The sequence below is a fragment of the Macaca mulatta genome, chromosome 1 (assembly GCF_049350105.2).
Source record: "Macaca mulatta isolate MMU2019108-1 chromosome 1, T2T-MMU8v2.0, whole genome shotgun sequence".
Lineage (NCBI taxonomy): Eukaryota > Metazoa > Chordata > Mammalia > Primates > Cercopithecidae > Macaca > Macaca mulatta.
Genome location: NC_133406.1, coordinates 195057597 through 195301455, shown reverse-complemented (window position 1 = coordinate 195301455; position 243859 = coordinate 195057597). Strand labels below are relative to the sequence as shown.

At 44.7% G+C, this 243859-nt stretch overlaps 8 protein-coding genes, 1 long non-coding RNA gene and 1 other non-coding gene across 87 annotated transcripts in view; 4 read left to right on the top strand and 6 right to left on the bottom strand.

The window, feature by feature from the left end:
• The first annotated feature begins 7715 nt into the window (after window positions 1-7715).
• HPDL (4-hydroxyphenylpyruvate dioxygenase like) lies at window positions 7716-9594 on the top strand. The gene has a single exon (XM_001100445.4). The coding sequence runs from the start codon at window positions 8200-8202 to the stop codon at window positions 9343-9345; it is 1146 nt and encodes a 381-aa protein (XP_001100445.1). The 5' UTR covers window positions 7716-8199; the 3' UTR covers window positions 9346-9594.
• Window positions 9595-10598: 1004 nt separating this feature from the next.
• MUTYH (mutY DNA glycosylase) lies at window positions 10599-23047 on the bottom strand. Of its 50 annotated transcripts, none has more exons than XM_077959037.1 (17): window positions 22809-23047; window positions 17457-17577; window positions 16472-16623; window positions 16344-16383; window positions 16157-16230; window positions 15978-16019; window positions 15823-15894; window positions 15634-15747; window positions 15451-15548; window positions 15226-15370; window positions 15083-15146; window positions 14718-14909; window positions 14477-14613; window positions 14239-14391; window positions 12763-12804; window positions 11452-11568; window positions 10599-10794 (listed from the first exon to the last, which is right to left on the bottom strand). In XM_077959037.1, the coding sequence occupies exons 1-17, from the start codon at window positions 22842-22844 to the stop codon at window positions 10663-10665; spliced, it is 1731 nt and encodes a 576-aa protein (XP_077815163.1). In that variant the 5' UTR covers window positions 22845-23047; the 3' UTR covers window positions 10599-10662. The 50 variants fall into 50 exon arrangements, 48 of the variants coding, with proteins under 48 accessions (XP_077815163.1, XP_077815167.1, XP_077815398.1 ...); XM_077959041.1 differs by having other exon boundaries at window positions 16472-16620; XM_077959272.1 differs by having other exon boundaries at window positions 16472-16556; window positions 22809-23034.
• Window positions 22619-26545, top strand: TOE1 (target of EGR1, exonuclease). Of its 3 annotated transcripts, none has more exons than XM_001101649.5 (8): window positions 22619-22894; window positions 23661-23803; window positions 23889-23929; window positions 24059-24155; window positions 24531-24689; window positions 24961-25220; window positions 25420-25579; window positions 25659-26545. In XM_001101649.5, exons 1-8 carry the CDS (start codon window positions 22843-22845, stop codon window positions 26274-26276), a joined length of 1530 nt encoding a protein of 509 aa, XP_001101649.3. In that variant the 5' UTR covers window positions 22619-22842; the 3' UTR covers window positions 26277-26545. The 3 variants fall into 3 exon arrangements, with proteins under 3 accessions (XP_001101649.3, XP_077815576.1, XP_028690136.2); XM_077959450.1 differs by having other exon boundaries at window positions 22619-22912; XM_028834303.2 differs by lacking the exon at window positions 23661-23803.
• Window positions 26460-178794, bottom strand: TESK2 (testis associated actin remodelling kinase 2). 8 transcript variants are annotated; one of them, XM_077971782.1, is made up of 13 exons: window positions 178506-178794; window positions 177919-177963; window positions 146463-146597; window positions 142552-142859; window positions 103045-103166; window positions 67888-67936; window positions 38625-38771; window positions 30828-30910; window positions 30532-30616; window positions 29866-29949; window positions 29580-29666; window positions 28446-28563; window positions 26461-28138 (listed from the first exon to the last, which is right to left on the bottom strand). In XM_077971782.1, the coding sequence occupies exons 4-13, from the start codon at window positions 142771-142773 to the stop codon at window positions 27417-27419; spliced, it is 1719 nt and encodes a 572-aa protein (XP_077827908.1). In that variant the 5' UTR covers window positions 142774-142859; window positions 146463-146597; window positions 177919-177963; window positions 178506-178794; the 3' UTR covers window positions 26461-27416. The 8 variants fall into 8 exon arrangements, with proteins under 8 accessions (NP_001254719.1, XP_077827908.1, XP_077827857.1 ...); XM_077971731.1 differs by lacking the exon at window positions 146463-146597; XM_028843039.2 differs by lacking the exons at window positions 146463-146597; window positions 177919-177963 and adding an exon at window positions 177727-177841.
• On the bottom strand, window positions 41160-41260 carry LOC114675477 (small nucleolar RNA U13). Its single transcript, XR_003726477.2, has one exon. It is a non-coding gene; the product is annotated as a small nucleolar RNA U13 (small nucleolar RNA).
• On the bottom strand, window positions 110402-133038 carry LOC144333822 (uncharacterized). 3 transcript variants are annotated; one of them, XR_013402924.1, is made up of 4 exons: window positions 131831-133038; window positions 130319-130397; window positions 129871-129993; window positions 110402-110441 (listed from the first exon to the last, which is right to left on the bottom strand). It is a non-coding gene; the product is annotated as an uncharacterized LOC144333822 (long non-coding RNA). The 3 variants fall into 3 exon arrangements; XR_013402912.1 differs by having other exon boundaries at window positions 110403-110441; window positions 129866-129993; XR_013402918.1 differs by having other exon boundaries at window positions 110403-110453; window positions 129875-129993.
• Window positions 178795-182759: 3965 nt separating the features above from the next.
• On the bottom strand, window positions 182760-187036 carry CCDC163 (CCDC163 homolog). Of its 3 annotated transcripts, none has more exons than XM_077959750.1 (5): window positions 186744-187018; window positions 186223-186256; window positions 184051-184151; window positions 183306-183433; window positions 182760-183054 (listed from the first exon to the last, which is right to left on the bottom strand). In XM_077959750.1, the coding sequence occupies exons 1-5, from the start codon at window positions 186911-186913 to the stop codon at window positions 182936-182938; spliced, it is 552 nt and encodes a 183-aa protein (XP_077815876.1). In that variant the 5' UTR covers window positions 186914-187018; the 3' UTR covers window positions 182760-182935. The 3 variants fall into 3 exon arrangements, with proteins under 3 accessions (XP_077815876.1, XP_077815881.1, XP_077815889.1); XM_077959755.1 differs by having other exon boundaries at window positions 186345-186861; XM_077959763.1 differs by lacking the exon at window positions 184051-184151 and having other exon boundaries at window positions 183306-183361; window positions 186695-187036.
• MMACHC (metabolism of cobalamin associated C) lies at window positions 187026-201624 on the top strand. Of its 5 annotated transcripts, none has more exons than XR_013407569.1 (5): window positions 187113-187226; window positions 195508-195702; window positions 196356-196508; window positions 196953-197603; window positions 201551-201624. XR_013407569.1 is itself a non-coding variant. In NM_001266340.1 (4 exon segments), coding segments are annotated over 4 exon segments (849 nt in total). In that variant the 5' UTR covers window positions 187026-187145; the 3' UTR covers window positions 197373-197593.
• On the bottom strand, window positions 188731-209166 carry PRDX1 (peroxiredoxin 1; the record flags this gene model as incomplete). The annotated part of the gene is given in 7 exon segments (NM_001260933.1): window positions 188731-188760; window positions 197756-199127; window positions 201982-202112; window positions 202349-202471; window positions 203114-203267; window positions 206034-206150; window positions 209100-209166. Coding segments are annotated over 5 exon segments (600 nt in total). The 3' UTR covers window positions 188731-188760; window positions 197756-199041.
• A 27808-nt stretch (window positions 209167-236974) lies between these two features.
• AKR1A1 (aldo-keto reductase family 1 member A1) overlaps window positions 236975-243859 on the top strand; it is a 20229-nt gene continuing 13344 nt past the window's right edge. For 2 of the 12 annotated variants that reach the window (XM_077999611.1, XM_077999324.1), the window contains exons 1-2: window positions 236975-237010; window positions 237233-237289. The gene's annotated coding sequence lies outside the window, so the exon portion shown is untranslated. Of the gene's footprint in view, window positions 237100-237186; window positions 237290-238990; window positions 239011-243859 lie in introns of those variants that run through there. The other 10 variants (XM_077999569.1, XM_015138335.3, XM_028852936.2 and 7 more) reach the window with 6 other exon arrangements.

The window sequence follows — 243859 nt, the reverse complement described above, 5'->3', positions numbered from 1 at the left end:
AGCCCAAACAGAATAAGCTTTGCTTGTGTAATAAATGAAACATTAATATTAGTTTAATAAAGATAGCTGCATCTTGAACTATTTAGTGAAATGTCCTAACTTCTAATCTTGTGGCCTTAGGCAGTCTAATACACGTGAAGGAAGTTTGTTTTGGGAAAGGACTGGTATCATCTTTGATATTAAAGAAGAGAGAATTTATATAAAAAGAATCTTATATGGTAAATTCTTGCACTAAAGTAAATTAACAGGTTGTTTAAAGAGAGGGATGTTTACAACAAGTCAGAAAGCCAAGGCATGTCAGAAATTGTCAGCGTAAATCGTGAAAAAAATTTATAAAAGGGAATTTATACAAGACATGTTGTACAATTAAAAAGTGATTAGGCCTGCCAAATGCTTTATAAAACACCCCTGTAACTCTTAGCTGTACAGCTTGCCTGCTTTGCAGCTGGTAAGATGTGGGACACATGGAGTAAATGCTGGGACAACTCAGACCCTCGCTGCACTCTGTCTAGGTCCCAGGCTCTACACCTAGTACATAAATAAAATCCCAAACTTACCAACAAAACTAAAAATTGCTAAAAGGTAACAGCGTAACATGTATTTAAGACTACTGAAAAAACAGTTTACATATACTTTTGGTAAAAAGATTATAAGGAGGCATGAGAATGTGGGTTTTTACCTAGATTAAAAAGTTGAAGAATTGCTTTGAAGGTTTAAGCAAGTTTTGAAAGGTTAATTGTAAAGGAAATTCTGTGTGTAAACCTATGGGCTAAAGTTGAAAGGGTATCATCCAGCTTTTCTGTAAATTGAGCATTAAAAGTGCAATGGGTTTCTCTTAAACCACTAATCTGCTCTTTTTTTTTTTTTTTTTTTTTTTTTTTTTGAGACGTAGTGGCATGATCTCGGCTCACTGCAAGCTCCGCCTCCCAGATTCACACCATTCTTCTGCCTCAGCCTCCCGAGTAGCTGGGACTACAGGCTTCTGCCACCACGCCCGGCTAATTGTTTGTATTTTTAGTAGAGACAGGGTTTCCCCATGTTGGCCAGGATGGTCTCGATCTCCTGACCTCCTGATCCGCCCGCCTTGGCCTCCCAAAGTGCTGGGATTATAGGCGTGAGCCACCGTGCCCGGTTAATCTGCTCTTTAACAAAAATTATAATGGGTTAAAAAGGGTCTATTAAAATTTTACCTTATGGTCAAACATTAAAGTTGGATAAATATATTTACAAGGTTTTATTAAAATTGAGTTTAACATTAATAGTACACTAATATAAAGACAAAATTTGGCTTATTTGTTATAAAATAATACAGGAAGCATTGTCAAATATAAAATGGTGTTTTTAGAGCTATTATTTGTATAAATATATTATTGGTATGTGTTCCAAAGTTATAGGAGACTCCTATAATTCTGATATATCTTAGTGTACATTATCAGTAATAATTATAATTGTTAGGTTGAAATTATTGTGTGCCACAAAGGTGACAGAAATCCTTGTCAACTGTAACTTTATGACTACCCTAAAACTTTTTGTCATCCATGAACAACTGTTGTCTTGTTTTGGTCCTCTTTAGAAGGTGGTTTTATAATCAGCTATAAAGCTCTAACAGGTGCTCTTGAATGCAGGTTTCTGATAACTTTGGAGATTATTACATCAGAATGGAGGAAAAATGTTTAGGACTCTTGAAGAGCTAAAGTGTTCATTAAGGCCAGGTGCGGTGGCTCATTCCTGCAATCCCAGCACTTTAAGAGGCCAAGGCGGGCACATCACCTGAGGTCAGGAGTTCGAGACCAGCCTGTCCAACATGGTGAAACCCTGTATCTACTGAAAATACAAAAAATTAGCCAGGCATGGTGGTGCGCACCTGTAGTCCCAGCTGCTTGGGAGGCTGAGGCATGAGACTCACTCGAACCGGGGAAGTGGAGGTTGCAGTGAACCGAGATTGCACCATTGCACTCCAGCCTGGGTAACAGAGCGAGACTCTTTCTCAAAAAAATAAAATAAAATAAAAGTTAATTAATATCAAACAGGATATAAATTAACTGCATGAACTAAACTAATAGGAGACTGGGGTGATCTTTTTAACGTTTTGCTTAAAATACTGCTAATCCTTTGTTTTGCTTTTCAAAGTCAAACTTTTCTTTTGAGCTATTGATAGCTTTTAACAATTTAGTATACTCCCATGAATGAAATTGGGAGCATACTTGTTTCCCAAATTCAGGTAGAGCCTGATTTTCTCCAGAATTTGGAAACTATCTGTGAGTGTTCTTAAGTTATGGCAATATAGTTATTTGCATAAAAGTAATAAGAATCTGTTTTCTTTTTAATAGGACACAATGGGAGAAACTGGTTATTTTTCCATGGCTTTGACTGGAACGGTGTGCTTTCCTTTGAGGAATCAAACTTGACTTATGAAGCCAATAAAGCCCTTGGGAAATGGGCCTCATAATTTGGGTGCACAGTCTCTATGTAGGGTTTCTGATCTGCGGTAAATAAAGAATGTCACTTTCTAGCAGGCCGGGAACCCAACTTATCTAGGAACCTCAAGAGGAGAGGAATTCACCCAACTCATAGGTATTTGGTGGTACAAATCCATGGCCGGGCTTGGCTTTAAAAAGGTGTTATCTTAGATTCCTTCTACGGAACAAGACAATTTAAAAGGCCTATTTAACAAATAATTATTCTTGCTGCACTGTATGCAAATAATTAAGCCAAGTATAATAAAGCAAACCAGTCCTACCATAATTTGTCTTTTAATAAAAATGGGAAACTGGAGAGAGAAAATTATGTTTCAAAAACTATAGCACACCTGTTGTTAAATTCTAGTGTTGCCTAATGTTTTTCAATTTTTATTATTTGTACTGTTTAAATTAAATTCTAATTTTTCTGGCTACAAGTTTCCAAAATAAGCTGTGTTTTCTTAAAGCCCTATAAATTGAAAACTAGATATTTCAGCAGGTGCTGCCTCTAAGCTCCCCGACTCTCACAGGAGGAAATAAAGAAATAGGAAATCTTAAGCTGAAAAATCATAAAAAGATAAGTAACTGAGAACTACTCATCTTACCCGGTCTCACCCTTACCTCACTAAATACTTCTGTTGTTCCTACCTTGCCTTCTAAGCCAAATATTAAAACTTTTAATGAAAATTATGTACTATGCCACCCCTGTGGGAATTGCTTTACTCACTCTGCTATTTGCAGTAGGAGTATATGCTGTAGCACCCTCAGGGTGGAATATCGGACAGAGAATCTCAATTACTGTAGCATTTTTTTTTTTTTTTTTTTTGAGGCGGAGTCTCGCTCTGTCGCCCAGGCTGGAGTGCAGTGGCCAGATCTCAGCTTACTGCAAGCTCCGCCTCCCGGGTTCCCGCCATTCTCCTGCCTCAGCCTCCCGCGTAGCTGGGACTACAGGCGCCGCCACCACGCCCGGCTAATTTTTTGTATTTTTAGTAGAGATGGGGTTTCACTGTGTTAGCCAGGATGGTCTCGATCTCCTGACCTCGTGATCCGCCCGTCTCGGCCTCCCAAAGTGCTGGTTTTACAGGCTTGAGCCACTGCGCCCGGCTACTGTAGCATTTTGGTTAATTATTATTCTCATCGCAGGAATAATGGTTATAACAGAAAATGACACATAGGCCTTTCCAAACATGCACCTCTGCCTCTCATTGGGTGAGGAATATTGTTTCTATCTCAACCAATCGGGCCTAGTAAGAGACACTGCTGAAAAACTTGAAGAAAGGACTAAAAAGCTAAGGGAATACCAAAACAACCAAATAGATTCTTGGTTTGGGAATAAAATTGTATCATGAGTCATCCCCATTTCTGGGCCTTCTCCTAATAACATGCCCAGGACTAATTTTCTTACCCTGCCTAATTAACTTGTTTCAAGGATTTTTAACTGACAGGATCATGGCCATTTCACAGACAACTACCCCAAAACATCCACAGATGGCGTTACTCCTACAGTCAATCTGAGACCAGAAAACTCTCCATCCCCTTCAGCAGGAAGTAGGCAGAAAGAACATGCCGCCCCTCTTTTATTTTTTTTTTGAAACAGAATCTCACTCTGTCACCCAGGCTAGAGTGCAGTAGCATGATCTCTGCTCACTACAACCTGAGCCTACTGGGTTCAAGTGATTCTCATGTCTCAGCCTCCCAGGTAGCTGGGATTACAGGTGTGCGCCCACCACACCTGGTTAATTTCTGTATTTTAGTAGAGATGGGGTTTCCACTGTGTTGGCAGGCTGGTCTTGAACTCCTGACCTCAGATGATCCACCCACCTCAACCTCCCAAAGTGCTGGAATTACAGGCATGAGCCACCGCACCTGGCCTCTTTTTTTTTTTCTTTTTTTGAGATGGAGTTTCGCTCTTGTTGCCCAGGCTAGAGTGCAATGGTGTGATCTTGGCTCAATGCAACCTCCGCCTCATGGGTTTAAGCAATTCTGCCTCAGTCTCTCAAGTAGCTGGCATTACAGGCGTGCACCACCATGCCTGGCTAATTTTGTATTTTTTTAATAGAGATGGGGTTTCACCGTGTTGGTCAGGCTGGTCTTGAATACTTGACCTCAAGTGATCCACCCGCCTTGGCCTCCCAAAGTGCTGGGATTACAGGTGTGAACCACTGCACCTGGCCGCCCCTTGTCCTTTTTGCCACTATAGGGTCTGGATTGACAGAGCAGGAGCATTGCCATCTTGGACAAGCACTGCCATTTTAAGTTTTGCCTTGATCAAAAACTGCCTAAATCCAAAGGGCATCAGCCTAATGGCTAAGGTCAGCATGACCATAAACCACAAGTAACATCTCCGACCAGAAATATTCCAAACTCCTCCCTGACCAGAGACATGCCAGCCCCTCCGCTGGAGAGGTGTCAGCCCCAGGATAACCTCCCCTTCAACCAGAGACATTCCAACTCCGCCATAAACTTCTCCCCCACACAGAAACATTCCAAGCTCTCTCACCAATAAATACTCTTAGTCTGGGCCAGACACAGTGGCTCACGCCTGTAATCCCAGCACTTTGGGAGGCAGAAGCAGGCGGATCACAAGGTTGAAAGATTGAGACCATCCTAAACAACATGGTGAAACCCCGTCTCTACTAAAAAAAAATACAAAAATTAGCTGGGCATAGTGGCACATGCTTGTAGTTCCAGCTATTGGGGAGGCTGAACAGGAGAATCCCTTGAACCTGGGAGGCGGAGGTTGCAGTGAGCTGAGATCACGCACTCCAGCCTGGTGACAGAATAAGACTCCATCTCTAAATAAATAAATAAATAAATATTCTTAGTCTGTAAGAGAGAGCACTCCTGACTGAAATCAGTCAGAAGCCCCTCTCAGGTTTGACTATTGAGCTGCTTTTCCTGTTTCTTTCCTCTTTCTTTAACTCTTACTGTGACTTTAAGGCAGATTGGCTCTAAGCAGTTCCCAGTTTGACTTTTCCTTTTAGCTTAGTGATTTGGGGCCCCCAAGATTTATTTTCCTTTCTTACTATCCAGGATTCCTTGGGGTGAGCTGCTCGTTGACTAGACTGCCTAGCCTTTGGCCCATGCCAGTGAAGCCCCTGTCCCCATCTCTCCAGCAGGCCACACAACACCTTCTGGGAGGTGCCACTGGCATTGTATCATGAGATAAAATAAAACAATAACTAAATAGCCAGGCATGGTGGTGTGCACCTGTAGTCCCAAGCTACTTGGGAGACTGAGGCGGAAGGATTGCTGAAGCCCAGGAGTTGGAGCCTGCAGTGAGCTATGATCATGCCACTGCACTCCAGCCTAGGTAACAGAGTGAGACCTCATCTCTAAAAACCATTTTTCTTTTCTTTTTTTTTTTTTGAGACAGAGTTTCTCTCTTGTTGCCCAGGCTACAATGCAATGGCGTGATCTTGGCTCACTGCAACCTCCGCCTCCTGGGTTCAAGTGATTCTCCTGCCTCAGCCTCCCGAGTAGCTGGGATTACAGCCAATTTTTTGTATTTTTAGTAGAGATAGGGTTTCACCATATTGGTCAGGCTGGTCTTGAACTCCTGACCTCAGGTCGATCTGCCTGCCTCAGCCTCCCAAAGTGCTGAGATTACAGGTGTTAGTCACTGCGCCCAGGCCTAAAAAATCTTTTTTTTTTTTTTTTGAGACGGAGCCTTGCTCTGTCGCCCATGTTGGAGTGCAGTGGTGTGATCTCGGCTCACTGCAAGCTCTGCCTCCCAGGTTCGCACCATTCTCCTGCCTCAGTCTCCTGAGTAGCTAGGACTATAGGCGTTCGCCACCACGCCCGGCTAATTTTTGTATTTTTAGTAGAGATGGCATGAGCCACCGTACCTGGTCAAAAAAAAAACTTTTTAAAATAAATAAATATTAGAACATGTGGGAAAATAAAATTAATTTAAAAAAACAGTAACTGCAATAGCAACAGCTACTATTTACTGAACACTTACTCCACTTCATTTAATCACAACTCTTTGAAGTAGGTACTATTATTTCCATTTTTACAGATGAGCAAATTAAGGCTCAGAGATGTTAAGCAACTTGCCCATACAGACAGTAAGTGTTGCTGGTGATTCAAATCCAGGTCCATCTGGCTTTTGGAACTCATGTCCTCACATTCACTGGTCTGCAGAGTAGCACCAAGTACCTTTTACCACCCTGACCAGCTCCTGGGTACTGCCCTCCTGCCTGCAGGCCTCAACACCACGACATCCAGCTAGCCCCTGTCCCCTATGACATCCTTCTCCCTCCTGCCAATGAAACCCAATAGATCAGGCTGCCTGACAAAAAAAATCTCTTGTGATGCCTTGGACTGTGGCATTCATCCTAAATGCCTCCCTAACAGCATGGCCCGTTGCTCCTTTACAAGTCTGGCTCACGTTCTTACTGAGTTTTGCTTATGCCTTTTGCCCTTCTTGGATGCCCTTCCCTAACCCTGCAAGGGCCACTCAGTTGAAGTTCCAGAAGACTCCAAATTCCTCAATCCAGTCATCTCACACAATTCTGGGTTCCAGAGCCAGAGGTGCCCCCACCACAGAAATCTCTGGCTCAGTGCCAAGTCAGGAAGCTGCAAAGAGCAAGGAGGGCCTGAGTTCCAGTCCTTAAAGGATGGGGAAGGGGAAGGACAGCCAGGCAGCTGTTCCTTTCAGATCCCGAACCGTCAGATTTTTCCTCCAAATGTTGCTTGGGACAAGGGGTTAAATGATGTTGACAGAAGTGGGATTGAAGAAAGAGATAGGAGTGGTTGAGAGATTGCCCAACACTTAGAGACACTGAGGTTGAAAGATGGCTTGAGCCCAGGAGTTTAAGACCAGCTTGGGCAATACAGCAAGACCTCATCTCTTAAAAAAAAAATAATAATTTTATAGATATATATTTTAAATTAGCTGGGTGAGGTGGCGTCCGCCTGTGGTCCCAGCTATTTGTGCGCTGAGGCAGGAAAGTCGCCTGAACCCAGGAGATGGAGGCTGCAGTGAGCTGTGATTGTGCCACTCCAGCCTGGGTGACAGAGTGAGACCCTGTCTCAAAACATATAAACGTGTGTGTGTGTGTGTGTGTGTGTGTGTGTGTGTGTGTGTGTGTGTTCCAGGGAACATTAAGACTTAGAGGCAAACTCCAGAACTTAAAGACAAAACATGAAAGTGCTAAGAAATTCCGTGCTTGTGGAGAGACAATTCCAACTCTTTCCCTGAACCCGGGCTGAGTCCCTTCGCTATGAGGTTGTGGGGATGAGTGGGAGCCCAGCGCCTGGCGCCGAATGAAGGCAGCCATTGTGAGTTCCTGGCCTGAGGAAGGGAAGCTCAGTGCCCAAGGATGTGACCCGGCGTGAGGCCCCGGGGAAAGAACAGCGCAGCAATCCCGCAGTATCCTAGGCGACAGGGTGTGGGCGGGAGGGTGGGGAGTCAAAGGCGGAGTCACGGGCTCCGCCCTCTTTCTCCAGCTTGGCGCGAGCACGGGCTCCGCGTGGTTCTCACAGCTAGCAGCTCGGCTCAGTGAGACCCTGTGCCCCAGAGGCTGCTCCTAGCTGGGGTGGCGCTGCAGGGAGAACCGCGAGCTCTCAGGGGTCGGCGGGTGACTTCTTTCCGGAAGAAAGCGAGAAACTTGCTCTGCGGGGTGAACTGGACTCTCCAACTCCGGACGATCAGCCCAGGACTGAGAGTCCCGAAGTCCCCAACCACAGGTGAGCGGCCCCAGAAGGACAAGTCTAGGTCGCTGTCCAGAGCGCCATGGCCGCGCCCGCCCTTCGTTTGTGCCACATCGCCTTCCACGTGCCCGCGGGGCAGCCCCTCGCCCGGGACCTGCAGCACCTCTTCGGCTTCCAGCCCCTGGCTTCGCGGGAGGTGGACGGCTGGCGGCAGCTGGCCTTGCGCAGCGGCGACGCTGTCTTTTTGGTGAACGAGGGCCCAGGGTCTGGAGAGCCGCTGTATGGGCTGGACCCGCGTCACGCCGTCCCCAGCGCCACGAACCTGTGCTTCGACGTGGCGGACGTCGGCGCTGCAACCCGGGAGCTGGCAGCGCTGGGCTGCAGCGTGCCTGTCCCTCCCGTTCGCGTGCGGGACACGCAGGGTGCCGCCACTTACGCCGTGGTCAGCTCGCCCGCCGGCAACATCAGCCTGACCTTGCTGGAGCGCGCCGGCTACCGCGGACCCTTCCTGCCCGGCTTCAGACCCGTGCCCTCTGCGCCTGGCCCTGGGTGGGTCAGCCGCGTGGACCACCTGACCTTGGCCTGCACCGCCGGCAGCTCCCCCACACTTTTGCGCTGGTTCCACAACTGCCTGGGCTTTTGCCACTTGCCGCTGAGCCCAGATGAGGATCCCGAGCTGGGCCTGGAAATAACAGCAGGGTTTGGGCTTGGGGGACTGAGGCTTACAGCCCTGCAGGCGCAGCCGGGCAGCATTGTCCCCACTCTTGTGCTGGCTGAGTCCCTGCCGGGGGCGACGACACGACAGGACCAGGTGGAGCAGTTCCTGGCCCGGCACAAGGGGCCAGGCCTGCAGCACGTGGGGCTGTATACGCCTAATATTGTGGAGGCCACTGAGCGGGTGGCAGCTGCTGGAGGCCAGTTCCTGGCTCCCCCTGGGGCATACTACCAGCAGCCAGGAAAGGAGAGGCAAATCCGAGCTGCAGGGCACGAGCCTCATCTGCTTGCTAGACAGGGGATCCTGCTAGATGGTGATGAAGGCAAGTTTCTGCTTCAGGTCTTCACCAAGTCCCTTTTCACTGAGGACACTTTCTTCCTGGAGCTGATTCAGAGGCAGGGGGCCACTGGCTTTGGTCAGGGCAACATCAGAGCTCTGTGGCAGTCTGTACAGGAGCAAGCTGCCAAGAGCCAGGAAGCGGAAGGATGCCCAGAGCTGAGTGCAGCCAGCTGACCTGCAGCTCTGGGGAGACCAGCATAGAACTGAGGAACATCTGCAGGAGGCCCAACTAGTGAAAGACTTTGCCTCCAGGGGGCAGGTGTGACTTCCATCTCATCAGTGCCTGCCAGAAGCTGTGTCTCTCACTGGGCTCCAAAGAGGTGGGATTTTTAAAAACTAAAACATTTCTTATATACAGTCTATAATAAATATGTAAGATACAAAAAACAATAAAAGAATTACACACTAGGAAACAGAACATAACCAATACTCTCGAGTCCTCCTTGTGTTCCACTGTGATTCTGTTTCCTCCCACCCACTCCTCAAATCCTGTCATTATTAGCCCTTTGCTTTTCTGTATCGTTTCACTCCGTATGTAACATAACCCTAAATAAATGATTTCATGGCCGGGCGCGGTGGCTTACGCCTGTAATCCCAGCACTTTGGGAGGCCGAGGCGGGCAGATCACAAGGTCAGGAGATCGAGACCACGGTGAAACCCCGTCTCTACTAAAAATACAAAAAATTAGCCAGGCGCGGTTGTGGGCGCCTGTAGTCCCAGCTACTCGGGAGGCTGAGGCAGGAGAATGGCGTGAACCCAGGAGGCGGAGCTTGCAGTGAGCCGAGATCGCGCCACTGCACTCCAGCCTGGGCGACAGAGCGAGACTCCGTCTCAAAAAAAAAAAAAAATAAAAAATAAATAAATGATTTCATATTTGAAGTAGGAATTTAAAACAGAACAAATCTTCTCCTGTGCTTCGTCTCCCCCTAGGGAGCGACTGCAGGTGGGAAGGGGCTGGCTGGGAGTTGAGCCCAACTACCTTCTCCAGAGTGATGCCACCGCTCCAATCAGAGCTGACCTGAGACCTAGACGGAGGGTGCTGGGTGTCAGCCACTGGCAGGTGCTCCCTGTAGCTGCCTTGCCTTTCTCCTGGGGGGATGGAGGACAGATCAGTCTGGACAGAACACCCACCCCCCGACCCCATCTGCCCAGGGCTGGCTGGGAGTTCAGCCAGAGGAAGTCAGGACCAAGCAGAACGTCACCACTTTTCTGGGTCCCTCCTTCAGATGTGAGGAGTAAGGGACTAGGGAGAGGGTGGAAGGCTCTCCAAAATAGCTATAAAAGGGCGGGCGTGGTGGCTCATGCCTGTAATCCAAGCCCTTTTGGAGGCTGAAGTAGGAGAATCACTTGAGGCCAGAATCACCTGAGTTCGAAACCAGCCTGAGCAACATAGCAAGACCCCCATCTCAAAAAAATACAACACAAAATAACTACAAAAATAAGCACTTTATTAACAACAGGATTCTCAGGGAATGGGGGCTTTCAGAAGTGTCACTGGGCTGCACTGTTGAGGTTGGATGCATCAGTGGAGATGTGAGGCCGAAAGAAATTATCCAGGACTTGCTGGCCCATGCAGGGCTTTTTCCGACTGCACGGAGAGGACACCTGGGACCTTTTGGAACCCTGTGAAAAAATGGAAGGTGGGAGGCCTTGTAGTTAGGGGAGGGGGAGCAGAGAATCCTCTCCTTGTTCCCCCTCCCTTTCCCTGACTCTACTGATCTAGCTCAGGCTTAGCCTGGAATGCTGTAGAGCTTTCATCCTGCCTCAAGTAACTGCCCCATCAATCAACCTCCCAAAAGGCTGCCTGAGGGAATCGAATTGTCCTAAAAATGTGAATCTGACTCTTCTCCCCCTAAAATGGGTCAGCAGCCTAGGGCTCACACCCTGACTGACTCAGCAGACCCTGCTGACCTTTCCAGCTAAACCAACTGCTCACAGCTCCTTGAGCACTGCAGCCTGCACTGGGCCCCACCTTTGCTCACACTACTCTTGGGACTGGAAAGAACATCGCTACGGTTGATTCCCCTCCCAAACCTGAAGAAAATGATTCATTTCTAGGACCCAGATTGTTGTACCCAAGCGAGTTAGAGAAACGCTACACTTTGAGACGAATTTAAGAGTCCTGGCCAGGCGCGGTGGCTCATGCCTGTAATCCCAGCACTTTGGGAGGCCAAGGCGGGCAGATCACGAGGTCAGGAGATTGAGACCAGCCTGGCCAACACAGTGAAACCCCATCTCTACTAAAAATACAAAAATTTAGCCAGGCGTGGTGGCGGGCACCTGTAGTCCCAGCAATCGGGAGGCTGAGGCAGGAGAATGGCGTGAACCCAGAGCTTGCAGTGAGCCGAGATTGCGCCACTGAACTCCACACTCCAGCCTAGGTGACAGAGCGAGACCCTGTCTCAAAAAAAAAAAAAGTCCTTTATTAGCCGGTGACCGAGAAATGGCTAACGCTCAAAATTCTCTCGGCCCCAGGAAGGCTCCATTTTCTTTATACTTCAGTTTAGGAAGGGGAGGGGGAGTTCAGCTGCAACAATTTTACAGAAGTAAAAACATGTAAAAAAGTTAAAAAGACAAATGGTTACAGACAAACAAACAGTTTCCAGGTGCAGGGACTCTAAATCTTTCATAAGATGTTATATATGTGGGCTCTGTTGGACACAAACTCAAGGCTTTATGGTGTTATCTCTTGAGCAAAATCCTGGGAACTTCAAACATTGCTTGCTTCAGTACCTTATCAGTTAATTGGACTCTTTGATATGTTGGGAGTCTGCATACACAAGTTAACTCCTTGAGGAAGGGGGTGGGTGAAGAGTCCTTGAAACCTATTTCCAAGGCTTCATTTACAGAAGGAGCCAAATGGAGTTGTCTGGCTTTCTCAATGAAGGGAGAGCCTATTCATGTGGAAACAAGGCTAGGTGATTAAGGGAGAGTCTAAAATAAGGTTAGGTATTACAAGATTACCAGCTGCTCCCTCCAAACAGCCTTTCCTGATCCTTGTCTCCCAGATAGAACTGACAGCTCCCATGGATGGGTGTGGTGGCTCAACACCTGTAATCCCAGCACTTTGGGAGGCCAAGGCGGGCAGATCACTTGAGGTCAAGAGTTCGAGACCAGACTAGCCAACATGGTGAAACCCTGTTTCTACTAAAAATACAAAAATTAGTTGGGCGTGGTGGCAGGCACCTGTAATCCCAGCTACTTGGGAGACTGAGGCAGGAGAATCACTTTAATCTAGTTATTGGAGATTGCAGTGAGCCGAGATTGGGCCACTGCACTCCAGCTTGGGTGACAGGGCAAGACTGTCACAAAACAAAACAAAACAAAAAGAACTGATGGCTCCACAATTCATATCCCACAAAATCCAGTACATGCATTTCACACACCTGTGACACTGGAGAGTCCTCATCATTTTTTTCCTTTCCCTCTACCCTGCACCCCACAATGCAACTTCTCCAGGTCAAGAACTATTCCTCTCTCCAGTGAAGCCTGGAGTGGAGAATGTTCACCCAAACATTCGTCAGTTAACTGACTAAAAACCCATGGCCTCAGGCCTGGGGAGACGGGTTGGGAGAGGCCTAGGAGACTTACCTTGCAGGTCCCTGGCTGTTGGCCCTGATACACACGGAAAACCTAGACAAGAAGACGGGGAGGTGAGGGCTGGCACTTTTTCCAAAAGAGATGAACCGGTGTTCTGCCCTTAACTTTATGTCCCAATACTTTTGTTTAAAATATGTTTTTTTGGCCAGGCATGGTGGCTCACGCCTGTAATCCTAGCATTTTGAGAGGCCAAGGTGGGTGGATCACTTGAGGCCAGCAGTTCGAGACCAGCCTGGCCAACATGGTGAAACCCCATTTCTAAAAATCCAAAACATCATGGCTGGGTGTGGTGGCTCACACCTGTAATCTCAGCATTCTGGGAGGCTAAGGCGGGTGGATCACTTGAGGTCAAGAGTTAGAGACCAGTCTGGCCAGCATAGTGAAACCTTATCTCTACTAAAAATACAAAAAAAAGTTAGCAAGGTGTGGTGGCACAAGCTTATAATCCCAGCTAATGGGAGGCTGAGGCAGTAGAATAACTTGAACTTGGGAACCAGAGTTTGCAGTGAGCTGAGATCATACCACTGCACTCCAGCCTTGGTGACAGAGGGAGACAGCGTCTCTCCCCCCTAAAAATACAAATAATACAAATAATACAAATTTAAAAATAAAAAATCAGCCAGGAATGGTGGCACACGCCTGTAATTCCAGCTACTTGGAAGGCTGAAGCAGAATCACTTGAACCTGGGAGGCAGAGGTTGCAATGATCCAAGATCATGCCATTGCACTCCAGCCTGGGCAACAGAGTGAGACTCCGTCTCAAAGAAAAAAGAAAAAAAAAAAAAAGCGATTTTTTTGGCCAGGTACAGTGGCTCATGCCTGTAATCCCAGCACTCTGGGGGGCCGATGCGGGTGGATCACTTAAGGCCAGGGGTTTGAGACCAGCCAAGCCAACATGGTGAAATCTCCATCTCTACAAAAAATATAAAACTTAGCTGGGCATGGTGGTACACGTCTGTAATCCCAGCTATTCGGGAGGTTGAGGCACGAGAATCACTTGAACCCAGGAGGCAAAGGTTGCAGTGAGCCAAGATCGCACCACTGTACTTCAGCCTGGGTGACAGGGACTCCATCTCAAAAAACAAATAATAATAATAGCCGGGCACAGTGGCTCACACCTGTAATCCCAGCACTTTGGGAGGCTGAGGCAGGCAGATCGCCTGAGGTCGGGAGTTGGAGATGAGCCTGGCCAGCATGATGAAACCCCGTCTCTACTAAAAATAGAAACAATAGCTAGGCGTGGTGGCGGGCACCTGTAATCCAAGCTACTCAGGAAGCTGAGGCAGGAGAATCGCTTGAACCCAAGAGGCAGAGGCTGCAGTCAGTCCAGATAGCGCCATTGCACTCCAGCCTGGGCAACAGAGCGAGACTCCATCTCAAAAAAAAAAAATGCTTTTTTTTCTGTTTACATGCTTGTGTTCATGTAGGAAACACAAGGAAGTACAACAAAGACAACAAAGGTAGTGCCTTTTTCATGGCGGTGGAAACAGCTGCGGTGTGAAATTCCTCCTGGGTCAGCCAGCGAGCGCCTGCTGGTACGGTGGTCACTGGGGTCTGCCCTTCCAAGGCCAGACCATATACTTGATATGTCAGCTTGATGTGAGAGAAGGTGTGGACAACCTGGAGGAAGGGCCAAGAGGTTCAAATAGGCCTGTGGATATAGCCTCAAAAGCCACCATCCTTGGCCGTTCTGCTGCTCACTTACCTCCCCAAGGTGCCGGAGGCGCGTGGCTGGGAGGGGCCCAGCCCAACGCTGTAGTTCCTGCAGTAGGGCCTTGCGCTGAAGCTGCTCTGAGGGCTCCCAGGTAACGGACGGGAACTCCCACAGTCCTGCCAGCAGACCTGAGAGGGAGGGCAGCCAGGCAGGGGTCAGGCCTCAGCTGCCGATTCCCTCCATTCTCCCTTGTTACTCACGCCACTGCCTTCCACGCCCAGTATCCAGGTACCTGAGTTGGGCCTCTGTACCAGCAGAATTTGGGCACCCCCAAGGGCCCCAGGCTGTTCCAGAACACAGGTAGCAGAGCTCTCCTCCCTGGGAGGCTTGCGGCTGGCCTTTCTGGGGAAGTTGACCACTCCCAGGGTCTGGTCCCAGGGCTCTGAAGCAGGCAGGCACAACTGGCACTGTCCAGTGTTGAGAGCTGGGAATGGAGATCCCCAAACCCTACTCAGGCCGAGAGGGCTTTAGGGGCCAATCTAGAGAGCAGGCTTTGGCCAGGTTCTGCAGAATCTTATTCAGGTTAGAGGAAGAACTGGAGTGGGGCTTCTGACTGGGCCAGGAAGGGCTGGGGTGGGGGCTAGGTTTGGTGCTCACCACACTCCTCCACATCAGGATTGCCCGACAGGCTCCGTGAGGCTAAGAGCTGTTCCCGCTCCACCTGAGAGGCACAGGGTTGGGTGTCATAGGGCAGAGTCACCCCTTAGGACTTCTCAGTGCCCCTTCCCCAGTAGGCTTACTCTCTGGCGTGCCCGGCACAGGCTCTGCACAGGGCACTGGCTGCACAGTGGGCGCTGTGGGGTACACACTGTGGCCCCTAGCTCCATGGCTGCTTGGTTGAAATCTCCTGGCCGGGCTGGGTCCACCAGTTGCTGGGCTAGACCCCTAAAAGAAGGGAACACTGCTGTAAGCCAGAGCTCCTTTGGAGACACCCCTGAAGCACCCTTGTTACCCCAACATCCTACCAGAGCCGCTGGGAAACAAGGGTGCTGCTGGGATCAGCACCAATGGCTCGGACACGGCACAGCACCCGTGCTACGTTGCCATCCACCACACCGGTTGCCTGGCACAGAGGAGCCAAAGAGTTAGCCTGGGCTGGGAGGAAGAAGGCTGGGCATGCACAAAGTGGGGGTGGGCTGTGGAATCACCTGGCCAAAGGCGATAGAGGCAATGGCCCCAGCTGTGTAGCGCCCCACGCCGGGCAGGAGCTGCTGCAGGGTCTCTGCTGTACGTGGCATGTGGCCCCCTAGCTCCTCTACGACCTGATTGGAGTGTAAGACTTAAGATTATGAGACACCCAAGACTCCTGGGTTCCTACCCTCCTGCCATCCCCTTACCTTCCGAGCTCCCTCCTGCAGCCGCCGGCCACGAGAATAGTACCCCAGGCCAGCCCAGAGCTGATTCACCTCCTGTGGGTAGGATCAGAGGTCAGAGAGATCACCCGTCAGTCCCTCTGTCGTTCCCATTTCCCCTACCCTAGGGTGGCTCTCACCTCCAGGGAAGCACTGGCCAGGTCCTGCAGTGTAGGCCACTTCTATAGCCACAGGCAGGCAGAAAGAGGCAAGGTCAAGGGTGAGGGTGGTAGAGGAAACCTTCTCTACACCCATCCCAAAGTAAAGGCTCTCATCTGGGGTCCGACCCATGACCCTTCCCTTCCTCCCCTGGAGTCACCTGCATCCATCCAGTATAGTAGTTGATCACAGTGGCAACCTGGGTCTGCTGCAGCATGACCTCTGAGACCCACACTAGCGGAAAGGGGTTGGCATAAGGACACTGCTGACCTGCCCTACCTGGCCCACAGCCCCCAGACCCAAGGGCCTCGAGGCAAAGTGGCCCTGCTCTCAGGAGATGTACTGACCAGCATATGCCCGCCTGTCCGGGTCCACCTCATCTTCTGCCTGTCAATGCAACCCCAGATGAGGAGTTAGGGTGGAGGGGGCTGGGTGCCTGCCTCCCACCCACTGTCCCTGCTCCTCGCCTGCCTACCCGTCTTCTCCATGGTAAGTCCCGCTTCTCTTGGTCGTACCAGCTTAGCAGGCTCCTTCGGAAGGCTGTGACTTCGGCTATGTCTCTGAATAGATGGTATGGGGAGACAGAGGCCTGCAATACCACCTCTTCCGGCTGCCTGGCCAGGCCTGCTGGGGCCCCAGGACACTTAGGAATCATCCCTGCATAGGCTGGGCACCAGGGTCTTGGGACACAGCAGTTTGTGGCAGTATGCTCCCAGTTAGGGCTTCCCCCAACAAACCCCTTTAAGCTTTGGAGCTGGAGTCAGACCAGAGTTATGTAATTGTGTGTAGCTGTGGCTAAGTTTCTGGCCTTAATTTCTCAGGGTGGTACTGCTGGCTTCTTTGTCTCTGAGCCATAATGAAAACCTAATAGTTTTAGCCAGCTATAATATATACTGGTGCAGGACCTTCCTATTTACAAAACACTTTCAGGTTCATGAACTCATTTGGTCCCATGAAAGTCACATGAGGGAGGAAATGCTGAACTACTGCTCCATTTTACTGGTAAGAAAACAGCCATCCAGAGCAATTATCCTAATGTCACACAGCAATATAGTCAGAATTACACCCTTAGTGAGTCTCTTTTTTTTTTTGAGACAGAGTCTGGCTCTGTTGCCCAGGCTGAAGTGCAGTGGCACTATCTCGACTCAGTGCAACCTCTGCCTTGCAGGTTCGAGCGATCCTCCCTCCTCAGCCTCCCGAGTAGCTGGGACTACAGACGCTCACCACCATGTGAGCATAGAGAGGGGGTTTTGCCATGTTATCCAGGCTGGTCTCAAACTCCTGGGCTCAAGGGATCCACCCATCTCGGCCTCCCAAAGGGCTGGGATTACAGGTGTGAGCCACCGTACCTGGCCCTTAGTAAGTCTCTTAATGTCTTGATACTTATCACAATCCCTTCCCAGACTGAATCTGCCCCCTTTCATGGCCAGTGAGCCTTGGGCCACAGCCAAGTTCCTTACCATCACAAGCAGAAGGCTTGGCCTGACTGTTGCTCTTAGCATGCTTCTGCCTCCTTTCCTGGCTGGCTGCCTGCCTCCTGTGACCACTTCCCACGGCTGCTCGTGGCTTCCTCATGATGGCCTGAAACAAAAAGACCCAGCCAAAGCAGTCACAATGAGGCAGAATCTTGAGGCCTTCCAAGGGTGATAGCCATCTCCGTCTGATCCACCATTCACATAGGGTCCAGCTTTTCTTAAGCACTCTCAAGATGCTCATGAGTTTACTCTTGGCTGGCTGCAGCACTGAGATGCAACTAGTATAGCTAAGCAAGTGGCCTCAAGGGGGCCAGCGTTACAGCCCTGGAGACACGCAAAAACAGAGGCCAGGGCTGGGATGGGTCAAGGACCAAAACCTCCTGTTTGGGAGCATTTGTGTATCCCTGATTCTTACTGTGACTGTGTGTTTAGGTGTTTAGGGGTTGTTTAGGTGTGTCTGGGAAAATGGGGGTAGGAGGTTTCTCTGCCTCTTAGAGATGTAGCATGGTTACACTGAAACAGCCTTTAGTAGTGACCTAGTCCAAAACCTTCATTTTATCCTGGAAGAAACCAGGGATCAGAGGGACAAAAGATCTGTCTGAGAACAGATGGCAAATCAGTGGGAGAATAAGAGATTAGCTATTTTTATTCCTAATCTTTTCCTGATCTAGTAAACCATAGGTGGCTGACCATCAACAATGAGAAAGTGTGCCTGGTTGATTTTCACTGCTCCCGGACTGTTATAATGGCTGCCTTTTCTCTAACAGCTAAAATTAGCTGATACTTTGTGAGTGCCGACTCTATGTCAGACCCCATGAAGAGCTTTACCGGATCACTCAATCTCCTGGTGACTCCATGAGGTATGTACTAGTATCACCTCCATCTTACTTATAAGGGAATTGAAGTTTACGGAGATTAAGCAACTTGTTCTTTCAAATCCACAACCAGCATTCTTACACTGTGATAAAATGCAGTCCCTGCTAAGCTTCTGTGTCAAACTCTTCCCCAAAAACTTTGACTTTACCACCTCATTTTCATCAAAAGAGCTTGCCTCCTTCAGAAAAAAAAAAACAACTTCAAATCTACCTCCATTTGCACTGTCCTACCCTCCTCCTCTTCAGAGTCCTGCTCCTCCAATCCCATCTAACTGCTGGAACTCAGAAACCAATACCCCAGGCCGGGCGCAGTGGCTCACCCCTGTAATCTCAACACCGCGGGAGGCTAAGGCAGGCTAAGGCAGGCAGATCACTTGAGGTCAGGAGTTTGAGACCAGCCTGGCCAACAAGGTGAAACCCCATCTCTACTAAAAATCCAAAAAAATTAGCTGGACATACTCGCTTGAACGCAGGAGGCAGAGCTTGCAGTGAGCTGAGATCATGCCACTGCACAGCCTGGGCGACAGAGACAGAGCAAGACTCTGTCTCAAAAAAAAAAAAAAAAAAAAAAGAAACCAATACCCCAAAATATGGCACTCTGACATGCTGAACTCAAAAAGCCTCAAGGTCTCTCTGCTCCTTCCACCCCAGACTCTCCCAAAGCCAGGACAAAGTTGTTCCTCTGGAACTCTTTATCTGCCTACAGTCCAAACCCACTAAAAAGAATACTTGTGTTTTTCTTCCCCCCTCGCTAAGACTAACATGTAACCATACCTGAACAAACCCTTTCACAAGGTGTTGTGTACCTCAGGATCATTCAAATTCCAAAGAGAACTATTAACAATTCCATTCTCTGTCCCCATTCCAGTCTCCCTAGTAACCCTTTATTGCCCTTCAACAGAATCTCCTTCTGGCCAAAGTTCAGTTTATTTAAAAACAAATAGAGTTGGACATGCTGGCTCAGGCCTGTAATCCCAGCACTTTGGGAGGCCAAGGCAGAATTGCTAGAGCCCAGGAATTCGAGATTAGGCTTGCAACATAGCAAGTCTCTACAAAAACAGAAAAACAGAATTTCTCTTCTACCCCTCCCATAATCTGTTTTGCCAGATGGTATATAAACTTATGATCTCTGTAGGGGGATGGGTAATCACTTTGTGGTTCTCCCAGTGTGCATGTTAATAAATTTGTATGCCTTTTCTCCAGTTAACCTGCTATTTGTGAGCTGATTTTTCAGCAGATCTTCAGAGGGCAAAGTGAAAGATTTTCCCCTTGACTCGTACACAATCAAGTTCCACCCTCCTTCCCTTCATAGCCAAACTTCCTTCACCAAACCTGCTTACTTCCACATTCATTCTACAATCCATTCTCCAAAGAGCAAAGGAACCTTTTCCAGATCATGTCACTTCCTTCCTTATAACCTTCAATGGCTTCCCATTCTTTTTTTGGGGGGGGCGGGGGATGGGGTCTCACTCCGTCACCCAGGCTGGAGTGCAGTGGTTCACTGCAACCTCTGCTTCCTCAGCTCAAGCAATCCTCCCACCCCAATACCCAACCCCAACTCCAAGCAGCTGGGACCACAGGCGCACACCACCACCACACTCACCTAAGTTTTGTATTTTTGTTAGAGACAGGGTTTCACCATGTTGCCCTGGCTAGTCTCAACCTACAGAGCTCAAGCAATCAAACCGCCTCAGTTTCCCAAACTGCTGGGATTACAGGCATGAACTATGGCACCGTGTGGCACCCCATTATATTCTTTTATTTTCTTTCTTTTCTCCCCCGCTCTTTCCTTCCTTCCTGTTTTCCTTTTTCTTTCTTTTTTAAATACTCTAGGCCTTTACTACGGGTCATTAAATTCTTGTGCAAGCTGGTTGTGGTGGCTCAACACTGTAATCCCGCTACTCTGGAGGCTGAAGTGAAGAACAGCTTGAACCCAGAAGGTCGAGGCTGCAGTGAGCTATGATTGTGCCACTGCACTCCATCCTGGGCTCAGCAAGACCCTGTCTCTTAAAGAAAAAAAAAGATTGAGCAATATTTATGGAGCCCCTAATAGATGCCAAGCAGTTTTAGGCACCTGGCATACTTCAGTAAATAAAACATCAAAAGTTCCTGCCCTCAGGGAGCTTATATTCTAATGGGGACAGAAAAGGAATAATGAACATAAGTAAATTCCATAACATGTTAGGTGATAAATATTAGCATAAAAAGCAAACATTAGAGCAAGTGGGGAAAAAAAAGAGTGCCAAGGTGGGGTTTAATGTTGCAATTTTAAAGACTGTGGTCAAGGTAGACCCAAAGCATTCTAAGTGAGTGCAAAGGCCCCAAGGAGGGTGCCTGCTATGTCTGTGGTACAGTAAACAGGCCAATGTGGTTAGAATGGAATGAGATGGGGCTGAGTGGTAGGTCAGAGAAGTAAACCAGATGAGGTGGGGAGGAGAGGGTCACAAAGTCCCTTATAGGCCATTGGAGTGATTTGGCTGCCACACCCTTGCTCTTAGAATAGAAGGCAGTCCTTTTACTACGGCCTTGTGGGTCCAATAATCCGGGCACTATCCGCCTCATCCCCTCTCACTGTGCTCTAGCCAAGGTTGATTGAATTTAGTTGCTTAAACACCTCAAACGTGTCTGTACATCTTGGGGCCTCACACAATCCATTTCCTGTTTGGACTCTTTTATGCTTTACCTAACATCTAATCATTTTTCAAGTCTTGACTGAAATGTCCAGATCAGGTCCCCTCATCTTATCCTATCATGTATTTCTGCCTTGTAGCTCTTACCCCAATGTAATTTCACATTACTTTGATTCTTTCCATCAGTGTGTACTTCCTGAATTTGACTGTAAAAAGCGACTTGAGTGCGAGGACTGATTTTCTTCTGTTGACTGGTGTGTGTCCAAAGTCAGTGCCAGGTAAACTGTACACAATAAATGCTTGTTAAATGAATTAATGGGATGGGGGATAGTCAAAAGAGTTTCCCTTTTTTAGGATAGGAGAAATCCAAACAGTTTTATTTTGTTGTTGTTTTTATAGACAGTGTGTCCCTCACTCTGCTGCTCTGCCACCCAGGCTGGAATGCAATGGGGAGATCATGACTCACTGCAGCCTCGATCTCCTGGGCTCAAGCCATCTTCTCGCCTCAGCCTCCCAGGTAGCTGGGACTACAGGTGTGCACCACCATGCCCAACTAATTTTTAATATTTTTTTGTAGAGGCAAGGTTTCACTATGTTGCCCAGGCTGGTCTTGAACTCCTGGTGTCAAGTGATCCTCCCACCTCGGCCTCCTAAAGTGATTACAGGCATAAGCCTCTGCGCCAGGCCCAAGCAGTTCTGAATAATGATGAAATGGGCTGAGCTGAGAGAAGCTGAAGATGAACTATAAACAAAGAGTAACAAAGGAGCATTGGAAGGCACAGGTGGATGGGAATCGGAGTGTTTAGGGAGGTACTAGTCTCCAATAGGAACCTCTTTTTTTTTTTTTTTGAAACGGAGTTTCGCTCTTGTTGCCCAGGCTAGAGTGCAAAATGGCGCGATCTCGGCTCACCGCAACCTCCGCCTCCCGGGTTCAAGAGACTCTCCTGCTCCTGCCGCAGCCTCCTTAGTGGGATTACAGGCGCCCGCACCATACCCAGTTAATTTTTTTTGTACTTTTAGTAGAGATGGGGTTTCACCATGTTGGCCAGGCTGGTCTTGAACTGACCTCAGGTAATTCGTCCGCCTCGGCCTCCCACAGTGCTAAGATTACAGGTGTGAGCCACTGCGCCCGGCCTAGATATCTCTTTCAAGCTCAATCACCCTCTAGGTCGACTATACGGCCTAGTTGCTTTTCAATTTATCCCTTCCTCGCCATCCATACTGCCAGCCTTAATTCAAGTTCACATTATCACTTGATTGGATTATTTCAAAAGCTTCCCTACCAGTCGGTCGCCCTACACCCTCCTCAGCCTCCTCCGACGGCTTACTCCCCGCCTCTTTCACTTTCTGGAGAGCACTGCGCTCTCCATCCTCTCTGGGAATTTACCGATGCCCAGAACACCCTTCTTTCCCCCACACGACCCTCTCCTAGCCTAACTCCTGGGCGTGCTTTAAGCTCAGCTCAGGCAGCGTCACCTTCTCCGGAAAGCCCAAACCCAGTCATCCCCCCACCCCCGGCCCACGCTGATGAAGAGAGCAGTACACCCAACCCCCGCGTTCCCGCAGCGAATGCGGGAAAGAAAATTTACCTCCAGCGCGCTCTAGCGCGCCCAGCTTTTCGGCGCACTTCAGGGGGCGTGGCTCGGGCCCATCCCGGCGGCGAGGCGGCAGCACTGGCCAATAGGCAATTAGCGCGCGTCGGGCTGCCTTCCCCGCGCCGGACCCGGGAGGTCTGAACGGAAGTCCGACCCTTCGGCGACCCGACGGCTAAACCCCGCGCCATCCCCGACTGCCTGAACCGCTCCAGGAGACGGAGCGCAAGGCCAGCTTACCCACAGACGACTCAGGCGGGAGACGAGCGGTGTCATGGCCGCCTACAGTGACGATGGCGCAGCTTCAGCCCCCGCAGCTTCCGACGGTGAGCGGCTTCCCAGGGGTAGCCTTCAAAGCCTCTGCGCTCTGGGAGAGGGCAAGGCCTCGGGCTCATAGTTCTAGAGACTCCTCAAGCTTCAGAGGACTGCTCCTTCCGCTTGAACTAGCCACGAGGAGACTACAAGTCCCATTGTACACCGCGGCTCGGGCTGCAAAAGCCTGGAGCGTTGGGAGCATGGGGCTGATGGAGGCATGGCGGGAGATGTAGTCTGGAGCTCATAACGGTTACTAATGATAGTTGTGATTCAGTTCAGTGGGGTGGATTGAGCATTGTGGTCCAAAGGAAGGTAGGACGTATTGGCAGCTCTGGTGTGTGGCACTATCAGGCTCTGGGATTACTGGGAACTGTTGCTTATGGCGCTGGGGCACCATGAGAACAGTAGTGTGGATTCTGTGGGATATTAAGGGAGCTGAGATCCTCGAGCCCTGCAAAATGTTTCCTGCAGGACACGGGAAAAAAGAATCTCAAAGGTCATCTAATCCAACTTTCTCCTCTATATATTGTGACAGCGAGGTGGGAAGTAATTTACCCAGACTCATACAAGCCACGGGAAGACCCAGGCTTCCTCCCCAAATTCAGGGCACTCTCCACTCCAAGGCCTGTGTGTAGAACACGTGGGATACAAAGGCTTGTGGGAAAAGCTGCCAATGGAAACTACCCCCCTCACCACCATCACCGTGGCCTAGCTTGCTGTCTGTTCCCCTGGGCTCTTTCCTTAAGCATGAACATCCATCACCCTCTTAACCCCCAGGTGGTGTCAGCAAAAGCACAACATCTGGGGAGGAGCTAGTAGTCCGGGTTCCCGTAGTGGATGTGCAAAGCAACAACTTCAAAGAGATGTGGCCATCCCTCCTGCTAGCCATAAAGACAGCTAATTTCGTGGCTGTGGACACGGTGAGAGTTGGAAAACAAGGAGGGCAGGTGTTTGTGAAGGGGCTGGTGCTAGAGGCCTGTCAACCCTCCCTTTACCTCCCCACAGGAGCTGAGTGGGCTTGGGGACAGGAAGAGTTTGCTGAACCAGTAAGTATAAGCCCTGTTCTCTTTAGTGCCAGCCCTCAACTGTGGAGGGGGGCGGTCACAGACCTGGGTGGTTTGGGTCCTTCATAAGGCTAACTCCCAGCCACAGCAACCCCCAAACCCAACCCCAAGGTGCATCGAGGAACGTTACAAGGCTGTGTGTCATGCTGCCAGGACCCGTTCTATCCTCTCCCTGGGCCTCGCCTGCTTCAAGCGACAGCCAGACAAGGTATGAGCTGATCTCACCCCAATCCTAGGTCTGGCTGTGGGGAGGAGGGTAGAGAGATTCTGGGGAACATCAGATATGAAGCTTTTTTCTCCCAAATCTGTTTTTTTTTTTCTAACTTGATAGATTTTTTTTTTCAATAGGTTTATGGGGAACAGGTGGTGTTTGGTTAAATGAATAAGTTCTTTAGTGGTGATTTCTGGGATTTTGGTGCACCCATCACCCAAACAGTGTACACTGTGCCCAATGTGTAGTCTTTTATCCCTCACCTGCCTCCATCCTTTCCCCGCCGAGTCCATTGTGTCATTCTTAAGCTTTTACATCCTCCTAACTTGGCTCTCCCAAATCTTGATATAGCAGACTTTCTCTTTCTCCCAGGGTGAACATTCCTATCTGGCTCAGGTGTTCAATCTCACTCTGCTGTGCATGGAGGAGTATGTCATAGAACCAAAGTCTGTGCAGTTCCTGATACAGCATGGCTTCAACTTCAACCAGCAGTATGCCCAAGGCATCCCCTACCATAAGGGCAATGACAAGGTAGGCCTCCAGATTCCCTAGCCTTGAGTCTGCCCTTCTGTGACTTTATTTCTTCCTATCCTAGGCTGGATGCCTGGGGAGAACCTGCTTCTTAGGGAGTATGGGGAATCACTAGTGACAGGGCTTGGGAAACAAGACTGCTAGGAGGGTAGGTAGCACTGGGTAGAGAGAGAGAGAGCATTCCAAGTGGGCAACCCTGGGATAAGCGCCCAGCAGAAGAGGCTCCCTGGGGGACTCTGTCCTCCTCATTGACCCCTTTACTTTCACCTAGGGTGATGAGAGCCAGAGCCAGTCAGTACGGACCCTATTCCTGGAGCTAATCCGAGCCCGCCGGCCCCTGGTGCTACACAATGGCCTTATAGACTTGGTGTTCCTATACCAGAACTTCTATGCACACCTCCCTGAGAGTCTGGGAACCTTCACTGCTGACCTGTGTGAGATGTTCCCAGCAGGCATTTATGACACCAAATATGCTGCTGAATTTCATGCCCGCTTCGTGGCCTCCTACTTAGAATATGCCTTCCGGAAATGGTGAGGAAATGGTTGAGGGAAAGGGGTGGGGCCTGATATGAGTTTATTTCATTCACTTAAGATATTTATTGAGCTCCTACCATGTGCCCAGACAGTGTTTTAGGTGCTGAGGATTCAGCAGTGAACAAAACAGACCAAAAAACCCTGCTTTTATGGAGCTTATATGCTAGTGGACCATTACCCTCTTGCGCTGTTGCAGTGAACGGGAAAATGGGAAGCAGCGGGCAGCTGGCAGCCCACACCTTACCCTGGAGTTCTGCAACTATCCTTCCAGCATGAGGGACCATATTGATTACCGTTGCTGCCTGCCCCCAGCAACCCACCGTCCTCATCCCACCAGCATCTGTGACAACTTCTCGGTGAGAGCACCCACCTGTTTCTTGGGAGGGGAGGTTCTGATGCCTGGAGCCTCTTTCTAAGCCTCTTTCCCACCCTTAGGCTTATGGCTGGTGCCCCCTGGGACCACAGTGTCCTCAGTCCCACGATATTGACCTTATCATTGACACTGATGAGGCTGCAGCAGAGGACAAGCGGCGACGGCGACGACGTAGGGAAAAACGGAAGAGGGCTTTGTTGAACCTAGCAGGGACACAGACCTCTGGGGAAGCTAAGGATGGTCCTCCCAAGAAGCAGGTCTGTGGGGATAGCCTCAAGGCTGAAGAAACCGAGGTGGTGGCTGAGAATGAAACTAGAAATCTGCCTCACTCCAACCAAGGCAACAAAAATGACTTAGAGATGGGGGTTACGGCAGCAAGGCCTGAAATAGCTGATACAGCTACCTCAGAAGTGCCAGGGAGCCAAGCCAGTTCTAACCCAGTACCTGGGGATGGATTGCACCGGGCTGGTTTTGATGCCTTTATGACAGGTTATGTGATGGCCTATGTGGAAGTAAGCCAGGGACCCCAGCCCAGCAGCTCTGGACCCTGGCTCCCTGAATGCCACAATAAGGTATATTTGAGTGGCAAAGCTGTACCCCTCACAGTGGCCAAGAGCCAGTTCTCCCGTTCCTCCAAAGCCCACAATCAGAAGATGAAGCTCGCTTGGGGCAGCAGCTGATGCAAATTCCACCTAGCACTCAGGTGGAACGGAGGTATTTTGGGTCTTTCTAGCCTGTAAATGTCATACTCAACTACTACTGAGTTTAGGGGAGGGGGAGTGTCCTGACAGACATATCACTGCATTGCCCTGGACCTCCTCCTTTATCTCAGTGCCTGAGGTACAAGTAAGAAGGCTGACCAGCACCTGTAACACCGACTTTATTTTTAAGTCTGAAAATGTCTTGGGAAAGTTTTACAAAAAAAATCAACAGAAGCAAGTTATGAAAATATTTGACCAGCTTCATCTTTGGTTATTTCTTATTGCAGCTCTGTAAGGACAGACTGTTCCCAAAGTTCCAGCCATGGCAGGAAGGGAAGAAAATCAGTCCATGTATAAACCATTTAATCAACTGAATGTATCACATGTTGACAAATACATAGAAGCAGGCCCTAGGGCCTACAAAACCAGCCCCACTCCCAACCACAAGGTTGAAAGTCTTATGGGGCAGAACATTAAGATTCCTTTATAAATATGAAAATAGATTAATCAATGGGAAAAAGGTCTTCGAATAGGTTAGCTAAGAGCCATGACCACAACACTGCCTTGCTCTCCCCTTGCATAGAAACGTAGTGACGTGGTCTGACCATGCAGTAAGTGCAAACAGCAATTACTCAAGTGTCTTAGAATACTGGCAAGAAGCACCCCAATCTTCAGGTCTGGGAAACAGCCATGCCCATTATGCCCTCTTAGTCAGCTCCATGTTTCACTCAGTAGCTTACATGCCCCAAGAAAGGGCAAGAGACAGACCTGGGGTGGGGAAAGAACCGGGGTAATAGCTGCCTGCCAGCTCAGCCTAGAACTAGACATCCTCTGGTCCTGTCTGGGGAAGTGCACTGGAGGGGGTCCAGTGAGAGGCAGACCTCTTTGCCAGATTTCGGAGGCTTGGTATCAGCTGTTGGCCCTAACTAGGAAGGCCTCTCACTCCTGCCTCCCCTATCATACACAGCCGATGGGCACCGGGAGCCCAGAAGTTGAGCCTGGGTTGGCCTAGCCTGCCTACTCTGTAGGCTCCAGGGAAGAATCAAGGCTGTGCACCTAGGGGGCCATATGGTTTCAGCTGAAGGTCCATCCCCAAGGTGAGGCAGGGACTAACCCCCCTCACCCATCCTGCTTTCCCTGGGTTTGCAGGCCTATGCCTGAGGTGGAAAAGGTGACTGGAGTTGAGCCTGCTGGCCTTTCTTCTTCTACCTCCATCTCCTCAGAAGCACCCACAGGGCATGGACTGGTCCCCTGGGGCCTGGACCCAAAACCGTTTTCTTCCTGGAGACTGGAGCAGTCCATAGCCTCATGGGCTTGAGCAGCTGGTAGGGCAGATGCCCGGAATGGTGGGATCTCTTTAACTCTGTACTTGAGACTACTTAGGCGTGGTGGGGGCCCATCAGATAGCGATTCTTCCCGGCCCACAAATGGACAAGCCTCCTGATGCAAGAACTCAGGCGAACCAGGCAAGGAACGCCACCGGCGAATAGGTGGGGCCAGGGGCTCCTGCCAGTCAGCCAGGGGCATAGTTCCAGGCCCTGGTGCATCCAGGTCAAATACCAGAGAGATGACAGACTTGCTGGGCAGGTCAAAAAACTTGATCTTGCCTCCCTTGAGGTCCTGGCGAGCACTAAAAGGGTTGACTTTGGGGGTGCGGGCAGCACCATCTCGTGGCTGGTAGTATGGGTCCAAGACGCTCACTGTACGTGAGGGCTTACGCGAAAAGATGTCTGACTGGCTTCGAGACAGCCAGATGGTACGTCTTGGGCATGGTGATTTGTGGGGGATCTTGTCATCCAGTGAGCTTAGTCGCTTCACCCCAGGTGCTTTCTCCAAGAGTCCTGAAGAATAATTAAGTCTGGGTTACTCTCACTAGTCATGACAAATAGAAGCAGCATTTTACCACAGAATGTTTTCACTCATGAAAGCAAAGTTGATACCACAGCCCCGTTTCACCAATGAAGAAACAGACTCGGAGACGGGAAGCAGTATGCTAAGCCACAGCTCTTAAAGAGGCCAGTACTTTCTGTGTTATCTCCTTCCCCTCCCCTTTATTTCTGGACCTGGGATCCTGGCAAGGAGGAGAAGGCCCCACATCCAAATTTCCTCCCTTAGGGTTAGGTTTGGCTCCCTGGTCTAATCTCTTACCCTTGGCTGTGGGCTGCAGCTTCCTATCCCTCTCCTGCTCTTCTTCCTGTAGGCGGCTAAGAATTTCCTGCAGGGTCTTCCCAATCTCCACAAAAGATGGGCGCAGTTTGGGGTCCATCTGTAGGTATACACAACAGCCATGAGCCCTGCCCTCCATCTCCCACCCCAAAGATGGCATTTGAGTCTATTTCTGGCATCTTTGAAGATTCAGATGTGCAGCTAAGAGACCTTTTCTCAAGGCCCCAGACAATGAAGATAAAGTTCAGGTCAGGGAAAACACTATTGTCTACTTCCCTCCCTGTCTTAGTGTTTGTCTTATCACCTTGTCACAGAACCTTCCAAAAGTATGCTCATATTAGTTTATTCTTTTCTTGAGTTCTGCTCCTAATGTGTTTCTGGGAGGTATCTGAACAAAGCCCACCTACCCCTTGATCCTAACAGGTAAGGTCTAGCCCCAGAGCTATATATATGAAGGCCAAGAAGAGCCTTTCTCATATGCCTCAGGACCAGTTGGATCCACAGTCCAACAATAAAACTGGACCAGAGTTCCATCAACACCCAAGGCAAGGAGTGATGGGTCTATCCTATAGGCTGAGGACCAGATAATACAAAGCAATTTTTTTCTTTCCTTGGTCCAGGGCTCCAAATAGGTTAGCTAAGAGCCAGAGGGAGGAGAAGGAGGTGTGGTTGCTGTCACTACAGTGAAAATGAGGTCCCTTGGCTGGGCGCGGTGGCTCACTCCTGTAATCCCAGCACTTTGGGAGGCCGAGGCGGGTGGATCACCTGAGGTCAGGAGTTCGAGACCAACCTTAACATGAAGAAACCCCATCTCTACTAAAAATACAAAATTAGCCGGGCATGGTGGTGCATGCCTGTAATCCCAGCTACTCGGGAGGCCGAGCAGAGGCAGGAGAATTGCTTGAACCTGGGAGGTGGTGGTTGCGATGAGCCAAGATCACACCATTGCACTCCAGTCTGGGCAACAAGAGCGAAACTCCGTATCAAAAAAAAAAAAAAAAGAAAAGAAAATGAGGTCCCTCATGAAGCTAATTAGCAGCCTCTCTGTACAGTCCTAACCAGATGAAAAGGGTTCAACCAGCCCCTGATGAAAGGCAGAGGGAGAAAGATACTCACATTACAGCAGTTGAAGGTAAGCTGCAGAAAGTCTGGAGGACAGTCTCCTACCATGTGCTGGAAGGCATCATAGTCCAGCCCGAAATTCTGTGGATGGGTATGGAAAGCCTAGGTAGACAGTTCATTAATCCCCCGACCCATCCTAGTCTACTCAGTAGAAGAGGTTGGGAGCTGCCCCTGACAACCAGCCACAGACAGTTCCAGCAAGTCCACCCCAGGAACAGAACAGTTTCATTGCTTCAAACTAGCCCCATCAGTGGCAATGATCCCCATGGTTGCAGCTCACCTCTGTGCGGGGAAGATAGTCCGGATCGGCCTGGATGCGGGCGATGATCTCGCAGAGGATGATACCATAAGAGAACACATCTGCCTGGTGGGTAGTCAGACTTTGGTTTCCCTCTTAATGGGTTGAGGGGTAGGGTATCTTCCCCTGCCTCTGCCTCGCCCCACCCCCCCATCTAACAACCCAGGCTTGGGTTAATATTGCCCATATTTCATCCAAGTCAGTCACTGGGCAGCTGCCAGGTACACCCCTGGTACCTTGTAGGAACATCTACCTGTTCTTAGTAGGAACATCTTGGACACTCTGCTAAGAGTAGATTCTAAGGAGAATCAGGGCTGAGCGCGGTGGCTCATGCCTGTAATCCCAGCACTTCAGGAAGCTGAGGCGGGCAGATCCCTTGAGGTCAGGAGTTTGAGACCAGCCTGGCCAACATGGTGAAACCCTGTCTTTACTAAAAATAAAAAAAAAATTAGCAGGGCATGGTGGCGCATGCCTGTAATTCCAGCTACTTGGGAAGCTGAGGCGGGAGAATAGCTTGAACCCGGGAGGCAGTGAGCTGAGATCGTGCCACTACATTCCAGCCTGGGCAACAGAGTGAGACCATCTCGAAAAAAAGAAAAAAAAAAAAAAAAAAAAGGAGAATCAGGCCTTGAGATCCTCAAAACTTACCTTTTCGTTATAGGGCTCATCTCGGAGAACCTCAGGTGCCATCCAGAATGGGGAACCCACCACGGCCAACTTCTCACTCCCCATGCTGTGGGGTGAGATTATACAGAAAATGAGCTTGCCTTGGCTGGTGCAATGGAATCTTTTGACCATTCCTCCATCCCAAGGATGGGTATAGGCAATTTAGGGAGCTGAAGTTGAGCTGTGACCAAGTCCTGGCCTCTGGGGAGGAGGCTAGAATTTTCCCTTAGCTTCAGCCCCATGTCCCTTGAACCCCAGCATCCAGTAGGGCTACATACCTGACATCGGGGATCTTCTCAGCCAGGCCAAAGTCAGCTACCACTGCAGAGTAACCATTCTCATCCCTCTTTATCAGGCAGTTCTAGGATTCCCAGGAAGGAAGAGAAAATAATGTGGCTCAGAAGTGGGGATCAGTCAGCCACAGAGTTACCACCCATTCCTCCCTTCCTACCACAGGGCACCTTCTTCTCTGCTTCTTGGTGAACCACACTCTTAAGCTGACCCCACTGGTCAGATCAGGGGCTCTAAGACAGCCAGGTGAGATTAGTTAATCCTGGGTCTTGGTTACATTTAGGCTGCCCTAGGATACACTTCACATTCCAAACACAATTACTCGTCTTTGCTTTCTAAGTGCTAGGCATAGTTTTAGGTGCTAGAAATAGCTAGACGAAAACAACCAAAATCCTTGTCCTCTTGGAGCTTGCAATATAGGGGAGAACAACAGACTATCAGGCCCCTGGTCTCCCTTCCTCCTTCCTCAGAAACAGACCCAAAGCCCAGGCCTGACCTTGCCAACTTCATATAAGCACAAGACAAGTGTCTAAGCCTACACTAACCTTCACTGTCCACAAGATCACAACCAACCTCTTTGGCATTAAAAGTCTATGATCTGGCTTTATCCAACTGGCCTAGCTGCTGTTCCCCTGTTCCTGGTGCCCCTATGCACATATCCTCATCCAAACTTGTCACAGACAAGCTTGACTTACCAAACCTGAACAGGTCCTTCAAGCCTTTGCCTTTGCTTACACTGTTCTGTTCCATTTGAAACATCCTCCCAATTATCCTTTTCACCTAAGAAAATTTTGTCTTTTAAGGCAAGCTACCTTTTTAGCCATGACCTCATCTTTCTCTCTCCCTCTCATCTCAACTTCTTTAGCTCCTCCTCTATGACACTCCTCTTACAGTCTAGCAGAAAAGCTATGAACCCCTCAGGAGCAAGTTCTGGTTTGGTCCTTCCTTCCTCACAGGTTTCAATTCATGAGACAGGCTGAGAATATGCTCACTGAACAAATGCTGTCTTCAGGTCAACCCAAATGACCTGTAAATAAACAAAGCAGCAACCACCTCTCCCCAAATAGCTGCTTTCAAAATAGCCCTACACTGCTCTGGCTCAAGAGGCACCTCACCCCACCCCCTTCCTTCAGAATAGCAGACAGCAGGGATCCTTGGCTCACAGAAACACTTCTGGAGCCAGCAAGGCCCCATCTGACCCAAACCAGCCCTCCCTCTTCCTTGCCAGCCTTAGTATCTAGTTGCTAAGACATGGCCAGGTCACTTCCTGCTTACTCCTGTCAGGTACAAATCAATCCCTTACTCTGGCCTTGACATGATTACACCATTCCCCTTCCCCAAGCTGGAAGGAGCCGTGATTTCATCCCTTCTACCCTGGATCACAGGTAGACATGCCTCATCTCTGGCTTCCAGGAAGGACAGTCCTCATGCTTGTCCTGGCTTTGGCTCTCTCATCAGTCCTGCTGGCTCAGCACCCCCCACTCCCTGATTTTGACTGTCTGTAAGAAGATGGGCCCTAGGCCAGCCTTCCTATCAGCCAAAGCCCCAGCTATAGGGCACCAGCCTGTGAGGCAGTGGCAGCTCAAATATGTCACCTATGTCTCTTCCTTCCCAGAAGCCTGCCTACACTAAGCAGTAAGAGAGGCCCAGTCTGATTTCCCTGAGGCAAGAGGTGACCTTTTCAGTTTCAAAAAGCAGCCCAGGCACTACTGCTGCCTGGTTCCCATTCCTCATTGTCCTCACACCTATTATACCACACTGCAGCAGTGACTTACATGTTTGCCTCTTCACGGGCAAGGAATGATTTCATTTGTCTCTGTATCTGTAACCTAGCACAGGCACCCAGAAGGAGCTTGGCAAAAGTGTGTTAAATGAAAGTTTGAGGGCCGGGCGTGGTGGCTCAAGCCTGTAATCCCAGCACTTTGGGAGGCCGAGACGGGCGGATCACGAGGTCAGGAGATCGAGACCATCCTGGTTAACACGGTGAAACCCCGTCTCTACTAAAAAATACAAAAAACTAGCCGGCCGAGGTGGCGGACGCCTGTAGTCCCAGCTACTCGGGAGGCGGAGGCAGGAGAATGGCGTGAACCCGGGAGGCGGAGCTTGCAGTGAGCTGAGATCCGGCCACTGCACTCCAGCCTGGGTGACAGCGCGAGACTCCGTCTCAAAAAAAAAAAAAAAAAAAAAAAAAAAGTTTGATCTGATGACTGAAGCAACGGGGCTTCTTTTAAAAGCATGTGTCAAGCTGGGTATGGTGGCTCATGCCTGTAATTCCAGCACTTTGGGAGGCCAAGGCAGGCAGATCACCTGAGGTCAGGAGTTCAAGACCAGCCTGGCCAACATGGTGAAACCCTGTCTCTACTAAAAATACAAAAATTAGCCAGGTGTGGTGGTGGGCACCTGTAATCCCAGCTACTCGGGAGGCTGAGGCAGGAGAATCACTTGAACCCAGGAGGCAGAGGTTGCAGTTAGCACGCCACTGCACTCCAGCCTGGGCAACAGTGAGACTCTGTCTCAAAAATTGAAATTACAAAAAGCATGTGTCAAACGTATACAATAATCATATATTCCACTCTCCATAGTGAGGACTGAGATGACAAGAGACTCAAAAGGGTGGCCATGGATGCATTTCCTGGAAACCTACACAAATTCTTCAGAACTGGGCCAGATCAGACACCTGAGAGAAGTACCTGAGGTGTCCTGGAACAGCTGCACAGTCAGTATTAACATTGAATAAAGCCACCTGAGTGGAGAAATGCCAAGTCTATTAATTCATGTTCACTCTAAATCAGTTAGGATGATCAGTTAGGATCAGGCAGGAAAAGACTGATTCTACTGAAAGACTGAACAGTCAAGAGGTTCTTTTCATAGCACAGGGAGATCAGTGACCGAACTGCTGGACTCCTAAATGCCTCAGGGACTGCTATATTTCAAGTCTCTTAGAGGATTATCGGTTTTGGTGTAATATGTCCCATCCCTTACCCTCAATCCCACCATGTGATCCCGTACCTTTACCATAGCTCTTGTGTAATGACCTGCTGACTTAAATATCTCCACAACTAGAGTAGAGCCCATGAAAGGTAGAGATTGGATTCCCCAACATTGTGCCCTCTAATAGCATAGCATAAATAGTTCCCAGAAGCTGCAGATGGTTTTAATTATAAAAATTAACTGCAAGGTACACTAACAGTCATTCTCTACATCCCTCCAGCATTCAACATTGTTCCTAATTCATGTTCTCTTCACTCTGAAAATTGGCATTTTCTATTCCTCGTTGTGTGGCATAGCCTGAGACCATAACTGAATAGGCTTTTCATTCTAGTGAAATCACCTAAGTGGCTTCTATGCAGTCAACAATAACAACAGAAAAGAACTAAGAACTAAAGGTGCAATTCATAATTCATACTCATTCCCAACAGTAACCACAGAAGATCAGTAGTACTTTCCTGATGTTGGGCAGTAATGGTATTAAGCAGAAGCAACTACTTTCTCAGCTGCCCCCAAGAGCCAAGGCTCGGGTATATGTATACTGGTTACTCCTAGAGCTACTGATAAAAGCCTGTGTGTGGCTATTGGCATTTCTTCATAGTGCTCATGAACTGAGTGTTTTTAAAGCCACACTGCCTCCCACTTCCTTCTAAGTAAGTTCTTAGCCTTGCCACTGTAAAAGTCTGTTTCAGGCTGTTTCTTAGAAGTAATTACAAAATGAGACTGAACGGCTATATCTGACAGACATTTTACTCTTAGAGTATTATTGCAGTAGCTGCAGACATGAATCCTATAAAGGCAATACTACTTTCACGAGGCACGTTGATAGGAAACTTGGGATCTTTTTGCTTCCAACCACAGGCTCAGGATCATTTGGAAAAAGGCATCTACTTCTCTCTGTCCTGGTTTACCCATGTGGAACATGTTACCTCTACTTTAAATCCCTCCTGTCAGCTCTGGTCTGAGCAATGTGGACTGATCACTCCTGCAAAGTCAAGGACAGCATCTATTTTACAGACTGGGAACACGGAGTTCTAAGGTCATTGAAGTCATTCAGAGATGGGGACAAAACTGGGCCTGGGACCCAGAATCTCAGCTCTGGAGCAGGCGTTTCAGCCTCTTTGCTATCAAGCCCTTCCCTGAAATATGCCCAGGAAGCCTTTACTCTCATAGGCTCTATGCTAGGTGCTAAGAAAACAAAAGTAAATAAGAGGAGCACTTGAGAAACTCATATGCTGGTGGGAGATACAGACACAACAGAACAATCAAGTGATATGGAGTGTATAATATTAAAATGTAAGAAAACCTGATACTGTCCTTAAAGAAATAAAACACAGACCCAAGATGGACTATGAAGAGATAATTTAGAAACCTCAGAGCCCTCTACTGTCCCTTTTGCTTTATTTCTCCTTGGGACTTTTTGTTCTTAGGGCCACTGCCACCACCACACAGGTATCTTGGGTGGGCTGCTCTGGCCTAGGTGTAGACATACACTCCTCTCCCTAATTCCTGCAACACGGTTACAATGAGGCTGAAACATTCAGACAAAACTTTACCAGATAAATCTCAGAGATGATAAAAGGGCAATGAACACAGACAGTATCTCAAATTGGACAGTCTGGTTCATAAGACTCACTTGTTTGTCTTCAACTTGAGATCCCCTATAGTATACTTCCCAGCCTTCCTCTAGAGTTTGCAAAAGTCCTTTGCTTTCACCACCTGGAAGTATCCTCAAAACCTCCTTAAAGTCCAGACCCAAGAAAGTATAGCCTAGAAATATAGGGAGTTATTTCTCCTATGTTCCTAGTTTCTTGTCTCAAGCCAATTGACACTGGCAATACTCATTCCCCATTAGGAAAAGCAAAGGATAGTGGTCTTATCCTATAGTCCAAAAAGGTTAATTATTTTTGTAATACAGCACAACAAGCCCAGACAGACCCACACTTGGACACTAGTGCAATGGGACAAAGTGCTTTCAGGGCACAGAAGGGAATATGATGAACTCTTAGGGAGTGGAGGCTTTCCTGGAGGAAGCATAGCTACCCTGGCCCAGAGTGATCTTTCCTGCTCTGAAAACTTGTCGTCTATGTAGCTAAACAATTATAAAATGCTGTCCACTACTTTTTAGTTATTTGCCAATAAGACTGTACGCACCTCTAAGTCAGAAGTTCCTCTTTTCTAATATTCTTTCATCATTGCAGCCAGAGACAGGAGACACGTGTGTGTGTGGGGGGGGGGGCGGTGGATATCTGTGTAACTGATACATATTTTGTCACAAACTCCCTCTATCTTAGAAAAAATGGTGCTTTCTGAGTAGGAAGCAAGGATTTGATATCTAAATTGATTCAACCCCATCCATTTACCTGGAACAAATGCATTTTTATTTTTATTTTTTCAAGACGGAGTCTCACTCAGTTGCCCAGGCTAGAGTGCAGTGGCACGATCTCAGCTCACCTCAACCACCATCTCCCAGATTCAAGCGATTCTCCCATCTCAGCCTCCCGAGCAGCTGGGATTACAGACACCCGCCATCGTACCCGGCTAATTTTTGTATTTCATTAGAGATAAGGTTTCACCATGTTGGCCAGGCTGGTCTTGAACTCCTGACCTCAGGTGATCTGCCCACCTCGGCCTTCCAAAGTGCTGGGATTACAGGCGTGAGCCACCACGCCCAGCCTGCACTTTTCTTAGTTTTGGTTTTCCAAAACATTCTGGGGGAGAAGAAATGGCTAATGAAGAGATAAGATATCACCTTTCAGGTCCCAACTGCCTAACTGTCCAGTTCTTACAGACAGTAAAGTAGATAAAGGGCTCCTTATAACTAGGCCTCAGCTGGTTCCCAGTTTCTACTTGCCAGTCTTGTGCTCCTTCAGGAACAGTGCAGCTGACTACAAATGACTCTGCCACACACCAAAACCATTCCATGTGAGGCATCCAGGTACTTACTGCTTTAGGCTTTATTGACTCAGAGTACTGCTACTTCTGTTCCCTTTCAAGCTTTTTCTTAAGACAGGCTCCCCTCCCCTTCATCTAGGGCAGAAGGAGGAGAAGTATGTGCATGCATGTGTGAATATGTGTACATGTAGGTATTGAGGGTGGGGAATGAAGTGACAGCTATTCTTAGGCAAGTACAAAACTCTCATACACCTCCCTAGCAGACTTTAATTCAGTTCTTGGGCAGAAGTCATATTAGATATGTTAGATCGCCTTATAGCTCCCCCATCAATAATCAAACAGTATTATTTATATAAACCTTGTCATGATGGTATCTTAGGCCATTTGGCTATGAGGTGCCTGTTTTGTGGCATGGCCAACTTCCTCTGAAAGAGACTCTTTTCTAACCTGGTCACACAGCAATTTGGACAGCAAGAGTGCTACAGAGATCAGCTGATGCCAAAGAGGAACTGGCAGGGCAGCAGAAACTCAATCACACAGGCAGAAAATGGGTCAGTACATTATGGCCCTAAAAACCTGCATTCAAGTGACTAAAAATCACTGAACTCCTGCTCTTAGCTAAGACCTACATCCTGGGGGCCACGGGAAAGAAAATTGATAGGCCCCTATACTGCCTTGACTGCTGTCACTCCTATAAGGCAAGAATTTATTAACCTTTCTCATGTCATTTGCTCTTGTTACACATATTCAGGAGACTGAAGTTAAACATGAAGGCTCTCAAGATGTATGCGTTGGCTGGGCACAGTGCACGCATGTAATCCCAGCACCTTAGGAGGCTGAGGCAGGTGGACTGCTTGAGTTCACGAGTTTGAGACCAGTCTGGGCAACATGGCAAGACTTCATCTCTATTAAAAATACAAAAAAAGGCTGGGTACAGTGGCTCACGCCTGTAATTCCAGCACTTTGAGAGGCCAAGGCACATGGATCACCTGAGGTCAGGAGTTTGAGACCAGCCTGGTCAACATGGTGAAACCCCATCTTTATTAAAAATACAAAAAATTAGCTAGGGGTGATGGCGGGCATCTGTAATCCCAGCTACTCAGGAGGCTGAGGCAGGATAATTGCTTGAACCCACGAGGTGGAGGCTGCAGTGAGCCAAGATCACTCCATTGCACTCCAGCATGGGCAATAAGAGCAGGAAAAAAAAAAAGCCCCAAAAACCCAAAAATACAGCTAGGCATGGTGGTGCACGCCTGTGGTCCCAGCTATTCAGAAGGCTTGATTGCTTGAGCCCATGGGGTGGAGGATTGCTTGAGCCCATGGAGGAGCCCATGGGTAGGAGGATTGCTTGAGCCCATGGGGTGGAGGCTGCAGTGAGCCAAGATCATGCCACTGCACTCCAGCCTGAGTGACAGGGTGAGACCTTGTCTCAAAAAAAAAAAAGTATATGTGTTGGCTCACTCAGCACTGAAAGGAACCTTCTGTAAGAAAATATAGGCTTATGGTGGGGCACAGTGACTCACGCCTGTAATCCCAGTACTTTGGGAGGCCAACGCGGTGGACTGTTTGCAGCCAGGAGTTCAAGACCAGCCTGGCCAATATGGCAAAATTCTTCCTCTACTAAAAATTAGCCAAGTGTGGTAATGCGCACTTCTAGTCCCAGCTACTCAGGAGGCTGAGGCACGAGAATCATTGAACCCAGGAGGCAGAAGCACTCCAGCCTGGGCAATAGAGTGAGACCCTATCTCAAAAACAGAAGGAAAAGATGTAGGCTTTCTAAGGACTAACTATAAAATGTAACGAATTATGTCCTCTGTGATTAAATGTTAAATCTGACAGCTTTCTTGGCAAAAGAGAAGGGTGGTATCTCTCAATGAGTTGTGAAAGTAAAGCCTTCATACCTTAGATGTGAGGTCCCGATGAAAAATGCCTTTGAAGTGAAGGTAGCTGAGGCCCACTGCTATGTCATAGGCCAGTTTTACCCTCACAGTCCAAGGCAAATGCAGGTTACTGTCTAGCAACTGTTCCAGGTTCCCGGAGTTGATATACTGCAAAACAGAAGGAAAACCCAGCTACCATTTATCAGAAATGTTTAGGCTAGTAGTGAAACCATTAGAGAGTAAACACCTAGAAGAGAGAGACTTTTTTTTTTTTTTTAAGTTGTTGAGGGCTTATTCTGCCTCCAAACACTATAGTAGGTGCTGCACACAATGACACTTTCCTTTAAGGAGACCAAAATCTATTAAGGGACATAGACAAACAATATCATATAATAACTATTAAAATATAGTTATGTGCAGGTAGGACAACACCATGCAGTACCAAGGATAAAGCTAAACTGTGAAGGCATTTCAGAGGAAGATGCAGAGAGGAAATAAGGAGTCAGAAAGGATGACCTGGAGTAGCAGGAAAGAGGGACACAGAGGGAGCAGCATATGCAAAGTTACAGGTTAAGTGCATGATGCATTCAGGAACTTAATTTACTTCGATATGGCCAGAGTGCATTTATAGATGAGTCAGGAAGTGAGGCTGATATGTTTTGCTAAGATATGTGAACTTTATCCTGTCTATAGGAAACAAAAGAAGCATTTTAAGCAGGAGAACCACATGGTTATATTTGCTTTTTAAAGAAAATATTATTTTAGCAATGGTATGATAGATGGATTAGAGTGAAAAATACAGAGAAAGGGAAATAGGAGATTACTGCAATAATCCTGGTGAGAGCAGGGCATCTGAATCATGGCAATAGTAGAGGCACTGGAATGAAAGCAAGATTCAAAATGTATTTAGATGGCAGAGTTGAAAAAAAAATTGATAATTACCTGGATTAGAGAATGAGAGCAATAGGCTATTGGTCCCTGGATGTCATTATTAAATACCCAGAGAGTAAGGAGAGGAGTAGGTGTTTAGAAGATGAGGCAATGTTAAAAGGCAGTGAGTTCAGGCCAGGTATGGTGACTCATGCCTATAATCCTAGAACTTTGAGAGGTAGGAGGATCGCTTGAGCTCAGGAGTTCAGACCAGCCTGAACAGCATAGTGAGAGAGACTTAGTCTCTACAAAAAATAAACAGAATTGGCTGGGTGTGGTGGCTCATGCCTGTAATCCCAGCACTTTGGGAGGACGAGGCAGGCGGATCACGAGGTCATCCTGGCTAACACAGTGATGAGACCATCCTGGCTAACACAGTGAAACTCCGTCTCTACTAAAAATACAAAAAATTAGCCAAGTCTGGTGGCGGGTGCCTGTAGTCCCAGCTACTCGGGAGGCTGAGGCAGGAGAATGGCATGAACCTGGGAGGCGGAGCTTGCGGTGAGCCGAGATCACGCTACTGCACTCCAGCCTGGGCGACAGAGCGAGACTCCACTTCAAAATAAATAAATAAACAGAATTAGCTGGATGTGATGGTGCACACCTGTAGTCCTAGCTACATGGGAAGATCACTTGAGCCTGGGAGGTTGAGGCTGCAGTGAGCTAAGATCATGCCAATGCACTCCAGCCTGGGTGACAGAGTGAGACCTTGTCTTTAAAAAAAAAAAAAAAAGATAGTGAGTTCAGCTGGGAGAAGTTAAATTATTAAAGTTGCAGGTGCTTATTGGACAACCAAGGTGGAAATGATCTAAATACAGTCAGTTTGAAGTTTAAGAACAAAGTCTAAGTGAGAGACTTAATATTTAGGAGGCAAAAACATTGAGCTGAAGCAGTCTTGCATTCCAAGGTCATGCATGCCCAGGGTTTAACATGTAAGATGGGAAATTAACAGAATCCCAAGGAACAGGCAAGAATGTCAATAGGAAAACATTCTAAACGTTCAGAAGGACAGCCAGGTGCAGTGGCTCATGCCTGTAATCCTAGCACTTTGGGAGGCCGAGGCAGGCAGATCACCTGACATCAGGAGTTCAAGACCAGCCTGGCCAACATGGTGAAACTCTGTCTCTACTAAAAATACAAAAAAATTAGCTGGGCATGGTAGCAGGTGTGTGTAATCCCAGCCACTCAGGAGGCTGAGACAGGAGAATTGCTTGAACACGGGAGACAGAGGTTGCAGTGAGCCGAGATCGCACCATTGCATTCCAGCCTGGGCAACAAGAGTGAAACTCCATCTCAAAAAAAAAAAAAAAAAAAAAAAAAATTAGCTGGGTGTGGTGGTGTGTGCCTATAGTCCCAGCTACTCACAAGGTTGAGGTTGTGATGATCACTTGAACCTCAGGAGGTCAAGGCTGTAGTGAGCCATGATTGTGCCACTAGATTCCAGCTTGGGCAACAGAACGAGACCCAGTATATTTATTTATAGATAATAATAGCAGCTGTTATTTATATAGTACTTAAATTGTTTGAGGCACTGTTCTGAGAGTTTTGCATATATTATCTCATTTAATCTGCACAATAACCCTGTAGCTATACTGTTACTTTTTTTCCTTTTTTTTTTTTTTTTCATGTCAGACAGGCAACATGCAGACATTAATAAGGTTTGAGGGTAATAAACCTCATACATGCACGTGAAAATCCAATAATCATGCTGTGGACTACAAAAGGACTATATACTATTACTCCTATTTTAGAGAAGGCATTTAGAAATTAAGCAACTTGCTTAAGATTATCCAATTATTAAGTGGCAGAGACTGGCAGACTCTGCAGTCTGGCTCAAGTCCATATTCTTTACCACTACGTTGCACTGGAGAGTTAGAGACCACAGCATCTGAGTCAGAGAGCCTCATTCAGCACAGGAGCTCAAAAATGAATTTACTCAAACCTTATATGATGTATTATTTCCCTCCTCCTCCCAAGGGAGAAAAAGACAGAAATTCCTCTGAGCCTAAAATTTGTATCTTAATACATATTTTGGGGTACTATTGAATTTACAAAGGACTAGGGAACTTAATGGGATAAGAGGAGAAATATCTGAATTCTAGCCCAATTCAGCCTCCTAATAGCCATTTAACTTGGACAAATCAACTAATAAGGCTATCCATCTTTCACTTTTCTCAACTATAAGTAGGTATGATAATCCCGGATTCACCTAATTTGCAGTGTTATGAGAATCTAATAAAATACGTGAAAGTCTCATGCCTGTAATTCCAGCACTTTGGGAGGCCAAGGCAGGCAGATAACCTAAGGTCAGGAGTTCAAGACTAGCCTGGCCAACATAGTGAAACCCCATCTCTACTAAAAATACAAAAATTAGCCAGGCTTGGTGGTGGGTGCCTGTAATCCCAGCTACTTGGGAGGCTGAGGCAGGAGAATCGCTTGAACCCGGGAAGTGGAGGCTGCAGTGAAGCGAGATTGAGCCACTGCACTCCAGCCTAGGCAACAGAGTGAGATCTTGTCTCGAAAAAAAATATGTGAAAGTTGGCCAGGCGAGATGGCTCACGCCTGTATTCCTACCACTTTAGGAGGCCGAGGCAGGTGGATCGCCTGAGGCTAGGAGTTCGAGGCCAGCCTGGCCAACATGGTAAAACCCTGTCTCTACTAAAGATACAAAAATAAGGTGGGCATGGTGGCAGATGACTGTGATCCCAGCTACTCGGGAGGCCGAGGCACGAGAATCGCTTGAACCTGGGAGGCAGAGGTTGTAGTGAGCAGAGATCATATTACTGCACTCCAGCCTGGGCAACAAAAAATAAAATAAAACATGTGAAAGTGCTTCAAAAAAAATTTAAATGTCATGCACCAAAAAGAACCAGTTGGGGGCAGCACCATGCAGCACTTCAGATCCTTGGAAGCATCGATGGGTTTTGGCAAGGCAGAAAGAATGACTAAAAATAAATCTTCTAACTTCTCAAAAGGGAAACTTGTTGATCTGCTTCATCCTGCTTGATAATCCATCTTTGAAAATCTTAAAATAAGGCATAATGACGGCATAAGCACAGCGCCTTGCTCTCTTCATTCTAGTTGAGTCTGCCTAAGGTTCACATTTGAGGTGCCCATTTGCTGAAAAGAAACTGAGCTTGTGAACTTCAAGTTATAAGTGGGCAGTGAAGCTGATGTCTCATCATGCAGGCAGGTTTCTTTAGCTCTGAAAGTCAAAAGGTAGGCAGTGGTTCACTTCTTTAGCATGATGACAGTGTGATATGTCGGGCCTGTCTTCATGAGCCACTCAGGTTTCCCAACTGAGTGCCAGGCAGAAGACACTATAATGAAAAGACTGTATGTGCACTCTCTATAGGCCAGGTGAGGCCAGGACTCTTGGCTCTGGGAAACACTTGTTTACTCTGTTCAGCAATGTCTTTGAAGACCCTGGAAATCCATATGCAAAGCCAGAGGGTGGAGAGCACAGGAAAAGGTGACAAAAGATGAGGAATCACACTTGGCTAATAGATTCTGGCTTTTCCAGGCAAGATGGAAAAAGCGCAAACCAAGGATCAGGGAGGAAAAACAAATGGAATTTGCTTTTATAACCCATTTCTCTTGCCTGCCTTTGGTGAATAAATTAGTTGGGCTGATAAGCCTCTAGGCCCTCAGAAACCACTTCTCAATGTTTCAAGACCTTTACATGTATGAGAAAAGGAAATTTAAGATCTGCCAACAAGGAAGACTTCTTTTTTTTTTTTTTTTTTTTTTGATATGGAGTCTCACTCTGTCACTCAGGCTGGAGTTCAGTGGCGCCATCTTGGCTCACTGCAACCCACGCCTTCCAGGTTCAAGTGATTCTCCAGTCTCAGCTTCCCGAGTAGCTGGGATTACAGGCTCGTGTCACCAGGCCCAGCTAATTTTTGTATTTTTTTTAGTAGAGACAGGGTTTTCCCATGTTGGCCAGGCTGGTCTCGAACTCGTGACCTCAGGTGATCCACCCGCCTCAGCCTCCCAAAGTGCTAGGATTACAGGCATGAGCCACCGCACCCAGCCAGAAGATTTCTACACAGTCTCTGTGCCCATTAGCTGGAATGTTCACTTCTCCATAAGCAACTCGCAGTGCAGACTCAGCTGGTGTGGCTTCTAAACAAATCCCTCTGCAGGAAGCAGAGACAAGAGCAACTGTATTAGCATGTTCAGCTTTCCCAGACAGGGATAACAGCTGTTTTGCTTTCATTTTCAGCTAGACCACTCCCTCGGTCAGCCCTATAAAACAACCCAAGGCATTGGTAATACAGTTAATTATTACAGAAGTTTTAACATTTTTAATTGTTGTTATTTTAAGCTTTTAAGTTAGAAACTATAATACAGCCAACAAAATGTGTTACAGGTACTTCAATACCTCTCAGTGGCTGTTATCTTTTTCTATACCAATTTTAACTATACCAAAACCTGCCTCACTTCCTCATGGTCTAATAAAATAACAGAGTTTCTTGCATTTCATTTGTGTTTGACACTTGGTTTCATTACATATACACAGCCTTTTCCTAGAAGGCACTCAGTAACTTTTAAAAGTGTATTGGTAATTCAACTATATTATGTAAATAAACCTTTATTACTAAAATGCAAGAAATCATATGCCAACATCTTTTTAATATCACCAAAGGCACAGAGAAGTGGACATTCAGTTCTCCACTCAGGAATATCAATTCAGGTTATTTCTACAAACATTTATTGAGCACTCCTTCCCCTACTGCCACTTCCATATGAGAGTAAGAACTTGTCTCTTGGCCAGGCACAGTGGCTCTCGTCTGTAATCCCAGCACTTTGAGAAGCTGATGTGGGAGGATCGCTTGAGGCCAGGAGCTCAACACCAGCCTAAGCAACATAGCAAGACCCCCCTCTCAAAAAAAAGATGATAAATTATATGTTATATGTATTTTACCACGATAGAGAGAGTGTGTGTGTGTGTACAAGCGTCCCCATAGTTCTTTAGTCCCTTCCACTATGTAAGGACATAGCAAAAAGACAGGTATCTATGAACCATGAAGTAGGCCCTCACCAAACACTGAATCTGCCTGTGCCTAGATCTTAGATTGCCCAGACTCCAGAAGTGTGAGAAATAAGCTTCTGTTGTTTATAAGCTACCCAGTCTATGATATATTCTTATAGCAGCACAAATGGACTAAGACAACTGCCTAGGCTAAAGAGTATAGGTTCTTCCCACATATTCCCTATAGGGTCTGGTAGGTACCAATTCAGGCACAGAGAAGCACATAAACACATCCATACAGAGAATATTCTGGACTGGCTCTAGGGAATATGTACCTCTCTCTGAGGTAAATGCACCCAGGACTCCAGTTCCCAATTCTTGCTGATTCTAGTCAGCTACAGTAGTCTCAACCAGTCATAACTATTCAGAACATAAGACAAAATAGTAGCTTTAAAAAATTTTTTTTTTTTTTTTTTTTTTTTTTTTTTTTTTTTTGAGACGGAGTCTCACTCTGTCGCCCAGGCTGGAGTGCAGTGGCCAGATCTCAGCTCACTGCAAGCTCCGCCTCCCGGGTTCACGCCATTCTCCTGCCTCAGCCTCCCGAGTAGCTGGGACTACAGGCGCCCGCCACCTCGCCCGGCTAGTTTTTTTGTATTTTTTAGTAGAGACGGGGTTTCACCGTGTTAGCCAGGATGGTCTCGATCTCCTGACCTCGTGATCCGCCCGTCTCGGCCTCCCAAAGTGCTGGGATTACAGGCTTGAGCCACCGCGCCCGGCCTAAAAAATTTTGAATTATCAATGTACTGATACCTGCAACCAAATAAGCTTATCTCTGAACAGTGGCTCAAAGGCATTCAGAGAAGGTCTGGAGAAAATATCAACTGTAAGAATTATTATTCCCTTTTGAAAAATCTACCCAACTGGCCAGGAGTTAGGGCACTTATCCAAGGAAGATAACTGTGCTGCCATCCAACTAGCAGAGATAATTTGCTACCATCTAATTAGCAACATGGTACTGAGAAAGATTCATCCATCCTTCTATTCACCTACCCAAACACTGAAAACCTACAATGTGAAACACAAAGATAAATGGGGCCAGTCTCTGCCCACAGAGACTAGTCTAGCCTAGATGGTCTAGTAGAGATGCCATACAATCAACTAACACTTTTTTTTCCACACAGGAGAATAACATGATCAGATATGCTACGTAGAAATATCATTCTTTTTTTTTTTTTTTTTTTTGAGACGGAGTCTCGCTCTGTCACCCAGGCTGGAGTGCTGTGGCCGGATCTCAGCTCACTGCAAGCTCTGCCTCCCGGGTTCACGCCATTCTCCTGCCTCAGTCTCCTGAGTAGCTGGGACTACAGGCGCCCGCCACCTCACCCGGCTAGTTTTTTTGTATTTTTTAGTAGAGACAGGGTTTCACCGTGTTAGCCAGGATGGTCTCGATCTCCTGACCTCGTGATCCGCCCGTCTCGGCCTCCCAAAGTGCTGGGATTACAGGCTTGAGCCACCGCGCCCGGCCAGAAATATCATTCTAACGGTAGTATAAAAATGTATGAAAAGGTCAGAAACTGAGGCTGGGAGAAGAGTTAGAATAACCAAGGCCTGAATAAGACAATGGCAGCAAGAATGGAAAGGAGGTTAATATCTAAGAGACATTAGAGGTAGAATCAACAAGATTTGGTGTTTGTTCAACAGCAAGGAGTAACTGAAGAGATAAGGTATAAATACAAAGTCAGTCTAGTATGGTGTTTAGCTCACAGTACACAACTCATTCTCCCAATTAACAGTATCTTTTTAAATTTTATTTTCATTTTTTACAACAGGTAGAACCCACTATCAATAACTTACCATTCTCACCCCTCCCTTAGGTTATTCCGTTAGCTTTCTAACCTGTTTTCTTGCCCGCTTTTGCATCTTGAAAAGATTTAGCCCTCATTCCAATCCATTTTTCACAATATAGCAAAGACAGTCTTTCTGAAATGCCAACCTGAAGCCACTCTCTTGTTAAAATTATTCAGTGACGCTCTATTACTTGTAGGATAAAACCCACAATCCTCAGAAAGGCACACAAAGCCTTTCACTCCTGCTTATAAAAGTCTGACTCCTGGCCGGGCGCGGTGGCTCAAGCCTGTAATCCCAGCACTTTGGGAGGCCGAGACAGGCGGATCACGAGGTCAGGAGATCGAGACCATCCTGGCTAACACGGTGAAACCCCGTCTCTACTAAAAAATACAAAAAACTAGCTGGGCGAGGTGGCAGGCGCCTGTAGTCCCAGCTACTCGGGAGGCTGAGGCAGGAGAATGGCGTAAACCCAGGAGGCAGAGCTTGCAGTGAGCTGAGATCCGGCCACTGCACTCCAGCCTGGGGGACAGAGCGAGACTCCGTCTCAAAAAAAAAAAAAAAAGTCTGACTCCTGCTCACCTGCACATTTGTACACATTGCTGGTCCCTTTACCTGTAATATCCTTCCCCTTTGCCCACCTAGGCCTGGCTAATATTCACTCATTGTTGAGGATTTAATTCCATTTCATGGTTACCCATAGGCAGGGTTGGGGATAAGAAAGATAGTCTATGCAAAAGGAACACAAAGATAACAAAGCACAGAGATTAGTAATTATTCTTTTTTTTCTGTATAAGTAGGGGAGAAAGGATGAAGCTACAAAGTTAAGATGGGCAATATAATATAGTGGGGACTGCAGTTAGACTGGCTAGGATTGAATCTCATCTCAGACTATAATAGTTGCAGAGCCCTGAGTTGGTTACTCAGTTTGTTTAATATACATCTATAAAATGGGAATAATAATAGTGCCTAACCCACAGAGTTGCTGTGAAGATTCAGTAAGTTGATACACGTAAAATGCTAAGAATAATATCAAGGAAAGTCCTCAATATGTCAGTTATGACTATTTCTATTATTATTATATTTGTTATTAGTGCAGAAGTTCTGGAATACCAAGACGAAGCATCTACAGTTAATTCAGTAAATCACATGGGCCACTGAAGGTTTATAGGTAAAGGTATAATATGATCTAATGAGGGTTGAATTATATCCCCCCAAAAGATGCATGCAAGTCCTAAACCCTGGTAACTATAAATGTGACCTTATTTGGAAATAGGGTCTTTGCTGATATAATCAAGTTAAGATGAGGTCATATCGGAGTAGGGCAGGCCCTTAATCCAATATGACTGGAATTCTTATAAAAAGAGGGGCAAGAGATACAGGCACACAGGGAGAATTGTCATGTTAAGATAGAGGCAGAAATTGGACTGAGACATCTACAAGGCAAGGAACACCAAAAACCTACCAGAAGCTAGGAAAAGGCAAGGAAGGATCTTCCCGTAGAGCCTTCAGAGAGAACAGGGCCCTACCAACACTTTGATTTTGGACTTCCAGTCTTCCGAACTCTGAGATAGTAAGTTTCTGCGATGTCACCCACATTGTAGTGCTTTGCTATGGCGGCTCTAAGAAACTAATACATGACCCAAACTGCCTTTTAGAAAGATCATTCTGGTAGCAGGATAGAGAAGGAACTAGAGGCAGGTTTGGAGGGTACTGCAACAGCCAGATGAGAGGTGACCAACATCTAACAGTGCTATTTATGGGCAATAAAAAGTTGGCTATAGTCAGAATATAAAGCTTTTTAGCAACTGAGTGATAGATATGAGAAATAAGGAAAAAAGAGTCAAAGACATCTCAGAGATTCCAAATTGAAAGGTTCAGACAGCAATGGAAAAATATTTCAGAATCTTAAACGACTCGATGTGCCATCAGTAAGTCAGAAACCTGTCATAAACCAGTATCAATGTCAAACAGCCAAATCAGTGGCTTATTGGCACTCTACTCTTTGGAGGGGCTCTTTGCAAAAAAGGGTTTGGGCCCCGACCTAGTTTTCACTGTAGCCCAACAATGCTTTTGTGCTGGCCACTGTATGTTTGTTGGTAGGCTTCAAACACAAAGGCTAGCCGACATCCCATCCTGCTGGCTTGGGTTAAAGAAGAAAAGAAAGCTTTGTTACTGCTCTGGGTAATTCCAGGACAGACATCCCAAGAGTGCCCTGTGGGAGGCTTGTGCTCCAAAGAAGCCTCCTGTTCTCAGCTCAAGAATCCACAGCCACTACAAGCGTACATCCGTATATCTGCCAAGGACTAAATTTGCTTACCACTCCAGGAGGTTCACCAGGGCTTGCCTAACTGAAACAGTCAGTAGTAATGAGCTGACTCAAAAAGAAAAAGGGAACACTAGATCAAGCCACAGAGTAAAATGTTCTTAATAACCCAAAATATATTTCAGAATATTTAAGTGTTTAACTCTTGGCCTTCATATATGCTTACTGAATATTCTTCTTCATGCCCTCCTTCATGGCTTTGCTAATTCTTATTCATCCTTCTTATTTATTTATTTATTTTCATTTTTATCTTATTTTTTTGAGTCAAAGTTTCCCTCTTGTCACCCAGGCTGTACTGCAATGGCACGATCTCAGCTCACTGCAACCTCCTCCTCTTGGGTTCAAGTGATTTTCTGAGTAGCTAGGATTACAGGAGTGCACCACCACACCTGGCTTCCTCTTCTTTTTTTTTTTTTTTTTTTTTTTTTGAGACAGAATCTCACTCTGTCACCCAGGCTGCAGTGCAGTGGCACAATCTCAGCTCACTGCAACCTCTGCCTCCTGGGTTCACACGATTCTCCTGCCTCAGCCTCCTGAGTAGCTGGGATTACAGGGGTGCACCACCAAACCCAGCTAATTTTTGTATTTTTAGTAGAGATGGGGTTTCACCATGTTGGTCAGGCTGGTCTTGAACTCCTGATCTCATGATCTGCCCACCTTGGCCTCCCAAAGTGCTGGGATTGCAGGCGTGAGCCACCGCACCCGGCCTAATTTTGTATTTTTAGTACAGATGGGATTTCACCGTGTTGGCCAGGCTGGTCTCAAACTCCTGACCTCAGGTGATCTGCCTGCTTCAACCTCCCAAAGTGCTGGGATTACAGGCATGAACCACCACACTGGGCCTTATTTATTTATTATTTTTTGAGACGGAGTATCACTCTGTCGCCCAGGTTGGAGTGCAGTGGTGCGATCCTGGCTCACTGCAACCTCTACCTCCAGGGTTTAAGCAATTCTCCTGCATCAGCCTCCTGAGTAACTGGGATTACAGGCACGGACCACCACACCCATCTAATTTTTGGTATTTTTAGCAGAGACAGAGTTTCAACATGTTGACCAGCTGGTCTCAAACTCCTGACCTCAAGTGATCTGCCTGCTTCAGCCTCCCAAAGTGTTGGGATTACAGGTGTGAGCCGCCACGGCCAGCCACTTATTCATCCTTCTGAACTCATGGAAAGCATTCCTTGATACTTCATCCCATTCTTTGTGCTAGGCTGGGCACAGTGGCTCATGCCTGTAATCCCAGTACTTTGGGAGGCTGAGGAGGGAGGATTGCTTCAGCCCAGGAGTTTGAGCCCACTCTTGGTGCCACTTTAGCATCCTGCACATGTTTCTACTATTGTTCATCACACATCACACTGTAGTATAACATTTATGGCAGGAACTAGGTCCTGCTCAATTTTGTAAGCCCCTTTGTAAAACTCAGTGAAATTGTTGAACAAACAAATGCATAAGTAAGTGCATTTAAATAAATGGAGGTGGGTTTTAAGTTCCCTCTTTTATTGGAAGCCCCACCCCCCAATTTAATCATTAAAATGTAATTTAAGATATAAAAGAGAAATGTGCTTTTAGAGGAACTTTCCAATAAATATCATGCAAAAACAAATATTTAATAACGCTGGCTGGGCGCAGAGGCTCATGCCTGTAATCCCAGCACTTCTGAAGGCCAAGGTGGGCAGACTGCTTGAGCTCACGAGTTCGAGACCAGCCTGGGTAACATGGTAAAACCTTGTCTCTACAAAAAATACAAAAATTAGCCGGGCATAGTAGTGCATGCCTGTAGTCTCAGCTACTCAGGAGGCTGAGGTGGGAGGATGGCTTGAGCTGGGGAGGCAGAGGTTGCAGTGAGCCAACATTGCAACACTGCACCCCAGCCTGGGCATTAGAGCCAGACCTTGTCTCAAAAATAAATAAAATAAAATAAAATAAAATAAAATAAAATAAAATAAAATGTTCAGTAATGTCTACTCAGACAAAGGCTCAGGCAAGACTGAGTCTGATCTTCTACATTGAGGAGACCATGTTGATTAGTGTTACGTTCAAAAAAACCAATTCCGAAGTAATGCATACACAGCTGAAAGAAGGAAGTATTCCAGCTGCACCCACCAAGTTTTCTATATTTCAGTAAATGGCATCGCCATCCACCTAGAGACTGGGCATCATTTGGTTCCTCATTCTCCTTCTTTTTTTTTTTTTTTTTTTTTTTTTTGAGATGGTGCCTGCCACCATGCCTGGCTAATTTTTTGTGTTTTTAGTAGAGACAGGGTTTCACCATGTTGGCCAGGCTGGGCTCGAACTCCTGACCTCAGGTGATCTGCCCACCTCAGTCAGCCTCTCAAAGTGCTGGGATTACAGGCGTGAGCCACCACACCTGGCAGAGCACTTTCATAGTTACCTCATCTGACCATTGTAATATCTTTTTTTTTTTTTTTTTTTTGAGATGGAGTTTCACTCTTGTTGCCCAGGCTGGAGTGCAATGGTGCGATCTTGGCTCACTGCAACCTCCACCTCCTGGGTTCAAGCAATTATCCTGCCTCAGCCTTCTGAGTAGCTGGGATTACAGGCGCCCGCCACCACATCCGGCTAATTTTTTGTATATTTAGTAGAGATGGTTTTCACCTTATTGGCCAGGCTGGCCTCCCAAAGTGCTGCGATTACAGGCGTGAGCCACCTCACCTGGCCTGACTATTATAATATCTTGAAACATTCTTGTCATTTTTCATTTTTGGTTTTTTTTGGGTTTGTTTTTGTTTTTGTTTGTTTGTTTGTTTGTTTTTTGAGACGGAGTCTTGCTCCATTGCCCAGGCTGGGCTGTAGTGATGCAGTCTTAGCTCACTGAAACCTCTACCTCTGGGTTCAAGCAATTATCCTGTCTCAGCCTCCTGAGTATATGGGACTACAGGCACCTGCCACCACGCCCAGCTAATTTTTGTATTTTTAGTAGAGATGGGGGTTTCACATTGGTGGTCAGGCTGGTCTCGAACTCCTGACCTCAGGTGATCCACCCGCCTTGGCCTCCCAAAGTGCTGAGATTACAGGCATGAGCCACCGAACCTGGCTGGTTGTTTGTTTGTTTTTTGAGATGGAGTTTTGCTCTTGTTGCCCAGGCTGGAGTGCAATGGCGCCTTCTTGGCTCACTGCAACCTCCACCTCCTGGCTTCAAGCAATTCTCCTGCCTCAGCCTCCCAAGTAGCTGGGATTACAGGTGTGTGCCACCATGCCTGGCTAACTTTGTATTTTTAGTAGAGATGGAGTTTCACCATGTTGGTCAGGCTGGTCTCAAACTCCTGACCTCAAGTGACCCATCTGCCTTGGCCTCCCAAAGTGCTGGGATTATGGGTGTGAGCCACTAGGCCGGCCCAGAGAATTTACATAACTTGCCTATGATTATTCAGCTAGTAAATAGTACAGCCTGGATTTGCATCCAAGCCTTGCGACCTCAAAGCCTGGGTTTCTTCTACCCTAGGAGTGTACACTCATGTAGAGAAGCTAAAGCAAAAAAAGCTTTAATAAATGAAAGAATGGGGCTGACTGCAGTGGCTCACGCCTGTAATCCCAGCACTTTGGGAGACCGAGGCAGGCGGATCATGAGGTCAAGAGTTCGAGACCAGCCTGGCCAATATTGTGAAACCCTGCCTCTACAACAAAATTAGCTGGGCATGGTGGCAGGCGCCTGTAATTCCAGGCACTCGGGAGGCTGAGGCAGAAGAATCACTTGAAACCAGAAGGTGGAGGTTGCAGTGAGCCGAGATTGCACCACTGCACTCCAGCCTGGGCAACAAAAGTGAAACTCTGTCTCTAAATAAATAAATAAATAATAAATAAATAAAATAAAATAAAGAATGTGTAATAACAAAAGTACAAAAATTCTATATAGGAGAAGATTAATGGAAGGAAACATTATGATCAAATGAGTGGTGGCAGTGGAGGCGGGTAGAGAGGATGTGGCCAAGAAAAATAATCAGGAAAGGTTTTATGGGGAAATAAGTGGACTTTGAGGCCAGGTCTTGAAGGAAAGATGATTTTTTTTTTTTTTTTTTTGAGATGGAGTCTTGCTCTGTCACCCAGGCTGGAGTGCAGTGGCAAGATCTTGGCTCACTGCAACCTCCACCTCCTGGGTTCAAGCAATTCTCCTGCCTCAGCCTCCCCAGTAGCTGGGATTAAAGGTGTGCACCACCACACCTAGCTAATTTTTGTGTTTTTAGTAGAGATGGGGTTTCACCATGTTGGCCAGGCTGGTCTCAAACTCCTGACCTCATGATCCACCTGTGTCGACCTTCCAAAGAGATGGGATTACAGGCGTGAGCCACCACATCCAGCCAGGGAAGATAATTTATATGGGACAGAGGGAAAGAGTATATTCTAGGTTGAAGAAACAATACGGATAAAGAGGCAGGAAAACACAGACCATGTTCAGCACACAATAAGAAATCCAGTTTGCCTGAATTATAGAGTACTTGTTAAAGAAGAGGAGAACTAGGAGAAAAGTAGTATTATGGTAGGGTATAAAGGACTAGAATATCAGGCTGAGTTTATCCTGAATTCCATTTTTAAACTCTAGCTGTGAATCAAAATAATTTGTAGAACTTTATTTATTTATTTTTAAATACAGATATTTGCATCTCACCCAAGACTTTAATCAATAAGGAAATCACTGAAGGTTTTTGAGCCAGGAAATGCCATTGATTGTTAATTTATTTATTCAATCAACAAATATGATAAGCAGCTACCATTTGTCAGGCACTGTGCTAGGAACCAAAGGATGTCAATGTAAATAAAACAATCCCTGCCCTCAAGGAATTTATAATCTACACATATGAACAGTCAGCTGAAATCAAAGATAAATTCTATTGTATTATGGGAGCACATAGGAGGGGTACCAAACTAATCTTGGAAGATCAGACAAGGCTTCCCAGAGAAGATGAATTCTAAGCTGGGGCCTGCAGAATTGGTTGGGCCGGGGCGATGAAGAGGTGTGTTCTGGGCAAAGAAAAAATCTGGTGCAGAGCTCCAAAGGTGGAAAGGGTCATGTTCCATTTGTGGAACTGAAAGAAGTTCAGTACAGCTGTAGCGCCCAGTTGAGACAGGAGCAGAGAGGCAAGAGAAGTGAGCAGTGAGGCCACAGAGATAAGCAGTAGCAAGATCAGTTTTGACTTTACCCTGAGGACAATGAGGAGCCATAGAAGGGTTTTTTCAGGGAGAAACAAAATGATACTGGCATAAAAACAGACATATAGACCAATGTAATGGAATAGAGAGCACAGAAATAAACACCTATCAATTGGGAAAGGACAGTCTTTGCAACAAATGAGAAATGCAAATCAAACCACAATGAGATATCACCTCACATCCATTAAGATAGCTACTATCAAAAAAAAAGAAAAAAAGAAAATAACAAGTATTGGTGAGGATGTGGAGAAACTGGAACCCTTATGCACCGTCAGTGAGATTGTAAAATGGTGCAACTGCAGAAAAAAAATATAGCAGTTCCTCAAAAAGTTAAAAATAGAACTACTATACAGTCCAGCAATCCTACTTCTGGGTATGTACCCAAAAGTCTGGAAAGTAGGGTTTCAAAGAGATATTTGCATACCCATGTTCATAGCAGCATAATTTACACTAGCCAAGAGGTGAAAGCAACACAAATGTTCATTGACCCATGAATGGATAAACAAAGTATGGTATATACGTACAATAAAATATTTATGCAGCCATAAAAAGCAAGAAAATACTATCACATGCAACAACATAGATGAACCTTGTGGATATTATGGTAAGTGAAATAATGCGATCCCCAAAAGACAAATACCATATGATTCCACTTATATGAGGTATCACAATTAGTCAAATTCATAGAAACTGAAAGTATAGGCTGGGTGCAGTGGCTCATGCCTGTAAATCCCAGCACTTTAGGAGGCTGAGGTGGGCGAATTGCCTGAGCTCAGGAGTTCGAGACTAGCCTGGGCAACATGATGAAACCCCATCTCTACAAAAAATACAAAAAAAAAAAAAAAAATTAGCTGGGCATGGTGATGCACGGCTGTAGTCCCAGCTACTTGGGAGGCTGAGGTGGGAGAATCGCTTGAGCCTGGGAGGTGGAGGTTGCAGGCAGCCGAGATCACACCACGGCACTCCAGCCTGGGTGCCTGGGTAACAGCGAGACCCTGTCTCAAAAGTAAAAAAGAAAATAGAATGGTTGTTACCAGGAGCTGGGAAGAGGGAGAAATGAGCAGTCGTTGTTTAATGGGTATAGAGTTTGTTTCACAAGATGAAAAAGGCCAGCCATAGTGGCTCACTTCTATACTCCCAGCACTTTAGAACAAGGTGGGAGGATTGCTTGAACCCAGGAGTTTGAGACCAGCCTGGGCAACACAGCGAGACCTCATATCTACAAAAAATAAAAAATTAGCCAGATGTGGTGGCACATGCCTGTAGTACCAGCTACTTGAAAGGCTGAGACAGGAGGATCACTTGAGCTTGGGAAATGAAGACTGCAGTAAGCCATGATCACTCCACTGCATTCCAGCCTGGGTGATAGAGTGAGACCCATCTTATTTTTGAAACAATAACAATTGAAAAAAGATGAAAAAGATCTGGCAGCCGGACGCAGTGGCTCATGCCTGTAATCCCAGCACTTTGGGAGGCCGAGGCGGGCAGATCACCTGAGCTCAGGAGTTCAAGACCAGCCTGGGCAACATGTGAAACCCTGTTTCCACTACAAAATACAAAAAATTAGCCGGGTGTGGTGGTGCATGCCTGTAATGCCAGCTACTCGGGAGGCTGAGGCAGGAGAATCGCTTGAACCCAGGAGGCAGAGGTTGCAGTGAGCCAAGATCGTCCACTGCACTCCAGCCTGGGTGACAGAGTGAGACTCTGTCTCAACAACAACAACAACCACAACAACAAAACAAGATCTGGCCTGGTACAGTAGCTACTGTCCCTGTTACGTGGGAGGCTAAGGCAGGAGGACTGCTTGAGCCCGAGAATTTGCGGCTGTAATATACTATGAACTCCAGCCTGGGCAACAGAGCAAGACTCTGCTTCTTTCTTTAAAAAAAAGAAAAAAAGGCCAGGCGTGGTGGCTCATGCCTGTAATTCCAGCACCTTGGGAGGTCGAGGCGGGAGGATCACCTGAGGTCAGGAGTTCGAGACCAGCCTCAACATGGAGAAACCCTATCTCTACTAAAAATACAAAATTAGTTGGGCGTTGTGGTGCATGCCTGTAAACCCAGCTACTTGGGAGGCTGAGGCAGAAGAATTGCTTGAACCTGGGAGGCGGAGGTTGCGGTGAGCCAAGATCGCGCCATTGCACTCCAGCCTGGGCAGCAAGAGCGAAACTCCGTTTCAAAAAAAGAAAATAAAAAGGTCTGGAGATCTGTTGCACAACAATGTGAACATAATACTAACTACTGAACTACATACTTAAAAATGGATAAGATGATTCAAAACAAACAAAGATTTGTATTTCAGGACCACTCCAGTTGGCAATATAGACTATAGATTTAAAGTGTGAAACAAGACTGACAGAGAGACTAGTTAAAAGGTTATGGCAAGAGATGATGATGGCAGAAGGAATGGTGTAAGATAAATAGTTCAAGATAGTAAAGAGGTGAGATGAACAGTACATGGTGATTGATAAGATTTGGAAAAGGGATAGATTAGGGAGAAAGGAAAAGGAAACTATCATTTGTAGAAGAGCCAAGCACTGTATTAATACTTTTGCAAGTTATTAATTCATTTAACAAACATTTATTGAGCAGCCACTTGTGCCTAGTATTACAGAAGATTTTACACAATCATTCTGCCACTATCATAGAACAGCTTCTCATTTTTTGAAGTTCACTAAACTAGCCCTTGACACAGTACCTGCTTAATAATTATTTGTTAAGTAGGAAACAGACACAAGCAATTGCATTGAAATGAGCTAAAATGAGCAAGTAAGGAAATAAATGCCTATGATTGACTCTGGAAACCACTGATCTAAGAATTTATTATCTAAGCAAATAATGGTGACCAGGATAACAAGAAAAAACCACATAAAGAGAAAAAGAAAGTAAATACAGAAAGTGTAGACAGTGATTATGTATCAGGCACAGGGATGCAGAACTGCCCCTGAGTAGTAGCAATGTGTGAGAGGTATATCGGGACACCCTCCTTCCATGGTCCTACTTGCTGCAGATTCCAAAGTTGGAACAGCTCCCAGGAGCCAACATAGAACCAACTCCTGGGAATGATACCACTTATCGAGTTAGGAAAATTACACTTGGCAAATCTATTAGAAACACATCTAGCCTAAACTCAAAAAGAACTCTGTGAATTCAACTGTCGCACTAGTTTAACAATCATGAGGGGATTAGGAGAAAGATTAGCTAGAAATCCTCTGAAGAACTTTCTAAATCCTTCTGCTGTCCTCATACTACCAATGCTGTAAAGAGATTCATCAAATGGATGGCCAAAACGACCTTGAAAGAGGCAGATATCTTTGCAGCTAACAGTTTACTGTTAAAAGCTCAAGTGTTGGGGAGGAGTACTCATTTATCCATTTTCCATTTACCCAACAAATATTTATTGCATGCCTTTATGCTCCAGTTACTGACAATTCAGCAGTGAACAATAGCCAAGCCCAAGGAGCTCAAAATCTATAAACCTGTAAGTACAGGATTATAGTCAGCCAAAATTTGATTTAAATCCTAGCTCAGCTACGAGACCTTAGCTAACTTAATCTCTTTCTGAGCCTCAGATTTGTCATCTGTAAAATGGGAAAAATATTACCTATTTCATAGGATTGCATGCTAATTAAATAATATATATTGAGAGGGAGAAAAAAAAAGCTTAGCAGACCCTGGCACATAGAAAACATTTACTATGAAAAATCACTTAATGATTTTTTTTATTTTTGTTACTCAGGAGATAATACAGCAGTTGAAAAATGCCTCCTTCCAAATCAATGAAACACTCTCTAATAAAATGTTGATAAACAGGGTATGAACAAGGAAGGTATCACTCAGAGTACTCCTTCAGACACCAGTACTCTATGAAGATATCTCAACTCGAATGTTCAATAAATATCTCAAACTGAACCTATTCAAAAATGACCTCTTGGTCATCTCCCATTGTGTACCTCCTATAGTCTTCCCCATCTCCATTAATGGCAACTCTATTTTTTAGGTGTTCAGGCCAAAAACCTCAGAGTTATCCTTGACTTCTCTCATCCTCTCATACCCCACAGCCAATGCATCAGGAAAGCCTATTTTTTTGCTTTTCTTCTACTTTCAAAATGGATCCAGAATTCCCAGCTCCACTGCTATCATTCTGGTCCATTACCATCAACTCTCACCTTTTTTGTAGCCTTTATCTATTGCACAGACTTTATTGTAACAGTCTCTTAACTGGTTTTCCTGCTTTCATCCTTTCTCTTTTTTCAGTCATTCACCAAACAGTAGCCAGGATGATCCCATTAAAGAATGTCACAAAAACCTCAAAAGACTTCACAATTCATCCTGAGTAAAATCTAAAGTTCTTACAGCAGTATATATGAGACTCTGATCTAGCCAGTGTTTCCTCTCTGACTCCATCTACTACTGTTTTCCTCAAGCTCTCCACTGCAGTCACATCACCCACCTTGGAGTTATTCAACCGGACCAGGCACACTTCTGTCTCCATGCCTTTGCACATACTATTCCAACTACCTACAACACTTTCATATCCACACAGTTAGTTTCTTCACCTTCTTAAATTTTTTTTGTGTGTGTGAGCCACCACACCCGGCCCACCTTCTTAAATTTTAGCCTCTTTTGTGATGCCTTCCCTGTCTACATGTTGAAAATTGTAATCTTCTGCCGGGCGCGGTGGCTCATGCCTGTAATCCCAGCACTTTGGGAGGCCGAGATGGGCGGATCACGAGGTCAGGAGTTCGAGACCAGCCTGACCAACATGGTGAAACCTTGTCTCTACTAAAAATACAAAAAATAGCCGGGCCTGGTGGTGAGTCCCTGTAATCCCAGCTACTTGGGAGGCTAAGGCAGGAGAATTGCTTGAACCTGGGAGGCAGAGGTTGCAGTGAGCTGAGATCGCGCCACTGCACTCCAGCCTGGGCAGCAGAGCGAGACTCCGTCTCAAAAAAAAAAAAAAAAGAAAAAGAAAATTGTAAACCACCTAGCACTTAACATCATATATACTACAATTTGTTTCCTTGTTTAGTTTAACTCCTCTGCCCACCCCCTGCTGATTAAAATATAAATTCCAGCTGGGTACAGTGGCTCATGCCTGTAGTCCCAGTGCTTTGAGAGGCCAAGATGGGAGGATCACTTGAGCCCAGGACCAGCCTGGGCAACATAACAAGACCCTCTCACTACCAAAAATAAATAAAATAAAATAAAGTTAAACTTAAAAGAAAAAAATTAAATGTGGGACAGGGATTTTTATTTGTTCATTATTATATTCCCAGTACCTGGAATAGTGCCAGACATGGTAGGAGCCAAATAAATATCTTTTGGATGAATAAATGAGCCAAAAGCAAGCAAGCAAGTCAGAGAAAAACTGTTTTAAGGATAAAGTAAACTAAATAAACTCTTCTATTATTTGTGGGCTAGCTTGCCAACCTCAAATTCTTGTTTCTCAAATGTCACAGGGAGTTACTAAAAATAAGAACAGAAATGTACCGCAGTTTGAGAGTTTTTTATTACTAAAAGAGCAAAGCAAAAAAATTAAATAAAAATTACTTTTTCCAAAAGCAAAGTATATGTCAAACTGTATTTGTAGAAATATTTTTTGCACATAGAAGTTTAAGTGAAATAAACTTCTAATTATGAAAGGATTTGAGATGTGACATTTCTTTCTCTCTCTCTCTTTTTTTTTTTTTTTTTTTTGAGACAGAGTCTTACTCTGTAATCCAGGCTAGAGTATAGTGGTGTGATCTCGGCTCTGTAGCCTCTGCCTCCAGGGTTGAAGCAATTCTCCTGCCTCAGCCTCTCAAGTAGCTGGGATTACAGGCCCCCGCCACCATGTATGGCTATTTTTTTTTTTTTTTTTTTTTTTTTGTATTTTGAGTAGAGACAGGGTTTCACCATGTTGGCCAGGCTGGTCTTGAACTCCTGACCTCAAGTGATCCATCTGCCTTGGCCTCCCAAAGTGCTAGGATTACAGGTGTGAGCCACTGTGCCTCCCTTCACACTATTTTTGATTTCTGGCTCTTTCCACTAGGACTAATTCAGCTTTCTTAGAGCTGGGTCTACACTAGACCATCAACTACAAACACACACTAAGCATGTACTATGGACCCAGCCACACAGGGTATTACTATAGGCCCTATCTAGGAGACTTAGTTCCAATTAGAGAACCTGGGATTTGACACAGCTTGGAGATAAGAGAGATAAGGACATTCCTAGTCCTGGAAGGGATACCCAAAGCCAGAATGTATAAAAGAGAGCAAAAAGACCCATGTAACTAAAGGAGGGATTCATATTATCAAACAAGATCAGAGAGAATTTTTTAGACAGAAGCATCACATTATCAAGTGTGCTTGATGACTATTATTCAGATAGTAGTATGTCAAAATGAAGAAAAGAGGTCAGGTGTGATAGCTCACACCTGTAATCCCAGCATTTTGGGAGGCCCAGGTGGGAGGATCTGTTAAGGTCAGGAGTTCGAGACCAGCCTGGGTGATATAGTGAGACTCCATCCTACAAAAAATGTAAAAATTAGCTGGGTGTGGTGGCATGCACCTGTAGTTCCAGCTAATGGGGAGGCTGAGACAGGAGGATCATTTGAGCCCAAGGGTTTGAGGCTGCAGTGAGCTATGATGGTGCCACTGTATTCCATCTTAGGTGACAGAGCAGCAAAACCTTGACTCTTAAGAGAAAACAAAACAAAAAAAAAGTATTTATAGGAATTGAGGCATGGAATAATATTATAGTCTTGGAATGAAGAGAAAGAAGAATAATCAGAAAGATATCACAAAGAAGAAAAGAGGATAAGACTGGGGGCCGATTAAATTTAAGTGATGAGAAAAAAATCAAAACTAATCCCAAAGTACAAAGGATTCTAACGGGAGAACAAGGATTTTTTTTTTTTTTTTTTTTTTGAGACAGAGTCTCACTCTGTTGGCCAGGCTGGAGTGCAGTGGCACAATCTCGGCTCACTGCAACCTCCGCCTCCCAGGCTCAGGTGATTCTCCTGCCTTAGCCTCCTGAGTAGCTGGTATTACAGGCATGTGCCACCACACCCAGCTAATTTTTGTATTTTTAGTAGAGACAGGGTTTCACCATGTTGGCCAGGCTGGTCTTGAACTCCTGACCTCAGGTAATCTGCCCACCTCGGCCTCCCAAAGTGCTGGGATTACAGGTGAGAGCCACCACACCTGGCTGAGAACAAGGATTCTAATAATGATAAGGGCCAGGCATAGTGGCTCACTGGTACTCATGCATTATTTATGAGTTTAACTCATAAATATTAAACTCATTTAACTATGAGTTTATAAACTCATAAATAATGCATGTCTGATTATATAAGGCTTCTTATAAGTCTGACAAAAGCAACTCAGAAGCAATACATATCAACCCGCATAAACAAGAAATTTCCAAAGTCACTAATACTCTTTTTTTTTTTGAAACGGAGTCTCTCTCTGTCACCCAGGCTGGAGTACAGTGGCGCAATCTCGGCTCACTGCAAGCTCCGCCTCCCAGGTTCACACCATTCTCCTGCCTCAGCCTCCTGAGTAGCTGGGACTACAGACGCCCACCACCATACCCGGCTGATTTTTCGTATTTTTTTTTTTAGTAGAGACGGGGTTTCACCATGTTAGCCAGAATGGTCTCCATCTCCTAACCTTGTGATCCGCCCGCCTTGGCCTCCCAAAGTGCTGGGATTACAGGCGTGAGCCACCGCGCCCGGTTAATACTCTTAATAAAGAAAGAAGATGTATGGTTGTGTGGGAATAGGGAGTGACAGCAGGATCAGGGCTATGTGAATAAAAAACTGCAATAGCCTTTAGCTAAAAGCATTTCTTTCAGTACCAAACATCTGCTCGATTGAGGTGGCTCTGTTGTAAAAAGACCGAATCACCTCGACTAGGCCAAGGAGTATTCTGCAACTGCAGAATTGGCTCAGTGGTTCTCATTGCCACAGAAGAAAATAAGAATAGTTTATTTATTTTATTATTATTTTTTTTCAGACAGGAGTCTCGCTCTGTTTCCTACAGCTCTGTTGGCTAGAGTGTAGTGGCATGATCTTGGCTCACTGCAACCTCCACCTCCCAGGTTCAAGCGATTCTCCTGCTTCAGCCTCTGGAGTAACCGGGACCATGGGCATGTGCCACCCACGCCTGGCTAATTTCTGTATTTTTTGTAGAGACAAAAATACAAAAAATAATTTTTGTATTTTTTGTTTCACCATGTTGGCCAGGCTGGTCTCAAACTCCTGGCCTCAAGTGATCCACCTGCCTTGGCCTCCCAAAGTGCTGGGATTACAGGCATGAGCCACTGCACCTGGCCAGATAGTCGTCTTCATGGCAGAAAAGGCAAGAGAGACACCCAAAACATCCTGCTCACCAAGTAATTCAAATGCTGACTCCCCTGATCAGAGAGTACTGCCATTTGTGATCCCTCTCCACAACCATATACCTTACCCAATTCCCCAGTCTTCTAGTCACTGAGAGGTTCTGCACTAACAGGTTCCCAAATGGCTTGATGTGATGGTATTTCCTTCTCTGTGCCTTTCTTAACAATATTAAAAGGAAAAAGCGCTTTGAAATGACACACAATCTATCCAGAGGCATCTCTTTCTCTCCTCTCTTTTTCTCTCTCTCTCTCCTCTCTATCCCAACCTCCCACTCATCTTGGATATAGAAGAGAAAACATATACCATGTAAGTTTTTGGCAGCTACTTTTTGATTATGAGTGACAGACATCTTTATTTTAGGATGAAATTGACAACATAAAGACAGGGCAAAGAGAATAAGGTCTCTGGACAACATCAATTTAACCACTGAATTATATCAATACTTAATCTAATAAACTGCTAAAATTCCAGTTATATGAGTCCTTTTGTTGTTTAAAGGCCATTTAACTTTTTTCTGTTACTTGCTCCCAAACATATTCTAATATACCCAATGACCAGGAAGGAAGTATCTTTTCCAAATAACCCAGAATACATAAAAAGTGAATTGAATTCTACAAACACTATGCATGCTACACATATAAGATCTTGTGCTTAGCACTGCGGGGAATATAAAAATCAGTTAAGCACAGGATGTTGTAATAGAAATAGACTTTGAAGTCAGATGAACCTGGATGCAATCCTACTTTGGGGAAGTAACTTAATTTCTCTAAAGTTTTAGTTTTCTCATCCACAAAAAGGAAGAAATAAGATTATAGCATTGTGAGAATTATAGTTAATATAAAGTATCAACCATAGAATTCTGCCCATAGTGGGAGTTTAATAACTAATAGTTGTTACAGTTTAAGAAATGGGAGAAATTCTTCACCCACCAATGGGGCAGAAAACACAAATACTTATGATCTGCTGACTGGGATATTTATAGGGCATGGGTGATTGTCAAGGGTTCCAATTCTTCACCTCCTACTGAATCTGTACCTTATGACACATAACTTTGCAGCATACTCTTGATAATTGCAGCATACTCTTGATAAGGGCAGAGCATATTTCCTACCCCTGGACTCAAGCATGTGACTTGCTTTGTCCAATGGGATGTTGACCAAGCAAATCTGAACAAAAGGAGAGTCATGAAAAGCAGTTTTGCAAATGGACTGGCATATTCTTGCTATTCTGGTATCATCTTAAAAAGGACAAGTCGAGTCTAGCCCACTGGCCCCAGAAGGATGAGCTAGAGCAAAGCTCTCCCAGCAAATCCCAGCATAGAGCAGACCACCAGCTGACCTGCAGATGCATGAGTGAGCCTAAGTGAGATCAGCACAACTGCCCAATCTAGCCCCACTCAGTTCAGCTAACCCTGGAAATGTATGAGAAATAAACATTTATTGTATGCTTTTGAGGTTTTGTGGTTGGAGGGCAACAGCTAACCAATACACAGAATTATATTTTCTGTCTAAAAAAACCAAAGATTTACACTTCCCTGATACTTGTGACTAAGTGAAAGACATGGTTAGGTCTTATGAAAGAAAGACAGAATGAAAGACATACTTATGGTACATTCCTATTCTTTTTTTTAGAGGTCTCTCTCTGTTGCTCAGGCTGGAGTGCAGTGGTAAAATCATGGCTCATTGCACTGTCAACCTTCAACCTCCTGGGCTCAAGCAATCATCCTGTCTCAGCCTCCCAAGTAGCTGAGACTATAGGTGTGTATCACCACATCTGGCCAATTTTTAAATTTTTTATAGAGTCTGGGTCTCACTACCTTGCCAACGCTGGTTTCAAAATCATGGCCTCAAGCAATCCTTCTGCCTCCACCTCCTAAAAGTGTTGGAATTATAGGCATGAGCCACTGCACCCAGCCTCAATACAGATTCTTATTTCAACTCATTAAAATTAAAAGGTTTCATGTGACCTTTCACCAAACTGTTTTCACTATATATTTTTTGAGACAGGGTCTTGCTCTGTCACCAAGGCTGGAATATAGTAGTGCAATTATGGTTCACTGCAGCCTCAACCTGCTAGGCTCAGATGATCCTCCTACCTCAGCCTCTCCAATAGCTGGGACTACAGGTGCATGCTACCACAACTGACTAATTTTTGTATTTTTTGTAGAGACAGGCTTTTGCCATGTTGCCCAGGCTGGTCTCAAATTCCTGAGCTCAAGCGATCTGTCCACGTTGGCCTCTGGGAGTGTTGGGACTACAGGCATGAACTACCATGCCCAGCCTACGCTTTCACTTTAACAAATACTAGTTTGCTTAAAAACTTGATTCAGCTGGCCGGGCGCAGTGGCTCATGCCTGTAATCCCAGCACTTTGGGAGGCCGATGCAGGCGGATCACCTGAGGTCAGGAGTTCAAGACCAAAGTGACCAACATGGAGAAACCCCGTCTCTACTAAAAATACAAAATTAGCCAGTCATGGTGGCACATGCCTGTAATCCCGACTACTCAGGAGGCTGAGGCAGGAGAATTGCTTGAACCCGGGAGATGGATTGCGGTGAGCTGAGATCCGGCCATTGCACTCCAGCCGGGGCAACAAAAGCGAAACTCCATCTCAAAAAAAAAAATCTTGAGTCTATCCTTACTACAGGTAGGTTAAAAACAAAAACAAAATAAAAACCTAACTGTCGGACTGTTCCAAGTTCAATTAATGTCTACAATTACAAAGAAGACTCATGGAAATGGTTCAAGCCCAGGAAAGTCCATATCACTAATGTATATGAGAAATATTCTTCCAAATAATGTCAGTGTTTTATAGGTATTAATGAGTGCTATGCTTGTCTACTGTAATTATTGACAAATAAATTGTGAAGAGAAATGAGGAATGGTACTCACATTACTTTGGAGGACAAGCATTCCACCAACTGAAAAGTATTTACTGAATGCCATCTAAGTTTCAAGGACTGTGCTAGATATTATTAATAATTTCTTTTTTATGATCCTTACCATATAGTTGTGCTGCCAAGTCAAATTATAAGGCAATTAAACCTAGAAGTCTCCAAAGACCTATGCCATCAAGGCCTTTGCTGATCCCTTTCTAAAAATAACCAAGAGCATTTGGCTATTTGGGCTTCATCACCATCAGTCTATTAACATCATATTAAAAATTACTAATATCATAAGCTATGTCAAAATCTCATTAATGCTTCTGGAAAGACTGGCAATAAATACTCTTTCATAAAGTACACATTGTATGTTGTATATGGCTATAAACAAGCTAGCAAGCAGCAGATTAAGTACAACATGGCCAAGAGAATATTGCATTATGATCATCCATTACTGTCATTTCCACCACATCCTGCTTTAAAACATGCAACTTAACACAGATTTTAAAGGATGTTCTTCTCTGTCAGCAAAACTAACACACCAGCCCTTTCAATGAATTCACATTTCAGAGAACAATCACATATGCAGGGAATGCAACAAATACTTTTACGCTTATTAGCGTCAGAACTCTGGTAGATAGAAGGAAGGTAAGAACTTTATCTTTGAAGAATTTATAGACTCACTTTCAAGAAAAGAACTACATAGGAAATGTTTCTTGATCTGGGGTGCTGGTTATGCGTGTGTTCATTTGTAAAAATTTAGTGAGCTGTACTTTTCATATGTATACTTTTTCTGATACGTTATACTTCAGTAAAAAGTCTAATTTAATGACACTAACAGCAGTATAAAGTAAGTACAAAATGAAAAATATTAACAATTCAGAGTTCAGAAGAGGGACTAGTCACTGTTAATAAAAGTTAAAAGAGTTAACATGTATTAAATAATTTCTATATGGCAGGCACTGTACTAAATAAGTATTTTATATTTCATCCTCACAACATCCTTGTGAGGTCAACATTATATCAACAGCATTTGCCGCAATTAATACTCTCTCCTTGAAACTCTTTCCTTTCCATTCCAGGCCAACATGCTCTTCTGGTTTTCTACCTACCTCACTAACTGCTCCTTCTCAGTCTGCCCTTCTCCCCAGACTTTCATTCATTCATCTATCTATCTATCTATCTATCTATCTATCTATCTATCTATCTATCTATCTGGAGACAGGGTCTCACTGTATGTATGTATGTATGTATGTATGTATGCATCTATCTATCTATCTAGAGACAGGGTCTCACTCTGTTGCCCAGGCTGAAGTGCAGTGGCACAATCACAGCTCCCTGTAGCCTCAAACTCTTGGGCTCAAGCGATCCTGCTGCCCCAGGCTCCTGAGTAACTAGGACAACAGGTACATGCCATCCCATCCAGCTAATTTTTTATTTTTTTATTTTTTTTTTAGAGATAGAGTCTCACTACCTTGCCCAGGTTGGTCTTGAAATCCTGATCTCAGGTAATCCTCTCACCTCGGACTCCCAAAGCAATGGAATTACAGGTGTGAGCTATAGCACCCCGCCTTCCCTAGACATTTAAAATTTAAATACTCAAGGGCTCAGCTCTTGGTCCTCTTCTTTATCTAAACTCCCTGGGGCAGGCATAATTATTAATTATTATTATTCCCATTATACAGATGGAAACTTTGAGATACAGAGAGATTCAAACCTATGCAATCAAGACTTCAGAGGCCATGCTCTTAACCTCTTCACCATTCTGCTGTCTTTGGCTTTCCATTTAAGAGACAGGGCATAGCTGCACACATTCCACATTCTAGTGCCTTCAGTAACTGAGAAGAGAGAGAGACTGAGGCACATGGGATCCTCTTTCATAAGATATTAAGGACTAAGACCAGATACCAAGCCAGTACAAAACCAACGCTCTTGCAAATTCTGTTCAACAACTTTCCTTCCTAAGTTTCTTCACTTTGTACTTTGGTAATTGCTTCTCAAGGAGGAATGTGAAAAGAATCTAGAACACAGATTCTCAAATCTAGATGTTCATGAAATAATCTGAGGAGCTTTTAAAAACATAGATGTAATAGGCCCTATACAAACCTATTAAACCTAGAAGATTCCAGGAATCTGTGTTTCCAAGGAGCACCCAAGCAAGGTCTGCAGCTGATAACTTGGCACCTGAATTTGCTCTAAAGAGAGTTCTCTGATCCTCAGAGGATGAATAATGACTATCACATATTCTGCCTAGCAGAGGCTGGAAATGAAACGAGAATGAAGATATAAACTGATTCCAACAAGTAATATGAGCAATCAGGAAATAACAGCAGGGACTGTGGAATTCTAGATCCAGACACCAAACATTACCAGGTGGTCTGGTAATTTGTTGCCATAGAGAGTTTGCAGTCAAGTGCTGTCATCCCTTGGCTTAGGAGGGAGTCATATCTAGGCAGCAAGAGCCAATTTAATACTTTAATACTTGAGCACTCATATTCTCAGAGTATTCACCAAGTATTATGAGGGAATACAAGGATATTAAGAAATACTGCCCATTCTGCACATGTACCCCAGAACTTAAAGTATACATAGATGTATAAAGAAATACTGCCATTGTTCCCAGGCAACAGAAGAAAGCATTATTAACACTGCCATTTTTGCATAAACATAAATGCACATACATTTTGTTTACATATGCAAGCAACACTTACTATGGAACTATAAATGCTGAAACTAAGGCAAATACGTTACTTCAACACTTACTGATGTCTTACCTCTGTAAGTGCATGCAATTGTCCTTGATGAACACACACACCCATGAACCTAAAGAACAAAACAGAATTATTTAACAAGTGAAAAGGACACAAACATAAATGTCATATAGAGAAATTAGGTTAGTTATCCATGCATTAGAAACAACCTGTGGGGTGTGGGGCACAGTGGCTTACATCTGTAATCCCAGCACTTTGGGAGGCAGAGGTGTGCAGATCACCTGAGGTCAGGAGTTCAAGACCATCCTGGCCAACATGGTGAAATCCCATCTCTACTAAAAATACAAAAATTAGGCAGGTGTGGTGGCACGCGCCTGTAGTCCGAGCTACTCAGGAGGCTGAGGCAGGAGAATCTCTTGAACCTTGGAGGCAGAGGTTGCAGTTAGCCAAGATTGCACTACTCCAGCCTGGGTGACAGAGGGAGACTGCATCTGAGAAAAAAAAAAAAAGGAAAGATAGCTAGAAAAGAAAGAAAGAAAGAAAAAAAAGAAAGGAAAGAGGAGGGGAGGGAAGGGGAGGGGGAGGAGAGGAGAAAAGAACCTGTGAAGCTCTCTGCTATCCTGTACAGCCCTGTAGACTCTTAATCTTTTTTTAAAAAAATTATTTCAAGAGTTTTTGAGGTACAGGTGGTTTTTGGTTATATGGATAAGTTTTTTTACAGGTGATTTCTGGGATTTTGGAACACCTGTCATCTGAGCATTGTACACTGTACCCCATATGTAGTTTTTTTTGTTGTTGCTCTTTTTTGAGACGGAGTCTCGTTCTGTTGCCAGGCTGGAGTACAGTGGCACGATCTTGGCTCACTACAACCTCCGCCTCCCGGGTTCAAGCAATTCTCCTGCCTCAGCCTCCAGAGTAGCTGGGACTACAGGCACATGCCACCACGCCCAGCTAATTTTTGTATTTTTAGTAGAGACGGGGTTTCACCATGTTGGCCAGGATGGTCTCAATCTCTTGACCTTGTGATCCACCCGCCTTGGCCTCCCAAAGTGATGGGATTATAGACATGAGCCACCGTGCCCGGCCCCATATGTAGTTTTCTATCCCTCGTCCCTCTCCCAACCTTTCCCCCCAGGTCCTCAAGGTTCATTATATCATTCTCATGCCTTTGCATAAGATCTAGCATAAGACTCTTACTCTTGATTAAGATGACAGGCTGATAAATTTCTAAATTTACCATGAAATATCTGGTTGTAGCAAGACCTGGTGGTAAAAAGCAATGGTGGAAGAAGGAGAGTAGTAAGCCTTGAAAATAGCATGGTATAATGGAAAAAGCCCCAACTGGAAGTAAGCTTGATGCTGGTTTCAGCTCTGCCATTACCTGACTACATGCTTACACACAGATACACACACAAGTCACTAATTTCTTTTTAGTTTACATACTTCAGTGATATTTGAAGTTTTTCTCAACCAATAGGTTATATTTATATATGTATAAATGATTTTTAAATAAAAACCATAAATCAATGAGTATAACTGATAATGATCACGAAGTAGGGGAAGATAAATGTCTTAAAGCCATTAATAATACCCAAGTCCCAAGTAAGTTCTAGTTTAGAAGAGCAAAGAAATGGGAAGAGACTGACTACAAGCAGAGTGCAAGGCACAGCAGTGACTGTGTTAGAAAGGACCATAAATTCCAGGAAGACAGGGTCTATGTCATATTCTTCCCTGTGTTCACAGAACCTAACACCACCTACTAAACAAAGAGTAAGCAAATTCAGTAAATGATTGCTGAGTGAGAAGAAACAAAGGAGAATGCCTGGTTGGCTGTAATATCACAGCAGAGTTTTTAAAACATGCTGCTTCCATATTTCAACTAATATGGAAATATCCCACCACTTTGGGAGTCCAAGGCGGGTGGATCACCTGAGGTCAGGAGTTCAAGACCACCCTGGCCAACATGGTGAAACCCTGTCTCTACTAAAAATACAAAAGTTAGCTGGGCATGGTGGCAGGCGCCTGTAGTCCCAGCTACTCAGGAGACTGAGGCAGGAAAATCACTTGAACCCAGGAGGTGGAGGTTGCAGTGAGCCGAGATCATGCCATTGCACTCCAGCCTGGGCAACAAGAGTGAAACTCTGTCTCACAAATAAATACATTAATTAATAATAAAAATAAAATAAGATAGGCCATTTTTCTCTAAATGTTCATACAACTCCCCAATCACTAGAATTATGAGGGTATGCCATTAATTTATTCAACAATTATTTATTGAATGGCTGCTATGTTGAAAGTATTAAGGACAGAGAGTAAATAAAAACTTTCATTCTAGGGTCATTCTGTTGGAGGGCAATTATAACAAAAAGATAAATTATGCAGAATGTGGTTAAATTGTATACATGAACTGCTATTTCTAGTCAGCCTCTTTCAGAAAGACTGCTTCTCGGAGATTAAATGATATCCTTGCCTAGGAATAATTCTATTCCCATTATCCCACCAAAACAAAAACAGTTAAATTAAAATATGATAAGCTACATTTCCTGCTTGATTAAGGCTTTCCAAACTATGATGGGTACTAACAGGCATTGGCTAACTATGGCCAACTACCTGTTTTTATCAATTAAGTTTTACTAGAGCATAGACATGGTATTATCTATGGCTTCTTTGATGTTACAATGGCAGAGTTGAATAGTTGTGACAGAGACTGTATGATTTGTAAAGACTAAAATATTCACTATGTAGCCCTTTATAGAAAAAGTCTGCTGACTACAATGATTTGAATGTTTGCTCACTCCAAAACTCATAGTGAAACTTAATTCCCAATGTGGCAGTATTGAGAGGTATGGATTTTAAGACGTGATTGGGTCATGAGGGCTCTGCCTAATCCATTCATGGATTAATGGATTATTGCAGTAATCAGTCTGGTAGCTGTATAAGAGGAGGAAGAGACTGGGCACAGTGGCTCATGCATATAATCCCAACACTTTGAGTGGTCAAGGCAGGAGGGTTGCTTGAACCCAGGAGTTCAAGACTAGCCTGGGCAATATAGGGAGACCTGAGACCTTGTCATATACATATGTTAGCTTGGTGTGGTGGCACACTTTTGTGGTCTCAGTTACTCAGGAGGCTGAGGTGGGAGGACTACTTGAGCCCAGGAAGTTGAGGCTGCAGTGAGCTGAGATCATGCCACTGTACTCCAGCCTGGGTGACAGAGTAAGACCTGTCTCCAACAAAAAAAAAAAAAAAGGAAGAGAGACCTGAGCTGGCATACCCAGCCCCTTTGCCAAGTGATGCCCTGAGCCACTTCGGGACACTGCAGAGAGTCCCCACCAGCAAGAAGGCTCTCACCAGATGTGGCCCCTCAACCCTAGACTTCTCAGACTCCATAAATGTAAGAAATAGTTTCCTCTTCTTTATAAATTGCCCAGTTTCTGGTATTGTAAGCAATAGAAAACACTAAGGCATTGACCCTTGCTCTAGAACACAGGGATATCTATCCATTTCCACCTGGGAGACATTAAGAAAGTTACCTAATCTTTATAAATCACAATTTCCTCATCTATGAAAATGGACAGAAAAATAACACTACCTTAAAAGGTTGTTATAATTAAATGGGATATTTTCAAGTATACTGTTTAGCAATGCCCAGTGTATGCTCAAATGGTTTTTATTTTATCATTATTAACAATCCTAAATTACATCATCCTTTACATGGCTATGAGAGTTACCTTTGCAAAACATAAAATATGTCACTCTTCATAACTCTTCAATGGTCCCCTTCTGCCTACAGAATAACATCAAAACTTCCCATGATCCACTCCAACTTATCTTTGAAACCTCACATTTTCCCATGAGCCTTATTTTTCACCCATCTGTCCTTTTCCTCTGGGTTCTATGATCCTAGCCTACAAATATATACTTAAATTTCCCTCATCTTAAAACATTCTTCTGGCCAGGCGCGGTGGCTCACGCCTGTAATCCCAGCACTTTGGGAGGCTGAGGCGGGCGGATCACAAGGTCAAGAGATCGAGACCATCCTGGCTAACACGGTGAAACTCCGTCTCTACTAAAAATACAAAAAAGTAGCCAGGCGTGGTGGCGGGAGCCTGTAGTCCCAGCTACTCTGGAGGCTGAGGCAGGAGAATGGCGTGAAACTGGGAGGCGGAGCTTGCAGTGAGCCGAGATTGCGCCACAGCACTCCAGCCTGGGCGACAGAGCAAGACTCCGTCTCAAAAAAGAAAAAAAAAATTCCTCCACCAGGCACAGTGGCTCACACCTGTAATCCTGGCACTTTGGGAGGCCAAGGCGGGCAGATCTCTTGAGCCCAGGAGATTGAGACCAGCCTGGGGAATATGGCAAAATAGGATCTTTACAAAAAACACAAAATAATAATTGTATTGTTTATACAAAAATACAAAAATTAGCCAGGCATGGTGGCATGCCTGTGGTCCCAGCTACTCAGTAGGCTGAGGCAGGAGGATCACTTGAGCCAGGGAGGCAGAAGTTGCAGTGAGCCAAGATCGTGCCACTGCACTCCAGCCTGGACGACAGAATGAGACTCCGTCTGAAAAATACAAATAAAAATCTTCCCTTGTCCACTCGCTAAAATATGAATCTAATTCACTCTTTTAAATTGTTACCAAACTTTAAGAATAGGTTACATTCTCTATCTATGTTTCTAGGTTTCTTTTTTTTTTTCTTTAAAAAGAGTCTTGGCCAGGCGCGGTGGCTCAAGCCTGTAATCCCAGCACTTTGGGAGGCCGAGACGGGCGGATCACGAGGTCAGGAGATCGAGACCATCCTGGCTAACACGGTGAAACCCCGTCTCTACTAAAAAAAAAAATATATATATATATATATATATATAAAACTAGCCGGGCGAGGTGGCGGGCGCCTGTAGTCCCAGCTACTCGGGAGGCTGAGGCAGGAGAATGGCGTGAACCTGGGAGGCGGAGCTTGCAGTGAGCTGAGATCCGGCCATTGCACTCCAGCCTGGGCGACAGAGCGAGACTCCCTCTCAAAAAAAAAATAATAATAAAATAAAAAAATAAAAAGAGTCTTACTTTGTTGCCCAGGCTGGAGTGCAGTGGTGTGATCACTGCTCATTGCAACCTTGAATTCCTGGGCTCAAGCAATCCTCCCACCTCAGCCTCATGAGCAGCTAGGACTATAGGTGTGCACCACCACGCCTGGCTAATTTTGGTATTATTATTATTGTTATTATTATTATTGTAGCGATAGGGTCTCATTATGTTGCCTAGGCTGGTCTGGAACTCCTGGCCTCAAGAAATCCTCCCACCTCAGCTTCCTAAAGTGCTGAGCTTACAGGCGTGAGCCATTGCACCCAGTCTCTAGCTACATTTCTTTAATCTTCACTGATTCCTAAATTCATTTTAATCTGCCTTATTCCCACATCACTCCTTTAAGAGTTTTTTTGTTGTTGTTGCTGTTGTTTTGTTTTTTGAGACGGATTCTCCCTCTGTCGCCCAGGCTGGTATGCAATGACGTGATCTCGGCTCACTGCAACCTCTGCTTCCTGGGTTCAAGCAATTCTCCTGCCTCAGCCTCCCGAGTAGCTGGACTACAGACGTGTGCCACCACACCCAGCTAATTTTTGTATTTTTAGTAGAGATGGGGTTTCACCGTGTTATCCAGGATAGTCTTGATCTCCTGACCTTGTGATCCGCCCACCTTGGCCTCCCAAAGTGCTGGGATTACAGGTGTGAGCCACTTTGCCCGGCTCTTTTTTTTTTTTTTTTTGAGACAGGGTCTTGCTTTGTTGTCCAAGCTGGAGTACAACAGTGTGATTATAGCTCACTGCAACCTCAACCTCATTGTCTCACGTGATCCTGCCACCTCAGTCTCCTGAGTAGCTGCGACTACAGGCACACATCACCACACCGAGTTAATTTTTTAATTTTTAAAATAGAGATGGGGTCTTGCTGTTATCCAGGTTGGTCTTGAACTCCTTGCATCAGGCAATCCTCCTGCGTTGGCCCCATATCACTCTTGTAACTTTTCTCACTATGGAAGATTCAGAGCTTCATTTATCTCTGCATTTCTACTACCTAGTATAGTGTCTAGCACACAGTAAGCTAGTTCTCAGTAAAGATTTATTAAATGGCATGAATGATTTTTATGACTTGGAAACTTGGTTGAAGTTCCTTCCTTGAATTGGAATACTATACTTACTGAAAATCATCCAAGATCAGCTAAAATTTCATCTTCTATACAAAGGATCTCCCGGATGCCCTTAGCATTAATCCCTTCTCTCTCTCTTTTGTCTCTCCCTACCTCCCACAGTACAACTAGCACTTTTCACCCTACCTTGAATGACTGCTAATTAGTATTAAGTTGTCTGGATCTTGAGTTAGACTGCTTTGAGTTGAATCCTGGCTCAACCATTTACTGATGACCTCTCTGCAATTCAGTTTCTTCACATGCAAAATGTAAATATTAATATTACCTAACCCACATGGTTATTGTGAAGATAAAATGAGATAACTTGGGCTCCTGGAACATAATAAGCACTAGAAAATGTTAGCTATTCTTGCTACTCTAACATTTCTGACTCCTTCCCCAGACTGGAATATAAGGTATTGACTGATTGAATGATTGAGACGGAGTCTCGCTCTGTCACCCAGGCTGGAGTGCAGTGGTACAATCTTGCCGCACTGCCACCTCCGCCTCCTGGGTTCAAGCAATTCACCTGCCTCAGCCTCCTGAGTAGCTGAGATTATAGGCAACTGCTACCATACCAAGATAATTTTTGTATTTTTAGTACAGATAGGGCTTCACCATGTTGGCTAGGCTGGTCTTAAACTCTTCACCTCAGGTGATTCACCCACTTCAGGTGATCCGCCCACCTCAGCCTCCCAAAGTGCTAGGATTACAGGTGTAAGCCACCGTGCCCAGCCTATGTAAATATTTTTTAGCCAGGCATGGTGGCTCATGCCTGTAATCCCAGCATTTTGGGAGGCAGAGGCAGGTGGATCACCTCAGGTCGGGAGTTTGAGACCAGCCTGACCAACATGGAGAAACCCCGTCTCTACTAAAAATACAAAATTAGCCAGGTGTGGTGGCACATGCCTGTAATCCCAGATACTCGGGAGGCTGAGGCAGGAGAATTGCTTGAACCCAGGAGGTGGAGGTTGTGGTGAGCCAAGAGCACACCATTGCACTCCAGCCTGGGCAACAAGAGTGAAACTCTGTCTCAAAAAAAAAAAAAAAAAAGGCCGGGCGCGGTGGCTCAAGCCTGTAATCCCAGCACTTTGGGAGGCCGAGACGGGCGGATCACGAGGTCAGGAGATCGAGACCATCCTGGATAACACGGTGAAACCCCGTCTCTACTAAAAATACAAGAAAATTAGCCGGGCGAGGTGGCGGGCGCCTGTAGTCCCAGCTACTCGGGAGGCTGAGGCAGGAGAATGGCGTGAACCCGGGGAGGCGGAGCTTGCAGTGAGCTGAGATCCAGCCACTGCACTCCAGCCTGGGGCACAGAGCAAGACTCCGTCTCAAAAAAAAAAAAAAAAAAAAAGAATATTTTTTAAAAGAAATTTATTTTTTAGAGATGGGGTATTGCTATGTTGCCCAGGCTGGTCTCAAATTCCTGGGCTCAAGTGATCCTCCCACCTCGGCCTCCCAAAGTGCTAGTATTACAGGCATGAGCCATCATGCTGGGCCAAGTCTTTTAAGAGTACAGATCTTGTCTCATTTGTTTCTATATACAATGTCTCACACAAAATGTTTTGTACACAAGTTGCTAAACACACATTTATTGAATGAAGAAGCAATAATCACCAAATTAACTTCACAATGTAAACTCGTGTTACAATAAAGAACATTAGAGGCAGGTACAAGGCAGTAAAACCAAGAGGTATTTGATTTTCTTTAATCAAATATTTATAAAGAAGTCAGGCAATAGGGTTCTACTAGAAAAACAACAGCTACATTTTAAAATCGTGGGTTTTTCTAGAAGTTGAAAAGACCTGGTTTGGATGTGACACACCCTTGCTTTTCTTCCTCCCGGGCCCACTATCATTTTGACCACGCCATCTACAGGGATGTCACAGCACATCCAGGCAGGCACTGGCTTCATAGGACAGTTTTCTGTCTGCTTTCTTCCCACCCTCTACTCAAATAACCGTATCACAGTTGTGTCACATAATTCTACTTCTATGTGCAACTTGACTGCCTGACCTCTCTCAACTCATTCCTAACAGAAAACCACCACCACCACGACCACATCCAAAATGGTGTCACAGAGCTGGCAAGCTGAGACATGCATTAGCTTTATATTGGAAAAAGAGCGGTCGGGCATGGTGGCTCACGCCTGTAATCCCAGCACTTTGGGAGGCCAAGGTGGGCGGATCATGAGGTCAAGAGATCAGGACCATTCTGGCCAACATGGTGAAACCCCATCTCTACTAAAAATACAAAAATTAGCCAGGCGTGGTGGTGGATGCCTGTAGTCCCAGCTACTCGAGAGGCTGAGGCAGGAGAATCACTTGAACCCGGGAGGTGGAGGTTGCAGTGAGCTAAGATCATGCCACTGCACTTCAGCCTGGGTGACAGCGAGACTCCGTCTCAAAAAAAAAAAAAAAAAAAAAAAAAAAAGAGTTTTAACAGAGTTAATCACTCTAAATGTTATAAAAAATATACACTATAAAGGGGAACTATTACTCATCCTTGACAGGGAAGTGACATGTGTCTAGAAAAGAATGTAACATCAACAATAAGTTTTCACTTAAGTTTTTATTGCTAACTATATCAAAAATCGAAATGAAGCCTCAAATCATTGTCATGTCACAAGATAAGGCCTTAAAAATTTATATTCTGAATGATTTTTATTCCCCTATCCCCATACCCTACTCCAAATCATACCAGTTAGAATTACTTAACTCAGGAAGGGGGGTACTTTCTTACTGCATGTGCTCTGAGAGTAAGTGATTACTCAACTTTGTTATTTTTAGTTTCATATGACATACAGATTCATGTTGAGAAGGAGGGTTACTTTTTTTTTGAGACAAAGTCTTGCTCTGTCGCCCAGGCTGGAGTGCAGTGGCACGGTGCAACGGTGTGATCATAAGCTCACTGTAGCCTCAACCTCCTGGGTTCAAGCAACTGTCCTGTCTCAGCCTCCTGAGTAGCTGGGACTACAGGCACACACCACCACAGCTGGCTATTTTTTTTTTTTTTTTTTTTTTTTTGGTAGAGACAGGGTCTCACTATGTTGCCTAGGCTGGTCTTAAGTTCCTGGCCTCAAGTGATCTTCCTGCCTTGGCTTCCCGAAGTAAGCCACCACACTAGGCTAAGGATTGCTTTTGTACTTTAGACCACTGTGGAAATAAACCCATAAGGGATCTTGTCAAAATGCAGACTCGCATTCTGTAGGTCAGGGATGGGGCCTAAGAATCTGAATTTCTAAAATTCCAGGTGATACTGATGTCGCTTGGTCTACAGACTACATGTAGTGAGTAGCAAGGCCTTGTCTAAACAAAGGACTGTTTATCACTGCTCTAAAGATAGTAAGACCAACAGGAAACTCTTTTTTTTTTTTTTTTTTTTTTGAGACAGAGCCTCACTCTGTTGCCCAGACTGTAGTGCAATGGTTCGATCTTGGTTCACTGCACCTCTGCCTCCTGGGTTCAAGAGATTCTCCTGCCTCAGCCTCCCAAGTAGCTGGGATTACAGGCGCCCGCCACCACACCCAGCTAATTTTTGTATTTTTAGTAGAGTTGGGGTTTTACCATTTTGACCAGGCTGGTCTCAAACTCCTGACGTCAAGTGATCCGCCCATCTCGGCCTCCCAAAAGGGTGGGATTACAGGCATTAGCCACTGCACCTGGCCCCAACAGGGAACTCTTAACTCTGATACTACTGGTAAACTAGACTCTGTCTAGAGACTAGAGTCTTTTCCATAGCATGATTTACCATTCCCCATAAAGTGTCATTATTAAGCTTTTCCACATCTTTGCCTTTTCTCAGACTGTTCCCACTACCTAAAATGTCCCTCTCTTCATTTCCATATACCTCACTTAATGATGGGGATACATTCTGAGAAATGCATTCTTAGGTGATTTTGTGGTTGCGTAATCATAGAGTGTACTTACATAAACCTGGATGGTATAGCCTACAATACCCTCAGGCTATATGGTAGAGTTTATTGATCCTAGGTTACAAGCCTCTACAGCATATTACTGTACTGAATACTGTAGGCAACTGCAACAAAATTGTAAGTATTTGTGTATCTTAACACATCTAAACATAGAAAAGGTACAGCAAAAATATGGTATTATAATCTCATGAAACCACCATCATGTATGTGGTCTGCTGTTAACCAAAATATCTTATGCAGTGCATGACTGTAGTTAGATTCTACTCATCCTCAAATACCAGTTCAAATACTTCCTTCCCATGTTCTTCAACTACCAAGGGACCCATTTACACTCCTCTTTTTTTTTTTTTTTTTGAGACAAGGTCTCACTCTATCACCCAGGCAGGAGTGCAGTGTTGCAATTACAGCTCACTGCAACCTTGAACTCCTGGGCTCAAACAATCTTTCTGCCTCACCCTCCCAAACATGCTAGGATTACAGGTGTGAGCCACCATGCCCAGCCTATATCACCTTCCTATAGCATCATTTCCAACCTTTAACTATGTTTTATCATATGCCTTATAACTTTTTTACTAGACCACAAGCTTCTTAACAGCAAGATATCATTCTCTTGCCTGGCATATGACAATATATAAACACTTCTTAGTCTTTCTCTGAAGGAGGCTAAAAATAAATAAAAAAACACTTGCTGGGTAAATTATGGTTTTTGTTTTTGTTTTTGTTTTGAGGCAAGATCTAACTCTGTCAACTGTGCTGGAGAGCAGTGGCACCATCATAGCTCACTGCAGCCTCAAACTCCTGGGCTCAAGTGATTCTTTACTGGGCAAATTTATTTTTATTTATTTATTTTTATTTTGAGATTGGGTCTTGCTCTGTCACCCAGGCTAGAGTGCAGCAGCGCTATCTCACCTCCGTGTTCAAGTGATTCTCCCACCTCAGCCTCCCAAGTAGCTAGAATTACAGGCGTGTGCCCCCATACCCGGCTAATTTTTGTATTTTTAGTAGAGACAGGAATTTTACCATGTTGGCCAGGCTGGTCTTGAACTCCTGACCTCAAGTGATCCGCCCACCTCGGCCTCCCAAAGTACTGGGATTACAGGTGTGAGCCACTGCGCCCAGCCTTCACTGGGTAAATTTAAAACACAACTCAAAATTTTTTCAGTGCCTACTATGTGCCAGGCACTGGTACCGTTGATAATGATGATGGTGTCAGATAACTCTTCTTTTTTCTCTGAGACAGAGTCTCACTCTGTTGCCCAGGTTGGAGTGCAGTGGCGCAATCTCAGCTCACTGCAACCTCTGCCTCCCAGGTTCAAGCAATTCTCCTGCCTCAGCCTCCCGAGTAGCTGGGATTACAGGTGCCTGCCACCATGCCTGGCTAATTTTTATAATTTTAGTAGACACAGGCTTTTGCCATGTTGGCCAGGCTGGTCTCAAACTCCTGATCTCAGATAATCCACCTGCCTCGGCCTCCCAAAATGTTGGGATTACAGGCGTGAGCCACCATGCCCAGCCTGGTATCAGCTAACTTTTTTTTTTTTTTTTTGAGATAGAGTCTCACTCTGTTGCTCTGTTGCCCAGGTTGGAGTGCAGTGGCACGATCTTGGTTCACTGCAACCTCCACCTTCCAGGTTCAGGGGATTCTCCTGCGTCAGCCTCCAGAGCAGCTGGGATTACAAGCGTGCACCACCATGCCTGACTAATTTTTGTGTTTTGTTTTTTTTTTTTGTTTTTTTTTTTGAGACGGAGTCTTGCTCTGTCGCCCAGGCTGGGGTGCAGTGGCCGGATCTCAGCTCACTGCAAGCTCCACCTCCCGGGTTTACGCCATTCTCCTGCCTCAGCCTCCCGAGTAGCTGGGACTACAGGCGCCCGCCACCTCGCCCGGCTAGTTTTTTGTATTTTTTAGTAGAGATGGGGTTTCACCGTGTTAGCCAGGATGGTCTCGATCTCCTGACCTCGTGATCCACCCGTCTCGGCCTCCCAAAGTGCTGGGATTACAGGCTTGAGCCACCGCGCCCGGCCTAATTTTGTATTTTTATTAGAGACAGGGTTTCACCATGTTGGCCAGGTTGGTCTCAAACTCCTGACCTCAAGTGATCCGCCGTCCTCGGCCTCCTGAAGTGCTGGGATTACAGGCGTGAGCCACCGCACCCAGCCTGGTATCACCTAACTCTTAATGAGCACTTACTATGCAGCCATTGTTCTAAGCACTTTACCTTATATGAAATCATTTAATCCTCATAATAATCCAATGAAGTAGTACTTTTATTATTCCAATCATACCAATAAAGAAACTGAGGCACAGAGATTAAGTAACTTGCCCCAAGTTACACAGCTAATAAAAGGCAGAGTCAGGAGTCAAACCTAAACAGTTGATTATAGAGTCTGGGTTCTTAATCACAATGCTATATTACCTCTCCATATAGTTATAAAAAGTATATAAAGATGAGCAAGACACAATTTCTTCCCTTGAGAAACTGTTTGTTACTCAAAAAGCTTTTGTGGCAGCTTACAGATCCCGATTAAAGTCCAAATTCCTTACCATGTTATTCAAAGGTCTGAATGATCTGATCCAAACCTTTCTTGCTTTATCTCCTGTTACATCCACCTGCATTCTCTCTCTTTTCTTTTTATTTTACATTTTATAAAATTTTTATTTTTCCAGCCTGGACCCAAAGCCAGCACCGCCTGCAGGCTCTGAGGCCACAGGCACCACCTGCCTTCTCTATGTTTCAGTTATATAACCTGCACCTCTAAATATGTCCTGAATCCTCCCACTTCCATATTGTTGCGAGAATGAGTCTCTCTTTCTGGAATCCATTTTTCAAAGCTCTACGAATCCTTAAAAACTTGGCTCAAGAACATCTCCAAATAACAACAGTAATAGCACCAAACATTTATATAGCATTTAGTGTGCCAGACACATCCATATATTAAATCACCTAACTCTTTTTGTGTTTCTTAGAGACAGGGTCAGTCTTGCTCTATCACTCAGGCTGGAGTGCAGTGGTGTGATCATAGCTAACTGCAGCCTTGAACTCATGGGCTCACACCTTGGCCTCCAAAATAGCTGGAACTATAAGCATGCATCACCTCACCTGGCTAATTTTAAAATATTTTGTAGAGATGGGGTTTCCTTATGTTGTCCAGGCTACTCTCGAACTCCTGGTCTCAAGCAATTCTTCTGTTTCAGCCTCCCAAAGGGCTGGGATTACAGGTGGGAGCCACTGTGCCTGGCCTGTCACTTAATTCTTAAAATAGCTCTTTGAAGTTGGTTATAAGAATCTCTAGCTCAGAGATGTAATTTCAAATATTTCCAATCAAGATTAATCTTTCTCAAGGCGGGTGAATCACTTGAGGTCAAGGGTTTGAGACCAGCCTGGCCAACATGGCGAAACCCAATCTCTACCAAAAATACAAAAAATTAGCCAGGTGTGGTGGCCTGCACCTGTAGTCCCACTTACTCAGGATGCGGAGGCAGGATGAGCCGAGATTGCACCACTGCACTCCAGCCTGGGCAACAGAGCAAGCCTCCATTTCAAAAAAATAATAATAATAATAAAAATAAACCTCTACTGGAGCACTTATGAGGCTCTGCCTTCTACATCAAGTTTTACCTAATGTCTACCTCTTCCACAATATTAAAAGGTTTTTGAGGGCAGGGATCCTGTGTGTGGAAGAGAATAGCTACTTGTTCAACAAATTGCTTCCCCTTTCCTCCCGAAGCAGATTACATTTCCCAGTGTCCGTTATAGTTGGTTAAGATTGTAACACTAAGTTCTAGCCAGTGGTATATGGGCAGAAATGATTACGTCATTTCTAGGCCTGTTCCATAAAACCTCAACACTATCTTCCACACCTTCTTCCTTCATCTGCCAGCAGATGCAGAAGATCCAGTGGAGGAATCCGAGGCCCTGTTCCAGGTGAAAATGAGCTCCCCTTCCACCTCCACCCAACCTTCATTGGACTAGGACATGAAAAAAAAACAAGTCTTTAAGCCAATAGTTAGTCCACCTGGACAACATATACCATGTAGTTTTGTGTCTCTCCATATACTTAAAACATTGCCTTGTTCATAGTTAGTGCTCAGTATTCATTGAATTTAAATAAAAGTTGAAATTCTTTCTTTTTTTTTTTTTAGACAAAGTCTCCATCTTTTGCCCAGGCACAATCTTGGCTCACTGCAGCCTCCACCTCCTGGGCTCAAGCAATCCTCCCACCTCAGCCTCCCAAGTGGCTGGGACTATAGGCATACGCCACCACGCCCAGCTAATTTTTGTATTTTTTTTGAGATGGAGTTTTGCTCTTGTTACCCAGGCTAGAGTGCAATGGCGCGATCTCGGCTCACTGCAACTTTCGCCTCCTGGGTTCAAGCGATTCTCCTGCCTCTGCCTCCCAAGTAGCTGGGATTATAGGCATGTGCCACCACGCCCAGCTAATTTTTGTATTTTTAGTAGAGATGGGGTTTCTCCATGTTGGTCAAGGTGGTCTCAAATCCCTGACCTCAGGTGATCCGCCCACCTTGGCCTCCCAAAGTGTTGGGATTACAGGCGTGAGCCACCGTGCCAGGCCTAATTTTTGTATTTTTGTAGAGATGGGGTTTTGTCATGTTACCCAGGCTGGTCTTGAACTCCTGTGCTCAAGCAATCTGCCTGCCTCGGCCTCCCAAATTGCTGGGATTTCACAGGCATGAAGACATTGCGCCCTGACAAAAGTTGAAATTCTTATTCCAAGGCAGGTCTTATCCTAGGACCTGCTATTAGCCAGCAGTCTCCAAAATGGGTAATGAGCCGGGTTATTCATTGGAGTATGGGAAGAAAATTAAAACTTTTACTTATTTTTGATAAAAAGAGAAACTTACTTTTACTAATATTTAATTATGGGTTAATAGTAGCACATGGGGATGTGCTCAAAAATGCCTTCCTAATAGGATACTGAGGTAGGCAGATTAATGGCCCCCTAGAGATATCTATGTCCTAACCCCCAGAACCTGTGACTGTGTCACATTATATGGCAAGGGAAATAAATCAAAATTGTAGGTGCAATTAAAGTTGCTGATCGGAAGACTTTAAAATAGAGATGATCCTGGATTATTAAGGTGGGTCCAAAGTAATCACAAGGTCCTCATAGGTGGAAGAGGGAGGCAGAAGAGTCAATATCAGAGTGATGCAATGTGAGAAAGACTCATTGCTGGGTTTGAAGATGGAAGGGGTCTATGAGCCAAGGAATGCAAACAGCTACTGGCAGCTGAAAAAAGTAAGGAAATGGATTCTCCTCTGGAGTCTCCAGAGAGGAATGCAGCCCTGCTGATACCTTGATTTTAGCCCAGTGAGACTCTTGTCAGACCTCTGACTTATAGAACAGTAAGATAAAATAAATGTGTGTTGTTTTAAGCTAAGTTTGTGGTAATTCATTATGATAGCCACAGAAAACTAATAATAGATACATAATACAAAAAATTGCATGGGTCACTCCCCTGTGATATAATGTTCACAGATTTAAAACAAATTTTAGACTTTGACTCTTTGTAAACTAGCATAAGGAAAATAACATTAACGTGTTCCTTGGTGGCATTCACACTCAGTCAGTCAAATATTTATCAAATTCACAGTTCTGTATAAAGCTCAGAGTTAAACATTAAAGCATAAATATCCTCCCTCAAAACTTTATTACCTAAACAAACAAGTGAAGGAAGAGCCAGGCATGGTGGCTCACACTTATAATCCCAGCACTTTGGGAGACCAAGGCAGGTGAATCACATGAGGCCAGGAGTTCGAGATCAGCCTGGCCAACATGGTGAAACCCCATCTCTACTAAAAATATAAAAATTAACCGGATGCAGTGGCACACACCTGTAATCCCAGCTACTTGGGAGGCTAAGGCACAAGAATTGCTTGAAACCAGGAGGCAGAGGTTGTAGTAAGCCGGTATCATGCCACTGTACTCCATCCAGCCTGGGCGACAGAGTGAGACTCTGTCTTTTAAAAAAAAAAAGAAAAAAAAAAAGAAGTGAAAAAAGAAGTGAAGAAAGAGGTGTGACACAGTCTAAAACATACCTAGCTGTCCTTACTCTGATTTAAAAACCACTGACACAGCCGGGCGCGGTGGCTCAAGCCTGTAATCCCAGCACTTTGGGAGGCCGAGACGGGCGGATCACAAGGTCAGGAGATCGAGACCATCCTGGCTGACACGGTGAAACCCCGTCTCTACTAAAAAAAATACAAAAAACTAGCCGGGCGAGGTGGCGGGCGCCTGTGGTCCCAGCTACTCGGGAGGCTGAGGCAGGAGAATGGCGTAAACCCGGGAGGCGGAGCTTGCAGTGAGCTGAGATCCGGCCACTGCACTCCAGCCTGGGCGACAGAGCCAGACTCAGTCTCAAAAAAAAAAAAAAAACCACTGACACTACTGGCCAAGTGTGGTGGCTCAGGTCTATAATCCCAGAACTTTGGGAGGCCAAGGCGGGTGGATCACCTGAGGTCAGGAGTTTGAGACCAGCCTGGCCAACATTGTGAAACCCTGTCTCTACTAAAAATATAAAAATTAGCCAGGCGTGGTGGCAGTCGCCTGTAATCCCAGCTACTCAGGAGGCTAAGGCAGGAGAATCGCTTGAACTTGGGAGGCGGAGATTGCAGCGAGCCGAGATCTCACCATTGCACTCCAGCCTGGGCAACAAGAGCAAAACTCCATCTCAAAATAATAATAATAATAATAATAATAATAACACTACTATTACTACTGTTCATGGACCTCCTGAAGGCTGAATAACAGCACCTGGTAGGAAGAGTTATGTGGCCACTGTATCAAAGCTGTCAAGAAAATTACTTACTGCTTACCTACAATATACCTGGAAACTGTGCTAGTTCCTTTATAAATATATTACCTGAGATGAAATTACCCCCACTTCTTCATCTAGGAAAATGAGGTTTGGAGTATTTAAATGACTTGACAAACGTTAAAGAGGGTACTAGAATCTGGATGTTTGGCTCCAAAGTCTATGTTTTGCCCTGTGATAATGGTTATGAAAGAAAAAAAGGCCAGCGGTTCAATAAAACCACTTTTGATTTTTGATTCATTAAAAAGAACTGCCTATCTATGAACCAATGAAAATCTACCTGGTTTGCTTTACCAGCTTTTCTGCTGCCAACGTTGAGCAGCAAGCAGCATCCATATCATACGGGTTCTTCTGACCCATACTGGTCTTTCCAGAAAAATGTCTGATTCTAAAGGTTATAGTAACAACGATTGAGAGGCCTAAGTAAACCTATAATACAACGTTAAAACGTGGACATAAATTTGATACTTATGTTTTCTAAAAGGCCTACATCTAAAACACTCAAACTCTGCTAAGAAAAATAACCATTAAAAAAAAAAAAGAAAAGAAAAGAGGCCGGGCACAGTGACTCACACCTGTAATCCTAGCACTTTGGGATATCAAGGTGGGAGGACCACTTGAGGCCAGGAGTTCAGGACCAGCCTGGGCAACACAGTGAGACCCTGTCTCTAAAAAAATTTAAAAATTAAATTAGCCAGGCATGGTGGTGTGTGCTTGTAGTCCCAGTTACTCAGAAGACAGCCAGGAGGATCACTTGAGGTCAGAAGGTCAAGGTTATAGTAAGCTATGATCATACCACTGCACTTCTCTGCCTGCACAAAACAGCAAGACATTGTCTTTAAAAAAAAAAGAAAGAAGAAAAAGAAACAGATGCATACAAAGATTGATGAAATCTACATAAATCGGTTTACTATTTTTTTTTTTTTTTTTTTTGAGACGGAGTTTCACTCTTGTTGCCAAGGCTGGAGTGCAATGGCACTATCTTGGCTGACCACAACCTCCACTTACTAGGTTCAAGCGATTCTCCTGCCTCAGCCTCCCAAGTAGCTGGGATTACAGGCATGCGCCACCATGCCAAGCTAATTTTTTATTTTTAGTAGAGATGGGGTTTCTCCATGTTGGTCAGACTGGAGTGCAGTGGCGTGATCTTGGCTCACTGGAACTTCCACCTCCTGGGCTCAAACTTTTCTCCTGCCTCAGCCTCCCCAGTAGCTGAGAGGCGTGCACCACCACACCCAGCTAATTTTTTGTATTCTTTTAGTAGAGATAGGGTTTCACCATGTTGGCCAGACTGGTCTCGAACTCCTGACCTCAAGTGATCCGCCCACCTTGGCCTCCCAAAGTGCTGAGATTACAGGCGTGAGCCAATGTGCCCGGACTATTCTTTTTTAAAAAGTATGTTTTTCCAGAATTTTTATCTAATTTCCTCTCATAATTTTGGAATAAAGGGACCTGTAACATACTCTACCAGACTCCACTAACCTTTAACATGTAGCACAAAATAAATTGCTTTGCATTTTACTCCCAAATAATACAAAGATACCGTCATTTCTTGGACTTGGGCTAGAAAAAAAAGTCACCAATAACAACAAAAAGGCCAGGTACAGCAGCTCACACCTGTAATCCCAGTACTTTGGGAGGCTGAGGTGGGAGGATTGCTTGAGCCCAGGAGTTCAAGATCAGCCTGGGCAACATAGGGAGACCTCATCTCTACTAAATATCAAAAAAAAAAAAGCTGGGTGTGGGGCACGCCTGTGGTCCTAGCTACTCAGGAGGCTGAAGTGGAAGGCTTGAGCCTGAGAGGTCAAGGCTACAGTGAGCCGTGCAGACAAAAAAAAAAGGGGGGGTGGGGGAAGAAGAAGAAGAAAGAAAGAAGGAAGAAGGAAGGAGGAGGAGAAGGAGGAGGAAGGAAGGCAATGGCTCAGATCTCAAGTCCCAGAAGAATCTAAACCTATAAAAAGGCAGTAATATCCTTGGGTAAGGCTCGCTGCAGTTCAAACATGTTTTAGAGGTATTACATCATGGAAAACTGGTTGTGCTAGGTCCTAGATATGAGAACTCCTAAGGAAAACTCAGCTGAACAGACATTAACCACCAGAGTGTCACATCAGGTGACACTAGGCAGAGCTGGTTCAGTCTCGCTTTCTCCTTTTTGCCTATGGTTTTTAACAGTCCAATTTTAAGACAGCCAAAAGCAGAACAAACATTGCTCAGCAATCAGATTATGTCAATAGCACTACACATAATAACAAGAGGCCCAATCAAGTTCATGGTCCAATTTTACTTTTTTGAGGTGAAGCAATACAAAGATCTAAAAAGTTAAAGTCAGATCTGCTTGCTTACAAATATTAAAATAGTTTAATAAATAAAAAACACCCAAGATTTCTGGGAGGAAAATATATACCCTCTATCTTGAATAACAAACTGAAATTAAACAAAGAATGAATTTATAAGTAGTTTAACAAAAAATTTTAAATCACAATGCTCAAAACTGCCATGCAAGCAAAGAAACCAAACAAACAAACAAACAAAAAACAAGTCTCCTGACAAAGGCAGAACTATTAATACATATACATATGGTGACTTTAAATACGGCCAAAAAGCTTTTTCTTAATCCAGGAAGTTCAAAAGAGAACTAATAATCACAAACTCACATATCTAAGTTGTCTCCCCAAGCCCTAAAAAAGTTTCTTCTTCCTTCCCAAATTTCTCCTTTATTCTAAAATTACTTATAAATTTACACCAAAGTAACATAATAGAAATATAGACTTCAATCTATGTGAGCATACTTCTGAAACTCTCACAATGAGAGTTTGATAATACTCTCACAATGATTTATTTCCTCTCCCTATCCCAAAGTGAATGAAATGTACAGAGGAAAGAAAACATCAATCTAATAAGCATGTATCAAGCAATTAGTATGTGCAAGGTTTGTGCTCTCCATAAATATTAGAATACTTGAAATTTTTGTACTGTCTGTCACATATATATTAAGTACAGTGCCATGCAAAGCGGATTAAGTGGGGGCTATAGAAATAAATGTGATGGTCTGGCGTGGTGGCTCACGCCTGGAATCCCAGCACTTTGGGAGGCCGAGGCGGGTGGATCACGAGGTCAGGAGATCCAGACCATGCTGGCTAACAAGGTGAAACCCCGTCTTTACTAAAAATACAAACAAATTAGCCGGGTGTTGTGGCGGGTGCCTGTAGTCCCAGCTACTGGGTAGGCTGAGGCAGAAAAATGGCGTGAACTTGGGAGGCGGAGTTTGCAGTGAACCGAGATCGCGCCACTGCACTCCAGCCTGAGCGACAGAATCTCACTCTGTCGCCCAGGCTGCAGTGTAGTGGCGCGATCTCCACTCACTGCAAGCTCCGCCTCCTGGGTTCAAGCCGTTCTCCTGCCTCAGCCTCCCGTGTAGCTGGGACTACAGGCGCCCGCCACCGCGACCGGCTAATTTTTGTATTTTTAGTAGAGACGGGGTTTCACCGCGTTAGCGAGGATGGTCTCGATCTCCTGACCTCGTGATCCGCCCGACTCGGCCTCCCAAAGTGCTGGGATTACAGGCATGAGCCACCGCGCCCGGCCTCTGTAAATACTTTTACAGAGTTTATCTTATTTAATCCTTATAAAAATATATGATAAGTATATTTCTATTTTATTTAATTATTATTACTATTTTTTTGAGATGTAGTCTCACTCGGTCACCCAGGCTGGAGTGCAGTGGCGCGATCTTGGCTCACGGCAACCTCCACCTCCTGGGTTCAAGCAATTCTCCTGCCTCAGCCTCCCTAGTAGCTGGGATTACAGGCATGCACCACCATGCCTGGCTATTTTTGTATTTTTATTAGAGACGGGTTTCACTATGTTGGCCAGGTTGGTCTCGAACTCCTGGACTCAGGTGATCTGCCTGCCTTGGCCTCCCAAAGTACTAGGATTACAAGCCTGAGCCATCACACCAGGCCTATTTCTATTTTAGAGATAAGAAAAATAAAGATTAAGTGGCTCACCTAAGGGCACACAATGAGCAAACGGAAGAGTCAGGGAGTGAATTTTTAACTCTTAAACTTTAAGCTATACAGCCTCAATATATGATACTTCAGATTATTATGACAATAGTAATAACAATAATAAAAAATGACAGGTAAGGTTTTTTAAAAAATTTTTTCCTCTGTGGAAATGTTTAGAATATTTTTATTATACATATTCTAAAATTTCACAATGATATGCTCTAGGTGGCTGTTTTTTCATTCATTGTGCTAGGCCCTTTCAATCTGGAAGTACATGTCCTTTGGTTCTCCCCTCCAGGTATTAGCCAGGCCCAGCACAATGGGTTAGTCTGCATACTGAATAGTGAGAACTCAAAGAGCATGAGCCTATGGCCATACCACCCCAATGTGCCTCATCTCATTTGATCTTAACTCCACCCCAATGTGCCTCATCCCATTTGATCTTAGTTAAGATCTTAGGTGGTATGGCCGTAGACTCACGCTCTCTGGGTTCTAGAAGATGTTTTCTTATCAATCAAAATTAAACTTCCTAGGTTAATCTTTAAATTTTCGTATCTTTTCTTATTTTCTTTTATCTTTTCCGACTAATGGAGGATTTCCTCAACTTCATCTCCTTAACCATCTATTGACTTTTTATATCATATTTTTAAATTTCCAAAAACAATAATCTGTGTGGTTTTCTGTTCACATTTTATAGTATTCTATTCTTGTTTCATGGATGCAGTATCTTCTCTAACCTCCTAAAAGGATGACAACTGTAAGATTTTTTGGTTGTTACTTTTTAAATTTTTAAAATTGTTTTATTTTTATTATATTGCCAAAGTCAAATACTTCTGACAAAGGTTGTCACTTTTTAAAAAAAAAAAAACTGTCTTCCTTTATTTGGGGCTATTCATTTTTTCCAGGAAAAAATCCATCAATTTCCTGGCAAGTGGCAGGGTTGAGGGTAGGATAGGAATGATTTTTGCCTGCCTGAGAGCCAGGTGATGAAAGGTGACTAGAAGTCTTATGAGCCTCACCATTCCAGTATGCAGGTTATCCCCCCATCTCCTCTTTTAAGTATTGCATTCTCCCCCATATTCTATCAGATGTTCACTAGTATGAAGTATTTCTGGTTCAATTTTTCTCCAAAACTAAACCATGTCTTTTTGGGGTAGGTGATATTTAACTGAATAGTTACAAGAAATGGGGATGTTGACTTTCAGGCCCAGTTACCCCTTAAAAGACTTTGAATAGCCCTCTTATTTTTAGCCCAAGCCTGACACCCACCTTCAGTTACTGAGCTTTTGTAAGTTTCTGTGATGCAAACTGGCTTGGTTCTAATTGGCATCAGCTTCTAGAGATACTACACTATAGGGGCTACAAATACGATGGTGAAAAAGATAAACTTCTACCCTCAGAGAGCTCACTCAATACTGGAGGCTTTAAGCAATAAGTAAACAAACAAATGAATAAGGTTCTTTTCAGAAGTAATGAGAACTTGTAACAAAGCACAATAAGAGGAAATATATATATAGTGATATCGATGTCTATTTTAGACTAGTCAAAAAGATTTCTTTGAGGAGGGGCAAAAGGCTAAGGCAGGAGAATCTCAGCAAAAGTATATCATATGATTCTGGAATAAAGTAAGTACAAAGGCCCTGAAGTAGGGTAAAAAGCTTAATGTGTCTGAGAAACAAGGTTAGTGAGTGTGGTTAGAATGATGTAAGAAAAAGGAGGAATGATTGGAAATATGGGCAGAGCCAGGTAGACCAAATCATTTAGGGCCTGATAGGTTAAAGCCCAGAGTATGAACTTTGAAGAATGACAAAAAGCTATATTAGGAAATTCAGCAGGGAAATGACATAATCTGATTTACCTTCTTAAAATTCAATCTGGCTATTGTGGGGCAAAGGGGGAAGACAAGAGATCAATTAGGATGGTTGGGCTACAGTAGTAGACGTAGAGGTGGCAAATAGATTCAGGACATATTTTGAAGATAATGCTGAACTACTTGATGGTTTGAAATAGAGTGTAAGAGAAAGATAATAAGAATGGTAAGCTTTTGGCTCAAGTGATAGATGAATGGTGGGAGAGGTCTGGAAAGGAAGAAATGGAGTGCAGCAGGAAATTAATAGTGGTCCATAAAGGGTACTCAACAACTAGTAATCAATGTTTATATTAAAAATCTTCAGCCAAGCACAGTGGCTCACACCTGTAATCCCAGCACTTTGGGAGGCCAAGGGGGGGGCAGATCACTTGAGGCCAGGAGTTTGAGACCAGCCTGACCAACATGGTGAAACCCTATCTCTACTAAAAATACAAAAATTAGCTGGGTATGGTGGCACATGCCTGTAATCCCAACTACTTGGGAGGCTGAAGCACAAGAACCTGGGAGTTGGAGGTTGCAGTGAGCAGAGATCATGCCACTGTACTCCAGCCTGGGTGACAGAGTGAGACTCCATCTCAAAAAAAAAAAAAATTTAAGATCACCTTACCAATATGCTAGTGTTACAAAAGATGCTTTGTGAACTCTCTTGAGAGTCTTTCACCTAGTTACCCACGAGGATTACAATGATAAAATCAGAGATCCACTTTATTATTTTTTTTCAACTTTCAACAGATGCAAAAAAACATTTTAGGCCGGTAGCAGTGGCTCATGCCTGTAATCCCAGTATTTTGGGAGGCCGAGGCAAATGGATCACCTGAGGTCAGGAGTTCGAGGCCAGTCTGGCTAACATGGTGAAACCCCATTTCTACTAAAAATACAAAAAATTAGCTGGGCATGGTGGCGCGCGCCTGTAATCCCAGCTACTCAGGAGGCTAAGGCAGGAGAATCACTTGAACCTGCGAGGCAGAGGTTGCAGTGAGCCAAGATTGCACCATTGCACCCCAGCTTGGGCAACAACAGCGAAACTCCATCTCAAAAAAAAAAAAAAAAAAAAAAAATTAAAAGACTGCCCATTTATTCTGTAACACACCCCACATCCACATTCATTCACCCTTAAGATATTTCAAAAATCTGATTATTTAAAAATTATTCAACATTTAATTCAATTTGATTTCTTATTTATTTATTTATTTATTTTACATACAGGGTCTCACTATATCACGCAGTCTGTGGTTCAGCAGCACAACTGAAACCACCTTTGCAAAAGAGAAATCTGACATAGTTAACTCTATCTCGCCTCCAATCTCAAGCTGTTTGTCTTTGGTCATCACTGGGCATAGGCTAAGCTAACTTTGGGAGGAATTTAGTTTACAGTTTAACCTTAAAGCAAGGATGATAATAGCCCTTCCCAAAACTAAACCAGCTTTGTAAAACTAAGGAAAGGCCACAAGGTTAGGATTATGGGAGGGGCCAGAATTCTGCTAAAATGTAGGTATAGCTCTACAGCCTCTTACTGCTTGGAGGTCATGTGGCTAGAGATCACAAGATTTATGACTTCTCAAACTGCTCCTATAGATAACATCACTATTATAGAACCTAAGACTGGTTTTCTGAGAGATTTTTTCAGACTGACCCCACCCAGACTTGTGACTCATGACTCAACTGGTCCTGTAGCCCAGCGTTCCCCAACCTTTTTGGCACCAGGGACTGGTTTTGTGGAAGACAATTTTTCCACAGACTCGGGGGAGGGGCAGGTGGAGGGATGGTTCTGGGATGAAACTGTTCCACCTCAGATCATCAGGCGTTTGATTCTCATAAGGGACACACAACCAAGATCCTTTGCATGCACAGTTCCCAACAGGGTTCACGCTTCTATAAGAATCTAATGCCACCACTGATCTGACAGGAAGCAGAGCTCAGGCAGTAATTCTTGCTCACCTGCTCACCTCCTGCTGTGTGGCCCAGTTCCTAACAGGCCACAGACTGGTACCGGTCTATAACCTGGGGGTTGAGGACTCCTGTTGTAGCCCTACACAGAGGTACACTCAGTGCACAAGGACTTTTCCACACCCCCAATTAATCAGCAGCACCCATTCCCTCAGCCCTGCCCACCAAATTGTCCATAAAAACTCTAACCTCTAGAGGGCTTCAGGAAGACTGATTTAAGTGATAACTGCTTCTTTGGCATGGCTGGCCTTGAGTCAATTAAACTCTTTCTTACTGCAATGCCACAATCTCAGGGAATTGATTTTGTCTGTGCAGTTGGCAGGAAGAAGCCATCATAGCTCACTACTCCTAGGCTCAAATGATCCTCCCGCCTCAGCCTCCCAAGTGCTGGGATTATAGGTGTGAGCCACCATGCCCTGCCCCAATGTGATTTCTAACAACTGATCTGGTCCATTCTCATTAAACAGAAGAAATCAAAGCACAGAGGTTAAATAACTTGTCCTAGAGAATATAATTAGGAAATGGTGGAGCTATGTGAACTGTACAAGAGAAAGAGTGGAAGAAAAGGTTGGAAAAACAGATCGAACCTTAACTGTCAGTCTAAAGAATTTTTGGCTCAATTTTGAAACCAATGTGAGCCACAAAAAGTTTTAAGAAATAAACTATACAACTAGAGCTGTGTATCAGGAAGAGTGAAAAAGAGGGCAAAGAGGCAAGGAAAATAATTCACTCCAGGTGAAAGTGAAGAAGGCTGAATTACAGCACACATGTAAGGGAAGGAATAGATGCAAAAGTCTTTGAATATTTAGAATCACAGCTTAGCTTCTCATTAGAAGCAAGGAATACATGATAACCAAAAATGGCTGGAATTTTTCAGGATGGATAACTGGAAAGATGGCTGTCTTAATAACTGAGACTGGGAAAATATCCTACCATATTCTCACTAATGCTAGTCTATTTCCAACATTGTATAGTTTACTTCTTAAAGAGACTCTCTGGGAGACAAGAAGCCTCTATTTCTCTTGCATTAATCATATTACCTAGCACAGGGAAGGACTGAGTAGTTCCAAGTAAATATTTATGAACTGAAGGCATACTCTTCAATTTCATACTTGGTGAATTGAAGGAGGAGTCTAAAAGAAATATTAAATTTCTCATGGCATAAATAACAAAAAAGAGGGGCCCAGTGCCGTAGCTCAAGCCTATAATCCCAGTATTTTGGGAGGCCAAAGTGGGAGGACTGCCTGAGCTCAGGAATTCAAGACCAGCCTGGGCATAATATAGTGAGACCTTTCTCTACAGAAATTTGTTCAAAATTAGCCAGGTGTGGTGGCATCCGCCTGCAGTCCTAGCTACTCAGGAGGCTGAGGTGGGAGGACTGCTAGAGCCCAGAGGGCAGAGATTGCAGTGAGTCTGGGCAACAGAGTGAGACCCTGTATCGGGGTTGGGGGGAGGTATGAGAACAAACCTGAGTGTATAGTTCCTCAGAAAGGCCACCGGGGAGTGGAAGTGAGTGGGGCATGGAACTGGGTTACAGATCTTGGGCATAAGACTTCCTGGCATAAACAACCTTATTCACAAGAGACCTAAACAATCAGTCCCTGCACTCAACAAAGTACTTTATTGTTCCTTTTTTTAACTGATAACTTTGAGCAACTGATGATAAAACAACCAATCTTCCCTGGGCCCATGTATAAACAGAATACATACACATGAACAAAATTTACACAAGTACTACCTCTATGACTTACCAGGCCCACACTTTTCCTTCCAAATAGAAATCTTAGGAGGAAGGGAGATAAAGGGAAAAAGGGAAACTGGGAGGTTGGGGTCAAGAAAAAGAGAACTACAGAGGTTCAGCTCACTCACTCCTGCTGGGCACACAATAGCTCTGACAGAAGAGAACCAAGGTATGCCCAGAGGATTAAATGCCTACCATCTGGCAGATCATGCAGATAGTCTTCTTTCCCAAGTAGACTTTCCAAAGCACTAACAATGTAATTTTCAGCACACTCTTTTTCTTTCTTTCTTCCTTTCTTTCCTTCGTTTCTCTCTCTCTCTTTCTTTTAAGCAGGAGACCTTTTCTTCAAAACTCTTATACAGAAGTTCAACATAAAAAAGATAAAAAGGGGAATTGTTCTGACTAGACGAATCCAAGAGAACAGAAGTCTCATCTACTCAGCAACTTCCCACCTGGGCCAGCACCTGAGAAGGCACATCTGTGTAATCCTAGGGTTCCAAGAGATGGATTCTTCCCAATGTAGATCTAATCTCAATTTGGGGGAAAACGCTGGTTCATACTTCTGCACATATAAAAGAGAGCTTATAATGTTTACAACTTGAAAATAGACTAAGAGCCATACCAACAAATAGCAATCAAAAAATTTAAATCATAAGTATTAACAGCAAATTGCTAAGACAACCAGAAAGCATTTAGAAAATACAAATTCTAAGAACCTTGAGAATAAAACATAGTCATGCTTGATTTGACATTTAAGGAGTCACAGGGAAGTATAATAAATGTTTCTACTACATTAATAGTCCTCTGGGTAACAAAAGACAAGAGGACTTTGTTTGCTCTGGGCCACTGGTTAGAATAATTTCCTTTTGTTGTATTCAAAATATATAGTGAAAGTGAAGACATAAAAACATAAAAGATATAAATAATTAGAAGCTTCTTTTAAAAAGTAATCCACTTTCAGGCTTTTAAACCACAGTATATTTGAGACAGATGGCTTATGCAGAACAAAAATGGTCACCATCAAAGGGCAAACCCACGTGGTTAACAATAAGTATCATTCTCATGTATTATACTTGCAGTGTGACAGTTCCTGTGCCAGAGGCTTTATATATATCATCTCTTTTGTGGGCTTATTGGGAAGATTTAGATAGACTGAATGCTACCTTTCATACATTAGAAAACTTGGCTGAGAGCAAAAAATATTACTTTTTTAAGTTAAGGGGGATGAGGGTGGAGGTGGGGATCATTCCTAAGCAAAAGTATCAAAAGGAGATAAGCTAAGAAAGTATATCAAGAAGATACAGAATAGGAATGGTAATGTTGGTCTTATCACAACCCTACATGTTTCTAGGCTGGAACACATATACCGGTAGCAAAACAAAGGCAAAGATGTAAGTAGCCCAGCATTATCAAATACAGTAGGCACTAGCTTCATGTGGCAATTTAAATTTAAACCAATTCAAATAAAATTTTAATTTCTCATTTGCATTAGCCATATTTCAATGCTTATTAGCTACATGTGGCTATTCGACAGCAAAAATATAGAACATTTCCATCACTGCAGAAGGTTCTATTGGACAACAATAGTAGAAAACCATTGAATCTATTAAAAGCAGCAGTAGGCACTCAACACATGTTTGGTGAGTAAATGAATAAAAAAAAGGTAGGTGCTTTGCAGATGCTGCTGCCACCGCCGGGAGCGCTGTACTATCAGCCATGGTCAACCCCACCATGTTCTTCAACATCACAGTCAAACAGCGAGCCCTTAGGCCACGTCTCCTTCGAGCTGTTTGCAGACAAAGTTCCAAAGACAGCAGAAAACTTTTGTGCTCTGACCACTGGAGAGAAAGGATTTGGTTATAAGGGTTCCTGCTTTCACAAAATTATTCCAGGGTTTATGTGTCAGGTTGGATGGCAAGCATGTGGTCTTTGGCAAGGTGAAAAGAAGGTATGAATATTGCGGAGGCCATGGGACACTTTGGGTCTGGGAATGGCAAGACCAGCAAGAAGATCACCATTGCTGACTGTGGACAGCTCTAATAAATTTGACTTGTGTTTTATCTTAACCACCAGACCATTCCTTCTGTAGCTCAAGAGAGCACTCCTCCACCCCATTTGCTCACAGTATCCCATAATCTTTGTGCTCTCGCTGCAGCTCCCTTTGAGTTCCATGTTTTCCTTGTTCCCTTCCATGCCTAGCTGCATTGCAGAGTTAAATTAAGTTTATGATTATGAAATAAAAACTAAATAACAACAACAACAAAGATAGGCTATTATAATAGGCCACTGAAAGAAGCACCCAGAGGAAAATAAACTAATAATAATAGCTAACATTTACTGAGTACTTACCACATACAAGGTACTATTCTAAGTGATTTACATGTACTAATTTAATTAATCTTCAGTAACAACTCCATAAAATATTTACTGTCATTACCCTCATTTTATAGATGGGAAAACTAAGGCTCAGACAGGTTAACTAAACTTTCCCAAGATCCAGGATTTGAATCCAGACAGTTTGATCTAGAATCTAGAGCAAGCTTGTCCAACCCACAGCTCACGGGCCACATGGCAGCCCAGAATAGCTTTGAATGTGGCACAACACAAATTCATAAACTTTCTTAAAACATTCTGAGTAGGCCGGGCGCGGTGGCTCAAGCCTGTAATCCCAGCACTTTGGGAGGCCGAGACGGGCGGATCACAAGGTCAGGAGATCGAGACCATCCTGGCTAACATGGTGAAACCCCGTCTCTACTAAAAATACAAAAAAACTAGCTGGGCGAGGTGGCGGGCGCCTGTAGTCCCAGCTACTCGGGAGGCTGAAGCAGGAGAATGGCGTAAACCCGGGAGGCGGAGCTTGCAGTGAGCTGAGATCCGGCCACTGCACTCCAGCCTGGGCGACAGAGCGAGACTCCGTCTCAAAAAAAAAAAAAAAAAAAAAAATTGATATGTTTTTTGCAATTGTTTGTTTATTTTAGCTCATTAGCTATTGTTAGTGTTAGTGTATTTTATATGTGATCCCAGATAATTCTTCTTCCAGTATGGCCCAGGGAAGCCAAAAGATTGGACACCTCTAATCTAGAGTCTTCTTTTTTTTTTTTTCTTTTGAGACAAGCTCTGGTTCTATCACCCAGGCTGGAGTGCAGTGGTGTGATCTCGGCTCACTGCAAGTTCTGCCTCCTAGGCTCAAGCCATCCTCCCACCTCAGCCTCTAAAGTCACTAGGGCTACAGGTGCACACCACCATGCCCAGCTAATTTTTGTATTTTTTGTAGAGAAAACCGTGTTTTCACCATGTTGCCCAGGCTGGTCTTGAACTTGTGAGCTCAAGGGATCTGTCTGCCTCAGCCTCCCAAAGTGCTGGGATTACAGGTGTGAGCACACCCAACCTAAAGCCTTCATTTTTAATCATACTATACTACTACTTTTTGAAATAGATCAAACATAAATGTATACAGTGTAGAATGATTAAATCAAGCTAACTAACATACGTATTACCTCACATCATTTTTTGTGGTGACATATTTGAAACTTACTCCTATTGCTGGATTATACAGCAGTTCTATTTTTTCTGTTTTTTTGAAATACACATTATTATTAACTATAGTCACCATACTGCGCAACAGATTTCAGAAAAGTATTCCTCATAGGTAACTGAAACTTTGTGTCCCTGACCAACATCTCCCCATTTCCTCCCCATCCCACCCCACTCACCCCTATCCTCTGGTAACCACCATTCTTCTCTCCAAATTTTCTTTTTTTTTTTTTTGAGACAGAGTCTCGCTCTGTCACCCAGGCTGGAGTGTAGTGGCGCAATCTCGGCTCACTGCAACCTCCACCTCTCAAGTTCAAGTCATTCTCCTGCCTCAGCCTCCTGAGTAGCTGGGACTACAGGTACATGCCACCCCACCAAGCTAATTTTTTGTATTTTTAGTAGAGACAGGGTTTCACCGTGTTAGTCAGGATAGTCTCGATCTCTTGACCTTGTGATCCGCCCACCTCGGCCTCCCAAAGTGCTGGGATTACAGGCATGAGCCACCGCGCCCAGCCTCTTCTCTCTACTTCTATGAGATTGACTGTTTTAGAGTTCATACATACATGAAATCATGAGTTATTTGCCTTTGTGTCTGGCTTATTTCATTTAGTGTAACATCCTCCAGGTTCACCCAAGTTGTCCCAAATGACAGTATTTCCTTCCTTTTTGTTGTTGTTTTTTGAGAAAGATTTTCACTCTTGTTGCCCAGGCTGGAGTGCAATGGCACGATCTCAGCTCACTGCAACCTCTGCCTCCCAGGTTCAAGCGATTCTCCTGTCTGAGCCTCCTGACTAGCTGGGGTTACAGGCATGTGCCACCATGCCCGGCTGATTTTATATTTTTTAGTAGAGACGGTGTTTCTCCATATCGGTCAGGTTGGTCTCGAACTCCTGGCCTCAGGTGATCCACCTGCCTCGGCCTTCCAAGCTTTTAGTTTGATGCAATCTCATTTGTCTATTTTTGCTTTTGTTGCTTGTGCACATCCAAAAAAATTGTCTACCCAATCTCATGGAGATTTTTCTATTATGTTTTCTTTTTCTTTTTCTTTTTTTTGAGACAGAGTCTCACTCTGTCACCTGGGCTGGAGTGCAGTGGTGCAATCTCGGCTCACTGTAAGCTCTGCCTTCCAGGTTCATGCCATTCTACTGCCTCAGCCTCCCATGTAGCTGGGACTACAGGTGCCTGCCACCATGCCCAGCTAATTTTTTGTATTTTTAGTAGAGATGGGATTTCACCGTGTTAGCCAGGATGGTCTCGATCTCTTGACCTCATGATCCGCCCACCTTGGCCTCCCAAAGTGCTGGGATTACAGGTGTGAGCCAACACGCCAAGCCTTTTCTTTTAGTAGTTTTACAGTTTCAGGTTATACTATACCATTTTATTATATAACAAGTACATCTAAAGATTTTGCTGTAATGGAATAAAATTTATTTAAAGTCAACTTTCCATGCATTTGCTAGTTCAGTTCATAGTGAAGAGAGCAAGAAAAGAAATGGTAAAATAAAAAGATTGGCAAGAAAGATGCCAAAATGCTAATACTAGTTTTAGCCCTACATGCTGAGATTAAGGGCAAGTTTTATATTCTTTTTCTTACTAATTCTATTTTCTAAATGTTTGCATTGCAATTATGTATCACTTCTATAATAATAAAAAAATTAAAATATGACTTCTTAAGCTAGATGATATTACTTAAAATATGATCATCTTAAAAATTCCTAAGCAGAATATCAAAGCCTCATCTACCTCACTCTCAAACATAGTGGAAGCCCCCTAACTGATATCTTTGCTACCAGTCTCTCTAACACTAAACCATTCTGCATCTTGTCATCAATTACCTTACCATTCTAGTTTCTGCTCAGAATCCAATCACAGATCATAAACTACAATCCTTTGGATTTATGCAAAACATTTCTGGATAATCTGACCTAATTCTACTTTTCCACCTTTATCTACCAATACTATCCTATCAAATCCTCAGTTCTTCTAAGAGAAGCCTGGTAGAAAGAACCCAGGCCTTAGAGGAGACTTTGGCCCATACATAATCTCTTGGCCTCAATGGACAGTGAGTGTGAAGACTAAATCTTTAAATAAGTAACACACCTAGTATACAACATGCCTTCAATAAATGGTCATTATTATTATTGTCATTATTAGCCAAATAAGATTTTATTCACTGACTCCTCAAAAAGCTTTGCATTTTTGTATCTGTGCTTTCTATATCACTATTTGCTCTGAGTTCCTCTATCTTCTAAAATCCTATTAAAAATCAAGGTTCATTATTATGCACTACATGCCTGCATCAAAATATCTTATATAACCCATAAGTATATATACCTACTATGTAACCACAAAAATTAAACGTAATTTTTAAAAAATTCAAAGTCCAGTTCAAGTCCCCTCCTAGAAGGCTTCCCTGACTCTTCCTTTTTTTTTTTTTTTTTTTTTTTTTGTTGTTGTTGAGACAGAGTCTTGCTTTGTCGCCAGGCTAGAATACAGTGGCACAATCTCAGCTCATTGAAACCTCTGCCTCCTGGGTTCAACAGCTTCTCCTGCCTCAGCCTCCCGAGTAGCTGGGACTACAGGCGTGTGCCACTATGCCCAATTAATTTTTGTATTTTTAGTAGAGACGGGGTTTCACCATGTTGGCCAGCATGGTCTCGAACTCTTGACCTTGTGATCTGCCTGCTTCGGCCTCCCAAAGTGCTGGGATTACAGGGGTGAGCCATCATGCCAAGCCTTCCCTGACTCTTCAAAGTTAATATGACCCCTCACTCATTTGAACTCCTATAGCACTTAAGAGTTTATTCTACTCAAATGGTGGTGTCTTAGTTAATTTATTAGTTCTATTTCCATCAATGTAAGTAGAGCAAGTAAAGTATAAATTCCTTGCTAGCAGACACTCCATTTTATATATATCTTGATACCTTTCTGATGTCTGAATATATCACCAGACATATGCTCAAAAAATGTGTTAATCTGGCCAGGTGTGGTGTCTCACACCTGTAATCCCAGCACTTTGGGAGGCCAAAGCAGGTGGATCACCTGAGGTCAGGAGTTCAAGACAAGCCTGGCCAACACGGTAAAACCCTGTCTCTACCAAAAATACAAAAATTAGCTGGGCATGATGGTGAGTGCCTATAATCCCAGCTACTTGGGACGCTGAGGCAGGAGAATCACTTGAACCTGGGAGGTGGAGGTTGCAGTGAGCTGAGATCGAGCCATTGCACTCCAGCCTGGGCGACAAGAGCAAAACTACGTCTCAAAAAAAAAAGTGTTAATTTGACTTATAAATTTGAAAGAAAGTCACCACAATAAAAATACTGGCTGAATATTTTTGAGGTAGACTAGGAAGCCAATAATTCTATACAAAGATAAAAAGTTTCAAGTAAGCAGTATAATTTAATTCCATAATTTAACACCATTGACCAAACATGTAAGTCATACTTAAGCCATATGAGTTCTCTCTAGCCCAATATAAACATATAAAAATTAGCAATAAATGACCCTAAGTAAATAGCACTTTAAACTTTCCAAAGCATCCTGCACATAAACCCTAACTAAATATACATTGAATTAAATTGTCTTATTTGGTCTCATTTGAAAATATATTTGGCCAGGTGTGGTGGATCACATCTGTAATCCCAGCCTGAACAACACAGTGAGACCTTGTCTTATTAAAACAAAGTTTTTTTTTAAATAAAATAATTTTTGTTTTTAAGACAGGGTCTCACTCTGTCACTCAGGCTGGAGTGCAGTGCTGCGATCATGGCTCACTGCAGCTGTGAACTCATGGGCTCAAGAGATCCTCCCACCTCAGCCTCCTGAGTAGCCGAAACTACAGGCACATGCCACTATACCTGGCTAATTTTTTTGGTTGTTTGTTATTGCTGTTGTTGTTTGTAGAGATGGGGTTTCACCATATTGCCCAGGCTGGTCTTAAACTCCTGGGCTCAAGGGATCCACCCACCTTGGCCTCCCAAAGTACTGAGATTACAAGCATGAGCCATCATGCCTGGCCAAATAAAATTTCTTTTTTGTTTTTTTTTTGAGACGGAGTCTTGCTCTGTCGCCCTGGCTGGAGTCCAGTGGCGCAATCTTGGCTCACTGCACTCGGTTCCCAGAGGAAACCTCCACCTCCCGGGTTCAAGCAATTCTCCTGCCTCAGCCTCCCGAGTAGCTGGGACTACAGGCACGTGCCACCACGCCCGCCTAATTTTTTTGTGTGTATTTTTAGTAGAGATGGGGTTTCACCGCGTTAGCCAGAATGGTCTCGATCTCCTGACCTCACGATGCGCCCACCTCGGCCTCCCAAAGTGCTGGGATTACAGGCATGAGCCATCAAGCCCAGCCAAATTTTTTTTAAAAAAGAAAATATACTTGCCTGACTAAAATATCAAAATAATTAAAGCAAGAAAGATTCCGATACAGATTATTAAAAAGTGACAATTATATAAACTTATAAAAATAATTCCCCACTTTGGGAGGCCAAGGAGGATGAATTGCTTGAGCCCAGGAATTTGAGACCAGCCTGGACAACATGGCGGAACTCTGACTTTACAAAAAATGTGAAATTTAGCTGGATGTGGTGGCACACCTGTAGTTCCAGCTGCTCAGGAGTCTGAGGTGGGGAAGATCAATTGGGCCCTGGAGGTCGAGGCTGCGTTGAACCATGATCATGCCACTATACTCTAGCCTGGGTGACAGAGTGAGACCCTATCTCAAAATAATAATAATAATACTCAAAGGCAAAATGTGTCTCCTCAAGTGAGTGCTAAAAGTTAAGGATAGATAACTTGAGGACATAATTTTACTTTTATTGTCACTCACTGATTTAATTACAATTTCCCATAAATAAATAACAATCTCTCCTCTTTGATAAATTACCAGTCAGCAATAGGAAACAACTGTTCTAATGAGCTGCTACTAATGTTCTAATTAGAGTAAAGCAACTTGACAGACAGAGGAAGTTGCTTTGTTAAATGCAGTTAATTACCAATAAATTAAGTCTTGATGGGCAGAAAACGACCTAGAGTACCACTAAACTCCAGCAAGATAGATTCAGCATGATAAATCCTGAATCCCTCCTTTTTTTGCTATTAGTGCTATTCTAGCAAGCCTCCAATGTTTCAGTTTTCTCACTGATGATCAGAAGGAAGGAAAAGCCATTACCTAAGGATGTTGGGATGGGAGAGTCTATTCATGAGCTGTACTTCTTTCAGCATGTTTGCCCGGTTACTGCTCAACGTGTTCATCTTAAGAGCCATCACCTGACCAGAAGCTCGGTGTCGTACCTAGAATATTAAATAGAACAAGAAAAGAGGGTCAAGGGCAACAGCTATATATGAGGTCAACATCTCCAAATGTACAATATGCCAAGATATTTCTGTGCCACTTTAGATAAAATATACATCTAATTACATTAAAGTATCACTTCCATGAATGAAGACGAATTATTCTACCCAAGACCAGTATTATTTCAAATGGAGTTGGCCAGAAAAACATTGTTAATAACATCTCAATAAATCATGTCTGATATACACCATGGAAAACTATGCAGCCATAAAAAGGAATGAGGTCATGTCCTTTGCAGGGAAGGGGTAAATGGGATATCCACCATCTCAAGCATTTATCATTTCTTTGTGTTGCAAACATTCCAATTATACTGTTAGTTATTTTAAAATGTACAATTAAATTATTGTTGAGTGTAATCACCCTGTTGTGCTAAATCTTCTTCATTCTATCTAACTATATTTTTGTACCCATTAACTGCTGGGTACCATGAAGCTGGAAGCCATCATCCTCAGCAAATTAACACAGGAACAGAAAACCAGCACCGCATGTTTTCACTCATAAGTGGGCGTTGAACACTGAGAACACATGGACACAGAGAGGGGAACAACACGCATCAGGGCCTGTTAGCGGGTGGGGGCTGAAGGAAGGGAACTTAGAACTTAGTCAATAGGTGCAGCAAACCACCAGGGCACAAAACTGCACGTTCTGCACATGTATCCCATTTTTTCTTTTTTTTTAGAAGAAATAAAGAAAAAATAAATAAATAAATAAATAAATAAATAAATAAAAGAAATCATGTCTAGTTTGTTGCTGTTGTTGTTTTTCTTTGAGACAGGGTCTCACTGTGTCACCTAGACTGGAGTGTAGTGGCACAATCTCGGCTCACTGCAACCTCGCCTCCTGGGCTCAAGTGATTCTCCTGCCTCAGCCTCCTGAGTAGCTGGGATTACAGGCATGTGCCAACACACCCGGCTAATTTTTGTATTTTTAGCAGACTCAGGGTTTCACCATGTTGACCAGGCTGGTCTCAAACTCTTGACCTCAGGTGATCCGCTTGCCTCGGCCTTCCAAAGTACTGGGATTACAGGTGTGAGCCACCATGCCCAGCCAATCATGTCTGTTTTTTTTGTTTGTTTGTTTTGAGACAGAGTCTTGCTTTGTTACCCAGGCTAGAGTGCAGTGGCACAATCTCAGCTCACTGCAACCTCCACCTCCCAGGTTCAAGTGATTCTCCTGCCTCAGCCTCCCAAGTAGCTGGGATTACAAGTGCCTGCCACTGTGCCCAGCTAATTTTTGTATTTTTAGTAGAGACAGGGTTTCACCATGTTGGCCAGGTTGGTCTCGAACTCCTGACCTTGTGATCCACCAGCCTCAGCCTCCCAAAGTGCTAGGATTACAGGTGTGAGCCACCACACCCGGCCTGTTTTTAATACCTTAGGAAAAAAAATGAGGGAAAAATTTTAGGCTGATTCCTCATAGCTGACCTTGGTGAGTCTTAAGACACCAACAGAAAAGAGTCCCTTCTGTGGCATTCTAAGTGTGCAAAAAGAAGATATATGCATGAGCCTTATATAACACTTAATGAAACTGTCTTTATAAGATGCTAAACCCACATACTCAAAGTCTCCCCCAAGTACCATAAAAATATATCTATAGGCCGGGCGCGGTAGCTCACGCCTGTAATCCCAGGACTTTGGGAGGCCGAGGCGGGCAGATCACGAGGTCAGGAGATTGAGAGCAGTCTGACCAACACAGTGAAACCCCGTCTCTACTAAAAACACAAAAAATTAGCCAGGCGTGGTGGCGGGTGCCTATAGTCCCAGCTACTCGGGGGGCTGGGCCAGGAGAACAGTGTGAACCCGGGAGGCGGAGCCCGCAGTGCACCAAGATTGCACCACTGCACTCCAGCCTGGGCAACAGAGCGAGACTCCGTATCAAGAAAAAAAAAAAAACCTATAAGAAAAAAAAATTTCATGCTAAATATAGAAAGAAGTCCGTGAACCTTTTGGAGCTAATATTGTAGTAACTCTACCCAAAGCACCTTATAATCATTTAAACTCACTCAAGTTAAATACAACAAACATGGGCCACACGACTCACACTATTACCCATATGCACAGAGGAAAGTCTACTTCTAAAAGCATTCACCCTCGATAGAACTCAGTCTATTGTGCATGTGTAAATACTATTTATCATTTCAATGCACACTCCACAGGTTTCATAAACCATAACACTTTACTTGAGAAAAGATTGTTTTCACCCTGTAAATGTGGTCTCATTGGTAGCACACTAAGACCACCAGACAAAACATTTTGTCTGATTCAAAGAAGCTAAAATGAGATACATGTGTTTCCTGCTTAGGAATTATGAATGAGGCAGTAGAAAAATCATGAAGTCACAAAGATCTTTCTGGTTAAAAAAAAAATTCATTTCATATCTTGCACAACGGGGACTTTACTATACAAAAATGTCATTATCCTATGGACTTCAGGAGTATCCTTTCAGTATGCTATACTTGATCAAATGGGAATTCCAAAAGAAAACATGACAACTTACTTAAACTCTTCAATATCCGAAAACTCCTTGAAATGATAATAGCTCCATAAGTTTATCATAGCTATTAATTCAGGTCAGACATTACAGCTTATCTTAGAATTCAAAGAAACAATGTTTCAGAGTGGCCAGGCAGAAGAGGGAAGGTTGTTGAGGGGGAGGCCAGGCCAAAACACAAAGAACCACAGGAACCCTGATCGGAAAAACGAAGGCAGGCAGAACACTGGCTGCCTCTCCTCTCCTAGATCACTGAGTGAGATTTGGAACCCAGCTCTCTTCTCAGTGCATCAATGATTCTGTTGTAATGCACCTCTTGACTGATGAAAGAGAAGTAGCTTTCCATTTTAGATCCTGCATGGGTAAGTTAAAAGAAACATTTATAAACAAAGGGCTCACTGGCAGTATTTTTCCAACTCTATTTACAGAAGACATCTGTGTTTTAATAAGGACTCTCCATCTGAAAGTCACTCTTCTTATTTTTCCATCATCTGAAAACTGTCACACTAAGATTTTAGCAAAATGGCAAAACCCATGAAAAGATCATTCATCCTGACCAAGTGGGATTTAGCCCTAGGATGCAAGGATAGTTCAACATATGTAAATCAATCAATGTGATACATTATATCAACAGAATGAGGGACAAAAACCATATGATCATTTCGTTAGATGTTGAAAAAGCATTTGATAAAATTCAACATCTCTTCATGATAAAAACCCTCAAAAAACTAGGTATAAAAGGAACATAACTCAAAAAGCCATATATGACAGACCCAAAGCTAGTATCATACTGAATGGAGAAAAACTTAAAGCCTTTCCTCTGAGATATGGAACACAAAAAGGATGCCCACTTTCACCACTGTTATTCAACATAGTCCTGGACATCCTAGCTAGAGCAATCAGACAAGAGAAAGAAATAAAGGGCAACCAAATTGGAAAGGAAGAAGCCAAATTATTCTTGTTTGCAGATGATATGATCTTGTACTTGGAAAAACCTAAAGACTACACTAAAAAAACTATTAGAACTGATAAATTCAGAAAAGTTACAGCATACAAAAATCAGTAGCATTTCTATATGCCAACAGCGAACAATCTGAAAAAGAAACCAAAAAGTAATCCAATTTATAGTAGCTCCAAATAAAATTAAATACCTAGAAATTAAGTTAGCCAATGAAGTAAAAGATCTCTAAAAGGCCAAACACAGTGATTCATGCCTATAATCCCAATACTTTGGGAGGCCAAGGCAGGAGGATTACTTCAGTCCAGTAGTTCGGGACCAGCTTGGGCAACATAGTGAGACATTATCTCTACAAAAAATACAAAAAAAAAATTAACTGGGCTTGGTGGCTCAAGCCTGTGGTCCCAGCTAGTTGGGAAGCTGAAGTGGGAGGATTGCTTGAGCCCAGAGGGTCGAGGCTGCAGTGAGCTGTGATCGTGCCACTGTACTCCAGCCTGGGTGACACAGCAAGACTGTCTCAAAAACAAACAAATAAAAAAGATCTCTACAATGAAAGTTATAAAACATTGATGTAAGAAACTAAAAAAGATACAAAAAAACAGAAAGATATTCCATGTTCATGAACTGGAAGAATGAGTATTTTAAAAATTTCCATACTACTCAAATATTAAACTTTCTATGGAATCACAAAGATCCAGAATTGCCAAAGCCATCCTGAGGAAAAGAAAAAAAGCTGGGCCAGGTGTGGTAGCTCACGCCTGTAATCCCAGCACTTTGGGAGGCTGACATGGGTGGATCACCTGAAGTTAGGAGTTTGAGATCCACCTGGCCAACATGGTGAAACCCTGCCTCTACTAAAAAAACAAACAAAATACAAAAATTAGTTGAGCATGGTGGCACAACCCTGTAATCCCAGCTACTAGGGAGGCTGGAGCAGGAGAATGGCTTGAACCTGGGAGGCAGAGGTTGCAGTGAGCTGAGATTACACCACTGCACTCCAGCCTAGGCGACAGAGCTGAGACTCTGTCTCAAAAAAAAAAAAAAAAAGAAAAAAGAAAAAGAAAAGAAAAGAAAAGAAACTGGAGGAATCACTTTACCTGACTTCAAATTATACCACAGAGCTATTGTAACCAAAACAACACAGTACTGGCATAAAAACAGAAACATAGACCAATGGAACAGAATAGAGAATCCACTAACAAATCCATAAATCTACAATAAACTCATTTTCAACAAAAGTGCTAAGAACATACATTAGGGAAAGGAAAGTCTCTTCAATAAATAGTGCTGGGAAAACTGTATAGCTATATGCAAAAGAATGAAACTAGACTCCTATCTCTAGCCACATACAAAAATCTAATCAAAATGGATTAAAGATTTCGATCTAAGACCTCAAACTATGAAACTACTACAAGAAAACATTGGGGGAAACTCTCCCATTGGTCTGGGAAAAGATTTCTCAAGTAACACTCCAAAAGCACAGGCAACCAAAGCAAAAACGGACAAATGGGATCACATCCAGTTAAAAGCTTCTGCAAAGCAAATGAAACAATCAACAAAGTGAAGAGTCAATCCATGGAATGGGAGAAAATATTTGCAAAATATCCATCTGACAAAGGATTAATAACCAGAATATATAAGGAGCTCAAACAACTCTATAGGAAAAAAAAAAATCTAACAATCAGATTTTTTAAATGGGCAAAAGATCTGAACAGACATTTCTCAAAAGAAGACATACAAATGGCAAACAGGTGTATGTAAAGGTATTCAACATCATTGATCATTACAGAAATGCAAATCCAAACTACAGTGAGATATCATCTCACCCTAGTTAAAATGGCTTTTATCCAAAAGAAGGGCAATAAAGAATTCTTGCAGGCTGGGCACAGTAGCTCATGCCTGTAATCCTAGCACTTTGAGAGGCCGAGGTGGAGGATTACCTGAGGTCAGGAGTTGGAGACCAGCCTGGCCAACGTGGTGTGAAACCCCATCTCTACTAAAAATACAAAAATTAGCCGGGCATGGTGGTGCACATCTGTAATTCCAGCTACTTGGGAGGCTGAGGCATGAGAATCGCTTGAACCTGGGAGGCAGAGTTTGCAGTGAGCCAAGATCATGCCACTACACTCCAGGCTGGGCAACAGAGCCAAGACTCTGTCTCAAAAAAAAAAAAAAAAAAAAGAATTATTGCAAAGATGTGGAGAAAGGGGGAAGCCTCGTGCACTGTTGGTAGGAATGTAAATTAGTATAGCCACTATGGAGAACAATTTGGAGGTTCCTCAAAAAACTAAGACTAGAGCTACCATGTGATCCAGCAATCCCACTACTGGGTATATACCAAAATAAGGGAAATCAGTATGTTAAATAGATATCTGCACTTCCATGTTTATTGCAGCTCTATTCACAATAGCCAAGATTTGGATGCAACCTAAGTATCTATCAACAAACAAATGGATAAAGAAAATGTGGTACATACACACAACGGAGTACTATTGAGTCATAAAAAAGGATTAGAACCTGCCATTTGCAACAACACGGGTGGACCCTGAGGACATTATGTTCAATTAAATAAGCCAGACATAGAAAGACAAACTTCACACGTTCTTATTTATTTGTGGGAGCTCAAATAAAACAATTGAACTCATGGAGATAGAGTAGAATGATGGTTAACAGAGGCTGGGAAGGGTAGTGCAGGGTGTGGGGGAGTGGGAGCAGTTAATGGGTACAAAAATATAGTTAGATAGAATAAAGATTTAGTACAACAGGGTGATTACATTCAACAATAATTTAACTGTACATTTAAAAATAACTAAGAGTATAATTGGAATGTTTGCAACACAAAGAAATGATAAATGCTTGAGGTGATGGATATCCCATTTATCCCGATGTGATTATTACACACTGTATGGCTGTATCAAAATATCTCATGTACCCCATAAATATTACCTACTATGTACCCATAAAAATAAAAGTTTAAAAGATGTCCCCACCATCACACGCAGTTATGAAACAGCAATAACACAGCTAACATTTACAGCATTTGCTACATACTAGGTACTGCTGTGTAACTGCTTTATACATATTAACTTATTTAATCTTCAAGATAATTCTGAGGCAAGTATCGCTAATAACCTCCTTTTACAGCCATGGAAACTGAGGCACAGAGAGATTAAATCTTTCTCAAGATCATACATCTAGTAAATGGCAGAGACACAATTTGAATACAAACTATGCAAAGAATATTGAGCCTGATACAGTCAGACCAACTGATTCAAGAAAAAAAGCACTGGGTGAACATTGCATAAAAATTATTCTACCAAAGGATAATACTCATAATCTTGTATGTATCTCACAGCATGGTCTTGTAATACATGGTCTTGTAATATAGAAAACAAAAACTGACAATGTAAGGCACATGTGACAAATCTATAATCTTTATTTTTATTTATTTTTTAAAAGGTCTCGCTCTGTCACCCATGCTTGAGTGCAGTGGCATGACCTCAGCTCACTGCAGCCTCCCCTTCCTGGGAACAAGCAATCCTCCCACCTCAGCCACTTGAGAAGCTGGGACCACAGGTGTGCACCACCATGCCCAGCTAATTTCTATATATATTTTTTAGAGACAGGGTTTCGCCATGTTAACCAGGCTGGTCTCAAACTCCTGGGCTCAAGCAGTCTGCCTGCCTCGGCCAGGAATGAGCCACTGCACCCAGCTCTAAATCCGTGATTTTTTTTTTTTTTTTTTTTTTTGCGACAGAGTCTCGCTCTGTTGCCCAGGCTGGAGTGCAGTGGCGTGATCTTGGCTCACTGCAAGCTCTGCCTCCCGGGTTCAGCCATTCTCTGCCTCAGCCTCCTGAGTAGCTGGGACTATAGGCACGTGCCACCATGCCTGGCTAATTTTTTGTATTTTTAGTAGAGACGGGGTTTCACCGTGTTAGCCAGGATGATCTCAATCTCCTGACCTTGTGATCTGCCTGCATTGGCCCCTAAATCTTATGAGACATTTTAACACATCTCTCAAAAACTGAAAGCTCGCCAGGTGCAGTGGCTCTCGCCTGTAATCCTAGCACTTTGAGAGGTCGAGGCAGGCGGATCACGAGGTCAGGAGTTCAAGACCAGCCTGGCCAATATGGTGAAACCCCGTCTCTTAAAAATGCAAAATTAGCCTGGCGTGGTGGTATGCGCCTGTAGTCCCAGCTACCTGGGAGGCTGAGGCAGAAGAATCGCTTGAACCCGGGAGGCAGAGGTTGCAGTGAGCCGACATTGTGCCATTGCACTCCAGCCTGGGCAACACAGCATGACTCCATCTAAAAAAAAATATTTAAAAAAAAATTTTTTTTTTAAACCTCAAAGCTCAAGAAGACCAGAAATTAGTAAGGATATGGAACATTTCAATAACAAAATTGGCATGTTTGCTCTAATCCTTCCTCAAAGACAGGCATTTTTTAAAAGTATATATGACAAAATTTACCAAAATGCTACTAAACAAAAATTATAGGAGGCCGTAACAGTTTTGGATTGAGTTCCTGCACTATGCTTCAACAGACGAGACTAAAAATGAAAATGGAGGCCGGGCGCGGTGGCTCAAGCCTGTAATCCCAGCACTTTGGGAGGCCGAGACGGGCGGATCACGAGGTCAGAAGATCGAGACCATCCTGGCTAACACGGTGAAACCCCGTCTCTACTAAAAAATACAAAAAACTAGCCGGGCGAGGTGGCGGGCGCCTGTAGTCCCAGCTACTCGGGAGGCTGAGGCAGGAGAATGGCGTAAACCCGGGAGGTGGGGCTTGCGGTGAGCTGAGATCCGGCCACTGTACTCCAGCCTGGGCGACACAGCGAGACTCCGTCTCAAAAAAAAAAAAAAAAAAGAAAAAAAAAAAAAAGAAAATGGAGTTACCCATGCTAAAATTCTACTAAGTTGTTCCACTGAGTTGTTATCTGACTTTCCAAGAAATCAGGAAAGAGAAATAACAACCAATCACCCAAACTGGCCAGCTTCAATTTTCAATTGGCATAACTAAAGTCCCTCCGCTTTAACTCTTACACAAAAGAAGTAGCCTGAAGTTGATACCAACAAATCAGTTACTTTTCTGTTGTTTTATATCCCTGCCTTTGCATTATAAGAACTTTTAAAGGGCTAATAATATACTTTCGGGTCTTTGCTTCTGCTTTTTTAAGCCCTTCTCTGACTATAAAGCCAAATTCTTCCGCTCAGCTCATTGGTACACTTATTCTATTTTAGGAAATGAAGAGTTGCTGGACTCTAGAATAGCAATAAAGACAACTATAATCTTTAAACTATATTTATTCTAATTATGTCCTTTAACAGATCTGGTGACCACAAAGGGACCTGAAGGAGACTGCTGAAGACCCTGAGACCCTTGGAGGAACACAGAAAGGCTCTGCTAACCCCCTTTTGGAGGAGAATCTCTGTCTTCTCATGGAGCCTAAAGAGTTGTGAAGATGGGTATGGTGGCTTACAGCTGTAATCCCAACACTTCGGGAGGCTGAGGCAAGCAGACTGCTTAAGCCCAGGAGTTCGAGATAGACTGGTCAACATGGTAAAACCCATCTCTACAAAAAAAATACAAAAATTAGCTGGGTGTGGTGATGCGCACCTGTAGTCGCAGCTACTCAGGAGGCTGAGGTAGGAGGATCACTTGAGCCCAGGAGATCAAGGCTACAGTGAGCCATGATCAAGACACTGCACTCCAGCCTGGGCAACACAGTGAGACCCTGTCTAAAACAAACAATCAAACAGAAAAAATAGAGTTGTGAGTAAAACTCTCTTAGGTCTGAGCTCTGCTCTCTTTTGCCTTTGATCTCTCTGATATCTTTGCCTTTTGGGGTACCAAGGGTTAGTTTCTGCTGTGAGAGAGCATTTGATGATAAGATAGCTAGGGTTACTTTGTACTGTAGCATGGCACATGACTTTTGGGTTTGTGGTGGCTGACAAGTCACTGGCAAGGGTTGCATCTTTTTGCTTCCTCTTTGGAGACATTTCATGTGTGGTTTTATAAAAGGCTTGAACCAAGCCCCCAAGAATATGGCTGGACAGAAATGTGGGTTACATCTCACTTTCTACTAATATATGGACAGACAGAAATATAGATTGCATTATATTTGTAGTTAGTGTAAAAAGCTACAGTTTTATAAGGCAGAATCACCCAAAAAATTCTGGAGATAATCCTCCAGTGACTTACACTTCCTGTACAAAAATTGAGCTTATGGCCTAGAACCTATTTACTGAAAAGTAAGCAGATTAAACAATACTAATTATTTACCCAACACCAATTTTCCTCTTTTTTGTGACTGAAAGAAACCCAACCTGACAATCTTCCTTGCAAGTAGGAGAGTCCATGTAACATACTGCAAGTAAGAAGATGCAAGAGGTCGGGCACAGTGGCTCATGTCTGTAACCCCAGCACTTTGGGAGGCTGAGGTGGGCGGATCACGAGGTCAGGAGATCGAGACCATCCTGGTTAATATGGTGAAACTCCGTCTCTACTAAAAATACAAAAGAATTAGCCAGGCATGTTGGCATGTGCCTGTAGTCCCAGCTACTCAGGAGGCTGAGGCAGAAGAATCTCTTGAACCTAGGAGGTGGAGGTTGCAGTGAGCCAAGATTGTACCACTGCACTCCAGCCTGGGCAATAGAGCAAGACTCCATCTCAAAAAAAAAAAAAAAAAAAAAAAAGATGCAAGTGGGAATTGCTACATGGAATTTCTGGGGATGCTATTAATTTCTTGATGAAATTGTACTTTTTCCTTCTCCCTTATTATAACCTGGAACAAAGACATGATGCATGCATCAAGAGTAGTTATTAGGGATGCTCAACCAGTAAGTATAATGCAAATATTCAAAAAAATTTTCCAAAATCCAAAACACTCTGGTTCCCAGCTTTTGGATAAGGGATACTCAACCTTTTACTGGCCACCAGTAAAAGGGGTCAGAGAAGGATTCCCAGAGGAAGTCATCCTTCAGTTTTCTTTTTTTCTTTTTTTTTTGAGACGGAGTCTCGCTCTGTCACCCAGGCTGGAGTGCAGTGGCGCCATCTCAGTTCACTGCAACCTCCACCTTCCCGGGTTTATGCCATTCTCCTGCCTCAGCCGCCTGAGTATCTGTGACTACAGGCGCCCGCCACCATGCCCGGCTAATTTTTTTGTATTTTTAGTAGAGACGGGGTTTCACCGTGTTAGCCAGGATGGTCTCGATCTCCTGACCTCGTGATCTGCCCGCCTCAGCCTCCCAAAGTGCTGAGATTACAAGCGTGAGCCATCACGCCTGGCCCAGTTTTCTTAAAGAATAAGAGAGAGCTTGTCAAATGGAACAAGCAAGGAAAGGGCATACTGAGCAGGTGTAAAAGCATGTGCAGAGGCTCAGAGGAATAAACACATGGGATATTCTAAGGAATGGTGAGAAACTGGGTTTGGCTCAAGGCCTGGTGGCTACATGTAAAGGAATTGCAAGTTTGTGATGAGTCTAGCATGGAAAGCAAGAACCAGAAAATAAAAGATTTTTAGGGCAAGGCACAGTAGCTCATGCCTGTAATCCCAGCACTCTGGGAGGCTGAGACAGGAGGATCATTTAAACCCAAGAGTTCAAGGTCAGCCTGGGAAACCTGATGAAACCCCATCTCTACAAAAAAATACAAAAAACATTACCCAGGCATGGTGGCACATGCCTGTGGTCCCAGATACTTGGGAGGCTGAGATGGGAGGATCACTTGAGCCCGGGAGGTTGAAGCTGCAGTGAGCCGAGATCACGCCACTGCACTCCAGCCTGGGTACACAAAAATAGAAAGAATGAATTGGATTGTTTATAACCCTTTTGTGTTATAAATTGAGGGGATGGGTACCCCATTTTCCATGATGTGATCATGTATTACATGCCTAGATCAAAACAACTCATGTACCCCCATAAATATATATACCTAATATTGTACCCACAAAAATTAAAACAACAAAAAAGAAATACTTCCCTCATCAGCTCTGGAGCAAATGCAAAATACACTGAAACTGACCGAAAACACACTGTTTTGTGTGAACCTTAAATACACATGTGATACAAATGAGGAAGGTCTCATTTCAAACACATCATTTCACACCCCCAAAACACTGAATCTTCCCAGGAAAGCTTTGTCTCTGAAACCCCTGTACCTCAAAGGGGTTACAAAACCAGATAAATGCAACAGGAAAAATAATAGGAAATTTAGCAAGAAGTAGTTTGAGAAGTAATAAGGATATGCAATGAAGACCATTTCCAAGGTGCAGAGCCCCAAGAAGCACTGAACTGTTACAATCCTTTTTGTCCCAGGCTTTTCAATGCCAAAATCTTTTTTAAAGGGTGGTAAGAGGTGGGGAGGTAAGTTGTTTTCCCTCTTTATTCACTTTTGTAAATTCCTGCAATATGGTTTCAGCCCCTTGGAATATATGTTCGGGAGATTTGGCAACTTTCCTCATCTTTAGGAACCTATCTCTGACCGCGGCTCATCTCTCTAACTATTTTGCTTCATTTAAGTATGAACTGGACAGATGTTGTATTATATTTCTTTTCCTTCTTCTCTACACCTTCCCCCAAATAGAGAGACTCAAGGTTCAGTTCCTATTGCTCTAGTCTTCTCTATTCAGTCTTTTCCTTGACTGTTTCTGACATTCAAAACATTTTCTGATAGTTAAAAATGCTCTCAATAACAATGACTTTATGTCAGCGTAATATTGTACAATTCATCATTTTCCCTATGTTTGTTCTTTCTTAACCTTATTTTTTAATTGACATAAAATATTTGCATGTATTTATAGAGTACACATGATATTTTGTTACATGCATAGAATGTGCAGTAATCAAGTTAGGGTATTTTGGGTTTCCCTCACCTTGAGTATTTGCCATTTCTTTTTTTTTAAGACAGGATTTCATTTGCCTAGGCTGGGGTGGTGCAATCACGGCTCACTGTGACCTTGAACTCCCAGGCTCAAGCAATCCTCCCACCTCAGCTTCCTAAGTAGCTGGGACTACGAGCATGCACCACTACACCTGACTATTTTTATTTCTGTAGAGACAGGATCTTGCTTCGTTGCCCAGGCTGGTCTTGAACATCTGGCATTAAGTGATCCTCCTGCCTCGGCCTTCCAAAGTGCTAGGATTACAGGTGTGAGCCACTACACTAGGCTGAGTATTTATCATTTATATGTGTTGGGAACATTTCAAGTCCGCTCTTCTAACTGCTTAGAAATATACAATACATTATTAATGTCACCCTACTCTCCTATTGAATATTGTAACTTTTTATTTATTTATTTATTTATTTATTTATTTATTTATTTATTGGAGATGGAGTCTCGCTCTGTCATCCAGGCTAGAGTGCAGTGGCGTGATCTCGGCTCACCGCAACCTCCACCTCCTGGGTTCAAGCGATTCTCATACCTCAGCCTCCCAAGTAGCTGGGACTATAGGCACATACCCATCTTGCCCAGCTAATTTTTTTCTTTTGGTATTTTCAGTAGAGACAGGGTTTTGCCATATATCGGCCAGGCTGATCTGGAACTCCTCGCCTCAACTGATCCGCCCTCCTTGGCCTCCCAAAGTGCTGGGATTATAGGCATAAGCCACTGTGCCCAGCCTATAACTTACGCTTTCTATCCAACTATATGTTTGTACCTATTAACCAACTTTCTCTATCCCACGCACCCTTTCCAGCCTCTGGTAACTATCATTCTACACTCTACCTCTATGAGATCAACTATTTTAGTTCTCACATATAAGTTGAGAACAGGCAATATTAGTCTCTCTGTGCTTGGCTTATTTTACTTAACACAACGACCTCCAGTTCCATCTATGTTGCTGAAAATGACAGGATTTCATACATTTTTATGTCCAAATAGTGATCCATTGTGTATTTACATCACATTTTCTTTTTCCACTCATCCATCAATGAATGCTTAGGTTGATTTCATAGATTTGCTACTGTGAATAGTGTTGCAATAAACATGGAGATGCAAGTACACCTTTGGTATATTGATTTCCCTTCCTTTAGATAAATATCCACTAATGAGATTGCTGGATCATATGGTAGTTCTATTTTTACTTTTTTGAGAAATCTCCATACTGTTTTCCATAGTGAACATACTAATTTACACTCCCCCCAAGAGTGTAAGAGTTCCCTTTATCCCATATCCTCATCAGATCTGGCTTGTTTTTTGTTTGTTCATTTTTTGGGTTTGGGGGTTTGTTGTTGTTGTTTTTGAGATGCGGTCTCACTCTGTCTCCCAGGCTGGAGTGCAGTGGCATGATCATAGCTTACTGCAGCCTCAAACTCCTGGCTCTAGGGATCCTCCTGCCTCAGCCTCCCAAGTAGCTGGGACTACAGGAATGTGCCACCACACCCAGTTAATTTTTGTATTTTTGGTAGAGACGAGGTTTCACCATGTTGCTCAGGCTGGTCTCGAACTCCTGAGCTCAAGCAATCTGTGTCGATCTCCCAAAGTGTTGAGATTACAGGCAATGGCCACCAGGTCTGGCCTGTTTTTGTTGTGTTTGTTTGTCTAAGACAGGGTCTTGCTCTATTGTCAGGCTGGGGTGCAGAGGCACGATCACAGCTCACTGAAGCATCAGTCTGGGCTCAAGAGATCCTCCCACCTAAGCCTCTCGAGTAGCTTGAACTACAGGTGTGTACCACCACATCCAGCTAATTTTTTTTTTTGTAGAGATGGGGTCTTTTTGTCTTTGTTGTCTTTTTGATGGTAGCCATTCTAAATGAGGTAAGATACTATCTCATTGTATTGATTTGCATTTCCCTGATTAGCATATTTTATGATGTTGAGCATTTTTCATATACCTGTTGACCATTCCTGTTTTCTTTCAAGAAATTTGTGTTCATGTCCTTTGCTCATTTTTAAATGGGATTATTGGGGTGGGGAGAGATGGTTTTTTATTTTTTACGGTTGAGTTGTTTGAGTTCCTTGTATATTCCGAATATTAGCCCCTTTTTGGATGAATAGTTTACAAGTATTTACTCCCATTCAAAAGGTTGTCTCTTCACTCTATTGTTTCCTTTGCTGTGCAGAAGTTTTTTAGTTTAATATAGTCCCATTTGTCGATTTTTGGTTTTGCTGCCTATGCTTTTGAGGTCTTTGCCATAAAATCTTTGCCTAGACCAATGTCTTGAAGCGTTTCCTCTGTTTTCTTTTTTTATTTTTTTTTCTTTTCTTTTTTTGAGACAAGGTCTCTCTCTCTTACCCAGGCTGGAGTGCAGTGGCTTGATCATAATTCACTGCAATCTTGAACTCCTAGGCTCAAGAAATCCTTCCACTTCAGCCTCCCCAGGCTGGGACTACAGGTGTGCACCACCATGGCTGGCTAATTTTTTATTTTTTTTGAGTCAGGGTCTCACTCTGTTACCCAGGCTGGAGTGCAGTGGTGTGATCACAACTCACTGCAGTCTCAACCTCCTGGGCTCAAGCAATCCTCCCACCTCAGTCTCCCAGGTAGTTGGGACTACAGGCACACGCCACTACACCCAGCTAATTTTTTTGTATTGTTTGCAGCGACAGGGTTTCACCATGTTGGCCAGGCTAGTTTCAAACTCCTGAGCTCAGGCAATCTGCCTGCCTTGGCTTCCCAAAGTGCTGGGATTACAGGCATGGGCTACTGCACTCAGCCAAATTTTTTTTTTTCTAAAGACGGGGTCTCACTATATTATCCACACTCATCTCGAGCTCCTGGGCTCACATGATCCTCCTGCCTTAGACTCCCAAAATACTGGGATTATAGGTGTAAGCCACTGTGGCCTAATTTTTTTTTTTTTTTTTTTTTTTTGTAGAGACAAGGTCTCACTATGCTGCCCAGTATTGTTTTTTTAATTATTATTTTTAAGACCCAGAATAACATGCTGAAACCCCTATGTTTTCTTCTGGCAGTTTTGTAGTTTGGGGTTTTACATATAAGTCTTTAAATTATCTTGGTTTTATTTTATTATTATTATTATTTGTTTGAAACAGAGTCTCACTCGGTTGCCCAGGCTGGAGTGTACTGGCATGACTGGATTTGAATTTTGTATATGGTAAGAAATGGAGATCCAGTTTCATTCTTCTGCATATAGAATATACCATGTTCTCAGCACCATTTATTCAAGAAAGTGTCTTGTCCCCAGTGTATGCTCTTGGTGCCTTTGTTTAAAATCAGCTGGCTGTAAACACATGTATTTATTCTGTTCCACTGGTCTGTGTGTCTGATTTATACCAATACCATGCTGTTGTGGTTAGTATAGCCTTGTAATATATTTTGAAGTCAGGTAGTATGATGCCTCCAGCTTTGTTCTTTTTGTGCAGGACTGCTTTGGCTATTTGGGCTCTTTTTTGGTTCCATACACATTTTTTTATTGCTTTTTCTATTTCTGTGAAAAATGACATTGGTATCTTATTTATTTTTTTTGGGGGGGATGCACTCTGTCGCCCAGGCTGGAGTGCAGTGGCATGATCTCAGCTCACTGCAACCTCCGCCTCCTGGGCTCAAGCGATTCTCCTGCTTCAGCCTTCCGAGTAGCTGGGTTTACAGGCATGCACCACCACGCACGGCTAATTTTTGTATTTTTAGTAGAGATGGCATTTCACCACGTTGGCCAGGCTGGTTGCAAACTCCTGACCTCAGAAAATCCTCCCACTTAGGCCTCCCAAAGTGCTGGGATTACAGGCGTGAGCCACCGCGCCTGGCTTTTTTTTTTTTTTTTTGAGACGGAGTTTCAATCTTGTTGCCCAGGCTGGAGTGCAATGGCCAAATCTTGGCTCACCGCAACCTCCACCTTCCGTGTTCAAGCGCTTCTCCTACCTCACCTCCCGAGTAGCTGGGATTACAGGCATGTGCCACCACACACAGCTAATTTAGTATTTTTAGTAGAGACAGGTTTTCTCCGTTTTGGTCAGGCTGGTCTCGAACTCCTGACCTCAGGTGATCCTCCCGCCTTGCCCTCCCAAAGTGCTGAGATTACAGGGGTGAGCCACTGCGCCTAGACAACATTAGTATCTTTTATTTATTTATTTATTTTTGAGACAAAGTCTCTGTCACCCAGGCTGGAGTGTAGCATTAGTATCTTTTTTTTTTTTTTTTTTTTTTTTGAGACAGTCTCTGTCACCCAGGCTGTAGTGTAGTGGCACGATCTCACTGCAACCTCTGCCTCCCAGACTCAAGTGATCCTCCCACCTCAGCTTCCCAAGTAGTTGGAACTACAGGCATGTACCACCACACCTGGCTAATATTCTTATTTTTAGTAGAGATAGGGTTTCACCATGTTGGCGAAGCTGGCCTTAAACTCCTGGGCTCAATCCACCCACCCTGGCCTCCCAAAATGCTGGGATTACAGGAGTGAGCCACTGCATCTGACCCAACATTGGTATCTTGATAGGGATTTCATTGAATCTGTAGATTGTTTTTGGGTAGCATGCTCATTTTAACAATAGTAATTCTTCCAATCCATGAGCATGAGGTATCTTTCTATTTGCTTGTGTCCTCTTCAATTGCTTTCATTAGTGTTTTGTAGTTTTTCTTGCAGGATCTTTCACCTTCTTGGTTACATTTATTCCTAGGTATTTTATTATATTTTTTGCAGCTCTCTTGTAATTGGGATTGCCTTCTAGATTTCTTTTTCAGCTAATTAGTGGTGTATAGAAATGCTGATTTTTGTGCATTGAATTTTGAATCCTGTGACTTTACTGAATTTATCAGATCTAAAAGATTTTGTTGGAATCTTTAGATTTTTCTAGATATAACATCATTTCATCTGCAAAGAGGAATGATTTGACTTCCTCTTTTCCCATTTGGATGCCTTTTCTTTCTTTCTCTTGCTTCACTGTTGCAGCTAGGACTTCCAGTACTATCCTGAATAGGAGTGGTGAAAGTGAGCATCCTTGTTCCAATTTTCAGAGAAAAGGCTTTCACAGCTTTTCCCTATCAGTATGATATTAGATGTGGATTTGTCATATATGGCCTTTATTATGTTGAGGTATATTTTGTCTATGACTAGTTTGTTGAGAGTTTTTATCATAAAGGGATGTTGAATTTTATAAAATACTTTTTCTAGATTTTGAAGGTTACCTTAACTCTCTGACTACCTGGAACAGTTAAATTCTAAACTGGCTGGTTTGATATGAGACAGACAAGCAAACCTTCTTGGTTACACACACACAAGTGTTGTTCATAGATGTTGGGTTTGGGGATGGTTCTCAATACTCCCAAGTAGTCTTTTTGGGAGCATTTAATTTTTGTTCCCCAAATGGTCTTGGTATATACTGACATCTCAGTCAGAGCAAACACTCTGAAAACTGGTACGTCAGAAATACCTAATAGGTGGGCCGGGCGCGGTGGCTCAAGCCTGTAATCCCAGCACTTTGGGAGGCCGAGACGGGTGGATCACAAGATCAGGAGATCGAGACCATCCTGGCTAACCCGGTGAAACCCCGTCTCTACTAAAAAATACAAAAAACTAGCCGGGCGAGGTGGCGGGCGCCTGTAATCCCAGCTACTCGGAGGCTGAGGCAGGAGAATGGCGTAAACCCGGGAGGCGGAGCTTGCAGTAAGCTGAGATCCGGCCACTGCACTCCAGCCTGGGCGACAGAGCGAGACTCCGTCTCAAAAAAAAAAAAAAAAAAGAAATACCTAATAGGCTTTCTCCTAACTTTTACCTTCAAGTAGAACATCTACCATCTCACATCATCCTTACTGCCCAGTTCTTAGCCATCTTAACAAAAGTTGCTTTACATATTTCCATGACTATAGAGCTAAACTCTTTTCTGATAGAGTAGTTATTAAAACATAGAAGCACTGGCCGGGCACAGTGGCTCACACCTGTAATCCCAGCACTTTGGGAGGCTGAGGCAAGTGGATCACCTGAGGTCAGGAGTTGGATACAACCCTGGACAACATGGTGAAATCCCATCTCTACTAAAAATACAAAAACTAGCCAGGCATGGTGGTGGGCACCTGTAATCCCAGCTACTTGGGAGGCTGAGACAGCAGAATTGCTTGATCCCAGGAGACAGAGGTTGCAGTGAGCTGACACGGTGCTACTGTACTCCAGCCTCAGTGACAGAGTTAGACTCTGTCTCAAAAAAAAAAAAAAAAAAATACAAGCACTGCATCTTGTTAAAATAATATCACACACTGTTGAAGACACTTTTTTAACTTTTAAGATCGGGGTACACCTGCAGATTTGTTACATATGTAAACTTGTATCATGAGGGTTTGTTGCCCAGATTATCCCATCACCTAGGTATTAACCCATTAGTTATTTTCCCTGATCCTCTCCCTCCACCCATCCTCCACTCTACCATAGGCCCCATTGTTTGTTCTTCCCCTCTATGTGTCCATGTGTTCTCACCATTTAGTTCCCACTTATAAATGAGACTATGTAGCATTTGGTTTGATGAAAACTTTTATAGTGAGGTCTCAGAAAGGCATACAGAGAAACAAACACAACCATGAAATAAGACAGTGATAATTTGAGGAAAATCCTTAAGTATTTTAGATTCAGACAATAATCACATTTAAAAGAGAAAAGATTCACTCTCTAGACAATTTCATAAGTTACTGTTTGGAAGATTAAAAAATTAGTCAGTTTTTAATACAGTTGTGACACTGAGGCCACTGTAGAAGCACCAGCATTTTGAGATGCAGTATCTAAGCTCTCAGACAAAGCTCCCCAACAGAAAATATAAAACCTTTACACATCCAAGCACAAAAATAAAATATCCCAAAACAAAATAACATTCACTTACTAAAATGTTCCTCTTACTTTCCTTAAACCACAACTGTTACAACACTGCAAGAAATTTACAGTTTGCATGACAAACTGCATATGCACTAAATAATAAATGTGTAACCATGAATGCCAATGAATCAATTTTTCAGTATCAAGCAGATGGCACATACTAGCTCTTTTAATTTATACATCTTTGGCCGGGCGCGGTGGCTCACGCCTGTAATCCCAGCACTTTGGGAGGCCGAGGCGGGCGGATCACAAGGTCAGGAGATCGAGACCACGGTGAAACCCCGTCTCTACTAAAAATACAAAAAATTAGCCGGGCGCAGTTGTGGCGCCTGTAGTCCCAGCTACTCGGGAGGCTGAGGCAGGAGAATGGCGTGAACCCGGGAGGCGGAGCTTGCAGTGAGCCGAGATCGCGCCACTGCACTCCAGCCTGGGCGACAGAGCGAGACTCCGTCTCAAAAAAAAAAAAAAAAAAAAAATTTATACATCTTTGAACCTCAGTTTTCTCATTTATGAAATGAAAGTGTAACTATTTACAAGATTGTTATAGATACTATGCAAGAAAATGTACACATGTTCTTAATACAATACCTAGCTCAAAGAAATAGCTCCATAGATATTAGCTACCTATATAACAGAAATAACTAGCCCTTAAATAGGGTGAATTATTTATAACATTATTCTAATGTTTTACATATACTAGTTCATTATATTTTCTCAACAACTCTAAAGGTAGATATTATTACAATCCTCACTTTGCAGATAAGGAAACGGAGGCACAAAAAGGTCAAAAAGTTTGTAAGTGGTAGAGCCAAGACTCAAACTCAGGCAGGCATGGCAGCATACACCTGTAGTCCCAGCTACTTAGGAAGCTGAGACAGGAGAACTGCTTGAGCCCAGGAGTTCAAGACAAGCCTAGGCAGCATAGTAAGACCCCATCTCTCAAAAAAATTTAAAACTTAGCCAGGCATGCTGGTGGCACATGCCTGTAGTCCTAGCCATTCAAGAGGCTGAGGCAGGAGGATCACTTGACCCCAGGAGTTCCAGGTTACAGTGAGCTAAAATTGTGCCACTGCACTCCAGCCTGGGCAACAAAGCAAGCATCCCCGCCCCCCGCAACATTTCATTTCATTTCATTTCATTTCATTTCATTTTATTTTATTTTATTTTGAGACAGAGTATCACTAGGTCACCTGGGCTGGAGGGCAGTGGCATGATCTTGGCTCACTGCAATCTCTGCCTCAAGCGATTCCCATTCCTCAGCTTCCGGAGTAGCTGGAATTACAGACATGCACCAGTACACCTGGCTAACTTTTGTACTTTTTGTAGAGACAGGGATTCACCACGTTGGCCAGGCTGAGCTCAGACTCTTGGCCTCACGTGATCTGCTCCACTCTGCCTCCCAAAGTGCTGGGATTAAGGTGTGAGCCACCACACCTGGCCAAGGCCCCCCAAAAAAAGGTATCATTGCTCCAATAAAAGTCTGTATAAAACATACAGAAGGGACAAAGGAAGGAATGATCAATCATGCTATGAAAAATATAATGGTAAGAAAACAAGGCATCTCATTTCATATAGTCATCAAAAATAAAATCACATCTAAAAAATAGTGGGGCCAGGAGCTGGGCGCAGTGGCTCATGCCTATAATCCCAGCACTTTGGGAGGTCAAGGCAGGTGGATCACTTGAGGCCAAGAGTTCAAGACCAGCCTGGCCAACATGGCAAAACCCCACCTCTACTAAAAATATAAAAAACTTAGCTGGGCGTGATGGTGTGTGCTTGTATTCCCAGCTACCCAGGAGGCTGAGGCAGGAGAATCACTTAAACCTGGGAGGCAGAGGCTGCAGTGAGCCAAGATCGCACTACTGCACTCCAGCCTGGGTGACAGAACAAGACTCGGTCTCAAAATATATATATATATATATTTGCACCACTGCAGGCCACAGAGTGAGATCCTGACACTCTCATTTGCTGACTTTAATGAACCAGGCAGCCACATGTGTGCTGTCATAGAGAAAAGGCCATAATGGCAAGGAACTGAAGGCAGCCTTCAGCAAGAACTTGAGGCCCTCAGTTCAGCAACCTGCAAGGAACTGAATGCTTCCAACAACCATATGAAGTTAGTAGCAGATCCTTCCCCAGCCGAACTTCACATAAGAGAGCAGCTCTGACTGACACTTTCACTATAGCTTTGAGAGACCTTGAAGAAGGCAATCCAGTAATCCAGTGGACTCTTAAACTACAGAAACAGATATAATAAATATATGCTCTTTTAAATCACTACATTTGTGGTAATACTGCTTTGTTGTTGTAGTTTTGTTTCTTTCTTTCTTTCTTTTTTGAGACAGAGTCTCCCTCCATCGCCCAGGCTGGAGTGCAATGGCATGATCTCGGCTCACTGCAACCTCCGCCTCCCGGGTTCAAGCAATTCTCCTGCCTCAGCCTCCTCTGTAGCTGGGATTACAGGTGCCTACCACCATGCCCGGCTAATTTTGTATTTTTAGTAGAGATGGGGTTTCACCATTCGCCACGTTGGTCAGACTGGTCTCTAACTCCAGACCTCAGGTGATCCGCCTGCCTCGGCCTCCCAGTGTGCTGAGATTACAGGCGTGAGTCACCACGCCCAGCCTCGCTCTGCCGCCCAGGCTGGAGTGCAGTGGCCGGATCTCAGCTCACTGCAAGCTCCGCCTCCCGGGTTCACGCCATTCTCCTGCCTCAGCCTCCCAAGTAGCTGGGACCACAGGCGCCGCCACCGCGCCCGGCTAGTTTTTTTGTATTTTTTTAGTAGAGACGGGGTTTCACCGTGTTAGTCAGGATGGTCTCGATCTCCTGACCTCGTGATCCGCCCATCTCAGCCTCCCAAAGTGCTGGGATTACAGGATTGAGCCACCGCGCCCGGCCGCCTGTTGTTTTTTAATAGACACAGACTCTTGCTATGTTGCCTAGCCTGGTCTTGAACTCCTGGCCTCAAGCAATCCTTCTGCCTCAGCCTCCCAAAGTGCTGAGATTACAAGCATGAACCACTGCACCCAGCCAAAATTCTTTTTTTTTTTTTTTCTTTTTAGACAGAGTCTCACTCTGTTGCCCAGACTGCAGTACAGTGGTGCTATCTCAGCTCATTGCAGTCTCCGCCTCTCAGGTTCAAATGATTCTCCTGCCTCAGCGTCCAAGTAGTGGGATCAGTGGGATTACAGGTGGGTGCCACCATTCCCGGCTAATTTTTGTATTTTTACTAGAGACGGGGTTTCACCATGTTGGCCACACTGCTCTCGAACTCCTGATCTCAAGTGATCCACCTGCACTGGCCTCCCAAAGTGCTGTGCTAGGATTACAGGCATGAGCCACTATGCTCAGCAAAATTGTTTTTGTTTTGTTTTGTTTTTGAGATGGAGTTCTGCTCTTGTTGCCCAGGCGGGAGTGCAATGGTGCTATCTTGGCTCACCACAACCTCCGCCTCCCAGGTTCAAACGATTCTCCTGCCTCAGCCTCCCGAGTAGCTGGGATTACAGGCATGTGCCACCATGCCCGGCTAATTTTGTATTTTTAGTAGAGACAGGGTTTCTCTATGTTGGTGAGGCTGGTCTCGAACTCCCAACCTCAGGTGGTCCGCCCGCCTCAGCCTCCCAAAGTGCTGGGATTACAGGTGTGAGCCACTGTGCCTGGCCAAAATTGTTCATTTTTAAAGAAAGACTTTTATGGTATGTGAATTATTTCTCACTAAAGCTTTTTTTTTTTTTTAATTTACATTGATACTTTGCTCTGGGATGGGATTCCAGGTTTTACAGCTTCACAATACATACCAACAGACTTACCTCATGGGTAATGACGTGTACTTGAATTATCTCATGAGACTAGAACAATCATTTTCTTACAAGATTTCAAGGAAGGAGACTTTCTAGGAAGTTTCCAATTATACTCCCAAACAAAACTAGGACTATTATAAAAAGAAAGCAAGAGCCTTTTACTGTATCCCAATAGAACCACTCTTTTTTCTTTTGGACATCCTCAACAGAAGCATTCTTAATTTGAAAGATTAAACAGGTTGTCGGCCACTGCTACGCTGCAGCTGAAAAGCTTTTCCACTTACTAGAGGGTAGAAGCTGGCACAATTATGCCATTTGCTTTTACCTTCTCTCACAAATGCACACACATGTGCCACTTCCACTTCCACGTACTTCAATTCTTCCCTAAATAAATTTCACTCACATCCAAACCATTCCAATGTTCTTTTTCTTCTTCTTCTTTTTTTTTTTTTTTTTTTTTGGGATAGTCGCTCTCTGTCACCTAGGCTGCAGTGCAACGTGATCTGGGCTTACTACAACCTCCACCTCCTGGGTTCAAGCAATTCTCTTGCCTCAGCCTCCCAAGTAGCTGGCACTACAGGCATGTGCCATCGCACCCGGCTAATTTTTATATTTTTAGTAAAGACGAGGTTTCACTGTGTTGGCCAGGCTGGTCTTGAACTCCTGAGCGCAGGTGATCTGCCTGTCTTGGCAAAGTGCTGGGATTACAGGAGTGAGCCACCACATTCGGCCTACTTTCATTATTCCTAAGAAGCTAAATACACTTAAAAGAGATTTTCTGTAATCCCAGCACTTTGTGTGGCCAAGGTGGGGAGATCACTTGAGACCAGGCATGAGCCACCGTGCCCAGCCAACTAAGGTCTATTTTTAAGGATGACCAGATGATCCTGAATTCCAAAACTAAATTATCTTATTTTATTTATTATTTTTTTTCTTTTTGAGATGGAGTCTCGCTCTGTTGCCCAGGCTGGAATGCAGTGGTGCGATCTCGGCTCACTGCAAGCTCCGCCTCCCAGGTTCACGCCATTCTCCTGCCTCAGCCTCCCAAGAAGCTGGGACTACAGGCGCCCGCCACCACACCCAGCTAATTTTTTTGTATTTTTAGTAGAGACGGGGTTTCACCGTGTTAGCCAGGATGGTCTCAATCTCCTGACCTCGTGATCCGCCCGTCTAGGCCTCCCAAAGTGCTGGGATTACAGGCGTGAGCCACCGCACCCGGCCCACTAAATTATTTTAAAGGAAGACAAATAAACTGGCCGGGCATGGTGGCTCATGCCTGTAATCCCAACACTTTGGGAGGCCGAGGCAGGAGGATCACTTGAGGTCAAGAGTTCGAGACCAGCCCGACCAACATGGTGAAACCCCGTCTCTACTAAAAAATACAAAAAAAAAATTAGCCGAACATGGTGGTGCGTGCCTGTGGTCCCCGCTACTTGGGAGGCTGAGGCAGGATAATCGCTTGAACCCGGAAGGTGGAGTTTGCAGTGAGTTAAGATCATGCCACTGTACTCTAGCCTGGGTGGCAGAGCGAGATCCATCTCAAAAAAAAAAAAAAAAGAGGCATACAAATAAACTACATAAATCCACACTCTAATTGTAAAGTAATCCATCAACCAATCTTTATTTTGCTATCTAGGACAACTAAAAGTCCTTAAGTTACCCGTGCAATTTGTATATCCTACACCAGAAGTCAAACATTTCCTTTTATCACCACGGATATACTTTTTATTTAACCTGACCTTTAAAGCTCGATAATCATCTGTACTTTGTAATCAAAGATAAAAACTAAACATCACCTACCTGTGCACTACAGCTATTAGATCAGGAGTTGGAAGCTTTTTTCTGTAAAGGGTAAAACAGTAAATATCTTAGGCTTTGAAGGCCAGGTACAGTGGCTCATGCCCACAATCTCAATGCTTTGAGAGGTCAAGGTGAGAGGATAGATTGAGGCAGAAGTTTGACACCAGCCTAGGCAACATAGCGATACACTGTCTCTACAAAAAAATTTAAAAATTAGCTGGGTGTGGTGGCACACGCCTGTAGTCCTATCTATTTGTGAAGCTAAGATGGGAGGATCCCTTGAGCTCAGGAGTTCAAAGTTACACTGAGTTATGATCATGCCACTGCACTCCAGCTTGTGTGACAAAATGAGACTCTATTTAAAAAAAAAAAAAGGCTTTGAGGGACATATGGTCTCTGTTACAAAGTACTCAATGAGTACAGATGTGTTCCGATAAAACTTTACTTCTAAAACATTGGTCCAAAGGCTGTAGTTTACCAAATACTGTATCAGACTATATTACATGCAACCAAAAATAAACAAACCTATTCTCCGCTTTCCCAGTGATAATGTTTTCACCATAAAATTAAATAATTACTTTCTTTTTTTTTTTTTTTTTTTTTTTTTTTTGAGACGGAGTCTCGTTGTGTCGCCCAGGCTGGAGTGCAGTGGCCGGATCTCAGCTCACTGCAAGCCCCGCCTCCCAGGTTTACACCATTCTCCTGCCTCAGCCTCCCGAGTAGCTGGGACTACAGGTGCCCGCCACCTCGCCCGGCTAGTTTTTTGTATTTTTTAGTAGAGACGGGGTTTCACCGTGTTAGCCAGGATGGTCTCGATCTCCTGACCTCGTGATCCACCCGTCTCGGCCTCCCAAAGTGCTGGGATTACAGGCTTGAGCCACCGCACCCGGCTAAATAATTACTTTCTAAAACACCACAAAATACATTTAATTAGCTTTCTCCTATTTTGTAATAGGCATTCATAGTGGGATAATGCTATCCCTATTGTCTCGAATGAGGAATAACAGCCAACTATGAGATTCAGGTTTAGGCTTCAAATTTGAACCATACACACTGTACAGAAAGACTGTGCCAATAAATAAAAATAAAGCATTTAGGTTCAGATCCAGAATCTATTTGACCCCAGCAGAGGCAAAAGTGAGCTCACCATATTGGAACATATCCACAACCTAGAATAAAATAACTCCCAGGAAAAATGAAACTGCCTTTGCAAAATTGTAACAGTAAGAGAAATCTAACATCGCTGACTCCATCTTGCTTCTAACCACATAAGCTAACTGTCCCTCCCCGTATCCGGGCATAAGCCAAGCTAACTATGGGAGGAATTTAGTTCATGGTTTAACTTTAAAACAAAGATGATATCAGTCCCTTCAGGAAACTAATCCCCTGCTTGCTTGGGGATGAAACTGCCTTTGTAAAACTAATGGACTGGCCACACAGTTAGAATTATGGTTCAGGGGTCATGTAGCCAAAGGTTACAAGATTTGTAACTTCCCCAACTGCTCCTACAGATAACATCACTATTGTAAAACCTAAGACTGGTGTTTGAGGTATTTTTCAGACCTTGCATTCTGATGAACCAGATGGCACCACCTGGATTGGCAACCTATAACAAGAAACCAACTTGACTGCTCTTGTGACACCCCCCACCACCGCCACCTAGTAACTGACTCAGTGCAAGAGGCAGTTTCAACCTCCTATGATTTCATCCTTGACCCAACCAATCAGCACTCCCCAATCCCTAGCCCCCTGCCTGCCAAACTATCCTCGAAAAACCCTAGCCTCTAAATTCTTGGGGAGACAGACTTGAGAAATATCTCTCATTCGCATGCTTGGCTTGCCCTGTGATTATTAAATTATTTCTCTGCTGCAACTCCTGCTGTTCTTTATTGGCTTTTCTGAGAAATGGGTAAGAAGAACCAGTTGGACAATTACAAAAACATCTACCCTTGAAGATCGGCTTTCTTTTTTTTTTTTTTTTTTTTTTTTTTTTTTTTTTTTTTGAGACGGAGTCTCGCTCTGTCACCCAGGCTGGAGTGCAGTGGCGCGATCTCGGCTCACTGCAAGCTCCGCCTCCCGGGTTCACGCCATTCTCCTGCCTCAGCCTCCCGAGTAGCTGGGACTACAGGCGCCCACAACCGCGCCCGGCTAATTTTTTTTGTATTTTTAGTAGAGACGGGGTTTCACCGTGGTCTCGATCTCCTGACCTTGTGATCCGCCCACCTCGGCCTCCCAAAGTGCTGGGATTACAGGCGTGAGCCACCGCGCCCGGCCTGAAGATCGGCTTTCAATAAAAAATTAAAAATCAAAGGAGAAACAAAAAGCCAAGGCCAGGTGCAGTGGCTCAGACTTGTAATCCCAACACTTTGGGAGGCTGAGGTGGGAGGATCACCTGAGGCCAGGAATTCAAGACCAGCCTGGGCAACATAATGAGACCCTGTCTCTACCAAAAATAAAAATAAAAAATAAATTGGTGGGCATGGCAGCATACACCTGTGATTCCAGATACTTGGGAGGCTGAGGCAGGAGGGTCACCTGAGCCCAGGAAGTCAAGGCTGCAGTAAGCCATGATCACATCACCACACTCCAAACTAGGTGACAGAGCAAGACCCTGTCTCCAAGAAATAAATAAATAAACCATGAAAAAGTACAAGTAAACACAATTAATAGCTGAACTTATGATCTACACTCTAAGAGTTGCAACTAATCTGAAAAGGACTTAACGAAAAAAATTTTAAAGGTTAAATTTTACTCAGCTCTTTGCAAGTATATTAGAAAAGTTATAAGAAATTATAATTTTCTAGTAAAATATAATTTACAAAACTTGGCCTCAGAAGAAACAAAAACTTAAATAGACCAATTATCCTAGAAGAATAGGAAAAGTTTTCCAAGTACTTGGCACAGAATTTCACAGTGAAATTCTACCAAATATTTAAGAAATAAATCATTTTAATACCACTTAAGCTGTTTCAAAGCATAGAAGAAAAAAACTTCTTTTTTTTTTTTAAGACAGGGTTTCTCACTATTTTGCCCAGGATAGCTCAAGCTATCCAAGGTAGGCAGATCACTTGAGGCCAGGAGTTCAAGACCAGCGTGGGCAACATAGTGAACCTCCATCTCTACAAAAAAAATCAAAAAAATTAGCTGGGTATATTGTTGCACACTTGTAGGCAGGCCTAGCTACTCAGGAGGCTGAGGCAGGAGGATCCCTTGAGCCAAGGAGCCGGAGGCTGCAGGGAGCTATGATCGCACTACCGCACTGGGCAACAGAAATAGACTCTGTCTCTAAAAAATTTTTAAATAAAAATAAGAAAGAGGAAATATTAAAACTTAAATGCATGTATTAGAAAATATGAAATATTAGGAAAAACTGAGATAAGAATAACATTCCAGATCCTAGAGAAAGAACAAAAAAATAGGCCCAAGAAAGTAGGCAAAAGAAAGTAACTGAAGATAGAATTAGAAAACAATGAACTATAAAATGCATACAAACAGTAGATAATCAGTACAATCAAAGAGTAATTATTTGACTGTCAGGTTCTGCCCAGGGTAAAGCTATCAGTAGGTTTGGCAAATATACAAAGTCAAACTTCCCTAAGGCAGGTACAGGGGCAAAACCAAATACCCCTACCTCCAGAATCCATTTTTTAAGCTTTCCATTCATCAATAAACAACAGCTAGTTTTAAAAAAGAAAGAAGGGGTATCCTTTGAAAGAAAACATAAATTTGTGTTAAGTGTGATTTTTTAAAATGGGGCCTCAGCCAGGTACAGTAGTTCACACCCATAATCCCAGTACTTTGGGAAGCCAAGGTAGGAGGACTATGTAAGCCCAGGAGTTAAAGACCAGCGTGGGCAACATAGTGAGACCTCAACTCTACAAATAATTTTAAAAATTAGCCGGGCACAGTAGTATGCCAGTAGTTCCAGGTACTCAGGAGGCTGAAGCAGGAGGATCTCCTGAGCCCAGGAGTTCAAGGCTGCAGTGAGCCAAGATCATGCCACTGCACTCCAGACTAGGTGACAGAGTGAGGTCTATCTTAAAAACAAAACAAAATGAAATTTAAAAATATAATTGCTTGATTCTTTCACAGTAACACTTAGCTTAAAACACAAACACATTGTACCAAGCTGTACAAAAATATTTTCTTTCTTTAGTCTATAAGTTTTTTCTATTAATTTTTTTTTTTTACTCTTTAAACATTTATGTAAAAAACTAAGACACAAACATACACATTAGCCCAGGCCTACAGAAGGTCAGGATCATAATATCACTGTCATCTATCTCCACATCTTGTCTCACCAGAAGGTCTTCAGGGACAAAAACACACATGGAGCTATCATATCCTATGGTAACAATGCCTTCTGGAATATCTCCTAAAGGGCCTGCCTGAGACTGTTTTGCAGTTAACTTTTTTTTTTTAATTAATAGGAGTACACTCTAAAATAACAATTAAAAGTATAATGTAGTACATATATAAACCATTAACATAGTCAATTATTATCTTTATCAATTATTACGTTCTGTACATAATTATATGTGCTATTCTTTATACAATTGGCACTGTGGTAGGATTATTAGCACCCGCAATACCACCATCATGGGTAATACATTGCACTATGATGTTAAACAGGTACACAGATACACAATGTCACTAGGCCATAGGAATTTTCCATTTCTATTATAACCTTATAGGACCACCACTTTATAAGCAGTCCATCATTGTCTGAAATGTCATTATGACTATATATATAGGATCTATATGAGAAAAACCACAAAACTCTGATGAAAGACATCAAAGAAGAACTAAATAAAATGGAGAGATATTTCATGATAACAGATAGGAAGACTGAATGTGTTTTTTTTTTTTTTTTTTTGTAGAGACCTTGTCTCTACACTTGAGCCTGGTAGTTCAAGGCTTCTGTGAGTCATGACCACACCACTGCACTCTAGCCTGGGAGACAGAGTGAGACTCTGTCTCAAAAAACAAACAAACAAAAAAAAAACCTGATTAAAAAGTTGAACAGATATCTCACTAAATAAGATACACAGATGGCAATTAAGTATCTGAGAAAATATTCAACATCATATGTTGTGTTAGGCCATTCTTGCATTGCTATAAAGAAACACCTGAGAGCAGGTTATTTATAAAGAAAAGAGGTTTAATTGGCTCACAGTTCTGGAAGCTGTATATGAAACACAGTGCCAGCATCTACTTCTGGTGAGGGCCTCTGGAAGCTTACAATCATGGAGGAAGGTGACAGGGTGGTGCCAGCATGTCACATGGGGAGAGTGAGATCAAGAGAGAGAGAGTAGGGGGAGGTCCCAGATTCTTTTAAACAGCCAGATGTCACATGAACACACTGAGCAAGAACTCACTTATCACCAATGGGATGGTACTAAACCATTCATGAGGGATCTACTTCCATGATCCAATCACTTCCCACTAGGCCCCACCTTCAACATTGGAAATCACATTTCAACATGAGATTTGGAGGGAACAAACATCCAAACTATATCATATACCATTAGATATTTGAAAATTAAAATAACAGTGAGATACTACTATATACTAATTAGATTGGCCAAAATCCAGAACACTGACATCAAATACTGACAAGGATATGGACCAACAGGAACTCTGTATTCATTCCTAGTTGAAATGCAAAATGGGGCAGGGCACGGTGGCTCACGTATGCAATCCTAGCACTTTGGGAGGCTGAGGCAGGTGGATCACAAGGTCAGCAGTTCAAGACCAGCCTGGCCAAGATGGTGAAACCCCACCTCTACTAAAAAATACAACGTTTAGCTGAGCGTGGTGGTGGACATCCGTAATCCCAGCTACTCAGGAAGCTGAGGGAGGGAATTGCTTGAATACGGAAGGCAGAAGTTGCAGTGAGCCGAGATCACACCACTGCACCCCAGCCTGGGACACAGAGCGAGACCCTGTCTCAAAAAAAAAAAAAAGGAATGCAAAATGGTACTGCCACTTTGGAAGAGTTTGGCAGTTTTTTATAAAACTAAACATATTGGCCGGGCGCGGTGGCTCAAGCCTGTAATCCCAGCACTTTGGGAAGCCGAGACGGGCGGATCACGAAGTCAGGAGATCGAGACCATCCTGGCTAACATGGTGAAACCCCGTCTCTACTAAAAAATACAAAAAATCTAGCCGGGCGAGGTGGCGGGTGCCTGTAGTCCCAGCTACTCAGGAGGCTGAGGCAGGAGAATGGCAAGTAAACTCGGGAGGCGGAGCTTGCAGTGAGCTGAGATCCAGCCACTGCACTCCAGCCTGGGCGACAGAGCAAGACTCCGTCTCAAAAAAAAAAAAAAAAAAAAACTAAACATATTTTTATCATACAATCCACCAATTGCACTCTGTGATATTTACCCAAATGAACTGAAAACTTATGTCCACAAAAAACCCCACACATGCATGTTGACAGCTGCTTTATTCATAATTGTCAACATATTGAAGCAACCAAGATGTCCTTCAATAGGTGAGCAGATAAGCGGTGGTAGATTGAGACAATAGGATATTATTCAGTGCTAAACAGGAATGAGCTATTAAGCCATGAAAAAGCATGGAGGACAGATTAATTAATTAATTAATTAATTTCAAGCTATCAAGAGTGTGGTGATGCATAATTTCTTAAGAGATTGCTACATTATTATATCCAGGTGTTTCTTTAACCACTGACACCCATTTCACAAGTTTTGATGCACATGTACAGGTGCCTGGAAGTAATTTTAAGACATGTCAATTTCAAAATATTGAAAATGTTAGAAATGATGAAATGTAGTAGACAGTTTTTTATGCTTAACTCATCTCGAGTTTATTTCAGTGTTTGAAATTAGGTATAAACATCTAATTTTATCTTTTTTCAGAAAGTTAATTGTCTAAATACAATTTTTTAATTAGTCTACTCTCCCCCCAGTAGGTTGAAATTTCATTTTTATCCTTGAATTCTGGTGTGATTGACATTTGAATAGACAGAACAATGGAATAAAACAGGAAATCCAGAAATAGGCTCAAATATATATGCTAATTTAGTGTATGATAGAGATATTTTCTTTAGTAAGGAAAAGATGAACTAGTCAAAAGATGTTAACATAACTAGGTAGTCATCTGAAAAGCAAATAGAATTGGATCAATGTTTTATAGCTTATACTAGGATAAATTCCAAATGGATCAAAAATTTAAATATGAAAATTAAAATTGTAAAAGCTCTACAGCAGAATATGGAAGAATTAATTTTTTTTAATTAATAGGCTGGGCACAGTGGCTCATGCCTGTTATCCCAGCACTTTGAGAGGCTGAGCCAGGTGGATCACCTGAGGTCAGGAGTTCGAGACCAGCCTGACCAGTATGATGAAACCCCATCTCTACTGAAAATACAAAAATTAGCTGGGCATGGTGGTATGTGCCTGAAATCCCAGCTCCTTGGGAGGCTGAGGCAGGAGAATTGCTTAAACCCGGGAAGTCAAGGCTGCAGTGAGCCGAGATCACACCACTGCACTCTACCCTGGGCAACAATAGGAGACTCACAAAACCCACAACTATGCTGCATCAAGCCCATAAAGACCTCTTAAATAAAAAATTAAACTTCTAAGTAATGGGAATTGTCATAGTTTAATTGGCAAGAAGTACATCTTATAATCAATGGCATCTTATATTCAATGAAATCTATCATAAAAGCATGAGGAAAACAATATTTTCAAAACCTCTTAGGCTATACGTAAAATCCACAAGTTGTAAATGAAAAGACTGATAGGTTTATTTTGTATTATTTATTTATTTTTCTTTTTTTAGAGACAGGGTCTCACTGTTGCCTAGGTTGGTCTTGAATTATTGAGCTCAAGCAATCCTCCTGCCTTAGTTTTCCAAAGTGCTGGGGTTACGGGTGTAAGCTACCACCGCCAAGCCAAGGTTTAACTACATAAAAACTAAAATGATAAAAGATGGGCAGGGAGAAAATACTTGCAACATATGTAATAAAGAATTACTATCAGGCAGGCGTCAGATGTCCCCAGCACACTGGAGTCTGGGGTTTGGTGCTGATGGTGTCTCATCAACATGCACAAACACAGCCTGACAGCTGGACTTTAGTGTTGGGAGCTGTTAATTATTCTAAAGTTCTATAGATTCATGATTTTATAGTTAGAGTTTATATCTACCTGTGTTTTTAGAGGAAGAACCCAAGGCCAAATTATTTTGAAGTGGGAGTGGGCTAGACCGGAGTCTTCCTGTACCCTTTTCATGCTGTGTTTGAGGATATGCCCATTGCTACATCCACATAACTCATCTGGAGCAGGGGATGTGTGACAGTAAACTGTCTAAGATTTTTCACAGGTAAAGTTAAGCAGAAGTATGTAGTAAACATAAGTGCAAAAGTGTGGCTGAGCCACATATGCACTTGATTTGATTTGGGAAGCCTGAGGGAGGCAGCATTCCTAGCCCCGTGCTGCCTGCCCAGCACAAGGTAGGGTGGTAACTGGGGTGGGGAAGGGGCAGCTCTGTAGAGCATGGTCTGCCTTAGGGCCTGAATTGTCCTCAAAGCACATGGACTGCGGAAATTGTTCACATGAACCAGAGACATCACTCTTTAGGATTCTATTGGCAGCACCTGAACTGGCTCGACATTTATGGAGGTGGTGTTTCTTTGAAGCAGTAACTTGTTTTATAATAATTTTTATTTGGTGGCTGGGAGTGGTGGCTCACACCTGTAATCCCAGCACTTCAGGAGGCCGAGGTGGGCAGATCACCGGAGGTCAGGCATTCAAGACCACCCTGGCCAACGTGGTGAAACCCTGTCTCTACAAAAATATAAAAAATAGCCAGGCATGATGGTGGGTGCCTGTAATCCCAGCTACTCAGGAGGCTGAGGCAGGAGAATCACTTGAACCCGGGAGGCAGAGGTTGTAGTGAGCAAGATCATACCACTGTACTGCAGCCTGGGAGACACACCAAGACTCTGTCTCGAAAAAAAAAAAAAAAAAAATTTATTTGGCATATTTTAATATAGTTTAGAAGCTATCTAATCTGTTTTTTTTTTTTTGGAGGGGCAAACTCTTTTGAAAATGTAAGTTTTGCTTTTAATTAAAAATTAAGTCTTAGTTAAAACTCAGCCTGCACAAAATTCTTCAGTTACTTCCCATTACTTTATCAGTAATATTCACCACATTTTCCTAGATGTTTATTGATTAGAGTGTTGGGATCAAATTCTGCACTAAACGTATGCAAATACACTGGAGAGGCTTTGAGTTTTTCACTATGAAATGCAATGGTGGCTTGAATAAGAAAGTATCTAGAAGCCAAATTAACATAATAATGACTTCAAAAAAAGAATTACTATCAGGATATGTAAAGAACTACAAAAAAATCAACACAACAGAAAAAGGCAGGTAAGAATATAAGTGAACAAGTTTTATAAATGACCAATAAACAAAAAGGACTTCACTAACAATCAGAGTACAAAAATTAAAATGAATTAACAACTCAGGAAGTTGAAGCAGGAAGATTGCTTGAGGTCAGGAGTTTGACCAGCCTAGGCAACACAGAGGGACCTCATCTTAAGAAAAAGCCTGGGCACGGTGGCTAACGCCCATAATCCCAGCATTTTGGACTTTGGGAGGCAGGGGCAGGAGGACTGCCCGGGCCCAGGAGTCCAAGACAAGCCTGGGCAACATAGTGAGACCCTGTCTCAAAAAAAGAAGAAAGAAAAGGCTGAGTGCAGTGGCTCATGCCTATAATGCCAGCACTTTGGGAGACTGAAGCAGGAGGATCATTTAAGCCCAGAAATTCAAGATCAGCCTGGGCAATAGAGCAAGACTCCATCTGTACAAAACACTTTAAAATTAGCTGACGTGACAGTAACATGCCTGTAATCCCAGCTACTTGGGAGGCTGGGATGGGAGAGTCACTTGAGTCCAGGAGTTTGAGGATGCAGTCAGCTATGTCCACACCACTGCACTGCAGCCTGGATGACAGTGAGACCCTGTCTCTAAGAAAAAAAGAGGCTGGGCAAGGTGGTGCATACCTGTAATCCCAGCACTTTGGGAGGCAGAGGCAAGCTGATCACTTGAGCCCAGGAGTTCAAGACCAGCCTAGGCAACATGGTGAAACCACAACTGTACACACAAAAAAATACAAAAATTAGCCAGGCATGATGGTGTGTGTCTGTAGTTCCAGCTACTTGGGAGGCTGAGGTGGGAGGATCACTTGAGTCTGGGAAGTCAAGGCTGCAGTGAGATAGCACCACTGCACTCCAGCCTAGGTAACAGAATGAGACCCTGTCTTAAAAAAAAAAAAAAAAAAAAAAAAAAAGGGAGAGAGAGAGAGAGAGAGAGAGAGATCAACCCTCGCTAACATGGTTAATTGTGACATGAAGAGAGCCAAAATCACTCAATGGGGAAAGGACAGTCTTTTCAACAAATAGTGTTTGTAAAACTTGTTATCCACAAGCAAAAGAATGAAATGGAGCCTTTATACCACATTGAAAAATTAACTTAAAATGATCAATAGCCTAAATGTAAGAGCTAAAACTATAAAACTCTTAGAAGAAAACATTGTGGAAAATCTTCATGATATTGGAATTGGTGATGACTCCTTGGATTGGCATAAAAAGCAAAAGGTAACAAAAGAAAAAATTAATTTGACTTAATCAGAATTTAAAATTTCTGTGCAAAAAAGGACACCATCATGGGAGTGAAAAGACAAACTACAAATTGTGAGAAAATATTTGCAAATCATATATCTGGTAAGGGATAAATATTCCCTATATATAAAATATATAAATACAACACAATTCAAAAATGAGCAAAGGATTCAAATACACATTTCTCCAAGAAGATATACAAAAAAGGTCAATAAGCACATGAAAAGATGCTAGATATCACTAGTCGTTTAGAAAAATGCAAATCAAAACCACAATGATATACCACTTTTCACACCAAATAGGATTATTATCATGAAAAAGAAAAATAAGTGCCAGTGAGCACGTGGAGAAACTGGAACCCTTACGTATTGCTGATAGAACTGTAAAATGGCACAACCGCTATGGAAAAAAGTTAAACATAGACTGATTAGGTGAAATAAGGCAGTCAAAAAAAGACAAATACTGTATGTTTTCACTTATATGAGATATCTAGGGTAATCAAACTCTTAGAAATAAAGTAGGATAGTGGTTGCCAGGAGTTGGGGGGAATGGAGAAATGGGGAGTTGTTTAATGGGTACAGAGTTTCAGTTTTGCAAAATGAAAAAGTTCTGGAGTTTGGAGGCACATCCATGTGTACATACTTAATAGTTGTGTTAAGTATGTACTTAACATACTTAAATACTGTTAAGATAGTAAGAAAAAAAAATTATTATTTTTTAATTTTTATTTTATTTTTCCCCCAGAGACAGAGTTTCGTCATGTTGCCCAGGTTGGTCTCAAACTCCTGGGCTCAGGCAATCCTCCTGTCTTGGCCTCTCAAAGTGCTGGGATTACAGGCGTGAACCATGATACCCAGGCAAAATGGTAAATTTTGTATGTATTTTACCATAATCTTTTCTTAAAGTTAAACATAGAATTACTCATATGACTCAGCAATTCTATTTACAGCTAAATACCCAAAAGAATTGCAAGCAAAGAACAAAACAGATACTTGTATATCGGTATTCATAGCAGCGTTATTCAAAATAGCCAAAAGGTAGAAACAACTCCATCAACAGACAGATAAAATATGACCTATACAAATAATGCAGTATTAGCCATAAAAAGGAATGAAATTCTGATATATGCTACAACATGAATAACCCTGAAAACATTATGCTAAGTGAAATAACTCTGACACAAATGGATAAATATTATATTAATCCACTTATATAGGGTGCCTAGAATAAGCAAATTCATAAAAACAGAAAGAAGATATTAGGGGGTGGGAGTGAAACTGCCCCCATGGGGTTCACAACGAGCGCATGCCAGGTTCTGGACAGAAATATAGTTATAATTAAGCATTAATCAGGCCTCACTTTGGTCCACTTCCTGGTTGCTAAAAAGTCACATAGCACTAGATACTGACTATTTGCATCCCTATTGTTCCTACAGAATAGGAGTTCTGACATTAGGGTCATAAAATTTAAGATTTTATTTCCATCCCCATCTTTCCTATAACAGGATCTCTGACATAATCGTAAGACTTTTGTTTACGGATTGCTTAATATGTTTTTCACACCCCTGAATTCCAGCAACCAGTTTGAAGACCCCCACAGAGGAACAGGATCTGCAAGAGAATACGGCTTCTTCATCTCCCTGTCCCATGACTTCACCCTGTACTCTTTAACAAATAAACAATTGCCACACTTCGGCCCACTTCAAAACCCTTAAAAACCTTAGCCCCAATCTCCTAGGGGAGAGGAATTTGAGGTTTCCCTCCATCTCCTCATTTGGTGGCCCTATGATTAAACCCTTCTCTGCTGCAACCTGGTGTCTCAGCTTATTGACTTGCCGTGTGCATTGGGCAATGAACCAATTTACAGTTACAGAAGGGAGAATTAGTGAGTTAATGTTTCATAGGTACAGAGATTCTGTTTAGGATGATGAGAAAGTTCTGGAAAGGGATAATGGGGATGGTTGTACAACATTGTAAATGTAATTAATGACACTGAACTCCACATTTAAAAAATGGCTAAGATAGTAAATTTATGTTATATATATTTTACTGCAATAAAAAATATTTTAGAGAAAGACTAGAAAGAAAGCTGGAAATGGTACATAGAGACAACTCTATGGAGTTGTTTTGGTCCAAAAAAAAAAAAAAAAAAAAAAAAAACAAGACATGGGAAAGTATACCTATTAATAAAAGAAACAATAGGAGCTGGACGTGGTGGCTCTTACCTGTAATCCCAATACTTTGGGAAGCCAAGGCAGGCTGATCACTTGAGCTCAGCAGTTCAAGAACAGCCTAGGCAACAAGGTGAAACCCCAACTCTCCAAAAAATACAAAAATTAGCTGGGCATGGTGTCATGCACCTGTAGTCCCAGTTACTCTGGAGGCTGAGGTGGGAGGATCATCTGAGCCCAGGGAGGTCAAGACTGCAGTAAGCCACGATCATACCACACTGCACTCTAGACTGGGTGACGGAGTGAAACCCTGTCTCAAAAAATAAAAGAATAGAATAAAATAGGTTGGGTGCAGTGGCTCATGCCTGTAATCCCAGCACTTTGGGAGGCTGAGGTGGGCGGATCACTTGAGGTCAGGAGTTCAAGACTAGCCTGGCCAAAATGTTGAAACTCTGTCTCTACTAAAAATATAAAAATTAGCCAGGCGTGGTTGCGGGCACCTGTAATCCCAGCTACTAGGGAGGCTGAGGAAGGAGAATTGCTTGAACCTGGGAAGCAGAGGTTGCAGTGGGCCAAGACTGTGCCACCGCACCCCAGCCTGGGTGACAGACTGAGACTCCATCTCAAAAAAATAAAAAATAAAATAAAATAAAATAAAATAAAGGGGAAATAACAGAGCCAAAATGTTTGGGGGGTTTTTTTGTGCTTTTTTTTTCCTTAAAAGAATTTTTTTAACATGTTAATGGTAACACTTAGTAGTGAAAATACAATGTAGAAAAGAGAGGGGAGAATTTCTTAGGCAACGCCTATTAGTAGGCAAGTAGAAATGGAATGTACAATATAAACAGAAATAATGGACTTAGGAGCATGGGTAGTTGATCCATAGCACAAGGTATAAAGGCCAAGTAACTGGGTAAAGATGTGTGTTGATAGCTATTTGTAGTAATGGGAGTCTGTGGAAGTTCTCTTCTGCTTGCTTCAATTTTCTCAGTGAATTGGGAAGCAATTCATTAATTACTGACAATGGGGACTAGAGAGGAAATACCGGGATTTGATGAGAGAAGAAAAGGTACAAAATACTCTCTTGAGGGAATGAGTGAACTAGGGAAATATGATTGCTCAGGAGCATTATGAGCTCATATTTTTTTGAGACAGGGCCTTGCTATGTTGCCCAGGTTGCTCTCAAACTCACAGCCTCAAGCGAGCCTCCTGAGTAGCTCGGACTACAGGTGCATGCCATCGCACCCAACTATCAATTTTACTGAAGATAAGCAAACAAAAACTATATATGTGGGTGTGTATATATATAATTTTAATATATGTATATAAGGTGTGTAAATAATATATGTATAAGCACAGAAAGGGTCCAGAAGTATACACACCAAATTGTTAATAGTGGTTATTACTGGAGAATGTATGTGTGGATACATACACACATGTGTGGCTGGGGGTAGAGGTGAGGTGGAAGAGACTCCTATGTTATTTGAATTTTTAACCAGCACATTATTTTTGGGATTCAAACAAAATATCTTAATATAAGTTAATAAATAGCTTGAAAGGAGAATTTAGAACGGTGTTCAAGATCCACAGCACCTTGATTAGGCAAACCCTACATCCTAATTAAACACAACTGTCAACCTGCAGTAAATGTGACCACAGCAAGACAATATGAGAAAAGCTGAAGTATCACTCACCTTGAACACTTCAGAGAAGAAGCCAGACCCTATTTTTTCACAGGTGAAATCATCCAAACGCGTCAGTCTGGAAAAGGCACTTATAAGAGCTCGATACGAAGATGGCCAAACTCTTCCCACCTGGCTCACATTTCCATCTCCTCCACCACCTCCTTCAAACTCTTCAAGACGCTCCACACGTGGAGGAAAACCTGCAATTGAATTCCGTTTGCTCCGATCCATAGTCTCAATAATCACTTTTTTCTTCTTTTAAGAAGGAACTCCACACATAAATTTTTGTTGAATTGTACTTCTCTTCTGGTTTGACACTAAACAAGAGATCAAAAAAATTTCCACTGAAATCTTTAATGAATAAATACATGCAAAGCAATAAATACTCAATGCAAAAATATTTCCTTTCATATTCTAGTTCCTGGTTTTCAGATCTAAAAAATGCTGTATGTCTTTACCCTCAAATAACACTGATATATTTAAAGCCCAAGATATAGCTAGTCTTTACCATGAGTAGAATATCATGAAGATCACCAATTACATTCTAAGTAACAAAATGACAATGATAATATCTATCATTCATTGAGCACCTACTTTCTAGGAAACACAGTATAAGAGCTTGACATATGCCATTTGATTCTCAGATAATCCATGATATAAAGATTATGTTCATTTCATAGAGAGATCAAGAAATCAGTCACTAAAAGGCAGAGATAAAATTAAAATGGAAGCTGGGTGCAGTGGCTCACACCTGTAATCCCAGCACTTTGGGAGGCCAAGGCAGGCGGATCACTTGAGGTCAAGAGTTTGAGACCAGCCTGGCCAACATGGTGAAACCCCATCTCTACTAAAAATATAAAAATTGGCCAGGCTTGGTGGCAAGCACTTGTAATCTCAGCTACTCAGGAGGCTGAAGTAGGAGAATTACTTTAACCCAGGAGGCAGGGGTTCCAGTGAGCCGAGATCGTGCCACTGCACTCCAGCCTGGGCAACAGAGTGAGACACTGTCTCGAAAAAAAAAAAAAAGAAAAGAAAAAAATTAAAGTACAAAGCCCATCTGATTCAAAAGCCTGTGCTTCTTTCTACCAATACCCTTTATAGCCTCATATAATTTTCTCTTTATTTCAAAAATTAATTCCAAATATATAAAACAAACATTACAAGGAAACTTCAAAATTACATATTATATAATTTTTTAAAACGAAAACTATATCCAAAAGCAATCTAAAAATTCACTGTTGATGAAAAAGCATAGTCCAGTAGGAGTAACTATAGAAGGCTCCATCCCATCTGGTACATAACTAAGAATAAAAGCACAAGCCTACTTTTTCTTTTAGCCTGTCTCTCCCTATTTCTACTTTTTTCCATGAGACTCAATTGTAAGGGTTCTATGCAAAATACAATATTGTGACTCCTCAATTAGTGAAATGCTTTCATAAAGGAGGTGGATACCTACTCAGTTTACCACCACCACTTCTAACCAGCTCCGCAACTCAAAGAAAAGTGGCAGGAATCCCAGGGCCATCTTAGCAACATGAGTCTGCCTCCTTATCCATTGCCAGAAGTCAGCACTGTACCCAGTGTGTACAACCACAGTTTCTTTCCTGGCAATGTGCAATTGGAATTAAGATAGTCCAGTCTCAATATGGCAGCTTTCTAAAATAGAAGCCATGTAAACTCAGGAGCTGCCGGCCAGGGCCATTGTCTATAATACAGCCTGAAGGCAGAAGAAGTCAAGAGATTGGGGCCAATCTTCAAAGAAAGAAAAAAAAGAAAGGGAACTTTTTGAATTCCCTATTCTGCTCTAATCCCCAAATCTTAAGTCCTAAGTGCATCCTGAGGTTCCATGAGATCTCCCTGAATCTAGTTAATCTAGTTCTACCACAGTCTTCAAAGAAGGAAGAACACTCTGAGTTCCCAAATAACAAAACATTGAAGTACCTCTATTGAACCTATGCCAAAAAGTGGCATCAGCACCACCAGACCAAATATTTACATCCACAAGAACAAAAATTTAGGGTTACCTGGCCACAGTAGCTCATACCTATAATCCTAACACTTTGGGAGGCCAAGGCAAGAGGATCACTTGAGCTCAGGAGTTTGAGACCAGTCAGGGCAACATAGTGAGACCTCGTCTCTATGAAAAAATGTAAAAATTAGCCAGGCATGATGGTACACGCCTGTAGTCCCAGCTACACAGGTGGCTGAGGCAGGAGGATTGCCTGACCCCAGGAGTTTGAGGCTGCAGTGAGCTATGATAGAACCACTGCACTCCGCCTGGGCAACAGAGCAAGACCCTGTCTCAAAAAATTTTAGGGTTATAAGACAAAAAATTTGCAGTCACAAAAAAGAATGAAATCATGTCCTTTGCAGCAACATGCAGCTGGAAGCCATTATTCTAAGTGAACCAAAGCAGAAACAGAAAACCAAATATTGCATGTTCTCACTTATAACTAGGAGCTAAATCTTGGGTTCACACAAACATAAAGTTGGGAACAACAGACACTAGAGGCTCCAAAACGAGGGAGGCAGGCAGGGGCTGAAAAACTTCCTGTTGGGCACTATGTTCACTATCTCGGTGGTGGGATCAATAGAAGCCCAAACCTCAGCACCACACAATACACCCTTGTAACAAACCTGTACACATACCTCCTGAATCTAAAATATAAACGGAATTTTAAAAATAAAATAGAGGCTGGGCACGTGACTCACACCTGTAAAATCGCAGCACTTTGGGAGGCCGAGGCAGTCAGATCACCTGAGGTCATGAGTTCGAGACCAGTTGGCCAATGTGGCAAAACCCTGTCTCTACTAAAATAACAAAAAAATTAGCTGGGCTTGGTGGCAGCCACCTGTAATCCCAGCTACTCGGGAGGCTGAGGCAGGAGAATTGCTTAAACCCGGGAGGCAGAAGTTTCAGTCAGCCGAGATCATGCCATTATACTCCAGCCTGGGCAACAAGAGCGACATTCTGTCTCAAAGTAAATAAATTAAATAATAAAAATAAAAATAAAATAAAATAGGGTCGGGTGCAGGGGCTCATTCCTGTAATCCAAGCCCAGGTTGGAGTGCAGTGGTGCTATCACAACTCACTGCAGCCTCAAATTTCCAGGCTCAGGCAATCCCCCTGCCTCAGCCACCTGTGTAGCTGGGACTACAGGTGTGTGCCATCATGCCTGCCAGTTCAAGACCAGACTGGGCAACACAGCAAGACCCCCATCACTAAAAAAAATAATAATTTTAAAAAACAAATTTTCTTAATTTTAGAGCCAGTAGAAAACACCAACTTCAGTCATTCATTTTATATTTGAGGAAACACAAGGCCCAGAAAGTAGAAATGCTAAAAGTCAATGCTATAACCTATTTACTAGCAAAGCTAGACTTGAAACCAAGGAGCCAAGGATAGTGCATTTCTCAAAGTATGTCTGTTGATAATGTGCTTCAAACTACCTGAGAAGCTTGTTTAAAACCCAGAGTCATAGGTCTCACCCTTGATAGCTTTTTTTTTTTTTTGAAACACAAGGTTTCACTATATTGCCCAGGCTGGTCTTGAACTCCTGGCCTCAAGTGATCCTCCCACCTCAGCCTCCCAAAGTGCTAAGATTACAGGTGTGAACTGCACCTGGCCACTGTTTTTTTTTTTTTTAAACATCAGGAATTTTACAAGCATTTCCTCATTTAATCTCAAAATGTGGCCAGGCACAGTGGCTCACACCTGTAATCCCAGCACTTTGAGAATCCCTTGAACCTGAGAGGCAGAGATTGCAGTGAGCTGAGATTATACCACTACACTACAGCCTGGGCGACAGAGCGAGACTCCGTCTCAAAAAAAAAAAAAAAAAAAAAAAAACCCAGCAAGATAGGTCTGATCTCCATTTTACAGAAAAAGAAATATAGGCTCAGAAGATGAAGTAACTTGCCTAAGGACACAGAGCTAGTAGAACCAAAACTGGAGCCAAGTTCTATCCAGCACCAAAGCTCAAACTTCTTCCATTTCATTATTACTTAGCTCAGTATTTTTCCACTATGAGAGTTGTAGGAGTTAAGTTAATCATCTGGGTAGAAAAAAGAACAGAGACTTAAGTGCAGAGGAAGGCTAGGCTGATTATAATTTGAACAGAGACAGAAAAGAAAAAAGAAACTTTAGAAAACTAAAAGATATTAAAGTAATATACAAAACATATGTAAAGTACATAAAACATTGTTGACTATATAAAACATAGTTGTCTGCTAAACTGAACAATTCGATAAGTTTGCCATCAACTGACTTTTTCATTTTTGAGATATATATTCTTTTTAATTTTCATGGGTATATAGTGGGTATATATACTTATAGGATACACAAGATTTTTGATACAGGCATACAATGTGTAATAATCACATCAGGGTAAATGAGGTATCCATCACCTCAAGCATTCATCATTTATTTGTGTTACAAACATTCCAATTGTACTCTCCCAGTTATTCTAAAATATATAGTGAATTATTGCTGATTGTAGTCACTCTGTTGTGCTATCAAATACTAAATTTTATTCATTCTATCCAACTATATTATTGTACCTATTAACCATCCCATTTCCCACTCAACACCCCCAACACACTACCCTTCCCACCCTCTGGTAACCATCATTCTATTATCTATCTCCATGAGTTCAATTGTCTTAATATTTAGCTTTAGCAATGAGTAAGAATATGCAAAGTTTGTCTTTCTGTGCCTGACTTATTTCACTTAACATGATGTCCTCAAGTTCTATCCATGTTGTTGCAAAAAAGAGGATCTCATTTTTTTATGGCTGAATAATCCATTCGTATAGGTGCCACATTCATCTATTGAACATTTAGGTTGCTTCCAAATCTTGGCTATTGTAAACAGTGCTGTAATAAACATGAGAGTGCAAACGTCTCTTCGATATACTGATATCCTTTCTTTTGGGTATATATTCAGCAGTGGGATTGCTATATCACATCGTAGCTCTATTTTTACTATTTTGAGGGACCTCCATAGTGTTCTCCATAGTGGCTATACTAATTTACACTTCTATCAATAGTGTACAAGGGTTCCCTCTTCTCCACATCTTGGTTAGCATTATTTGCCCATCTTTTGAATAAAAGCCATTTTAAGGGTGAGATGATAATTCATTATAGTTTTGATTTGCATTTCTCTGATGATCAATATGTTGAGCAACTTTACATAGATCTGTTTGCCATTTGCATGCCTCCTTTTGAGAAACGTCTGTTCAGATCTTTTGCCCATTTTTTAATCAGATTGTTAGACTTTTTCCTATAGAGTTGTCTGAACTCCTTATATATTCTGGTTATTAATTCTTTGTCAAATGGGTAGTTTCAAATATTTTCTCCCATTCTGTGGGTTGTCTCTTCACTTTGTTGACTGCTTCATTTCCTGTGCAGAAGCTTTTTAACTTCATGTGATCACGTGTCCATTTTTGCTTTGGTTACCTGTACTTTGGGGATATTACTCAAGAAATCTTTGCCCAAACCAATATCCTGGAAAGTTTTCCCAATGTTTCCTTGTAGTAGTTTGAGGTCTTAGATTTAAGTCTTTAATCCATTTTGATCAGATTTTTTACTAGATTTTTCTTCTGCATATGGATATCCTGTTTTCCCAGCACCATTTATTGAAGAGATTGTCCTTTCCCCAGCGTATGTTCTTAGCACCTTTGTTGAAATTGAGTTAACTGTAGGTATATGGATTTATTTCCGGGTTCTCTATTCTGTTCCATTGGTCTGTGTGTCTGGTTTTTTGTTTTTGTTTTGTTTTGAGACAGGGTCTCACTCTGTTGCCCAGGCTAGAATGGAGTGGCGTGATCACAGCTCACTGAAGCCTCGACCTCCTAAGGCTCAGGTGATCCTCCCAACTTAGCCTCCCAAGTAGCTGGGACTACAGGTGCATATAACCACACCCAGCTAATTTTTGTACTTTTTTTTATAAAGACAAGGTTTCGTCAAGTTGCCCAGGCTCGTCTCAAACTCCTGGGCTCAAGCGATCCACCCTCCTAGGCCTCCTAAAGCGCTGGGATTATAGGCATGAGCCACCACGCCCAGCCTATGTGTCTGTTTTTATGCCAGTATTCTCATGTTGTTTTGGTTACAATAAAGCTCTGTGGTATAATTTGAAGTCAGGTAATGTGATTCCTCCAGTTTTGTTCTTTTTGCTCAGGATGGTTTTGGCTATTCTAGGTCTTTTGTGGTTCTAAAATTTGAGGATTATTTTTTCTATTTCTGTGAAGAGTGTCACTGGTATTTTGATGGGGACTGCACTGAATCTGCAGATTGTTTTAGGTAGTATAGACATTTTAACAATATTGATTCTTTCAATTCATGAACAATATCTTTCCATTTTTTGGTGTCCTCTTCAATTTCATCAATGTTTTATAGTTTTAGCCTGGCCAGTGTGGTGAAACCCCGTCTTCACGAAAAATGCAAAAATTAGCCAGGCATGGTGGCACACCTATAGTCCCAGCTACTCAGGAGGCTGAGGCACAAGAATCGCTTGAAGCCGGGAGGCAGAGGTTGCAGTGAGCCAAGATCACACCACTGCACTCTAGCCTTGGCAACAGAGCAAGACACTGGATCAAAAAAAAAAGGCCGGGCGCGGTGGCTCAAGCCTGTAATCCCAGCACTTTGGGAGGCCGAGACGGGCGGATCACGAGGTCAGGAGATCGAGACCATCCTGGCTAACACGGTGAAACCCCGTCTCTACTAAAAAAAAAAAATACAAAAAACTAGCCGGGCGTGGTGGCGGGCGCCTGTAGTCCCAACTACTCGGGAGGCTGAGGCAGGAGAATGGCGTGAACCCGGGAGGCGGAGCTTGCAGTGAGCTGAGATCCGGCCACTGCACTCCAGCCTGGGCGACAGAGCGAGACTCCGTCTCAAAAAAAAAAAAAAAAAAAAAAAAAAAAAAAGGTCTTATAGTTTTCATTGTAAAGATCTTTCACTTACTTGGTTAAGACTGTTCCTAGGTGGCCGGGCGCAGTGGCTCACGCCTGTAATCCCAGCACTTTGGGAGGCCGAGGCGGGCGGCTCACAAGGTCAGGAGATCGAGACCACGGTGAAACCCTGTCTCTACTAAAAATACAAAAAATTAGCCGGGCGCGGTGGCAGGCGCCTGTAGTCCCAGGTACTCAGGAGGCTGAGCCAGGAGAATGGCGTGAACCCGGGAGGCGGAGCTTGCAGCGAGCCAAGATCGCGCCAGGGCACTCCAGCCTGACAGAGACTCTGTCTCAAAAAAAAAAAAAAAAAAAAAAAAGACTGTTCCTAGATATTTTATCTTATTTGAAGCTGTTGTAAATAGGATTACCTTCCTGATTTCTTTCTCAGATTGTTTGCTGTTGGCATACAGAAATGCTACTGATTTTTGTATACTGATTTTGTATCCTACAACTTTACTGAATTGTTTATCAAGATATGTTTCATTCCTAACAAAATACCTTACTAACCTCCTCAATGCCCTCAGGGTTCCCTGAGAGTGGCAAATCCTAGTTTTCCATATTACAGAACAGAAGACAGAATTGCTCATTGCAGCTCAACGGGTCTGGTTTTACATTCTCAGCTAGCTAGGAGGAGGTAAGAAACTGCTAATTGCGGCAGGGCACGGTGGCTAACTCCCGTAATCCTAGCACTTTGGGAGGCCAAGGCAGGTGGATCACTTGAGGTCAGGAGTTCTAGACTGGTCTGGCCAACATGGCAAAACCTTGTCTCTACTAAAAATACAAAAATTAGGCCAGACATGGTAGCTCATGCCTGTAATCCTAGCAGTTTGGGAGGCCAAGGCAGGTAGATCACCTGAGGTTGGGAGTTCAAGACCAGCCTGGCCAACATGGTGAAACCCCATCTCTACTAAAAATACAAAACTTAGCCAGCGTGGTGGCGCATGTCTGTAATCCCAGTTACTCAGGAGGCTGAGGCATGAGAATCACTTAAAGCCAGGAGGCGAAGGTTGCAGTGAGCCAAGATCACGCCACTGCATTCCAGCCTAGGAGATACAGCAAGACTCCATCTCCAAAAAAAAGAAAAAGAAAAAAAAAATTAGTCAGGCATGGTGGTATGCACCTGTAGTCCCAGCTACTCAGGAGGCTAAGGCAAGAAAATCACTTGAACCCATGAGGCAGAGGTTGAAGTAAGCTGAGATGGCACCACTGCACTCCAGCCTGGGTGACAGAGTGAGACTCCAAAAAAGAAAGAAAGAAGAAAAGAAAGAAAGAGAATGAAGGGGAGAGAAGGGGAGGGGAGGGGAGGGGAGGGGAGGGAAGGGAAGGGGTAAGGAGGAGGAGAAGGAGAGGGAGGGGAGGAGAGGGAGGGGAGGGGAGGAGAGGGAGGGGAGGGGAGGAGAGGGAGGGGAAGGGAGGGGATGAAATGCTAATTGCAACTGAGTTGCTTTGGTAGGAGTCCTGTTAGAAGTTTTACAATAGCACAATAGACTAAATTTTGGTATTTGTATCTTGGCTCACAGCACTTTTCAAGAGGTATAAATGTATTTCTTAAATGTTATATGCATAGAGAAACTCTTGCACATAAACACAAGAGGCCTGAATAAAGATATTCATTTCATTTTACCACTGTGGGTAATCAGGGGAAAGAAAGGAAACAACCTAAAGTTCATCTGTAGGAGCAACAGATAATAAACTGTAGCATATTTCTCAATAAAACATACAGCACTTAGATGAATAAATTATAAGTAGCAATGTGGATGTATTTAAAAAGTAATGTAGAGTTGGGAGGGAAAGCAAGTTGTAGTTAGCAATATTATTAAAATTTAATTCAAAAAAAGGTTTTTAAAGAAGTTACTAAAAAAACTGCACAACCACCCCATAGTATACCATTTTTGTAAAAATGTATTTTAAAAATACACAAAATAATATATACTAGTCAGGCGCGGTGCCTCATGTCTATAATCCCAACACTTTGAGAGGCTGAGGCGGTGGATCGCTTGAGCCCCGGAGTTCGAGACCAGTCTGAGCAACATGGTTAAACCTCATCTCCACAAAAAATACAAAAATTGACCAGGCGTGGTGGCTTGCACATGTAATCCCAGCACTTTGGGAGGCCCAGGCAGGCATATCACAAGGTCAAGAGATCGAGACCATCCTGGTCAACATAGTGAAACCCCGTATCTACTAAAAATACAAAAATTAGCTGGGCGTGGTGGTGCGCACCTGTAGTCCCAGCTACTTAGGAGGCTGAGGCAGGAGAATAGCTTGAACTCAGGAGGCAGAGGTTGCAGTGAGCTGAGATCATGCCACTGGACTCCAGCCTGGGCAACAGAGCAAGCCTCCATCTCCAAAAACACAAGAACAAAAACAAAAATTACCCAGGCATGGTGGCATGAGCCTGTAGTCCCAGCTACTCAGGAGGCTGAGGCAGGAGGATTAGTTGGGCCCCAGAAGGTCAAGGCTGCAGTGAGCCATGATAATACCACAGAACTCCAGTCTGGGCAACAGAGCAAGACTCTATCTGAAATAATAATGATAATATATATTATATATTATAGAAAAGCAGAATAGCATAGTGATGAATGGTATGACATCTACATCTACAGCCAAACAATCTGGGTTCAAATCCTTGCTCCATAACTTCTAGTTATATGAACTTGGATATGTTATTTAACCTCTCTACCTCTCTAGTTCACTATCTGTAAAATGAAAATAAAAACAGTGCCTACATTATATTTTATATCTACTAACTCGTTTAATCCTTACAATAACCACAAAGTTATTGATTAAATGGATAGTACCTAATAAACAATAAGCATTCAACTCCTGTTTGTTATTATAATTATTAAAGACATTACATATTTATAGTGAACACCTAAAAGCATGAACTAAAAATGTAGACACTAAATTCATAACAGTATTTGTCTCGGGGGAAGGAAGTGAAATGACAAGGAAGGGAAACAAAAGAGACATCCACTATGCCAATAAGATTTTGTTTCCTTAACATGATGAAGTGGCCAAGTGGTTAAGGTGATGGACTGCCAATAATATTTTTGTTTCCTTTTATTGAAAAATAAACCTATGGCAAACAACACAAAATGATATATTTGTTAATTTTACCATTTTTCATTAATAAATATTTGTTATTCTGGGTGGTATTTATCATACTGTACTCTTTTCTGCATTTAAATTTTTTTAATTTCAAAAAAGTTTAACAGGTTTTTTTTTTTTTGAGATGGAGTCTTGCTCTGTCACCCAGGCTGGAGTACAGTGGTGCGATCATGGCTCACCACAACCTCTGCCTCCCAGGTTCAAGGGATTCCCCTGTCTCAGCCTCCCTAGAGGTGTGCGCCACCACACCCAGCTAATTTTTGTATTTTTACTAGAAACGGGGTTTCACCACGTTGATCAGGCTGGTCTCAAACTCCTGACCTCGTGATCCACCCACCTCGGCCTTCCAAAGTGCTGGGATTACAGGCGTGAGCCACTGCACCCGGCCTTCACAGGTTTTTTTTTTTTTTTTTTTTTAAGTCTATTGCTAATGCAACAGCTACGTAGCATGCTTAAGGCAAAACACTGAGAACAATTTGGCAAATAAACAGCATGACAGTGTGCAAGCCAAGCTTCTAGACTCTCAAACTTTTATTCAGCTAAATTTCCACTGTAGTTTTTGGTCGTAGGACTATATATATCTTAGGCTAAAACTTCAAAATCATGGCTGAATTTTTGGATAGCCTAACTTATTTAAGTCCACAAACTTAAAATATTGGGTGGGATCACTGGCTCATGTCTGTAATCCCCCAGCACTTTTAGAGGCTCAGGCAGCTGCTTGAGCCCAGGAGTTCAAGATCAGCCTGGGCAACATAGTGAAACCCCCGTCTCTACAAAAAATACAAAAATTAGCCTGGCATGGTGGTGCACACCTGTAGTCCTAGCTACTCAGGAGACCAAGGTGGGAGGATTGCTCGAGCCCAGGAGGTCAAAGCTGCAATGAGCCATGTTTGGGTCACTGCATTCCAGCCTGGGCAATAGAGCAAACGCCTGTCTCAAAAAAACAAACAAGCAAACAAAAAAAAATTAGCTCATAACAAACACTGATATGTAGTATAGAGCCCCTATCACATGCTCAAGTAATACTAATGATTAGATAGCTGAGATGAGTGGTAAGAAGTAGAATCCTCTCCATGGGAGTAAGAACTGTATTAATCCATTTTAGAGAAGTGCTGAGCAAGGGAAAACTTCCAAACGATGCCTTCTGCTCCCTTGGCCAGCAAACTAAATGACTACATTTTAAATGAAATCAATCAAGCTATAAATTCTGTCAATTTATTCTGACAAATTTTAATAACTAATAAAAGGTAGCAAAGGTATACATGTACAAATTCTAAAACCAAGCCCAATTTTATAAAATGTGGGAATGATTACCTTTAAAATAAGAAAACACATTATTTGAAATATATGACATTTTATGATGGTTTCTGCCTCTCGATTACCTCTCTTGGTCTTATTTATTGAGTATTACCTATTGATACTAATAGTGTCCCTCAAAGTATTAATATACATTTTTTTGGAGCAGAGATAACTACAGTTACCATCACATTACCAGAAAAACATAAGGCGTTATTGTCACAATGATGGGGATGTGGGATGAGCACTACTGGTATTTTAGTGGGCAGGGGCTAGGGAAGCTAAATGTCCTACAATGCACAAAACAAAGAATTGTCCTGCCTTAAATGCCAATAGTGTCCTGGTTGAGAAACACTGTGTTAGAAAAGCTTAATCATTTTTGTCCTTAAACTAGGAAATAGCATTTAGCAGTCTTTCAAAAATGCCCAAATTATGTGGCTTATAAGGACACAAGTAATTTTTTAGTAACTATGTTCTCAACTTAAATACTAAAAACTTGGAAGTTCAAAACTTTTTCTTTTCTACATAGGTAGCCTTGTTTTTTCAAATATTAATTTCATTTATATAGGAGTTGATTTGTTTTTCACAAAGAAAACACAATTAAAAGCTTTGATTGGGGAAAGTAATTTGAAAAGCTACCAATTAAAAAAAGTTAGTGAACTAAATAGTCTATCTTCAGTATTATATTTTTTTATCTTTTCAAAGTAAGAATTCCAAAAATCATTTTTCAGAAAAATCAAGGAAATTTTTAGGACTCTCAGACCACACTCCTGTATGAAATATGCTTCTGGAAATAAAAACTGCAGCCACTATTTACTATAGACCATGCATTCTACCAAGGGTTTTGTATGTTATCTCTAATCTTTGTGACAACTCTGCAAAGCATGTATTATCATCTCTAATTTAAAGAAAGAAATCAAAATCCTGAGAGATTATGATTTCTCCAAACATAAACAACTAGTGAGACTCACGAACCAAATCCAGTAGTTTCAAACCTAAGCACTTCCCATTATAACATGTCTCCTTCAGAAATACAGTCAAATTTCTGTGAAAAATGATCTGTGGGTTAGCTATGTAGAAAGCTACTGCTATGCCCCAACTTCCCTCAACAGGGAGACTAAAAAGTGTACAAATGATAGCTCTACCAGTCTCAGAGGCAAAAGCCTTCCTTCAGTCATTCAATCACATTCTACAGACAGAAAAATTAGTATTGATTTAAACAGACATTCTAAAGAATGGATGCCATGCTGACAGGGAAAATATGCCTAATCCCAATCATTCTCTATTTTCCATTCTAATGCACAGTATCTGTTGTTTCTCACCCTTTCATTTCACCGAAACAAAGTAGATAAAACTTCACAATAGTCCAGACACAAATTTAATCCTGTAATGCACTAGAAAGCTATCTACCAACAGGTAGCTGGATTTGGCAAAGTGTCAGCCAGCAATCAAAAATTGTCAATGTCCATCCAAATATGGAATCATGTGTGCACCAAGTTGGTAATATTATCCCACAAAGTCATCAGAAAGGATTTCTGAGAATTCAGTGGATTTTTCACCCTAGATATAAAGAGTAGAAAAAGGCTGCAAACATAATATACCAATACCCTCATCACATTGTTTTCTTTCTATAATCATAAAAGTCCCCACCTAATCCAAAACAAATTAAGGATTCATTATGAGTAATATGTAGCCCCAAAAACTGGTCATTTATTTTCTAGAATGGGAATACTGACAAGCACATTAGCTGGGTATCAATACCAAACACATGGGAAATCTACATGACAAGTCTGCTCAGCTGTTATCCTGTCTATGGACCAACACAGCTAATACAGACACATTTCAGGATGACTGTCTAATTAAAAATAAAAGCAATACTGCTGAGCTTGCCATCCTGCTGTGAAATAATGAGTTGCAGTTTCCATTCAAATCAAAGGCGATCTAGCATAAAAACTGGCATCCCTTCACTAATTAACCACGAATATACACAATGGCATATATTAGTACCAGACAGATCAAAAGCCAGTTCTTAAAAGCGTATTAGCTCTTCTAAATAAGCATCATATTTGCTGTGTAATTTCAATCCACCAGGCCCTAAGCCACGACATAAAACAGAAACTTAGGGTGAAAGTTATAAAGGCAGTTAGAGATGAACTAGTTTAATCTTTCGACCAATTCAGGAATCCCCTCTATTAGCTGACTCAAATGTTAATTGGGTAGCCACTAGGTGCAAGGCATCAGGACAGGTGCTATAGTATTTACTGAGCATTTACTATAATCCGGATGCTTTTCCAAGTGCTTTACATTTAATATCCACAACAGTCCCATAAAATAGATACTATTATTACCCCCAATTTACAAATGTGTAAACGAAGGAATTAAGGATATTAACTTGCCAAATCTCATAACCAAGAAGTGGTAGAAGGCTGAGCACAGAGGCTCATGCCTGTAAATCCTAGCACTTTGGGAGGCCGAGGCAGGTGGATTACGAGGTCAGGAGATCGAGACCATCCTGGCCAACACAGTGAAATCCCGTCTCTACTAAAAATGCAAAAATTAGTCAGGCATGGCAGCGTGCGCCTATAGTCCCAGCTACTCAGGAGGCTGAGGCAGGAGAATCGCTTGAACCCAGCAGGCGGAGGTTGCAGTAAGCTATGATCACGCCACTGCACTCCAGCCTGGGCAACAGAGTGAGACTCCGTCTCAAAAAAAGAGAAGTGGAGGAGGCAGAATTCAAACCCAGAGCCTGTACTCTTAATCCCTATGTTAATATTGCCTCTCTGGTAGGAGGATGTACAAAATGGAATAAAACATGACTCCACCTTTCCAAGAGCTCAGTCTCCCGAAAGATACATGTAAATCAATGAATATAGTACAGTGCAATAAGATAATTTTTTTTTTTTTTTTTTGAGATGGAGTCTTGCTCTGTCACCCAGGCTGGAGTACAGTGATGCGATCTTGGCTCACTGCAACCTCCGCCTCCCAGGTTCAAGCGATTCTCCTGCCTCCACCTCCCGAGTGGCTGGGACTACAGGCACACACCACCACACCCAGCTAACTTTTTTGTATTTTTAGTAGAGACGGGGTTTCACCATGTTGACCAGGATGGTCTCAATCCCTTGACCTGGTGATCTGCCCGACTCAGCCTCCCCAAGTGCTGAGATTATAGACATGAGCCACCGTGCCCGAACAAGATAATTGTTAATGACAGATAAGAGAGAAGGCTTAATTAAAGTACTGGCATTGAGGAAAAAGAAGTGAGAGAAGATAAGTGACCTATTTTTTTAGAGATGGGGGTCTCACTATGTTGCCCAGGCTGGACTTTACATGCATGATCATTGCACACTACAGCCTCGAACTCCTAAGTTCAAGGGATCCCCTTTGCCTCAGCCTCCTCAGCACTACCATGCTGGGCAGAGATAAGTGACATTTTTTAAAAGGTGTTCTGGCCGGGCGCAGGGGTTCATGCCTGTAATCCCAGCACTTCGGGAAGCTGAGGCAGGTGGACCACGAGGTCAGAAGATCGAGACCATCCTGGTTAACACAGTGAAACCCCGTCTCTACCAAAAACACAAAAAAATTAGCTGGGCATGGTGGCAGGCACCTGTAGTCCCAGTTACTCAGGAGGCTGAGGCAGGAGAATGGCATGAACCCGGGAGGCGGAGCTTGCAGTGAGCCGAGATAGCCCCACTGCACTCCAGCCTGGGCGACAGAGCAAGACACCATCTCAAAAAAAAAAAAAAAGTGTTCAAGTCCGAGCACCGTGGCTCACACCTGTAATCCCAGCACTTTGGGATGCCAAGGCGGGCAGATCACCTGAGGTCAGGAGACTAGCCTGGCCAACATGGTGAAACCCCATCTCTACTAAAAACACAAAAATTAGCCAGGCATGGTGGCAGACCCCTGTGATCCCAGCTACTCGGGAGGCTGAGGCAGGAGAATCACTTGAAGCCAGGAGGCAGAAATTGCAGCAAGCCAAGATCGCGCCATTGCACTCCAGCCTGGGGGACAAGAGCAAAACTCCATCTCAAGAGAAAAAAAAAAAGAGGTGACCAAGTGGATATACGAGGTACAAGAGGTACCCAGATGACTCCAAGTTTAACTAGAATCCCTCCCATGTTTCTGGTTTGGGTAACTAGGAGAATGGCTAGCCATTCACCTAAAGGATATGATGTGTAAGGAGATGCAAATTCTTCTCAGATCTTACTGAGTTTAAGTTGCCTGAAGGAACACCAGTTAACAATGTCCAGGAGGTTGTTGGAGACACCACACTGGAGCTTAGGAGAGAAGACTAGACTGAAGATATACACTTAAAAGTCACTAGCACACTGGGTGCGGTGGCTCACGCCTGTAATCCCAGTACTTTGGGAGGCCGAGGTGGGTGGATCACAAGGTCAGGAGATCGAGACTATCCTGGCTAACACGGTGAAACACCATCTCTGCTTTAAAAAAAAAAAAAAAAAAAAATTAGCCAGGCATGATGGCAGGCACCTGTAGTCCCAACTACTCAGGAGGCTGAGGCAGGAGAGTGGCATGAACCCAGGAGACGGAGCTTGCAGTGAGCTGAGATCATGCCACTGCACTCCAGCCTGTACAACAGAGTGAGACTCCATCTCAAAAAAAAAAAAAAAAAAAGTCACTAGCACTTACTAAAGAATTTCCCGAAGTAGAGAATATGACCATAGGTAATACTGAGTTCCTACTATGTACCAAAGCCCAGGCCCCTTCTTTTTGTGCTTAGGTGAAAGCAGATAAGTGGTCAAGGCAACATCAACATATACAGGACAAAAAAAGGAAGAGTATACAAATGAGACTAAAAAGGAAAAAAGCAAAACCAGAAGAAAGTATATTGCCATTGATAGTAATGACAAAAACCACAATTACTTTTGCACCAACCTAATAAGTCACAGAAACCAAAAGTGGAACCAGCAAACATATCAAATACCACAAAGTAGTATATGGTATGAAGAAAACTGTCCACTGGATTGGACACTACAGAAGGCAGAGTCAGCCTGGCCTACTAAAACAATACCAGTAATAAAGAGCTCACTTCAGCAGTCTGTTCTATTATTGCAAAGTTCTGGTTGTTAAAAAGCTTTTCTTCTTTTCAACGACACAACAAAAAGCAAAGGCATTGGAGTACACACTACTGTGTTCAAATTCTGACTCTGAAGAATTAACAGTTAAAACAGGCCGGGCGCGATGGCTCAAGCCTGTAATCCCAGCACTTTGGGAGGCCGAGACGGGCGGATCACGAGGTCAGGAGATCGAGACCATCCTGGCTAACACGGTGAAACCCCGTCTCTACTAAAAATTACAAAAAACTAGCCGGGCGAGGTGGCGGGTGCCTGTAGTCCCAGCTACTCGGGAGGCTGAGGCAGGAGAATGGCGTGAACCTGGGAGGCGGAGCTTGCAGTGAGCCGAGATCTGGCCACTGCACTCCAGCCTGGGTGACAGAGCAAGACTCCGTCTCAAAAAAAAAAAAAAAAAAAAAAAACAGTTAAAACAACCAAATGCAATAATGATACTTGGCTAGATCCTGATTTGAACAAACCAGCTATAAAAGACAATTAGGGTTTTGTTTTGTTTTGTTTTTTTCTTGATAAAGTCTTGTTCTGTCACCCAGGCTGCAGTGCAATGGCTCAATCATAGCTCATCTGCAGCCTCAAACTCCTAGGCTCAAATAATTCTCCCACCTCAGCCTCCCAAAGTGCTAGGATTACACGCATGAGCCACCATGCCCAGTCAATTGAGGAAGTTTTAATAAGCACTACTACTTGATAATAGTAGAAAATTACTGTTAATTTAGTTAAGTATAATAATGATATTAAGATTATATATGACATTTTTTGGTCAAGTGCAGTGGCTCACACCTGTAATCCCAACACTTTGGGAGGCCGAGGCAGGCAGATCACCTGAGCTCAGGAGTTTGAGACCAGCCTGGCCAACATGATGAAACCCTATCTCTACCAAAAATACACAAAAGATTAGCTGGTGTGGTGGTGCATGACTGTAGTCCCAGCTGCTCAGGAGGCTGAGGCATGAGAATCACTTGAACCCAGGAGGCGGAGCCTGCAGTGAGCCAAGACTGCACTCTAGCCTGGGTGATGGAGTGAGACTCTGTTTCAAAAAGAAATTTTCTGAGCCATGCACAGTTGCTCACTCCTGCAATCCCAGAACTTTGGGAGGCCAAGGCAGGAGGACTGCTTGAGGCCAAGACTTTGAGACCAGCCTGGGCAACATTTGAGTCTCGCTTTGTCGCCCAGGATGGAGTGCAAGACCCCATCTCTTTTTTTTTATTATTATTATATTTTGAGACGGAATCTTTCTCTCTCACATAGGCTGAAGTGCAGTGGCATGATCTCAGCTCACTGCAATCTCCGCCTCCTGGGTTTGAGCAATTCTCCTGCCTCAGTCTCCTGAGTAGCTGGGATTACAGGCACGTACCATCACGCCTGGCTAATTTTTGTATTTTCAGTAGAAATGGGTTTTCACCATGTTGGTCAGGCTCGTCTCGAACTCCTGACCTTGTGATCCTCCCGCCTTGGCCTCCAAAAGTGCTGGGATTACAGGCCTGAGCCACCACATCCGGCCTCCATCTCTATTTTTTTTTTTTTAATGCAGTTTCTGATCTTCTGTGTATACTAAATGTATCTATAACTTTATATGCTGGAATATGAAATAACACAAAACTAACTAATATTGGACCCAGTGCAAATAATGTGAGATGGTAAAGCACTAGGTGGATTTACTAATTTCCAGGATAACATCTCCTTTGATCAATTTTTCTAGTTAAATATGAGAAGGCCTGAACAGGACCACTTGGGGCAGAAAGGCAACTCACAGGCTGGGTGCACAGCCTGGCAACAGAGCAAGACTCCATCTCTAAAAAAAAAAAAAAAAAAAAAACAGGCAACTCACCTCTTCTTCTGATGTTAGAGGGCTATTTCAGAGACTGTGGGAAAGAAAGCAATCAAGAGGAAAGAGGAAGTTAGATTCCTCATGTTAGCCCAGCCTTTTGTTTTGTTTTGTTTTTTGAGTCTCGCTTTGTCGCCCAGGCTGTGGTGCAGTGGCGCGATCTTGGCTCACTGCAACCTCCACCTCCTGGGTTCAAGTGATTCTCCTGCCTCAGCCTCCCAAGTAGCTGGGACTAGAGACATGTGCCACCACACCTGACTAATTTTTGTATTTTGAGTAGAGACGGGGTTTCATCATGTTAGCCAGACTAGTCTCGAACTCTTGACCTCAGGTGATCCACCCACCTCAGCCTCTGAAAGTGCTGGGATTACAGGCGTGAACCACCACCACACCCAGCCAAGAGAATTTTTTTTTTTTTTTTTTTTTTTTTTTTTTTGAGACGGAGTCTTGCTCTGTCGCCCAGGCTGGAATGCAGTGGTTGGATCTCAGCTCACTGCAAGCTCCGCCTCCTGGGTTTATGCCATTCTCCTGCCTCAGCCTCCAGAGTAGCTGGGACTACAGGAGCCCGCCACCTCGCCCAGCTAGTTTTTCGTTATTGTTTTAGTAGAGACAGGGTTTCACCACGTTAGCCAGGATAGTCTCGATCTCCTGACCTTGTGATCCACCCGTCTGGGCCTCCCAAAGTGCTGGGATTACAGGCTTGAGCCACCGCGCCCGGCCGAGAATATTTTTATAGCCATGAAAAATGACAGTTGCTATCAGTAAGATATATGTACAAGAATATTAAAGTATACATTGTTGGTAACTGTGATGGTTAATATTGAGTGTCAACTTGATTGAACTGAAGGATGCAAAGTATTGTTCCTAGTGTGTCTGTGAGGGTGCTGCCAAGGGGGATTAACATTTGAGTCAGTGGAGTGGAAGAAGTAGACCCACTCTCAACCTGGGTGGGCACCATCTAATCAGCTGCCAGTGTGGCTAGAATAAAGCAGGCAGAAGAAGATGGAAGAGCAGACTTGCTGAGTCATCTGGCCTTCATCTTTCTCCCATGCTGGATGCTTCCTGCCCAAGAATATCAGACTCCAACTTCTTCAGCTTTTGGGCTCTTGGATTTACACCAGTGATTTGCCAGGGGTTCTCAGGCCTTTAGCCACAGACTGAAGGCTGTACTGTCAGCTTCCCTACTTTTGAGGTTTTGGAACTTGGACTGATTTGTCACTGGCTTCCTTGCTTCTCAACTTGCAGACAGCCTATCGTGGGACTTTACCTTGTGATCATGTGAGCCAATTCTCCTTAATAAACTCCCTTTTGTATATACATATATTCTATTAGTTCTGTCCCTCTAGAGAACCCTGACTAATACAGTAACAGAAAAATTGAGACAATCCAAATATCCAAAAATAGAGATAGATTAAATAAATTACAGTACAGGCCAGGCACAATGGCTCACACTTGTAATCCCAGCACTTTGGGAGGCCCGAGACAGGTGGATATTTGAGCTCAGGAGTTTGAGACCAGCCTGGACAACATGAGGAGACCTTGTGACTACAAAAAATATAAAAATTAGCCAAGTGTGGTGGCCCATGCCTGTAGTCCCAGCTACTTGGGAGGCTGAGGGAGGAGGATCGCTCAAGCCCAGGAGCGGAAGTTGCAATGAGTCAAGATGACACCACTGCACTCTAGCCAGGGCACTAAAGCAAGACCAATCAATCAATCTATGTGCATCCATACAACTTAATATTATGTAGTCATTAAAAGAATGAGGTAGCTGGTTGGGTGCGGTGGCTCACACCTGTAATCCCAGCACTTCGGGAGGCCAAGGTGGGCAAATCACAAGGTCAGGAGATCGAGGCCATCCTGGTTAACACGGTGAAACCCCATCTCTACTAAAAACACAAAAAATTAGCCAGGCATGGTGGCATGCGCCTGTAGTCCCAGCTACTTGGGAGGCCAAGGCAGGAGAATTGCTTGAACCCGGGAGGTGGAGGTTGCAGTGAGCCGAGATCGCGCCACTGCACTCCAGCCTGGGTGACAGAGCAAGACTCCGTCTCAAAAAAAGAATGAAGTAGTCAGGCACAGTCGCTCATGCCTGTAATCCTACCACTTTGAGAGATCAAGGGGGAGGATCCCTTGAGCCCAGGGGTTCTAGACCAGCCTGAGCAAAATAGTGAGGCCCCATCTCTATAAAAACTGTTTTAAAAAAGAATGGGGTAAATTTTATGCATACTCTAACATGGAAAGATATCCAAGTTCCATGGTTAAGTGACAATAGCAAGCTGCAGAACAGAATGTACAGTGATCTTGTTTTTATATTTTAATATATTAGTAAGCATTACTGAAAGCCTGGACAACAATTTAGAGGAATGTCATCTTGGTGAAGGAGGTGCTTATAAGAATTTTGTTTTTTTTTTTTTTAAATGCAGTCTTGCTTCGTTGCCCAGGCTGGAGTGCGGTGGCATGATTTCAGCTCACTGCAACCTCCACCTCCCAGGTTCAAGCGATTCTTCTGTCTCAGCCTCCTGAGTAGATTACAGGTGAGTGGGATTACAGGCGTATACCACCACACCTGGCTAATTTTTGTATTTTTGGTAGAGATGGGGTTTCGCCATGTTGGCCAGGCGAGTCACGAACTCCTGACCTCAAGTGATCCACCCACCTCAGTCTCCCAAAGTGCTGGGATTACAGGCGGGAGTCACTGCGTGCGGCTGCTTTTTTATAGAATACATTTCTGTAAGGTTGACTGAAATTAATGGTCATGCAGCTGGGCACAGTGGCTCATGCCTGTAATCCCAGCCCTTTGGAGGCTGAAGCAGGAGGACAGCTTGAGCCCAGGAGTTCAAGACCAATCTAGTCAACATAGTAAGACCCCGCCTCTTCAAAAAAAGTTAAAAATTGGCCAGGCACGGTGGTTCCCGTCTGTAATCCCAGCACTTTGGGAGAACAAGGCGGGGCAGATCATGTGGTCAGGAGTTCAAGACCAGCCTGGCCAACATAGTGAAACCCTGTCTCTACTAAAAATACAAAAATTAGCTGGGCACAGTGGTATGCACCTGTAGTCCCAACTCCTTGGGAGGCTGACGCATGAGAATCGCTTGAACCCAGGAGGCAGAGGTTGCGGTAAGCCGAGATTACACTACTGTACTCCAGCCTGGGCAACAGAACAAGATTCTGCCTCAAAAAAAAAAATTTTTTTTTAATTAGCTGGGCATAATGGCATGACCTGTAGCCCCAGCTACTCAGGGGGCTGAGGTGGGGGATTGCTTAAGCTCAAAATGTTGGGACTGCAGTGAGCCCTGATCATGCTACCACACTCCAGCCTGGGCAACAAAGCAAGAACCTGTCTCCAAAAAAAAAACAAAAAAAGTCATGAATTACTTTTTTAAAAAAAAAAAAAAGGTTAGAATAACTAAAAATCATTCTTTCCCCTTTCCCATCATAGTAGCTCAGACTAGCAGCTACATAAGATAAAATGTATGATATAATGTTAAATAGGAAGATGGATGGGCAGAGAATGTAAAAATTGAATAATCAATGATTGTAAGTGTAACCTTATGCACCGAAGAAAATCAATGATCATGAGTGTGGAAAATTATACACTGAATAAAATTATACCAAATATTTGATAAAATTAAAAAATTACACCAAAATGATAATATTATTTGGGGGTGGAGGGATTACAACTTATTCTGTACCATTATTCTAAACTTTCTATGTTATACAGCATTTACAATTATAAAAATATCAATTTATTGATGTAATAAATGTAGCATAGTGCACATAATTTCACAATGTATAATGAAACTGGGTCTTTTTTTTTTTTTGAGACAGGATCTTGCTCTGTTGCCCAGGCTGTAGTGCAGTGGCACTATCTCAGCTCACTACAACTTCCGTCTCCCGGGTTCAAGCCATTCTCCTGCCTCTGCCTCTCAAGTAGCTGGGATTACAGGTGTGTACCACCATACCCAGTTAATTTTTGTATCTTTAAGTAGAGATGAGGTTTCGCCATATTGGCCAGGCTGGTCTTGAACTCCTGAGACCTCAAATGATCTGCCTGCCTTGGCCTCCCAAAGTACTGGGATTACAGGTGTGAGCTACCATGCCCAGCCCAGATGTCTTAAAACATTCAATTATGAGTACACAGAAATACAAATACAAAAGACGGCAGGGTGCAGTGGCTCACACTTGTAATCCCAGCACTTTGGGAGGCTAAAGTGGGTGTATCACCTGAGGTCAGGAGTTCGAGACTAGTCTGGCCAACGTGGTGAAACCGTGTCTCTACCAAAAAAATAAATAAATAAATACAAAAATTAGCCAGGTGTGGTGGCACACGCCTATAATTCCAGCTACCAAGGAGCCTAAGTGAGGCAGGAGAATTGCTTAAACACAGGAGGCAGAAGTTGTGGTGAGCTGAGATCGCGTCACTGCACTCCAGCCTGGGCGACAGAGTGAGATTCTGTCTCAAAAAAGAAAAAAATAATAAATTAAAAAATCAAATACAAAAGATATAGTCATTAAACTGAATTCATATTAACTGATATATAATAGATGGAATTTCTTTCACTTTCTGATAGAGGTTTGCTTGCTTTAATGTTTTTTCCTGATAAAAGTTCAGGAAAGTAAATTTCAGTTTCAGTTAAGAATGTACTTTGTAATGTAGTTAAGGAGTTTTAAAAGGGCTTTCAATGAGATTTTCCTAAACTAGTTGTGAGGTCTCAACAAGGCCAGAACTTTACCATGCTAGGAGAGTTATCCAGTCTTAAGAATCCAAAGCAAGGCCAGGCGCAGTGACTCACACTTGTAATCCCAGCACTTTGGGAGGCCAAGGCGGGCAGATCACGAGGTCAGGGGTTTGAGACCAGCCTGGCCAACATGGTGAAACCCTGTCTCTATTAAAAATACAAAAATTTGCCAGGTGTGGTGGCACATGCCTGTAATCCCAGATGCTGAGGATAGGAAAACAGCTTGAACTAGGCAGGAGAATAGCTTAAACCCAGGAGGCGGAGGTTGCAGTGAGAAGAGAGCACGCCACTGCCCTCCTCCAGCCTGGGCGACAGAGCGAGGCTGTCTCAAAAAAAAAAAAAAAAAAAAGAATCCAAAGCAGCCTGGGCAACATAGTGAGACCTCATCTTTACAAAAAATAAAATCAGCCAGGTGTAGTGGCATGCACCTGTCATCCCAGCTATGTGGGAGGCTGAGATGGGAGGACTGATTGATCCTGGGAGATTGAAACTGCAGTAGTGAACTGTGATCATGCCATTGTACTCCAGCTTAGGTGACAGAGCAAAACCCTGTCTCAAAAAAAAAAAAAAATCCAAAGGAAACAAGCACAAATTTTTATTATAAAAGGTATTCCACCTAATGCCAATTTTCATAAGTCTTTCATATATATATTTTTTAACTTGATGCCTTTTTCCTGCATGATATATATCTTTTTCAGTCATTTTTCAGTCCAAAATTCTACTCCTTTTAAGATACAATTTTCTTTAATAATATTTCTACTATTTCACAGGTATGAAAGATTCGGCTGGACACAGGGGCACATGCCTGTACTCCTAACACTTTGGGAGGCCGAGGCAGGTGGATCACCTGAGGTCAGGAATTCAAGACCAGCCTGGCCAACATGGTGAAACCCTCTCTCTACTAAAATATAAAAATTAACCGGGCATGATGGCGGGTGCCTGTAATTCCAGCTACTCGGGAGGCTGAGACGAGAAAATCGCTTGAACCTGGGAGACGGTGGTTGCAGTGAGCTGAGATCACACCACTGTACTCCAGCCTGGGCAGCTGAGCAAGACTCCGTCTCAAAAAAAAAAAAAAAGAAAGATTTCAACCGCATTTCAGACTAGCCAGAAGGAAGCATATTGCAACCTATAACTGTTCACACAATACAGGTGACAGTTAAAAATCTTCAATGGTATCTGTTGCTTATAAAATTCTTTAGCCTGGCATTCATAGATTCTGCTCCACTATAATTAGCCTAATTATTATTCCCCACACTTAACGTAGCTTTCTGATGTAGTGTTGACTTCCTGCCTCAGCTTATATGATGTTCATGTCATTCTAGCTCTTGTACTAATCTGACTATACTACTTACTTGGCACTCAATTAATGTCTTTTTGGTCTTCCTAGCTCCACTCTCACACCTTTTCCAATCTGTTTCGCCAGGCTAAGTAAACTTCTGAGAATCATTCATGTGTCATACAAAAGTTCTGCCTCATTTGACCCCTACCCACATCACCACATCTATCTCCATTCCTCTATCCACAGCCACGATCTACTCCAAACATAGAGAACTGCTATATTTGTAGAGCCCTGCTCACACTTCAATATCTATGCATGTAATATTCTTTCTCCCTGGTGTGTTCTTCCCAGATCCTTCCACATGACTCTCTCAGTAATCATCTCATGTAGGAGGTGTTCTCTGACCCCTCAATCTCGTTTTCTGTGCTTTGATATCACCTGGCACAAGTCTTAGTTATTACAGTCATCATATAGTATTTTAATTGTTGCTTATCATCTCTTTCACTGGACTATGAGCTTCATAAGGGTTTGGACTCAAACTTACCTTCAAACTATGGCAATACAAAGTGTAATACTAACAATACTGAGTCAAAATGTACAGTGGAGAAAAAATAAAATAAATAGGACATCGAGATTCCACATTTTCAATGTAAAAAACATACTCATTCTTTCATCCACTCAGCCGACATATATTTATTTAGCATTCTTACTGGCCAGGCACTATGCCAAATCCTGGAGAGGTGGTGATGACAATATAGACATACACAGACAAATAATTCTGAGACGATACAGTCCAAAACGTTAACAATAGTTGTTAACTTTTTTTTTTTTTTTTTTGAGACAGAGTCTTGCTCCATGGCCTGCTCAGGCTGGAGAGCAGTGGCATGATCTCAGCTCACTGCAACCTCTGCCTCCTGGGTTCAAGCGATTCTCCAGCCTCAGCCTCCTGAGTAGCTAGGATTACAGGTGCACACCACCATGCCCAGCTAATTGTTGTATTTTTAGTAGAGACAGGGTTTCACCATGTTGGCCAGGCTGGTCTCAAACTCCTGACCTCACATAATCCGCCTGTCTCAGCCTCCCAAAGTGCTGAGATTACAGAGGTGAGCAACCATACCCAGCCTGTTTTTAACTTTATGAATCGTGGGCAAATTATGAATAATGTATATATTCTTTAAAATCTTCTCTATTTTCCAATTTTTCCTTAATGAATATGCATTACTTTTATAATCACCAAAAAATTTTTAACATCCTTCCAAAATACAAATTCCTACCAAATAGTTGCAATACAAAACCCAAAGTAAATACTATGCAATGTGAAAGTGAAACAAATGTTGAGAACATTCAGTCAGATTCTAGTTATACCTAATACAAAGAATAAGGAGAATAAAGAATAAAAAAAAAACTTTATGATTTCCATAGTGAAATCATTGTGGAAGTCATTGTGAAGAAGATTCCGTGCAATTGTCCAAGGAAAACACTGACCACAGATCAATACCATCCTAGTTTTCTATACTGCAGAAAGAAAAAAAAATTTTTTTTTTTTTTGGAGACGGAGTTTTTGCTCTTGCTGCCCAGGTTGGAGTGCAGTGGCTCAATCTAAACTCACTGCAACCTCCGCCTCCTGTGTTCAAGCAATTCTCCTGCCTTACCCTCCCAAGCAGCTGGGATTACAGGTATGCACCACCACGCCGGTCCAAAAACAATTATATTATTCTATTTTATTTAATTCAGAGGAAGAGAGAGTAGCCTCCATACTTGTTCCAAAGACAAATGAATAACAACACCATATTTAATCTGTATAATGATTTACAGTTTACAGTTCACAGAGCACTTCGACCTTCACAATAATTGTTTTCTTGTTCCCATTGGATAGAATAAAAAATAAAGGACTGAAATGCAGAAGGCCCTTCTTTTTTTAATTTTTATTTATTTATTTATTTTTTGAGATGGAGTCTCACTCTGTTGCCCAGGGCAGAGTGCAGTGGCGAGACTGGCTCACTGCAACCTCTGCCTCCCAGGTTCAAGCAATTCTCCTGTCTCAGCCTCCCAGGTAGCTGGAACTACACGCACATGCCACCACACCCCGCTAATTTTTGTATTTTTAGTAGAGATGCGATTTCACCATGTTGTTCAGGCTGGTCTCGAACTCCTGACCTCATGTGATCCACCCACCTCGGCCTCCCAAAGTGCTGGGACTATAGGCGTGAGTCACCACACCCAGCCAGGCTCTTCTATATTTTTTACTCAGTATCCAAAAGCTACCAAAAAAAAAAAAAAAACTGAGGGCCGGACGTGGTGGCTCACGCCTGTAATCCCAGCACTTTGGGAGGCCGAGGTGGGCAGATTACAAGGTCAGGAGTTTGAGACCAGCCTGGCCAATATGGTGAAACCCCATCTCTACTAAAAATACGAAAAAAGTAGCCGGGCATGATGGCAGGCACCTGTAATCCAGCTACTCAGGAAGCTGAGGCAGGAGAATTGCTTGAACCCGGGAGGCAGAGGTTGCAGTGAGCCGAGACCACACCACTGCACTCCAGCCTGGGTGACAGAGCGAGACTCCATCTCAAAAAAAAAAAAAAAAAATTAAGAAAACGTTAGGTATGCCATGAATGCAGAAAATATATGTAGATACTAATCTATTTTATAATTTACTATAAGATATACACAAATCTATTATAAAAAGTTAAAATTTATAAAAACTTATGCACACAAATACAAACCATACATGGTACCATTCATAGTCAACAATAAACACACAGAAAGATACAGTATTAAATCATAACTACATAAAATTAAGTGTAGTACATACTGTACTTCTGTAATAATTCTGGAGCCACCTTCTGTTGCTGTTTAACTGAGCAAGTGTTGTGAGTATCCCTTAAAATGCTGTGTGATGCTAATCACCTCCACATGAGCAGTTCCTTCCTCCAGTAAAAAGTGTCACAGTAAAAAGTGATCTCTCAAGGTTCGTGTGTATTTTTCATCATGCTTAGTGTAATACTGTAAACCCTGAATAACACCATGAGATCCATACCAAGTGTCGCTAATGCTGGAAGTGCTCTCAAGACACAGAAAAGTCATGACATTACAAGAAAAAGTTGGCCAGGCATGGTGGCTCACACTTGTAATCTCAGCACTTTGGGAGGGTGAGGTAGGAGGATCGCTTGAGCCCAGGAGTTTGAGACCAGCCATGGTAACATAGTGAGACCATGCCTCTACAAAAAAATAAAAAATTATCCTGGAGTGGTGACACACACCTGTAGTCCCAGCTACTGAGATGGGAGGATGGCTTGAGCCTGGGAGGAAGAGGCCATAGTAAGCTATGATCAGACCACTGCACTCCAGCCTGGGCAACGGCCCCTGCCTCAAAAAAATAAATAAATAAAATTTTGAATTGCGTGATGTATACCACAGATTGAGATCTGCAGCAGTAGTGGTCAGCCACTTAAAAAAAAAAAAAAAAAAAAAGGAAATTCATGAAGCCAGACTATGCAATGCCAAACAGCAGCAGCGGTTAAGTTTTGGGGGAGGTCAAAAATTATACCTGGGGCCAGGCATGGTTGCTCCAGCCTGTAATCCAGGCACGCTGGGAGGCCGAGGAGGGTGGATCACCTGAAGTCAGGAGTTTGAAACCAGCCTGGCCAACATGGTGAAACCCTGTCTCTACTAAAAATACAAAAATTGGCCAGGCGCGGTGGCTCAAGCCTGTTAATCCGAGCACTTTGGGAGGCCAGGAGATCGAGACCATCCTGGCTAACACGGTGAAACCCCCTCTCTACTAAAAAAAAAATACAAAAAAAAAAACTAGCCGGGCGCGGTGGCGGGTGCCTGTAGTCCCAGCTACTCGGGAGGCTGAGGCAGGAGAATGGCGTAAACCCGGGAGGCAGAGCCTGCAGTGAGCTGAGATCCGGCCACTGCACTACAACCTGGGCGACAGAGCGAGACTCCGTCTCAAAAAAAAAAAAAATACAAAAATTAACTGGGTGTGGTGGCGGGCCCCTGTAATCCCAGCTACTCGGGAATCTGAGGCAGGAGAATTGCTTGAACCCAGGAGGTGGAGGTTGCAGTGAGCTGAGATCAGATCATTGCTCTCCAGTTTGGGCAAGAACAAAACTCCATTTCAAAAAAAAAAAAAAAAAAAGGAAATTAAAGAAGCCAGGCTATACAATACCAACAACAACAGCAGTAGTTAAGTTTTGCCGGGAGGGGGCGGCGGAGGGGGGTCAAAAATTATACTTGGGGCCAAGGCACAGTGGCTCATGCCAGTAATTCCAGCACTTTGGGAGGCATTGAAATGGGACGATTGTTGATGCCCAGGAGTTTGAGACCAGCCTAGGCAACATAGGGAGGCCCTGTCTCTACAAAAAAAAAAAATTAGCCAGGCATGGTGGCATGCACCTGTGGTCCCAGCTACTCATTCAGGAGGCTAAAAGGGGAGGATCACTTGAGTCTATGAAGTTGAGTCTGCAGAGAGCCATGATCCTGCCACTGCACTCCAGCCTGCACAACAGCAAGAGATTGTCTCAAAAAAAAAAAAAAAAAAAAAAAAATTATACCTGGATTTTCTACTGCACAGGGGTTGGCTTCCCAACCCGTTTTGTTCAAGGGCCAATGGTACTTTTTTTTTTTTTTTGGAGATGGAGTCTCCCTCTTGTCGCCTAAGCTGGAGTACAGTGGCGGGCAATCTCAGCTCACTGCAACCTCCACCTCCCAGGTTCAAGTGATTATCCTACCTCGGCCTCCCGAGTAACTAAGACTACAGGCACCTGCCACCACACCTAGCTAATTTTTAAATTTAGTAGAGACGGGGTTTCACGGTGTTGGCCACGCTGGTCTCAAACTCCTGACCTCAGGTGACCCACCAGCCTCCACCGCCCAAAGTGCTGGAGTTACAGGCATCAGCCACGACACCCAGCCGTATATTCTTATTTGTAAGCATTTGCCTAAAGAAAGTCTAAAAGAGGCTGGGCACGATGGCTCATGCCTATAATCCTAGCACTTCGGGAGGCTGAGGTGGGCAGATCACTTGAGGTCAGGGGTTCAAGTCTAGCCTGGCCAACACAGTGAAACCACGTGTCTACTAAAAATAAAAAAAATTAGCCGGAGCCGGCGCGGTGGCTCAAGCCTGTAATTTCAGCACTTTGGGAGGCCGAGCCGGGTGGATCACCTGAGGTCAGGAGTTTGAGACCAGCCTGACCAACATGGTGAAACCCTGTCTGTACTAAAAATACAAACATTAGCAAGGCGTAGTGGCAGGTGCCTGTAATCCCAGCTATTCAGGAGGCTGAGGCTGGAGAATAGCTTGAACCCGGGAGGTGGAAGTTGCAGGAGCCGAGATTGAGCCACTGCACACCAGCCTGGGCGACAGAGTGAGACTCCGTCTCAAAAAAAAAAAAAGAAAAGAAAAAGAAAAAAGAAAATCTAAAAGAATATAAAGAGACTATTCAAAGTGTTTGGGAGAGGGCATGGAACCAGGTTAATAAGGAACAGGGATGGGAGGAAAACTTTTCACTGTTTTTTGTTTTTTGAGACGAAGTCTCTCTGTTGCCCAGGCTGGAGTGCGGTGGCGCGATCTCGGCTCACTGTAAGCTCCGCCTCCCAGGTTCACGCCTCTGCTTCCTGAGTAGCTGGGACTACAGGCATGCGCCACCACGACCCAGTAATTTTTTGTATTTTTGGTACAGAAGGGTTTGACCGTGTTAGCCAGAATGGTCTAGATCTCTGGACCTCGTGATCCGCCCGACTCGGCCTCCCAAAATGCTGGGATTACAGGCATGAGCCACCGCGCCCGACCGACTTTTCACTGTTATATAAATTTGTTTATTTTATTTATTTTTTTATATATTTTTTGAGACAGAGTCTCACTCTGTCGCCTAGACTGCAGTACAGTGGCGTGATATTGGCTCACTGCAACCTCCACCTCCCGGGTACAAGCGATTCTCCTGTCTCAGCCTCCCAAGTAGCTGAGATAGCAGGCGCATGCCACCTCACTCAGCTAATGTTTCATATTTTTAGTAGAGGGTGTTTCACTATTTTGGCCAGGCTGGTCTCAAACTCCTGACCTCAAGTAATCCACCTGCCTCAGCCTCCCAAAGTGCTAGGATTACAGGCATGAGCCACAGCACCCAGCCCTAAATTTATATATTAAAAAATGTTTACATTTAATAATCAGTTGAATGTATTATCTATTCAAAGATTAAATGTGTCTTTAAAAAAGAAACTAAAGCCCACAAAAAATAAGTAATTTGCCTTTGTATTAACCATCATATAGTTAATAACAACAGAGTTGAATACGACTAAGATTTTCCTAATGTTCTTTTCCTTTTATCACACTGCCTTTTGGAAATTTTCAGGAATGGAAGACATAAAACTTATTACAAGCAGGCTTTTCTCTGAAACAGCCACTGCCTCTGATTGTTCAGGGAAAATAACACTAGTGAGACTACACTGAAGTCATCTCCATATGATGACTTGGTAAATAGTATAATAGCCATTGTTGGGTCAAAACATTCACCATCACCCACACAATACAATGTAATAATTGGGCTTCATCTACTAGAAGGAGATGAAATTCCCATAAATGTCCTTATCATAGGTTTCAAATTCCAACACTACATTCTTTTTGCAAAACAAAATGAAATGTATGACACTAAGAATATATCTGTAAATACTTTTATACAGGGAAGAAAGCATAAAAGCAAGTCAGTTTTCTCCTCAAAATAAGTTCGGGATAAGCACATGTAAATGTGCAATTTTATTTTTACAATTAACTAAAACTGTTTGAGACCAGCCTGGCCAACATGGTGAAACCCCGTCTCTACAAAAAATACAAAAATTAGCCCGAGATCTCACCACTGCACTCCAGCCTGGGCGACAGAGCAAGACTCCATTTAAAAAAAAAACACATACACACACACACAATTAACTAAAACCATAAAAAAAAATGTTACTGAGGATCCTGAGGTAGAGAGTCCCTAGCCTCCCAGCACACATATATATATACTTTTTTTTTTTTTTTTGAGACGGAGTTTCGCTCTTGTTGCCCAGGCTGGAGTGCAGTGGCACGATCTCGGCTAACCACAACCTCCACCTCCCAGGTTCAAGCAATTCTCCCGCCTCAGCCTCCCAAGTAGCTAGGATTACACACATGTGCCACCACGCCCGGCTAATCTTTTTATTTTTATTTTTTAGTAGAGACGGAATTTCTCCATGTTGGTCAGGGTGGTCTTGAACTCCCGACCTCAGGTGATCCACCCGCCTCAGACTCTCAAAGTGGTGGGATTACAAGCGTGAGCCACTGCACCCAGCCAGCACATATATTTTAAACAGAATCAAAGCCCATCATATGTCAAGCTTACAAAGGAATTTTTATGTTTGAAGGTCTATCTCAAACATATATCTGTAAGAGAGAATAACACATCATACATCCAGAGCATCAAGTATCTGAGGATATCACCATTAATTCATATACAAACATCTGTACCATTTGGTACTACTTTTCAACAAGTGCCAAGGAACCACCAATCCAACTCTGGGTCCCTCCTGGGTGAGCAGGCTCACCTGCAGGACTTACTATCTCCTCTGCTCAATCTCCTGCTATCATGCTGGACAACTGTGACATTCATATAGATGACATATTCAACACAGCCCCTTCATCTCCCACTACTTCAATAACCTACACCTCCATTCCCTTTTTTTTTTTTTTTTTTTTGAGACGGAGTCTCACTCTTTCACCCAGGCCGGACTGCAGTGGCACTATCTCGGCTCACTGCAAGCTCTGCCTCCTGGGTTCACACCATTCTCCTGCCTCAGCCTCCCGAGTAGCTGGGACTACAGGTGCCCACAAATGCACCCGGCTAATTTTTTTTTTTTGGGGGGACAGAGTCTCGCTCTGTCGCCCAGGCTGGAGTGCAGTGGTGTGATCTCGGCTCACCGCAAGCTCCACCTCCTGGGTTCACACCATTCTCCTGCCTCAGTCTCCCGAGTAGCTGGGACTACAGGCGCCTGCCACCACGCCCGGCTAATATTTTGTATTTTTAGTAGAGACGGGGTTTCACAGTGTTAGCCAGAATGGTCTCGATCTCCTGACCTCGTGATCCGCCCACCTTGGCCTCCCAAAGTGCTGGGATTACAGGCGTGAGCCACCGCGCCTGGCCCGGCTAATTTTTTATGTTTTTAGTAGAGATGGGGTTTCACCATGTTAGCCAGGATGGTCTCGATCTCCTGACCTCGTGATCCACCTGCATCAGCCTCCCAAAGTGCTGGGATTATAGGTGTGAGCCACCGCGCCTGACCTCCTCCGTTCCCTTTCAACAGCATTGAGACAATTAAGCCAGTTTTTGTCTTTACCTTGAAATAATGAACTCTGAGCTGTCCAATTATAGATTTCTTACAAAATCTGGTCTTCAACCACATTTCTGATTGTCTTTTTATTCTCTAAGTACACCAGCCTCCCTACAGATTTTGCTTCTTATCACTCCCAGCTTGGTCCCTTGGAATCAAACATATCTCCTACACTATCAATAGCAGTGTAAAGTTGCTTCCCATTTTATCTTTCTGTCCTGCAAGTTTCAATTTTGAATCAATCCAACCATCTTTTTTGTCCTACTATTCTTAAGTTGTTGAATAAAGTGTAAAATCCATGCTACTGGGCCCATTATAAATATATTATTTCTTTTTTTTTTTTTTTTTTTTGAGACGGAGTCTCGCTCTGTTGTCCAGGCTGGAGTGCAGTGGCCGGATCTCAGCTCACTGCAAGCTCCGCCTCCCGGGTTTACGCCATTCTCCTGCCTCAGCCTCCCGAGTAGCTGGGACTACAGCCGCCTGCCACCTCGCCCGGCTAGTTTTTTGTATTTTTTAGTAGAGACGGGGTTTCACCAGGTTAGCCAGGATGGTCTCAATCTCCTGACCTTGTGATCTGCCCGTCTCGGCCTCCCAAAGTGCTGGGATTATAGGCGTGAGCCACCGCGCCCAGCCATATTATTTCTAAGTAGTGGGACCCTCAATGTGGTCAACAATCTTTTAGCTCCTGAGTTTCTTTTGCTTCCCCACCCGGCCCGCTGGAGTGCAGTGGCACAATCTCGACTCCCCGCAACCTCAGCCTCCAGGAACATAAAGATTCTGACTCAAGTCAGAAACTCACCATAGTGTCTTCAGTCTCCAAACTGACTTCTCCATAGATTAGTGATCACATCAATAAGGCCATCTGTCAAACTCCCTCACTTTCCTTCTCTTCTACCACATCATTATCCGTCTTCACTTCTATCCTTTTCATGTCAAAGGACGAAATGCCTGACTGACATATTTCCTAGATAAACTTTCCCCTCACTTACAGAACTGTTTCATCTGTACTGAAAAGAAAAACACACATGTGCCATAATGGAAAGAACACAGGTTTCAGAACTTGACATACCTGCTCAAATCCTTATCCACAGTATTCTCAACTGTAAAAGAGGGACACTGACTGACATATTAACCACAAGGCTGTTGTGATCTATAAAGCATCTTTATGTTCCTGGCATATAGTATATTCTCAATAAAAATGAGTTTCACTAGAAGCAGCTCTTCTTCACAGCCAAACTCTGGAGAATAATTTTACTAATTTCTTCCTCAATCCAACATGATCTCACTACTGCCTTCTTTGCCATCCCCACCCTATCAAAACTGCATTTCAGAGGAAACAAGTGACTCCTGATTGCTAAATTCAGGGCAGGCCAGGCATGATGGCTCATGCCTGTAACCCCAGCTCTTTGGGAGGCCAGGGAAGGCAGATAGCTTTGAACTCAGGAGTTCGAGACCAGCCTGGGCAATACAGAGAAACCTCGTCTCTACAAAAAAATACAAAAAATTATCTGGGTGTGGTGGCTCCTGCCTGTGATGCCAGCTACTCAGAAGGCTGAGGATCCGAGATTGCACCACTGCACTCCAGCCTGGGCGACAGAGTGAGACCCTGCCACCAAAGAAAAAAAAAAAAGCTTCTTAATTCTCATTCAGCTGGACCTCGGGAACACATGACATTGATAGTCATCCCCCTCCCTTCTTGAAATCCTTTCTTTGGCTCCTATTATAATGCTGTTATGTTCTAGTTCTTGTCCCATTCCTTTAATCTCTCTTTTTCAGTGTCTATTACCTTTCAAACAATGATGCTCCTTCTGGTCCACAGCTCTTCTCATCTTTCAGTATTACCATTCCAAATACTAAGGCATACAAATATCCCCCATATATTCTCTTGACCCTCAAAATTTATGTATCCAGCTCCAAGCTTTCTCCCAATTTTCAGACCCAAATTTCCAGCTACCCACAGTGAAATAAAAACACCTCAAACTCGGCTGGGAGCAGTGGCTCACGTCTGTAATCCCAGCACTGTGGGAGGCCCAGGTGGGCGGATCACCTGAGGTCAGACTTTCGAGACCAGCCTAGCCAAAGTGGGGAAATCCCGTCTCTGCTAAAAATACAAAAATTAGTCGGGTGTGGTGGCGCATGCCTGTAATCCCAGCTACTCGGTAGTCTGAGGCAGGAGAATCGCGTGAACCTGGGAGGAGGAGGTTGTAGTGGGCTGAGATCGCGCCACTGCAGTCCAGCCTGGGTGACAGAACGAGACTTCGTCAGAAAAAAAAAAAAAAAATCCTGAAAGTTAACTTGTTCAAAACCAAATTCATTACCTTCCCTCAAAATTGCTTCTTTATGCTCCCTATTTCAGACGAGATCAGGCGCGTTGAGGGTGGTATGACCGGAGACTATGTTCCCTATTTCAATTAACACTACCGATTCACACCATCAGCCATGTCAGAAACTTCCTACTATTCCTCTCAACTCTATTTTGAAACCTCTTGGAATTTCGTGCCATTCCCTCCCGCCTAGATGAGCACACTCGTTTTCTGCCTACCTGGCCTTTCCGCCTGCACACGGTCTTCACTTTCAATCCTTCCTCTATATTTTCACCAGAGATAATGCAATCATACCAAGCTCCTGCTTACCAAACCTTCAACGGCTCTCCATGCCTGCAGCATAAAGTCCAAATTCCTCAGCAAGTTATTCTCAGAGGTATACAATTTAAAGATTTTTAAATTACACAAACCTGGGTTGCACTTGTAGCGAAATCTGAACACTGGCTTAGTCCAGTCTTCATAGTGAAGAGTAAAAAGCAGAGAGGGGAAAGGAAGGGAGATGATGACAAGGGAGGAAAGAAGAGGGGGAAGGCAGTAGGGTCTGAGGGGAGGGAAGTGTTTTCCCGGGTAGAGGTGATCGTTTTCAAGGGAAGAGTGTGTCGGAGGGAAGTCAAGTGAAGGAACCCAGAACTCTGAGGCCGGAGCGGGTATGCGAGCAGGGAGGCGCTCAGTGGGGAGCTGGAAGTCTCTGAAACAAGAGTTTTCCGAGAAAACGAAAGATCCCTAACGCGAGCGAGGTAACTTCTAATGGGTTCCCAGGTTCTAAGGGGGAGCAGACGTGGCGGGGAGCCTGAGGGAAGTGAGAAGGAAAGGGGAAAGCGGCCGAGAAGGGAACGTCCGCCGCCGCTGAGAGGGGGACCTCTGGGAAGCCGAGGGGTCCCGTCGTGTGCGGAGGGGCGCAGGCGCCTCTGCTCCGGGGCAGAGGAGGTGGAGCGGCCGCGCGCGCGGGCCGGGCAGGATGCCCGGGTTTGTGTCCCCCGTCCTCTCTTCATGTTACCTGAGGCAGGACTGAGCAGCCAGAGGGGTGCGTGCGCGGGCGAGAGGAGGAGACGCCGGCAAAGAGGGAGCATAGTAACCCTCACAGCTCGTTGGTGGCAGCGGCTCCTTAGCCTGCGGAGGCGGTGGGAGCCCCTAGCGCAGAAGCCGGCGACTCAGCTGGGCCAGTGGCGGCGGAGAACGAGGAGACCACTGCCATGGCCCCACAGTCGGGGCCGCTCCCCCCGCCTGTTTGGCGGGGCCAGGAGGACAATCCGACCAGCGAAACCAAGAGGGCAGCTGGTAACTCTGCTGAGCTCCCGGGCCGCGAGAGACTGAAACGCCTACCGGGCCCAGCAGGGGGGCTGGGGGCGGGGTCTCGCTTGACCACGCCCCTCCCTCAAGCCCTCCCTCAGAGTAGCCAATCAACCGTCAACTCCTGATAAACGAGCTAGTGGGATTACCCAATTAGCGCTAGGAATGCCACGTGGTATGAGGGTGGGCACAATGGGCGTCCAGAAAAGCCAATCAACAGCCGTAGGCGCCAACTCCGGAGGACGAAGGGAACCAATAGGAAGGAAGTCGAGGTAAAAACAGAAGAAGCAGTGTGTGGGAAAGACGGAACGGAGGAGGAGGGAATACACCTGGGGGAAACTCAAGTCCAGGAGCCTCTTAGAGGGCGGGGAAGTAAACACAAGATGGACCAATAAAAATGTTAAACACAGAAATGATTGGTAATTGATAAAGCCAATTGAAAATGGACTAGACTGGCGCGGCTTTCGGGTTGGTCAAGGTATAGCTGAGTAAGGAAAAGCGGTAAGAATGCGGCGTCCCGCAGGATCTCAGTATAGTGAGGAGGAAAAAATATATAAATAATAGCGACTTGAAATAGTAAGAGCAATCAGTAGAGCTAAACAAAATGCTAGGGAAGAAATTAATCAGGACTATGAGATTCGGTTAAGTGAAGGCTTGGAGGTAACACTTCAGCTAGCTTGAAAACAGATTTTGAAAGAAAGCTGGTGGGGAATAAGTCGGGATTTTTTGTTTGTTCTGTTGGTTTTTTTTTTTTTTTTTAAGAAGGGTCTCACTCTGTCGCCCAGGATGGAGTGCAGTGGCGCGATCATGGCTCACTTACAGCCTCAAACTCCTGGACTGAGGTGATCCTCCCAACTCAGCCTCCCCGGGTAGCTGGGACTACAGGGGCACGCCAGCATGCCCGACTAATTTTTTGTATATTTTGTAGAGGTGGGGTTTGCCATGTTGCCCAGGTCTGTGACTCCTGGACTCAAGTGATCTGCCCACGTCGGCCTCCCAAAGTGCAGGGATTACAGGCGTGAGCCACTGCTCCCAACTAAGAATTCTGCCCGCTATTCAAGGCACATATTTATTCTCTCTTTGCATGTGCCTGGACATCAGGAGCTCATAATCTCATGCCTGAAGAGACTGGAACAGGAAGACAGCAAGAGCAAGCAGTATGGGACTTACTGTATTAGCACTCCCAGGGGTTAGAGACTCCTTTTCAGACATCTTCAGACTTCCATCCTCCTGGAAGAGTATAGGTGGTATGCATTCCTGGTGGCAATAAAGTTTAAGAAATATGGCCAGGGCCAGGAGCAGTGGCTCCCACCTGTAATCCCACCACTTTGGGAGGCCGAGGCAGGGGGATCAAGATGTCAGAAGATCAAGACCATCCTGGCCAACATGGTGAAACCTCATCTCTACTAAAAATATAAAAATTAGCTGGGTGTAGTGGCACGCACCTGTAGTCCCAGCTACTCGGGAGGATGAGGCAGGAGAATCGCTTGAGCCTGGGAAGCGGAAGTTGCAGTGAGCCGAGATCGCACCACTGCACTCCAGCCTGGGCGACAGAACAAGTCTCCCTCTCAAAAAAAAAAAAAAGAAAGAAAGAAAGAAATATGGCCAGGCACGGTGATTCACTTCTATAATCCCAGCACTTTGGGAGGTCAAGCTGGATCACTTGAAGCCAGGAGTTCGAGACCAGCCTGGGCAACATAACGTGACCCTGTCTGTACAGGAAAAAAAAAAAAAAAAAAGTCCAGAATGGTGGCATGTACCTGTGGTCCTAGCTACTTGGGAGGCTAAGGCCAGAAAATCACCTGAGCCCAGAGGTCAAGGATACAGTGAGCTGTGGATGGTGACACTGCACTCCAGCCTGGACAACAGAGCAGGACCTTGTCCCAAAAAATATATAAAAAGAAAGAAAGAAACGTGGTAGGAGATATTGGAGAGAGAAGAGGCTGCATGTGGGTTGGGCTTAAATTCCAATATTCAAATTTGTCCTTTTTTATGCTGTGAGTGCTATTCTTGAGCAGGACCATAAACTAAACAGGGCAGTGTTATAGGAAGATTAATTGGTAGCTCCCAGGATCTCTGAAGGTAGAAGAGAGATCACCCCAGCCCAGTTCCCCTGACCAAAGGCTTTTTGGTGCCATTCTTCTGGCAACAAATCATGTGCTGCCACCTGGTGACAGCTCAAAAAACAATTTTCCATATTGCTGTTTAATATTTCTGTTGAGGTTGGGTGTGTGAGCTCAGACCTATAATCCCAAGGGCTTTGGGAGACTGAGGTAGGAGGATCTCTTGAGCCCAAGGGTTTGAGACCAGCCTGGGCAACATAGTGACACACATCTCTACAAACAAAAATCTTTTTTTAATTAGTGGGTGTTGTATCACATGCCTGTAGTACTAGCTACTAGGGAAGCTGAGGCAGGAGCATCACTTGAGCCCAGGAGTTCGAGACCAGCCTGGGCAAGATGGCGAAACCCTATCTTTACAAAAAGGACAAAAAATTAGCCGGGTGTGGTGGCGCATGCCTGTCGTCCCAGCTACATGGGAGGCTGAGGTGGGAGGATCGCTTGAGCTTGGGAAGTTGAGGCTGCAGTGAGCTGTGATCTCGCCACTGCACTCCGGCCTGGGTAACAGAGTGCAACTCCATCTCAAAAGAAAAAAAAAGTGGACCTATGCAGTTCATGTTCTGTGATGTCCAAGTAGTGAAAGGATCAGGATCATTAGTCACAAGGCATTTTTTAATGAAATATAATAGAAAATATCAGTGTATCACTCCTAGTAAGGATAAAAATTAAATCATAACATTTTTGTTTCAGTTAATAAATCTACACACATATTTACTAGGTCACAATGTAAATTGTATTTCTTACTGGAAGTCACAGCCAAAAAATTCTTAAAGCCACTGTATTAGAGGCAGAGAGAGTGAAAGAAGAGACCAGGGAACAGGCTGCTACAGAAATGCAATCTGGACTGCTAAGGATGATGTGTGGAGATGCCAAAGAGAGCCTCAAGCAGCAGAAGCTGGGGCTAGGCATGGTAGCAGCTCACACTTGTAATCCGAACACTTTGGGAGCCTGAAGTTGGTGCATCAGTTGAGCCCAGGAGTTCAAGACTAGCCTGGGCAACATGGTGAAACCCTGTCTCTACAAAAAAATATTTAAAACTTAGCCAGGCATGATAGCGTGTGCCTATAGTCCCATATATTATTACTTGGGAGGCTAAGGTGGGAGGATTGCTTTAGTCCAGGGGCAGAGGCTTCCGTGAGCCAGATCATGCCACTGCACTCCAGCCCGGGCAACAGAATAAGACCTTGTCTCAAAAAAAAAAAAAATTGCCAGAAGCTGGAGATGAGAAAAGGTAGCCTCCTACTGTCCAGATCCAGGTCCCATCAGAATATCTCATCCTCCTTTGCATCCCCCTAGCACTACTGCCCCAGAGTAGTGTCCTACCTCATTCTCCTCACCAGAATGGGAGCTCCCATTACTTTTCAATTTCAACTGAGCTTGCACTCAGAAGGTACAGCTATAGGCTGGGCACAGTGGCTCACAACTGTAATCCCAGCACTTTGGGAGGTCAAGGCGGGCAGATCACTTGAGGTCAGAAGTTCAAGACCAGACTGGCCAACATGGTGAAACCCCGTCTCTCCTAAGAATACAAAAATTAGCCAGGCGTGATGGCGCACACCTGTAATCCCAGCTACTTGGGAGGCTGAGGCAGGAGAATCGCTTAAACCTAGGAGGCAGAGGTTGCAGTGAGCTGGGATGGCACCACTGTACTCCAGCCTGGGCAACAGAACAAGACTCTGTCTCAAAAAAAAAAAAAAAAAAAAAAAAGATACAGCTATAAATGTCTATGAACTTGGATTTCAGGGGTAGAGGTCATAGAAAGCACTTCAAGTAACAGGAAGATGAACAGGTACAGCTGATTCTATCCCGTGTGGGTGCTGACTCATAGAAAACACATCAGGGAGAGTTAAACCATTTTATTGCAGCCCAGCGACAAGGATGGGCAAGCAGTGAAAAGCCTCAGTAGAGAGGACAAATAATAGCTACATCAAGAGGGTAGAGGCAGGCAGTCCAGAAACAGGGCCTTGGAGGGGAGGGTGGGCAAAGAAGCCTTCATCTTACTACTCTTAACGAGTCCTTACAGGTCATTCACGAGCATCTTGGGGCCCCAAAGGAATAGGCCCTCTTGCTTAAGACTCTGGGCATGGAGCTGAAAGCTTCTGGGCTCCAGTATAGAAAGGGTGCTCCTCTGGGGATCTAAGAGGAAGGAAAAGGGAAGAGAAAACAAGTCATCAGCAAGCATTGTGATATGCACAGAACTAGGCCCTAGGCCTTTCTAATAGAGAGGGACATACAGGACTGACAGGATAAATAGCAACAGATATCAATGAATTCACAGAAAGGCAGAGACTCCATTCTACCTGGTGTTAAATAATTAGGCAGCTGGCATTCAGGTACCATTCAGATTTAGCCTCCCCCAAAACGGGAATCCTTGTCCTTATCCTCACCTGGCTTCCATAAAAGTTCCCAGCTACTGTTACTGTCCAGAAGACTGCATTCAAAGCTAGATGAAGAAACAGACATGGTGAAGGTAGTGGCCAGAGGCAGCTTAGATTGGAGAACATGTATGGAGGTCCTGGAAAGGGGAACAGAACCAGAAACAGAGATGATGATGATGTGTCAAGGGGGCCCTACCGGCACAGAACTGTCCTCTTTCCTGAGGCTAGGACTCTGGTCTCTTCCCTCTTTTTTTGTTTTGTTTTGTTTTGTTTTTGAGATGGGGTCTCACTCTGTCACCCAAGCTGGAGTGCAATGGCATGATCTCGGCTCACTGCAACCTCCAACTCCTGGGTTCAAGCAATTCTCCCACCTCAGCCTCCCGAGTAGCTGGGATTACAGGCACCCGCCATCATGCCCGGCTAATTTTTGTAGACACAGGGTTTCACCATGTTAGCCAGGCTGGTCTTGAACTCCTGACCTCAGGTGATCTGCCCACCTCGGCCTCCCAAAGTGCTGGGATTATAGGCGTGAGCCACTGAGCCCTGCCAATCTCTCCTCCTTCTTTAACATCCAAACATATAAAGGTACCTCAGTGACTCTATATCAAGTAAAGAATGCCCTTATGGGCTACAACCAGATACTCATACTGCCCCCAGCAGCCCACACCAAATCTAGGATAGCTGAACTTTGGTCCCCAGTGTCTGACCTGTGAGACAATTCCCCTCCACTGGCACAGCACCCACACCCCCTGACCTGAGGAGGTTGTGTTCCCTCCAGGCATCTTGGTCCTCTGTCCTGGCAGCCTCCAGGGTATGACCCTTGCCTTCCTGGCCACTTTGCAACTGCTCCAACATCTGCCAGATCATAGGCTCAGGTGGAACCAAACCTCTCGCCATGACTGTCCTCTTCAGCACACTTGGAACCCTCATGTGGGCAAGGATAGTTTCTCATGGCCGGGAGCAGAAGGGTTAGGAAGAAGAGCTCTGGAGAGAGAGTCAGCACAGGGAAGAGAGTAATCGAGACAGGGGCAGGAGAGGGTATCCTGGCCTCCCTGCAGAACAGGATAGACAGAGAAAGGAAGGGTCCTCCACAGAGAAATATGCAGGGAGAAGGTAGGACTGAACCTAGTCCTACCTTCCAACTGCCAAACTGAGCCTGTCATCCCTTAGCCAGATCAGTTTCAGCAGCAGTTGCTGGCGCTGGCCTGCAGATGAGAGAGAATGTAAGGGGGCTGTTCCCCAACTTCTTTCCTTTTCCCTCCCTGCCTGTGACCAGCCTGCTGCCGAAAACTGAGACAGAAACATTCTGGCTCAGCCGTTGGGAAGCTTCCAAGCTGACTGAAAAGACTAAACTCACACCATGAGAGGCAAAGAGTGCAACAAAATACTTGGCCACACTTCTCAGTAGCTCAGGCAGTTGGAGCCATGGCCACTTAATGGGAGAGCAAGAAGACTTTCCAGGCCGGGTGCGGTGGCCCACACCTGTAATACTAGCACTTTGGGAGGCTAAGGCAGGCGGATCATTTGAGGTCAGGAGTTCGAGACCAGCCTGACCAACATGGTGAAACCCCATCTCTACTAAAAATACGAAAAAAAGTAGCCGGGCGTGGTGGCGGGCACCTGTAATCCCAGCTACTCAGGAGGCTGAAGCAGAAGAATCGTTTGAACCCGGGAGGCAGAGGTTGCAGTGAGCCAAGATTGCGCCATTGCAACAGAGCCTGGGCAACAGAGTGAGCCTGGGCAACAGAGCAAGACTCCATCTCATAAAAAAAAAAAAAAAAGAAGAAGAAGAAGACTTTCCAGAAAAGCGGACAAGGAAACACATATTCACCCCCAACCTTTTACTTACTCAACTGGTACTGCAGCAACTTCAATTCCTTCTGCATAATTTCTGACTCCTCCCACAGCACTGTAGGAGTGACAGCAGTGCTATTCTAGAGTCAATCAACAAATCCAGAGTAAGAAGGCCACCAGCCTCCCAGAATGCCAAAAGTTCAAAGGCCTCAAGAAGGCAAGGTTTTGCCTATCACTTACTCAGTCTGCAGCTCCTGAGGAAGGCCATTGGTAGTACTGCATTCTCCTGGTCCTGTTTGCATCTGGGCTTGGGCTTTCTCCCACACCTGGCTCCGAAGGCCCTGCAGTTACCTTCTCAGCTCCTCCCGGCATTGCTCCAGGAGAAGAGCCCTCCCCTTTGGGGCCCCCTGCAGCAACCTTAGTGATGCTGTAGTGGGACAAGTTAGGGATCATCCTCTCTAAGAGTTTCACAAGACCCTAGATACTCTACTTGCAAAACAAGACACATGTGCACACACAACAGGTGTGTGGCAAAATTGTGTGCATACGTATGAAGCTGTGTGTATGAAGAAAATAACTGGCCAGATACATTCCAAGATACTGAGCTGGTACTTCTGCTGCTCTCACTCTTCTAGCAGGCCCTGCACTGCCTGCCTTAGGGCCTCAGTCACCTACCCAGGCAGAAAAAAACATATGAGCTACTGTATAACAGCTTTTCCCAATCCCTAATATCCTCATCTCACACAAACATCACATATACACACCAAGGATTCCAAGCCTCATCTGAGCCTGAGATTGAAGCTAGGATCAGAGAATAGTAACCTCATCCCAGAGAGAGGATGGGCTCTAGGACTCAGGGCAGCTCAGTCTTTGTAGGACTGTGGGAGTCTCTAAAGCCCAAGGCTGTTGAGCTTGGACTCCTGACTGCAGAGGCAAGTGATGAGAGGAAATCCAGGTCCCAGCCAGGTCCCCAGCTGAGGGAATAAGGAAGGGTTAAGTGCAGGGTCTGTGTGGGGAAACAGAGTTAAGGAAAGGACAGAGTTGGAATTTGGAAGGAGTAATGGATGATACAGGCCCTGGAGGAAGGCACAGAAAGAGAAAGGGCTTGGAAGTAGAAAGAGACATTATTTACCTGAGTTGGAGACCCCAAGAGGATACAGCCACTGCTACAAAAGAAACAGTTGCACAGGTCAATGAGCTCTGAGAGTCCCTTAGCGTGCCCACGCAAACTGGGGACTTCCACCAACCCCTCACCTTAATCCGGGCCACATTTCCATCAGTAGTGTTGAGAAGCACATCCAGCTGCTCAAACCAGCTGAGGCTCCTACTCATATCCTGTGGCAGGGGAGCGGCAGGGGTCTGGCTCCCTGGTGCCTTGTGCTTACTCTCTCAGCGGGGGATACCCAAGGTACAGCCCAGGAAAGGCCACCACGTTAGATGGAAAGAGGGTAGTGGGGATGCAACTTGGAGTAGGGGGATGCACTATCAGACCAAAACTGCGATCGTGGGACTAGGGAAAGGAAGGACGCTCTTGGGGAACTGGGGGGAAAGCGGGATACCCTGATGATACGCAGATATCAGGTGGGGGTTGAAGGTGCCAGAACCTGGTCGAGACCTCCCCAGAAGCAGTACACTGGCGCCGCCACGCCAAACCTGTGCCAGTGACAACTGCCGCCGCCGGGTTCAAAACTTCGGGTTGGTTTTGAAAGTCCGACTTTGGACTGGCTGCCGCTGCGCCACCTGGGAAACTGAGTTCGCCTCTCGCAAACACAACCGGCGATGGAGGCGGCGGAACTACCTTTCCCTGGAAGAGACACGTACATGCACACCCCCACCGTGTAGCTTGCCGGGAAACTGAGTCTTCCTGATTCCGTGTAGCTGTCTCCAGGGATCGAACAAACTACGCATCCCAAGATGCATCGCGCATAGCCAATACTGTCCCGCTATTTTACCCGTTTCCTACCTGGGAAATGGAGTCGAAGTTGACTCAAAACGTAACGGCCCAATTGTCCTTGAGACTTCATTCCCCGGCAAGCTCAGCGTGTAACGAGCGCTATGGAGCCGAAAGTCGCAGAGCTGAAGCAGAAGATCGAGGACATGCTATGTCCTTTTGGCTTCGAGGTTTACCCCTTCCAGGTTAGTTTATCCCTCCTGCTGCTCTAGGGCGAGATCTATGATTGGCTTCGTTGCAACTGGCGTGAGGCCTCAGGAGCCTCTGCTCCTCCTGTGTTCCTGCAGCCCAATGTCCATGTGACAACAGGGACAGGGTTTCAGTGGGGGCTTGGGTTAAAAAGATAGTGGTCGAGGCCGGGCGTGGTGGCTCACACCTGTAATCCCAGCACTTTGGGAAGCAGAGGCAGGCGGATCACCTGAGGTGAGGAGTTCGAGACCAGTCTGGCCAACATGGTGAAACCCCATCTCTGCTAAAAATACAAAATTAGCCGGGCATATTGGTGCATGCCTGTAATCCCAGCTACTGGGGAGGCCGAGGCAGGAAAATCGCTGTAACCCCTGAGGCGGAGGTTGCAGTGAGCCGAGATTGCGCCATTGCACTCCAGCCTGAGCAACCAGCGAAACTCATCTCAAAAAAAAAAAAAAAAAAAAAGTTGTCCCATGTTTGTCCTTTTACCCCCATATAGTATAATGCCGGATTGGTTAACAGGAGACACCATATGACCTGTAACGTGTGTGGCTCAGATTGTCACCTATATAATTTACAAGAAGAAAGGGACCTGTGAGGCAGAGTCACCTTGGAACTTCCTAAAGGATTTAGGAGAGGTCAAAGCCCAGAAGGTTTGCATAGCTATGATTTAGGTCAGCTGAAGAGGGACGGCATTCCTGATAATGAACAGGCAAACAATTGGCTGGTTTGTTCCCTCTACCAACAGAAGGATAATTCATGATATTTCCAGTCATCAGTGCTGGACTGGGTAATGAAACTTTGTACACTCGCCTGGCACAGCAATCTCAGCACCGCACCCCGACCCCCATTTACACAGTTATATTTCCCAACATCAGTGCCCTGTGCACTGAGCAGTTAAGTTACAAAGCTAAATCAACTCAGCTTGAGCCCTCTGCCTGATGCTTAAGAGACTACCCACTTCCCATTCCTTCCACCGAGTGGCTCACAGCAGACCTGGGAGAGGATATAGAGGGAGAAGTAGGTTGGGTCTAGCTTGAGACTGGTCTTGCCAGAAAAAATGGAATTAAGCTATATATGAAAAGATAGATTGGAAGGAAGGAGGGTTATGTACATCCCAAATATCAGAAAAAGATTGAGTAAAAGTGTGGAGATAGCCGGGCGCGGTGGCTCAAGCCTGTAATCCCAGCACTTTGGGAGGCCGAGACGGGCGGATCACAAGGCCAGGAGATCGAGACCATCCTGGCTAACACGGCGAAACCCCGTCTCTACTAAAAAAAAACACAAGGCCGGGCGCGGTGGCTCAAGCCTGTAATCCCAGCACTTTGGGAGGCCGAGACAGGCGGATCACGAGGTCAGGAGTTCGAGACCATCCTGGCTAACACGGTGAAACCCCGTCTCTACTAAAAAATACGAAAAACTAGCCGGGCGAGGTGGCGGGCGCCTGTAGTCCCGGCTACTCGGGAGGCTGAGGCAGGAGAATGGCGTAAAAACCCGGGAGGCGGAGCTTGCAGTGAGCTGAGATCCGGCCACTGCACTCCAGCCTGGGCGACACAGGGAGACTCCGTCAAAAAAAAAAAAAAAACCACAAAAAATTAGCCGGGCGAGGTGGCGGCGCCTGTGGTCCCAGCTACTCGGGAGGCTGAGGCAGGAGAATGGCAGGAACCCGGGAGGCGGAGCTTGCAGTGAGCTGAGATCTGGCCACTGCACTCCAGCCTGGGCGACAGAGCGAGACTCCGTCTCAAAAAAAAAAAAAAAAAGTGTGGAGATAGTGGTGTGGTGTTACCAAGTAAAAGGGCTTGATGCCTGATGTGCTAGAAGCCAATATTATGACACTGGGTTTTTGAGAAAACAAAAGCTATTTGTTGCAGATCAACCTTTAACTCTTTGAGACACTGTTTCAGTGGATGGCAGGTATGTGGAAGAGTGAAAATACCTATCTGGCAAATTGAGTAGACCTGGGTATTAGGAGTTTTTGTACTGAACAAAGCCAACTGCAGCCCTGCCAGTCACCCTAGGCTCCTACCTCTCACCTCTCTACCCCCACATCCTATAAGACTGTCTACAAGGCCGGGCGCGGTGGCTCAAGCCTGTAATCCCAGCACTTTGGGAGGCCGAGGCGGGCGGATCACAAGGTCAGGAGATCGAGACCACAGTGAAACCCCGTCTCTACTAAAAATACAAAAAATTAGCCGGGCGCGGTGGCGGGCGCCTGTAGTCCTAGCTACTCAGGAGGCTGAGGCAGGAGAATGGCGTGAACCCAGGAGGCAGAGCTTGCAGTGAGCCGAGATCGCGTCACTGCACTCCAGCCTGGGCGACAGAGTGAGACTCCGTCTCAAAAAAAAAAAACAAAAAAACAAAAAAACAAAAAAACAAAAAAACAAAAAAAAAAAAAAAAAAAAGACTGTCTACTGAATCTCCCAAGTCCATTCCCTTCTATTCCACCCGTCTATGCTGTGGTTCAGGCCACCATTTCTCACTTGGATTACTGTAATAACCTCCTTGCTGTCATTTTACCTCCAGTCCATCCTCCACACTGCAGCCAGTTTGATCTAAAACTGATCATGCTAGTTTACTTCTTAAATCATCAGTGACTCTTCACTGTCACCAAATTAAATTCATATTCTTTAAATTGGTATTCAAAGCCAATCAAAATCTCACTCCTATTGATCTCTCCAGCCTTCTCTCCCTCTGATTCCCTCTACGGACCCTTCACTTCCACCAAACTAGACAATTTTCAAATATGCCCAGGAATTTTCTGCCAGTGTGTTTGCTTATGCTGTGACTTCTGTTTATTTTATTCTTTATTTATTTAGAGACAAAGTCTCACTCTGTCCTCCAGGCTGGAGTGCAGTGGTGCAATCATAGCTCACTGCAGCCTCAAACTCCTGGGCTCAAGTGATCCTCCCACTTCAGTCTCCCAAGTAACTGACTCCAGGCATGCACCAAAACTCAGTGTCTCACTTTGTTGCCCTGGCTGGTCTTGAACTCCTGGCCTCAAGTGGTCCTCCTGCTTTGGCCACCCAAAGCACTGGGATTACATGCATGAGTCACCGCACTTAGTCTGTGACCTCTTTTTAAAATACATACCAGTGAGTTTATGTCTTTTTTGGTGAAATATAAATAATAAATGCACACCAGATTCTCCTCCCCACATCAACCTGACAGTTGACCAGTTGATTTTCTAGCCTTCAAGACTTAGCATCCAAGAAAGCCTTTTCTTTTCTTTTCTTTTTTTTTTTTTTTTTTTTGAGACGGAGTTTTGCTCTTGTTGCCCAGGCTGGAGTGCAATGGTGCGATCTCAGCTCACTGCAACTTCTGCCTCCCAGGTTCAAGTGATTCTCCTGCCTTAGACTCCAGAGTAGCTGGGATTACAGACATGCACCAACACGCCCGGCTAATTTTGTATTTTTTTTAGTAGAGACAGAGTTTCTCCATGTTGGTCAGGCTGGTCTTCAACTCCCAACCTCAGGTGATCTGCCCACCTCGGCCTCTCAAAGTGCTGGGATTACAGGCATGAGCCACCATGCCCAGCCACAAGGAAGCCTTTTCTAATTTCAGAGGACCCCATCTGACCCTGTCATTGCACTAGCTATAGTACAGTCATTTCTGCTGTTCTTAGTTGATTCTGCCTACTAGAACTTTCTGTGGCCAGGCGTGGTGGCTCTCACCTGTAATCCCAGCACTTTGGGAGGCCAAGGTGAGTGAATTACTGGAGGTCAGGAGTTCAAGACCAGCCTGGCCAACATGGTGAAATCCCGTCTCTACTAAAAATAGAAAATTAGCTGGGTGTGGTGGTGTGCACCTGTAATCCTGGCTCTCAGGAGGCTGAGGCAGGAGAATTGTTTGAGCCTGGGAGGTGGGGGTTGTGGTGAGCGGAGATTGCACCATTGCACTCCAGCCTGGGCAAATGAGCGAAACTCCATCTCAATAATAATAATAATAATAATAATAATAATAATAACTCAATAACTCTCTGCCTTTCTTCCTTTTTTTTGAGATGGAGTCTCACTCTGTTGCCCCGGCTGGAGTGCAATGGCGCCATCTCGGCTCACTGCAACCTCTGCCTCCCGGGTTCAAGCAATTCTCCTGCCTCAGCCTCCTGAGTAGCTGGGATTTCTGCCTCTCTATTCTAAGTTCCTTGTCATATAATACATGAACCTATAGTAGACATGAGGGGGAAGAGACCTAACCACAACAGTCACATTATGAGTTGAGCACTGACACAGACTTCACTTATCTGTTACAGCAGTAAAACCAGCTACAATCAAACGAGTAATGGTCATCCCACTCTGTCCCAGTAATGCACAACCCCAGGTAGCCTGTGTAGACCTGTGTCAAGTGTTCTGCACTATGAGTCAGAAATCCCCAGTAAGTGATGCAGGTATATCCATAGCACTTCGTGTGAACAGCAGCAACCTCCACAACTATGTGATTTAGCAAGTTCATTGCAGGTTATGTTACAGGTCTTTAGTTCAGGCTTCTTGTGACAGTTCTTCTCCATGTTCAGTGTGTGAATGTGGGTGTAGACAGTGTGTTACAGGTGAATCCAATTTCTTGGATGTCCAGGCCAAGTGGACAAAAGCAAATATTGTGTGTCCTAAAACTGAAAATAAAGTTTGCATTAATCACATATTTGCTTTGCTGATTGGTCAACCTCAAAAACATAAGCTTGCTGGCCAGGCACGGTGGCTCATGCCTGTAATCCCAGCACTTTAGGGAGGCGGAGGCGGGTGGACCATCTGAAGTCAGGAGTTCAAGACCAGCCTCACCAACATGACGAAACCCCGTCTCAACTAAAAATACAGAAAATGAGCCAGGCATGCTGGCAGACACCTGTAATCCCAGCTACTCGGGAGGCTGAGGCAGGAGAATCGCTTGAACCTAGGAGGTGGAGGTTTCAGTGAGCTGAAATGGCACCACTGCACTCCAGCCTGGGCAACAGAGAAAGACTGTCTCAGAAACAAAACAAAACTGGATCAGACATATCTTGAACCCAGGAGGCGGAGGTTGCAGTGAGCCAAGATTGCGCCACAAACTCCAGCCTGGGGAACAAAAGCAGAATTCCATCTCAAAAAAAAAAAAAAAAAGGCCGGGCGCGGTGGCTCAAGCCTGTAATCCCAGCACTTTGGGAGGCCGAGACGGGCGGATCACGAGGTCAGGAGTTCGAGACCATCCTGGCTAACACGGTGAAACCCCGTCTCTACTAAAAAATACAAAAAACTAGCCGGGCGAGGTGGCGGGCGCCTGTAGTCCCGGCTACTCGGGAGGCTGAGGCAGGAGAATGGCGTAAAAACCCAGGAGGCAGAGCTTGCAGTGAGCTGAGATCCGGCCACTGCACTCCAGCCTGGGCGACACAGCGAGACTCCGTCTCAAAAAAAAAAATACAAGATTCCTGTTAGGGGTGTTGAGCATGGTAACAAGAAAGTCTGTCAAAAGCAGGAAAATCCCATCCTGGGCAACATAGGGAGACCCTGTCTCTACAACAAATTATTTTTTTGTTTTAATTAGCCAGCCAGGTGTGGTGGTTCACACCTGTGGTCCCGGCCACTTGGGAGGCTGAGGTGGGATGATTGCCTGAGGGAGGGAGGTTGAGGCTGCAGTGAGCTGTGATCACCTTACTGCACTCTAGCCTAGATGACAGGGCAAGACTGTCTCAAAAAAAAAAAAAAAAAAAAGCAGGAAAACCCCTGATGGGCTCAAGTCAGAGGTTAAGTATGTTTCTAGCCTCTTTGGTAGCGTCAGTTCATCAACTGATAAAAATGGTTTTTTTGGCCTGGCATGGAAGCTCACGCCTGTAATCCTAGCACTTTGGGAGGCCAAGGTAGGCAGATCAGTTGAGGCCAGGAGTTCGAGACCAGCCTGGCCAACATGGCGAAGCCCTGTCTCTACTAAAAGTACAAAAAATTAGCTAGGCCTGGTAGCACACGCCCATAATCCCAGCTACTTGGGAGGCTGAGGCACAAGAATCACTTGAACCCAGGAGGCAGAGGTTGCAGTGAGCCAACATCATGCCACTGCACCCTAGCAGTGACAGTGGGTGACAGTGAGACTGTATACATTTTTTTAAAAGGGTGGGGGGGCTTTGTTTTTAAAGATAGGTTCTCGCCAGGCGCGGTGACTCACGCCTATAATCCCAGCACTTTGGGAGGCCGATGCAGGTGGATCATGAGGTCAAGCGATCGAGACCATCCTGGCCAACATGGTGAAACCCCATCTCTACTAAAAAATACAAAAATTAGCTGGGCATAGTGGCGCACGCCTATAGTCCCAGCAACTCGGGAGGCTGAGACCGGAGAATCACTTGAATCCTGGGAGGTGGAGGTTGCAATGAGCCGAGGCTGCACCACTGCACTCCAGCCTGGCAACAGAGTGAGACTCCATCTAAAAAAAAATTAATTAATTAAAATAAAAAAATAAAGACAAGTTCTTGCTCTGTTGACCAGGCTGGTCTCAAACTCTTGGCCCCAAGCAGTCCTCCTGCCTCAGCCTCCCAAAGTGCTGGGATTGCAGGTGTAAGCCACCATGCCCAGCCTAAAAACAGTATTTTAAGAAACTGCCTGGGCTGGGCGCGGTGGCTCATGCCTGTAATCCCAGCACTTTGGGAGGCCAAGGCAGGTGGATCATGAGGTCAGGAGATCGAGACCATCCTGGCCAGCATGGTGAAACCCCCGTCTCTCTTAAAAATACAAAATTAGCTGGGCGTGGTGGCACGCACCTGTAGTCCCAGCTACTCGGGAGACTGAGGCAGGAGAATCACTTGAACCCGGGAGGCGGAGGTTGCAGGGAGCGAAGATCACGCCCCTGCACTCCAGCCTGGGCAACAGAGCGAGACTCCATCTCAAAAAAAAAAAAGAAAGAAACTGCCTGTTCTCTCCAAATTCATCTCTAGAGTTAGGGTTACATAGCCTGGAACTATGGTGTTGTCTTTGATCTGTCTGTATGGAGATGCTCTGGACATAGTGAAGTTTTCATCTATTATAACCCCTTGATCTTCAGCGGAGACGTAGCTTGCTGCTGCTGATAGTTTCCCCTGGCGACATATCAAAAGGGTAAAGAAGTGCTGGTTGGGAAGAGACTGGTGGAACCACATCGTTTTGTGTCATTTGAGGATGAGTTGGGCTGTGGCATGAACAGCATTGAGGGTTCAGGTGGTTTTCTCCCTCTCAGGCTTGGCTGCAGCAACATGCTTCTCCAGATTAACAATATTTTTCTGAACAACTGTTATAGCATCATATGTTGATTCTGCTTTGAGAAATCTCCAATCTTGCTTTTGTCTTAGAATACCTTCAAGGTGTTGAACTTGGAGGACAAGTGCATTGACAGCCACTTTGACTGTTCCTGTGCCCTCAAGCACCTCAGTCAGTTGTGGATTTAGGAACTCTGCTCTGTGGGGCCTCATTCCTGGGTTTTCATTTTCTTTTATTATTATTTGAGGCGAGGTCTCACTCCATCACCCAGGCTGGAGTGCAATGGCACGATCTTGTCTCACTGCAACCTCTGCCTCCCAGGTTCAAGCGATTCTCCTGCCTCAGCCTCCTGAGTAGCTGGGATTACAGGCGAGCGCCACCATGCTTGTCTAATTTTTGTATTTCTAGTAGAGGCAGGGTTTCACCATGTTGGCCAGGCTGGTCTCCAGACCTCAGGTGATCCACCTGCCTCAGCCTCCCAAAGTGCTGGGATTATAGCTGTGAGCCACCACGCCCAGCAGGGTTTTTCATTTTCATTGGTTCATTTGTAGTTGGATGAGGCCTGAATTATTTGTTATCAGTCAGTCCTTCAATAAACAAATAAATAATTCCCTGGGCCACGCTCGGTGGCTCACGCCTATATAATCCCAGCACTTTGGAAGGCTGAGGCAGGTGGGTCCTAGTGAGGCCAAGGGTTCGAGACCAACCTGGCCAACATGGCGAAACGCCGTCTTTACTAAAAATACAAAAAATAGCCAGGCGTGGTGGTGCACGTCTGTAATCCCAGCTGCTCAGGAGGCTGAGGCACGAGAATCACTTGAAATCTGAGAGGCCGAAGTTGCAGTGGGCCAAGATCACACCACTGCACTCCATCCTTGGTGACAGAGCAAGACTCTGTCTCAAAAAATAATTCCCTGTCAAATTCAGTTGAGTTGCTGGTAAAAATAAATCACATAGCATCAGTGAAAATTAACTGAATGAGTGAGCTGGAGGCTGGGGCAAAAGTGGGAGGCCTGAAGGTTAAGGTGTGGGCCAGGCTAAGGCCTAGACTGGCCCTCTCCAGCCTGGCCTGAACTTTCTGTTTCAGGTGGCATGGTACAATGAACTCTTGCCTCCAGCCTTCCACCTACTGCTGCCAGGGCCTACCCTGGCCTTCCTGGTACTCAGCACACCTGCCATGTTTGACCAGGCCCTCAAGCCCTTCTTGCAGAGCTGCCACCTCCGAATGCTGACCGACCCAGTGGACCAGTGTGTGGCCTACCATCTGGGCCGTGTTAGAGAGGTGAGGAAGGCTGTTTTCCCCCACCTCCCAAAGCCACAGCTGCCTCCAGTTCCTCCAGCCTCAATGCAGGATCTAGACCTAGGGCTAGGAGCCACTTCAAAGGTGAAATGATGTCCTAAAGTCAGGCTTGACATTCTGTGATCTTTCCTCATTCTGCCTTCTCACACACCCAAGTTCCACTACCCTCCTCTACCAGTACCCCAGTGTGTAATCAGTCTCTCTCACCCTACACTGATGGGCAACTACATGAACCTCAGACCAGGTTTTCCTTGGCCTCCAAGTGGAATAGGAATGAGTTCAACATTCCCCAGGTGTTGCTTTGCCCTAGACCTGCAAGCTTTATGCTGTCCTTTTGAGGACAGAACAATATTCTCCCAACACACACTCACATATACACATAACTATGTACACACCCACTGGATCTCCCCAAAGCTGGCCATGCCTTCCTCCACACCAGAACTTGTGTATTTCCCTTCAAACATGGGCACTTCTGGAAATAACTATAACTATGTCCACACTGGAGCCTCCCAAGTTAAGGTCATGTTTTCCTTTCTGAGGACAGGACCATGTTCACAAACAAACTAGGGCTCCCTAGGATAAGGTCATAACTCCCTTCATGCTGACAGTACCCTCTATCTTGTCCACTGTTCCAGAGCCTCCCAGAGCTGCAGATAGAAGTCATTGCTGACTACGAAGTGCACCCCAACCGACGCCCCAAGATCCTGGCCCAGACAGCAGCCCATGTGGCAGGGGCTGCTTACTACTACCAACGACAAGATGTGGAGGCTGACCCATGGGGGAACCAGGTGAGAGGGAAAATGTAAATAGAGACTGAGACAGACTGGTAAAGGCCTCTCCCTACCAGGTCCCACATTCCTCAGCCTTCCCTGGATGGATTTGTTTGACACAACCCAGAACAAATAAGCTTTGTCCTGGACAGGGGGGCAGTCCTGTCACATGTGATTGACTGGGGACTTGTGAGATCAGAAAACCTAGTCTGCAGAACCATCTTAGGATAGAGGGGGCACAGCAGTGTTCAGAATAGTGGTGAGACTGGGTAAGCCCAAGCCCTTCCTTGTGCTCAGAATAGTTTATGAAAGGGTTTGCCAACCCTTTCATAAGGGACAGAAGTTTATGTAGTCAGCGTACACTGAGTGGGAAATAAATGAACAGGCCTAGCTTGCAATGATGGCAGTTGGACTTGGTGCCAAGGGGACCTCCGTGACCTTGCTTTTCTTCACTCACCCCAGCACATATCAGGTGTGTGCATACACCCCCGATTTGGGGGCTGGTTTGCCATCCGAGGGGTAGTGCTGCTGCCAGGGATAGAGGTGCCAGATCTGCCACCCAGAAAACCTCATGACTGTGTACCTACAAGAGCTGCCCGTATCGCCCTACTCGAAGGCTTCAATTTCCACTGGCGAGACTGGACTTACCGGGATGCTGTGACACCCCAGGAGCGCTACTCCGAAGAGCAGAAGGCCTACTTCTCCACTCCGCCTGCCCAACGATTGGCCCTCCTGGGCTTGGTTCAGCCCTCAGAGAAGCCTAGTTCTCCCTCCCCAGACTTTCCTTTTACCACACACACCCCCAAGAAGCCTGGGAAGCCCAGCAGAGCCCGGAGCTGGCTCAGCCCCAGGGTCTCACCACCTGCATCCCCTGGCCCTTGATACCTTTCTCCCATGTAGACCCTGATTTATGGAGGTACTTGCTAGGACTTAATTGGCTTTGGCAAAGGAAAAGGTTCTGAGTACAAGATTACTATTTTTGATAATACCATAGAGATCTTCCATGAAGGTAACAAGGCTCAAGGAAGTTTGGCCAAGATAAAGGCCAGGAAACCAGAATTCCCATCTGCCTTCAAATGCAATTTTTTTTTTTTTTAAGACAGTCTCACTCTTGTCACCTAGGCTGGAGTGCAGTGGCGCAATCTCCGCTCACTGCAACCTCCGACTCCTGGGTTCAAGCAGTTCTCTGCCTCAGCCTCCCGAGTAGCTGGAACAACAGGTGCCTGCCACCACACCTGGCTAATTTTTTGGCGCCGAGATTGCATAGCTGCACTCTAGCCTGGGCGACAGTCTGAGACTGTCTCAAAAAAAGAAAAAAGTACCTACCTCACGTAGGAACTGAATAAACACGTGTACAGCACTTTGGAAAGTACCTGACATACAGTAAACTGTATGTTGGCTGTTACCAAAGGCCCTGGGAATTCTGTACTGCTGCTCATGGGTGTAGTCTGGGTTCTAGAGGGCTGGGCAGGTTGGAGTAGCTGAGGAAGACAAGTGGCTGGAATGGTATCACATGACACACAGAAGTATCCTCAGTTCTCAATCTACCCTGGCCTCAAGGGCCCAGAATAACTTTTCCCAGCTGACAACCTCTCTAAGGACAATGACATATAAATGAGGATCAAAACGGGCTTTGGCCAGGCACTGTGGCTCTCACCTCTAATCCCACCATTTTGGGAGGCTGAGGCGGAGGACCACTTGAGGCGAGGAGTTCAGAACCAGTCTGGGCAACATAGTGACACTAAAAAACACTATCTCTAATCAAGGCTAGAACCCAGGGAAGGCTAAGAATTGCCCAGTACTGTACAACTACTGAAAGCCCTACCCAAGGCCACCAGCCCTTTCTGTCTTCCTCTTTCTGCCAGTTCAAAAGAAAAAGAAACCTCCAACTCTCTTTTACATAGCAGGTACCAGGCATTTATCAGAAGAGGCCAAGTTTCTGGTTCCCATGCAGCCCTTTGAATAGTGTGTCCAAGTAAAAATAGGTGTCCAAGTAGTCACACCGAGACTAACTGGCAACCCAGTCTGTGGCATAAGTCGCCATGCTCCAGTCAACACTATAGCAGGGCTTATTCTTCTCCCTCATGTGTAGTGAAACAAAATGTTAACACCTTGGGTTCATTCAGTTCCATTCCCTGTGTCTACCTGTGTCAATATAATCCCGATTTGGAGGCAGCTCTCATTTTCCCCTAAACAGGGAAAGCAGAGTAAATTCCTCTTAAAATCAAAAGCTAGTAATATACCTCCTAAAATAAAGACTCATCAAGGTCTCAGTTCAGGTTTAATACAAACTACAAAATATTAACGGGTTGCTCTACTGATACATCATACAAACCAGTGGCCTGCCCACAACACCAACTCAGGCCATTCCTACCAAAGGAAGAAAGGCTGGTCTCTCCACCCCATGTAGGAAAGGCCTGCCTTGTAACAAGACCACAATTCGGCTGAATCTGAAGTCTTGTGTTTTACTCATGGGGAAAAAAAAAAAATACAGAAGAGGTTTTGTTCTCATGGCTGCCCACTGCAGCCTGGCACTAAAACAGCCCAGCGCTCACTTCTGCTTGGAGAAATATTCTTTGCTCTTTTGGACATCAGGCTTGATGGTATCACTGCCAGGTTTCCAGCCAGCAGGGCACACTGCAAAAGAAAGGTACCACTAATTAATAACCTTCTCAATGGTATGCACCACCATTCTCCTATGGACAAAACCAGTTCTGCACCCTAAAGAGCCTGAACACTCAGATACCAGGAAACCTACCCCTGCAATCGGTCTAAGATCATTCAGCCTTTTAGTGTAACCTAACTATTTTACAAACATTATATAATCATCACCACAGCCTTAAGATACTATTATGCCTAATTTATTCATGTAGCACTTAAAATTTAAATTTTCCACAAAAAAGGCAAGTTTAAATGATTTGCCAACACTCTCTAGTCCTTAAGGGAAAAAAAAAAAGCTAAGTAAATGATACACATAGAACTATGTAAACCCTTAACACTAAACTGTTTCCCTCTGACAGCCCTTCAGAACTCTGAAGGCAGCAACCTCAGTCTGCCTTCTCAGCATTCTTCTAACGCTACCAAACTGGAAAGCCTGAACCTTATAAAGGATCAAGAACTTAATAGAAGCCCCTGCTTGTTTCATTAAGTAACTGCCATCTACCCCTCGGTAAGCAAAAGGCAAAGTTTGAGATTTTTCGTGAATGTATACAGAAAGCACAGCCTTCAACCTTTTCCTGACAATGCCTAAGAATGTGTCTCAGGCTAGCCTGAAGAAAGTGAGGCAAGGGGACTAATCTCTCATTTTTCTTTTTCTTTTTTTGAGATGGAGTCTCGCTGTGTTGCCCAGGCTGGAGTGCAGTGGCGTGATCCCCACCTCTCTCTGCAACCTTGGTCTCCCAGGTTCAAGCAATTCTCCTGCATAAGCCTCCCAAGTAGCTGGGATTACAGGCGCCTGCCACCGCACCCGGCTAATTTTTGTATTTTTAGTAGAGATGGGGTTTCACGATGTTGGCCAGGCTGATCTCAAACTCCTGACCTCAGGTGATCTGCCTGCCTCGGCCTCCCAAAGTGCTAGGATTACAGGCGTGAGCCACCGCACCTGGCCTGATTTTTCCACTACCATGTGCTGTCATATTCTACGAGACATGTAATCAAAGTCCAGCAGGAGCAGCAAGAGTCTCAATTGCTCAAGTGAGACATAGGGAGGCCCCTCTTTGGTCCAAGGATATCATAACCTCAAATATCAAGACTCTACAAACAGCTCTCTAGGCATAAGGTACAGATGGAACAAGAGCTAAATAGAAGGACAAGCTGCCATTATTTTCCTAAAATCTCCATCTGATTGTTAGTTATTGGCTTTAGTGATATCAAAGGGTTACAATACAGGTCCTAAAGATAAACAAGTTGGAAAGAACAGCATAAAAGCAAATAAATACCAGCCTGGCCAACATAATGAAACCCCGTCTCTACTAAAAATATAAAAAATTAGCTGGGCGTGGTGGTGAGCGCCTATAATCCCAGGTACTCGGGAGGCTGAGGCAGGAGAATTGCTTGATGCAGAGGTTGCAGTGAGCTGAGATCATACCACTGCACTCTAGCCCGGATGACAGTGCGAGACTCCATCTCAAAAAAACAAGTGTTTGGCAGCCGGGCACAGTGGTTCACGCCTATAATCCCAGTGCTTTGGGAGGCCAAGGCGGAGGACTGCTTGAGCTTGAGCTCAGGAGTTCTGAGACCAGCCTGGCCAACATGGCAAAATCGCATCTCTACAAAACATACAAAAATTAGTGGGGCATGGTGGTGGGCCCCTGTAGTCCTAGCTACTCAGGAAGCTGATGCTAGAGAATTGCTTGAACCCAGGAGGTGGTGGCTGCAGTAAGCCGAGATCACACCACTGCACTCCAGTCTGGGCAACAAAACAAGATTCTGTCTCAAAAAAAAAAAAAAATATATATATATATATATATATAGTGTTTGGCATTCATAGGCTCTTGAATGGTGCCTATTTAAGAAGCTGTACATGTTCCAGTGGGATGGGAAGCAGAAGAGACCAATAGAGTCTGAAGAAGCAAGCTTCTGAGTCATGAAAGCTTGTGTTCGGGAGACTAACCTATATGTAGGTTCCCAGGAAAGTCCAGTTAAAGGGCCTACTTTGCCACTGCCGGCTCCTTCTTAATGCTGAACCTCATCTCCCACAAGGGGGCAGTCTCAGCAGGTGTCAGCTGAGCCATGTGTTATCTGTCCAGGCTAATTGCCCACACATCCTTCTGAAAAGGGTACCTCCTGGTTATCAGTGCTCACTGATCCCTATATAATCAGACTCTTACAGGGATTAAAAAGTAATCCCTGTAAAAAGATTATTTGGTGCTAGCCAAACTAGCACCTTTGGGTCTTCCCAAACATACACCACTAATCCAGACTCTAGTCACTAAACTTCATTTTCTTTAAATCACAAGATCAGAGCTAAAATGGGCCTTAGAAAGCTAGTCTGGGCTGGGCGCGATGGCTCATGGGAGGTGGAGGTCACAGTGAGCCAAGACTGCGCCACTGCACTCTAGCCTGGGCAACAGAGCAAGACTCTGTCTTGCAAAAAATAAATAAATAAATAAATACAAATATGAACTATATGGATTAACCTCTTCTCTCAACAGTTATTTTTTAAATGGCATGCTTCATCTCTAGATGTGATTCCCAACCATTTTGTTTTGCCCTAATACATCTGTGAGATCATCCTACATTAAGTTAGATCTTTAGGAGTGACTGATTCTAAATGAGCAGGGCAGAAGAGAGGAGTATGTACACTTCGAATAAAAAGTCTTTATATTCTCCTTCCCAAGCTTTTCCATTACCCTCACCCTCACATACTGTAATCCAGGGGCTTCAATATCTTGAAGAGAAATACCCCTTTTCTTATTAGGTAGCTTCTGTTCCTACTATCTTTCCCATTCTACCACCACTCTGTTATCCTTTTATCAGACAGATGGCTTACCTTCCCCATGTTTGTCAGTGAACTGGAAGGCCTGAACTAGTCTCAAAGTCTCATCCACAGAGCGGCCAACAGGGAGGTCATTTACAGTGATCTGCCGAAGAATACCCTTATCATCAATGATAAAGAGGCCCCTGGGAAAAGAGATGAAAGGAAAAGCAATACAGGTTTAAAGATGTGCTTTGTTAGAATACAGAAGCTTGAAGTCTTAAGGAAATGAACTGGTCTCCACATTCATACTGGCCTGGCCTTAGTGAGAAGGCCCCTGCATAAAGGAATGAAATGATGAAGGAGTCTCTACAGATCAGGGCTCTAGATTTCTCCAAATAAAAGGCTTTCAGCCAACTGGGTACTTGTCCTGATGACATACCTGAATGAAATGCCTTCATCAGCCTTTAAGACCCCATAATCCTGAGCAATGGTGCGCTTCGGGTCTGATACCAAAGGAATGTTCATGGGTCCCAGTCCTCCTTGTTTCTTAGGTGTGTTGATCCTACGGCAAAAGGCAAACACAGTTACATTCAAACTCTTGACTTAACTGTACCTATTCCTCTTTCCCCCTTTCCCATATTCCTAATCTAACTTTCCAAAAAAACTGTTTTTTTCCTTTTCCAGCAATAAAGTGAATGCTGAGAACAGTTAAGGTAGGTTACTAGGGTACACTCAACTGCAACTGAAGCTGCTGCTTCTCTGCTGCCAGGTCATGAGCAGTAAGAGAAAGTCAGACTTTGCACTTCTTCCATGAGAAGCCAATACTTGAAAGTCTATTGCCAAAGCTTCCCAGTTGCTGTTTTAAAAGTTCACATGCGGCCAGGTGCGGTGGCTCACACCTGTAATCCCAACACTTTGGGAGGCCAAGGCGGGCAGATCATGAGGTCAGGAGATCGAGACCATCCTGGCTAACACGATGAAACCTCATCTCTACTAAAAATACAAAAAATTAGCCGGGCTGGTGGTGGGCACCTGTAGTCCCAGCTACTCTGGAGGCTGAGGCAGGAGAATGGCGTGAACCCAGGAGGCGGAGCTTGCAGTGAGCCAAGATCACACCACTGCCCTCTACCCTGGGCGACAGAGCGAGACTCCATCTCAAAAAATAAAAAAAAAGTTCATATGCCAAATGAACCAAGAGATTTACCATGCTAGATGACAGAAGTGAGAATCCACAGAAGCACCAATCACTTGGCAGTTGAGTTTCTTAAATTCTTCTGCCCTATCACTGAAAGCAATGATCTCCGTAGGGCACACAAAGGTGAAGTCAAGAGGATAAAAGAAGAACACAACATATTTTCCTGGGGGAAAAACAGGAGTCATGGTTAGCATTTGACACAGACTTCCTTGCTTTATATTTTCCTATACAAAAAGAAGCAAGTTGATGGCTGACACAATAACCACTAAATGCCAAGATGCTCGATATAGATGTCTCCTAGTAGCTACTTTTAGAACCTGGTGCATTAGGAAAACCTGAATGAAAGAAACTTCCAATCCCATGCTTTATTCTCCTGCCTCCATATTCTTAGCTGCCAACCACAGAATAAACACTGTTCAGTCTAATTTTGATCTTTTCTGAGTGGCTAAAATTAGCATAAACACCAAGTTCTCCAAAGATAGCAAAAGCAAGGATGCACTTATAAGCATGGCCTAATACCAACGCTTAACAAACAGTGCCCAGAGAAGCTGAATTGCAGCACTCCTCTGCTGTAGAGATAAGACACCAATAAGAAGTCAGAGCCTTTGCACTTCTCCCGTGATGAACCATAGTAATGGAACAAGCATGGTTTAAGTGATCACATGTGTTCCTAACGTGCCTGACAGGACAGGAAAAAGTTTAAGCCAGGCACAGTGGTGCGTGCTTGTAGTCCCAGCTACTTGGGAGGCTGAGGTGGGAGGATCCCTTGACCCCAGGAGTTTGAGGCCAGCCTGGGCAACAGAGCAAGACGGTCTCAAAACAACAAAAAATACATACATACACATACACAGAGAGAGACAGAGAAAAGACAAAAGTACTAGTGAGTAACAGAACTTCTAGCTGCAATTTTAATGAAGTCACTGGGATTAACCACTGAAATAACAGATCGTCAAACTGGTCAGGCAGCCTAGCCTTTTCACCACACCCACCAGGCTTAAATACCAGAACAATTCCAAATATTCACTCATTTCCAGGTAGCAGCAATGTTTGCAAAGTCAAATAGGCTGGGTGTGGTGGCTCAGCCTGGCATGGTGGCTCATGTCTGTAATTCCAGCATTTTGGTAGGCCGAGGCAGGTGGATCACCTGAGGTCAGGAGTTCAAGACCAGCCTGACCAACATGGTGAAACGTGTCTCTACTAAAAATACAAAAATTAGCTGGGCGTGATAGCGGGGGCCTGAAATCCCAGCTACTCGGGAGGCTGAGCCAGGAGAATCACTTGAACTGGGGAGATGGAGGTCGCAGTGACCCAAGACCATGCCACTGCACTACAGCCTATGCAACAAGAGCAAAATTCCATCTCAAAAAAAAAAAAAAGTCAAACAAGCAGCCCTTTTAGACATTACCACTTTGCAGTATCACTGGAAACTAACTCATCTAAACAACCCCTGCAGGGATTTGCCTAACAAGCACCATGGGGCCTCAGCAGGTCAAACCCTGGAGGGCAGAGAGCAGCTGCTCCTAGACCTCCTGCTTATACTCCTGGGCCAAGGTCACCTCCCTACGGTGCAACTTACCTTGTTTGCTAGGAGAAGCCCCATCAACAAACTGTGATTATGTCAGGAAACCTAGTCAAATGTTCTAGCAAAAACTAACTTCAGAAACTGATGCTACACCACTGAGAAAAGGACACTTGACACCTGAGTTTCAGGTTTGCATTCTAAGGAATCTATATCCTCAACTGTCCCAGGAGATCCAGCTGCTCTGGGACTACAAGGTAAAGGAAGGAGGAGCCTCAACAGAACTTGCCAAGTGTCTGCATGAAACTATGACAACAGAAAGGAGAGTTGTTCCATCTGTAATATCAACTCTCCTCTGGGGTCAAAACAGGCAAGGGAAAGTGCCTAGCCCTCAGCTTAATATTAACAACTGTAATATATATGTGACCCAAATGAACAAGCAGTGTCACAGCTCCAAAGAGTTGAGTGAGTTCTGAGACTTTAAATGTAGAATGTCTCTTATAACAAGAGATAGCCGGGCGCGGTGGCTCAAGCCTGTAATCCCAGCACTTTGGGAGGCCGAGGCGGGCGGATCACGAGGTCAGGAGATCGAGACCATCCTGACTAACACGGTGAAACCCCGTCTCTACTAAAAAATACAAAAAAACTAGCCGGGCGAGGTGGCAGGTGCCTGTAGTCCCCGCTACTCGGGAGGCTGAGGCAGGAGAATGGCGTAAACCTGGGAGGCAGAGCTTGCAGTGAGCTGAGATCCGGCCACTGCACTCCAGCCTGGGCGACAGAGCGAGACTCCGTCTCAAAAACAAAACAAAACAAAACAAGAGATAATGTGAATTTCTCCAATAATAAAATAGAGGAGGGCCAGATGCAGTAGCTCACACCTGTTATCCCAGCACTTTGAAAGGCTGGGGCAGGTAGAGGGCTTGAGCCCAGGAGTTGGAGATGGTGCCCATCTCTACAAAAAACACAAAAATTAGCCGGGCATGGTGGCATGCCCCTACAGTCCCAGCTACTTGGGAGGCTGAGGTGGGAGGATCGCCTGAGTCCAGAGAGGTAGAGGCTGCAGTGAGCCATGACTGCACCACTGCACTCCAGCCTGGGTGACAGAATGAGACCCTGTCTCAAAAATAAAAATAAATAAAGAAAATAGAGGAGGAATACTAAAAAGATAATTGAGCTAGTATGTCCAGACATAATGAAGCATGTGGTTTCTCCAGAAGTGGTTTGGTCCTAGGATATATACCCTGTAATCACTTGATAATCACTACTTCAACATGAAGGTAACAACCTAAATACTTCTTTCTAGGAGACAAAACGTTTTACAGTCAAACATAACACTGACACAAATCTAACAAGCCATCCCTAGAATATAAAATAACCCCATCTCAATGAGCCCAGTGTAAATTCTCTTACCTTTGTAGTCAGACAGGCTGATATCTTTAAACTGACCATCTGGCATAACGGCTGTGGCTTTGAAGTTGGGGGCAGGGTGCCCAATTTTAGCATTTCCTGAAGACATCTTCCTATTAGCTAGAAATAACAGAAATTAATTAGAAACAAGCCTTAATTTTCTAGATAACCAGCAGCCTTCACCTACTTAAGAGACTTAGCTGTAGAACAATCAAGGCATTGTCCAGTGTCCCTGAATACATTAAATGTTATTTTAGTAAGAAGCTCAGGCCAGCAGTCAAGGGTCACAATCAGAGCTTTTGAAACAAAACAAGTCTCTGAATCTCAGCCTTTGTTTTCATTTAAAAACGACAAGGCAATTTCTTTATATACTAAGAAAACCTCTCACTCTTTCTGAACCATAATTAGTGCAGTGGCATCTTATTCATTAGACAGAAGCAGAGAGGGAGGCAGGTGAAGACTCTCAAACCAGAATCCGAATGCACAATGCCACAAACACTTTTGTTTGGCTCATAGTCATGTTGACCTTTCCCATTACTGTGCCTCCACCTGCCTTAATAACGTCAGAAGCATATTTGACTTTTCTCCAGGTAGCTTTGTCAAAGACAGCACACGGTCGACCTATAACTAACACAACTTGTTTTATTTTATTTTTTTTGGACGGAGTTTCGCTCTTGGGGCCCAGGCTGGAGTGCAATGGCGCTATCTCGGCTCACCGCAACCTCCACCTCTAGGGTTCAAGTGATTCTCCTGCCTCAGCCTCCGGAGTATCTGGGATTACAGGCGCTAGCCACTACACCCGGCTAATTTTTTTGTAGTTTTATTAGAGAAAGGGTTTCTCCATGTTGGTCAGGCTGGTCTCGAACTCCTCACCTCAGGTGATCGCCCAACTCAGCCTCCCAAAATGCTGGGATTACAGGTGTGAGCCACCGCACCCTTCCAGCCAGTCCAACTTTTAAGAGGCAAGACCACTGGGCGCGGTGGCTCACACCTGTAATCCCAGCACTTCCGAAGGCCGAGGCAGGCGGATCACAAGGTCAGGAGTTCAAGACCAGTCTGGCCAACATGGTGAAACCCTGTCTCTACTAAAAATACAAAAATTAGCCGAGAGTGGTGGTGCATGCCTGTAATCGCAACTACTCAGGAGGCTGCTGAAGCAGGTGAATCGCTTGAACCCGGGAGGCAGAGGTTGCAGTAAGGCAAGATCACACCACTGCACTGCAGCCTGGGCGACAGAGTGAGACTTTTCACTCTGGGCCATACAGTGAAGAAAAAAAAAAGCCGGTGGGGGGGGGGGGCGCGGGAAGACCAAGATATTGGCGTCTGCTTAATTTCAAATCTTTAGGTATTGTGTAAGCCCTAGAAGTCCCTTCACAAATGGGTTCCTGACTTCTGGGCTAATATCCCAGGGCGAAAAGAAGTAGAACAAGAATCAATTTACTTCTGAAAAGGAAGGTTGCGCAGGATTCACCCAGATCAACACCAAGATAAGCATCGAGATCTTGGCCTGTAATGCCAGCACTTTGGTAGCTGAGACAGGCAGATCACCTCAAGTCAGGAGTTCGAGAATAGCCCGGCCAACATAGTTAAACCCCGTCTCTAACAAAAATACAAAAAGTTAGCCGGGTGTGGTGGCACGCGCCCGTAGTCCCAGCTACTCCGGAGGCTGAGGCAGGAGAATCACTTGAAACCGGGAGATGGAGGCTGCAGTGAGCCGAGATCCCGCCACTGCACTCCAGCCTAGGAGACAGAGCAAGACTCCGTCTCAAAAAAAAAAAAAAAAAAAGTTCGCGACAGGCCTGGCCAACATGGTGAAACCCCGTCTCTACTACAACTACAAAAAAAAAAAAAAAATTAGCCGGGCGTGGTGACCGGCGTCTGCAGTTCCAGCTACTCAGGAGCTGATGCAGGAGAATGGCTGAACCCGCGAGGCGGAGCTTGCAGTGAGCCGAGATCGCACCACTGCACTCCAGCCTGGGCGACAAAGCGAGACTCCATCTCAAAAAAAAAGAAAAGAAAAACAGCAAAAATTTGCCGGGGCTTGGTGGCACACGCCTGTAATTCCAGCTACTCGCGAGACTGAGGGAGGAGAATTGCTTGAGTTCGGCAGACAGAGGTTGTCCCAGTAAGCCGAGACCGCACCACTGCTACTCCAGCCTGGCCGACAGAGCGAGACTCTCTCAAAAAAAAAAACAGAGTTTTAACCCACTGAGCCGCAGTCTAAAAGTTTTTCCAAGTCCTAAAGTTCTTTAAAAACTGTTTTTTAAAAAGTCCTTAACACCTTTAACGACAAAAAACAAAAACCAGAAACTAATGCATGCTGCAACTTGGTGTCCCCAAATGGCCTTCTCGTCCCATCCTACTTTCCCAGGTGGCTCCCAAGTACCAAACCCAACCAATTCGGGGTAAAGGCTGCTTCAGGCCGGCGCCGGGCCCCTTCAGGGGATCTGCCCAGTGCCGAGGGCCACACCCCTGAACCCCACTTCAGGTACCCCTGTCCCTCCCCAGCACTGTGTAAAGTACCAGCAGAAAGAGTGCTTCAGCGGGGACATTTGGGCTCATCACTAACTCCATTCCACGTACAGGAAAATAAAGACGGGGAAAGGGTACCCGAAGCTCCGCAGCTAGTCAAGGCTCAGGACCCGGAACAGCATTTACCCTATCACAAGATGGACAAAAATACAGGCTGTCTTCTACAGCCACGAGTCCGGATACAGGTCCATTCCAGAAGCTTCCCGAACCCACCCCGCCCGACAGGAGGCTAGTCTTGGAGACCCCACCACCAGCCCGCCCAGACGCCGCGCCACGTGCTCAAGTTGCCGGGGAACGACTCGACTCGAGTCCACGCTAGCCTTGGGGTCCCACGTCCCCGCACCTACGTGGGGGGCCCATGAGAGGGGTGCGCGTAGCGCTCAGGCAGTCTCGGGCTCCGGGTCTCCCCCGGCCGCCTCACGCATCACAGTACCCCCACCCAAGGGCGGGCGAGCCCCGGACAGGAGAAGGAAGAGGCAACAGACAAGAAAGGCGCGCCGCGCCTCACTCCGCAGAGGCCGCGCTGCCCACACTCACCAGTCCTAACACAACTCACAGATCAACACCACGGAAGAACAAAACAGGCAAGAACAAAACGCGCAAAATCCGCCCGGGGCGCTGCCTTTATAGCCAGTAGGGCTCTCGCGAGAGTCGGAGCGGACCAGGGGTTCTGGAAGAGAAGAAAGAGGAGGGGGATGTGGCCCGAGCCCCGCCCGGCGCGCCCCACCGGAATGACTCGGCGCTTTTCCTCGTGGGGGCGGGCGCGGAAATACTAATACCTCTCCCTGCTGCGGATGGCTGAGGCTGGAGTGAGGCGCTCTTGTGGCCGCTCCCAAACCCAAACGCTTAGGTTAATCCAAGGTCTCTGCGAAAAACCAGGATTCCCTTTACTTCCAGGACCACTACGCACTGTGCCCTTAATGCCCAAACCGGAGTAAGCGTCCTAGCTGCTGCCCACGGATGACCACGTCTAACCACACCAAGCCATGAGAACTGTCTGTCCGAATATTTCTTAAGTTAAGCAGCCTTAACCCCAGCGCAGATCCTCAGTAACCCTCATGGGTTAGATAGCTTCCTTCATTGTTCTCTTTGATTACAGGGTTGCTGCTTTCTGTTGTAAAGCAAAATAAAATATCAGGACTCCTAAACTTATGCCAAAGGGAAAGTTCAGTTTAGGACGCTGATTCAGCTACACGACCATCCTTTCCCCGGATGAATAACTTGACTTTACAATCTTGAGTCAAAATATTACACATTAGCCAGACCTACACAGTAAGGCAAAAGGCCTCAGACACTTCCTGATGACTACCCCCCACAAACACACATACACAAAATCACAATTATTTGCTACCCTGGAAACCTTTAAAGTATGTAGCCTCCCATAAAACAAGGACGTGTCAATTGTAACTAGATCTGCAATCTAAAGTCTAGTTCCTAAAACGAAAGTTTGTTGTATTCCACATTTTTTTTGAGACGAGTCTCACTCACCCTGTCGCCCAGGCTGTAGTGCAGTGGCACGGTGTAGGCTTACTGCAACCTCCACCTCCCGGGCTCAAGCGATTCTCCCGCCTAGCCTCCGGAGTATCTGGGACTACAGGCACGCACCACCATGCCCAGCTAATTTTTTATATTTTTAGTAGAGACGGGGTTTCATCCTGTTGGCTAGGCTGGCCTCCAACGCCTGACCTCAGGTGATTCACCCACCTTGTCCTCCCAAAGTGCTACGAATATAGGCGCGAGCCACCTCACCTGGCCTCTATTCCACAAATTCCATAAATGTTGACTACTATATTACCTTTCTACTAGACTACTTTCTACCTTTCTAGTAGTACCTTACTACTAGATTACCCTGAGTCCATCACACAATTGTTTTCTTCCGCTATTCCCATTTTCCTCAAACATTCACCTTATCTTGTGTAAAAATGTAGATTTAGGCCGCCGAGGAGGGGGCGGATCATAAGGTCAGGAGTTTGATACCATCCTGGTCAACATGGTAAAACCCCGTCTCTACTAAAATACAGAAAATTAGCTGGGCGCGGTGGCGCGCCTGTAGTCCCAGCTACTCGGGAGGCTGAGGCAGGGGAATCGCTTGAACCTGGAGGCAGAGGTTGCAGTGAGCCGAGATCACCACTGCACTCCAGCCTGGCAACAGAGCAAGACTCCGTCTCAAAAAACAAAATGTAGATTTACTGAGCATTAGCTAAAGTCTTCGCCTCACTTTCCCACCCCCACTTTTCAAAGAAAATGTATAAATGCTAAAAACCTCCTGAGAACCTCTTGGGAAGAAGCAGCCACAGAAGTGTCTGTGACATGGTTTAGTCTGTTTAGTCACTCATTTCGATTAACACTATCTCTTATCCATCCTTTCCACTGCAGCCGAAGGAAATTTTTCTGAAATCTGATCATGTCACTCTTATTTGTGGTTTAAAAGCTGGGGCTAAAGAAAGAAATAATAAAATAAAATTTAAAAAGAAAATAAAAATAAAAATAAATAAATAAAAGCTGAGGCTCTGTAGTCAATTTACTGAGTTAAAACTTCTCAGCCGGGCACGGTGGCTCAAGCCTGTAATCCCAGCACTTTGGGAGGCTGAGACGGGCGGATCACAAGGTCAGGAGATCGAGACCATCCTGGCTAACACGGTGAAACCCCGTCTCTACTAAAAAATACAAAAAACTAGCCGGGCGAGGTGGCGGGCGCCTGTGGTCCCAGCTACACCGGAGGCTGAGGCAGGAGAATGGCGTAAACCCGGGAGGCGGAGCTTGCAGTGAGCTGAGATCCGGCCACTGCACTCCAGCCTGGGCGACAGAGCCAGACTCAGTCTCAAAAAAAAAAAAAAAAAAAAAAACAAAAAACTTCTCACTATCAGGGCCGGGCGCAGTGGCTCATGCCTGTAATCCCAGCACTTTGGGAGGCTGAAGCAGGTGGATTACCTGAGGTCAGGAGTTCGAGACCAGCCTGACCAATGTGGAGCAACCCCGTTTCTACTAAAAATACAAAATTAGCCGAGTGTGGTGGCACATGCCTGTAATCCCAGCTACTCGGGAAGCTTAGGCAGGAGAATTGCTTGAACCGGGGAGGCAGAGGTTGCAGTGAGCTGAGATAGCGCCATTGCACTCCAGCCTGGACAACAAGAGTGAAACTCCGGTCGGGCGCGGTGGCTCAAGCCTGTAATCCCAGCACTTTGGGAGGCCGAGACGGGCGGATCACGAGGTCAGGAGATCGAGACCATCCTGGATAACACGGTGAAACCCCGTCTCTAATAAAAAATACAAAAAAAAAACTAGCCGGGCGAGGTGGCGGGTGCCTGTAGTCCCAGCTACTCGGGAGGCTGAGGCAGGAGAATGGCGTGAACCTGGGAGGCGGAGCTTGCAGTGAGCCGAGATCTGGCCATTGCACTCCAGCCTGGGTGACACAGCAAGACTCCGTCTCAAAAAAAAAAAAAAAAAAAAAAAAAGAGTGAAACTCCGTCTCAAAAAAAAAAAAAAAAAACTCGCTGTAATTTTAGGTGTGAACTTGGGCAAGTCTTCAACCCATTAAACCTTACTTTTCTCAACTGTAAAATGGGAATACTATTAATACTTTATTGTGATTATCTATGTAGTTCAGTACAGTACTTGGTTCTTTTTTTTTTTTTTTTTTTTTTTTTTTGAGACAGAGTCTTACTCTGTCACCCAGGCTGGAGTGAAGTGGCGTGATCTTGGTTCACCGCAGTCTCCGCCTCCCAGGTTCAAGCAGTTTTCCTGCCTCAGCCTCCCAAGTAGCTGGGATTACAGGTGCCTGCCACCACGCCTGGCTAATGTTTATATTTTTAGTAGAGACGAGGTTTCACCATGTTGGCCAAGCTGGTCTCAAACTCCTGACCTCAGGTGATCCACCCGCCTCAGCCTCCTAAAGTGCTGGGATTACAGGCGTGAGCCACTGCGCCCAGCCAGTGTTTAGTTCTTATTATAAATTAGAAATATTAGCTGCTATTACTATAATTCTTCTATCCTTCACCCTTATAACACCCAGAACACAGTGTAGCTGTTTCAAGACTTCAGACTCTTTTTTTTTTTTAAGACAGAGTTTCGCTTTTCTTGCCCAGGCTGGAGTGCAATGGCACGACTTCGGCTCACTGCAACCTTCACCTCCAGCGTTCAAGCAATTCTCCTGCCTCTGCCTCCCAACTAGCTGGGATTACAGGCACCCACAACCACGCCTGGCTAATTTTTTGTATTTTTAGTAGAGATGGGGTTTCACTATGTCGGCCAGGCTGGTTTCAAACTCCTGACCTCAGTTTATCTACCTGCCTCAGCCTCCCAAAGTGCTGGGATTACAGGCATGAGCCACTGCGCCTGGCCACCTTCAGACTTTTGTTCAAACCTGGAAAACTCTTTCCCTAGAGAAAACATGTCTTTTAAGAGTCAGCTGAAGCATTACTCCTTCTCCAGCTGTTTCTTAACCTTCACTCATTCCCAGGACTTACAATTCCCCTCCTTTGTGTCCAAACAATAGCTTGTATAGCCAAAAATATATTTTCAGCAATTTTAGTTTTATATTTCTGCCTCTGCCTGCTAGAGTGACTTTCTGGAGAGTAGGATGTGGGTGACATCTGTCTCTGTGTCCCCCAAGTCACAACAAAGCATCTGATATAAAATAGGAACTCAGTCAGTGAGCATTCAGTCAATAGTACTATGTTTCTCTTTCTGTCCCCAGTTCCCCCACCAACTGCCTTGGCTCTTACAATAGGATAATGAATGAAGAAGTGCTGTGTCATGCTCATTGAGCATCTCAATTTTTGTTATTTATCATACTACTTTGCATAGAAGTGATTTATTTGCTTTTTCCTTCTTTGCCTGAGGCTGAATAGTTATTTGGCATTATTCATTTTTTTAAATTTTATGTAACTTTTATTCTTTTTTATCAGGCAGCCACCCGAGCCAGTGTAGGCTCAGAGAGAATCCCCTTTCTTTCTTGCAGGAGCAAGGGCAGCATAAAAGTTCAGAGCTTAATAATGGATGGTTATTGGCTATGGGCAGGCTAAACCAATACACAGTACATACACTCATACTTCAGCCTAAAGAAAATTGCCACCTATTGTATTCACCATATGCCAGGCATTGGGCTGGGCACTTGAGTTTATTTATCTAATTTAAGAATGAAAGCCGGGCGTGGTGGCTCATGCCTGTAATCCCAGCACTTTGGGAGGCCTAGGCAGGCAGATCACGAGGTCAGGAGTTTGAGACCCGCCTGATCAACATGGTGAAAACCCATTTCTACTAAAAATACAAAAATTGGCTGGGCGTGGTGGCGGGCACCTGAAATCTCAGCTACTCAGGAGGCTGAGGCAGGAGAATCACTTAAACCCGGGAGACAGAAGTTGCAGCGAGCTGAGATCCCGCCATGGCACTCCAACCTGGATGACAGAGCAAGACTCCGTCTCAAAAAAAAAAAAAAAAAGGAAAAAAAAAGAACCAGAAAAGCACGTGCCTGTAGTCCCAGCTACTTGGTAGGCTGAAGTGAGAGGATCACTTGAGCCCTGAAGTTTGAGCCCAGCTTAGGCAATGCTACAAGAACCAGTCTCTAAACAAACAAATAAACAAAGAAAAAAAAACAGAAAAAAAAAAAAAGAGTTATCCTGGTCTAGAGAAATGTTAACAATCTATCCCCTTAAGAATATAAAAGTGAAATAACTGGACAGAGTACTGAAAAAAGAAGAAATCTGTTGAACAAATCTAAGTGATTTGTAGTCTCTCCAAAGAACAGTAAAGATTTCAGAACCATGGGCAGGAGGCTTTTTTGCAGGGTCTGGTGTATACCTCTAGTTGTTTTTAGATATATTCCATTGTGTTCTCTTCATTTGCTCACCATTAGTATGGGGATGATTCCTCTTGTTTTATTTATATTTGTAGTAACAAGTCTAGCACAGTAACTGGCATAGAAGTACTTAATAAATGTTACAATGTATTGAAGACTTTTGAGATGTAGAATTAAATTATTTGAACTATGTTTTAGGAAGTTGACTCTGGAAGCTGTGTGATGAATAAATTTAATGACTAGGAGATTAGGCAAAGAGAGCAATTGGGAGGCCACAGCAATGGTCCAGACAAGAGAAGTCTCAGAACTATAATGTGACATTAGCAGCAGGATGGAAAGAAGGAAATACAAGGTATATTTCTTCAGGCTTTAGATTAATTGGATTTAGGATGAAAGGAAAGAGTACATTAAATCTAGTTCCTTGGTGACATGAGTGATGTCATTAACCTGTGACATAAGAAACACTGGAAGAAAAGCAGGTTTGAGGTTTAAAATAACGATAAACGGGCCGAGAGCGGTGGCTCACGCCTATAATCCCAACACTTTGGGAGGCCAAGGCAGGACGACATCTGAGGTCAGGAGTTCGATTATTAGTCTGGCTAGCATGGTGAAACCCCGTGTCCACTAAAAATACAAAAATCAGCTGGGCATGGTGGCAGGCATCTGTAGTCCCAACTACTTGGGAGGCTGAGGCAGGAGAAGTGCTTGAACCCGGGAGGCGGAGGTTGCAGTCAGCTGAGATCACATCACTGCACTCCAGCCTGGTCGACAAGAGCAAGACTCCATCTCAAAAAAAAAAAAAGGCCAAGTGTGGTGATCACGCCTGTAATCTTAGCACTTTGGGAAGCCAAGACGGGTGGATTGTTTGAGCTCAGGAGTTCGAGACCAGCCTGGGCAACACAGTGAAACCCCATCACTGCTAAAATTAAAAAAAAAAAAAAAAAAATTAACCAGGTGTGGCAGCATGAGCCTGTACTCCCAGCTACTTGGGAGGCTGAGGTAGGAGAACTGCTTGAACCCAGGAGACGGAGGTTGCAGTGAGCCGAGATAACGCCACTACACTCCTGCCTGGGCAACAGAACAAGACTCCATTTCAAAAAAAAAAAGCAGTAGTTACATCACTGCACTAATTTGCTATGGGAGACAGATACCTGACTCATCAACAGCCATTATCTCTTCTTCACAGCCAACTAAATGTAAAAGGTAAGGCAATTCAATGTAAGTATAAAGCCCATGTACCAGGACAGCAATCATTTTAACAGTAAGACTTGCTAACCTAATAGCAGCCTTCTATAAACTTATAAACCATTAAAATTAAACCCATAAACCATGAAACTAATGCTCTCAGATAATTGTAACAACATATGCAAGATAAAAAAATGGATGTCAGGCATAGTGGTGCATGCCTGTAAAGCCAGCACTTTGGGAGGCCAAGGTGGGCAGATCACTTGAGCCCAGGAATTTGAGATCGACCTGGACAACATGGCGAAGCTCCATCTCCACAAAAAATAAAAAATTAGCCCAGTGGGGTGGTGTGCGCCTGTGCTCCTAACTATTCCAAAGGCTGAGGTGGGAGAATCGCTTGAGTCCCGGAGCTCGAGGCTGCAGTGAGCCAAGATGGCGCCACTGCATTCCAACCTGGGTGACAGAGTGAGCAGAGTGAGACCCTGTCTCAAAAAATAATAATAAAATAAAACAACGGGAACCCAAATCACAAGACAAAAAGACATTTTTCTTTTTTTTTTTTCCTCTTTCTTTTTTTTCTTTTTCGAGACAGAGTCTTGCTCTGCTGCCCAGGCTGGAGTGCAGTGGCGTGGTTTCGGCTCACTGCAACCTCTGCCTTCTGCGTTCAAGCGATTCTTGTGCCTCAGCCTCCCAAGTAGCTGGGATCACACGCATGTGCCACCATGCCTTGCTGATTTTTGTATTTTTAGTAGAGACAGGGTTATGCCATGTTGTCCACGGGGGTTTCGAACTCCCGTTCTCAATGGATTCACTCACGTCAGCCTCCCAAAGTGCTGGGATTACAGGCTGAGTCACCACTACCGGGCTCATTTTTCATACAGATGATTTAGAATATGTTTATTCTAAATTTTTTTAGATTATCACTAAAAGAAAAACACTGCATTTGACAGTTTTCAGAAAACACTTGAATTCTTCAATTTACAAGCATTCATTTTTTTAAATTATATTGGAATGTACAGAGGCCTACAAATACCAATTTCAGAAACACTGTTATCAAGGATATCTATTTGTTGAAACTGAATACAACTGAAAGTAACAGATTAACTGCAAATAACAAGCTTAACCAAATAGGGGATTCGTTTTTCCCATTTAACAAGTAGACAGGGCCAGGCACGGTGGCTCATGCCTGTAATCGCAGCACTTTGGGAGGTCGAGGCAGGCTGATCACCTGAGGTCAGGAGTTGAAGACCAGCCTGACCAACGTGGAGAAACCCCGTCTCCACGAAAAATAAAAAATTAGCCAGATGTGGTGGCACATGCTTGTAATCTCAAGTACTTGGGAGGCTGAGGCAGGAGAATTGCTTGAACCCTGGAGGCGGAAGTTGCAGTGAGCCAAGATTGCGCCATTTGCATTCCAGCCTGGGCAACAAGATGAGCTCCGTCTAAAAAAAGAAAAGAAAAGGAAACAAGTAGACAGGGCCAGGTGGAGTGGCTCATGATTGTAATCCCAGCATTTTGAGAAGCCGAGATGAGCGGATCATTTGAGCTCAGGAGTTGGAGACCAGCCTGGGTGACAAAGGGGGACCAATCTCTACAAAAAATTAAACAAACAAACAAACAAAAAATAGCCAAACATGATGACACATGCTTGTAGTCCCAGCTACCCAGGAGGCTGAGGTGAGAGGACTGCTTGAATCCAGGGGGTTTAGGCCACAGTGAGCCATGAATGCACCACTGCACTCCAGCCTGAGTGGCAGAGCAAGACCCTGCCTCAAAAAAACAAAAGCAAAACAAAATGATAAAAAGCAAGTAAGGCAGGGCACAGTGGCTCATGCCTGTAATCCTAGCACTTTGGGAGGCTGAGGCAGGCAGATCACTTGAGGTCAGGAGTTCAAAATCAGCCTGGTCAGCATGGTGAAACTTTGTCTCTACTAAAAATACAAAAAAAATAGCCAGGTGTGGTGGTGAACAACTGTAATCCCAGTTACTCTGGAGGCCGAAAAAGGAGAATCGCTTGAACCCGGGAGGCAGAGGTTGCAGTGAGCCAAGATCATGCCACTGCACTCCAGACTGGGCTACAGAGCAAGGCTCTGTCTCAAAAAAAAAAAAAAAAGCAAGTAGGCAGCTGTTGCAGCATGTTAAGCTCCATGGAGACAGCACCAGGGCAAGTGAGAGCCTGACATGCACAGGGTGACCCTGTGCCTCACTGAGGTAAGGTAACTAAACATAAGCAAAGGAGATCTTTAGAAACCTAGAGGCAAAATGTCATCATATGCATTCTTTGAGTAAAATTTGTCGGGAGGAACATAAGCAACCAGAGGCTTCAGTCAGCTTCTCAGAGTTTTATTTTTTTCTTTGAGATGGAGTCTCACTCCCATTGGGCAGGCTGGAGTGCAGTGGCGCGATCTCGGCTCACTGCAACCTCTACCTCCCAGGTTCAAGCGAGTCTCCTGCCTCAGCCTCCAGAGTAACTGGGATTACAGGCGTGCACCACCATACCCAGTTAATTTTTGTATTTTTAGTAGAGACAGGGTTTTTGCCATGTTGGCCAGGCTGCTCTCGAACTCCTGACCTCAGGTCATCTACCCGCCTCAGCCTCCCAAACTGCTAGGATTAGAGGCATGAGCCACCATGCCCAGCCAGCGTTTTCTAAGAGTGCTCAGAGAGGTAGAAAACTATCTGCTAAAGAGAAAGGAAAATTTGAAGACATGGCAAAGGTGGACAAGGACCATTATAAAAAAGAAATGATGGCTCAAGCCTGTAATCCCAGCACTTTGGGAGGCCGAGACGGGCGGATCACGAGGTCAGGAGATCGAGACCATCCTGGCTAACACGGTGAAACCCCGTCTCTACTAAAAAATACAAAAAACTAGCCTGGCGAAGTGGCGGGCGCCTGTAGTCCCGGCTATTTGGGAGGCTGAGGCAGGAGAATGGCGGGAACCCGGGAGGCGGAGCTTGCAGTGAGCTTAGATCCGGCCACAGCACTCCAGCCTGGGTGACACAGCGAGACTCCATCTCAAAAAAAAAAAAAAAAAAAGAAACAAATGAAAACCTATGTCCCCTGTGAAGGGGAGACAAAAAGAAATTCAAAGATCCCAGCGCATCCAAAAGGCCTCCTGTAGCCTTTTTGTCTTTCTGTTCTGAGTATTCCCCAAAAATGAAAGAACACCCAGGCCTACTCATTGGTGATGTTGCAAAGAAATTGGGAGAGATGTGGAATAACACTGCTACAGTCGGGCGCAGTGGCTCAGGCCTGTAATCCCAGTACTGTGGGAAGCCGAGGCGAGCAGATCACGAGGTCAGGAGTTCGAGACCATCCTGGCAAAAATGGTGAAACCCTATCTCTACTAAAAATACAAAAATCAGCTGGGCATGGAGGTGCACGCCTGTAATCCCAGCTACTTGGGAGGTTGAGGCAGGAGAATCTCTTGAACTCAGGAGGTGGAGTTTGCAGTGAGCCGAGATCATGCCATTGCACTCCAGCCTGGGCAATAGAGTGAGACTCTGTCTCAAAAAACAATGACAGAAAAAAACAAAAAACAAAACAAAACATAAAGACTGCTGCAGATGGCAAGCTAAAGGAAAAATATGAAATGGATATTGTTGCATATTGAGCTAAAGGAAAGCCTGACATAGAAAAAAAGGGAGTCATCAAGGCTTTAAAAAGCAAGAGAAAGAAGGAAGGGGAGAAAGATGAGGAAGATGAGGAGGAGGAGGAGGAAGATGAAGATGATTAATAAGTTGGTTCTATCACATTTTTTTTCTCTATCTAAAAAGCATTTAACCCTTCTGTATACAAATTACTCCCTTTAAAGAAAAAATTGATGCCGGGCACAGTGGCTCATGCCTGTAATCCCAACACTTTGGGAGGCCAAAGTGGGCAGATCACCTGAGGTCAGGAGTTCAAGACCAGCCTGGCCAACGTGGCGAAACCCCATCTCTACAAAAATACAAAAATTAGCTGGGTGTGGTGGTGTGTGCCTGCAATCCCAGCTACTCAGGAGGCTGAGACATGAGAATCTCTTGAATCCAGGAGGCAGAGATTGCAGTGAGCTGAGATTGCGCCATTGCACTCCGGCCTAGGTGACAGAGCGAGACTTCATCTCAAAAAAAAAAAAGTAGGATTTGTTTTTAAACTATATACTGTCTTTTTAATATAGTTAACACACTACCAAATGTGTCTTTACACATTATCTTTTAGTTTTTTTAGAGACAGGGTCTTGCTCTGTTGCCCAGGCTGGAGTACAGTGGCACAATCATAGCTCACTGCAGCCTGGAATTCTCGGGCTCAAGCAATCCTCTTACCTCAGCCTCCTGAGTAGCTGGGACTACAGATGGGTGCCACCATGCCTGGCTAATTAAAAAAAAAAAATTTTTTTTTTTTTGAGATGGAGTTTCGCTCTTGTTGCCCAGGCTGGAGTGTAGTGTCACAATCTCTGCTCACTGCAACCTTCACCTCCTGAGTTGAAGAGATTCTCCTGTCTCAGCCTCCTGAGAAATTGGGATTACAGGAGCTCGCCACCACACCAGGCTAATTTTTTGTATTTTTAGTAGAGACGGGGTTTCACCATGTTGGCCAGGCTGGTCTCAAACTCCTGACCTCAGGTGATCCACCCGCCTCGGTCTCTCAAAGTGCTGGCCACCATGCCCGACCTAAAAAAATTTTTTTTGTTGTTTAGACAGAGCCTCACTATGTTGCCTAGACTTGTCTTCAATTCCTGGGCTCAAGCAATCCTCCTCCCTTGGTCTCCCAAAGTGCTGTGACTATACAGTTTTTTTTATTAGAAAAAAAAAAAAGTTAAAAACTGGTATGGTCATTCCACACTGCTATCCTGCTATCAGGAACTCAGGCTCCTTTTTTTTTTTTTTTTTTTTTAAGTCAGAGTCTCAGCCGGGCGCGGTGGCTCAAGCCTGTAATCCCAGCACTTTGGGAGGCCGAGACGGGCGGATCACAAGGTCAGGAGATAGAGACCATCCTGGCTAACACGGTGAAACCCCATCTCTACTGAAAAATACAAAAAACTAGCCAGGTGAGGTGGTGGGCGCCTGTAGTCCCAGCTACTCGGGAGGCTGAGGCAGGAGAATGGCGTGAATCTGGGAGGCGGAGCTTGCAGTGAGCTGAGATCCAGCCACTGCACTCCAGCCGGGGCAGCAGAGCGAGACTCCATCTCAAAAAAAAAAAAAAAAAAGACAGAGTCTTCCTCTGTCGCCCAGACTGGAGTGCAGTGGTGCAAGCTCAGCTCTCTGCAACCTCCAACTCCCTGGTTCAGGCGATTCTCCTGCCTCAGCCTCCTGAGTAGCTGGGACTACAGGTATGCACCGCCATGCACAGCTAATTTTTGTATATTTAGTAGAGATGTGGTTTCACTATGCTGGTCAGGATGGTCTCGATCTCCTGACCTCATGATCTGCCTGCCTCGGCCTCCCAAAATTCTGGGATTACAGCCATGAGCTTGGCCTACTTTTATTTTTATAACCCTATAGTCACAAAATATCTGCTCTATTTCCAGCCTGGACAACATAGTAAGACCCAGTCTCCAAAAAAAAAAAAAAAGTAAATCCATTAAAAAAAATAAAAAATAAATGTATACAAGTCGTTCTTTACCTAGTCTTTTTTTCAAGAGATGAGACCTCATCTATATTGCCCAGGCTGGTCTTGAACTCCTGGGCTCAAGAGATCCTCCCACCTTGGCCTCTCAAAGTGCTGGGATTACAGGTGTGAACTACTGCACCCAGCCTACCTAATATTTATTTGAAGTTTTCTTTTCTTTTCTTTTTTTGAGACAGCATCTTGCTCTGTTGACCAGGTGGGAGTACAGTAGCACAATCTCAGCTCACTGTAACTTCTGCCTGCCAGGTTCAAGCAATTCTCCTGCCTCGGCCTCCCAAGTAGCTGGGATCACAGGCATGCACCACCACACCTGGGTACTTTTTGTATTTTTAGTTGAGATGGTGTTTCACCATGTTGACTAGACTGGTCTCTAATCCCTGACCTCAGATGGGGACCTTTCAGCCTCCCAAAGTGCTGGCATTACAGGCATGAGCCACCACACTGTGCATGGCAGTGCATGCCGGTACTCCAGCTACTTGGGAGGCTGAGGCAGGAGAATCACTTGAACCAGGGAGTTGGAGGTTGCAGTGAGCTGAGCTTGCGCCACTGCACTCCAGTCTGGGTGACAGAGGGAGACTCTGTCTTAAAAACAAAACAAAAACAAAAAAAGAAGCCTGAGTTTCTTTTTTTTTTTGAGATAGAGTCTCACTCTGTTGCCCAGGCTACAGTGCAGTGGCTCAATCTTGGTTCACTACAACCTCTGCCTCCCGGGTTCAAGCAATTCTCCAACCTCAGCCTCCCGAGTAGCTGAGATTATAGGTGCCTGCCACCACTCCTGGCTAATGCATTTTTAGTAGAGACAGGGTTTCACCATACTGGTCAGGCTGGTCTCGAACTCCTGAGCTCAAGTGATTCACCCGCCTCGACCTCCCAAAGTGCTGGGATTATAAGCATGAGCCACTGCACCCGGCCTTTTTTTTTTTTTTTTTTTTTTTTTTTTTTTAGAGAGATGAAGCAGGCTGTGAGTGCTGGCTCATGCCTATAGTTGCAGCATTTTTGGGGTGCTAAGGCAGTGGAATCACTTGAGCCCAGGAGTTCAAGACCAACCTGGGCAACATAGTAAGACCCCATCTCTACAAAAAATTAAAAATTAGCTATGTGTGGTGGTGTGTACCTGTAGTCCCAGGAACTTGGGAGGCTGAGGTGTGAGGATTGCTTGAGTCTGGGAGGTTGAGGCTGCAGTGAGCTGTGATCATGCCACTACAGTCCAGCCTGGGCAGCAGAGTGAGACCCTGTCTCCAAAAACAACCAAAAAGAAGAAAGATGGGGTCTTGCTCTGTCACCCTGGCTGGAGTGCAATGGCTGATGATGGGTCACTGCAGCCTTAAACTCCCCAGATCAAGCGAATTCTCCCGCCTAAGCCTCCTGAATAGCTGAGATCACAGGAGTATGCCACCTTGCCAGGCTTGAACTTGTTTCTGAGTTTACATTGACTTCCACTCATTATTTTGTTTTTTATTTTCACAAATCTGACATTTCTTTTTTTTTCTTTTTTTGGAGACAGAGTCTTGCACTGTTGCCAGGCTGGAGTGCAGTGGCGCGATCTGGGTTCACTGCCACCTCCACCTCTGGGGTTCAAGCGATTCTCCTGCCTCAGCCTCCCGAATAGCTGAAACTACAGGCATGTGTCACCGTGCCCAACTAATTTTTGTATTTTTAGTGGAGACTGGGTTTCACCATGTTGGCCAGCATGGTCTCAATCTCTTGACTTTGTGATCTGCCCGCCTCGGCCTCCCAAAGTGCTGGGATTACAGGCGTGAGCCACCGCGCCCAGCCTCAATTCTTATATTTTCTATCAGATACCAACCTTAAATTCAAATACGATTTGATAATTGTTTTTCTATTGTTGTCCTGTTTTATACTATGCTGCTTTTCGTTATTAAATAAGGCACCCATTTAGGATATTGGACTCTATGAATTTTAGCCTCAAGTTTTCATCTTCCTAGAAGATGAAACTAGAAACATAAAATATTGATTTTTTTCTTCCTTTCCTCCATCTTCTTTCCCCTCCAATTTTAGGGGATCAAGAATGAATGTACAGCCGGGCGCGGTGGCTCAAGCCTGTAATCCCAGCACTTTGGGAGGCCGAGGCGGGCGGATCACAAGGTCAGGAGATCGAGACCACAGTGAAACCCCGTCTCTACTAAAAATACAAAAAATTAGCCGGGCGCGGTGGCGGGCGCCTGTAGTCCCAGCTACTCAGGAGGCTGAGGCAGGAGAATGGCGGGAACCCGGGAGGCGGAGCTTGCAGTGAGCCGAGATGGTGCCACTGCACTCCAGCCTGGGCAACAGCGTGAGATCACTCCGTCTCAAAAAAAAAAAAAAAGAAAAAAAAAGAAAAAAAAAAAAAAAAAAGAATGAATGTACAGATACAGTCTAAACCAGAGCAGTAAAGGGAACATATCCAAATTGGATCAATCATGAAGCCGACTTGGAACACTAAAGTTAGTTTTTACCTCTAGCTACCTGATGCTTCAGCAACTAATTAATTCTCGGATTATTTTTTCTAGAACCAAGTCTCTATAAGCAGAAGCACTTTTCGGTAATTTCTTAATCTCAACACTCTTGGCATTTTAGGTTTGATAATTCTTTGTTATGGAGGGGCCGTCCTATATGTAATAGGATGTTTAGTAGTATCCTGGCCTCTTCCCTCTAGATGCCAGTAGCAACCCCCACACACATTGCCAACTGTCTCCCCAGGTTGAGAACTGCTGAGTTAGAGAAGGTCAAAAAAATGACTAGAGGACTCCTAGTCTATCTAAACTTCTGACCTATTTGTCCTGTTTGTCCTGGCTGGCAGGGTCAGCTCTGCCTAGAGGCAGGGGAAAAATCTTTTACTTCTTCCACATATGAATACATTACTTCTAGCTATCCATCCTGGCCAAAGCTTCCAGAAATTAGGAAGCTTGCTTGCCAAAAGCACTGCAATTAGGAGAGTGATGATGTTGGGACTAGAAAGACTCACACCCACTGTAATCTGTCTTCATATTGCTCTTGAGCACCACTCTGCCCAAAATTTGTCAGGTTGACAAATGACAAAAGGCTCTGAAAAAGCATATACATGAAAAAGGAGAGCTTTACCTCTAGGCAAGAATGCTTCACTCTGATTCATTCCTATCCCAACCACACCCCTCACCACAAGATAGAATCCTGTCTTTGGTGAGGTCTTAGTCATGTTCCTTTGGCCCACTGCAGGCCATAATTCTGCAACTAGAGACATCTCTCCTTCCACCTTCCCCTAGAGAAACGTCAGGCCTGACAGACGGACCCGAGTTTGAGATCTCTATGACCAGAGTGGGTTCTGACACAGGATCAACCCTTACAGTTGAGCAGTTTGGGCGTCTGACAAAAGGGAATGGTGGGTGGTCTGGTAACCTGCCCCTAACTTGCTCATCAGGGATGGTTTGCTGAACCACGAGAAAGCTTGACCCTTTCTAATTATAACATAAGACAGAATTTAAAACTCTGTAAATGTTTCAAGCCAGAAGATTGATCTCCCCTCTTTTCTTCTTTAACTTAAACAGCCCCATTTCCTCAGCTGCTCCTTAACTGACCTGCTTTCCAAACCCCTGCTGATATCTCCCTATAGCATTTAGCTTACTATCAAATTCAACCTCCTTCCTTAGATTGACACATGAGGCCATCTACCCTCTGACCCCTCGTCTCTCCTCCCTCATATACACCTCCTGCTGCTCTAGCCATAAAGCACTATTTGCAATCCCCAGAGTGTATGTTGCAGATCTCAGTGCTCCCCCCAGTTCTCTCCACTTACTCTTTGCCTAAATCCTGCTTGAAAAAATTGGGCTTAAGTGTTACCAGTTCTGTGATAGCTTTCCTGACAACCTCCCTATTCCCAGTCTGATTTTCAGTGCTCCTTCCTCTGTATTTCCACCATACCCTGTGCATATTTCTATCATATGCTTACATAGTTCCGTAATTGTTTATAATTTATTTTACTCTTTCCCCATTGGACCGTGATCTTTGTGAGTCAAGGTTATGGTGGTTGTAAGTATCTCAGAGCATTGAATAGAAACAGAACCATTGCACTGAACTATGCATTCCTTGAGGGCAGGGACATATCTTCACCTCCGCATACCAACATCTAGCATATCACCAGTAAATAGCTGGTGCTCAGTGAATGAAGAATGAATACATGAATGCTTCAGGCAGGAGGTTGCTCTCATGTGGCTAGCTACACATTTGGTGATCTTTTTTTGTTTGTTGGTTTGCTTGTTTTGTTGTTGTTGTTGTTGTTGTTGTTTTTTGAGACAGAGTCTCCCCCTGTCCGCCAGGCTGGAGTGCAGTGGTATGATCTCGGCTCACTGCAACCTCCGCCTCCCAGGTTCAAGCGATTCTCCTGCCTCAGGCTCAGAGTAGCTGGGACTACAGGTGCACACCATCACACCCAGCTAATTGTTGTATTTTTAGTAGAGACGGGGTTTCACCATGTTGGCGAGGATGGTCTCAATCTCCTGACTTCGTGATCCGCCCATCTCGGCCTCCCAAAGTGCTGGGATTTTTTTTTTTTTTTTTTTTAAAGACAGAGTCTTGCGGCCGGGCGCGGTGGCTCAAGCCTGTAATCCCAGCACTTTGGGAGGCCGAGATGGGCGGATCACGAGGTCAGGAGATCGAGACCATCCTGGCTAACCCGGTGAAACCCCGTCTCTACTAAAAATACAAGAAAATTAGCCGCGTGAGGTGGCGGGCGCCTGTAGTCCCAGCTACTTGGGAGGCTGAGGCAGGAGAATGGCGTGAAACCGGCGGGGCGGAGCTTGCAGTGAGCCGAGATCGCGCCACTGCACTCCAGCCTGGGGCACAGCAAGACTCCGTCTCAAAAAAAAAAAAAAAAAAAAAAAGACAGAGTCTTGCTCTTGTCACCCAGTTTGGAGTGTAATGGTGCGATTTGGGCTCACTGCAACCTCTGCCTCCTGGGTTCAAGCGATTCTCCGGCCTCAGCCTCCCGAGTAGCTGGGATTACAGGCACCCACCATGACATCCAGTTAATTTTTGTATTTTTAGTAGAGACAGGGTTTCACCATGTCAGCCAGGCTGGTCTCAAACTCCTGACCTCAGGTGATCCACCTGCCTTGGCCTCCCAAAGTACTGGGATTATAGGCATGAGCCACCGCACCCAGCCCTTTTTGTTTTTTTCAGTCTGAGTCTTTTTCATTCATCCTGCTACCCAGGCTGGAGTGCAGTGGCATGGTCTCGGCTTACTGCAACCTCCACCTCCTGGGTTCAAGCGACTCTCCTGCCTTAGCCCCCTGAGTAGCTGGGACTATGGGCGTCCACCACCAAGCCCGGCTAGTTTTTGTATTTTCTATAGAGACGGAGTTTTGCCATGTTGGCCAGGCTGGTCTCAAACTCCTGGCCAGGAGTTCCTTTTGTTACAAAACAAAAGGAAGCAAAAGGCCAGGCGTAGTGGCTCATACCTGTAATACCAGCACTTTGGGAAGCCGAGGCAGGTGGATCACCTGAGGTCAGGAGTTCAAGACCAGCCTGACCAACATGGAGAAACCCTGTCTCTACTAAAAAAAAAAAAAATACAAAAATTAGCCAGGCGTGGTGGTGCATGCCTGTAATCCCAGCTACTCTGGAAGCTGAGGCAGGAGAATTGCTTGAACCCCGGAGGCAGAGTTTGTGGTGAGCCAAGATTGCACTATTGCACTCCAGACTGGGCAACACGAGCAAAACTCCGTCTCAAAAAAAAAAAAAGGAAGCAAAAGAAACTCAAGAGCTAAAAAACGGAAGTCTCAGGGATGGGCCTGGCTGAGGTGGGAAGATCACTTGAGGCCAGAAGTTAAAGACCAGACTGGGCAACATAGAGAGACACTGTCTCTACAAAAAAGTGAAAAAATTAGCAATGCATGATGGTGCGTGCCTATAGTCCTAGTTACTCAGAAGACTGAGGTAGGAGGATCCCCTGAGGCCTAGAGTTTGAAGTTACATTGAGCTATGATTATACCACTGCACTCCAGCTTGGGCAATAGAGCAAGAATAAACTTTTGGCTGAGCATGGTAGCTCATGCCTGTAATCCCAGCATTTTGGGAGGCTGAGGTGGGTAGATCATGAGGTCAGGAGTTCGAGACCAGCCTGATCAATATGGTGAAACCACGTCTCTACTAAAAATACAAAAAAAAAATTAGTTGAGCCTGGTGTCAGGCACCTGTAATCCCAGCTACTCAGCAGGTTGCAGGAGAATTGCTTGAACCCAGGAGGCAGAGTTTGCAGTGAGCCAAGATCACGCCATTGCACTCTGGGTGTACAATGGAGAGTCTCTGGAGCAAGACTCCAGAGCATGACTATGTCTAAAAAAAAAATAATAAAAAAATAAACCTTTATAGAAAAAAAGAAAAATCATACAGTGGCTTATCATCTCCCAGCCCAGAATCTTACCAGAGTTGGCCCATTGGAATTTGTTCTACTCTAAATTCTGTATCACCTGGAATTAAACCAACTGATTTAAAAAAAGAAGAAAAAAAGAAAGGAAATCAGGGTCTCAAAGCCCAGCACTGGTAGAGCTCAGACAAGTTACCTTTTTATCCTAATGAAGTAGGAAGGCACCACTATGTACCCAGCACCCAGGGGTGTTTAACCTTTAGTCACGTTCTGCCTGGAGAAGGAAGCCAGGCTGCAATGCAGGAATCTGGCTCCTGAACTCTGTCAAGGATGAGGCAGGGCTGGATAAAAAATCTCTACCCCCATGAAAGGCTTGTGACCAGCCTCCTCCCTCATCTTGAGCAACCTTGATCCAGGGGAGGAACTGGTACACTGGCCTTTGGAAGCCGTAGGACTTTGAACTTCGGAGCTGAAGGAGCTGAACAGAGCTGGTGCCAAACCCACTTTTAGTAACCCCATAGTTTCCCTCCCCCCCTCCACTTAACAACATATCGAAGACCTTTTTTCCACAACAACACTTACATATTTACTTTATCCTTGTTGTGTTTATCACATGATGTTTATCACATGTGTTTATGTGTTTATCACATGTGTTTATCACATGATGCACAACAATTTATTTTGGCTATTCCCTTCCTACAAACATTTAGGTAATATGTTTTAATTTTTTTATATTAAAAATATATTTAAAAAATAGAGACAGGGTCTCGCTGTGTTGCCCAGGCTGGTCTCAAACACCTGGCCCCAAGCAATCCTCCAATCTTGGCCTCCCAAAGTGCTGGGATTACAGGCGTGAGCCACCAAGCTCGGCTGATTTGGGTAATTTAAACAACACAGTAAACAGCCTTGTCACTTTTCTATTATTTCCTAAAACTACATTCCTTACAATTGCTGAATCAGAAGGGATGCACATTTAACATTTTCATATATATTATCAAATTACTTTATATATATGTTTTCTTTTTCTTTCTCCTACTTGTATTCTGAAGTATATATATTTAAATTTTTAAAACTTTTTTTTTTTTTTTTTAGAGACAGGGTCTTGCTTTGTCACCCAGGCTGGAGTGCAGTAGCACAATCATAGCTAACTGTAACCTCAAACTCCTGGGCTTCAGTGATCCTCCCACCTCAGCCTCCATTGTAGCTAGGACTACAGGTGCACAACACCTCTATTTTGTAGAGACAGGGTCTCACTATGTTGCCCTGGCCTCATGTGATCCTCCCACCCAGCCTAAGCTCCCTTCTTTTTTTTTTTTTTTTTTTTTTTGAGACGGAGTCTCGCTCTGTCGCCCAAACTGGAGTGCAGTGGCCGGATCTCAGCTCACTGCAAGCTCCGCCGTTCGGGTTCACGCCATTCTCCTGCCTCAGTCTCCCGAGTAGCTGGGACTATAGGCACCTGCCACCTCACCCGGCTAGTTTTTTGTATTTTTTTTTTTTTTTGGGAGGGGGGACGGAGTCTCGCTCTGTCACCCAGACTGGAGTGCAGAGGCGCAATCTCGGCTCACTGCAAGCTCCGCCTCCTAGGTTCACGCCATTCTCCTGCCACAGCCTCCCGAGTAGCTGGGACTACTGGCGCCCGCCAGCACACCCGGCTAATTTTTTGTATTTTTAGTAGAGACGGGGTTTCACCGTGTTAGCCAGGGTGGTCTCGATCTTCTGACCTCGTGATCCTCCCGCCTCGGCCTCCCAAAGTGCTGGGATTACAGGCGTGAGCCACTGCACCCGGCCGTTTTTTGTATTTTTTAGTAGAGACGGGGTTTCACCATGTTAGCCAGGATGGTCTCGATCTCCTGACCTTGTGATCCGCCCGTCTCAGCCTCCCAAAGTGCTGGGATTACAGGCTTGAGCCACCGCGCCTGGCCCTAAGCTCCCTTCTTATCAAACCGCATGTAGTTCCTGGAATGTAACATCCTGCTTCATTCCTCCACAACTTGGCACATATCAATTCCTTTGCTCAGACTACAATTCTCCAGTTTCCTTTAACTCCCTTACCAACAACAGTCTATTTTTCCAAAAAACTCCTGGCACATGGTAAATATCATTAAATGTTGGTCAGTCAAATGAATAAATCAATCACTTCTACCCACTTTTAGCACAGAGCAGCCTCTGTGGGCGACATGTGCAATAGAAGACCATAAAATTAGGAAATGCAGTTGACAGGGGAAATCCACACCACCATATGACAGGCTGTCTGCTTCCGTCAGCGGTTATTCCCTTGCCTGTCAGCCCTAGCCCACACCACTTCCTCCTCTTCCTCCCACCCCCGACTTTCTAGCCCCAGTCCATTGGTTTCAGTTGGCTGCAGCCTCCTTTCCACCACTTCACTGCAGCATTGATCTTTGTAACTGCCCTGATAGAACTGATTCCTGCCCTGATATAACTATAGTTTCTATGCCAACAGCTGTAGCTCTACATAATCCTGTGTGTGCATGTACATGTGTAAGTGTGCTTGCATGGGTGCATGAGTGTATATGTGCACACGCGTGAGAGAGAAAGAGACTGCAACCCTATACAGAGTCCTCCTCCTGTATTCTGGAGTCCTGTCTCAGTCACGGATGGGTATCAGTTTTCAGTAGTTTCACTGGAAGGGGTAGGAGAAGAGAGGGAACAGTTTTCCTATTTCAGCCTAGCTTGCAGCAGCCTATTTTGAATATAAATAATAATCACTACCACTCATTAAATCTCTAGGTACCACCAGGCACTTTACATCCATTGTTTCATTTAATCCCCAAACAACTCAAAAAAGTAAGTATTGGCCTGCTTGGTGGCTCATGCCTGTAATTCCGGCACTTTTGGGAGGCCAAGGTGGGAGGATCGCTTGAGCCCAGGAGTTCGAGATCACCTGGGCAAATATAGTAAGACCTCGTCTCTACAAAAAATAAACAAAATTAGCTGGGCATGGTGGTGGACACCTGTAGTCTCAGCTACTTGGGAGGCTGAGGTGGGAGGATTGCTTGAGCCTGGGAGGTCAACACTGCAGTGAGCCGTGATCATGCCACTGCACTCTAGCCTAGATGATAGCGCAAGACTCTCTCTCAAAAAATAAATAAATAAAATATATTTAAGAAACTAAGAATTTTGCTTTGGTGCATAATCAGGAAAAAAGCAATAAAATGGTTTGGAGGACAATTCACTCTGGTGGGCTTGGGGATTAGAGCTCAAATCCCAAAGGATGAGGTAGCTGACTGTATAATGCAGTCCCCAGAGCCTGGTGCCAGCCTTGCTGGCTCTCATCAGCCACTTGAATGAGACCACAGGATTTGAGGGGCCTGAGAGGAAGAATAATGCCTCAGTGCACAGGCCCAGGGCCATTTTCAGTAGCTACCTGGGCAGAGACTTTCACTACTTGGGGGAAATGAATCAGGTCTTGTCAAGTTGGTTTCTGAGCTGGCCAGAGTTTAGGAATGATTCTGCCCTAATAGGATATTAGAAGGAACTTAAATGTGTTCCATAAATGTGTGCTCATTACAATGTCACTAGAAGGTTCGCGCATAAAGTCAAGATCTTGTTCAGGCCCCCTTATCGTCCTGCTTCGTATATGGGTCCTGTGGGAACCTGAACTCTGTTCTTCATTCTCATTCAGACAGCCTAGCCTACGGTAAGCAGGAAGTGCCAGCAGATAAATCACTGGGGTAGCTCCGGGACAAACTCAGAGACTTGGACAGCAGGAATTTATTTCCTCATCTCTTCCAACTGGCCACATTCCTCTTAGGGTCTAGAAACCCCTGCCAAATGCTAAAACGCCCAGTGAGGGGTGCTGAGAACTTAACCTTTGCCTCCCTCCTGCCTAGTTGTCCAGAAACGGATGCTCCCTTCTTCCTAGACAGCCCCTCTCACTTTCTAGCTCTTCATCTGTTTCAGCCTCCTTCTCTTGCACCACACAACGCCACCTCTGCACACACACGTAGGTATGCATTCTGCCTGTTCTACATTAGCCCCTCTGGACTGTGAACCTTGAAGGTGGAGGAGAAGGCTGGTCCTTTTTTTTTTTTTTTTTTTTTTGATACGACGTCTCGCTCTGTCACTCAGGCTAGAGTGCAGTGAATGATCTTGGCTCACTGCAACCTGCACCTCCTGGGTTCAAGCAATTATCCTGAGTAGCTGGGATTACAGGTGCCTGCCACCACACCTGGCTAATTTTTGTATTTTTAGTATTGACGGGATTTCACCTTGTTGGCCAGGCTGGCCTTGAACTCCTGACTTCAGGTGATTGGCCCGCCTCGGTCTCCCAAAGTGCTGGGATTACAGGTGTGAGCCACCACACCCAGCTTGTTTGTTTGTTTTTAGACAGGGTCCTTGGTAAAAAGAATTTGAGGGGGAAAAAAAAAGAGATGAGGTTTTGTTCTGTTGTCCAGGCTGGAGTATAGTGGCACGATCATGACACACTACAGCTTCGAACTCCTAGGCTCAAGCAATCCTCCCACTTCAGCCTCCTAAACAGCTGGGACTATAGCTAATTTTTATTATCATGCCCAGCTAATTTTTATATTTTTTGTAGGGATGAGGTTTCACTATATTGCCCAGGCTGGTCTTGAACTACTAGGCTCAAGTGATCCTCCCTTCTTAGTCTTCCACAGTGCTGAGATTACAGCCATGAGCTACCGTGCCCCGCCTGGTTCTTCTTTTACGTATTTTTTTTTTTTTTTTTGAGATGGAATCTCGCTCTGTCGCCCAGACTGGAGTGTAGTGGTGCGGCTCACTGCAACCTCTGCCTCCTGGGTTCGAGCCATTCTCCTCCCTCAACCTCCTGAGTAGCTGCGACTGCAGGTGACACCATGCCCAGCTAATTTTTGTATTTTTAGTAGAGACAGGGTTTCACCATATTGGCCAGGCTGGTCTCAAACTCTTGACCTCATGATCTGCCCGCCTTGTGCTGGGATTACAGGCGTGAGCTGCTGCGCCCGGCCCTTTTTATTATTATTATTATTATTATTATTAGTTTTGGGGACGGAGTTTCACTCTTCCTGCCCAGGCTGGAGTGCAATGGCACAATCTTGCTCAACGCAACCTCCACCTCCTGGGTTCAAGCGATTCTTCTGCCTCAGCCTCCCAAGTAGCTGAGATTACAGGGATGTGCCACCTCACCTGGATAATTTTGTATTTTCAGTAGAGACAGGGTTTCTCCATGTTGGTCAGACTGGTCTTGAACTCGTCACCTCAGGTGAACTGCCTACCTCAGCCCCCCAAAGTGCTGGGATTACAGGAGTGAGCCACCATGCCTGGCCTATTTTATTTTTTTTGAGACTGAGTCTTGGTCTGTTGCCCAGGCTGGAGTGCAGTGGCGCGATCTTGGCTCACTGCAACCTCTGACTCCCAGGTTCAAGCAATTCCGTTGCCTCAGTCTCCCAAGTAGTAGCTGGGATTACAGGCTCGCACCAACACGTCTAGCTAATTTTTTTTTTTTTTTTTAGACAGAGTTTCGCTCTTTTTGCCCAGGCTGGAGTGCAATGGCGCTATCTCGGCTCACCGCAACCTCCGCCTCCGGGGTTCAAGTGATTCTCCTGCCTCAGTCTCCCGAGTAGCTGGGATTACAGGCATGTGCCACCACCCCGGCTAATTTTGTATTTTTAGTAGAGACGGGGTTTCTCCATGTTGGTCAGGCTGGTCTTGAACTCCCGACCTCAGGTGATCCACCTGCCTCGGCCTCCCAAAGTGCTGGGATTACAAGCGTGAGCCACCGCGCCCGGCTCCAGCTAATTTTTTTTTTTTTTTTTTTTTTTTTTTTTTTTTTTTGAGGGGGAGTCTCGCTTTGTCAACAGGCTAAAGTGCAGTGGCTGGAGATCTCGGCTCACCGAAACCTCGGCCTCCCGGGTTCAAGCAATTCTCCTGCCTCAGCCTCCTGAGTACCTGGGACTACAGGCATGCGCACCACGATGCCCAGCTGCTTTTTTTTTGAGATGGAGTTTTGCTCTTGTTGCCCAGGCTGGAGTGCAACGGCGTGATCTCAGCTCACCGCAACCTCCGCCTCCTAGGTTCAAGTGATTCTTCTGCCTCAGCCTCCCGAGTAGCTGGGATTACAGGCATGTGCCACCATGCCCGGCTAATTTTGTATTTTTAGTAGAGACAGGGATTCTCCATGTTAGTCAGGCTGATCTCGAACTCCCGACCTCAGGTGATCCGCCTGCCTCAGCCTCCCAAAGTGCTGGGATCACAGGCGTGAGCCACCATGCCCGGCGCGATTTTTGTATTTTTAATAGAGACGGGTTTCACCTGTTGGCCAAGATGGTCTCGAAATCTTGACCTTGTGATCCGCCTGCCTCGGCCTCCCACAGTGCTGGGATTACAGGCATAAGCCACCATGCCTGGCCATTTCCGTGTTTTTAGTAGAGAACTGCCTCAGCCTCCTAAAGTGCTGGGATTACAGGCGTAAGCCACCGTGCCTGGCCCTGACCTGGTTCTTTTTTTTTTTTTTTTTTTTGAGACGGAGTCTCGCGCTGTCACCCAGGCTGGAGTGCAGTGGCCGGATCTCAGCTCACTGCAAGCTCCGCCTCCCGGGTTCACGCCATTCTCCTGCCTCCGCCTCCCGAGTAGCTGGGACTACAGGCGTCCGCCACCTCGGCCGGCTAGTTTTTTGTATTTTTTAGTAGAGACGGGGTTTCACCGTGTTAACCAGGATGGTCTCGATCTCCTGACCTCGTGATCCGCCTGTCTCGGCCTCCCAAAGTGCTGGGATTACAGGCTTGAGCCACCGCACCCGGACGACCTGGTTCTTTTAAATCATTCTTTTCTTCTCTCTCTTTCCACTCCGTATAAAATTAATTTAGTTTTATCTTAGTCTAGAAAACTATATTAGAAAACCGGAGCTCAAGGCAAAGCTTACATGCTAAGGATTTAATAGGAGGTATAATCTGACAACAAGAATGAGAGAAAAACAGAAATTAGCCGGGGAAGAAGGGAAAGAAAACAGGTGGTGTGCCATAGACCTAGTTATGGTTTCATAAGAAGACACAGCTGGCCGGGCGCGGTGGCTCAAGCCTGTAATCCCAGCACTTTGGGAGGCCGAGACGGGCGGATCACGAGGTCAGGAGATCGAGACCATCCTGGCTAACACAGTGAAACCCCGTCTCTACTAAAAATACAAAAACTTAGCCGGGCGAGGTGGCGGGCGCCTGTAGTCCCAGCTACTCGGGAGGCTGAGGCAGGAGAATGGCGTGAACCCGGGAGGCGGAGCTTGCAGTGAGCTGAGATCCGGCCACTGCACTCCAGCCTGGGTGACAGAACGAGACTCCGTCTCAAAAAAAAAAAAAAAAAAAAAAAAAAAGAAGACACAGCTAAGCGCTCAGTTACATAGGACTGAGAGGCTATATGAAACCACTATATGTATGGTGTCTAGGAATCATCATATTTTAGGGGCAGCAAGGGCAAACTGTCTGTTGGCCCTTTCCTTCTCTTTCTCACTGGTAGGGGAGCAGTATGGTTTTTGTTTTTTGTTTTTATTTTTGTTTTTGAGACAAAATTTTGTTTTTGAGACAGAGTCTTGCTCTGTCGCCCAGGCTGGAGTGCAGTGGCACGATCTTGGCTCACTGCAATCTCCGCCTCCCAGGTTCAAGCAATTCTCCTGCCTCAGCCTCCCGAGTAGCTGGGATTACAGACATGCACCACCACGCCCAGCTAATTTTGCAATTTTAATAGAGACGGGGTTTCTCCATGTTGGTCAGGCTGATCTCAAACTCCCGACCTCAGGTAATCTGCCTGCCTTGGCCTCCCAAAGTGCTGGAATTACAGGCGTGAGCCACCGCACCCCACCGAGTCTGATTGTTTTTATGAGGATGGCCTGATATATTAGACAATTGGTCCACCAGGACATCACTTATGTTGGGGAGACAGTGGGGGATCATGGGGGTGGGGAAATGGGAAGAGTGGCTCTAGGGGAGCGAAGGTGTGGGGAAAAGCAGAACCAAACCGAGATAACCCTGTGTCTTGCCCATCCCTGCCAAGGAAAACACATAAATGCAAGACACCTCTCCACTCAAACAGCACAGACTATTTCAAATCTCAGATCTGTCATGTAATTAATACCTGTGTGACTTTGGGAAAATTATAAATAGCTTTCACCTTGCTGAGTCTGTCCAATCCATAAAATGCATCCTCACAGGCTTATGGTGTGCTGGTAATATCTGTATCTTCATCTGGATGGCAGTTACATTGAAAAAAAAAAAAAAAGTACTGTATACATTTAAGATTTGTACATTTTCTTTCTCCCTGGATGTAGAATAGGAAAAAAAGAAGAAGAAGAAGAAAAAAAAAGATTGGTGTATTTTCTGTATGTATGCTGTCCTACGACTTTTTTTTTTTTTTTTTTTTTTTTGAGACGGAGTCTCGCTCTGTAGCCCAGGCTGGAGTGCAGTGGCCGGATCTCAGCTCACTGCAAGCTCCGCCTCCCGGGTTCACGCCATTCTCCGGCCTCAGCCCCCCGAGTAGCTGGGACTACAGGCGCCCGCCACCTCGCCCGGCTAGTTTTTTGTATTTCTTAGTAGAGACGGGGTTTCACCGTGTTATCCAGGATGGTCTCGATCTCCTGACCTCGTGATCCGCCCGTCTCGGCCTCCCAAAGTGCTGGGATTACAGGCTTGAGCCACCCCGCCCGGCCTGTCCTACGACTTTTTAAAAGGCTTGTACGAAATAAAAGAATATTCCTTTTCGGCCAGGCGCGGTGGCTCAGTCCTGTAATCCCAGCACTTTGGGAGGCCAGGGCGGGTGGATCACGAGGTCAGGAGTTCAAGACCAGCCTGACCAAGATGGTGAAACCCCGTCTCTACTAAAAAATGCAAAAAACTTACCCAGGCGTGGTATGGGGCGCCTGTAATCCCAGCTACTTGGGAGGCTGAGGCACAGAATTGCTTGAACCAGGGAGGCGGAGGTTGCAGTGAGCCGAGATCGCGCCACTGCACTCCAGCCTGGTCGACAGAGCGAGACTCCGTCTCAAAAAAAAAAAAAAAAAAAAAAAAGAATATTCCTTTTCCAGGATTATCCTGAAGATTCAATAAAACCATGTTCATTAAGTGTTACGCACAGTGCCTGGCACATAACTTGCTGCACGGGTCCATGGTCCAGACAGAGGGACCAGGCACTTTCCAGCGCCTGCATCTGCAGACCCGAGGTCTTTCTGTATTCTGGCCAACCTCGGTGTTGCAGCTGCTCTCTGGGCCTCAGTTTGCTTGAACTAAATGTAACGCGGCCAACTTTGGTAAACTTTGGGAATCCACTCAACCTAACTTTAGGGAGAGTATGGAGCCAGGGATGGCATTGTGAATCCGGAGGGCCGACACCAGAAGAACCTGCAACGTAGCATCTGGGACCTTACTTCCCCCGGAAAAGCGCCAGCGGCGGCGCCCAGGCGCGCAGTGCAATGTGGGCCAGTAAGAGGCGCGGCTGGCCCCGCCCCCTGGACCGCCCACGTGGCCAGCGCCACCTGCCTCATTGTGCCTAGGACTTCTCCAAACTCGCGCTGCGGAGTGAGTGACCAAGTTCCGGCCAGGTCGACCTCGAGGATCCAGAGGTGGAGACGGTACTACCTCCCAGCTCTGGTTTCCATCCCCTTCAGGTCCTTCCTTGGGAGGCGGGGAAGGAGGTCCACCCTGCGCGTGATCCTTTATGCCCGGCCCCTGCCCCTCCCTCCGGGTGGAGCTTCCTCCTCACCGCCAGACTTAAGCTAAGGACCGTTGGATCTTTGACAGGGTGCAGAACTGAGCCCAGGCCACACTACTGTGTTCACGCTCTGTGCTTGTGCCAAGGTGAGTTTCTCTTGCTGCTGGCCTTTCTCCCAGAGGATATGGCCTCGATCCTTTACGACTGAATGTCAGCCCCCCGGGTTGAGCGAAGAGCGCAGGGCACTGGAGGGGACGAGACTTGGTTTCGGATTTGAGCTCTTCTTTTCTCTGTATGATCTTGCTAACTTCCCAGTTTCTCTGAACCTGTTTCCTCAGCAATAAAATGTGGTCCTACATTAGAACTGTAGCAACAATTGAGATAAAGCTTTGAAGGCGCACAGCGCATACTAGGTGATCTGTAAGTTTTAATTGCCATCTTTTTGTTTGCTCACCTACGTGCTTTTTCCAGCTGCTCGGGCTTTCTTACGCAGGTGCAGGAATGGTTCTCGGAAGTGGAGGGAAATGGGGATAATTCTCTTACTTAGACGCCTGCCTCGAGTCTGGGAAAGTCCAACATGTTATTCTGTTGCCCCAGAACTCTGTTAAAGTGAGACACAGATCTGAACCTTCACTGGATGAGGCTACTGTTAATTAACTCTTCCCCTTCAGATGGTTCATACTCAGGGCTGCAGGCCTGTTACTTTTCCAAAATCTGTTTCCTTATCTTTGATACAGAAGCAATCTCAGTGTGATTCTATCTGGTCCACTGGGATTTTTTGCCGAGTATAGTAAAGTGCTTTGATATTCTTCAAGGGGATTCTTTCCAGATTTTCCAAGAAGTAAAGGAAGACGGTGATAGAGGCAGCGATTTCCTCAAATGTCCTTCCAGCTGGCCAAACTCAACCTGTCAAGATCTCTCCTCCATAAGCCGTGTGTGAGTGTGTGTGTGGTGTGTGTGTGTGTAATGTGTACATTGTATGTATGTATGTATGTATGGGACAGGTACTCTAGGAGTTCAAGCAGATGACAGGCTCAGACCTCAAGGAGTAGCCAGGTTTGTGGGGGAAATTTATATATAAACAGAAGGAAAAATGTAGTGATGTGTACATGCTATTAGTACATGGAAGTAGCCATCCATTTAGTTATTTATTTATTATTATTATTATTATTATTATTTTTTTTTTTTTTTGAGACGGAGTCTCACGCTGTTGCCCAGGCTGGAGTGCAGTGGCGCGATCTCGGCTCACTGCAAGCTCCGCCTCCCGGGTTCCCGCCATTCTCCTGCCTCAGCCTCCCGAGCAGCTGGGACCACAGGCGCCACCACCACGCCCGGCTAATTTTTTGTATTTTTAGTAGAGACGGGGTTTCACTGTGGTCTCGATCTCCTGACCTTGTGATCCGCCCGCCTCGGCCTCCCAAAGTGCTGGGATTACAGGCTTGAGCCACCGCGCCCGGCCTATTTATTTATTTTTTAGAGATGGATGGGGGTCTCTCACTCTGTTGCCCAGGCTGGAGTGTAGTGGTGAAATCCTTGCTCAGTGCAGCCTCAAATTTGTGGGCTCAAGTGATCCTGCCACCTCAGCCTTTGGACTATAAAGTGCACGCCACTGTGCCCAGTTAATCTTTAAAAAAAAGAAAAAAATTCTCCCTAGCAAGCACACTCGGAAAGAAAAAAACAAATTTTTGTAGAGACAGTGTCTCCCTTTGTTGCCCAGGTTTCAAGTGATCCTCCCGCCTCAGCCTGCCCAGGTGCCAGGATTACATGTATGAGCCACTGTACCTGGAAAGGAGCCAGAAATGTAAAGTGCTAGCTGAAGGATGAGCAGCAGTTAGCCAAGCAAAGATAGGGTTTGGGGAAGGAAAGTGTGCAGACACCTAAAGTCAGGTAAGTAGTGTCACCCTGTTGAGTGTTCAAAGTCTGGAATACAGTCTGACATGAGGAGGTGGTGAAATGAGGAAGATAGGAGCCAGGTTTTGAGTAGCCTGGACTTTATCATGAATATAGGGGAGAACTGCTGGAAGGGTTTGAGACTGGGAGTCACATGGTTGGATCTGGTGATGGACTGTGGGAAGAGGGACCACATTGGAAGCCGAGATCTGTGGTTTAAGTAAAGAGTGATGGTCAGTTGGGCACAGTGGCTCACGCCTGTAATCCCAGCACTTTGGGAGGCCGAGGCAGGAGGATCACCTGAGGTCAGGAGTTCGAGACCAGCCTGGCCAACATGGCAAAACCCTGTCTCTACTAAAAATACACAAAGTAGCTGGGTGTGGTAGCACACACCTGTAATCACAGCTACTCGGGAGGCTGAGGGAGGAGAATCACTTGAACCCGGGAGGCTGAGGTTGCAGCGAGGCGAGATCATGCCACTGCACTCCAGCCTGGGCAACAGAGTGAGACTCTGTCTCAAAAAAAAATTTAAAGAGGCAGGGTGCGGTGGCTCATGCCTGTAATACCAGCACTTTGGGAGGCTGAGGCAGGCAGATCACGAAGTCAAGAGATGGAGACCATCCTGGCCAACATGGTGAAACCCCGTCTGTACTAAAGATACAAAAATTACCCGGGTGTGGTGGCATGCGCCTGTGGTCCCAACTACTGGGGAGGCTGAGGCAGGAGAATCAGTTGAACCTGGGAGGCGAAGGTTGTAGTGAGCTGAGATCACACCACTGTACTTCAGCCTGGTGACAGAGCAAGACTCTGTCTTAAAAAAAAAAAAAAAAAGAGTAATGGTGGTCAGAGATGGGGCAGTGGCAGTGGAGGTAGATATGGATGGACTAGAGAAAGATTTAGGAATATATATTTTAAAATTCTTTTCACATACATCAAGAAGTACAGGAAGTATTATTGCAGTCTTAGGTTACATATTAGAGCATTCTCTTTTTCTTTTTTTTTTTTTTTTTTTTTTGAGACGGAGTCTCGCTGTATCTCCCAGGCTGGAGTGCAGTGGCGTGATCTTGGCTCACTGCAAGCTCCGCCTCCCGGGTTCACGCCATTCTCCCGCCTCAGCCTCCCAAGTAGCTGGGACTACAGGCGCCCGCCACCACGCCCGGCTAGTTTTTTTTTTGTATTTTTAGTAGAGACGGGGTTTCACCATGTTAGCCAGGATAGTCTCGATCTCCTGACCTCGTGATCCACCCGCCTCGGCCTCCCAAAGTGCTGGGATTACAGGCTTGAGCCACCGCGCCCGGCCGAGCATTCTCTTTTTCTGTATCTATAAGTATTAACAAGATTTAAAACCCAGCTAAACTGACAAAATCTGGCCAACATTACACACGTAAGGTGATTTTCCAAGCTGGCTTTTTTAGAAGTATAGAAGAGGCCAGGCACGGTGGCTCACGCCTGTAATCCCAACACTTTGGGAGGCCGAGGCGGGCGGATCACGAGGTCAGGAGATCGAGACCATCCTGGCTAACACGGTGAAACACTGTCTCTACTAAAAAATATAAAAACATTAGCTGGGTGTGGTGGCGGGCGCCTGTAGTCCCAGCTACTCAGGAGGCTGAGGCAGGAGAATGGCATGAACCTGGGAGGTGGAGTTGCAGTGAGCCGAGATCACGTCACTGCACTCCAGCCTGAGTGACAGAGCAAGACTTCGTCTCAAAAAAAAAAAAAAAGGCCGGGCGCGGTGGCTCAAGCCTGTAATCCCAGCACTTTGGGAGGCCGAGACGGGCGGATCACGACGTCAGGAGTTCGAGACCATCCTGGCTAACACGGTGAAACCCCGTCTCTACTAAAAAATACAAAAAACTAGCCGGGCGAGGTGGTGGGCGCCTGTAGTCCCAGCTACTCGGGAGGCTGAGGCAGGAGAATGGCGTAAAAACCCGGGAGGCGGAGCTTGCAATGAGCTGAGATCCGGCCACTGCACTCCAGCCTGGGCGACACAGCAAGACTCCGTCTCAAAAAAAAAAAAAAAAAAAAAAAAGTATAGGAGAAAGCCACACCTGTAATCCCAGCACTTTAGGAGGTCAAGGTGGGAGGGTCTCTTGAGGCCAGAAGTTTGAGAGGGCAGCATAGTGAGACCCTATCTCTACAAAAGAAAAATAAGGCCAGGCGTGGTGGCTCACACTTATAATCCCGGCACTTTGGGAGCCTGAGGCAGAAGGATCACTTGAGCCCAGGAGTTTGAGACCAGCCTGGGCAACGAGGAGAAACCCCATCTCTACGAAAAATACAAAAACTAAGCTGGACACGGTGGCCCATGCTTCTAGTCCCAGCTACGTGGGAGGCTGAATGGAGAAGATAGCTTGAGCCTGGGAGGTGGAGGTTGCAGTGAGCTGAGATCACACCACTGCCCTCCAGCCTGGACATTAGAGTAAGACTCTGTTTTAATGAATAAGTAAATAAATAAGCTGGGTGTGGTGACATGTGCCTGTAGTCCCAGCTACTTGGGATTGCTCCAGTCCAGGAGTTCGAGGCTGCAGTGAGTCATGAATGGGCCACTGCACTCCAGCCTGGGCAACAGAGTGAGACCCTGTCTCAAAAAGAAAAGTACAGGAGAAAATACTCTCCTCACCAACTACTCCCACACCAGCATTTGTGGGAGGCAGAGGAAAGGCCCATGCAGCCAGGAAACACTCATGTAGATATTGTTTCCTTTTTTTCCTGCGTCTTCTAGTTCCCTGCCTCCAAGCAGCAACTGTAGAGCCCTTTGAGAAAGAAAGAATTCAACAGAGGGAAGGAACCTATGCACTGAATTGGAAATAATAAAACCTGAGTCCTGATAATACCCCCCTCCCCACTCAACCCACACATCTCCCTTTCATACTTCAAGATAACATGAGGGGCCGGGCGCGGTGGCTCAAGCCTGTAATTCCAGCACTTTGGGAGGCTGAGACGGGTGGATCACGAGGTCAGGAGATCGAGACCATCCTGGCTAACACGGTGAAACCCCGTCTGTACTAAAAAATACAAAAAACTAGCCAGGCAAGGTGGCGGGTGCCTGTAGTCCCAGCTACTCGGGAGGCTGAGGCAGGAGAATGGTGTGAACCCCGGAGGCGGAGCTTGCAGTGAGCTGAGATCGTGCCACTGCACTCCAGCCTGGGCTACAGAGCAAGACTCCGTCTCAAAAAAAAAAAAAAAAAAAGATAACATGAGGGTTTCTGGCTGGGCACGGCAGGTCATGCCTATAATCCTAGTACGTTGGGCCGAGGTGGGTGGATTGCTTGAGGTCAGGAGTTTGAGACCAGTTTACCCAACATGGTGAAACCCCGTCTCTACTAAAAATACAAAAAATTAACTGGGTGTGGTGGTGGGTGCCTGTAATCCCAGCTACTCTGGAGTCTGAGGCAAGAGAATCACTTGAACCTGGGAAGTAGAGGTTGCAGTGAGCCAAGATCATGCCACTGTACTCCAGCCTGGGTGACAGAGCAAGACTCCGTCTTAAAGAAAAAAAAAAAGCTAGCCGGGTGCAGTGGCTCACGCCTGCAATCTCAGCACTTTGGGAGGCTAAGGCAGGTAGATTACAAGGTCAGGAGTTTGAGACCAGCCTGGCCAATATAGTGAAACCCTGACTCTACTAAAAATATAAAAATTAGCCAAGCGTGGTGGCAGGCACCTGTAGTCCCAACTGCTTGGGAGGCTGAGGCAGGAGAATTGCTTGAACCTGGGAGGTGGAGGTTGTGGTGAACCAAGATTGTGTCATTGCTCTCCAGCCTGGGCAACAAGAATGAAACTCTGTCTCAAACAAAATAAATAAAATAAAAGATAGGCTGGGCACAGTGGCTCACACCTGTAATCCCAGCACTTTGAAAAGCTGAGGCTGGTGGATCACCTGAGATCAGGAGTTCAAGACCAGCCTGGCCAATATGGTGAAATCCTGTCTCTACTAATAATACAAAAATTAGCTGAGTGTGGTAGCACACGCCTGTAATCCCAGCTACTCAGGAGGCTAAGGCAGGAGAATCGCTTGAACCCAGGAGGTGGAGGTTGCAGTGAGCCGAGATCGCGCCATTATACTCCAGCCTGGGTGACAAGAGTGAAACTCCGTCTCAAAAAAAAAATAATAATAATAAAGATAACATGAAGGTTTCTGAATGCTGCCAAAGGTCCAGATAGGCAGTTCCTGACAAGCCCGGAGTCTGGAATCTGTTAATGCACGGCTAGGCTGGAAAGCAGTGTATCAAGCAGAAGATGAGGAAGTCAGGAGCTGACTGAGGATGATTTTCTGTCTTAGAGAAGAACATCTATGTGGCACCTTCATTCTTCCCTAGGGAGCTCTTGTTCTTTGCACATCTCCTACCTCTTTCATCCCTGTCCTCCAAGCCTCAGCCCTTTTGGTGTTCAGTTTCACTAGCAAAAGAAAGGGAGAAGCAAGATTCAAGTTTCTTCTTCCTTTTCCCCTTAAGCCAGGGTGTTGTTCAAGCTTTCATCCCAGTTGTAATTTCAGAGCCTTCTCATGTGTGTTGGGTAATCTGCAAGAGGCCAACAGGTCATTGGGCAGTAAGCCCAGGAAACCTGCCTTAGACCCCGGTGGCAGCAGGCCACCAGGTTCCTCTTGTCAGGTCCAGACTTGCTTACTTGATCCCTTAGAAATTTGTGTCCTTGAAAAGTTTGATTATAAAGAGCATTGCCCTGGTAGTTTGTGGTCTGATGCTCAGATTGAACAGTTTCGATTTTGTTTTAGCAGAAAAGAGTGGTTTCCAAAATCAACTTAAACTAGATATAAAATTCTTCCTGGATCAGAAGTATTAGGAAAGACAGTGTTGGTGTATTGGCTT

Coding starts and splice junctions, on each gene's coding strand:
- HPDL (XM_001100445.4), top strand. CDS start 8,200: ATGGCCGCGCCCGCCCTTCGTTTGTGCCACATCGCCTTCCACGTGCCC.
- TOE1 (XM_077959450.1), top strand. CDS start 22,843: ATGGCCGCCTACAGTGACGATGGCGCAGCTTCAGCCCCCGCAGCTTCC. Junction 23,930..24,058: donor AGGAAGAGTTTGCTGAACCA/GTAAGTATAAGC, acceptor CCCAACCCCAAG/GTGCATCGAGGAACGTTACA. Junction 25,580..25,658: donor GCATCTGTGACAACTTCTCG/GTGAGAGCACCC, acceptor TCCCACCCTTAG/GCTTATGGCTGGTGCCCCCT.
- MUTYH (XM_077959037.1), bottom strand. CDS start 22,844: ATGACACCGCTCGTCTCCCGCCTGAGTCGTCTGTGG. Junction 16,624..17,456: donor CAAGCCTTCTGCTTGTGATG/GTAAGGAACTTG, acceptor CTGGGGCCCCAG/CAGGCCTGGCCAGGCAGCCG. Junction 16,384..16,471: donor ACTTACCATGGAGAAGACGG/GTAGGCAGGCGA, acceptor TTGCATTGACAG/GCAGAAGATGAGGTGGACCC.
- TESK2 (XM_077971782.1), bottom strand. CDS start 142,773: ATGGATCGGAGCAAACGGAATTCAATTGCAGGTTTTCCTCCACGTGTG. Junction 67,937..103,044: donor TCCCATCCCAACATCCTTAG/GTAATGGCTTTT, acceptor TTTGTTCTTTAG/GTTCATGGGTGTGTGTGTTC. Junction 29,950..30,531: donor ATGAGCCCTATAACGAAAAG/GTAAGTTTTGAG, acceptor ACTACCCACCAG/GCAGATGTGTTCTCTTATGG.
- CCDC163 (XM_077959750.1), bottom strand. CDS start 186,913: ATGTACGTGTCTCTTCCAGGGAAAGGTAGTTCCGCCGCCTCCATCGCC. Junction 186,257..186,743: donor GGCAGTTGTCACTGGCACAG/GTTTGGCGTGGC, acceptor TTTCTTTTGTAG/CAGTGGCTGTATCCTCTTGG. Junction 183,055..183,305: donor GGAACTTTTATGGAAGCCAG/GTGAGGATAAGG, acceptor CCTTCCTCTTAG/ATCCCCAGAGGAGCACCCTT.